The sequence below is a fragment of the Stegostoma tigrinum genome, chromosome 4 (genome assembly GCF_030684315.1).
Source record: "Stegostoma tigrinum isolate sSteTig4 chromosome 4, sSteTig4.hap1, whole genome shotgun sequence".
In the NCBI taxonomy this organism is placed as follows: domain Eukaryota; kingdom Metazoa; phylum Chordata; class Chondrichthyes; order Orectolobiformes; family Stegostomatidae; genus Stegostoma; species Stegostoma tigrinum.
The window spans coordinates 118,520,752-118,809,109 of record NC_081357.1 but is presented as its reverse complement, the minus strand read 5'-3'; the positions used below and the strand labels follow the sequence as shown (position 1 = coordinate 118,809,109).

The 288,358-nt window shown below is 41.4% G+C and overlaps 1 long non-coding RNA gene across 1 annotated transcript; it reads left to right on the top strand.

Moving 5' to 3' along the window:
• Positions 1 to 135,858: 135,858 nt before the first annotated feature.
• LOC125452882 (uncharacterized) lies at positions 135,859 to 248,363 on the top strand. The gene is made up of 3 exons (XR_007247623.1): positions 135,859 to 136,039; positions 224,649 to 224,708; positions 248,202 to 248,363. It is a non-coding gene; the product is annotated as an uncharacterized LOC125452882 (long non-coding RNA).
• The last annotated feature ends 39,995 nt before the right edge of the window (positions 248,364 to 288,358 follow it).

Here is a 288,358-nt window from a genome sequence, read left to right as displayed (position 1 = left end):
GTTAGCATGTAATACCATTTATCCTTGTGTGGAATAAGGCAATTTATCTTGTTTGACGAATTCTGTTCTCCTGTAAGTCCCGAAACAAAAAGTACATTTGCCAATGTGTGGCTGAGGTTTATTGGCATTTTGCAACCTTTGTTGTTGCACAAGAAGTATGAGTCCTGTTACAATTTTTTTTTGTGAAAATCTAATTCTTTTAATCAGTTAAGGAGATCCAAATCCATTCACACTGAAAACATTAATTTTTATACTATACAGTAGAACTTCATTAAATGTTGTAATAACCTTTAATAGGGATGATATCCAAAATCAGAATCATTTGAAATAGGATTAAAAACAGAAATGTTGAAATTTGGTTGCTGTGGATACTTTTGATACGTTTGTAAATACAATAGCTTTTAAAAATGCTATTGATGTACAATGACATGGTTGTGTCATCTACCGTTATATTCCACTATTACAGCAGTGACTAAGCTTCAAAAATGCTTTAAAATTCATAACGTGATCTGGAATATCCAGGAGCTATGAATGTTGTTAGATGAATGCAATGATAATTAATATATAGTACTTTTGATAACATACTACAGTACATATGCAAAACCGCTCAGTTTTATCTGATAAAACTGAAACTCCTAGGTGTGGTACATTTCAATATAAATATTGTAGGTATGAAGAGATTCCTTAATTACCACTATCAAGGATTCATCTAGGGCAGTTAACTTACTCTGAATGCTGATAAATTATCTGAATCCTACTATTTCCAGGGAATCTGGAGAGAAGTGGAGGGGTTTTGGCTGATCTGAAGGATTGAGGTTGGGTGAAAAGAGTAAAATATTTGTGCCACCAGTGACTAAGAGATCCTAAAATATGATAAAGGAATTCCAGGATATTGCTGGTGAAGCAAATGTTGACTATACTCATTGACATTTTTATGTACCAGCCAAGCTGTTTTCAATATTGTTTATCTGATTTATGTATACTGATGTCTGAATACTGTAAGGGTAGCTCTCGGTCTGAATACAAATTTATTTATATAGCTTCAAGCGCCTTAGAACTTACTGAATTAGTTTTTCACACATATTGTCTTTGCAAATATAATCCAGGTCTTTTCTAGAATATTTTCTCTTTGTGTGGAGACCATCAGTTGGCTCTGAAACTCCATTGAAAGGCTGAAGCAATCATGCCCAATTCTATAGATCAGTGAACAGACTAACATAATCAAATATGGTTTGATCACCATAAACACCATACCTTCAGCGGGGTAAGAAGAGCATCATATATTGTAATCTTAGGCTGCGTGAACAGGGGAGGAACCTGACAATATGAGCATATAAAAACTGAAAGCACTGTAGATGCTGTAAATTAGGAACAACCACAAAGTTGTTGGAAAAGCTCAGCAGATCTGGCGGCATCTGTGAAGTAAAAGACAGAGTTAACATTTCGGGTCTAGTGACCCTTCCACAGAACGTATAAACTTGGAACAGAAGTAGTTTATTTGGCCCCGTGAGCTTGCTCTGCCATTCAGTAAAGTCATTGTTGATCTATTTCTATTTTAAATTCCACATTCCCATTAATACCCGATTACTTGTATTTTCTTACCCAACAAGAATCTAACTGCTGCAGCCTTAAAAATATTCAATCACCCCATAAACACTGCTTTCTGAGTCAGAGTTCCAAAGTCACACAACTCTCTGAGAGGGAAATAAAATATCTCCTAATCTCTGTCCTAAAAGAGTTGCTCTTAGTACAGTGCCCCTAGTTCTGGGGCACTTTCAATGGAAAACATCATTTCTATGTCCACCTTGCCAAGGCTCGTCAGGATCTTAAATACTTTAACGAAATCTCCCCTCACTCTTCCGAACTCCAGTGGGAAAACTATAGTTTGTTCAAACTATCCTCATAAGACAACATACTCCTGGCAACAATCTGGTCAACCTCTTATGGACTGTCTATAACCTATTCACATTCTTCCTTGAATAAGGAGTCCAAAACTACTTAAAACATTTAATGTAATAAAGTGTGAAGCTGGATGAACACAGCAGGCCAAGCAGCATCTCAGGAGCACAAAAGCTGACGTTTCGGGCCTAGACTCTCTGATGAAGGGTCTAGGCCCGAAATGTCAGCTTTTGTGCTGCTGAGATGCTGCTTGGCCTGCTGTGTTTATCCAGCTTCACACTTTATTGTCTTGGATTCTCCAGCATCTGCAGTTTCCATTATCACTAAAACATTTAATGTATGGTTATACCAGTGATCTGCATAATTGAAGCATAAAATCCTTACATTTGTTTAATTCCTTTTATAAAAAAATACATTTATTAGCTATCTTAATTAATTGCTGTATCCTCAAACGTTTTGTGATTTATTCAATAGAACTTCTACATCCCTCTGCATTTTGGAACTCTGCTGTTATTTTCTGTTTAAGTAACACTTTTTTGTTCTTTCTCCCAAAGTAAGCAACTTCACCATTCCCCCTCATAGTATCCCATCTGGTTGACTTCTTTCACTCAACTCAACTTGCTTGCATTGTTTTGCGACCTCAATATGTCCTCTTTCCAACATAGTTCCCTCTCTATCTTTGGGTTATCTGCAAGCTTGACTTCCGTGCATTCTCTCACTTTATTGAAGTCATTGATATCAATTGTCAAATGCTGAATTCCTGGTGCAGGATTTGTGGGATCCCACTCTTCACATCTTGCCATCAGATTAAAGATGTATCAACGCATACTCAGTATGTTCTGTCAATCAGCCAATCTTCAATCAATACAGTAAGTTGTCCTCATACTATGAGCCCCTACTTTAGACAATAAACTTTGACATGGCATCTTGACAACTGAATTTTGGAAGTATTATTATTAGTATTAATATCTTATTAAGATAAGATATATCTTATCTATACCCTGCCTTTATCTATATTGCACATTAATTTTTTTAGATTAGATTCCCTACAGTGTGGAAACAGGCCCTTCAGCCCAACAAGTCCACACTGCCCCTTGGAGCATCCCATCAGACCCATCCCCCTATAACACACACACCCCTGAACACTACAGGCAATTTAGCATGGCTGATCCACCTAGCCTGCGCATCTTTGGACTGTGGGAGGAAACCCACGCAGACATGGGGAGAATGGGCACACTCCCCACAGACAGTTACCCAAGGCTGGAATTGAACCCGGGTCCCTGGCACTGTGAGGCTGCAGTGCTAACCACTGAGCCACCGTGCCGCCCAAGACCTTCAAAGACCTCTAATAAATTAGTCAAACATGATTTCCCAACTACTCTCAATTATCTTGAGTTTTTCTAAGTGCCCAGCAATAACCTTAATGATCAATTCTAACACCTTCTTATGACAGACATTTGCCTGTTGATTCCTGTTTTCTACTTGAAAACAGACAATGCTGGAGATCACAGTGGGCCAGGCAGCATCCATGGAAAGAAAATATGTTAACATTTCGAGTCTAGATGACTAGTGAAGTAAAGAGGGGGCAGCATTCACGTAATAGCTGGGGGTGGGGGTGGACGGCTGGGGGAGAATAGATGTTAATAGCTCAGATTAAGTGATGGGAATGTGAGAATGGCAGAGCAATAGTGTGTCTAACTCTGCCAAACCTCGAAAGAACATACAGCCCCACTGGGGTGGGGGAAGGAGAGAGAGGACATGGTGACAGAGAAAATAACAAGTAAAGCTAAAAGAAAGGAAGGAATGGGAGTTGGTTCACAATTTGAAGGTATTGAGCTGTATATTAAGTCCAGAAGATTGTAAAGTGCCTAGTCTGAAGATGGGATGCTGTTCCTCTAGTTTGTGCTGTGATTCACTGGAGCATGCTGAGGAACGAGAAGTGGGCGTGTGAGTAGGACGCTGTGTTAAAAAGACTGCTTCTGGCTGCTTTTCTACCTTCTTGAATCAAGGAGTTCTTCTTCCTATTTATCAGTCCAACAGAATCTTACCAGAATCGAGCGACATTTTGGAAAATTAACACCAGTGGAGCTTCAAACTAATTAGCCACCTGTTTTAACACCCTATTATAAAGTCTACCCAAACCCTGGGACATCTTCTCAATGGATGCCAACACCTCATTTCACTGTGTACCTCCATCTCCTCATTTCACGATGGACCTCCAACACCTCATCTTCACTACGGATACCAAGCATCTCATCTTCACTATGGACTGGCCCCCAACACCTCATCTTCACTAGGAACCTCCAATCCCTGTACACTATGTATCCCTCACATGGATTTCCTAAAAGATCTCCACTTCTTTCTCTCCCAACCAGTCTCCCTTTCACCGACACCCTTACCCACTTCACTAAACTCTTCCCTATACTTAACAACTTCTCCTTTAACTCCTCCCACTTACTACAGACTAAGGGGGTGATCATGGGAACCCACATGGGCACAAGCTTCGCTTGCCTCTTTGTAGGATACATGGAACAGTCCCTCTTCTGCACCTACACTGGCCTTATCCCCCACCTCTTCCTCCGCTACATCGATGACTGTATCAGTGCTGCCTCGTGCTCCCACAAGGAGCTTGAACAGTTCATCAACTTTACTAACACCTTTCACCTGGACCATCTCTGATACCCTCTCCTTCCTGGACCTCTCTGTCTCCATCTCTGGTGACTGCCTTGAAACCGACATCTATTTGAAGCCCACTGACTCCCACAGCTTTCGAAGCTACATCTCTTCTCACTCACCTGTCTACAAGACTGTGATCCCCTACTCACAATTCCTCCACCTCCACTGCATCTATTCCCAAGGTGGAGTGTTCCACTCCCGCACATCCGAGATGTCCTCTTATTTCAAGGACCGCAACTTCTCCCTTTCAATGGTCGAAAATGCTCTCAACCGTATCTCTTGCATTTCCCACACCTCTGCCCTCACATTCCTTCCTCTAAACAAAAAAAAAGTCAGAATCCCCCTTGTCCTTACATATCACCCCACCAACCTCTATATCCAACGTATCAATCTCTGCCACTTCTGCCACCACAAGCAGGGATATATTACCCCCACCCCCAATCCCCATCTGCCTCTCATAGGAACCACTCTCTCTGCGACTTCCTCATCTGCTCCACACTCCCCACTAACCCCACCATCCCTGGCACCTTTCCCTGCAACTGCAGGAAGAGCTACACCTGCCCCTGCACATCCCCCCTTCACCTCCATTCAAAGCACCAAACAAACCTTCCACATTAGGCAGGGGTTCACCTGAACATCCGTCAACGTGGCCAATTGCATTTGCTGCTCTCGATGTGGCCTCCTCTACATCAGTGAAACCAAACGGAGGCTCAGGGACTGCTTTGTAGAGCACCTGCTGTTTGCAATAACCGACTACACCTTTCTGTTGCAAACCAGTCCCGCTCCCCCTCCCACTCCCCTGTGACATATTCATCCTGGGACTCCTCTGGTGCCACAATGACACCACCTGCAAACTGGAGGAGCAGCACCTCATATTCCGCCTTGGGACCCTACAGCCCAATGGCCTAAATGTGGATTTTATCAGTTTCAAAATCTCCCCATCCCTGGCCTCATCCCCATGACCAACTCTCTCTCTCATCCCCATCTCCCTGACCTGACACAACCCACCTATCTTCTCTCGTACCTATCCACCCCTCTCACCCCACTGACCAATCCCCACCACTGCCTACCTATACTCACCTATCACCATACCACATACCTTCCCCAGGCCGACCCCTCCTCTCTCTACTTATTTCAAAGCTCCCTTCCCCCTCCCCATCTCTGAAGAAGGGTCCTGTTCGAAACTTCAACTTTCCTGCTCCTCTGATGCTGCCTGGCCTGCTGTGTTCCTCTAGCTCCACACTGTGTTATCTCTGACTCCAGCATCTACAGTTCTTGCCATGTCCCAGGGACTTGTCAGTGCCTAATGTATATACCCGTAGTGTAATATATGGTAAAATAATCCAGGTAAATATAAAAGACAAAGTCAATATAGTCCTCCCTAACCAGAGAGTTGTTTTCTCATTAGAGAAAGATAACTGGTGGTGGTTTCATATGAAGGCCACCATATGTCGAGGCAAGGATAGAGGTTGAGAAAGAGAGTCCATCAGTGCACTTCCTCACTCTGGTCTGGAAGGCCTGTGTAGTTTTGGAGTCAATGTAACTTACAACATGAAGTTTTTTTTTAAATTACAGCTGAGCATCTAATAGTGCAGTTGTTTAATACTTCCAAGTGGGATTTATTGCTTGCAAAATCAAGACTAAAGGTTGTTTGAGAACCTTTTTCTTGTTTCCTCCTGTGGGCAGCAAAAACTTCAAAGTGCACCAAAATATCAAAAGAGAGAAAGTTATTTTTTTACAATGCTGTTTCAATGAATCACATCAATGAAATCCATTGTGTGGTCTGTGCAGATAACAGCCCCTGGTGTCGCCTGTCCCAGAGAATTGATGCCAGTCTGCAGAGCTCTGCTAGAGGCCACTTTGAAATTTGTTCCCTTGAGCCATCAAATTTAGTGTTATGCATTAAACTGATGACTCATTTAAACATAACACTTGTTTTCAAGTATTTTGAAATGTGAACAATGCTATGAGCTTCTCCATTAGGAACATTCATTTAAATGCAAAATTGAAATTAATAATTCAATGAAAAGTTGAAGCTCGATTATTTTGTTAACAAATGGGAAAATTTCAGAGGATGAATTGATTTGACGATTGGACTGCAAATTTACTATGAGCAATTAGCTGAAATAGTTGAGAGAGTTTGGTATTAGCCTTACATCGTGTGAACTGGTGGTTAATTTTCATACAACAGTAGAATAGAAATTTGATAACAGATTTATTTTGCCCACATGTCTAGAGAGGTAAGTTTGAAGATATGCTTTGCGTTGTCATAATCAGAAAGTAAGCTACTTGTAATACTGCGATGAAAACAAAACACAAAAATGTGAAATAAGAAAAGGTCAGGCAGCATGTCAAATATAATGCTTCTATCATCAACTCTCTGCGGCTTCATTCCTGGCTGTGGAAAAATTTTGCACAGTTTCTCCTTGTGCCTCAAAGGTGTTAAAACACTGACACTAATACCATGACAAGAACATTCATCATGAGCAGCAGGCAAATTTTTGAAAGCTTCACCTTAACTGCTCTATCAAGCAACTATCTAGGGTTTACTATACAGCATGTACTTATAAGCTAATTACGTCTAAATTTGGCTTACCAGTAAGTCTTAAATCAACGAGCTTGAATTATATTAACATGCATACTGCCAGTCTCTCAAGAGGTTTTCCGCAAGCTACTTAATGAATGAATTAACCCATTCATGTCACTTGTCAAGCAAGAGCCAAGTGACAAAAAGATGAAGTAGCAATTTTTTTATTCATCTGAAAATGATAGCTTCCAGCAATTAAGCATTTATTGCACAGAGGTATAGTATAGGAGCAGGCCATTAAGAATATATAGGCTGATGAATGAGGAGGAAGAGGTGCCGACCTTTCAACCTCTCAAGACTGTTCCAATTCAATAAGATCGCAGATGATCTGACCTCAAATCCACATTCCTACCCACCCCTGGTTACCTTTCAGCCAGTAGCTCAATGAGAATCTATCTGCCTCTGCCTGAAAGTATTCAAGCACACGGCTTCCAACACCTTTTTGCAAAGAGTTTTACAGACTCACAATCCTCTGAGACTGAAAACAAGTCTTATCTCTGTTTTAAATGGTCAACTCCTGATACTCCCCCTGCTTTCCTCCGAACAATCTCCCCTGGATTAGCATCAGAGTCCCTCACACTTGGTAAACTAATTCAGAGGGTAAAGCTTCGTAGGCTCATTGGGTAAGCCCCTGGAGGTGGACAGAAGAAAATCTAATCCTTCATCTCGGTCACGGGGATATTTGTGACAATGTGTCCTGATCAACGCTATTGGAATCTGGTGGTAAAATTCCTACACCCCTGGGATTATGAGTAATGCTTTGAAGAATTTAGCTGGGTCACACTCAGGTAAGCTGTGGATTCGAGGGATATTTCAAACATGAAATTCAAATTCTGATCTCGCTAGAACTTGGTGCGAAAACTATGTTGTGTGAAGAATTGTCTCAATTTCCTCACCAATGCATTGGCAATATAGTTCTCAGTGGGAAAAACATCTGGGAAATGACCGCGCACACATGATGGAAAGGATATACTGGTCTCTCATCCATACAGTTTGCAAATATCTTGTTGAATAGTTGCCCAAAAGCTGACATAGAAATCACTGAGATAATAAAATGTGAGGCTGGATGAACACAGCAGGCCAAGCAGCATCTCAGGAGCACAAAAGCTGATGTTTCGGGCCTAGACCCTTCATCAGAGAGGGGGATGGGGAGAGGGAACTGGAATAAATAGGGAGAGAGGGGGAGGCGGACCGAAGATGGAGAGAAAAGAAGATAGGTGGAGAGAGTATAGGTGGGGAGGTAGGGAGGGGATAGGTCAGTCCAGGGAAGATGGACAGGTCAAGGAGGTGGGATGAGGTTAGTAGGTAGGAGATGGGGGTGCGGCTTGGGGTGGGAGGAAGTGATGGGTGAGAGGAAGAACAGATTAGGGAGGCAGAGACAGTTTGGACTGGTTTTGGGATGCACTGGGTGGAGGGGAAGAGCTGTGCTGGCTGTGTGGTGCAGTGGGGGGAGGGGACGAACTGGGCTGGTTTAGGGATGTGGTGGGGGAAGGGGAGATTTTGAAACTGGTGAAGTCCACATTGATACCATTAGGCTGCAGGGTTCCCAAGCGGAATATGAGTTGCTGTTCCTGCAACCTATGGGTGGCATCATTGTGGCACTGCAGGAGGCCCATGATGGACATGTCATCTAAAGAATGGGAGGGGCAGTGGAAATGGTTTGCGACTGGGAGGTGCAGTTGTTTGTTGCGAACCGAGTGGAGGTGTTCTGCAAAGCGGTCCCCAAGCCTCCGCTTGGTTTCCCCAATGTAGAGGAAGCCACACCGGGTACAGTGGATGCAGTATACCACATTGGCAGATGTGCAGGTGAACCTCTGCTTAATATGGAAAGTCATCTTGGGGCCTGGGATAGGGGTGAGGGAGGAGGTGTGGGGGCAAGTGTAGCATTTCCTGCGGTTGCAGGGGAAGGTGCCGGGTGTGGTGGGGTTGGAGGGCAGTGTGGAGCGAACAAGGGAGTCACGGAGAGAGTGGTCTCTCCGGAAGGCAGACAGGGGAGGGGATGGAAAAATGTCTTGGGTGGTGGGGTCGGTTTGTAGATGGCAGAAGTGTCGGAGGATGATGCGTTGTATCCGGAGGTTGGTGGGGTGGTGTGTGAGAACGAGGGGGATCCTCTTTGGGCGGTTGTGGCGGGGGCGGGGTGTGAGGGATGTTACCATTTCCACTCCCCCTCCCATTCTTTAGATGACCTCCCAGTCGCAAACCATTTCTACTCCCCCTCCCATTCTTTAGATGCCGCAAAACATCCCTCACACCCTGCCCCCGCCACAACCGCAGATAGGCAGACCACTCCTCTGTTTGCAGCACTATCTCAGTCTCACTGGATTGGCTTGACTGGTCTGTGGACTGTGGAATCCTACATCACCTTCAGTCATACAGTCTGAGAGATGTACAGCATGGAAACAGTCCCTTTGGTCCAATTTGCCCATGCAGAGATCCTATATAAATCTAGTCCCATTTGCCAGCTTTTGGCCTATGTCCCTCTAAACCACTCTTATTCATATGGCCATCCAGATACCTTTTAAATGTTGTAATTGTACCAGACTCTACCACTTCCTCTGACACCTCATTCTATTCACGCACCACAATCTGTGTGAAAAAGTTACCACTTTGGTCCCTTTTAATCCTTTCCCCTTTATGCCTTCTAGTTTTGGACTCCGCCACCCTTTTTAAAAGACCATATCCATGCCCCTCATGATTTTATAAATATCTACAAGGTCACACCTCAGCCTCTGATGCTCCAGGAAAATAGTTCCAGTATATTCAGTCTCCTCCAAAAGCTCAAACCCTCTAACCATGGAAACAACCTCATAAATCTTTTTTGAACCATTTCTAGTTTTACAACATCCTTCATATAGCAGGGAGATCAGAATTCCACACAATACTCTGCAAGTTGCCTAACCTATGTCCTGCATAGCTGCAACATGACCTCATAACTCCTATACTCAATGCACTGACCAATATTGGCAAATGCTTCCTTCACTATCCTATCTAATTACAACTTCAATTTCAAGGATTTATGAACCTGCACTTCAAGGCCTTTTTATTCAGCAATACTCCCCAGTACTTTACCAATAAGTATATAAGTCATGCCCAGATTTTCCCTTCCATAATGTGTCTAAATTAAACTCCATCTGCCAATCCTTGGCCCATTGGTCCATCTGATCAAGATCCTGTCGTACTGAGGTAACCTTCTTCACTGTCCACTACACCTCCAATTTTAGTACCTCCTCCATTCACATCCAAATTTTTTTTATAAAAGACAAAAAGCAGTGGACCCAACATTGATCCTTGTGGCACACTGTTGGTCACAGGCCTCTGGTCTGAAAAACAATACCCCACGGCTGCCCCCCCCCCACCCATCTTCTACCTTCGAGCTAGTTCTGTATCCACATGGCTAGTTCTCCCTGTATTCCATGTGGTCGAACCTTGCTAACGAATCCACCATGAGGAAACTTGTTGAATGCCTTACTGAAGTCCACATAGATCACATCCACCATTCTGCCCTCACCAATCATCTTCATTATTTGTTCAAAAAACCCACCTCTACAACACCACCAAAACCACTGCCCCACGGCCCGTACCCAATCCGTTTTCTATCCTTCCTATAGCATCTATACCCTGGAACATTAAACGGCCAGTCCTGTCCATCCCTGAGGCGTGTCTCTGTAATTGCTATGATATCCCAGTCCCATGTTCCCAACCATTCACTGAGTTCATTCACCTTACCTGTTGGGCCTCTTGCCTTGAAAATAAAGCAGTTTCATTCATCTGTCCTACCTCATTCTCTGCTTTGTTCCTGCCTGCCCTGGCTGTTTGTCTTACTCCTTTTCCCAAATGTACGAGTCTCAGACTGCACTCTTTCCTCACTATCTCCCTGGGTCCTTCCCCACCCTTACTAGTTTAATTCCTCCCATGCAGCATTAGAAAATCTTTCTGTCAGTATATTAGTCCCTTGCAATTCAGGTGCATTCCGTCCTTCTTATACAGGTCATGTTTACCCCAGAAGGGATTCCAATGATCCAAAAAACTGAATCCTGAGAATGAGGTTCCGATAAAAGGGATTTGAGGAACTGTGTATGCCCATACCCTTTTTAAGGGTGCATCAGGAGTGCTGCCTTCTGTCAGGAGATATCCCCAGTTTTCCTGTGGGCAGGTTGTCCATCCCCTTGGCAATAACATGGTGGGATCAAAGCGAGTAGCATCCCTGGTGGTCTCGGAGAACTCAGTTGACATCAAGGAGACCAAACAGCTGCAGGAGAAAGTGCTTGGCATTTCTCCTGACTGTATGATTTCATAAAAGGGATTCTGGATAATCCAAGATGGAGGATGGCAAAAATTTGTGGCTGTAAGAGCAGCTCTTTTTTTTTGAGGAATTTTGACTGCTGGAGCTGATTTCCTCAAACACTAGGAGCAGTAATTACTGTTTTATGACTTGTTGCTTTGTTTTGGTTTCTTTGGGGAGAAAAATATATAAACAACAGCACTTATAAAAAGGGGAAAGGGAGACAAAGGCAGTGACCAAATGGTGGGAAGTAAATCAACAGTGAAAGAAACCTACACTATTGTCTGACCCAGCTGTGAACCTTTGCAACTATTACCTCTGCTGTTTGATTTCGAGCACCTCTGGGCATTGGGATTCATTTAAGAAAAATAAACAGCAAAGTTCACAGCTGACCTTGGAGAAACTTGTATGTGGAGATCATGACAAGGGGGCTGCTAAGTGGCTTTGTGTTTGTATCTGCAGTAGTGAGTAGAGTGGATTCTTTTCTATTATATATTTTTAATTGAGAACTATCACTTGATTAAACTTTAAAAATATAAAATCTAGGTATTAAGTTATCCTGGAGCAATGTTTTTAGAGCAGTAAGATTGCACTATTTTCTGGGTCTGTGGATTATTAAGGTGCAAAAATGGCCTTTAGTTGAGTGATGTGCTCTTCCTGTAGGATGCGAGAGATTAGGAAGAGTTTCCACATTATTCCATCTGCTGTAGCAACACACCCACCCTCAGAGCAGGGTGGAATATTAGTATTGGACACAATGAAGGTGTCTATGCATCTGGCTCCATCCAGGCTGGAACTGACCGTTGTGTAAGGAAATTCACTGAGGCCTTTGTATTCTTAAAGAGCTGAGTGCATTCATTCTTTTCTTGCCAAAGAGGTAGGCAATGGAAACATAGGTTTTTCAAGGAGATTCCTGGCACATCCATCATACCAGATGCCATTTTCTGCATTTCAACTCTGGGATTCATTGCACCCGGATAGGAGTTCACACTCTCAACTCCTTGCTAGTATGCAACCACATGCTATGTATCAAGTAGGCTACGTCCAATAACCTGGTAGAAACCATCATACCCTCACCCTTCAGTACTCAGTAGGGTACCTATCAAACTTTACCATGGACTGCTGGCTGTGGGAAAACTTCACCACGATAAAGGAACAATCCTTACCACTACACACCAGAGATCATCTCTGGGGAGGGAGAAGTGGGCGATTAAGGATGACCTGGCCAATGAATCACACATTCTGTGAATATACTTTGAAAAATCATTGGAATTACACTGAACATCAAAATGCTGCGGAAACATGTGTTAGTGGGCCCAGTGACTTCAGTTGCTGAGGACAGATGTCCATGAGCCAGAATACATCTGTACACACGCATTTGACGTCATACAGACATATACAGATGCAAAGTTAATAAGGGCTGTTCCTAGTGTTTTGCATGGGATACTTGTTATATCAATTTAATCAGGGACTTCAGAGATTTTGAAAACTTTGAAAACACAATTTGAACATCATACTAATGTTATGTTTAAGTGGTATTTGCTCAACATCAAAGCTCAAGAGAAGGAGACAACTGATCTGTATGTGAATGCACTGATATATCTAGCCAAATCCTGTGTGCTTGGACATCAGAAAGATTATCTCATCAGAAACAATATTGTTTTAGGCACAAGGGGTCCTGCCTTGAGAACATGTCTACAGAAAGAAGAGGAAGTTACTTTCAAGCAAGTATTGACATGTGCAGAAGCTCTTGAAGTAGTCAATAATCAAGTAGAATATGTTAATGCGAGATCAGGTAACACCTTGCATTATGCTAAGTCAAATTAGAAACAATGGGCTAGGAAAAGGAAAGAAATATTTATAGAAGAGCCATGAGAAAGATCAAGGTCAGAGGACTGGATGTAAATATTACAGAGGACATGACACTGAAGGAAATAATGTATATCCAGTGTGGAGAAAAGAGGGCTCGAAATGCAAGAAGATGAATCACTTTATGTGCAAGTGTTTAGCTGGAAACAAGCAAAGGAAGCTTATAAAGCTGGCTTCAGGAGGGCCCTGGGGAATATTGCCAAACAAAGGAAACTGGGGCTGCAGGTGTATAGTTCCTTGAAAGTGGAGTTGGTGGTAGACAGGGTAGTGAAGGGGCGTTTGGAGCGCATGCCTTCATTAGACAGTGCATTGAGTATAGGAATTGGGATGTCATGTTGTAGCTGTACAAGGCATTGGTGAGGCCACTTTTGGAATACTGTATTCAATTCTGGGCTCCCTGTTAGAGGAAATGTGCTGTGAAACTTAAAAGAGTTCAGAATAGATTTACAAGGGGATTGCCAAGGTTGACGTGTTTGAGCTATAAGCAGATGCTGTGGGGCATTTTTCAGGAAGCATTGGAGGCTGAGACCTGATCATGTAGAGGTTTATAAAATCCATGAGGGGCGGAGGTAGGGTGAATAGCCAAGGTTTTTTTTTCCCCAGGGTAGGGGAGTCCAAAACCAGAGGACAGAGGTTTAAGGTGGAAGGGGAAAGATTTAAATAAGGACCCTGAAGGGCAATTTTTCATTCTGAGGGTGGTATATGTATAGAATGAGCTCTCAGAGGAGAAGTAGTAGAGGTGGGTACAATTACAACATTTAAAAGGCATCTAGATGGTTCAGTGGATAGGAAGTGCTTAGAGGGATATGGGCTAAATGCTGGCAAATGGGACGAGATTAGTTGAGGATATCCAGTCAGTATAGACATGTTAGGCCAAGAGGTCCAGCCGAACTCGTCCTCACCCTCAACAACTTCTCTTTCGATTCCTCCCACTTCCTACAGACAAAGGGGGTGGCCATGGGCACCCGCATGGGCCCAAGCTATTCCTGCCTCTTTGTAGGTTACGTGGAACAGTCCCTCTTCCGCACCTACACAGGCCCCAAACTCCACCTCTTCCTCCGTTACATTGATAACTGCATCAGCGCCGCCTCTTGCTCCCCAGAGGAGCTCGAACAGTTCATCCACTTTACCAAGACCTTCCGCCCCAACCTCAAGTTCACCTGGGCCATCTCCAACATATCCCTCACCTTCCTGGACCTCTCTGTCTCCATCTCAGGTAACCAGCTAGAAACTGATGTCCATTTCAAGTCCACTGACTCCCACAGCTACCTACAATACACCTCCTCCCACCCACCCTCCTGCAAAAATTCCATCCCCTATTCCCAATTCCTCCGCCTCTGCCACATCTGCTCCCAGGATGAAGCATTCCACTCCTGCACATCCCAGATGTCCACGTTCTTCAAGGACCGCAACTTTCCCCCCGCAGTGGTCGAGAACGCCCTTGACTGTGTCTCCCGCATTTCCTGCAACACATCCCTCACACCCCGCTCCCACCACAACCGACCCAGAGGATCCCCCTCGTTCTCACATACCACCCCACCAACCTCTGGATATAACGTATCATCCTCCGACACTTCCGCAATCTACAATCCGACCCCACCACCCAAGCTATTTTTCCATCCCCACCCTTGTCTGCCTTCCGGAGAGACCACTCTCTCCACGACTCCCTTGTCCGCTCCACACTGCCCTCCAACCCCACCACGCCTGGCACCTTCTCCTGCGACCGCAGGAAGTGCTACATTTACCCCCACACCTCCTCCCTCACCCCCATCCCAGGCCCCAAGATGACCTTCCACATCAAGCAGATGTTCACCTGCATATCTGCCAATGTGGTATATTGTATCCATTGCACCTGGTGTGGCTTCCTCTACATTTGGGAAACCAAGCGGAGGCTTGGGGACCACTTTGCAGAACACCTCTGCTCGGTTCGCAACAAACAACTGCACCTCCCTGTCGCGAACCATTTCAACTCCCCCTCCCATTCCTCAGACGACATGTCCATCTTGGGCCTCCTGCAGTGCCACAATGATGCCACCCGAAGGTTGCAGGAACAGCAACTCATATTCCGCTTGGGAACCCTGTAGCCCAATGGCATCAATGTGGACTTCACAAGCTTCAAAATCTCCCCTTCCCCCACAGCATCCCAAAACCAGCCCAGTTCTAACCCTCCTCCCCCCACTGCATCACAAAACCAGCCCAAACTGTCTCTGCTTCCCTAACCTGTTCTTCCTCTCACCCATCCCTTCCTCCCACCTCAAGCCGCACCTCCATTTCCCACCTACCCTCATCCCACCTCCTTGACCTGTCCACATTTCCTGGGCTGACCTATCCCCTCCCTACCTCCCCACCTATACTCTCCTCTCTACCTATCTTGTTTTCTCTCCATCCTTGGTCCGCCTCCCCCTCTCTCCCTATTTATTCCAGTTCCCTCTCCCCATCCCACTCTCTGATGAAGGGTCTAGGCCCGAAACGTCAGCTTTTGAGCTCCTGAGATGCTGCTTGGCCTGCTGTGTTCATCCAGCTACACACTTTGTTATCTTGGATTCTCCAGCATCTGCTGTTCCCATTATCTCTGAGGCCAAGAGGTCTGTTTCTATGCTGCATGACTTTATGAATCTGATAAATTATTCTGTGCCATCTAACTATTTGCAACTACTAGAAAGATGGCTGCAGGAGGACAGCATCAAGTGAGTATGTATATGAACATGAAGTGTCAGATGGATCCCGTTGCTTCACGTGATATTGTAAGTTTTAAAGACCAGATCAAAATGATGAATCAATAATGAAGCCCCTGCGGGTATGATTGATTATAAGGTTGTATGTTTGAAGTATACTCATCCCAAGAAGTTAAACAAACTGAGAGACCAATGCAACGGGAAGGACAAAGATCCAGCCAGTAACATAAAATAAAATTTGCTCTTCTCAGCAAAAGCAAGCCAAAAGGCTTAGGCAAATAAGCTTAAACATGACTGAATACATTTGCATTATTTTACATTACTTTTCCATTGACTGCTGAGTAGGTCCTAGAAGATCAATTTTTTTTTACACAAGTATTGGAAGCCCTCCTGATGAATATCACATTGAAGTAGACAAAAGTGTTAAACCAACTCAACAGCTTCCAAAGACAGTCTGATAGAAACCTGGGAACATAAGGGCAGGGGTAGGGCATTCAGCTCATTCAGTTTGTTTTGTCATTTCAGATCATGGCACATTTTTTTCTTTAAACATGCATTCCTAAACTATCCCCATGCCTGTTGATGTCATTAGTTATTAGAAATCTACTAATTGCTGGCTTGAACTGACTTAATGGCTGATTTTTTAGAGCCCTCTCTGATTGAGAATTCTAAAGATTCGCCATTCTGTGTATGAAGAAGTTCCTCTTCCTCTCTGTCCTGTTTGGTTTGTATTCTTACCTGAAACATTTTCATTTCTAGACATTAAAGCCAATAGAAATTTTCTTTCTGCATTTACTCTGTGTGCGGCTTTAAGAATTTCTGCGTTTCTACAAGATCATTTGATTTAGATTAGATTAGATTACCTATAGTGTGGAAACAGGCCCTTCGGCCCAACAAGTCCACATCACCCCTTGAAGCATCCCACACACCCCTGAACATTACGGGCAATTTAGCATGGCCAATCCACATAACCTGCACATCTTTGGACTGTGGGAGAAAACCGGAGCACCCGGAGGAAACCCCCGCAGACACGGAGAGAATGAAATTTCTGATTGCTCCAAACTGCAGAGAAATCTGGCTAATCTCCTCAACCTCTTCTCAAAGGGCAGCCCTGATTTTACAGAAATAAGTCTGCTGAAACTCTGCTGAACACCCTGTATGGGGACTATATCCTACCTTCAGCAAGAGTTCCAGAACTAGGCACAGTACTCCTACCGTTGCCTCATCAGTGATATACACAATTGAATCAGGACTTCTTTACTCCTGTACTCAAATCCTGGCTCAAGAAAGGCTAACATATCATTTGCTTTCCAAATTAATTGCTGCACATGCATGTTAATTTTCAATTACTTAACTGTGACAGAGATGCAGTGGTAAACACATTGAAACAGTGCAATGGTTTTTTTGAAGTTGTAAACTATTTAGCAAAGTTCTTGCTTAATTTGTTATCAGAACATAAACCTGTAAGCAAGTTTGCTGCAAAGAATGTGTAGCGATATTAGGTCGCAGAACAAGAGAATGAGACTGAAATAACTAGTGATGATAACACTGGGGTTGAGGTGCGACCAAGTGGGTGATGAAGTCCCCGTGCAGATTGATGCCACTGATCCAGGACTTGAAACTACACTTATGCAGTGAAGTCAACTGGATTATATTTGCTTCTAGAATATTTACATAAACTACTAACAGAAGCAAAGCTCAGAGAAAGAGAAAGTGACTGGATCAAACACAAGAAATGCTGGAGAAATTCAGCATGTCTGGCATTTGTAGAGACCATAAGAGAGTTAATGTTTTAAGTCTGACATGATTATTCTTCAGAAGTGTGGCTGGTTATTGTCTTTGGTTGCGAACATTTTAATCAATAAATTTTTTGGAAGGGAAAAATTGACATTTGAGTCCAAAAGTCACTTCAATGTATCTTCCTCAAACTACTTTTATATGGTTTAAATTGTTTGCAAAACATGTTCTTCATCTGGAAGTAACCAATGTATGTTTCCTACATGCTACAAAGTGCATCTCTGAAGACAAAGTATGAAATCATTCAAATTCAGCAATAAGCAATAGCTTGATAAGTTTTGGACATCTTCAATCCAGCAGAAACATTGAATTTGACAGAAACATTTTTGCTCAAATTAAGCAAATGAAGTGACAAGATTCAAGTTTCCAACAGCTGCAGGAGGCAGTGATGCAAGGGTGGCCCAAAACATCAAGGACAGATCTATCATTATAGGAGAATACTGGGCATACAGAGGCAGTTATAGATCCAGCTGGCGTCTTGTGCAAAGGAAATAGAGTCATTATCCCTGAGAAGATGAGAAAAGAGATTCCAAAGTGCAGTCATGGAAATCACCATGGATTTAAGGCTAGTCAGAGAGACACAAGAGAAGTCCTTTACTGGCTGAATATAAGCAATGTAATTAGTGATCACATCAGCCAGTGCAATGTTTGTAAAGAAAAGCCAAGCTAAGCAAGCTCAGAAGCTGCTTTGACACATGACACCTCACACAGATCATCACTGAAGCTTGGATTAAACCTTTTCGGTTTTGCAATTAACATGCTGACTACAGAGTTAGAGAAACTGACATTAGTGAACGGTGGGATTGTATAATGCTTGAAAGCACACTTCAGGCAGTATCCTGTACTCGACATTGTGATGAATGCATTGGCTCTCAGTTTATGAGTGAAGAATTCATCCACTTCATAAAGGCTTGGGGAAATACAACATCATTCATCATCTTCACATCATTCTCAGTCAAATGGAAAGGTTGAGACAGCAACGAAAATATCAAAGGGTTCGTGAAGAAATTGAGCAAATTCTACACAGTCTTGGACAAGGCAATTCTTGAGCAGAGAAACACAATGACTGAAGCTATGGGAAGTAAGTCCTGAACATTGACCAATGTCATGCTGCAAACAAACTACTCAACAAACAGCAAAAATATACTGAAATCAGAAGTAGTAATGGATGTGAGTAACAAAATCAAGATAAATTGACAGAAATTTCACTTTGTCAAGAGCTTAACATTGAAGAGCCAGTCAAATGAAAAGGTTCAATGCTCTGACCAAAATTTAGCCCTTGTTGGAAGCTGAGAATTTTATGGCAACTTAACTGTATGCAGTGAAAATGAATAACCAGATATATCATCACAGCTGTGGACATCTATGTACAAGTAGAGAGGCAGGTAGCTGATCAGGAAGAAGTGACTTCACCACCTGCCCAGAGAACAGAATGACTATCAGTTCCTGAGGTTCACCATTTCCCAACAACAGAAATGGATGAGCAACAATAATTAGTAATAGTACTCAAAGCAGGAATGGTACTCCTTGGAGAAGGAACCTTTTTCTAGGAACGAGCAGATGTCAAGACACTAGAGTCATAGAGTCAGATAGCATGGGAACAAACCCTTTGGTCCATTCAGTCCGTGCTGGCCATGTTCCCGAACTAAATTAGTCGTGCCTGCCTGCACTTGGCCCAGATCCTCCAAACATTTCTTATTCATATACTAATCCAAATGTATTCTAAACTTTGTAATTGTACCTGCATCTATCACTTTCTCTGACAGTTCATTCCAAACACAAACCACTCTCTGCTTAAAAAAGTTGCCCTCATGTCCTTTTTAAATCATTGTCCTCTTGTCTTAAAAATGTATGGTCTAGTTTTGAACTTCCCCCAACCTAGGGAAAAGGCCTTTGTCACTCATGTTATCAATGCCCCTCATGATTTTATAAACCTGAATAAGGTCACACCTCAACTTCCTATGGTCCAGTGAAAAAAATCCCAGTCTTTCCATTCTATTTTTTATATTTCAAACCCTCTATTCTGGCAACATCCTGATAAATCTTTTCTGAAACCTCTCCAGTTTAATAATATTCTTCTTATAACAAGGCAACCAGAACTGCATACAGTACTCCAAAAGTAGCCTCACCAACATTCTGTATAATCTCAACATGACATCCTAGCTCCTATACTCAAAGATCTGAGCAATGAAGGCAAATATGCCAAATGCCATCATAACAACTGTTTATCTGTGACACAAATTTCAAAGAATTATGCATCTGAACCTTTGCGTTTCTCTGTTCTACTCCACTACCTAGGACCCTGCCATAAACTGTAAAAGTCCTGTCCTTGTTTATTTTACCAAAATGCAATACCTCACATTAATGCAAATTAATTCCATCTGCCACTCCTCAGTCCATCGACCTAATTGATCAAAAGCTCTTTGTAATCTTGGATAACCTTCTTCACTGTCCACTTTAACACCAATTTTGGTGTCATCTTAAAACTCGCTAACCAAGCCTCCTATATTCTCTTCCATATCATTTATATAAATGACATATAAAAATGGGACCAGTACCAATCCTTGTGGAACACCACTCGTCACAGGACTCCAGTTTGTAAAACAATCTTCCACCACCACCCTCTATTTCTTAACATTAAACCAATTTTGCATCCAATTTGCAAGCTCAGCATGAATTACAAGTGATATAACTTTACTAAATAGTCTATGACGTGGAACCTTGTCAAAGGCTTCACTAAAGTCTAGGTAACTATGTCTACCACTTTGCCCTCATCGATATTTTCAGTTGCTTCATCAAAAAAACTCAACCAAGTTTGTGAGACATGATTTTCCTCGCACAAAAATATATTGACTGTCTCTAATCAATCCTTGCTCCTCCAAATGCATGTAAATCCTATCTTTCAGAGTCACTTCCAACGACTTACTGACTACCTATGCCAGACTCATGGGTCTATAGTTTCCAGGGTTCTCCTTACAGTCTTTCTTATTAATTAGTTAATAGCAATGCACACAGGTAATTTTAGGAGACCTGCACGATTTAAACAAAATGGGCAGAATCTCATCGGGACCTAAGTGATGTGGGCCATAGTTAGATTTGAGGCAGGTTCACTTAAGATGTCCAGTGAGGAAAATCTTAATGTTGGGAGTCAATTGTTGCATTTGAAGAGTTATGAAGTGAGTTTCTCACAAGGCAGCAGCACGTTGCCAAATTGGATGATAAAATAGCTTGTTAAATGACTTAAAAAAACACCACAATATGCCTCGTTAGTATTCGCCGTCCTATCTTACTGAATGAGCCAAACAAGCATGATATCGAGAATTCTTGACAAACAAACGAAAGCAGATATCTGGAGACAACAGCTTGCCTCTTGCTCTGGAGGACCTCTGTGTTGGACACCAGGTACTTACATCTCCGGGCATGCTCCATGGGCACCAGCCACAGATATACTTTTTCTATGGGCATTGACATCAAAATTGTGCCAGCCTTTAAGAAGCCTCTTGGCACATCTCAATTCTCTTACAGGATTTTTCTATACTTCAATGCTGCACCAGCAAATATCATTGTAGACACATTGAGCTCTGGTAGATGTTCCCAGCTCATGGACTGGCTCAGGCTGCATCTCCAGCTGTTCACAAGCTCTCATAAGATCATAAGATACAGGAGCATACTCAGGCCATTCAGCCCATCACATTTTCTGTTCTTTTCAATCATATTTATTTGATTGATATATTTTTCAACCCCATTTCCCTGCCTTCTCCCTGCAACTATTGATCCCCTTACTAATCAAGAACCTTTCTATCATATTTGACACAATTGTCAAAGTCTAAATCCACAACTCTCTGTGGCAATAAATTCCACAGAGTTACCACCTTGTGGCTGAAGAAATTCCTTTTCATTTCAGCTCCAAGAGCCGTCCCTTCACCCTGAGGCTGTGCCCTATTGTCTTAGTTCCTCCTACTCGTGGAAACATCTTCTCATTACACTCACTCATTCTTACCTACCTTGATGCTCACAGCCTTGCATTCCTTTGACCTTTTGCACATTGACCCCTCAGCCAGAAAGATTTGACTTATAATACTGCTGTATTATTATGCCGCTCAATGCAGACACAAAGCCAGGAAGCTTGTCACAATTGTTTTCCAATTCTCAGTTAAGACAAGGAAAGTAGCTTTGAGCCGGGGCATTCCAACACATTAAGGCAAGGACAGGATCTCTTACCAGAGCATGGGTGGTAAGAGGCAACGTGCTCTCCACATATTGTCTGTATTGGGTGACACACCAAACTGTTTTATCTCTTTCTGTCTTATCGTGGGCTGTTTCTAACATGAAATGATAGAATGGCAGTATTATGGAAAATGAATGTGAGTGAAACTGTTGTTACTGTTGATGCTGTTTAGGAATTGGCTCAGCCAAGTGTGTACTCCAGGTAAGCATGATTAATGGTGTCGATATTAGTAAGGGAAGATGTTGCAAGCAATAGTCAGCGTGATAGAGCGTAAGTCTTAGAGGGAGGCAATGGCCTTGTGGTATTATCTCTAGACTATTACTCCAGAGACCCAGGTAATGTTCTGGGGACTCATGTTCGAATCCCGCCTCGGCAGATGGTGGAATTTGCAGTCAATGAAATATCTAGAATGAAGAATCTAGTTATGATCGTGTGTCGATTGTCAGGAAAGCCCCACCTTATTCACTAATGTCCTTCAGGGAAGGAAACTGCCATTCTTACTGGGTCTGGCCTGCATGTGACTCCAGACCCACAGCAATGTGGTTGACTCCCGACTGCCCTCTGGACAATTAGGGATGGGCAATAAATGCTGCATAGACAGTGAAACCCTTATCCTGTTAATGAATAAAGAAAGAAAAGGAGAAAAAAACAAGGTGGGTACAGTAGCACTAATATAATGAGAGAGAGTAACTGTGAGATATCAGAAAGAAGGTGGTGGCATTTAATCTGGCAGAGTGGACAAGGTTATGATGTACTTGCTACGTTGTTATGTTGCTTCCAGGCAGTTGAGGCTGCACTGACCCAAAGTGACACCTTGGATCAGCTGATTCCCCAACATCCGCTTCTAGTCCTTAATGAATGGGACATCTTGCCTCTGTACCATTCTATCCATCAGGACCATTAGGTGCCAAATTTATTTTGTCTGCCACTTTGTGGCAACTATCAGGAGCCATGTATGACACAGTGGATGAACACTACTTGTATGGTTGCACAACAGCTTTTAAATATGGCTCCTTCACTAGGGATGCTGGGTAATTCCATAATTTCTTGACAGTAGTAAGTTGTTCTGGGTATGGTGTTTGCTAAGATGGGGCAAATTTGGATGAAAGTGTTCCATAGAGTTCGGTCTTGAATGAAGCTTGTTTGTGAAGATCTGGTGAGAAAGGCTTCACAATGAGCAACCCTCAATGCAACTGACACTTAGCTAAACAAAACATAACGTTCAACCTAATGCAATACATGTGAGGAGACTAAAAAAAGTGGAACTGACTCAGGTTAACACATTATTCTGTTCATAAACAATCATTTTCTTTCTGACCATGTACATTGGGTACCTGTGTGCTTTGTAATTGCATATGATTGTGTATGTTTATGATGAGTTTTGAGTTTTAGGAGAAAGGGTATACTTGGAGAAATGAAATTGCACTTTTATTCACTGCTTGGCTTGCTGCAATTATATGACGCATTTTTTTTCTGCAAGTGTCTTGTACACCATCTATGGCAGTCAATAAACACACATCACCTGGAATATACAGTGGCCATGGTGTTACAATTTTGCTTCTTCATTGCATTTGTAGAGGGACCAATGAGAATGACCTGTTCCAAATCTGTAAATTAATGATGATATAAGCGTGGACAGAATCCAGAATCCAATGATCGTAACATTGCAAGGAAACATAAAATTCAGCAATGGAGTGAAAATACTGAATAAAGATAAAGTAAACCAGTGAAATAGGCAAACTGTTCATTGGATTAAAATAAAGTTTAAGAAATCTATAGTAGAAAGTTGAAAATAGTGGCTGGCGATAAATGAAAACCTTTCAGATGGAAAATGTTTGGAAGTAGGAAATCTCATGAATATTCTTGCATTTCTAATGACCTTTTGTGCATTGGTTCATTTGATATTATTGTAAAAGTGGAGTAAATATCAACTGTATGAAAGGTTAGAATTTAATTCCCCAAATCCAGTATTCCGTCTTAATTCTGAGTAAAACTTTGAGTTAATATTATTTACAATTAAACAGGAAAAAACATTGAAATTTTGAAACTAAAAGCAGATTGAATGGATCCAGACAGTTTCTCTGTTGTTTGCAAAATGGAAAATGGGAATGTACAGAACTGAATCTGTGTAATCACACAATAGATAGATAGACGTACTTACTACATGAAAAGTTTACAAAGGCTGCGTCCCTTATAATTGTAGAATCGGGAATTTTAAATTGAGAGAATTAACATAAACCTATAACAACTACATAACAATAGGAAGAAGGATTTTGTAGATCGAGGTTGTGCACACAAAGGACATTACATTCCCAATCAATGATTGAGCAAAACTTGAACGAATAAGCCCTATAAGCTTGCAAACGTAGAATAGGAGGAAGGATAAATATATAGAATAATGCAAACAAATGACACAGTTCTTCAACTGGAAAACATTCCAAATGGATCAAAGTTTTTCCTCAGACTACAAAACCATAAACTTATTTTTTTAATTAATAAGGATTAATCATTCCTATCCCCCCTCCTGAGATCTTTCAAGAGAGTCAGACCATTAGGTCACTGAAATAATTCAATAAATATCAAATAATTAGCATGTAAACAATGAGCAAGGTAGTGTGGACGTTCAGCTGGTTAATTGATAAGAAAATGGGCAAAGTGCAAAAAGGGCTGACATTTTGCTAGTGGCAATTTTCACATGGTTAATGCAGTGACTAAAGAATTATAGTGGTTAAATCTATAAAACCATTAGCACAGTGTCTCACAACAGCTAAAAAGGCAAGTATGTTAGTGGGTTACATTACCAAAAGGATGAACTACGCATTTATGCTTTTTTATAAAACACTGCTCAAATCCTATCTTTCCTCTGTATATTTCTGGTTACCTAATCATTAGAGAACACGCACAAAACCAGCAGAGATGATTCCAGACATTAGGGACTTAAATTTAATCAACAATTATGCTGCTATTATTATGAAAAAAATAGCATTTGCACCAATTCGCGACCTGCACAGCCACACTTTGTTTTCCTGGGTCTGTCAACTGTAATCTTATTGCGACTGAGAAAGGGATTTTTCATTGACCTTTAATGGGATTCGAACATTGTTAGCTGGCCCAGCGTTTACTGTCTGCTTCTTAATGTTCTTGAAAAGATAGCTGTGGGCTGCCTTCTTGAACCAAACCATTTCATGCGATGTGGGTAGACCCTCAGTGCTTTTGGTTTTGTGGTGGGCCGCTAGTTCCAGGTTTTTGACCCAGCAACAGTGAAGATTGGTAATATGATTCCAACTCAGATCGATACAGAATCCTTTATGACACCTGTGAGAAGTCAGTGCAGGGGGTAGGATACACACCAGATACTGACAACCACTGTCAGTGCTATGGAGCAAAAAAAACCTCACAGATATATGCAGTACACAGCTGTTAAAAATAATGCTTTATGTGTGGAATAATAAGCCACTTTCAGAAAATGTAGGCCTCAGTCACAGAACATCAAGCAGGCAAATAGCTACTTGCGCAAAGAAGATAATAAGGCAGGACAGACAGTAATAGAAGAAATGGCAAAAAGGTATTCCTATGAAAAATAAATCTAGCCTTATGGCAAGATATTTTCGTCAATGGAATTCTCACTAACTTTTAAGTTTGATACAGGAGTGGGTGCCACTATATTGTCAGATAGTTGTAGCGATATTGTTTCCAACTTACAGAAGTGCAACCACATGATCCAGGAGGTATCATGCTTAAGTTTAAAGGAATGTTACAAGCTACTCAACAACATAAGGGTCCTCAGATAGTTAAAAAAACACATACATCGCAATCAATGATTTTCACCGTTGAACATACATATGTGCTTTGACTGATCTTTGTCCAAAGGTGGAAGGTATCAAATTCACTAAAGTCAGGGAGCAATTTTTTAAGGAATAGCCAATTATGGACAACTGAGTGGATTCTGTTTATCATCTGAGATGAGGTTGATCCTCTTCTTTTAACATTGATCAAAGTTGCTCCAGACTTTTGTATCACTGACAATCTAAATGGTTTTCTTTAGAGTCAAATCTTATTTTAACTGTAATAAATTGGCAGTGACTCATCAGCGATTCCAACAACATCATTTTCTTTTTGAAGTTTTACCTTAAACCTTCATAGTCACATTTCTCCAGATAATTTGTAAAATTATCTATGGATTCCCCAAAATTCTGAGCTTTTCACACTGTCTGCATCAATGGTGATGAGTTGAAGATGGTCGAGAATTTCAAGCTCCTAGGAGCAAATAGCACCAGCTATCTGCCCTAGGTATCGATGTTGACGTGACAGTCATAAGAGCACAACAAAGCCTTTACTTCCTCAGAAGGCTAAGGAAATTTGCTATATCCACAATGACTCGTACTAATTTTTATCATCCTATTCGGATGCGTCACAGCTTGGTACAGCAACAGCTCTGCCCAGGACCGCAAGACACTGCAGAGAGTTGTGAACACAGCCCAGTCCATCACACACATTAGCCTTCTGTCCATTGACTCCATCTACACTTCCCGTTGCCTTAGAAAAGCAGCCATCACAATCAAAGATTCTTTCCACCCCAGTTATACTCTCTCCTACCCTCTTCTATTGGGCAGACGGTACAGAAGTTTAAAAACACATACCAACATTTTTAAGATCAGTTTCTTCCCTACTGTCAACAGACTTTTGAATCAACCTCTCATATATTAAAGTTGATTTTTCTTTGCACCTTCTCTGTAGCCGTACACTATATTCTGCACTCTGTTCTGCTACTCTAATGTGCTTATGTAAGGTATGATTTGCCTGGATAGCACACAAAGCAATACTTTTCACTGTATCTCAGTACATGCAATGATAGTAAATCACATCCTCTTTCCAGAATTTTTCTTGTGTTCTGGCTTTAAAAATAATTGTCAAAGGCTTATAGAAAGTAATCAAAAGTATCTGTTCCTTCTTCTTCCTCTGGGTGATCCACAAAGTCATCAACTGAAGTTCAGAGTACAATAGCATATTCACCTGTTCAGTCTCTAATTCAGTACTTAATTTGGAAGCAACTCGATACAACAAGTTTTTTTTAACCCAATATTTCTAATTCTGTGATAATGAGACCACGCTCTCCATGACTTCCTTTTCTGCTCCACACTCCCCTCCAACCTCACCACACCCGGCACCTTCCCCTGCAACTGCAGGAAGTGCTACACTTGCCCCCACACCTCCTCCCTCACCCCCATCCCAGGCCCCAAGATGACCTTCCATATCAAGTAGATGTTCACCTGCACATCTGCCAATGTGGTATATTGTATCCATTCTACGCGGTGTGGCTCCCTCTACGTTGGGGAAACCAAGCGGAGGCTTGGGGGCTGCTTTGCAGAACACCTCCGCTCGGTTCGCAACAAACAACTGCACCTCCCAGTCGCGAACCATTTCAACTCCCCCTCCCATTCCTCAGATGACATGTCCATCATGGGCCTCCTGCAGTGCCACAATGATGCCAAGAACAGCAACTCATATTCCGCTTGGGAACCCTGCAGCCCAATGGTATCAATGTGGACTTTACAAGCTTCAAAATTTCCCCTTCCCCCACCGCATCCCAAAATCAGCCCAGTTCGTCCCCTCCCCCCACTGCACCACACAACCAGCCCAGCTCTTCCCCTCCACCCACTGCATCCCAAAACCAGCCCAGCCTGTCTCTGCCTCCCTAACCTGTTCTTCCTCACACCCATCACTTCCTCCCACCTCAAGCCGCACCTCCATTTCCTAACTACCACCTCATCCCACCTCCTTGACCTGTTCATCTTCACTGGACTATCCCCTTCCTACCTCCCCACCTATACTCTCCTCTCTACCTATCTTGTTTTCTCTCCATCTTCGGTTCGCCTCCCCCTCTCTCCCTATTTATTCCAGTTCCCTCTCCCCATCCCCCTTTCTGATGAAGAGTCTAGGCCCAAAACGTCAGCTTTTGTGCTCCTGAGATGCTGCTTGGCCTGCTGTGTTCAACCAGCTCCACACTTTGTTATCTTATTTCTAATTCTGTATTCCTTTCAGCCCGTACCCAGAAATGAATCTTTTTGGCAATGTTATTTCTGTTGCCTTATCTTTCCAAAGTGATTATTTATCTGCCTTGGTTCAAAGGTATTCCATTCTGCAGTGTAACAATTCACTTACTGTGTATTGCTATATAGGAAGTTCCACTCTCCCTTATGTAATCAAGATGGAGGATTTCTGCCTTTTATGAGTTAAATGGAGGATTCCCACTAGAAGTAAAATGGATCATCGGCTTTTTTTTACAGCTTTCCTCTGGGAATTCCATCTGTCTCAACCTGAATAAATAATTCCCATTTTCTAAGTGTTTTACTCATGAATCCAATTGTTTGTGCCACTATAAAATTAATTTTGTTCCTTGAACTGATTTCCCTTGACAAATTTCATGTCTTCATGTGCTATTAATAATCTCTTTTAATACAAAGTGCTTTTTTTCCCCGGATGAATCCTGCTGCAAGCAGCTTAAAAAAATGCCTCCTGCCCTTTCTGCAGTTTAAATAATAGGCGTTTTCTTTTCTAAGGCCTCAACAGTCTCCAAAATTACTTTTTCTATTAGATTTTGTCTGCTTAGGCCTCTAAATTGGCCCTTCATTCTGGCTTTGTGATGTTCTTGGATCTGTGACATTCTTTTCAATTGTTGCTGTGGCCCATGATTTCCATACTGTAGCTATACATTATGGTGCTTAATTGCTATGTCAGTGGAGCTCGATCTAAGCTCGAAGTACTTTATTGACTTCTAGCTTTCTGAGCCTGTAAACTGCTGTCTATTTACTTCTAGGTTTCCCAGTCTGTAAACTGTGCCGTTTGTTTTGAACATTTTCGCTTGACTCCGATGGATTTACTGACAGAGGCTTCAATGTCTGCTCTCGCTGAACCTTGACATCATATCGCTCCTACAAATTATTGGTACTCAATATGATTTTTAGTTGTCCTGGTATGATTAGAGCTCCAACACCATGAAATGTATAGAACACACTTGCTACTGCGCTTCACTTTCCAGGTCTGAAATGTTTTTTACCATTGGTTGTAGAATTCTGCCCATTAGACCTCTGCCACAAGGCTCTCTTCTGACAGGTTCAGGGTTACAGGGATAGTTTGGGGGGGCTAGGTCTGGCTGGGGTTCTCTTTGGAGGGTAAATGTGGGCCAAATAGTCTGCTCCCATATGCAGGAATTCCTTGATTCCATGATTCTATATTTCATAAAGTCCTACAGCATGGAGACAGGCTCAGCCTATTTCCCTGCACTTGAAACATATCCTTCTAAACCTTTCTTTTCCATGTATTCGTCCAAATGTGTTTTAAATGTTATTAATGTATCCAGTTTAATCACTTCTGCTTGCAGCTCACTCCATAGGCATACCACCCCCTCTGTAAAAGAGTTGCCCCTCAGATTCCCATGTATTTTCCCCACTTTTACCTTAAGTTGATGCCTGCTAATCCTCGGTTCCCCAACTCTGGGAAAAAAAGACTGAGTGCATTCACCCTATCCATGCCTCTCATGATCTTACACCCTTCTGTAACATCCCCCCTCCGTCTCCTATGCTCTAAAGAAAACAGTCCTAGCTTGTCTTTCTCTTCCTATAACTCAGTCCCTTGAGCCCTGGCAACATCAGTGTAAATTTCATCTGTACTCATCCCAGTGTAATAACATCCTTTCTATAGGAAGGTGACCAAAACTGAGCACAATACTCCAAGTGCGACCTCAAGAACGTCCTGGGCAACTGCAACATGGCTTCTCAACATCTTTTCACAATGCTCTGACTGATGAAGGCTAGTGTGCCAAAAGCCTTCTTCACTGACTTGTCTATCTGTGACTCCACTTTCAGAGAACCGTGCGCCTAATGGGGAGGCAATGGCCTAGTGGTATTATTGCTGGGCTGTTAATCCAGAGACCCAGATAATGTTCTGGAGACCCGGGTTTGAATCCTGCTATGGCAGATGGTGGAATTTGAAATAAAAAATGTCTGGAATTAACAGTCTAATGATGAACATGAATCCATTGTTGATTGTCGGAAAAATCCACCTGGATCACTAATGTCCTTTAGGGAAGGAAACTGCCATCCTTACCTGGTCTGGCCTACATGCAACTCCAGACCGACATCAATGTGGTTGATTCTGAACTGGCCTCTGGGCAATTAGGGATGGGCAATGAATGCTGCTTAGCCAACGACGCCTTCATCCCATGAATAAATATAGAATAAAACTCCAAAGTCCCTCTCTTACACTACACTCCTCAAGGCCCTACCATTCACTATGAAACTCCTACCTTGATTTGACTTTCCAAATGCAATACCTCAAACTTATCTATATTAAACTACATTTACCATTTCTTGGCCTACATCCCCAGCTGATCTAGATCCTGCTGCAATTTCTGATAACTGCTCACTGTCCATGATATTGCTTATTTTAATATCATCTGCAAACTTACTATTCATGCCTTGTCCGTTCTCATCTAAATCATTGATATAGATAACAAACAACAACGGGCCCAGTAGTGATCCCTCAGGCACACCACGATTACAGGCCTTCAGCCCGACAAGCATCCTTCCACTATTACCCTCTGCTTCCTATCATCAAACCAATTGTGTATCTAGTTTACCATCTCTCCCTGGGTTCTATGTGATCCAACCTTCCGGAGCAGACTGCCATGTGGAATCTTAGCAAAGGTCTTACTGAAATCCATATAAACCATGTCTACCATCCTGACCCCCTCATGAACCTTCCTGGTCACTTCCTCAAAGAACTCTAACAAATTTGTCAGCATGATATCCCAAACATGAACATGCTGGCTACTCCTAATCAAACCCTGTCTTTCTAAATGCATGTATATCTTATCCCTCAGAAACTTCTCAAATAACTTAACTGTCACAGATATTAAGCTTACTGGTCTATAATTCCCAGATTTTTCTTTGCAGTCCTTCTTGAATAAGGCACAATATTCACTACCCTCCTGTCTCCCAGGACCTCAGCTGTGGCTAACAATGATGCAAATATATCAGCCAAGGCCCCCGCAATTTCTTCTTTAGCCTCTTGTAGGGTTCTTGTATATATCTGATAAGGACCAGGAGATATATCTACCTTCATACATTCTAATACTTCCAACACCTCCTCTACTGTGATATGGACTATTCCCAAGATATTGCCACTAACTTCCCAAATTCCCAAATCTTCATGTCTTTTTCCATGGTAAATACAGCGGGAAAATATTCATTGAGGACTTCACCCATCTCCTACAGTTCCACACATACATGCCCACTTTGGCCTTGAGGGGTCTTATTCTCTCTTTAATTATTCTTTTTTCTTTAATATATTTAAAGAATCTCTTTGAATTCACTCTAATCTTCTCAGCCAAAGCTATCTTGTGCCCCCTTTTTGCCCTTCTTCAGAAAACTCCTGCATCCCCAATGTACCTCCAGGGATTCCCTTGATCCCAGCTGTCTCTTTCTGAGCCACGCCTCTTTCTTTTTTTCTGATCAATGCCTCAATATCTCTTGTCATCCAGGGTTCCCTACTCTTGCCAACCTTGCCCTTCACCCTCACAAGAACATATAGACCTTAAACTCTAGCTATCACAGTTTTAAAGGCCTCCCACTTGCCAGAGGTCCCTTTGCCTGCAAACAAACTATTTCAATCAACCAGTCCTTTAAGATAGCAGAGCTAAGAAGACACATGGGATACTTGTCTTTATTAGCTGAGGGTTAGAGTTGATTATCAGGGATGTCATGCTGGAATTGTATAAAAGGTTGGTTACGCCCTTGCTATTTCCCGCAGTTCTGAAGTTAATATTATTGGAGGGATGTGGTAACACTGGAGACATTGCAGAGGAGATTTACCAGGATGTTACCTGGACTGGAGAGTTTTCGTTAGGAGACAAGATCGAATGGATTGGGGGTGTTTTCCTTGGAGAACAGGAGACTGAAAGAGTGGTGTGGGGTGGTGCGTAACATGATTGAGATATATAAAATTTTGAGGAGCATGGATTTTCCTCTTGGTAGAAGGATGAATAACCAGGGACATTGATGAGGGTAAGGAGCAGGAGGCTTAGAAGGGGTGTGAGGACATTTTTCTTCACCCAGGGGTAGGTGGCAGCCTGTAAGGGTGGTAGAGGCAGAAACATTGAGAACATTTAAGAAGTACATAAATGTATACTGACAATACCTGCCAAGGCATACAAAGCTATAGCCCAAGTGCTGTGAAATGGGACTAAAATAGTTAGGTAGTTATTTTTGCCTTAAGAATTACTTTTGCCTATTTTGGTCAAAAAAGGCACTTGAAAATCAAAATGCCATACTTTTCTCTACCGTTCTCACTTAACCATGTGGATTAATTACTGTCTTTCTCTAGCTGCCAGAATCTCCTCATAAATAAACTCTCTTATATGTTCGTTTGAACCGTCTGGATGTTTGGCAAAATCTCATCACAATGTTTAATAGAAATATCAATGCAAAGTTTGCAGAAATCAGCATCAACTTTTACAATTTCTGCTTGTTCAGATGTGGTACTCAAACTTTCCCCTGTGATCCTGAGTCCAGGCTGCTTGAAAAAGAGTGACAAAACTTCCTCAGTCTCACACTGGAGATATTTAGTTTAAACAATGCCTCTTGTTGAAGTAAATCATTGCTTTCTTGCTCTCTGCCTGTCCACCTCAAGCCCTCTTAGTCATTTCACAAACAACTGCAAAGAATGCTGGAGAAACACACCAGGTACGGCAGCATCGGAAGACAAAAAACAAAGTTCGTGGTTCAGGTAAGGTATGACTCTTCTTCAGAATTGCCACAGCTGCTGAGCTTCTTCAGCCTTTTCTCTGTTTGTTTCAGATTTCTAGTATCTGTGGTATTTTGCTTTTATTCAGCTTCTTATTTATCTGTTCTACACAGTCACCAGTGATAGGTCACTCCTCTGGTCTCCTTTAAAGAACTGATTTAGCTGGTTGATTGTCATGCAACTTGGAAGAAGTTTAAACTATGAAGAGGACAGCGTGGAACTCCAAAAGGACACTGACAAGCTGGTGAAGTGGGCAGCAGGTGTCCGATGAAGCTCAAGAAAGAGAAATGTGAGAACATTGATCAGAGATAATGAGAACTGCAGATGCTGGAGAATCCGAGATAACAAAGTGTGGAGCTGGATGAACACAGCAGGCCAAGCAGCATCTTAGGAGCTCAAAAGCTGACGTTTCGGGCCTAGACCCTTAGGGTAGCATTCAAAGACAATATAAAACAGAGGTTACAATTCTAAAGGCGTGCAGGAGCAGGGGGACTTCGATGTATCTGTGCACAGATCATTGAGAGTGGCTGGACAAGTGGAGGGAACAGTTAATAAAGCAGAGATAATGAGAACTGCAGATGCTGGAGAATCCGAGATAACAAAGTGTGGAGCTGGATGAACACAGCAGGCCAAGCAGCATCTTAGGAGCACAAAGGCTGACGTTTCAGGCCTAGAACCTTCATCAGATAAACAAAAAGTTAATAAAGCATATAGTTCTTGTGGATTTATCAATAGCGTATAAAGTACAAGCATAAGGAAGTGATGTTGAAATTAAACAAGACACTTGTTAGATCTCAGTTGGAGTATTGTGAATGGTTGAGGTTTCCACATTATAGAAAAAATATGAATGCACTGTGAAGAATACAAGATAGTTCTAAGAATGAGAAATTTCAGTTGTGAGGATAGATTGAAGAGCTTGGTACTTTCAGCTCAGAAGAAAGGAACCAGATCATCCCCAAGGGACTACAGTCCACATTTCAGCCTTCCCAATTTGGCCCCAACCGTGACCACCTCTACACCCAGAACATTCAGACCCTTCAGAAGCGGTTCTCCCTGCGAGTCCTGAAACAGACACTTGCAGCCATGCGCCGGCACCTCCAGGCACTGCAATCCAGCCTGCCCCAGCTCAGAGCCTCCCTCTCCCAGACCTGCAAAGGACCCCTGCTGTTTTTCATCTTCCGCAGGATCCACAGACTGAACACCCAGTTCCACTCAGCTTTACTGGACACCAAAAATCGTAAGTACAACCAACTCACAGGCCCCTGCCACCCACAAGAGGATTCCTGCGCCTCCCAAATCCCGACTCTGTCCCTGCCCCTCCCCCACCATGCACCCGCCGCCATTGACCATGAGGACACGGCCGGAGACCCCACCGATGACGTCACATCCGCCTCCGCCGGCCACAGAACTTCCGGAACCGCTGCTGCAGTCACCAGCTCCCCGTCCAGGTACAACACCCCACACACAACCCTCACCGCAGCTGCTGCCACCCACCCCGATACTCCAACCGCTGACGGAACCCCACCCACGGTCGAGGCTGACGGAACCCCGCCCACGGCCGGCGAAACCCCGCCCACAGCTGACGCCGACGGAACCTCGCCCACGGCCGACGGAACCCCGCCCACGGCCGACGGAACCCCGCCCACGGCCGACGACCTCATCGCTCCGCCCACAACCTCCACAGCCTGCAACCCCAGAGGAGACAGTCACACTGAGCCCTGCCGCATCTTCACCATCCCCCCAGACCTCCCACTGACTGAGGACGAACGGTCAGTCCTGAGCAAGGGGCTCACCTTTGTCCCCCTACAACCACACATCAACGAATACCAGTCACGGTCGGACATAGAGCAGTTTTTCCGCCGTCTTCGCCTGCAAAAGTCTCTCTGATGAAGGGTCTAGGCCCGAAACGTCAGCTTTTGTGCTCCTGAGATGCTGCTTGGCCTGCTGTGTTCATCCAGCCTCACATTTTATTATCTTGGAATCTCCAGCATCTGCAGTTCCCATTATCTCTGAGATGAGATTTGCTTGAGTTTTTCAAAGTTATGAGCAGGCTGGACAAGGTTGACAGGGTGTGGTTGCTCTTACTCGTTTTTCTCATAGTGAATCGTTAGGATATGGAATGCACTGCCTGGAAATGTAGTGGAGGCAGGTTCAGTTGAAGCATTCAAGAGGGTATTGGATAGAAACAGTCTGCAAAGATATGGGGAAAAGGCAGGAGATTGGCACTGGGTAATAGAAGCAGTACAGGCACAATGGGCCGAAAGACTTCCTTCTGCATTGTAACGTTTCTGCATCTGTGTTCCTAAGTACAATAACCTGACAGGTTCAGGTTCCAGCCTTTTGAATTTGCCATGCAGGGGATTGACATGCTTCTGAATTTCTATTACTCATCTTGTGACGTCTTGGAGTTACCTTGAGCTCAAAGAGGCTTTTTGCTTCCCTCAGCCTCATTCAGGCCCCAGCTCTGAATTTCAATAAAGACCGGCTACAATTTTATCTTTGATTTTGTTTTACTTCAGCAAGCATTTGTAATGAATGCAAATGAGAAGGGTAATAAAAATCCTCAAGAACAACAATATTTCATTTTCAACATCTGCACTTCCCTGGCAGTGCAAAATTTCTGATAAGCAATTTTTTTGTTAATTGTGAAGGATGTAATTCAAATTTTGAAAGAAAAAGACTTTGGTACATTCCTTAAAAATTTTAACATTGTTAAAAAGATTTACGTTGCAGACTTTTTTTTATACATAGCTCTTTCAGATAAAAGCATGGCTAAACAGTCAAAAAGCATTAGTTCCTATTTGTAAACGGTCATACTAAGGCAGTCATAGTCTGCAGAGATAATGGGAAAATGCAGATGCTGGAGATTCCAAGATAATAAAATGTGAGGCTGGATGAACACAGCAGGCCAAGCAGCATCTCAGGAGCACAAAAGCTGACGTTTCGGGCCTAGACCCTTCATCAGAGAGGGGGATCGGGGGGAGGGAACTGGGTCATAGTCTGCCTTGTCTTGATCTGCGCCAACTGGTGGCCAGTCGGAGTTTTACCAACTTCTCTAAAAACACCTAAAGCCAACTGCAGAATACAGGTGGCATAGCCAACGGTCAATAAGATCAAAGCCACATAAACTGCAACAGGAAAGAATTTTATTGTGCGAAGCCATTCGGGCCAATATACCCTGAGGAGCTTTTGTGGGGTCAGCTCAGTGCACCGATGATATGTATTGTGGCTGGCACAGTGGCTACGTGGTTATCACTGTTGCCTCACACCGCCAGGGATCTGGGTTCGATTCTACTTCAGGCAGCTGTCCGTGTGGAGTTTGCATGTTCTTCCCGTGTCTGCACTAGTTTTCGTGGGGTGCTCAGTTTCCTCTCACAACCTACAAATGTGTAGGCTAGGTGGATTGTCCATGGGAAATGCAGGGTTACAGGGATAGCGTTGTGGAGTGGGTTTGGGTGGGATGCTCATTGGAGGGCTGGTGTGGATCTGATGGGCCAAATAGCCTGCTTCTACACTATAGGGAGCCGATTCTATTCTATGATTCCTCAAAGGCACAGCTTATCCCCATGCAAAGTACAGTTAGTGTGCCTTGTATTTACAGTAAAAAGACACTCAAAAGGTAAACACTCAGTAGATAAGCATTCCATTCAAGAAAATCTTTTCACAACAACTACCATCTGTATAACATGGCAGCAAATTATCAAAATATTCCTCGTATTCAATTTTATCCAATAGCATCATTCCAACCTCGTGCTGGGTGTGTTTATATTACCAGCCAATTTCTTGCCCATGGATGTGGTAGAGGTACATGATTCAGGAGGCACACTATTTGGCATTTCCTACTGACCCACAGAGCAACTGGATATCAGTGACAGAACTAACTGTTCAAGAAATCAAGAATTGATCAACATGATCCTTGTTACCCTGGAGCATCTATGATGATGTGGTGGGGCTGGTGGTTTTCCAATGCGAAGTTGTATGAATTAAAGATCGACAAGAATGGTGGATATGGATCAATAAGCATTAGAAGCAATTACTGGGATGAGCTTCCAGTGAGCTGTTCGGCATTCACACTGTTTAGTTTCTCAGTGGAGGACGGGAAAATTGAAAGTGACATGTAAATAAGAAGAGTTGGGGTCTGATTGAGACGGAAAGTAATGTTAACCTTTACTGTTAGTGGCGAAATTTGGGAAAATCTTTCTTGATATCGAGAGCTGATCATTTTCATTCTCACAATATTTCCCACCGCACTCATGCCATACATTGGAGGTTAAAATTCCCTTCTCAGTATCACATTTCTTCTTTTTAACTGTGTTCTTACAACTGTCCCAGTGAAAAGCAGATTACATATTTTGCAGGGCAGAACAGCTTTTAGTGAGGATACAAACTCAGTAATAAAAGATTCAAATCAATACAAAATGGACAATGCAGATAATGTTAATGATGCAATTTTCAGGTCCTTGGAATAGCCAATAGAGTTGGGAATATGCAATATGAATGAAAAAATTAGAGTACTAAAGCTTAAAAATTTTTTTGTCACTTTCTTCTTAAATTAGAAAAGGTAATTTTAGAATATTGAGTTGTAATTATCTTATTTCAATGTATTTGCATCTCATTACGAGCTCAACTCACTGCATTTCTAGGCTACTTCCATTTTCTTATTCTTCCCTGAAAAACCTGATGACAGAAATTCCTTTCATGAAAGGGAATATCTGACAGGTGCAGCCCTCAACTGCTTATTGTGGGCCTAACCATAACCCTATCCAACAGCCACTTCATTGTATTATCACTGTATGCTCTCTGGTCTATCTTTTGACTCCATCTACACTTCTTGTTGACTCAGGAAGGCAGCCAACATAATTAAAGACACCTCCCAACCCAGTTATATTCTCTTCCATCCTCTTCTGTTGGGCAGAAGATACAAAAGCTGAAACACATGGACCAACAAATTCAAGAACAGCTTCTTCCCTGCTGCTATCAGACTTCTGAATGGACCTGTTGAATTTTAAATGTAATGTTGATCTCAATCTTTGTTCACCTTCTCTACAGCCATAACATTGTATTCTTCACTCTGTTCTATTACCCTTATGCACTTTGTATGTTATGATCTGCCTGTACTGCACACAAAACAAAACTTTTCACTGTGCCTAGGTATGTGACAATAGTAAATCAAATCAAATCAATCACCCTTCTTGATCGTTCATCTATGAGCTCGATTATTTAAATGGAGAAAGACCGCAAAAGCTGGGGAACAAAGTGATTTGGAAGTCCTTAAGCATGAGTCGCAGAAAACTAGCATCCCAGTTCAGAGTGTCATAGGGAAGCAAAAGTAATAATGATGTTTATTTCAAAAATAATGGAATATAAAAATATAAATTATGATGGTTTTGCTAAAATCATGTAAGGCAATAGTCAGACTATGGTTGGAATCCTATCAGCAGTTTTAGAGCCTAATTTAAGTAAATATATATTGGTTTTGAAAGCAATCCAGAGAAGAATAACAAGGCTGTTACCAAGTTGAGAGAGACTATCTTATGAGGAAATGTTGAGTGGTCTGAGTGTGTGCTTGATGGAATCTAGAAGAATGAAAGATGACCTTACTGAAACTAATAAGATTGCTTCGGGATATGGCAGGGCAGATACAGAAAAGTTTTATCCCCTTGTGGGAGAATCGAGGACCATAATCTAAGAATGAGAGGTTGCACATTTAAGACAAAGAAGAGGAGGATTTGCTTGGAATCTGTGGTATTCTTTACTGCAGAAGGCTGTTATAGTTCAATTGTTAGGTATATCCAAGAAATATTTAGATTTACAATCAGTAAGGGAATCAAGGGAAACAGGAGAAAGGCAATGAACTGGAGTTGAGGATTATCAGATCAGCCATGATATTAATAAATGGCATAGCAACCTCAATGGTCTGGATGGACTACTTCTGCTCTTATGCCCTATGGGGTGAGGCTGACATCTACAGCCTGGTAAAGGTGGCTGGTGGTGTCCTTGTGATCTAGGGCCTGACTTGCTAAGTCTCATTCACAGATTCAGGGTAACCCAACCTTTGTTTGGACCTCTCTATGCTTTGGGATCAATACCCCTGTGCAACCCAGCAAATTGCCTCTCATCCCTACAGCTGACTTCCTCGGTTTCCCCACCAGAGTAGTGATCTCTGATAACACTCCTGGAGGTTTCAGTTGCCAGAAACCCTGGACTGACTGTAGGTCCCCATCCTGACCAACTTGGAGAGATAGCTCTTACTGATGAAAGCATAGACTTGGGACTGATACAACTGTGGTTCCTTGTCCGACTTACCGCTATTGAGGTAACTTTACAACAGCCATGTTTGTTTCTTCTGTCCCGTTATTACAGATTTTAGTCAAACATATGATTGGGTAGACACTTGCTGAGAATCCACTAAGGCCTCTGCTCCATTCAGCCAGCATGACAACTTATATTACAACGTTTCATAGTTTATTTGTCCTTGAAAATTTGAGCATTTATGTCATATATCCACAACAATAAACAATACTATAGCAGCCATAGTGTTGTTCCTTTCATGCACTCATCAATCATATGAAGCCATGTTATCACTTTAGCTCTACGTCCTCCTCCTGTCTACTTCTTTATTGCCTTAAGTGGGTTATTCATTTTTGTCAAGATCTTTATGTTTTGCAGCTTACAGTCTTAGCTATGTTCCCACAGAAATGGAAACATATGCCACCATTTTTACAGTACTGGCTACATTTCCCCATCAGTTTTGGAAAAAGTACTTATAGCTACATCTATGTTTTTTAAGTTATCAGAGTGAAAGTGGTAAGGCAACAGGGGGGTAGCCCACTCCCAGCCTCCTACTTGATTAAATGCCTCCCTGCCATCAAATATACAAAGGGAATGGGCTCAAGTTTCCACCAATTACCCTTAGCCTGCAATTATTTGCTACCAGAACAGTCAGTCAAACTCTACACAGTGAGATTCCAATAACAGCAAGTTCAATTAATATAATTTCTGATTTAATCGCATGGGTGGAAGAAAAATTGACAATAAAAACATCATAGGCATTCACCTTTCATGTTGCACCTGATTCGACTGATAATGGCTTTGATAGTATCACATTTTCTCTGTGCTTTCAGGAAGTGGCATGTTAATAAAACAGTAGCATTTGGATTCTCGATGCATTATCAACTGACATAAGCTGACACCTGTGATGGTAACCCACATTACATTATACTTTTCTTTATTCTTGTAGAATTATACACAATGGCCTGAATGTGCTTGGTATGTCTCCAACAAATTTCCTATTTCACTGGATAGAGATTTTAAAAAGAAATTATAGGGCAGTGTTTTCCCAGCCCCTGATCGAGGTGGGAAATGAGTCAATTGGGAGTAATAAGACAAAGTTAGATTCTTGATGTCAAAAAACACAAGAGCCCAATTTTGCAACCACGTTTTGACTGATAGAATGAATCTCACTAGTGAATGACAAGAGAACTATCTGTATGTCATCAGGCCCAATCTTGTCACATTTGTATGCAATCCCCTAATTTTCCAGATAGAAACAAGATGGCGATAATTCCCAGTATGAAAGTCAAATCAGTATCAGGCCTCAGCTTTTACACCAGTCACCAACATCTCAGGTTACGCCCCATGGGCAGTCCAGATAGCCACCATTCCCCATTACAGAGCATTAGATATTTACCAGTCTCATCTCATCATCCTGGTATCTTTGACCCACTTCAAACTTTCCATTTCTGTGTTGGCACCTTTCACGGCAAGCTGCTTCTGTCCATTTCACGAAGGAGGAGACATCCGTCAAGGACAGAATCAGAATTCATCTTGCCTGTCCTCTTCTCATTCATTCACTTTGCACCTACTTGGATGTTCACAGCACCTCCGGCCTTGTGCTCAGCTGCTTGAAGGCTCACAGTTAATTTCTGAATTACCCAGCTGTTTAGCACAGACAAATCCAGCAGCTGGGCATGGTTGTCAGCTGTGTTCAGTCAAAGGAGTAGACATGTTGCTGTTTTGCCACTCTGCTACATTAATGCTACATCTACACCATGTGCCAGCAGCTCACATGGCAACACACCACATGTGCATTAACCAATGGTCATGCCTCAACGTGCAAGGGAAGTAATCCTCAGTCAGGCCTAGAAAGGAAGCACTGAGATAGTCTGCAATGCAGACTATGGTCATGTCTGCAGATTCAGCCAAAACCACCTGAGAGATTTGCAATGATGCAAGACAATTGATTAATATTGATGATGTGATAATGGGAACTGCAGATGCTGGAGAATCCCTAAGGATCTAGGCCCGAAGCGTCAGCTTTTGTGCTCCTGAGATGCTGCTTGGCCTGCTGCGTTCTTCCAGCTCCACACTTTGTTATCTTTAATTAATATCGATAACTGAATGCACTCTAATAACTTAAAAAACATAGATGTAGCTATAAGTACTTTTTCCAAAACTGATGGGGAAATGTAGCCAGTACTGTAAAAATGGTGGCATATGTTTCCATTTCTGTGGGAACATAGCTAAGACTGTAAGCTGCAAAACATAAAGATCTTGACAAAAATGAATAACCCACTTAAGGCAATAAAGAAGTAGACAGGAGGAGGACGTAGAGCTAAAGTGATAACATGGCTTCATATGATTGATGAGTGCATGAAAGGAACAACACTATGGCTGCTATAGTAGATTACATCCATGGCAGGGAAGCCCATGGATGGCACTACCAGACCAACATCTAATCAAAGCACTGACTTGTGGGTTCACGGGACATCCCTTGGTTATTGCTCAGTACACAATGGAGAGATGCCATATCGAGAATGGGAAAAACCAATGAGAGTGGCACCTTTACCATCGCTGCCACCTCCTACTCCCCCGCTATTAGCCCTCCCATGGCGACTATCCTGTGATTTCTCCTTTAGCATCACTCACCTCTGGCTTGGGATCAAGTGACAATCTTAGACCATCGATAGGAAGCCTTAACAGCAGGGGGTCTCTGGGCATCTCTGCCATTCAATTGATTGGCTGGCAGCTCCTGGTGTGTAGCATTCCACTCCAAAGTCCTGAATGTGGGGCAAAGGCCTGCTGCTGACCTGCCAATACGTGTTGGGCATTCAGTGGACATTCATGAATAGAGGCAAAGCAGGTATCTTCAGAGGGGCAGGAAAGTTGACGTTATGGGTCAGGACCCTTCTTCAGAAAATTAATTTAACTTAAATATATGATAAAGGGTCCAGACCCGAAACATCAACGTTCCTGCTCCTCTGATGCTGCCTGGCCGGCTCTGTTGCCCCAGCTCCACACTGTGTTATCTCTGACTCCAGCATCTGCAGCTCTTGCTATCCTGAAGCAGGTATCTCGCTAGACGTCCTCCACTGGATTCAGCCCACTGAATTAAGTTAGAATTGGGAGAGATACGTAAAGGGAGGGTCCAAGAGTGACATCTTTTACATCATCGCTAAAAGTTAAAATGACCTCCATTAAACTTCGAAACAATTCCCTCACTTCCATGTTGTGCAGCGAGAGACAAATACTTCATTCACTACTCAGCGAGCTAAGAAGCTGTCCGAATGTTGCCTCAGGCACCATATAGTTTACTTCTCCTTCAACCATAACTCCTGGCATTGTCTAATATGCAAGACTAAGGAATAACCATCATTAATATAAATCTAGAGTCCGAGAAAAGATTAATGCTGAAAATTTCCATCTTGACGTCTGCAGAACCCTGACAAACCTATGATTTAGGATATTTGCTTGACGGTTTGGATTATTCTTTAATCACAGACAAATGGGAGTAAAATAATTGAATGTCATTTCAGCAACTAAGCCTGAGGTGACATTTTTTTAAGTGAAGGGGCAGGGGCTTATTTGCTTCAGAGTACTTGTATTCTTGTTTCAATTGTTTTTCTTAAGTGTTTTGATATTTTGATATTTAATTTGACATTCCAAGAGACAGTTCGTTATTTAATGTAGGATTACTGTCAAAACAGAGAGAGAAATCCAATCATTTTCGGAAGCCACAGCTGGTGTAGTTATTGAAACTCATTGACAAAAACAACTTGCATTGTGCTTTCACTAAATTCTTGAAAGGTTTGGAGCTATCCATAGGCATTTAAAATGCATATAACAAGGTATTTCTTGCTACCAGTTTTTATCTCATATATAAGTAACCTGCTTTTGTCTGAGTGTTATTATTATTTCAACAATGTGTGCAACTTTCACAGCTCTTGTAAAACTTCCTGGCAAAATTTGATAATTTCACTCGACAATGCATAGTTAAGTTAATAGAAGAAGAAACTATCCTGTGGATTTTTTCTTAGGTAATGGAAAATTAGGCTTCAATAGGTTAATGGAAAAACTGCCTCACACCTTCCTCAAAATCTGGCATTTGCTTGCACGTTTACATCAGGGCCTGATGAATTGTTTTTCTCAATGGTTCAGGCAGATATTAACATCCCTTGACACTGTTTGAAGAAATCAGGGAGCTCTTCCCATGGTTTGACCGTCATTCCTCACTCATAGAAACTCTGAAAATAGATGCAGGAGTAAGCCATTCTGCCCTTCAAGCCTGCACCACAATTCTATATGATCATGGCTGATCATGCGACCTCAGGATACTATTCTCACTTTTTCTCCATACCCCTTGATTCCTTTAGCTCTAAGGGCCTCATCCAATTTCTTCTTGAATATGTCTAAAGAAATGACCCCAACAGCTTTCTGTGGAAGACAAACCCACAGATTCACAACCCTCTGAGTGAAGAGATTTCTCTTCATCTCAGCCTTGAATGGCTTCCCCATTATCCTTAGACTGTGACCTTTAGTTCTGGTCTTCCCCAGCATCAGGAACTTATTTCCCACATCTCACCAGGCCAGTCCCATCATGAAATTCCCACTCATTCTTCCAAATTCCTGTGAGTACAATCTCCCAGTCGATCCAATCTTTCCTCATATGTCAGTCCTGCCATCCTGGGAATCAATCTTGTGAGCCTTTGCTAGAGTCCCTCAATAGCAAGAATATCCTTCCTCAGACTAGGAGACAAAAACTGCACACAATACTCAACGTGCGGCCTCACCAAGGCTCTGTATAACTGCAGCAAGATATTCTGATACTCACATCCTCTCGTTATGAAGGCCAGCATGCCATTAGCTTGCTGTGCACACCAACCTTCAGCATCTATTCCACTGTGACACCCAGGTCTCATTGCACCTCGCCTTTCACTAAACTACCACCATTCAGGTAATAATCTGCCTTCCTGTTTTTGTGACCAAAGTGGATAACCTCATTTTTATCCATGTTAGATTGCATTTGCCAAGGTTTGCCCAGTCAGCCAATCTATCCAAGTCGCCCTTCAGCCTTTTATCATTTTCCTCACAGCACACGCTACCACTCATGTTAGTGACATCTGCAACTTTGGAGGTATGACATTCAATTCCTTCATCCAAATTGTTCATGTATATTCTGAACTGTTGGTGAACTATTGTGAATTGAAACCCACCCGTAACTGACTGCCACTCCAAAAAGGACCCATTTATTCCAACTCTCTGCTTCATGCCTACCAACCAGTTCATCATCTATATCAATACATTACTTCTGATAACATAAGCTATAATTTTCCTTTCTAGACTCTTGTGTGGAACCTTGTCAAAATCCTTCTGAAAGTCTGGATACACAACATCTACTGATTCACCCTTATCCACTCTACTGGGGTCACATCCTCAAAAAATTCCAGAATATTGGTCAAGCATGATTTCCCTTTAGTAAATCCACACTGATTTGGACCAATTCTGTCACCTCTTTCTAAATACTGAGTTATGACATCGTAAACAATTGACTCCAGCATTTTTCCCACCACTGATGTCTGGCTAAGTGGCCTATTATTCCCCATTTTCTCTCTCCCCCATTTTTTAAGATTGGGGTTACATTAGTTATTCTCCAGTCCAATGGAACTCTTCCAGAGTCTATGGAATGCTGGAAAAAGAATCACCAATGCATCCACTATTTTGAAGGCCACATCCTTAAGTACTCTAGGAGGTGGAGCATCAAGCCTAGAGGATTTATCGAGTTTTAAACTCATCAATTTCCCCTATACCATTTCCTGACTCGTAAGGATTTCCTTCAGTTCCTCCTTCATGCATGACCCTCCGTCTCCTAGCATTTCCAGAAGGTTATTTGTGTCATCCTTAGTGAAGACAGATCCAAAGTATTTGTTCAATTGCTCTGCCATCTTTTTGTTATCTATTATGAATTCACCTGATTCTAACTATAAAGGGCCTACATTTGTCTTCCCCAGTCTTTTTCTCTTCACATATCTTTAGAAGCTTTTGCAGACGGTTTTTATGTTTTGGGCAGGCTTAGTTTATGTAAGAAGCTCCAGTCAGAGGTCTTCTCCTCATCAGTCCTTTCTCCTTTCTCTTTCTTTTCTCCCTCTCTGCTGCAGTTTTTCTTCCCCTCCACACCCAACTGTGCACTTCTTAAACTACCTTACCTGGAGGGGATGGAGAATGGAGTCTGAGACCAGCCTGGCTGTGGGCGTTGAGTCGGAGACCAGGCCAGAATGGGAAGGAGTGAGAACAGGAGTGGAGTTAGTGCGGTCCAAGAGCCCGAAGTGAGTCGTGGCCAGACAGACTGAGCACGAGCTGGCCTGGGGGACAAGTCTAGGAGGTGAGTCCACAACAGAGGTGGTAGCAGCAAGACTTCAAGTTCTGAAAACCTGTGGGCACCGACTCAGTGAGACAGGACAATAACTGGGCTCTTTTAAAGCTACTTCTGTTATCACTCTAGACTTTTTAAACTCAACATTCCCAGTCAAGTTGTTTTCTTACTATTTCAACTGTGTAACACTTAATGTATGTGTACCAAGGTACCCTGTACCTAAGGTGGTGCCGAGAGGCAACATTACAATCATTTCACTACACGTGTTCGAGTGCATGTGACAATAATGACTATTCTATTTTGTTCATGTTCTATTTTCCCTTTTGAATTAAACCCTTTGTCCTCCTCTACTAAATTTTAATTTTCTCCCAACCCTCAGGTTTGCTGTTTTCTCTGGCTAATTTGTGTGCCTCCTCTTTGGCTTTAACACTATTCCTGATTTCCTTTGTTAGGCACTGTTGAGCCACCTTTCCTGTTTTATTTTTACACAAAACAGGGATGTACAATTGTTAAGTTCATCCATGTGTTCTTTAAATGTCTGCGTTTGCCTATCCATCGTCGACCCCTTCAGTTTCCTTGGCCAGCTTATCCTTGCCTATGCATGCTCCATACCATCAAAGTTAGCTGGTTTTTTTGGAAATTTCTGGACCTTAGTCTCAGATTTAACTGTATGACTCTCCAACTTAATGAAGAATTCTACCTTCGCGTGGTCTTGATCACCACTGTTAATGAAGAGATTTGCCAGCTATTCATTTCTTTTTCTACAATCTACACAAAGGCCCCTCAGCCAATTGAAAATGCACCAAACAAAAACAGTCACCTGGCTATTCTATTGTCATTTACATAGCTGTTTGTGGAATGCTGACGGTGTGCCATAGCTCCTCAGGATGTGATGGAGAACATTCATCCCAGAAAGTTTAATGCTGATCAGGCAAAAATTGATACAAAGATGTTCCAAAAATAGCAAGTCTTGATCGAAATGAATCCATAAGCTGTGCTAAAGTAAGTTTTCTGCATTCAACATTTCTTTGACAGATGGACATTAGGCCAGCATGGCACTATCTTCAAAATTAGAGTAAGGCATTTCAGGAGTGAAATCAGGAAGCACTTTTCACACAACAGAGGCATTGAAAACCTTCCCTTCGATGAAACTGAATGCTAGATCACTTGAAATTTTCAGGACTAGGATCAATAAATTGTTGTTAGCTAAGTGTATGAAGGGATATGAAAGAAACAGGAAAATCAAAGTGAAATTCACATCAGTCACAATCTTACTGAATGGTGGAGCAGATTTTAGGACATGGGTTACAATCTTGCTTTCTGAGAATATTTGATATGCACAGAAGATTCTGCATCAAAATGAGCTATTAGCCAATGAAGATCAATATAATCATAATATGGGAAAGAAATGTATACTTTATTAAGGTTCAAAATGACACAGAATATGCAGCTAGATGTTTGGTTGTCTGGGTATACCCTAAATGTTTAAAGAGATCATATTTTTGCCTTTCTACTTTTAAGACCAAAACTGGCTTAGTAATGCAAATTGCTAATTAAAAACTGGAAATCCTGAAATCATTCAGCAGGTTTGGCAGTTTCTGGAGTAGGAAGTTGACCAAAGTTGGCATGACAAGGAATGGAAATATAAATTGATAGGTTTACGGGTTTCAATAACTAAATAGTATTTTCTGTAAATGGAATGGAGAGTCTCAAATGGTGTGACTTTCCCAGTGTGAGAGTGAGAGATATCTCAAACTGACATGAAAGGATATTGGAAGGGAAGGCAGAGTAGACAAGAAGACTCACTCAGAAAGTACTGAGATCAGTTGTTGAATTAAAGACTTGAAATGTTATAATCTCTGAATTATTACTGAGCCACATGTGCAGTGGCAGGGGAATTAGAAGCTTAGTAGAATGAACATGAAGTAATCTGGGAAAGAGATGTTTCCTTTATTAAACCACTAACATCAGTACTGAAAAAGAACTGTATATTTAAGAAAGACTTCACCTGTAATGGGCTAGGACCAGGATCTTAGTAGAAAAAGATAACTAGAACAATCACAAGATGGTGGGAATGGGATGGGGAATGGTGTCTTGGAGGTGATATAAGGTTGGCAGGTGAAGGCTCATTCAGAAAAATACAATAGATCAATGTTTCAAACTATCAAAAAAATGAGATTCAGGTGCTTTAGATAAGTGGAAAGTTAAAACATAGGTACATAGAGCAATACAGCATGTAAATAGACCCTTCAGTGCAACCAATCCATGCTGACCATAATGTCAAACTAAACTAGTCCTGTCCACTTGTGCTTGGTCCATATTCCTCCAAACATTTCTTATTCATGTATTTATCTAAATACCTTTTAAACATTGCAACTGTACCCACATCTGCCACTTCACCTGGAAGTTCATTCCACACACAAATCACTCTCCCAGTAAAAAAAATGCCCCTCATGTCTATTTAAAATCTTTTTCTTCCCACGTTATAAATATGCCTGCTAGCCTTGAATTCCCCATCACAAGGAAAAGACACCTGCCATTCATTTTATCTATACTCCTCATGATTTTATAAACTTCTCTAAAGTCACCCCTCAACCTCAAATGCTCCAATGAAAAAAGAGCCCAGCTTATCCAACCTATCCTTGTAACTCAACCCCTCCATTCACAGTAACATCCCGGTAAATCTTTTCTGAAACCTCTCCAACTTAATGATATCCTTGCCATTGCAGGGAGACCAGAACTAGCCACAGTGCTCCAGAGGAGACCTCACCAACATCATGTACAATCTCAACGTAATGTCCCAACTTCTACACTCAAAGGTGTTAGCTCAGTGATTTAAAGAAGAGTGAGAGATAAGAAATTTGAGTACAATTTTAGAGTAAAGAACATGTTAGGGTCAATGACTATAGACGTGCACAGAATATGAGGAACAACTGGACTGAATCGCAGACACAAAATCAAATTGGTTGATATATATTAATCCATTACAGAAATGCAGCTGCAGCATGGTCAAGACTCTACTAAAGTCCATGGGAAAGGGGAAGAAGCAGAGGGGGTGTATAAATCATTAAGAAATGTAATGAATAATGAGATAGAATTATTTAAGAACATGCTAATGCATAAATATTTATCAAATCATGGTTATAATATGATTGAGTTTGACCCAATGTTTGTAAGGGAGGTGGTTTCTAACCAGATGAGGCTGATTTCAGTGTGATGAGACAAGCTGTTCACAGTACATTGGTGAACCACAAGAATCTGCTTTAGAACGTTATCTATTTGCCATTAACAGCTTACATGCTGGGATGGAAAGGCAGATACCCGATGACACAAGGCAGATGGCTTGGCCAGCCTTGAAAATGGAAGCATAAAATTATAAAGAAACATTAACAAATTAAGAAACTACTTAAACTATGACAAATTTATTTTATTGTGGAAAAATTAGGTTATGTACTTTGGATCTTAAATAATAATCAACAAATTATTTTCAACATGATGAAAAGTCAGAGTTTTGGGGATCTACATGCACAGATCATTAGATTGTCATGGACTGATATAGGAAATAATCAAATAAGCCTATATCCAGAGAACCAAAATGCAAGAAGTTGGAAAAATTTCCGAAATCAAGAGGTAGAAGGTGCAAGGTATAAAAATATTCAATTTCGATGTTTTTTAGAGAACTCTGAACAATTCTATGCACCATAACTTCGGAAGGGTATATTGAAGTCGTAGGGAGTACTTGCTAGAATTGTATCTGGACTCGAAAGGTTAAGTTATGAGGAAACATTACAAAAGTATTCACTGGAACTTAGAGGCTTTTTGGTAATTTTATCAACGTTTTCCAGCTCTTCAGGGGGTTGGGGGGGGGGGCAAGGGGGTTGAGGAGGGGGATGGGTTGAAGAAATACCCAAAGGATTCAAATAGCCTATTCATTCACTGAGCTCAACCCTTTCTGCGGGTTGATTAGTCCATAAGACCAGGTAACATCGTGTAAAAATTAGAGCCACCACTTTTAGCAATAAAGTTAGGAAACAACATGGAAAAGGTAGCAGAAGTGTGGTACTTTCTTCTGTAAACAGCAATGCTGGACCAATTGATAATTTAAAATTTGATAATAGATCTTAATTGACAGCAATAAATATTGAGCACATCCGGTAAGGGCACTAGATGAAGCTATTTCAAAAGTTTCAACTAATAGTAAAACAGTTAAATGGCCTACTTTTCTGCTAGTTTTTGCCTGTATGCATGCAGTCATCTTATCAAATTTAATGTTCCAATGTACCATTCTGCAGAACCTCGCAGTCAGTATCATGTGGATCATCAATATATAAGTATATTGCTATAACTAACCTCTCAAACCCTTCAAAAGTACAAAAAGCAAAATAGCAAGATGAAAACTACAGCAGGAGGTCAAATAATGTAGCTAAGGAAAATTAATTTAGAGGAAATCTGAACAATTAAAAAGCAATGAAGATCACACATCAGATGAGGATATGTAATGTAGATGAAACATGGAAATAACAATAAATAGGAAAATTGAGAAATGTGCAGAATGCAGAAACTGATCTGATATTAACCCATCTGATTGAATGAAACCGTTACTTGAATCATCACATTGTAGTACGTGGCTTTCTAGAAGAAATTGCTCAAGTGCAAGCCAGAAAACGTGCTTGCAAATACCTTACAATCTGCACAAATTATACCATCATGCCACTAGCTCCTGGACAGCAAAATAACGAGCTGCATAGGAACCCACAATAAGGGTTTGTAGTCACCTGCCAGATCCAAATCCTTAACTCTAAACAAAGCCCCATGTGTTGGGCAATAAGATTTGGAGTTACAACATGGTTAGGTGCCAATTTCCTCTATCATTGTTTTTGCACTGAAACAGGCTGTCATTTTCTGTAAGTTGTTTAAAATTTCAGCTGTAAGTACAAAACAAACAAATTAACTGAATATGAGGACACAGAAGTAAAAACTATAGAAGTTGGCTTCTATGGGCTCTATGATTCTGCCATTGCCTTGCCGTAGCAGCTATGTCTGATGGATGTTTTAGACAGTCATTGCATCCTTGAGTTGCCATGTGTGTGGTTTTCTGGTATTGGGCCTTGTCTTAAGAAATGCCATCCCTTTTATTCATTAACGGGATAAGGGCTTTGCTGGCTAGGCAGTATTTACTGCCCAGCCCCAGTTGCCCAGAGGACAAATAAGAGGCAACCATATTGCTGTAGGTCTGGAGTCAAATGTAGGCCAGATCATGTAAGGATGGCAGTGTCCTTCCCTCAAGGGCATTAATGAACCAGATGGGTTTTTCCAACAATCAACAATGGATTCATGGTCATCATTACATCCTTAATTCCAGATAGTTTTTAATGAATTCAAATTCTACCATTTGCCATGGCGGGATTCAAACCTGGGTCCCAGAATGTTATCTGGATCTCTGGATTAACAGTCCAGTGATAACATCTCTAGGCCACCGCCTCTATTCTGTGATGCTCCAATTTCCTATTTATGTAAAGTCTGTGAAATTAGGAGGCCAGATACAAATTCCTGTTGCCATGTCTGAGGTTGAAGGGGGCACTGTTTCCTTTTCTAGCCCTATTCCTCCAATGGTCAGAACAAATTTAACATTTTACTGGGTTAGGCAAAAGGCCAATTACATAGATTTCATTCTTTGTCAGGACAAGTCAGCCAGAGTTTAAACAATTAGTTTATCATCAAAAGTAAACTTATACAAACAATGAAACAACGATTAATGACAAACCGTTCAGAACTTGTGAGACTATAATCTACTCTTCTAAGAATTCAACGCGCACTTAATATAGAAGCAAATTATTGCAACTGCTGGAATGCTTACTGAAAACACAAAATGCTGGAAGTCACAAGGGGTCCGGCAACATCAGTGGAGAGACAGCATGCTAATGTTTCGATTCCCAATGTCTCTTCGTCAGAGCTGATGTGAAGCGTGGAGGGGGCAGCGGTTATGCATTGACCAACCCCCATCCCAACTCCCTAACCAAACCTCACCTTTACTAGCTTCATCCTTGCCTCCTTGACGTGTTAGTCTTCTCTCCACCTATCTGCTCCACTATCCAACTTCTATCACTGCCTCCCCGCTCTCTATTTATTTCAGAGCCTCCGTCCCCTCCCCCATTTCTGGAGAAGGGTCCAGGCCTGAAATGTCAGTTTTCTTGCTCCTCTGATGCTGCCTGGCCTGCTGTGTTCATCCAGCTCCGTACCTTGTTATTTCAGACTCCAGCATCGACAGTCCCTCCTATCTCTGAGTTATACAATAGAGTGGGAGTGGAGTGCTGGGGGAGAAAGGTGCTGATAGTACAGATTAAGGAATCAGACTGTGAGAACAGCAGAACAATTATGTGCCTAACTGCCAACTGGAAAGAACAGCTGGTCCCACTGGAGTAGGGGCCAGGTGTGAGAGGACATGGTGACAGAAAAGGCAACAAATAAAGCGAAAAGAGAGGGAGGAAATGAGAATGAATCTGAAGCTTTTGACTCAATGTTAGGACCAGAAGGTTGTAAAGTGCCTAATCTGAAGGACAACCTCAACCACCCTGACCCACTGATCCCTGTGCCTGCCTCCAGTATTTATCCTCCACTTGGACCCTTTCCTCTTCATTCTTTTCATTGAAAACTATTGGTGTGACATTGGCTGCCTCAATATCCAGCATTTTTTTGTTTTCTGTAACATACACTCAAGTCTAGGAAGAAACAAAGAAAATAAAATCTCTGCGCAGTGTTAATTTTAAAGCACTTTGCACAAGTATATCATAGAATCCCCACAGTGTGGAAACAGGCCATTTGGCCCAACAAGTCCACACCCAGCCTCCAAAGAGCATCCCGCCCAGACCCATCCCCGTTACCCTATCCCTGTAGCCCTGCATTTCCCATGGCTAATGCCCTAACCTACACATCCCTAAACACTGTAGGCAATTTAGCCTAATCTCCACATATCTTTGGACTGTAGGAGGAAACCGGAGCACCAAGCAGAAACCCACTCAGACACAGGGAGAACATGCAAACTCCACACAGTTTCCCAAGGTTGCAATTGATTGTGGGTCCCTGCTACTGTGAGACAATGGTGCTGACCACTGAGCCACCATGCCACCCAAGTAAAAGCTAAACTTACGAAAGAAAGGATAATCATGGATTGATCTAATCAATATTCGTTATCTGCAGTTACTTTGCTCACACATACTGCTGGCAATGGGCATGTCCCTGGAATAATTATAGTTGGGTGCATCATAATCTATGATGCAGCGGGATGTCTAGATTGCAATGAATCATCTTCAGGGATGTTTATATATGGCGGAGATGGCTTCTAAAGAGTTTTCAGCTCACACACTATGCTGAGAGGACTTGCTAAGAAAGAGGAAGGGAACAATGGCCTGTGGCTCTTTAGGAAGGTCTCAAAGTCTACCTCATTTACTTATTTCACCCTCAAACTCAATCTGATAACCTCTCTCTCTCTCTCTGAATGTCCAGACAGATTGACTTCATCCAAGCTTCCATCTCCTTGCAAGTGCAACATTGTTGTTGGCATACCCAGTACTTTATCATTGAGTGCCTTTTGTTTGAAAGTTAAATATTTATTCATATGGAACAACATAATCTTTAAAAAGATACAGTCAGTTCTGAAATAATGCTTGCTCCAGCAATGCGAATTAGCTAAAATGTGACTGACGAATAGAGGAACTTTATTTCTAAAACCCAAATTTGTGTTGGCTGTAACGCAATTTCGTCAGTACATGGAGGAGTGCACATCAAAATCACGAGATTCTTTCATGGCTTTGGCCTGAATACACATATCAAAAGTGATATTTCTACACCCAAACATAAACTCTCTGCTTCAGCCCATGAATAAGGGTTAGCGTCTTGGAAAGCTTATTATTTAAGGTGCACATTTAAGATGCTGATTGCAGCCACTGAGGGAGATAAGGACAGTGTCCTTCAATTTTGGAACAGCTTTAACATCAAGAATGCAATTGACATTATAGTGGAGGCCTTCGGTAATGCGAGGAAGGACTGCGTGCATGCAGTTTGGTGGAAGCTTCTCCCAATTTATTTTCAAGCTTTTCAAGTCTTTGATCCATCAGAGGGGTCCCAAGAATCAAAGAGCTTTGTGCTGATCTTGCAACGCAGGTTGGATTTGAAGAAGTGAAGATTGAGGATGTTGAAGAGCTGCTTGAGCCCCACTGTGAAGACGTTTCTCCAGCTGAGCTACAACAACTTATCACTGAGGGGGACATGGAAGCTGGAGATGAAGAAGATGAAGTCCAGGATACAGCACCATGACAGCTTTCCACTTCTTTTTGATGAAATCATTTCCTTTTTGGAAGGAAATTGCTATTCTTACCTGGTCAGGCTTACATATGACTCCTGACTCAGAGCAATGTGGTTGACTCTTCAGTGCCCTCTGAAATGGCCTTTCAAACTACTCAGTTATAAAATTCATGATATTATGAGTCCACTTACAGAATATGGACTGCTATGGTTCAAGAAGGCAGCTCACAACCATCTTCTCAAGGGGCAACTAGGGATGGGCAATAAATGCTGGCCCAGCTAACGATGCCCACATCTTATGATGATTTTTATTTTTTTCAATTGACATGCTATTGACAAAATTCCAGCTTATATGTGTGCTTGTGCATCTCTATACATTTGCATCTTTCATGGGGTGAAAAGATCAAATATATTGCACGTTTTTCTTTTTTTTCATTTAGGTCTTGTTAGAACATCAAATCAATGCATTGTAATGTTACCAATCAAGTGCTCAGTGCATTCCAAGTTCCTAATCCTTTCTAGTGGACTGCTGATTACAAAATGCAATACAACATTCAGTTGAGCAATTGCTTCATATATGGTTAAAAAACAGTTATTTCCTCAATGAAATTGCTTCTAAGTTCACCCCCAAGCAGCTGAAAGGCATAAAATAATATTGCAGTAGTAGTAATTTGCATAAATTGTATTATTATGGGAGAAATCTGCTCATCTACAATTTCTCAACAATTTGAGATTACACAAACACTGCAATTAAAGAAGTAAAAGTTTGCATTCTGGTTTCAGGACCATATTATTCAGTTGATTTCAACATATAGCAGAGTCATTTAGGGCTGACTTTAAACGGTCCTATCACCACATGCATCTGTGGCACTATAGGAAGCAACAATAAATTCACTCTTACTAGCCTAATTTGTAATGAAACAAAAGATCAATTTCCGTGATTTATAGCTTATCGTTAAATACGTCTAAAGGAAAATTTAGCACTTGAGACCAATCTGGAAATGAATTTTTTTTGCAAAAGTTCATTATTCTCCCCCGAAAATTGCGTCACTTTGAGTAGGTGAAGAGAAATTACTCTGCATTCAAGAGCTAAGCACATTGGGCAGCCTATATGCAGGCTACACCCTGAACAAATAACATTTTTCACATTCTTATCTGTTAATTTTCAGGCCATGGTCCTTTTTTTAATGAAACAAAACTGTGCAAGTGTGTCACCTTAAATAAGCCTCGACGTTTTTATGCAAAAGTTATAGTGTAATAAATAAGTTGCAATCCCAAAGTTAAGGGACTCCCATGCATCAATATAAAACACTCCATGGTCCAGTAATTTATTTAAACACATAAAATGCAAGATTGGATTCCTCATCTCGCAGGAAAATGTCAATAATTTGCCTGTGATAGTGAAACATAAACATTGTCTGGCATAACATGAGTCAAGGGAAATGTACAAACTGGTAGAACATACTGAAAGAACGATACAGTTCAAAAGAGCATTTTATCATTTCAAATTCAGATCAGGTTGGCAAAAATTGCGACTGTGATTGCATAGTTCAGCGTCTACATGTTTTAGATTGTGTGTATTTCCACACCATGTTGTTATCTGTGAAAATGATTATATATTACAACTATATTCTGACAATAGTTGATCAGTCAAGCAATGTCACTTCAAGACATGCAACTTCAACCTGTCATATGGTCCATGCATTAAAATACCCCAAATCTCAGTTCATTAACTTGTTGAGAGATAGGTACCTCCACCTACTGGAGGTCTTGAGGGGAAATCCCAACAGAAATAGGTCTCTCAGAATCCTTTCCACTCCATGGGATTGAGTTAATTATTGGTTGGACTGAAGAATTACATTGTAATGAAAATTTGCGCTTTTCCTCAATTCTAAGAACAATCTATTTCCATAAAAGTTGATAGCAATTTGAGTCTGGTAATCTGAAGTCAACACATAACAATTCATTAGCAGAATTAATGACGCCTTTAGCACAAGTTACTGCATATCATAGAAGTCTCCTGCCATCCCAACTCCACCAAGCACACCTTCAACGGCAGTGTGGAAGAGACAGTATGCATAAGTTACACTAAACTCACTTTGTTCCTGTAGCTCATACAAGGTCAATGCAGTATCTGGACTAATATCCTAACTCCTGCATCTCTGCTCTGTTTTTGTTCCTGCGTCTCTGCTTCTCTTAGAGCCATAGTGTTACACAGTATGGAAAGAGGCACTTTGGTCCAACTCATTAACGCCAAAAAGATATCCTAAATAAGTCTAGTTCCATTTGCCAGCGTTTGGCCGATATCCCCCTAACCCTTTCCTATTCATGTACCCATCCAGACACCTTCTAAATGTTGTAATTATCCCTGTCTCTGCCTCTTCCACTGACAAGTTCATTCCATACTTATACTAGCCTCTGGTCAAAAAGTTGCCCGTCCAGGTCCCTTTTAATTTTTGCCCCTCTCACCTTAAACCTATGCCCCATAGTTTTGGACTCCCTTACTCTGGGAAAAAGACCTTGGCTATTCACCCTGCTCATGCCCTTCATGAATTTATAAACCTCCATAAGGTCACCCTGTGGCTTCTGATGCCCCATGGGAAACAAACCCCAACCTATTCGGCCTCTTCCAATAGCTTAAACCCTCCAACCCTGACAACATCCTTGTAAACCTTTTCTGAACCCTTTCAAGTGTCAAAATGTCTTTCCTATAGCAGAGGGACCAGAACTGAACTCAGTACTCTAAAAGCGTCTCATCAATGTTCTGTACAGCCGCAGCATGACATCCCAACTCTTATACTCAAAGTACTGACCAATGTAGGCAAGCATGTCAAACACCTTCTTCACCACCCTGTCCATCTGCGACTCCACTTTCAAGGAACTATGAATCTGCGTCCCTATGTCCCTTTGTTCAACAACACTCCCTGGGGCCCTTCCATTAATTGTCAAAGTTCTGTCTTGATTTGCCTTACCAAAATGCAACACCTCATATTCATCTTTTAACAATATAACAAACTCAAACTTGAGATACTGTTAATTTTTATGTTACTGATTAAAGGCAGCATATGGAGTAGAGGTGTTAAACTAAGTAAGGATAGTTACAAATAAAATATCCGTTGTGGAGTAATAGCTCAAATTGAACAAAAGCACATTGTAGTCTTGAGCTCCACCGATGGTATGTTGGATTTTCACATTTATAATTTTATTATATGAGTTCATGATACAACAGGTCAATGCTGATTCTTCCTCCATTTAAAAATGTTCCATCTTCAAAAGGAAGCCTTATGTTGACCTTTTCTCTTTGTTTAAGAGGATTGTAGATGACACACAAAAAGGTCAAATGTTTTATTGTGAGACAGAAAGTCTGCAGAAGTTACCAATAGACTGGATATAAAAATGGCAAATGGAATTTAATTCAGAGATGTAAGAGGCAATTTACAATAAATGAACAGCGGATCATTGGAGTGCATATTTGCCGAACTCTGAAGGCAACAAAACAAGTACGTAAGGCTGAATTTTATGCTTGTTTGTCTAAGCGTGAGATTTGTCCAGTTTTTGGAAGGACTGTCACTGCAAGGCAGAGCGAGATTTCTCACCACATCTTTATCAAATGTCCCTCACTAATTACCTCCTCTTCCCATACAGCACCCTACACATCTGGTGTAGCTATGTATCACCTGATGAAGGAACAACCCTCCAAAAGCTAGTGCTTTCGAATAAAACTGTTGGACTATAACCTTGTGTCATGCAACTTCTGAACTTTTTCTCATTTAATTAGGAAATCAATAACCAAGGGGCTTACATTTGACATAATTAGGTATATAGAATGAAAAGAAAACATCAGGAGAAATATTTTCAGACAGTGGGTGATGAAATGTGGATCCCTGAAAGCGTAGTTGAGGCAGAAACCATCATAGCATTTAACCAACTGTGATGTGCTCTAGAAGAATTGTAGCTAGTTCCAGCCCAAAATGTGGACAGTGTAATTCGCGGGTTAATTACTTTTTGGCTGGCACCAATAGAATCGGCTAAATGCCATACTCTGTGCTATAGATTTCTACAATTCTGTAATCCACAGAACTCCTTAGAATCAGTTGATTGCACTATTTCTCTGGGTTTCTGCAGATCTTCTGCCAAAATTTAGAGTGGATAATTAAGTGGAATCTAATTTTATTGCTTTAATACCTTTACCATAATGGAATCCACACATCACTCTAATTGTGCCTAACTGATTCCTTGTGCTGATTTATCACTAACTGTCTGCTTATACGCTTGATAACTCTTTGTACAAAACCTTTTATGTTTCTCAGCTTTTTGATGGCTTTATCTATCTCAACTCACTGTGTAGGGGATATATGCATGTCTTCAAATGATACCAATAATGAGAGGTTATAATTGTGAAGAAAGATTTGAAAAATCATGTTCTTTTGCTCAAACAAAAGAGTGAGTTTACAGGATTAGAAAGCAATTAAAATGGGTAACTAGTGAATGTTTCCACTGATTTGCAAATCAATAATAAGGAAGTAGACATTAAGCAGTAAAGGTGTCAGAACAAAATCTTTTGCATAGAGGCTTATTAACCATTTGAGATCATCATTCAGACAATTAAGAGAGACTAGAGCCTCAGCTAATCAGGGAGGCATGAAACTAACATTGGAGCTGGATGTGCTGTTTTAGAAACATCACAATTGTATTTTTATCATGGGATTGAATTAAACTATTTCCACAGTGATGATTGAACCACAATGCCAGGGCAGCAAGTCAAAAGCCCATCTCGTAGGCATTATTTAAAGGGAATATGATAAAATTGAAATGCAAGAATTGTTAAAAGTATGTAATAACTGTGGATTTATTGGAAAGCTGAAAAAAGCATAAAATTCTGGAAAGAAATTCAAGCAAGTTAGACAAAAACTGAGTAGTAACTAAAACATAATTCACATTCTGAAAAAAAGGTCATTGATTTGAAACAAGGGGCAGAATCTTACATGGGTCTGAGTGATGTGGGCTACAGTGAGATTTGTGACAGAATCATGTGAGAATGCCAGCAGGGCCTATCATGGCATTAGGTTCTCATGCATTTGTTGAGCACCAAGATAAGGCTTTCATTAGGTATCAGTGATTTGCCAGTCAAGAGGATTATTGTTTGTTAAACGTCTTTCAATCACCACAACTCACCTAATTAATATTCAGTGTTATATCTTACCAAACACTTTGAGCAAGCTAGCCATTGAGAATTGACAACCTCAGCTCACTGTTAGAGATAATGGGAACTGCAGATGCTGGAGAATTCCAAGATAATAAAATGTGAGGCTGGATGAACACAGCAGGCCAAGCAGCATCACAGGAGCACAAAAGCTGACGTTTTGGGCCTAGACCCTTCATCAGAGAGGGTCTCTGATGAAGGGTCTAGGCCCGAAACGTCAGCTTTTGTGCTCCTGAGATGCTGCTTGGCCTGCTGTGTTCATCCAGCCTCACATTTTATCAGCTCACTGTTAGCTCTGAATGACCTCCACGTTGGAAACCAGGCATTAACAGATCAAGCACGATCCATCAGCAGTGGCTATACTTGCCCCATGTCAATGGAGATTGACGTCTAACATGTGCCAGTATTTCAGAGCCTTCATGGCAAATATTCAATCCCCTTACAGGATGCTTCTGCAGCTCAATCTGCATCAACAGCAACAACTATCATTGCAACGCTACGTCAAAGACAATGAGTACTCAGGATAAGTAGTCAACTCATTGGCTGGGCCAGGTTGTTTTGCTGGACTGTTCACTTACTCTCACAGTGCTTACTTACTCTGAGCCTACGTCAAAGCGCATAGCGCCTTGACCTTGCATTATCTTTCCCTTTTTTGCACTTTACCTCCTCGTCCAGAGATACCAGGCTCACAGTACAGCTGTCTTACTATGACACAAAGCTAGGAGCCTTCTCATGGCTGTTAGCAGTCCTCAGACAAGTCAAGGAGCTATCCTCCACTCAGGAGTCCCAGCACAGTAAGTCAAAAGCAATCTCTAATACCAATAGAGAGACTTGGATATGTCCAGTCAGCTGCTTTGGACGGTCAGCATTGGGATGTTTTCCATGTAAGCAGGTTGCCTACTATTTGTAATGATTATTTCTCCCCCATTGTGAGCTGTTTTCCTCTGGGAAAGAGAGATGGGCAAGGATTAAAACAGGTGAAAGTGTATGGTGCCGCTGTTATTTTTGGTTTGGGTAGGTCGGTGCCTTGTGTGAATAAATAGTCAGCACAGATGGCATGTAGGGTTAGCGGTGTCGGGGGTTGGGGTTTGTGACAGAGAGTGAGAGAAGATGCTGCAGGCAGTTAGTATTGTCTGTGTAGGAGGGGTCTTTGATTTTTTTTAGATAGAGTCAAAGCCTAGTGTTTTGCTCATTTACTTGATATGCAACTGTACAGAACTGAACTGCTTTTGTGACAATGTATATACACAAAGGGATAATGCAATGTGGAGTTAGAAGAACACAGCCGGCCAGGCAGCATCAGTGGAGTAGGAAAGTTGACGTTTCAGAAGGGTCCTGACCCAAAACGTCAACTTTCCTGCTCCTGAGATGCTGCCTAGCCTGCTGCGTTTCCCCAGCTCTATACTGTGTTATCTCTGACTCCAGCACTGATAGTTCTTACTATCTTTGAGTATATACACAAAGAAATTTTTTATGAATAAAATTTTTTTTAAAATAAAAACGTAAATAGTGAGAATGGCAGAGCGTGGTTCTTGATGGGAGGTGAATACAGTGGCAGAGACAGTCAGTGTGAGGTATTGGAGAGAAAATGATAACTCATATGCTGACAGAGTGGAGTAGGACAGTGGTTATTTTCCTTAAGTGCTGGGCATTCCTCCAGACAGCTGAGACTGCACTGACCAAAGTGCCAATCTCAGATCAGCCTGGCATCGTCTGGTGACATGCTGTCCTCTGCTGGGCCTGGGGGAAGAGGGAGTCCTGCTCCTGCACCATCCCAAACAGGGGGAACTTTAGGTCCCTGTCCACAAAGCAGGGTGACAAATTTCCTGTCTGCCATGTTTGGGGAAAATGTCTGGAATTGTGCCCTGTAGCTGTGCAGTTATTGAGGTGGATTGTGCAAGATGTAAGAAGAAAACTGATTAGACTTTGCAGTGAAAAATTATTTTAAAAAAATTGAATGCAAATGGCAATTCAACAATAAAAAAAATCAGCCATTGGGGTCTGTTCTTTCTGTATTCAGATGTGGCCTAAGCTAATTTTTTTTGCATTTTCAGGCTTATTTAAAACGTGCATGAAAGGAATTAAGTTTCAGGAATCAAAAGGTACAGACTTAAGGAAAGTATTCGATTCCACCCTTGTATGACTATCTGTGTAGAATTTGCACGTTCTCACTGTGCCTGTTTGGGTTTTGTCACATAGTCCAAAGAAATGCAGGTTGGGTGGATTGGACACGGGAAACACAGAGTTACGGAGATGGGGCGAGTTTGGCTGGGATGCCCTTCAGAGGATTAGTGTGGACTTATTGGGCTAAATAGCCAGCTTCCAAACAGGAGAGGTTCCATCAAAAGAAGCAACAGCAAGCTGTCTTTTATGCAGAGAGCAGTGAAGTTATGGAATACATTGCCTAATAGTGTAATGGAGGTAAATTTGTTCACAACCTTCCAGAGAGAATTGAGTAATTATCTGGAGAGGGAATGTTTTGCGCCACGATGGGGAAATGCTGGGTGATTGAGAATGTGAGTGTGAGTTGCTGTTGCAGGGAGCTGATATGGGCATAAGGGTCTGGATGGCCACCAAAAGTACTGTAAATGATTGTGAGTGCAGGGGGATGGAATTTGCTCTTCAGCTAAAAGGCTGACACTGGCACGGTCACAGTCGGTTCAACAGCCTCCCTCTGTATTGTAATATTGATAATTCTATAAATTAAATATCAGCAACATATAATGGAGTGTAACTTGATATGAAGGTCAATATTTGCCAGCTTTAGTAAGCTGGCATTTAAGATGTGCATCTGCAAAAGGAATACCAATTGCACCACCTTCCTTACAAGTCTTGCACAGGGCAGTATGAAAGAAAGAAACAAAATTACATGAATGACTATGTTTGTTAAAGTAGGCCAGGAATCTTCCTCCCATTTCAAAGCAGGGATGAAGACAACGAGAGTTGGTGTCCTTCAATGGCTGCCATCATTCTTGATGCCAGGTCCGTTGATTCGGCACTAAGTGCCACTAGAAGAGGGTTCCCTGTCATTTTCTCTTGAAGAGCCATGAAACTCAGTAGTCCTTCACCTAATCTTGAAACCCGATTATAGTTCTGGTGGGCTCAGAGATAATTAGTGTCAATTGAGTTATTAATTGGGAAAACTTGACAAATCTGTTGTGAACAGGTGAGTTCTTCCCATCGATCTATTCTGGCCTCCGACTTGATCTTGGGAGACTGTCCTCTTATCTTCACAGGCAATCTCTCTTGTGATCACATCAGCCTGGCTGCCATGTTTTGCGCCAGACAGGCTTTACTAAGTTGAGCCGAGGTGAGGTGGATGTGGGGCACCGCTGTCTCATTGGTAACAATCAGTCAAGGATAGTTGGGATAATGTTGCGATTGTAGTCTAGAAGGAGGTGGAAGACGTGGTTCCTGTCAATTGCAACATTCCAGGAACCATAGACCAATGTCAGAAAAAAAAGCTCAATAATTTCAAATGCTTTTTCCAGAGTTTCTATAGATATAGAATTTTATAAACTTTAATGTAAGGTATAAAGTGCAAAAAGTCATGAAATAGGATGACTCTTCATTCAAGTGGTTGCAAAATCCAGTTGCCTTGGAGACACTTACTGTGAAAGTGCTATTTTTTATCACTTTTCTCACCCCCACAGAGCTGTAAATTTGCTTTTAGTATATGTAGCCCTGTCTTTGAAATAACTCCACAGAGGCCAGTATCTCATCATTAAGTCACCCTATATGTACACATGAAGAGTCCTTGATATTAGTCCAACTTCCTCAGAGGCAGCTGTTAGAGTGAATAGAGCCTCTGGCCCTCTTGCTTGTATCTGCCACCCGGGGCTCCCTGATTGGGCCAGCCCTAATCAGGGAAGTCGTATTCTATAACGTCCACCTGGCTGACTTTGTTATAATCATGACAGTCATAAAATGCCTAGCACAAGTGGAAAAGCAAATAGCATTATTTTGTTTATTCCTTGACTCCTTATGATAAGTTAACCCATAATACACCCGGCAACTCTTTGACCAGGGAAGTGGTGTGGCCTTTTTGAAGGATTACACTTAACAGTAAGTTTCTGGGGAGTGTTGCTGAACAAAGAGACCTTGGAATGCAGGTTCATAGTTCCTTGAAAGTGGAATCATAGGTAGGTAGGATAGTGAAGAAGGTGTTTGGTACGCTTACCTTTATTGGTCAGTGCATTGAGTATTGGAGTTGGGATGTCGTGTACAGGACATTGGTTAGGTCATTTTTGGAATACTGCGTGGTAAGGCTGAATAGACTGGGCTATTTTCTCTGAAGTGCAGAGGCTGAGGGTGACATTATTAATTGGGAATTATTTCCCCATTATAAAATCATGGGGGCATGGAAAGGGTTATTAGACAAGCTCTTTTCCCCAGGGTGTGGGAGTACAAAAATAGGGGGCATAGGTTTAAGGTGAGAGGGGAAAGATTTAAAAAGGACCCAAGGGACAACTTTTTCATGCAGAGGGTGGTGTCTATATGGAATAAGCTGCCAGAGGAAGTGGTGCAGGCTGGTATAATGACAATATTTAAAAGGCATATGGTATATGAATAGGAAGGGCTTACAGAGATATGGGCCAAATGCTGGCAAATGGGACTAGATTAATTTGGGATGGACAATTTGGACTGAAGGGTCTGTTTCTGTGCTATACATCTCTAATAGACATGAAAAAATGGACAGTTGGCTTTTGTGATTCAGTAACTCTTCAATGTTTAGTAGTCAATCAGACTGTCTTATGAGAGTAATACAGATCACTGCAACTAAACCACCCCTGTCAATTAAAAGTGCAGGACAGGTGCCAGGCTCACAAGTCGGGAGCTGAACTGAATGCAGTTCCTGGACAGTAATGAGCTGTCTGCAGCTGAGTGAAACTCTGGTACTCTGGTATGGAAAAAGAGAGATCTGATATGGGGAAGAATTAGATGGTTTTAAAGTCACAGCTCTCCCCAGAAACCCCATGTAATAGTTGATATAAATGGCAAAACCCTTGCTGCTTACACCATTTATGATTTTTTTTAATATGATGGGTGGATTTACAACCAGCAACTCTTTTCATTGGTTTAAGCCTGGGCCACTGATGACAGGAGTAAGAGGATGCCCACTTGAAATTTTAAGCAGGAGAAATACTCAATCTTGATGCACAGTAAATAGGTTTATTACATTTTTCTTAATAACTTACCATCTGCATACTTTGTAGACTCTTCTGGGACTTCAGGATCGATTTAAGACTGAATACACATTCTCAAACCATATTGGTAGCAATTACAGAGCAATGTGATTGGCTCTTAACTGTCTTCGGGGCAATTAGGGATGTGCAATAAATGTTGGCCCTAACCAGTGATAGCCCATACCCTGTCAATGAACTTTAGAAGATATGACAATAGTGATGCAAACGCACAGGTGATGCAACAAATATTTTTGGTATTTGGAAAACATAGCAACGTATCGAATAGGAGCAGGAGTGAGCTATTTGGTCCTTTGAGCCTGCTCTGCAATTCAATATGGTCATAGTTGACCATGCAAAACAATAACCTGTCCCAGCTTTCTCCCCAAACCCTTTGGTCCCATTAGCCTGAAGAACTATACCTAATTCCTTCAGCATTTTGGCCTCAACTGTTTTCTATGGCGGGGAATTCCACAGGCTCAGCACTCTCGAGGTGAAACAAAATTCTCTTCAGATCAGTCCAAAAACACCTACCCCACATTCTTTGACTGTGGCCCTTGGTTCTGAACACCCTGGTGATCAGGAACATCCTTCCTGTGTTTCCTCTGTCTCATCCTGTTAGAATTTTTAGTTTTCTAAGAGATCTTCCTCTCATTCTTTTAAACTGCAGGGAATATAGTCCTAATTGATCCAGTGCCTCTTCACACATCTGTCTCACTATTCTAGCAAATATTTGTGTCACGCTAATTATTGAGTTACATTCATAATTTACTGCCTGATGTTTCATTTGGGTTAGTTGTTGCTATGTGTTATCCAGCAGTTATTGTAATCAGTACAAAACTATTACATAAACATGGATCATATCAACATTGCAACAGATTACCTGTAGAAAACTGACTGAATAACACTATCTGAAGTAAAAGCCTTGTGCTAACTCAATGGTATTACAACAACATTTTACTTCCTGAAATAAAATGTCACTGATTCTATGTTCAGTAAACATACCTTTTGCCTGATTTCTGGAAGAATGAGGGGCTTTACCAGTCTCAATGTCCAAATGCAGAACCCCCTGAGCTGCTCTGCAGTGAGGACTGTATTACCTGCTCCATGAAACATGGCTGCAATGAGATCTTTGTTTGGAAACTCCACTTCAGATACGTCTGTCAAAGTCTCATCTGCAGAGTGAAGGGTTAGTCCTTTATAGAAAACCTCTATTGATTATATGGTGATGCTGAGAGAGCCACAGCTATTTTCTCTGATCACACTAAAACCCATGCCTCATGGCTTAGATGGGGGCGGGGGGGGGGGGGGGGTGGGGGGCACCATCGCTGGACTACTAGTGTCCTCCTGAGAAGCGTTTGAACAAATTTTATTGAGCTATTTTGAGGTACAGTACGGTGGCTCAGCGGTTAGCTCTACAGCCTCACAGCACCAGGCACTGAAGTTTGATTCCACCCTTGGGTAACTGTCTGACTGGGGTTTACACATTCTCCCTGTTTCTGCATGGCCTCCCTCCCATGGTGCAAAGGCATGCAGTGTAGGTGGATTGGCCAAGATAAATAGCTCATAGCGTCCAGGGATATGTAGGTTAAGTGGCTTAGCCATGGGAATTGCAGGGTTATAGGAATTGGTTGGGGAATAGGTATGTGTGGGATACTCTTTGGAAAGTCAGTGTGGGCTTGACTTCTACAAATCATAATAAATGGTGCAAGGTTATGTGATGAACAGGAAAATAGCATCACACAGAATCCATTAATCAAAAAACCAAAGTTGTAAACTGATTTCTTTCAATTCAATTGTGGCCTCATTTTATAAATACCCTACAGAAGAGCAATCCTCACAATCCCAAATACGTTTTACCATTTAAATTTCACTATCATTTAAGTTTTATCCACCGTTCTGCCTTCCTTTAAATCGTAAGATGAAAGATCTGGTCAGCCAATTGTCTGGGAATCATCTTGCCTCAGCTCAAGATCTGCTCCTTGATATCTTTACTGTAACTTATATCACTGGCACTTGCCGTCTCTCTCTTTCCCTAAACTGGAATCGAAAGTGCCTACACATTCCCAGGGCTATACCTTTACCAGGTCAGTTGATTATTTATAGTCCCTATTCATCCCTTTAATACTGATCAATCATCCAGGGTGGAAAATACATAACTTCTAATGTAAAAACCACAAGAACTGCACATGCTGTAAATCAGGAACACAAACAGGAGTTGCTGGAAAAGCTCAGCAGGTCTGACAGCATCAGTAAAGAAAAAATCAGAGTTAACATTTTGGGTCCGGTGACCCTTCCTCAGAACCTGACACCCTATATATGTATTAATTGTTTTGAAATGCTGTTTGTGAATGTTACAAGATCTGCAAACAGATCCACATGGGGATAAACTTCCTACAGGTGGGTCTTTTACACTCTTTCAACAATCCCACTGTCCTAGTCATAATCAAAGGAAATGAAAAGAAATATCAAGGTTCCCTAAATGAGATCGATCATTGTTTTCCTCAATGAGAAGTCATGTCTATCCAAGTACAATGCCTGCAGAACTGTCCAGAGCAAGCTCAGAGAGGTGATTCAGAACAGTGATGAATGTCAATAATATGCAGGCTACAAAGACTGGAGGAGATTCTACAATGCTCTGAAATCTCTCTGCAGGCTCCACTCAACTGGTGCACATCAACTGGCAGGCCAACACTGCCCACAGAAAAAGCCTAGATTCCAGAAAGATAGTCAAAGCACTTCAATCATATCCTGAATTAGTATTCATCCATCAGTGTAGAAAATCAAATGCCTATCACAGATTGTCATCCATTGATCACTTAACGAACCTCCCATGCTGTCAAAAGAGATGAAAGCATCTATCTCGCATCGAGTGGCAGAGTTTGAGGAGGTGATGTTATTTTAGTTAAGTATACAAATGGAGATCAATGCATGGTCAATTAAACTCATTAAATTCCTTTAATTTATATAGGAGTTGCCTCAAAAATGCTAAGTTGCCTCAACAGTCCACCTGATAGAGGTGGGAAGGAACTCACTGATCTCGCGACTTTCAAGCGGAGTCTCACTACCCTCCACCAGTGGCAAAATCTTCACCGACATTCCGCTGAATGCTTAAGGACAGCATGTCATGTGAGATCTGCCACCAGAGAATTGGAGGGTAGTTTCAGCAATGGTTGAGGAAACATTGATGTAGTGTCTGTACTTAGACAGCATCAGGACAATATGAATTTTTACACCATGTTTGTTGTCCTGACCAATGCCTTTGACGCAGTCAGTACTTTCAGGGTCTTTCGAAGGAAATGGAGAAATTAGGCTGATCTGAGAAATTCACGTCAATGGATTGGCATAGTGGCGTGCACACACATGGTCTAGATGCCGGTGAGTCTTATGAACTATTCCCGAGCATTAATGAAGTTACCCTTTTCAGAATGCTTATCTCCACCATGCTTTCCAGAGCCTTCCAAAGTATCCATCTTAATATTAGAATCAGATATTACATGGAAGCAAAGCTATTCAAGATGAGATGAATCCAGGCAAAGACTTTTTCAAAATACACGCATCACAACTTCATGTTTGTAAAAGAACAGCTGTTGTTTCAGCACTTGAATTGCAACGTAGAAAGGACTTAATCTCAAATGCAAATGACAATTTCAACTTTGTGATTAGCATGTAGAAAACTGAAGCAATGCTCTGGTCTGCCCAAGAAAGTCCTCCTTGATACAAGTTTCAGACCATAGGCAAAGCCTGACATCAGTGGATAAGTTCACCCAGCCCAGCAGTACACTCACAAGCTGCCTGTGTTAGTACGGTCACGACTAGAGGAAATCACATCGTTTGACTCGCATTACTCCATGGATCAATGCACAAAATGTGAGCATCTCCTCCAGCTACTGAGATAAACAATTCTCTGTGTCAGATTTTAAATTAGATTTATTAACCAGGTTTCTTGGTAAACACAATTATTAGTTTATTACCAAGACAATAGTTATTCAATAAACATGCAACAATCATTTATAGGTCAGTATGTGAAAGTATAAATGTTTTTCTTTTTAAATGTTCCCAAAACACACACACACACACACACACACACACGTGCGCGCGCGCGCATGCATAAAGTCTATTGGTTTCTTCTTGAAAGTGAATGCATAAAGCATCAAATTTTCTAGAGTCAGTTACTATGTTGTTCTGGTGGTTTGATCAAATCACTAATCATGCACTGTTGTCTCTGAAGCCTTGCAGACACACCTCGCTCTGAAAATCTAACCCTAAGAAGTTTCTTCAATCATTCTTTCAAGGTTTAACCTAAACTCAAAAATGTATTGACCAAAGAGAATGCATTCTTTCCACAAATGAATTAGCTCAGCGAGGTAGATTGTTCCTAGGAATCTTTCCTTCAAATCAGTTTGTTCTTACCTGGCTTACTTCCAATTCAGTCTTGCCATTAGCAGGCTTTCCTTCAAATTAATCAGAAAAAATAAGGACTTGTTGAAGCTAAAAACTGTTGAAATCAACCCCAACAACACCTACAGTGAAACAAGCAGATATCACAAGTCATCTGATTTACAGGAAGGCTTATGTGAAAAAAAACTCCAATGTCTATGTGAACTTTAATGACCTCTTATAAAGGAACTACTCCAGGTGTTTCAACAAGGCTTGGCAAAAATCCATTTCTCACAATTCTTCAAAACTGCACTCTCTCCGAGACATCTTAAATATAAAATGACCATGTGACAATCTTGGCAATGAGAAGATACACACCAAACGGCCAAACCATGTACAGCTCTCGGCAGACTCTGGACATCAGTCTGGGGCATTTAGACATAAGTTATTGTTGCTTGCCTCTCTTCATGATACATGTTATATCACTACCAAAGCTAACACAGTGGTGACAGGGTACATTCAATACTGTTACTACAATTTAGTTAATTCAGGCTGTAAAGCTATTAAAAGAAGGTTAAGTTTAAAACAATGACAAAATCAAGGCATTCAGTTATGCAAAGAAATTAAAGGAGTTGAGAATGTGTTCCTGAGATGGCAGAATATTAAGAGGAGATTTAATTAATGTGCTCATAATTCTGAGAGATTATGATTAAACATTTATGGATTAACTATTTTCATCTTCTGAAGAATTTGCAACCAGAGTAGCAAACTTAAGAAAGTTGGAAAAACAAACAAAGAGGAGAGAAACAATTTTTTTAAAAATAGGGAGTTCTAAATAGCCCGGAATACAGTGTTTGAATGGTGCAAGTGATTTTACTCACAACTTCTAAAAGGGAAACCAATACACAATTGAAATAGTGTAATCATTACAGAGCAATGGGAAAGGAATGGGGCAATATGACACATTGGGCATAATGTTAGCACCTACTGTGCTATAAAGCTCTACAAAAATAATTTTATATTTCTCCTTTGTGGCTCACAAAGAAACATGCTCAAAATACTCTCTGTTTTATATTTTCCATGTGTCATTAAAAAAATAAACAAACAGAAATTCAGATTTATATTTTATACATGCCTCGGGAGAAACTGGCATTTTGAGGCTTATATCCCTGGTGAAATTGGTTAAGAACCCAGTCCCACTTCAGAAATTGGAATATCTTTCGTTGTACGATACAGTTAAACATTGTCAGTGATACTTATATGAAGGATATTACACTTCTATGGCACTTTACCATAGCTTAAAATAAACAAAATGCTTTACAGCTTATTAATTTATATTCTGCTTTGTAAATAAGTGCCACAGGCAACTTATGTACGGTCAGGCTCCTCAAATAGAAATAATTGATGACTTAATATGTTTTGGTGATGTTGGTTGAGGGGTGCACATTGTCCCTGAAGCCAGAAGATCTCTTTGTTCTTCATCCGAAAATGTCCTAGAATTTTAAAATCTGCAACATGGAGATGGATGCTACGACAATGCAGATCATGGTTCATGTGTTTTAGTTCAGAATTTTAACATTTACAAATTAAAATTTACCTTAGGAAAATGGGAAAAATTCAACGGAAACACGTGGGGGTCTGTTACATTAACAGATTTGAGTCCTGATATTTATGAAGGTAGCAACTTGAAATGCCCTAAATGACCTAAAAAGCAGAAGACGTACACCCAAACCACTTGTTTTTTTTGAGTTGAGAATTAAATAATATTAAAAACATTTGATGGATTTTGAAAAATTCCAATTACTTCATTAGGTTTTCTGAAAATTGGCAATGACTTAAATCTTAATTCCAGATTTTTACTGAGCTCAAAGTTCAGCAAAGGTCGTTGTGAAATTTGAGCTCAAATCCTCAGATTATTTCCTTGGCCTCTGGGATAATAATCTCGCAATAATATCATTAGGTCTTCAGCTCCCATAAAACATAAACATCAGGTACAACACAGTCCAGATCAGGCTACATTGTCATGGCGATAGGTGGATCTTAAAAAGGTTCTCTGGTTAGCTGCAGTTTGGAGCTGGGAGAAATGAGTTGCCGTTTAAATTGAAAGAGTGCTGCAGCAAAGAAAGAACAGTTAGCATAAATGTTGCTGTAGATTCCAGACTGTCAGGGCTAGAAAAGACCATAGAAGCCAATGATAGTTCACTCAGCAGAGACAGTGGATACATGAAGTCTACAAACAGTATTTGCTTGGAGCAGCTGAGAAATATCGGAAATTGGAGAAATCCCAGGGGTAGAATCAGTTTAGTGAAGTGAAATGTCTGTGCTAGAGCTGGAATTGTGCTTGTCAGGAGGTGTTGGTTTACAGCCTTGTGAATTAATGGAATGCAGTTCAAGGGAAAGATATGTAACTACCAAGAAATGATCAATATTTGAGGCAATCCGGGTCAGAGGGATTTTTGAATCCTTTCCCAAATCTAGATCTTTGAAATTAAGAATTGAAATATATTCCAAAGGAGGCATTGATGTGTTTGGTAACCTACATCTGGGGGATCACACAAAAATTAGCTTGATTTGTGATTATTACATTTGTTACTTAAAATGTCTTCTCTGGGACATTCAACCAGAGTTGTCTAGTAACTAATACTTACCTTATGTTAATCTTGAATATGAAAGTTGTGCACATATATTGCAGATTTTTTTTTTCCTTTTCTAACCTTTAGGAGTAAAGTTTATTTCATTTGTTCAAAATTAGAATTTAGTGGCTTTATTCTTTTGGCAAGCTCTTGAAATTCAAATTTTGTTTACTAGAAGCACAAAAAAAATTACTGATTCCTGATGGGATTGTAATATAAAGGTTCCAGTGTGCCCTGGACCAAAACACAGGATTCAGCCCAATGCCCCATTTGAAAGACGATGATTCTAATAATGCAATGTTAATCAGTACTGCATTGATGGATCAGTTGAATTACATGAATCTTAAAGACAAGGCTACATACTGAACAGTGAAAACCATGCTAGGTGAGACAAGCCTCTAGAGCATATAACTTGCCACAAACTAGTATCACATTACCAAACTAGCTTTATATTACCAAACTCTAATGTGAATTTTTTGTAATTTACTTAAGAAGCCCAGTATTGAGGTACAAATTTAGGTGTATTTCTAAACAAACTTGAGGGCCGTTATTTTTACAAATAGCCTAATCACAAGGGTGTCTTGGCGAGCATGTCTACACCCTCATCCACAACCTGAGCTACGAATCTTCTCGAAAACATGACAATGTTAGTAATAATCAAAGGGTAGACGATACTCAATTTCCCTCATTTTGATAAGCACATTGATTAATAAACCCTTTGGGGAATATGTATGATTCCAGTTGATACCCTCTTTGAATTAAAGATACTTTTACAACTTTAGCAAATACGAAAGGTCAAAGTCAAATGATGTGATTACACTCTGCAGTTAGCAACTCCCGTAAGTTCAAAAGAAAACAGGCTCACAATAGATACTGACTTAAGGCAGTAATTCTCTTGATTCCAACTACACAAAACAAAAGTCTAGCTCCATTCTAGCTACTCTAGTGATTAGTTTGTATTTTGTGACTAAACCCTCACCAAAAAGAAGAATTGGATCCTCCAATACCACAAGATTGAGTTGAGATCTTTCAGGCCCTGAATTCTCACCATGCTACTGCCAAAAGTCTCCTACTTTCCAAATCAAAATTGCTGTTCCCAGCCGTTGTTTGTCAGATACTGCCTAATGATATTGAACTTAGTCTTTCCACAGTTATCCCTTTCCATTATGTCTTTGAAACTTATGGAGTCCTGGTCACTATTCCAAAAATGCATTTCCACTGAATCTTCAACCACCTGACTGGCATCATTCCATAGGATTGAGTCTAGTATTGCCCCATTTCTCGTAGTACTATCTACTTACCAGCTCTAAAAGCTCTCCTGGAAATACTTTAAACTGTAGCCCCTCTAATCTTTTCACACTCATGGATTCCAGTTAATGTTATCAAAATTGAAGACCCCTAAAACTATAACCTTTTTCTCTCACACCTTTCTGTGATTTACCTACATGTTTGTTCCTCTATCCCCTTTTGAACATTGGAAGGCCTGCAGTATAATGTAGCAAGGAAATTGTCCCTTTTCTATATCTGAGTCTACCCAGATGGTCTCATCTGAAAACCTTTCTAGGACATCTTTCCTCATTATTACAATGTTTGAGATCTTTGGACTTCACTTCATTTAAGAAGTAGATTGACTGCTCAATGGGTCATGTTGGGAAATTGACCAAACTCAAAAATAAAATCTGGAATACTAAAGAAAAGTACAGAGCCCATGGAATACCATTGTAAATGCCAGTTACTGTACTATAGCATCAGTTTGGGTGATGTGAAAAACAGAGTGGAGAAATACTGAGAGACGGTATGGTTGCCAGCAAGGCTGGTCGAAGCAACAGACCACGACCATGTCAAAGTTCAAAGTATCGGTTGTGCAAGAAGAATGCAATTCAGGTGGCTGGTGAATTATTGACATTTTAGCACACAGAATGTAGGTAGAGAATTAACCTGCAGTCATAGGAATTAAACTAGATGGATAGGGGCAAAATATCAACAAGAAACATGCACAGCCCAAATTTGACACAATAAGGGAAGAAAACATAGGCAAGAATGAAATCAGGAATTACATTGATGCCAGGGATTAAAAATAAATTTACAGGAATGGAGTCTAAACATAAAGTGAAAATAAATTGCATTCAAATGAATTAAAATGTCTCTCCTGCAGTAGATACAACATACTTAATAAAATAGGGAAGCCGGAGGCAATGATGTTCATCATTGAGCTTCAACGACACCAAGGTAGGGCCAGTTTCCTGGAGATAAGAGTAAATGCAGAAATAGCAAAGGCTTTATATTAATAAGAAGGGAATGGATGAGAATCGTAATCAAATTAAATGCAAATTTATAAATGCAGAAGAATACAAGTAAGAATATTGGGGGATTACCAGCTGTAGAAAAGTTAGGATGGAAATTATTGGATGTAACATATTTAGAAAAGATAGAGAGGAAAATCAGGGCAATGGGACAGCTCAGTTCATTTAGGAATACATTACAACAGCCAAAAACAGCAAAACAACTAAAAACTAGATAAAGAAATAAAATTCATACTGATAACAAAAAAATTACATTAATAAGTAAAATCTGCAGAACACCTATTAACAGAACAAAGGTAGAGAAAGAAATGTGCAAATTAGATCTAAATAAAAAACATACAATAGTAATCACAGGAGATTTGAACAACCCTGATATTAACAGTTATTGACAACATAGAATTTGAGTACTTCTGACAAAATATACATTGTGCTGATTTTTTAAAAAATCTTTAACTCATCAGGACGATTTGCATGAATACCCGTGTAAAGGGAACATATCATTCCAGTGTATGAGAAAAGAATGTTGATCGATAGAGGTATTGCCATGGAGAATGCACCAATTAAATGATGACTGACAATTGATAGACAGCAAGACAAAATGTGTCTTTTTCTTCTGGCAATATGCTGGTATTAATTGGGCAGAACGGTAAGTAATAGGGAAAGGGGAAAGGGATCCTTTTATGCATACAGACCCCCTTCTAATCCAATGTGCAATGTGCCCAACCAGGGAAATCTGCTATTGAATTTAGTAATGAGGAAACAAACAGGCCAGATGAGAAAAGCAAAAATAACGGAACATCTAGGAAACAGTAACCATAATATGTGATAATGGGAACTGCAGATGCTGAAGAATCCAAGATAACAAAGTGTGGAGCTGGATGAACACAGCAGGCCAAGCAGCATCTCAGGAGCACAAAAGCTGACGTTTCGGGCCTAGACCCTTCATCAGAGAGGGGGATGGGGAGAGGGAACTGGAATAAATAGGGAGAGAGGGGGAGGCGGACCGAAGATGGAGAGGAAACAAGATAGGTGGAGAGGAGAGTATAGGTGAGGAGGTAGATAAGGGATAGGTCAGTAGGGAAGATGGACAGGTCAAAGAGGCGGGATGAGGTGGTAGGTAGGAAATGGAGGTGGAAGGCCCTCCGCTTCTTCCTGTCCCGCAGGCCCGACCAATCCCCCTCCATCGACACCCTCATTCACCGAGCCGAACTCGTCCTCACCCTCAACAACTTCTCTTTCAATTCCTCCCACTTCCTACAGACAAAGGGAGTGGCCATGGGTACCGACATGGGCCCAAGCTATGCCTGCCTCTTTGTAGGTTACGTGGAACAGTCCCCCTTCCGCACCTACACAGGCCCCAAACCCCACCTCTTCCTCCGTTACATTGATGACTGTAACGGCGCCGCCTCTTGCTCCCCAGAGGAGCTCGAACAGTTCATCCACTTCACCAACACCTTCCACCCCAACTTCAAGTTCACCTGGGCCATCTCCAACACATCCCTCACCTTCCTGGACCTCTCAGTCTCCATCTTAGATAACCACCTAGAAACTGATGTCAATTTCAAGCCCACTGACTCCCACAGCTACCTGGAATACACCTCCTCCCACCCACCCTCCTGCAAAAATTCCATCCCCTGTTCCCAATTCCTCCACCTCCGCCGCATCTGCTCCCAGGATGAGGCATTCCACTCCCGCACATCCCAGATGTCCACGTTCTTCAAGGACTGCAACTTTCCCCCCGCAGTGGTCGAGAACACCCTTGGCCGCGTCTCCCGCATTTCCCGAAACACATCCCTCACACCCCGCCCCCGCCACAACCGCCCAAAGAGGATCCCCCTCGTTCTCACATACCACCCCACCAACCTCCGGATACAACGTATCATCCTCCGACACTTCCGCCGTCTACAATCCGACCCCACCACCCAAGCTATTTTTTCATCCCCACCCTTGTCTGCCTTCCAGAGAGACCACTCTCTCCGTGACTCCCTTGTCCGCTCCACACTGCCCTCCAACCCCACCACACCCGGCAACCTCAGGAAGTGCTACACTTGCCCCCACACCTCCTCCCTTACCCCCATCCCAGGCCCCAAGATGACCTTCCACACCAAGCAGATGGTCACCTGCACATCTGCCAATGTGGTATATTGTATCCATTGCACCCGGTGTGGCTTCCTCTACATTGCGGAAACCAAGCGAAGGCTTGGGGACCGCTTTACAGAACAACTCCGCTCGGTTCGCAACAAACTACTGCACCTCCCAGTCGCGAACCATTTCAACTCCCCCTCCCATTCTTCAGACGAAAAGTCCATCATGGGCCTCCTGCACTGCCACAATGATGCCACCCGAAGGTTGCAGGAACAGCAACTCATATTCCGCTTGGGAACCCTGCATCCCAATGGTGTCAATGTGAACTTCACAAGCTTCCAAATCTCCCCTTCCACCACTGCATCCCCAAACCATCCCAGTTCTTCCCCTCCCCCCACTGCATCCCAAAACCAGCCCAGCCTGTCTCTGCTTCCCTAACCTGTTCTTCCTCTCACCCATCCCTTCCTCCCACCTCAAGCCGCACAGGACAGGAAGAAGCGGAGGGCCTTCCACCTCCATTTCCTACCTACCACCTCATCCCGCCTCCTTGACCTGTCCATCTTCCCTGCTGATCTATTCCCTCCCTACCTCCTCACCTATACTCTCCTCTCCACCTATCTTGTGTTCTGTCCATCTTCGGTCCACCTCCCCCTCTCTCCCTATTTATTCCAGTTCCCTCTCCCCATCCCCCTCTCTTATGAAGGATCTAGGCCCGAAACGTCAGCTTTTGTGCTCCTGAGATGCTGCTTGGCCTGCTGTGTTCATCCAGCTCCACACCTTGTTATCTTAACCATAATATGTTATGTGTTTTATTGTAATGCTCTTGATGTGATTAGTGCACAAGTGAGATTCTATACTCATTTAATTATTTTGTATTTAATTTATTTATTCAATTGGATTGTCTTTTCCTGAAGCAGCAATACAAAATGTTGAGATCTGGTTTTAATAATAAAATAGACATTTATACTGCAAAAGCAAAAAAAGAGACAAAATAGAATAACACTAACTATTAACATATAATGCAATGAGGCAGCCAATTTCCTTACTGTTTTCAACTAATTAATTTCTCTAGGAGAAACTGTTTAAAACATCTAACTTCAAACAGGAAATCTGTGAACAGAGACCGAGAAGCTTCCAAGCCATAGATTTACTCATGGACAAAAAATATGACATTTCTGGCTGAAAACAAACTAATACTTTCAATGTTTCCCCTGGCCACTTAGTTCAAAATCACACTTAAGAGAAAGAAGTATGATGAAAACCAAGAGAATAGATTGAAGAGAAACTTATCTTAAAGGTTGGAGAGTAGAAGTTGGGAAACTAAATTTGGCAGCTTTATTTACAAATAACAATACAAAGCAGAAATGCTAAACATTTAATGATGTTCAACAAAATGCAGGAAAATCATATTTCATCTGCCTAGCAATCATGCTTGCGGAGTCATTACTCTCAGGCTTTGCACAACCAATTGTCTTGCATTTACAGTGCCCACAAAGCAGAAGAATAGTTCTTCAAGTTCTGAGACAGAATTTTGTTGATATGGTAAATGGTGTAAACTGACCCCCTCCTACCACCTACTAAACTCACCACATCAGATGGCACACCCTGGAATTGCATTCCTGTTCAGATAGCTGAATACATTTCAGTCTGTAAACTTAAACTATTTTAACGTTAATTAGATTATTAGTTAGAAAAAATTCCAATCTCACCAAATGTAAAGGAGCCTTGTACCAGTCTCGTACTTTTAAGTTAAATTTGAGCTTTGTTTATCCTTTTCTTTCAGCTATAATAATAATATTAATGACCATCTACCATCTGCTTATTTTGGTGTTTTTTGTTTTATTTATTAAAGTTCCACACAAGCCTTCTTCTTCAAAGGCTATTTTGGCATAGGGATTGGTTAGCAGAGTTTGGAGAACTGGTTTGCAATGCAGAGTAATGCAAACAGCATGTATTTAATTCCCATACCAGCTGAGGCTATCATAGAGGACTCTGCTTCTCAATCTCTCCCCTCATCTGAGGTGACCCTGGGGTTAAGCTGCCACCAGCATCCCTATGGTCTGGTAAGAATATGATGACTGTTTATCCTTTATGTTGCCGCTGGAGATTTTTTATTTGTTTCTTTTTCACTGTCTCTTTTGCTTGGCAGTTATTTTGACCAAATCAGATCGGTGCAGGAAAGCATTCATGTTTTGCTCATCATTGAGATGATCAAAAAAGTTCTTGCTTAATGTCTTTGCAGCCTTTATTTCAGATGAAGATATTTTTCAAAGTTCTATAGGATTATAAAGTATTTCTCCCAAGTGTTCATATAAAATTTCAATGCTCATTACTTTAACAAAGTTTTGCTTTACTTCAAAGCTGTATGTGCACAAAGCTTTACACGTTTGTGAGAATTGTGCTTTATTATATAACAGTTTAGGGGACCAGCCTCTGTATCAATGTCAGATGAAGAATATTGAATACTCAGTTTTGTTTTTATACTGCTTAGGAAGGTGAATGTTCTCCTTCTGCATGGTAAAATTCTATTGTTATTTCCCACTCCTCAGTCATAGCATTTACTACAAGTATGAATGCTAAATTATCTATCTTTTCCAGGATAGATTCGCAAAACGGACTCATGTGCAACGTTGTTGAAACTGACAAAACCAGAAATCATTTTACTGGTGATTTATTACAGTCATTAAGAAGTAATCATGCTATTGCTAAGTGCAGGATTGATTTAGTGCATGTTGAAAAAGTACATGAAAAATTAACTCCAATGTGTCATCATCATGCCACTGTTTTACTGACCAAATGTACAAAGATTCTTGAATGTTGGCATGATGGAGATTCAACTATTGATTCAGAAACATTGTTGGCAACTGTGGAATTGCAATATGTCCTTAATTGGTCTGATTTATACATGCTCCCAGACCCACAGCAGTGCTGCTGACTCTCAGATGACCTCTGAAACAGCCCAGCAAGCCATTCGGTGCATCTGACTGCTACAACAAATAAAACTATGTGGGCCACCCAGCATCACCAAAGCATCAGAAATGACACTAGCACACAAAACTTGATTTGATTTGATTTATGGTTGTCATATGTACCTAACTACAGTGAATAGTTTTGTTTTGTGAGATTACAGGCAGATCACAGCAAACACCCTGTTTTTGACTACCTTGTCAACCCTGCAAATCCTCCTTACCAGCATCTGGGGCTGGTGCCAATGTTGGGACAGCTGCCACACAGACAAGTCAAGCAACACCTGGCCTAGTCATTCTCATCAAAATATAACTTGCAATGCCCCAGACACGGTTATCATCATCCCTGGGTATGTCCTGTCAACTATGGACAGGGCTGGTACACAAAGGTGGGGCATTATGGTACATAATTAGGGGGAATTGCCCTGAGCATCCTCATCACTGACTCCAGATCCCGTGAATTTTTTGGCACATGCCCACACTAGAAGGTTGTGCCATCCAAGATAGCCACCACCATATTTTAACTTGAAAGTGGAATGTCCCAGCCATTCTTACCATGACATAGCTGAGCATCCTCATTAACTTTACATTTCTAATTGTTTCATCTACTATTCTAAACCTGGATGATCTTAGAATCAGATCAAGTGAATCATGTACAGTTTATGAAATTGAAAGAGAGTGACTGTGCACGTTTGTTTTATGTTTTTATAACAATTCCTTTGTATTGCAATTGACTACCAGCCCCTGGTACAATTAGACTCCGATTTCCCTTGGTTCTAAGTTTATGTTTCAATTCTGGATTTAATGGAAGAGATCCTACCTTCTGCATCTGAAGGTCCAAAATGAAGGTCCCATGTTCCCCGGATCAGGAACGTTGGCTGCGGAGGCATTGTTGACCTTAATGAGGAGAGCAAGGTACAAGAACATGAAGTTTTGAAGTTTTGTATGGGGGAAGGGGAAAAGTGATACCATCTTCTTGGGGCAGTGTCAACTTCGATGCACAAAAAGTGCTGTCCAATAAACATATATTTCCTTATTGCTACCTTTTCAAAAATTTGTAAAGAAAAAAGATAGGTCTGTATGCACCTGTTCAGCTGCTGACTCAAATCATTATTGCATAAACAGGGTAAAATTTGGCTCAATTGCCCCTTAATTATTTATTTACATGTGGTAGGTGGGCTGCTAATGTTTGTCCCTTCCCATCCTTAGTATTATGGGTGTGAGCCTGGCTTGGGCGCGAGTGTGGTCAGCTGGGCACCCATCCAATTTTACATGTCCACCCCCCACTCCCAACATTAAATGCTGAAATTCTTTCTGCCTTTTTCTGGTGAATCAAAGATACGCCAATGGTCATATCAAACTATCTGAGCAAAGTCTTCTTGGAATTCAGGCCAAAACTTCCACCAAACAAACTGAGTAATTATCTCATTGTGCAAAATGTTATGACCATTTATATACATTCACTCAGACGCAGGCTGTTCGGCCCCTTGAACCCATTTGCTTTTCAATTAGATCATGATCAGTTTTTACTTCTGCACTTACCTACCTTTGCTTTCTTGATACCATCACTGAACAAATTCTCTCAATATCAGTCTGTTACTTATAATCCAGTTATTATACAGTGTAATATTTAATTAATACATGGTATAAATATCCTTTAAGGTATCACTTGCAATCTATGTGTTGACTGTGTAGTAATGTGTTTAAGTATTTGGAATTATAAATTAAGTCATGCTTGAATTTGAGTGTGATGTGGTTGCTGTAGGTTCCATTTAAACCTAAACTGGCTGGAATAGAGCAGTCAGAGTCAATAAATTCTGAAGTGGGTAACTGACCTCCTGACTCCCCAAAGCCTGTTGGTCTTTTACTAGATATATATCAAGTGTACGATGGAATTTATTTTCCTCTCCTGGATGACTGCAACTCCCTCAACACTTAAGAAGCTCAACACCATCCAGGGCAAAGTAACTCACTTGATTAGCATCCTATGTCTTCCGTCCCTTTACCATAATGCACAGTTGCAGCAGTGTTCTCCAAATATCAGCTGTATCGCACTACCTTTGGCTTTTGCACTGGTCCCCCTAACAATCATCTTCTCTCCCTTTCACCACTGCATAAAACCACAACTTTTCAGGTCCTTCCAGTTCCACACAAGAGTCAAAATAGACACAAAATAATAATTCTCCTTCTCCCTTCATACATGCCGTCAGAGCTGCTGAGCAGCACGTAATATGTTTATTTCAGATTTGGAGCAGTATTTTGCTTTAACTTCACTAAGGGTTCTTTGACAACACCTTCCAAACCTGTGACCTCTATGAGCTACTGAGAGAAGGCATGTATGGGAATGCATCCCCTTGTAAATTCTTTCCAAGCCAGACATCCTGCTGTGTCATAACCATGGCACCATTCCTTCACTGTTGCTGGGTAAAAAATTCTCTTTCCGACTTTGCAGGGGATGTAATGACACCCCATGGACTGTAGTTGTTCAAAACAACATCTCCAGCACCTTCTCAAGTGTAATCAGGGATGGACTGGCTTGGCCAGTGATGCCCACATCCCGCAAACAATCTTTTTAAAAGTTTTAGAAGTTCTGGTCTTTGGATCTCAGAGGTAAGTTGTCTTTTAGTCCTGATGAAAGGTAAGTATGAGTGCTTAGAACACCAACTTTGCCATAGCCCATTTCCTTGGGAAAGTTACATGCTGAATGGCATTACTTCACTGTTCCCTTCATTATGATTCCAAAATCTTTGCCAAGGTCACATCACATACAGATGGTGAGCTGCCTTGTCAGCATGCTAAATGGAGCCACTTCGTAGACAACATAAACAGGGATGAACACTAAGTAATAAATATTGTGAATGATCCTGTGCAAATGCAAAAAGAAATGCATAGTCAGTCACCATAAAACTTATATTTATTGTGGTTTTCCTAATCAATAGATATATTTAGGTACTGTGTATTATAAATAATGTAAATGTCACTATACAAGTCTTAAAGATGGCTATAGCATTTAGCCAGGGATTTCGTGTTAAGAAGATAGCTTATGAAATATAATCTAAATAATTTATTTTAGCTTGATGGTATAAATGATTGATACTATGTCAGGATTCTGCTTCTTGGTCGTTCATTATTTGCTCTCTAATTTTAATTGCACTTTGTAAAGAGGTTGCTTGCTATCAGCTGGAAAGTCAGGTTGACTGAAATTTTAAGGAATATGCAGTAACAGAACAAAATATTACCAGGGCCTGAATGATGTGAGTTATGGTGAGAAATGCCAAATATAAGAAGGCCAGCGATGTCTATCTCAACTTTGGGGGCAGCATGCAGGATCATCTTACACAGTTTCAGGTACCAAGGCAAGATTCTTATCAGGCAGCGACAAGTTGGCTTTTAAGTAGGATTGTTGACCATTAGCAATCTTATTAGCAGCGCTTCTTATCTCATTAACATATAGCTTCCTATCCTACCAACTGCCGTGTAAAAGCTAGAGGCCAAGAATTCTCAAGGTACAGGTTAGAGAGGGTACCTGACAACTTATGCTGGCTGTGAGAGCCTCCACGTCACTCATCCTACACCAGCATCTCAGTGCCAACAATGACCCATGGGCACAGGGCACACACGTCAGTCATCCACAGCCATTGGGATCCCCTCATGCCAACCTCTCAGGATCCCTATCACAACTCTCCGATACACTTGCAGGATGCTGAAGAAGTTGAGACCAATATTTCAGGGTCTGACAGAGAATCATGGCACTACTTTCCCCTTCTCAGACATCTTGAAAAGAGTGTCCTTCAACAAGCAAGACAGCTTAGGAATGCCATTGCTTGCCTGCTTGTACAGCAGCACTTTAAAGATGGTGGGGATGCCAGGAATATCAGTCATTTGACAGATATCTGGTGAATTGTGAATTTTACCATGATCGGAAGGTGGTAGAATGGGAGAAGACTCGAGTGGGAAGGGTGACATGAAGCAGGATAGGTAGTTAATGAAGGTGAGCTTGGTAAATACTGTGAGATCTCACTCAGCCTCATATAGAGAAATTCTTGCAAAACTTTGTGAAACTGACAATTAACTAAACAAATGTAAGATTCAGACCCCTATGTGTTATAATGAGAAGGTGGCAATAAATTTCTTTTATGTGTAACATTTAGTACCCTGAAAATACATTGCAACTCAACTGTGAAGAGACAGTGCATAAAGTGAAAACTGAGCTAGTGAAGTGGTGTACTTAAAAATTGAAATGAATCAGTGAAAAAAGGTAGAAAAGTTCTGACAACTGGATAAACATGACAGCAAAACCTACTGGTCAGTCTGGTTATGATAGTTGTTGAACTGAATTGAGAGACACTGGACTGGACCTTACAAAAAAGAAGATAACATGGAGGTTAATGGCATTGATCATTATCCATGTGGAGGTCAAACATCACGTTTCAGTGACCACACATTTGTAGTGAAATGTGCAAACCCAGATATCCAAGACACCTCACTCTAACAAACGTATTTGAAAACTGTTTCCCCGTTTGACTTGCAATTGCAGTCCATGCCTCAAAATCAGGACAAGGCTCATCCAAAAATGTTTTAGCTCCCCCCTTTTGCATCCGAGTATTCTCTTAACAGTATGATAAGTCTTAATTGCTGTCAAAGAACATCTCTGACACGGAAAATTAACTTTTACACGTATGGAGCCTCATTACTTCAGCTTTAGTTACTGTTGAAGATTTCTTTCTAACTTAAATACAATGCTGTATTCCCTTTTAATGCAAACATTTAATTTCTCCTTTTATTTCAGTGATATGAGTTTCACTGAAATGAGTGTAATTTTTTTTCATCAGATTGGCCAGAAATGTAATTACACACCTCTGGAGCAGATGGAACTTGAAGTTGGCCCTTCTAGCTCAGAGGTAGGGACACTACCACAAATACCTTGAAGAATTAAATGTTCCAACTGATTCCTGATTTAGATTTTGTGTTACCTATTGACATTTTTTCAATTTGATTGGTCAAGAAGGTAGGCAGCTGCTTGGCTTGATCCCATGTTGGGGAAGGTGATGGCCTAGAGAATTTATCACTGGGCTATTACTCCAGAGATGCAGGTAATGTTCTGGGAACCTGGGTTTGATACCTGCCATGACAGGCTGTGGAACCTGAATCCAATTAAAAATTCTGGAATTAAGAGTCTAACAATGACCATTGTTGATCCTTGTTCAAATCCATCTGTTTCAGTAATGTCCTTCAGGGAAGGAGATTGCCATCATTACCTGGCCTGGCCTACATGTGACTCCATACCCACAGCAATGTGGTCGACCCTTAACTGGCTTCTGGGTAATTAGCGATGAGTAATAAATGCTGGTTAACCAGTGATGCCTTCATCTTGTGAATGAATCATAAAAAAAATACTCCAGATGCCTCATAGGGGCCGCTTCATTTTTGTAGATGGCTGGTTGACAATAACTTGAAAAATTTTAAAACGTCTAGTGCCATGCTTCACCTTCAGAGAAGAATCTGGACAAAAAAAAAGTTGCTTCCTAAAATTGCATGTCTATGTAACTGACTGCAAGGCTAATTATTCAAGAATAGTTAGATCAACAGCAGAGAATAGATAGCGGTAATGAAAATACTCGTTTTACACTTGTATCTCTAATCATATGGAAATGCCTCAGAAGCTATCTGAAAATGCTGAGATGAAAATGAATAATCTTTTGTTGTCACTGGTGGAGTTTCTCAATGATAAATCATGAATACAATCGGAGTTGAGTTAAATATTGTGCTGAATGTCATTACACCTTTTCATGATTTTTAATGATAGTTACTCTTTAATAATCAGCAAATACAAACAGATATAATAATCACTTATGCATAGCCATGAAATAATCTGTAAGATTATCACAATTATTCAGTGAGTTCACTTTCAGATTATATAATTACTTATCATAACTTTAAATCACTTGAGTGTTAATAATAAGTACTGTTCAGTCTCAGAATAAAGTTTCATGAAATGAAAACTCCTATAATTCATTTTTTAAATCATATTTGATATCGATGGGTAGAGTCTTAGCAAGCTTACATGAAGATATTCAGTGAACAATACTGAATATGATCATTCAGGATGATTCCAGAGCTTGAACTGAATTATTTTCGTTTCAAATTTAGACAATTTGAAAAACTTTTGGAATTCCTTAACATTTCACAGAGTGCAGAAAATGCCAGAAAATAAGGAAATTATTTCTACAGCGATTTCCTCTGGTTGATGTGTTTTACGTAACTTACTGTATTAATTTTTGCTTATCTGACCTGCACTTGCATTAATATTTTCATAACTCGTATTCTTAACTCTTTCCAATGTTCAAATGTGAAAGCAAGGAATAGTGAAAGGCTCATCAAGCCTATTGTAAGATAATAGCTTGGAGATGAACCACTTGAGTTATTAGCAGGAAGCCATTTGGCATTCACCAATTTTTCACTCGCGGTGAGGTGAAAATCAGTCCCACTACTTCTGCTTCAAATACAAATTGAATTTATTGAGAGAATGTCTAAAATATTTCTGCAATGCAGTTTTTAGGCTTTGATTGAAGGCGTTGTGTGCAAGCTGCAAGATCTGCTTGAACATAATCCGACCGAATTGCTAATCAGTTTCTATCAACTTCCAACTCAATTCCAATTATGTACAATAGCAGTACTAATTGAGCCCTTTAGCAGTCCAAAAAGTTCTTTTTTATTATCCTATTATTGGCTGAATGTATTTATTTTGGTGTTGGTTGCTTCAAGTATTATATAGAACTGAAAAAGTCATTCTGTGTTTATGAGACATACATCAGAATCCAGCTATTTCAGAATTCAGTCAATTACTGCCTCTAATGGTCTAAATCATTATTGCGGCCAAGAGTGTTTTGGCATCAAAGCAGTCACTTAAGGTCAGATACCTGCTGAATTCTAAAACAGTTATATTCCTATTACGCACCACAGTACCATGAAATCTAGAATGCATTTTTTATGATACCAAATATTTAAGTATTGGGAGGAGTTGGGATGGTCCCTTCATTCGAGGACATCATTGTGAATTTCTGTCATGTGTATTCAACAGGACAATTCTCAACCTCAAGGACATTGGTAAGGCCACTTTTCAAATGCTGCTTTCAATTCTGGTCTCCCTGCTATGGGAAAGATGTTGTTAAACTTGAAAGGGTTCAGAAAAGATTTACAAGGATTTTGACAGGGTCGGAGGGTTTGAACTGTAGGGAGAGGTTGGATAGGCTGGGGCTAATCTGCCTGGAGTGTTGAAGGTTGTGGGGGGGGGGTGATCCTACAGAGGTTTATAACATCATGAGGGGTATTGGATCGGGCGAATAGTCACAGTCTTTTTCCAGTGATGGGGGAGTCCAAAACTAGAGGTTTAAAGTGAGATCGTAAATGTTTAAAAGGGACCTAAGGGGCAACTTTTTCATGCTGAGGGTGATGCATGTCTGGAATGAGCTGCCAGAGGAAGTTGTGGTGGCTGGTACAATTTCAGCATTTAAAAGGCATTTGGATGGGTCCATGAATAAAAATGGTTGAAAGGGATATGGGCCAAATGCTGGCAAGTGGGACTAGACTAATTTAGGATATCTGGTTGGCAGGGATGAGGTGGATTGTAGGATCTGTTTCCATGCTGTACAGCTCTATGATTCTATGACAGCAGAGACCTTTGCAGCAGGATATCCCATGAAATAATGCAACCCAGTAATGTGGGTTGTGCTTAATTTTCTTTCTTTTGTTGCTACCCCTCTGCCATATCATTAAGACATTAAGATACAGTGTGATACAGTGTAATCTGGGAGTGGGGTGGGGATAGAATTTTGCCATTTATAACAACTAATAACAAGTTCCTCCCATTCATCAGTCAATGCAGTGACACAATAAAAACACCTTCAAACTTCTCTGAAGTATTTTGTTTGTTTGGACTGCCATGATGTGGAGATGACAGTGTTGGACTGGGGTGGACAAAGCCAGAAATCTCACAACACCAAGTTATGGAAAATCACAGGCTTTTCCAGAACTGCTCCTTCATTGGGCGAAGTATCAGATCAAGGAACACTCCACCTGACAAAGGAGCAGTGCTTTGAAAACTTGTGATTTTAAATAAACCTGTTGGAGTATAACCTGGACTTTGCCCTGGACTGTCAACTATTTGAGATTTGAAAAAATAGGACATGGTGGAGCAAATGTTTTTCAGTTCCCACATCCAACGTTCAGTCCCTCAAAGTTGATTGTGCAGGGTGTTTTGTTCAGCTGTCTTCAAGAAGTGCATGAGCATTTGTTCACTTCTCCTCTGGTTAAAAAGGGAGGATCTATCCCAGGGATCGCTGACAAAATTCCTTGGCATTGTAATGCATTTATACGCAGCTAATTTCCCCCTGCAGTGCTGGACTATGCTGACAATAATTGCTTTGTACGTGAGGACTTTTATTAACCTGCAGAGTTCTTTACTATCAAACATTCAGTGCAGGCAATTTGTAGAAGAATGAGCTGACTCAACTCATCCAATGTTCGATATCTTTGGCAGTCATGGCCTGATGAGAAAGGTGATTGCCGAGATAGGAGAGTGGTTAAAATATTCCAGAGTCTGTCCTTCACCAGAAACGGGAGTTGAAATTCTTGGCTGACTAAGTGTGTTTTGAAATAAGATTTAGTTTTGCTAACATTCAAGGTAAAGTTGTATACAAATTTCAAACAATTGCAAACCTCATGCAGCAGTACACTGTCAACAGCAGTTGTGGATCATGTATGCCTATGGCAGTTAATTTAGTTCCAGCGCAAAGATTACCGCAATTAAAGATTTTTCTATTTTGCTATAATTTAATATGGAAACCAAAGGGCACTTTGCTCTGAAAATCTGAATAGCCCCTGTCAGGTAGATTGTTATTTATTTTTCATCATGGGATGATGACATCACTGGCTAGCCCAGCAATTTATTGTTCATCCCAGAGGACAGTTAAATGTCATCCAAATTGCTGTGGGTCTGGAGTCACATATAGGCCAGACTAGATAAGGATGGCAATTTCCTTCCCTAAAGGACATTAGTAAACCAGATAGGTTCCCCACCACCCTTCCCCAACCCCCAACATCAACAATGGGTTCATGGACAGCAATAGACTCCTTATTCCAGATTTTTGTTGAATTCCAATTCCACCATCTGCCATGGTGGGATTTGAACCAGGACCCCAGAACACTACCTGGGTCTTTGGATTAGCAGTCCAGTGATAATATCAGGGGGCTGTCATACTGCCTTGCTTGCCACTGGTCGAGATTTTAAAGGAGTCTGTTTCAACTCTGTCACTCCACATAGTTGCAATTAAATCATCATCATGAAGCAATAACTGAATTGTGGTGAAGCTTATTAAACATCCAGGTCTTGGAACACAATCCACAAAAACTTATAAGTTAAGAGATAACAAGGTGACGAGCTGGATGAGCACAGCATGCCAAGCAACATCCGAGGAGCAGGAAAGCTGGTGTTTCGGGTCTAGACCCTTCTTCATTTCTGAAGAAAGGTCTAGGTCCAAAGTGTCAGCTTTCCTGTTCCTCTGATGCTGCTTGGCCTTCTGTGTTCATCCAATTTTACACTTTGTTATCTAAGATTCTCCAGCATCTGCAGTACCTACTATCTCTGAAACCTTATAAGTTAGATATTTTGACCGGGCCAGTGAAGATTTCTAGGGGTTATTTTCAACATTTCTTTGCATTTGTCAGCTAACAATGGCCATGCTGCTTGTGCCTCTGGAAGATCTAAAGATGCATTGTGTTTTGTGAAAGATTTCTTCAGTGACTGGAAGTGGATGATTCAGGAGAATGTATGCGAAGACTCTCCCTGTTAAGGATCCACAGAAAATACCTCAATAGTTTCCAAAACATGCTTGAAGATTTTGACAATTATCACATTCCTAAAGTCTCAGGAAAAATTTACAAGGATGTTGCCAGGGTTGGAGGGTTTGAGCTACAGGGAGAGGCTGAATAGGTTGGGGCTATTTTCCCCTGGAGTGTCAGAGGCTGAGGGGTGACCTTATAGAGGTTTATAAAATCACGAGGGGCATGGAGAGGGTGAATAGTCAAGGTTGTTTTCTCAGGGGTAGGGCAGTCCAAAACCAGAGAGCATAGGTTTAAGGTGGGAGCAAATGGCAGCTAGGTCTCTGGTCTTTGCCCAACTGCCCACTTCTTTTTAAAACCTTGATGACATATCAGTGAAAGAGATCTAAGAGGCAACTTTTTCATGCAGAGAACAGTGCCTGTATAGAATGAACTGCCAGAGGATGTGATGGAAGCTGGTACAGTTACAATATTTAAAGACATCCGGATGAGTATATGAGTAGGAAGGGTTGAGAGGGTTATGGGCCAAATGCTGGTAAGTGGGACTTGATTAATTTCAGATATCTGGTTGGCATGGACGAGTTGGGCCAATGGGTCTGTTTCTGTGCTGTATATTTCTATGACTCAATGAACTCAGGTGGGAGTGTGGGAAGGAGTTTTTTCCCTCTCACATCCAAAAAATAAATGGATGTGTTCTGGATAACAGAAAAGCCCCAACAGCTTTGAGGACAAGGTGGCATACCATTGGAGTCATGGGCTTTGTTACTGTCATAAAGCAGATGTTGGCCCCTGCCTGAGAACTAAAACCGAAACATCTAAAAAAGTGCATTCTGTTCTATAATCTCTGAAAGGAGTGTGAAAAATTGTGTAGAGATAGTAGGAACTGCAGATGCTGGAGAATCATCCTGCTCTACAGAGGCTGAGGGGTGCTATCTCTGAAAAATTGTGTAACCTGCTTTTCAGTAGCTTCTAGCGGTTAAATAAAATAAATCCCTGATATTCACTTTAAAAATCACCAAGTAACAATTTATTTATCTAACTTTAACAGTGAACAAATCAACTAAACTATTAACAAAGCAAATAATTCACTTCTAACTGACAGCTATTCCCAAGAAGAGCAAGATTCTCATGGTATGCTGTTCCAATAAATATATTTCCCACTATATAAAAAAATAGAATTTAAATTCTGAAAATTCCAGCAAGATTATGTGTCTTACAGAATGATCTGTGTTTTCTCTGTTGATTCTCCTGTCAGGAATACTGTCACTATCATTTATTTTATCTGGAATATTAACTAGGTGTGCCATTGGTACCATTGTTATTTATTCTCTAAGACATAGAGGAGGCAATGAGAGCCAGCAATTCTCTCTTGAGGGCTGAGGGCCATTAGCTCTGGCAGATGCAGTTAGCTCTCTGGTCTTTGTCCAACTGCCCCTTCTTTTCATACCCTTGAAAACACATCAATATTTCTCATAATAGGATTGCTCCTATGTTGTCAAAACCATCAGGGTTACATTTAATAGGATTTTTGTATCCAAGTACCTGATTGAAATTGATTGGCTAAATTCAAAAGCCTGCTGTATTGGTAAAAGCTGTTGCTTGGCTTGCTAACTGTACAGCTTTTCGAAATAAGTATTTCAATTCAGGTGCCCTCTGTGTACTTGCAAACTTCCAAGCTGCTGTTCATAGGCATCCTGTTGTAAATCTCTAAGCACAGAAAAAACTCATGATCGTTTAAAGGGAACATGCGGTGCTTTTGCCCCTAGCATCTTGCAAACACCAAGTTTTAACTTACTGCCTCCCAATCCATAAGTACTTGACTCAAGTTTGCCACAGTTACTTTGTTCTGTTTGATTGTTTATTGAAGCCTTCCCATTGAAGGTGGTTTGCCCATGGATTTTATTTTTATATTCTGATGTGGATTTCACACTAGTCAGGCAGGTAAGACAGTTACATGACTCAATGTATGGGAGATTCCAGCATAAATGTGTCTGCCTCATATTTAGCCACTGTCTCTGTTTAGTGGACTCAGTAAGTGGCTTCAGTTAGTTGTGTATATATCATATAGAAACGTATAAGCACAGAGCCCATATTATTTATGTAGTATTATTGCTGTACAAATAATTAATTTTAATAAGATTCCAGACATCAGCTCAATGTAAACTCAACTCTGTGATATAAATTAATCAGATTAAAATAGATATCATACCGGTGATGGCAGTAGATGAACATTAAAAGTTATTTGTAACAGGAGAAGCAAGTAGGCACATAAGGGCTCAAAGTTATAACAGCATGACAGTTGTGAAAAATCTTGTTCCTAACTATCATCCATCAATCTGTGTTCGGAGAGAAAATGTTGATCCTCATCATCTTGCGGTTTTGAGTGTTGTGAAATCTTGGTGCTTGGCAGATGTTCATGATGGATTGAATAAGTCTATAATGTGCCCAGCAGGCATCAGCAGGCATGGATTGAGTTATATAGGTATCATTTAGATCTTTGATCTGAACAATTACCAACAGAGCTGCCAGTTCTATGATCAAGGTTGTCTCAATGTAAATAATGTGGCCATGCTGTTCATTCTGTCAACAGGGGACAGCCATTTCCTCCCCACACCCTTTTCTCCAATTTGTTCTACTCCAGGCATTGTAGCCATAGCCAACACCAACATTACATTTCCTTGCAAAGGCAACAGTTTCTTCTTTTCAAATGAGAATGAGGACTTCACCAAGGTCAGAAGTGAATACTTCATTAACTTCTTTATCAGAGTAAAGGGTCAGAGCATAATGATTAATAGTGTACTGAGTACGACTGATGTGTCACTGAAATGCCTGGCGTTTTTTTCAGTTCTACCATCGGCTTTCTGGCATGCAGTCAAGATCTTACTCTGAATGATAAATCCAACTCTGTGGACATGAGGTTCCCTGGCTGACACTTCTTTCCAGTAGAAGATAAATCCTCCTGTTTGTTCCTCATGCTCCTCCCAGAAAAGCTTCCCTCATTGACGATGATGGTATCAATTTGAAATTTTCATAGCTCAGATGAAATGATTGCAGCTGCTGTTTCCAAACAGTCACTCTTCAGCTTATCCATGAGTGCTCTAACATACCTAGTTGCAAAATTTAGAGTTTTTTTTAGACTTTCTTTGATCCTTAAGGATGGTGGTCTGGCTGGATGAGTCTAGTCTGCTAGCAGAATGTGGGACCAATAATTTTTGAGGCATCTTTTCCAGCTGCCTCTCTATTTGAGGTAAGTAAAAGATATCCTGAAGAGGAATGCTCAGTACTAGATGATAACACCAAAAGATACCTCTGTCCCAACTTTGGTGAACTACATATTTCGTGCACATATCTCCTCTGTGTGCAGAATCCTGACTAGGACCTCCTATGTTCAGAATCCCGTGCCACTGTCAATTCTCCATCACCATATGTCACAAAAGGATGTTGGTGGAACTTTGCACTTGACATGTACCTAACAAGAGGTTCTAAAATCACTAACGACTCACAATCTACATGATTTGGTGGTCAGATTTTGGTGATACATCAGACAATGATAACTAGAACCAACGTGCTGCTGTACCCTTCTTCTGCCTTCATAGCTCTTACAATGCGCAATCTTTTTTCCCCTCATTCCTGTCATTGAGGACATTTTGGATTACGGTTTGGCACCTTCCCCTCGTCTCATGCATTTACAAATAACTCAAGGTTAGCAACCTGTCCCTCCATACAGTCACATACCACAAGTGAATAAATTAGATGATGTAGTCATAGGGCATTCACAGTGGATTTATTATTCACATTGTGGTAAGCAGTGGAAAAATATTAGTGAGTGAAAAGTCAGTATCATCTAGTTTCTGGTTGAGTTACTTTTCGTAAAATAGCAGCTGATGTTTTCAGATTGAGGAGGAGAGTACTTTGTATGTTTTCGTACTGAGCTATTATTCCACGCCCTTTGTAGGACAAAATCTTATTTAGTGAGTGGAAGTGAGTAATTGTGTAGATCAGGAATTAAAATTTTTCATTTTTGGTAAATTATAGTATTCAGAGAGATTCATGGCAGGTGGTCTACCAAGGTGTACATTAGCTTTTCTCATACAACCATCAGTCTTCAGCCCAGTAATTATATAACCAGCCGGCTCACGCAATTGTATGGAAACAGCAGCAGAAGTACTCCCTGCAGCCAAGACTTAGCATTGTTCATGCTGTTTGCCTTATTTAAAGTCTAACTGTGCAGCACTTCAGACTTGCAAGGCAGGAACTGGCCCTTAGACTGTAGTCAAGCACAGTTACCACTGAGGACATGAGTCAGAAGGGAACGTTCACATTTCGATTTTCAGACAGGGTCTGAAAGGTGCTACAGGGTGGTGTGATGGAGAGGAGGGCCATCCTCTGTCTTGACGTCCGCACTTACTATTCACTCAGTCAGGCCATCTTACCCATTTCCCTATGCATGGATCACCACTCTTCCATCCATGCTCATCTCATTCAATCCCTTCTTTCTGTCTCAATGCAGGGCAGACTGTCACATCCAATTAAGAGGATAAAGATGGGCGGGTTGATGGGAGGCTGCCATTCAGCCCATTGCAAGAGGAGAATATCCTCAAGAGAGCTGGAGAGGGTAAAGAAGGCTCCCTCACACAAGCAGAAAGCTTCATGTCCAGCTAATTCATCGTGCTGAATTACACGACAAGTATTAACTCATTTGCAAGATGCTAAAACCTCTACTCTTACTACACAACCAATACGCCTCTTTTTCTCATATGCAGGCATTAGCATTACTCACACATCAAACGCACCTAAGCTCAGCAAAGCTGAGGAGAAAAGCATTGAACATAAAGGATATATCAGCAAGGCTTTCTCCTACACCATTCACACTTCAGACGCTTTCACCTCTGGTACTGTGTCTGTCTAGAATCTGGGGGTACAAACTGGTGAGCATATCATTGGCATGTCTCTGCAGGTAACCAAGGGAAAAATATTCAGATCACTAGCACTTGGGGGGGGGTTCACTAGAAATCAGGCACCAGCTCAGGCTCAGGTAGAAGATGACCAGTGTTGGTGGCCATTAATAAAGTTGTACAAATGTACAAACAGGCACAGGAATAGCAGAAAGATTTTTTACAGAACCTCAAACTGGATGGAAGATTGAAGGAGTCCATCAACATTATTAGTATTGTGCTGCTTTCTTATGGCTTTCTGTTGTAGCATTGGGACAGTAACAATAGCACTAGCCCTTGCTCCATCCATTCAGGGTGTGCGTGTGTGCAGTGCTGACATGAATGGGATGTATCAGAAAGAGAACAGCTTTTCCCGACACCCTCATCCGCCTAGCCAAACTCGTCCTCTCCCTCAACAACTTTTCTTTCGATTCCTCCCACTTCCTACAGACAAAGGGGGTGGCCATGGGTACCCGCATGGGCCCAAGCTATGCCTGCCTCTTTGTAGGTTACGTGGAACAGCCCCTCTTCCGCACCTACACAGGCCCCAAACCCCACCTCTTCCTCCGTTACATTGATGACTGTATCAGCACCGCCTCTTGCTCCCCAGAGGAGCTCGAACAGTTCATCTACTTCACCAACACCTTCCACCCCAACCTCAAGTTCATCTGGGCCATCTCCAACACATCCCTCACCCTCCTGGACCTCTCTGCCTCCATCTCAGGCAACCAGCTAGAAACTGATGTACATTTCAAGCCCACCGACTCCCACAGCTACCTAGAACACACCTCCTCCCACCCACCCACTGCAGAAATTCCATCCCCTATTCCCAATTCCTTCGTCTCCGACGCATCTGCTCCCAGGATGAAGCATTTCACTCCCGCACATCCCAGATGGCCGCGTTCTTCAAGGACCGCAACTTCCCTCCCGCAGTGGTCGAGAACGCCCTTGACCGTGAATCCCGCAACACATCCCTCACACCCCACCCCCACAATAACCGCCCTAAGAGAATCCCCCTCGTCCTCACATACCACTCCACCAACCTCCGGATACAACGCATCATCCTCCGACACTTCCACCATCTACAATCCGACCCCACCACCCAAGACGATTTTCCATCCCCACTCTTGTCTGCCTTCCAGAGAGACCACTCTCTCCGTGACTCCCTTGTCCGCTCCACACTCCCCTACAAACCCACCACCTTCCCCTGCAACCGCAGGAAGTGTTACACTTGCCCCCACAACTCCTCCCTCACCCTCATCCCAAGTCCCAAGCTGACTTTCCATATTAAGCAGATGTTCACGTGCACATCTGCCAATGTGGTATACTGCATCCACTGTACCTGGTGTGGCTTCCTCTACATTGGGGAAACCAAGCGGAGGCTTGGGGACCGCTTTGCAGAACACCTCTGCTCGGTTCGCAATAAACAACTGCACCTCCCAGTCACGAACCATTTTAACTCCCCTCCCATTCCTAAGATGACATGTCCATCATGGGCCTTCTACAGTGCCACAATGATGCCACCCGAAGGTTGCAGGAACAGCAATTCATATTCCGCTTGGGAACACTGCAGCCAAATGGTATCAATGTGGACATCACAAGCTTCAAAATCTCCTCTTCCCCCACTGCATCCCAAAACCAGCCCAGCTCGTCCCCTCCCCCCACTGCATCCCAAAACCAGCTCAGCTCGTCCCCGCCTCCCTAACCTGTTCTTCCTCTCACCTATCCCTTCCTCCCACCTCAAGCCGCACCTCCATTTCCCAACTGCCAACCTCATCCCGCCTCCTTGACCTGTCTGTCCTCCCCAGACTGACCTATCCCCTCCCCACCTCCCCACCTATACTCTCCTCTCCGCCTATTTCTTCTCTATCCATCTTCGGTCCGCCTCCCCCTCTCTCCCTATTTATTTCAGAACCCTCTCCCCATCCCCCTCTCTGATGAAGGGTCTAGGCCCAAAACGTCAGCTTTTGTGCTCCTGAGATGCTGCTTGGCCTGCTGTGTTCATCCAGCTTCACACTTTGTTAGCTTTTCCATGATGTGATTCCACAACAGTCATAGCAAACACAAATGAGGCTTCATCTTAGGCTGTTATCCACTCAAGCACAGACACCTCCCAGAAGAAGAGCTTTTACATAGTTAGGGGTTGTTGGGAAACTCCAGGAGTATGTAATTGTGCGTATTGAAAGCCCATTGTAGGAGACTGCAATAGATCAGTTTTTTCTTGGAAAAGGGAAACCTGCCTGTGTGAATAATATCATGGAATACAGTGAGTTTGCATTGTTTACAAGATTGGGTTACTGAGATTGAAATGGAGGTTTCATTAATATGAAATGTAACATGATATCTTATCGTGATTGCTGGCCATTTATGACTCACTCACTCTTTTCAAAAGAGGACTGAGAAAATCCTTGTTGAGACAAGTTTTGATGTGAATTGATCAAGTCCTTTATTTCACTGTAAAGTGAAAATACAAAACATTATCATAAACTAGATCTAGTTTAATCTAAACTTGGTGAGTTATTGTACAGTAATGGCAGAATCCAATTGCATATGAAAAGGTCATCTTGTTTGATTTAAAACAGATCATTTCTGACTATTTTCTCCTGAAGTTCAGGCTTCTCAAAGACATTGCTGCCTAAGTGCCTTGTATCATTCTGCTTCAGGCAGTGTTCACAGCACTTCTATACTTATAACACTCACTAATACCCACCATGGGAGTTGTAGATTTTAGCGATCTGCTGGAAAGCTGACATTTTGAAGATTTTTTTTACAGGGAAGAATACATTTTCTCTCCATTCCTGACCTCATGCTATTTTGTGCGATATTTATGCAGATCGGAAACGCCCTGAGGTCAGAGCCGTTATTGTGAGCCTTACTGCAAATTTGAAACTCCTCCTCTCCGTGTTTCTGTTTTGTTATGCAAGTGTGGGGGGGTGGCGGGGGGGGCTTGGAAACCTTTAGAAAGTGCCTTGCGGGTGTGTTTTGAGTACAAGGCAAAGCTTGCTGAGTAGTGAGGAACATTTTGCCATGTAGGTTTTCGATCTTTTGACAGGTTCAAACATTGCTATTAAATGTTGTATTGTAGCATTGATGTGCTTTTTCTTAACAGGTAGTGATCTATCATACAGATGTGTTCTAAGAACATAGGCTGACCATTAGATTGTCAAGGGATAACAACATGTGGAGCTGGATGAGCACAGCAGGCCAAGCATCATCTTAGGAGCACAAAAGCTGATATTTCGGGCCTAGACCCTTCATCAGAGAAGGGGGAGAGGGAACTGGAATAAATAGGGAGAGAGGGGGAGGTGGACCGAACATGGATAGAGGATAAGAGAGTTGCAGTGGGAGAGAGATCCCCTGAGATTTGTCTGGAGGAGGGTAACTTCTTCAGGTTAGGCATCCCTGGAAGAGGCTTCACAGTGAGGTTAAAATTGTACCAGAGATATTGGGAACTGCAGATGCTGGAGAATCCAAGATAACAAAGTGTGGAGCTGGATGAACACAGCAGGCCCAGCAGCATCTCAGGAGCACAAAAGCTGACGTTTCAGGCTGAGACCCTTCATCAGAAAAGGGGGAGGGGAAGAGGGTTCTGAAATAAATAGGGAGAGAGGAGCATCTGCAGTTCCCATGATCTCATTTACAATTTTAACGCCACTGCAAAGCCGCTTCCAGGAATGCCTAACCTGAAGACGTTACCCTCCTCCCTCCGGACACAGGGAATCTCTCTCCCTCTGCCACGCACTTGTCCTCTACCTATCTTCAATCCGCCTCCCCCTCTCTCCCCATTTATTTCAGAACCCACTCCCCCTGCCCTTTTTCTGATGAAGGGTCTAGGCCCAAAACGTCAGCTTTTGTGTTCCTGAGGTGCTGCTTGGTCTGCTGTGTTCATCCAGCACCACACTTTGTTATCTTGGATTCTCCAACACCTGCAGTTCCCATTATCTCTCATTAGATTTTCAAGCAGTGTTTAGGTATTGAGATGCATCAGAGAACATCCCCTATTGGTAAATGGCATAAAGCCCCAAAGTACAGTATTTAAAAAAGGAAAATTTTCACACAATGTTTTGGATTGCTTGATTTGATTTATTGTTGTCATATGTACCTATGTAAAGTGGCAACACAGCGTGGACCTTTTTCTGAAGAAAGGTCCCTAACTGAAACGTCAACTTTCCTGCTCCTCTGATGCTGCCCAGTCTGCTGTGTTTTTCCAGCTCTACACTGTGTTATCTCTGACTCCAGCATCGGCAGTTCTTACTGTCTCTACCTAATTACAGCGGAATGCTTAGTTTTGTGTGCAGTCCAGGCAGATCAAAATATATAAAGACTTACAGATTATAAGGTGCTTAGATGGAGCAAGGCATCCAAGGTAATGACTGCACAGGAGGTGCACAAAATCAAGATCAATATCAGATTTGAAATTTGAGAGGTCCGTTCAGTCTAATAACAGTAGAGAAGAAGCTGTTATTGAACCTACTGGTACATTCTTTTTAGCTTCTGTATCTTATGCATGATGGAAGAGGTTGGAAGAGAGTGTAACTGCTGTGGAAGGGGTCTTCAATGATGTTGGCTGCCTTTCCATGGCAATGACAAGTGCAGATGGAGCTCATGGATGGGAGGTTGACTTGTGTGATAGTCTGGGCTATGTACGCAACTTTCTCTAGCTTCTTATGGTCCTGGGCTCAAAAGATTGTTTTTGCTTTAACTTTATTCTTTCAAAGGATCTGTGCACCTTTGACAAGAGGAATATTAGTTGCACATCCCTAATTGCTCTTGAACTGAATTTTAGAGGGGGATTAAGAGGCAACTTCATTATAGCGGGTTTATAGTGTCAAGTTGGCCAAAGGGAAGTAGGGGCCTCTGCTGGATAGGGATCCAGTCCCCAGTAAAGTTTATTACAGGAGTGGATTAGAAAGTTAGTTGGGGGATTTTTGCAGGACTAGTTTTCTTTGGCAAGGTGCCTGGGGTTCTATCGATGTTCGGGAAAAGGGGAAAACCTGTGGAAAGGTCTGATTCTGAGAGTGGTTTTGTTGTGCACTGGGTTCGAAAGGATGCACCGCATTCTTTCCCATCAGGAGCAACAGGTGTAGGACATTGATGGGCTCACTTCTCTGTCCACCATTTTGAAAATGGGCCAAAAAATTATCACACAGGCCTCAATTGCTCCAAACAGAGGTGGGCATCTGACATCTCCCGAGCAGCATTGCAAATTGTGGTGCGTTTAGGAACGGGTGAGTAGACTCCTGGGGGAGACAAAATCATGGCATCATACCTCATTTGAAATATTATGGCCACCTGCTAACCTGAGAAATGGGTGGGGAGAGGGGTGAAGTCAATCAATTACATATCTATGCTGCTACTGCCTCTTTCTATCCCATTGGGCTTAAATTTTGCCATTAAGGCTAATGTACTTTATCGAACACCTTTTGAAAGTCTGTATACACAAATGCATATCCCTCACCGGCCTGCCCTATTACTTGAACCACAAAACTCAATCAAGTTAGCCAGAGACAAATTTCACGAAACAAATTTATGATTTTCTTTTGAGCCCATGCTTGCCCAAGCGTCATCCTTACCTGGATTACTGTTTCTAAAATCTTTCCCATCGCCAACATTAAACTCACTGTCCTGCAATTATAGGCTAGATCCGTCTCACTTACACAGAGTGGTGGAGTAGATGCTTGGTATCAATGACGTTTCATAATACAATTTGCAGAAGACATTGTGGGGGGGTGATTTTGACAGTTCCTTACCATATAAAAGACTGCATCTTTTTAATCCGACCCCACCACCCAAGACATTTTTCCATCCCCTCCCCTGTCTGCTTTCCGGAGAGACCACTCTCTCCGTGACTCCATTGTTCGCTCCACACTGCCCTCCAACCCCACCACACCCGGCACCTTCCCCTGCAACCGCAGGAAATGCTACACTTGCCCCCACACCTCCTCCCTCACCCCTATCCCAGGCCCCAAGATGACTTTCCATATTAAGCAGATGTTCACCTGCACATCTGCCAATGTGGTATACTGTATCCAATGTACCTGGTGTGGCTTCCTCTACATTGGGGAAACCAAGCGGAGGCTTGGGGACCGCTTTGCAGAACACCTCCGCTCAGTTCGCAATTAACAACCGCACCTCCCAGTCGCGAACCATTTTAACTCCCCCTCTCATTCCTTAGACGACATGTCCATTCTGGGCCTCCTGCAGTGCCACAATGATGCCACCTGAAGGTTGTAGGAACAGCAACTCATATTCCGCTTGGGAACCCTGCAGCCCAATGGTATCAATGTGGACTTCACCAGCTTCCAAATCTCCCCTTCGCCCACTTCATCCCAAAACCAGCCCAGCTCATCCCCTCCCCCCACTGCATCCCAAACCAGCCCAGCTTGTCCCCACCTCCCTAACCTGTTCTTCCTCTCACCAATCCCCTCCTCCTACCCCAAGCTGCACCTCCATTTCCTACCTACTAACCTCATCCCGCCTCCTTGACCTGTCCGTCCTCATTGGAGTGACCTATCCCCTCCCTACCTCCCCTCCGATACTCTCCTCTCCCCCTATCTTTTCCTCTATCCATCTTCAGTCCGTCTCCCCCTCTCTCCCTATTTATTTTCAAACCCTCTCCCCATCCCCCTCTCTGATGAAGGGTCTAGGCCCAAAACGTCAGCCTTTGTGCTCCTGAGACGCTGCTTGGCCTGCTGTGTTCATCCAGCTTCACACTTTGTTATCTTACATCTTTTTATTATTTGTTATATTTTGGAACACTGTGTAAACATAGGAAGATACTGCTTTAAACCAAGGACACTGTACAAAGAAATGTCTGCAGTCATATTTTCCGAGCACATTCTGAGTCACAAATTATTGAAATCATCACATTCTGGTCGAATTGTCGGTTCATCTTCTGGTATTAGTAAAATTCTCTCAAAAGTCATCACTTGTACACATATCTTCGCTATTTACCATACCAAAACTGTTGTTTATTAATAAACAAAACAGAAGTGCCTTTTAAATTATTTACAGATGCTCAACTACCTATCTTAAATAATTGTGGCTCCTGAATCTAAAATTTTGCAGATTCATAAGTATGAATGAGCTACAGGGAGAGGCTAAATAGACAGGGGCTATTTTCCCTGGAGCATTGGAGACTGAGGGGTGACCTTATAGAGGTTTATAAAATCATGAGGGACATGGATAGGTTGAATAACCAATGTCTTTTCCCTGGGTGGGGGAGTCCAGAACTAGAGGGCATTGGTTTAAGGTGAGAGGACAAAAATGTAAAAGGTGGCTAAGGGGCAATTGTTTTTCACACAGAGGGTGGTACATGTATGGAATGAGCGGCCAGAGGGAGTGGTGGAGCCTGGTAGAATTATCTTTAAAAGGCATCTCACTGGGTAAATGAATTGGAAGGGTTTATAGGGATACGGGCCAAATGTTTGCAAATGGGACTGAATTAATATAGGATATCTGGTTGGCATGGTTGAGTTGGACCAACGGTTTATTTCTGTGCAGCAGGATTCTATGACTCTGAATGAATGTAAGGATGCACTGTAGATTACTTGTATATTTTCTGCCTTTCACCTCCACAAGACGTAAGTGAGATATGGAAACATTATGATGTTTGCGTGTTTGAAAAGTTAGATATATGTGAAGGTTGTTAGGATGCAACATCGGCAGAAGTTACGTGGCTTTAGCCGGTAGCTGAAGGAACATGGCTAATGCTAGTGGAAAAATAACATGTGCATAGGAGTGTAGAAAAATAAAACAGTATTTTTGGATGGCAGGGTTTCCCGGGCAAACACTTGAAGAATCAGTTGTCATTGTAAATATTTTTAATCAACCTGTTCCGACATGTTTTGTCATACCTCTGAAGTAGATGGGACATTATCACTAAAGCACATTGTAGATTATGTTCTTGCCAATACTGGCTGCTCCCCAGCCACTTAACATTCCAAGGAGTATTAATTGACTGGCAGTCCTGCCTCAGAGAGCAGTTAACTATTTTGCTTCTGAAATGATCATACTGCAGGGCAGTCCCTGGAGTTTAAGTACTGGAGCCAAGATCTCTTTAGATAAAGTGGAGAAATAAATCCAATTGGGAGTGTGGGCAGAGGGATGTTGAATGATTTTTGGAGAGGGTGGTGGTGGTGAGAGCAACACTGGGAAAAAGACCTTTCTTCTTGGGAGGTAGGATCACTGTATCTGAAATTGAAAGGAGTTCACAGATGAAAGGTAATCCCTCCTTCCCACCCAAATCCTGAACACGGTGACCTGCCTGGTTTTCTCTCTGCTGCTGAGCCCCAGGAACCAGTCTGAACATTGATGCCAGGTGGAACATTGTCCTTAAGTGATCATTAACTATCAGCTGGAAAAATCTATAAATGGATCAAGGCGAGGTGTACACTGGCCAATTAAGTCTTGTCTGTCCCACTGTGAAATTTCAGAGTGAGCGGTGGCTTGGATGCTTGTAGGATATGGGCATGGGGGAACATAAAATTCTGCCCTATATTTCTGATCAATTTTGCAATTGGTAAGTAGCAATCGTCCAGGCAGCCACAGAGTTACGGCACAGGGATAGCAAGCCAAACCGGATCAGCTATTATCATTGGATTTGCAATGCATGCTCTTTATAGCATTCAATGACCCTCAAAATTGCTCAATTATTCCTAAACAGATGTTACAAATAACAGATCTTGCACTGCAAGTTCACAACTTAAAATATTAACAATTTATTTTTTAGGAAAGTAATTTTAGCAGAACACAGAAATTGTAAGGCAATCAACTTAATAGCTATGATCCAATCTTCTTTGATTTCAAGATATAATCTCACACCGACACATAGACAGGTAGAGTTAAGGGACAATTTATAAAAGAAAATAAAAGAATTATAATTTGCCGGTTTGATAACTGTTTCAACGATGAATGCCAAGCCTTCATGAAATCCTTTGACAACACGTTGTATTACTGTGGGGCTGTATTTCAGAAGTCACCCGTTAATGGAAGTACCTTCTGGATACCTCTGAAGACTTGTACTTATTTCTTACAAATTGGGATTATTTTCGAAGAATGTTCAACAAGTTGATAACTGGAGAATGACTAGAGAGAGAGCAAAACAAACTAACAAATTCCCAGCCGAGCAGCTTCTAAAGCAAAACTGCCTCTTGCTCAAAACCCAGTTAGAGTGAGTTCTTCTTGTTCACTTTTTGTTTCCTTTCTTTTTCACCATTCCCAGTTGTTGGCTGGTCAGCATCCATCCCTCCTTGATTGACCAAGTCAACGTCAAACTGAATGTAACAACATCTCAGTGCCAAATCATCTGCAGTGCTCTTAGAGCAGTAATTAACCTGCATTAAATTTCCAGACGAATTCCCAACAGCAAACACAAGTATTTTGTTCTCTCCTTTATTTTTTCCAAAGCAGGTTGCGTTTCAAACTTCAATTCAAAATTTAAAACTGCAATTGTCAACTGCAACTCATAATTCCGAACCAGAAATGAGAAAAATGAAAGAAAATTAATGATGGTCTCAAGTGCAGAGGCTTGCCTTTGGAAGTTATTCAAGGCTGAGACAGTGAGATTTTTAATCAGTAAGGAATCAAGAGTTATGGGAAAAAGGCAGGAAAGTGAAGTTGAGGATTATTAGTTTAGCCACAATTTCATTGAATGGCAGAGCAGACATGATAGAACATAGAACATAGAACATAGAACATAGAACAGTACAGCACAGAACAGGCCCTTCAGCCCACAATGTTGTGCCACCATTGATCCTCATGGATGCACCCTCAAATTTCTGTGACCATATACATGTCCAGCAGTCTCTTAAATGACCCCAATGACCTTGCTTCCACAACTGCTGCTGGCAACGCATTCCATGCTCTCACAACTCAATGATGAGCTGAATGCTTCACTTCTGCTCCTATGTCTAATTGTCAAGAACTGTGCAGGGTAGCTCTGGACTGATAGTTGTTGTCTTGGTGCACTATGTCCTTTTACAAATGGCCCAGGTATCGGGAAGTCTGGCCTAGTCTGCCATATCCTGGCAGTGGTGAGTTCTTTAGAAGCAGTGAATGATGAAATTCAGCTACCTTCAGACAAGAGAGATGTCATGGAACCATGGTAATCAGTTAATGCAGTGAGTCTGGGATAAGAGAGTGAACAACTATGATGAGCACCCCAGAGAGAAATCCTTCATGATACTTGGCAAAGTGGACACTTAACCAAAGAAACATTAAGAATCAACCCAATGTTTTATTTATTAACAAGCTTGAGTTAGAATCGAGAATGTTATTTCCACATTCAGAGGTGATTCAGAGATGGACAGCTAGATAGGAAAGAGAATAAAGCACAAAATTAAAAAGAGATATTAATAAAGTTGTGAATGAACAAAAGTGTGGCAAATCAATCTCAATATGTGTTAGGTTATTCACTTTGCACCTATATAAAAACTAAGAATTCTTCTGAAATGTTGAACATCTAGTAGTAGAGATCCCAAGAAAGAATGTAAATCATTAAAATAAATAGATGATTACCTGGATGATTGGTGTGTGGATCAGATTCACCCCCAAAAAGAGGGCATTTGGTTCCTGTGCTAAGGGACAATTAGGTCTGACTTTATGCACTCTCTCTGGTAACAAATTATGGTGCTTTGCCATGGCTTGGTGAATAATCTTCAGACCCCATCTTTTAGTATACAATTCAAGAAGAAGATCAATAAAATGCCAGTAAGTACAGATGAAAATTATATTGGAATATTGGCCTTTATATTTACGAGAATAGAAGGGGGTAAAATTTATCCTTCAACTACCCAATAGCATGGCTATTCCACACAAACATGTTGTTCAATTCAGGGCACCACACATTAGAATGATACTTGAACTCCAAGGTATAAAATTACATGGAGAGATTACTCAAACTAGAGATAGTAGGAACTGCCGATGCTGGAGTCAGAGATAACGCAGTGTTGAGCTGGATGAGCACAGCAGGCCAGGCAGCATCAGAGGAGCAGGAAAGTTGATATTTTGGGTTGGGACCTCTTACTAAAACTGGCATTGTATTCCCTGAAGTTTGGAAAATAAGATATATTGTGATCAAAGTTATCAAAATATTAAAGGGAATTGGTAAGGTGCATAGGATGGCACCATTTCCACTAACCTTGGTCTTGGATGAAGGAACATAACCTAAAAGCTATTGCAAGGTTTTCACAATTGAAGTTAGAAGCACTTAATTCAAAGGGTACTAGAATTTTAAAACTCTCTTTCACCCATGGCATTTATTAATTTCAAAGGTGAGACTGAGAGTTTTCTGTTAACGAAAGTTAGCATCAGGATTTAGGCAAAGAAGTTCTGGAATTTGATCATTGATCTGCCCACGATCTCATTGGTTGATAGATCATTCTGAAGAAATTAAATGGCAAACTGTTATTTCTTTGTTAGAATCTGTTTATCGATGATTTTCCAGGTTTTTCATCAGGTAGATTTCATAATCAAACAAGTGGATTGCAATTAAATTCACTCATATTGGCTCCTAATGTTTGGAGAATTTCTGTTACACAGGTATAAAATATTTATTGGCCTCATTAAAAATATTTGTGTGATGTTGTCGGTATAAACATCATTATTCATTTATTGGACAGTGAGCATGAGCATCGCATTCAATTCATTCATTAAACTGTGAATTTTGCAATGAACCACATGATAATTCATGTGTGAGACAGCTGAATATTTAAACTTGATGGTGTAAAATGAGAATCATTTAATAATTATCTTAAGGTGATCACTGCTGCATTGCACGTGGAATATGAGCATTTTATTTAACATTTGTTGCCCTCAGGATGGTAGGCCAAATGTCAATATGTTACAAATAAGCCTAATCGGTTCTTTTATAAATGCATTACTCAATTAAACAATACAAGGACAGAACGTAAAAAGGCACAAAATGATTTATCATTAAGATTATGTTAATATAATAGTCTGGATGTTCTGAGGAAGAATTACTGGACTCGAAACTTTAGCTCTGCTTTCTCTGCACAGTTGCTGCTAGATCTGCTGAGCTTTCAGATTTCCAGCATGCGTTGTCATTTGGCTTTTCTTTCGTTCAGGAGTTCTTTAGTGTTACTGCTAGTACAACAGTACTCAATGGCTGAGACATCCTGAACTTTAATTCATTGCATGAACACACTGTTTGATATTTGTTAATGTATGAGTACAAAGTTTTATTGCGCTGAATTTTAAGTTAGCTATTCATTTTAATTAGATTAACATTGGCTTAAAATATCAGTCAATGGAATTTAATATAAATACATTAAGTGACATATTGAATAAAAATCTCGAGCAAATTCTGGGATTCTTAGGCAGGTGAGGACTGGATGCTACACTAACACAAGCTGTTGGATATTTATTTATAATTTATACAATGAACAGCGGAATGGTTGGGCTGAATTTCATTTGAACCTTCTCCATTCAGATCCTAGACCCATGGGATCTGATATCATCTGACATTACTGATAGTTAGATAGCATATAGTTATCAATCTCATATGCTAAATGTATTGTCAGAATAACTGAGGGGTAACCTCTTTGTCTTTGGTGGATTAGTTGAACACACATGACATCAGGTTAAGGATAATGCTATAACAAAATGAGATCATTTATTTAACATACTTGGGAGGTCAAACATTGTGTGCTTGATTTGGCAGGGTTAAGTGAATATCTGGGGATTGTTGGACTTCAGCATGGAAGAGCTGTTCTGGTATTGGCTATTTTTTGGATATTATTGGAGCATTGCATATTATGGGTATGTTGGACATCTTCGAACAGGTTCAGATATCACGGGGTGTTTGAACATTTTGGCAATGCCAGACATCCTTGGAGATTGTACAACTTTTAAGAATTTCAGATAATACTAGGCATGCAATCATTTGGGCATAAGATGCACATTAAAACCCACATTTTAAGTGAAAAACCGCAGAAGCAGGTTTTACATTTTAAACACTTTTCCCTTTCTACCCACCCCTTATGGAGAGATTATACTTCTCTCAATTCTTCAATTGGCTTCTGACTGGTACTATGCTGGTTTGGCAGGGCTTATGAACATTTAATGCTGTAAAGTTTCCATTTCCAAGCACTGCAAGCCTTCGGTTTATAATGTTTTCGAGCCCCTTATGCTGTTAAAGATATATACAGAATCTGATGAGGTGAGGCAACACATCTCTTGACCTTTCCATACTTGTTTATTCTTAGTGCAATATATTTTCTTATAATTGTTGCCTTTTTGCATTCTCTGAGACTACGTTTTGACTTTGAGTCTTTATGTCATAATCTTGGAACAAATTTACTATATAAGCATAAAAAGTTCAGTCTTGAATTTTCTTCCAATCAGTAATTCAGAAGGTGCTAATCCATATTGTAATGGATTTAAAGTTCAATAGTACAGTTCAGAAATCTTTTTTATTTTTCAAAGTGATTTGATGTTTCTGATTCCTTGTTCAGTTTCATTGTTGGACAGAGAGTACTACATCTTGATAAACTTGCAATATTTTGGACTCCATAATTTTTTTGCAAAATATTTGAAGCATTAGTTTACAAATTGTAGTCAAAAAGAGTACTCTCTGGAGTTCCACTGTTTTTATTCATTCACGGAATGTAAGTATTGCTCGCGACGCCAGTACTTTTTGCCTATCCCTAATTGTTCGAAAGGCAGTTAAGAGCCAAGCACATTGCTATGGGTCTGGAGTCATGTATAGACCAGACTAGGTAAAGATGACACAACCTTCTCTAAAGGACATTAGTAAAGCGCATGAGTTTTTTTCCCTGTGACAAATCAGCAATTGCTTTATAATCTGCTATATTGGGATTTGTCCCCTAATCCCAGAATATTATCTGGGCCCCTAGGTTACTAGGACTGGCAGCATCATTTATGTTCCTGATTTACAGCATGTGCAGTTCCTTCAGTTTTCTCTAGGCAAATAGTCTAGTGAGAATACCATAAGGCCATTGTCTCCCCTCCCCTTGTTGCATTAATCTCTTTCAATGACTCTTTTGTACTCATTGTATCTAATTTTTATTTCAATTTATTTGAAAAGTAATCAATGACAATCAAACATGACTTACGATTGAAGACAAATAGATTCATTTATATTATTTAGCTGTTGGAAATTTAGTCAATATCAACAATTTTCTTTGTTCTGGACAATCTGACAGACATTCTTGATAATTCAAAATCAGCTATTCAAAATCTTTTGAAAATCTGGGCATCTATACTGATAACTGAATCCCCACATTATGCCTTGTGCTATGGACCAGACCAGATCCCCTCAAAATATTCTAAGAAGGAAGACTAAACCCTAACTTGTTCTTATTTTAAAGGTATGTATAAAGTGTCCCAGAAGCAACCTAACTGATCAAACTACTTGACATTAAACAAAACACAATTTATTTAAGCTCTGTGGTTAAAACATAACCAAAGAAAGAGCAATTTCAAATAACTTCATTGCATAACTTAATAGAAATTATAGACACAGTAACTAATTAACTGTTCCAATATAGTAACACAACATAAACACAAACCTTGGCAAAAAAAGGCAAATTCAGATTCTCACATGCGATTCTCCAATACAGGAGGAAAAAAATATCAAGATAAAATTCAGAGAAAGCAGCAGCCAAGAGACATTCACTGAAGCTTCCAACTCTTTTGAGATCCCCAAAGCTTCTGCTTAAGGCTAAACAAAAAAATAAAAATTAACTAGAAAGCCTGGTCTATGAGGCTTGGCCGTGCCTAGTCTCCTTCAATTGTTCTAAAATAAACACAAACCTAAGGCCTCATAAGTTGTTTTCTCATGTGGTCTTCATGTGATTAACCATATACAGGCTCCCTGAGTACTTCTATATCTCTTACTGACTGATTACGACTGTTGCTATCTGCCCAGTGACAACATCACATTAGCTAATGCTAATTACTTCCAGATATTAACTTTCCAGATAAATAAACAACACCTGCCACCCGACACTTCACCAAGTTCTTTCAATCCACTCCCAACCCATAGAAAGCCATGGCACCTCCATGTCCATTCACCCGTTGCACAATGTATAGAACAATAAGTTAGCATGAGGGTTTAGGGATATGAGGAACAACGGGAAATGGGTGTGTGGGGTAGTGAAGTGGCAACACTGGGTCATGAGAATTGTGTCATATGGATGAGAGTTGGGGGCTACAGGGCCTTGTTAACGATTTTATGTGTCTTTTCAGTTCCAATGCTCAGATTTAAAAAAATACAACACTGGAACAATTTTATGTTAACATAATTAGCAGCGGAGGCTGTTTTTTTTTTAAAAAATCAGCCTTTGCTATATTCCTGTATCTTCTTGCTTTGTCCCAATAGGCCCCTCCAGCTTTCACTCAGAAGACTTTGTAAGTTATTTTTTTAAAAAATCAAACCGTCTTGTTGATCCACTTAGGTATGCTTGTCTAGTCTGTGCATTCTAATTCTTTCTTTTAAACATGCTTGCTCAGTAATATGCATTTAAATTTATTTCATTTGCCCTGTAGTTGTGTTATTCAAAAAATCCCATGGTGAAGCTATTAAAATTTTTGTTCTATTACCCTGAATGTACTTCCTTTAAATCCATGTCCCCGTGTGTTGATTCTTGATATTGTTAAACCAAGGAGATCAAATGTAATCTTAATGTGGATACAGTTATCCAGAGATGATGCAAGTTGTGTTCCATTCATTGTTACTTAATTGAGAGATGAGCTGCCTCTCTTGGCTTCTCTAGCGCAATAGATCATACAGTAAGATTGGAGGGGAGTTAATGGCCTAGTGGTATCGTTGGATTGTTAATCCAGGGACCCAGATAACATTCTGGAGACCCGGGTCCGAATCCTGTCACGGCAGATGGTGGAATTCGAATTCAATGCAATATCTGGAATTAAGAGTCTAATGATGACCACGAATCCACTGCTGATTGTTGGAAAAGGCCATCTGGTTCATGAAGGTCCTTTAGGGAAGGAAACTGCCATCCTTACCTGTCCTACATGTGACTCCAGACCCACAGCAATGTGGTTGACTCTGAACTGCCCTCTGGGCAATTAGGGATGGGCAATAAATGTTGCCTAACCAGAGATGCCCTCATCCCATTAATACATAAAGAAAAGCTTGAAATGCATTGATTAACTCAGAATCTAAACCACGGGAATATTCTCAATTCCTGTAAAGTTAGTGGAAATCTATTAATGAACCTGCCTGTTTTCTTTAATCCACAGAGTAAAATACTTCTGTCTTAATCATACCTTGCAGTCAAGCATTCAACTAGAATTCTAACCATTTTTTTTTAATCCAATTATTTTAAATGGATAAAAGCCTGCATTAAGATTACAGAGGAAAGAATTTCAGAAGAAAAATTTCACAGTTGATTCAGTAACACTGGTTCATTTGTTCTTGTTGGATCTATTGATAACATTTTAGCATCAAAAAGTGATGCAACCACTTAAAACAATCTTAATTCAGTTTCACACTTTTTTACATCATTTAAAGAACTGAACAAATTTTGAAAGAGATTGATTGGGGAACTTTAGTTATTTAGTTATATAGTTATAATTCATTTGATTTAGTTTGTAAAATTGTAGTTGGGTGTATTTGTTGGGATTTCTCTCTCTCTAAATCCTATAAGGCATGTTAGATCATTCACAGACAATCTAAGTATAAGCCTTAGAAATACGAACAAGATGGAAAGTAAATTATTTTCAAAAGATGGAAATTTATTATCAGGTGTTACTAACTAACTTATTGTCAGGTTTGAAAAAAAACTAATTCATTTATATTTTTGTAATGTTTAATGATTTTAGCGGCTAATTCATAGAAAATATGACAATGTTTAAGAAAAAATTGAGAGACAGTATTTCACTGCATAATCAGTAAAAGCTGAGAAATATTTCCCTGTATTATATCGCTTGGACATTACTATCGGTAATATTGTGGATCCTTGTTTTACGCAGCTATCTCACAGGAAACATAGCTGCAAATGCAAAGATGCACCCTCAACAACTCCTCTTTTGACTCCTCCCACTTCCTACAGACTAAGTGGGTGGCCATGGGCCCCAGCTATGCCTGCCTCTTTGTAGGTTACGTGGAACAGTCCCTCTTCCGCACCTACACAGGCCCCAAACCTCACCTCTTCCTCCGTTACATTGATGACTGTATCGGCGCCGCCTCTTGCTCCCCAGAGGAGCTCCAACAGTTCATCCACTTCACCAACACCTTCCACCCCAACCTTCAGTTCACCTGGGCCATCTCCAGCACATCCCTCACCTTCCTGGACCTCTCAGTCTCCATCTCAGGCAACCAGCTTGTAACTGATGTCCATTTCAAGCCCACCGACTCCCACAGCTACCTAGAATACACCTCCTCCCACCCACCCTCCTGCAAAAATTCCATCCCCTATTCCCAATTACTCCGCCTCCGCCGCATCTGCTCCCACGATGAGGCATTCCACTCCCGCACATCCCAGATGTCCAAGTTCTTCAAGGACCTCAACTTCCCCCCACAGTGGTCGAGAACGCCCTTGACCGCGTCTCCCGCATTTCCCGCAACACATCACTCACACCCCGCCCCTGCCACAACCGCCCAAAGAGGATCCCCCTCGTTCTCACACACCACCCCACCAACCTCCGGATACAACACATCATTCTCCGACACTTCCGCCATCTACAGTCCGACCCCACCACCCAAGACATTTTTCCATCCCCACCCCTGTCTGCTTTCCGGAGAGACCACTCTCTCCGTGACTCCCTTGTTCGCTCCACACTGCCCTCCAACCCCACCACACCCGGCACCTTCCCCTGCAACCTCAGGAAATGCTACACTTGCCCCCACACCTCCTCCCTCACCCCTATCCCAGGCCCCAAGATGACATTCCACATTAAGCAGAGGTTCACCTGCACATCTGCCAATGTGGTATACTGCATCCACTGTACCCGGTGTGGCTACCTCTACATTGGGGAAACCAAGTTGAGGCTTGGGGACCGCTTTGCAGAACACCTCCGCTCGGTTCGCAATAAACAACTGCACCTCCCAGTCGCAAACCATTTCCACTCCCCCTCCCATTCTTTAGATGACATGTCCATCATGGGCCTCCTGCAGTGCCACAATGATGCCACCCGAAGGTTGCAGGAACAGCAACTCATATTCCGCTTGGGAACCCTGCAGCCCAATGGTATCAATGTGGACTTCACCAGCTTCAAAATCTCCCCTTCCCCCACCACATCCCAAAACCAGCCCAGTTCGTCCCCTCCCCCCACTACACCACACAACCAGCCCAGCTCTTCCCCTCCACCCACTGCATCCCAAAACCAGTCCAACCTGTCTCTGCCTCCCTAACCGGTTCTTCCTCTCACCCATCCCTTCCTCCCACCCCAAGCCGCACCTCCATCTCCTACCTACTAACCTCATCCCACCTCCTTGACCTGTCCGTCTTCCCTGGACTGACCTATCCCCTCCCTACCTCCCCACCTATACTCTCCTCTCCACCTATCTTCTTTTCTCTCCATCTTCGGTCCGCCTCCCCGTCTCTCCCTATTTATTCCAGAACCCTCACCCCATACCCCTCTCTGATGAAGGGTCTAGGCCCGAAACGTCAGCTTTTGTGCTCCTGAGATGCTGCTGGGCCTGCTGTGTTCATCCAGCCTCACATTTTATTATCTTGCAAATGCAAAGAGTTGTGCTTAAATTAACCAAGCTTTAAAGTAGTGTTATAGTGTTACCACAGCAATGTATTGCTGTTGTTACTAAGAACAATGCATATAGCACTTGGCAATGCCATCATTTCCACTTAAATAGTTTGTCTTAAATCTAAGTTGCATGCCTTTTGAAGACTCCCATTTTTACACAGAGTACCAATGTCAAGTAAACAGCTATGTGTTTAAATGGTTTGCATATGCACATTTGACTTAGTATTCCAAAGGCTTTACTGTTGGCAAAAATGGTTTCCAGTGATTGAAATTGTCACACAAGGCATGAGAGTAAGATCCTATTAGGTCCCGATCCGAATCGCCAACTTTCCTGCTCCTCTGGTGCTGCCTGGCCTGCTGTGTTCCCCCAGCCCCACTCTGTGATGCTTCATTAGGGCATGATGTGCAGCTTTGCCAATAGAGTCTTGTGACTTGGCAATAACTTCAGATTCGAGACTTGCTCATTTGACCTGTGCCATTTGCTCAATGAGGACCTCTAGACATCATCAACATTCTACACGTTAGTCACTAACTGTCAAGGTTATGGTGCCCCTCACCATTTAAGTGTTGAGATTCTTACAGTTTAAGACTGACCATGAAAATTGGGTGGGGAGGTATTAGGAACTGCCAATGCTGGAGAATCTGAGATAACACGGTGTGAAGCTGGATGGACACAGAAGGCCAAGCAGCATCAGAGGAGCAGGAAACCTTGGGGTTTCGGGTCCGGAACCTTCTTCAGAAATAAATAGGGAGAGAGGGGGAGGTGGATAGAAAACTGAACAACTGCACCTCCTAGTCGCGAACCACTTCAACTCCCCTCCCATTCCGCAGACAACATGTCCACCCTGGGCCTCCTGCACTGCCACAACGATACAACCCAAAGGTTGCAGGAGCAGCAACTCATATTCCGTTTGGGAACCCTGCAGCCTAATGGTATCAATGTGGACTTCACAAGCTTCAAAATCTCCCCTCCCCCCAACGCATCCCAAAACCAGCCCAGCTCGTCCCCACCTCCCTAACCTATCCTTCCTCCCACCTATCCCCTCCTCCCACCTCAAGCCTTACCCCCATCTCCTACCTACTCACCTCATCCCTCCCCCTTGACCTGTCCATTTCCCCCTGAACTGACCTATGTCCTCCCTACCTCCCCACGTACACTCACCTTTACTGGCTCCATCCCCGCCTCTTTGACCTGTCTGTCTCCTCTCCACCTGTCTTCTCCTCTATGCAACGTCTATCCGCCTCCCCCTCTCTCCCTATTTATTTCAGAACCCCCTTCCCCTCCTCCATTTCTGAAGAAGGATCTAGGCCGGAAACGTCAAGCTTTCCTGCACCTGTGATGCTGCTTGGCCTGCTGTGTTCATCCAGCTCTACAGCTTGTTATCTCAGATTCTTCAGCACCTGCAGTTCCTACTATTTCTGAAACAATATTAAAATAGGTGATCCAGAGCACAAGTCCAGAAGGGCACAAAGTGCAAATTCAAAAAAAATCTAAGATTCAGCCCAAGCCTGTCAAAAAACCAAATAGGTACCTGCTCCACCTAATTAGAAGCTGAACAAAAAATGGACAAAATCAGGAATGTCCATTTTGAAGTGCTGGTGCTTTGGTGCCATGAGCAACATGAACAACTAAGAAATCTGGAACTAAGATTTATTTTTTCTCTGGGTTTCTGGACCATTCATTATTGCACCACTTACAGTTTAGAATGTGTTTTTGACCATCAAAAGTCAAGATTCAGGGTTTAGATAGCTGTAGTTAAGGTTAAGGTAGGTCAACATTTTGTGAAGATTTCCTACAATTTTCTTGCCCTCCTGAAATTATGAGCACAAAAGATCGGTTGACTTTTAAAAAAATAGCTTCCTCAGCTTTTCCAAGTGGCACTGTGGGAAATTATTCAGCAGAAGCACGATGTTCCAATTCTGTATCAGACCACAAAAACTTAATTATCTTCATCTATTGTTCCAAATGCACTATCAGAAGTGATAGCCGTCAGTGTTGAAGTTCCTCTCATATTTTTGTTTTAAATCCACAATATTTTGTAGTAACTATAAATTCGGTTTATAGCCCTGACTCCTGACCCATAGTAAATGGAGCAATCACTGAAGAGATTTTTGTCAATATTTGTCATCCTTGTATGGGTTCCACAGAAGACAATCTCTACTCTGTAGACTTTCTAATGATTTCACTCCTTGCTTCGCCTTAAATGTGAATAGAACGCAAGCACTTCAAGATGTTCCTGTCCTACCAATGCAGTTTAATGGTGATGCCTCCAAACTCTTCTTTTGATGATATAACTTCACCTTTCAGCTTTCTTTCATTGTCAGATCTCCTCTTCAACAGGAGGTATCATGAATAGGGTAAGATTACTTGGTTTCCAGTAAAGCAGCAGTGGACACATTCCCCAATGAGCACCTATTTATCTTCATCCCAATGTAGCAGTGCACTGGCAACTAGTTCCTTCTTAACCATGTGATTGAGACAGAACATATGATATAGAACAGTACAGCACTGTAATAGGCCCTTGGGCCCATGATTTTATGTTGAACATGACACCAAATTAAACTAATACCTCCTGCCTGCCCATGGTCCGTATCCCTCAATTTCTTGCTTATTCATGCGCTTATCTAAAAGCCCCACAAAAGCCCCTATCGTATCTCCCTCCACCACTACCCCTGGCAGCTCATTCCATGCACCCACCACTCTGTGTAAAAAACATGCCCCTCACATCCCCTTTGAACTTTCCCTTTCATATCTTAAAAGCATGCCATCTAGTATTAAACATTTCAACTCTGGGGAAAAAGGTTTTTGACTGTCAACCCTACTTATGCATCTCAAGATTTTATAAACTTCTGCCAGGTCTTCCCCCCAGTCTCTGCTGTTCCGGAGAAAACAATCTTAGTTCGTCCAGCCTCTCCTTATAGCTTATACCCTTTAATCCAGGCAGCATCCTGGTAAACCACTTCTGCACGATGCTGTTAAACTTGCCTTTTCCAGTTCTGTTGCTGTTGCTGTGAGTATGGTTTCAGGTAGGCCTCAGGTCATTGCTCTCCTACACCATCTCTAAGACACTATAAGCCATGAAGAATAGATTTTGGGGGAAGCTGGCAGGTTTGAAAACAAGAGATAATGGGAACTGCAGATGCTGGAGATTCCAAGATAATAAAATGTGAGACTGGATGAACACAGCAGGCCAAGCAGCATCTCAGGAGCACAAAAGCTGACGTTTCGGGCCTAGACCCTTCATCAGAGGGTGATGAAGGGTCTAGGCCCGAAACGTCAGCTTTTGTGCTCCTGAGATGCTGCTTGGCCTGCTGTGTTCATCCAGCCTCACATTTTATTATCTAGGTTTGAAAACAAATTCAGTTAAGGCAAAATGCTTTTGATTCAATGTTGAATCAATAATCTTAACATACTTTTAGATTTTGGAAACTGAGAAAGTATGCACAATGGGTTAATGGGAATAGTATTGGGGTTTGACGAATATGTAGTTAAGCAATTGAGGTAATCTGTAATATAACTGACCTTCGGAGTTATCTGACAGTACCCAGCTAGAAGTTTGGAACTTTCTGTGCATGCCGCTCTGTAGCCTGACAGATTGTTAATAAATATTGTCTTAATCCAGTCTGAGTTTATTTGAAAAATGAAATTATCAAAATCGAAACACTCATGTCTGGCATTGAGATAACGATCGCAACCTTCTCTTTCAGTTTTTCCATTGAGTCAAGTGAACATTACATTCCCCCATATGCATTAAGGGAAATAAATATTTGTGTCTAACGTCACCGAGGTTATATCTGTATTTATATTAATTTAAATATCAAAGGCTTTGTTTATTTTCTTTGAATATCCAGGTAATGGTTGAGCCAGAACTATTTTACATTCGTTTCCAAGTGAAATCTACTTAATCAATTTATTTGTGTATGAATTTTGTCCAAATAACACTAGAAACTGTAAGCTGCTTGCTAATGGAACGTTTGGAAAAGAATGGCAAAATCTGGCAAGGCTATTTACTCTCTATTGTTTTAGTTGCATGAAAGACTTCATGCCCTTTTTGCATTTTGAATAGGTGACCTTGATTACAGACTCTATTTCTTGTGTTTCAGGATTCCACTGTAGTGCATTTGATGAGAATGATACCGTAGGTGATTTGATAAAAAATATAGCTGTTGACTTTGTTTTTTCTTTAAGGGTAGAGTGGAGATCGCATTGTGATAGTATCACTGAGTTAGAAATCCAGAATCCTGAGCTAATTTTCTGGGGCACATCAGTTTGAATCCCAGCATGGTAGATGCTAAGAATTGAATTCACTATAATCTGGAATTTAAAAATCAACTAACCTGATGAGGACCATGTAAATACTACTGATAACTGTGAAAACTTATTTGCTCTCTCAGGTTCTTTTAGGAAGGATTATTTTCTCCTCACCTGGTGTGGACTATTTGTGACTTCAGACCTTGGAAACATGGTTGACTCATAACTGTCCTCTCGGCAATTAAGGATAGGCAATACATGCTGACCTAGCTAACCATGCCACATCTCATGAACACATAAAGCAAAAATTGTTATGTTGCAATATTCCTCTCCCGTGTCGCCTCACACTCACCTTCAGCAACGAGTGCTCTTGTCCAGATCTCTTTACCACGATGACTGGGAACACCCGTTAACTGCCTCAGCTGCTTTCTCCATTCTTTTTACCCACAAAAATGTGTCTTCTAACCCCAGACTCAACTGACATCAGCCAACTGTTAACAATTAAATTAAGACAATTATTGCTCCAGCAATAGTCTCTTAATTAGCCGCCAGTGGAAAACTGCCACCTAAAATGCTGCCACTTTTAAGACCTTTCCCAAATTTCAAGCCTCATCTTTTTCTGGTAATTCTATCATTTCCACTTATTTTCTTTCCATGGCTCCCTTCTCCTGTTCCCTTCAATCCGTTCCCATACAAGTGCTGACATTTCAGTTTTCTGTTCCAATCCAAGCTAGATTTAATACTGCAAATGATTTGCTTTTTTTAACCTACTGAGTCCTTCCATCCAAATGCACAGCTTCAAAAATACCAAACTCGATTTCCTTGTTTTTGCAAACTATACACCCATCTCCAACAACCTGTTCCTCTCCAAAGCTCTTGAACATGATTGGACTCCCAAGTATGCATCATCATTTCTACAAACCAACACTTGAATCTCTCAACTCATAGTTTCATCAATGTCTCAGAACAGAAATAATTCAGTTGAAGAAACTTGTAGTTACCATCTGTGAAAATTAACAATGGATATTTACCTTTCTTCATCCTTTTTTGAACTCTACACATCATTTCACATTTTCACCTAATTCATTGTGTTAAATTATTTGGCTCCACTCTTCATAATCATTGCTAAAGCAGTCCAGTAATGACTCTCCTATCACCTTTGGACAATTATTTCCAGATTTCATAAGAACCCATCTTTGGCTCCCAGGTCTTCCTCAGCAAAGTGTTTACCCCAGTGATTTTCTATATTGACATGTCAATTTTCAAATATATGCTGATAACACAACTTTCTATGGCCTCCATGTCGTAATTTTTCTGTATTGTAATGGAACATGTCTGATATCCAGTTGTGGAAGAGCTGCAATTGCTTCCAGTTAAATTGAGAAGACTCAGGTATTGTCTTTATTCCCCCCACAATGGATGTACATGGAATAGTGTAGGTTAGATGGGCTTCAGATTGGTATGACAGGTCGGCACAACATCGAAGGCCGAAGGGCCTGTACTGTGCTGTAATGTTCTATCTTCTATGTTCTAAATGTGTCTCATTGGTAGTTATCTTTGTTTGAGCCAAATTATTTCCAATCTTATTGTCCTACTCCATCTAAACTAAGCTTGAAATGTATATACTTTCAATACGAAGATTAATCACTGTGATCCCTGTAATATTGCTCACCTCCATCCCTATCTTAGCTAAATTGCATTTTACACTCCCATCTTTCAAATGACTGTTACCAATCATTTCCTAACTCGCCCGACATGCTATATTTGCCACAACTTCCATTGTATCCAGTTATTTTCCCTTGTCTTGGCAACACATCTTAGTGAAGTATGTTTAGGTTTCCGTTCACACAGCACAGCACACATGGGTAATTTGGGAACAAACAGCATCCAGAATTAGATAGAATGAAATGAATTCCCACATTTGTGTATGCTGTCATCTTTGTGCATAAAAAATTACAATAATAAGCCTTACTTTGAATAATGTTGCATTTATTAAGTCTCTCCATTAATAATGTACTTCCGATCACTGGACATTATCTCCATATGAACTGATTGCAACAGAGCACAAAAACATTGTATTTTGATAAATTGACTGCATGGTTCATTTGTCTTAAAACCATGGATGGAAGGGATCAGGAAAGTACAGAGCTGAAAGTTGGTAAAAACAAATGCTTGGCAGATAAAGGAATATTATTTTCAGAACATGCAAAAGACATTTTTCGGACAGACCTGGCTGTTCAAATTGCAGCCTTAACATACTTCCCCCTTGTCTCTCAGCCTTATGCCTGGTGACGTATCAGCATGCTGTACACACAAAATGACAATGACATTTTCCCATTCTCATCAAACCAGCTGAATGAAAAGAGGAAATTAAATAGCCAGACACACCAGAAATTAATAAGAGTCTCAGATAGAATGAACCAATGAGAGATGATAGATAGAACAACAAATTAAACACAGCAACAGAAACTCTGAAAGCTGTCCAAATTCGATTGACAGAAGATCAGGATGGAAGCTGAGAGCTGGACGAACAGAGTTGTTGTCTCTGGTTTGTTGCCCGTGCCACGTGCTAGTGAGGCGAGGAATAGGAAGAGAGAGGAGTTGAACACGTGGCTACAGGGATGGTGCAGGAGGGAGGGTTTTGGATTCTTGGATAATTGGGGCTCTTTCTGGGGTAGGTGGGACCTCTACAAGCAAGATGGTCTTCACCTGAACCAGAGGGGTACCGATATCCTGGGGGGGAAATTTGCTAAGGCTATTCAGGTGGGTTTAAACGAATTGAGCAGGGGGATGGGCACCAAAATTGTGGTTCGACTATAGAAAAGGTTGAGAGTAGGGTGGTCTGAAATAAAGTTTCAGGGAAGCATGATGGCACCGGCAAGCAAGACGTTGGATTGAAGTGTGTCTACTTCAATGCCAGGAGCGTCCGGAATAAGGTGGGTGAACTTGCAGCATGGGTTAGTACCTGAGACTTCGATGTTGTGGCCATTTCGGAGACATGGATAGAGCAGGGACAGGAATGGTTGTTGCAGGTTCCGGGATTTAGATGTTTCAGTAAGAACAGAGAAGATAGGAAAAGGGGCAGAGGTGTAGCATTGTTGGTCAAGGACAGTATTACAGTTGCAGAAAGGATGTTTGGGGACTCGTCAACTGAGGTCGTATGGGCTGAGGTTAGAAACAGGAAAGGAGAGGTCACCCTGTTGGGAGTTTTCTATAGGCCTCTGAATAGCTCCAGAGATGTAGAGGAAAGGATAGCAAAGATGATGCTCGATAGGAGTGAGAGAGATAGGGTAGTTGTCATGGGGCACTTCAACTTTCCAGATATTGACTGGGGACACTATAGTTCGAGTACTATAGATGGGTCAGTTTTTGTCCAGAGTGTGCATGAGGGCTTCCTGACACAGTATGTAGATAGGCCAACAAAGGGCGAAGCCACATTAGATTTGGTGCTGGGCAATGAGCCCGGCCATGTGTTAGATTTGGAAGTAGGTGAGCACTTTGGTGATAGTGATCACAATTCTGTTATGTTTACTTTAGTGATGGAAAGGGATAGGTGTATACCACTGGGCAAGAGTTATAGCTGGGGGAAAGGCAATTACGATGAGATTAGGCAAGATTTAGGGAGCATAGAATGGGGAAGGAAACTGCAGAGGATGGGCACATTAGAAATGTTGAGCTTATTCAAGGAAAAGCTCCTGTGTGTCCTAGATAAATATGTACCTGTCAGGCAGGGAGGAAGCTGTAGAGTGCGGGAGCCGTGGTTTATGAAGGAGGTGGAATCTCTGGTCAAGAGGAAGAAGAAGGCTTATGTTAGGATGAGATGTAAAGGCTCAGTTAGGGCAATTGAGGGCTACGAGGTAGCCGGGAAAGACCAAAAGAGAGAGCTCAGAAGAGACAGGAGGAGACATGAGAAGTTGTTGTTGGATAGGATCAGGGTAAACCCTAAGGCTTTCTATAGGTATTTAAGGAATAAAAGAATGACGGAAGTAAGATTAGGCCCAATCAAGGATAGTAGTGGTAAGTTGTGTGTGGAGTCAGATGAGATAGGGGAAGCGCTAAATGAATATTTTTCAACAGTATTCATTCTAGAAAACGACAATGTTGTTGAGGAGAATACTGAGATACAGGCTACTAGACTAAGTGGGATTGAGGTTCAGAAGGAAGAGGTATTAGAAATCCTTCAGAAGGTGAAGATAGATAAGTCCCCTGGGCCAGATGGGATTTATCCTAGGATCCTCTGGGAAGCCAGGAGGAGATTGCCGAGCCTTTGGCATTGATCTTTAACTCGTCATTGTCTACAGGAATAGTGCCAGATGACTGGAGGATAACAAATGTGGTTCCCCTGTTCAAGAAGGGGAGTAGAGACAACCCTGGTAATTATGGACCAGTGAGCCTTACCTCAGTTGTTGGTAAAGTGTTAGAAAAGGTTATAAGGGATAGGATTTATAATCATCTAGAAAATAATAAATTGATTAGGGATAGTCAGCACGGTTTTGTGAAGGGAAGGTCGTGCCTCACAAACCTTATTGAATTCTTTGAGAAGGTGACCAAACAGGTAGATGAGAGTAAACCGGTTGATGTGGTGTATATGGATTTCAGCAAGGCGTTCGATAAGGTTCCCCACAATAGGCTATTGTACAAAATGTGGAGGAATGGGATTGTGGGAGATATAGCAGTTTGGATCGGAAATTGGCTTGCTGAAAGAAGACAGAGGGTGGTGGTTGATGGGAAATGTTCATCCTGGACACTAGTTACTAGTGGTGTACCGCAAGTGTCGGTGTTGGGTCCACTGCTGTTTGTCATTTTTATAAATGACCTGGATGAGGGCATACAAGGATGGGTTAGTAAATTTGCAGACGACACTAAGGTCGGTGGGAGTTGTGGATAGTGATGAAGGATGCTGTAGGTTGCAGAGAGACATAGATAAGCTGCAGAGCTGGGCTGAGAGGTGACAAATGGAGTTTAATGCAGACAAGTGTGAGGTGATGCACTTTGATAGGAGTAACCAAAGTGCCAAAGTACAGGGCTAATGGTAAGATTCTTGGTAGTGTAGATGAGCAGAGAGATCTCGGTGTCCATGTACACAGATCCTTGAAAGTTGCCACCCAGGTTGACAGGGGTGTTAAGAAGGCATACAGTGTTATAGCTTTTATTAATAGAGGGATCGAGTTCCGGAACCAAGAGGTTATGGTGAAGCTGTAGAAAACTCTGGTGCGGCCGCACTTGGAGTATTGTGTACGGTTCTGATCACTGCATTATAAGAAGGATGTGGAAGCTTTGGAAAGGGTGCAGAGGAGATTTACTAGGATGTTGCCTGGTATGGAGGGAAGGTCTTACGAGGAGTGGCTGAAGGACTTGAGGCTGTTAGAGAGAAGAAGGTTGAGAGGTGACTTAATTGAAACATATAAAGTAATCAGAGGGTTAGATAGGGTGGATAGGGAGAGTCTTTTTCCTAGGATGGTGACGGCGAGCACGAGGGGGCATAGCTTTAAATTGAGGGGTGAAAGATATAGGACAGATGTCAGAGGAAGTTTCTTTACTCAGAGAGTAGTAAGGGAATGGAACGCTTTGCCTGCAACGGTAGTAGATTCGCCAACTTTAGGTACATTTAAGTCGTCATTGGACAAGCATATGGACGTACATGGAATAGTGTAGGTTAGATGGGCTTGAGATCAGTGTGACAGGTCGGCACAACATCGAGGGCCGAAGGTCCTGTACTGTGCTGTAATGTTCTATGTTCTATGTTCTCTCACTCAGCTAAAAGGCTGGGCTGAATTTGATTCTATATTGGCAGTACACAACAGAGGCAGTGGGTTGATTGGCATTGAGGAAGGGCAAGGTATCAAGAGTGGAGACTGATGTTTTGAGTCATCATAATATTTCCTGCCAAGTGACCAATTAGGTGCTAGTTCCCAAGCCCGTAGATATTTCTGCCATGTCATGAGTGGTTACCAAGGGTGAAAAACCCCAGACAAATTCCCAGTTGTTTCCCAGCAGAGCTTTATTTATGGTTCTCTGTAATTCCTACTGCACTATTAGCCCCAGTGAAATTCCCAGCCCTACCATCAGCTTCTGTATATTTGTCCCTGGTTTCACCCACAAACCTCATCTCTTTTTTGGAGTCTTCTCACCACTGACTGGTCGTAATCTTAGAAGTGCTACCTAACTACTGACCATCACCAGGCATGGTGCTGCTGAAGCCAAGTGGCCTGCTGGCATTCTGACCAGCAACACTGGGAGGGGATCCATCATCTTCAATTGGGTCCAGCACTGGAAAATGAAGGCCCGTGTTTGTGTCAGACCTTCAGCCCTGGTGGCAGAACTTGAAAAACCGTGGAATAATTAGTATGTCTCCCCTCCCCATCCTATTTTTATTTAAATTTTTCACTCTCCGCACTTGTAGAACTGAGTACTTTTCTTTTGTCCAACAGAAAAGAGTTCATTTTTTGCATGCTTTCCTCAACGCTCTTAATACAGATATATAGGGGTCATCTAGAATATATGTATTGAATGTACACACACCTCAGCTGTTTTGGTTAATAGCTTCAGCTAGATTCATGATGGTATTTTATAATGTTCTGATTAGTCCATGATTGTGCAATGCCACACAATAAGTGATAAACAACTTGTAGAGTAAATGAGCAAAAGAACAAAATCAAGTTCATATCCTGGGTACCTGGAGACCATGAGCACATAATTAAATGATAGCTCATATGTGTCAATGGTGTACAGAAATCCTCAGAGACAAGGTTAATACATTAGGCATGACTGCAGCTCTAGGAACAGATTACATATTCCTGGTATATCACAAGAAAAAAAAAGAGTTATTGCTGGAATGTTGCAACATTGCTTCAGACAACATAGAAGAAATGAGGAGAATGTCAGAGAACTGAATACCTTTGAAGGAAGGAGGGTAACATTCAGGAAGAATTTGAAATGTGTCAGGAATACAGTAAGGTTTCAGTCAGAATGCAAAGCATAACAAAGATAGAAACTATTTTCTGGAAAGTTAATGGAGAAGCATGAAATTACACTTCAAGGGAAATAAGCTGGTTATTTATTTTTGAACGTAACTCAGTAGAACTCCATCTCTTTCAGGAATTACTATAATCAGACACTAGCTTCATATGTCATACAATCCGCAGAACAGCATGTAATATTCGCTATTATATTTCTTTCCAGAGCAGCATTTAGGCAAAAGAAAATTATGTGATGAAAAATATATTTGTTTCACAGAGACAATAATGCATAGCATTGTCAAGTCAATAAAATTGATTTGCTAATCGTGGTAATACCCATACTTTAATCTGAAAGTAACAGATTATTTTCGATTAATTTAGGGGGTCCAGATATAAGACTAGATGCCCAGGAAAATAAAAAGTAAGAATGGCATTCTTTTAATCCTTCTCTACCCATATTTATTATTCCTCCTTTTCCCTAGCATCTTTAATTGAAATTAAAAAGACATTACCAAACTGAGAACAGCTGGTATGTGACCGATCCTCTCTCCTGTTGGTACCATACAGTAAACCAGCTTCAAGGCTGGAAGCCAAAAGTTTTGTCTGTGTTGAAATGTGCTTCTTTCTTCTTTGATGGTTCATAATTTAACTTTCATCCATTGTGACAATGCTTTTGCTGTTGTGGAGAACTGAATAGATGGACCGTGTACGATCTTACATTTTTAGACTGATGTAGCACAGAAGGCGACCATTCTGCCCCTGCGCGCGCGCGCGCGCGCGCGCGCACACACACACACACACACACACACACACACACACACACACACACACACACACACACACACACACACACAAAAGAAAACCAGACTTTTTAAATTAATTTGCAAACCAACTTGGACCGAAAACAAAATCTCTTGTGTAGAATTCAGTCTTTCTAAATTAAACCTGCTTAACCTGTTGAACTGTGGACTAAGCAAAGGCCATGATAGATAAGAACATCAGATGGTGCAGATAGGCTAGAGACATTGATTGTTTATATCTATGAAGATTAGGCCTGGGGAAGATAATAAAATTAAATGTGATGAATCATAGTTTTCAACCAAAATACAAATATCTTTTTTTTATTCTGGACATCTGAGGGCATAGGTAATGGAAAACTACTGAAGGAAAGATATACTGTGTTTATGCATTCAGATCTCACTCTAATTCATCTCTCAAGTATTGCTTCGTAATATACTTTCTGTGTCAAAAGTAAACAATTATCACAAGTATTTTCTTAGATAATACAATGTGAGGCTGGATGAACACAGCAGGCCAAGCAGCATCTCAGGAGCACAAAAGCTGACGTTTCGGGCCTAGACCCTTCATCAGAGAGGGGGATGGGGAGAGGGAACTGGAATAAATAGGGAGAGAGGGGGAGGCGGACCGAAGATATTTTCTTTCCTTATTTTACCAGCTCAGTGAAATTTTGTAGGAGGCCTAAGTGACATGAGATTTGGTGAAAAATCTGGGAGAATAGTATGAGAAACCTTTCCCAATGCTGGGAGCAGCTTGTTGCATTTTCAAATATTTTCAAATTGAGCTTGAGATGAGGTTGTTGCCAGGTAGCAGTGAGATATCTATTAACAGGGTTCTGAGGAAGAGTCACTCAATGCGAAATGTTAACTTTGATTTCTTTCCAGAGATGCTGCCAGACCTGTTGAGCTTTTCCAGCAATTTCTACTTTTGTTTCTGATTTACAGCATTCACAGTTTTATCAGTTTTCATTAACGGTTTGTTAACAGCCTCATTAATGCTGAGTCTTGTTTCTTTAATATACAGCTCCCTATTCTATCCCTGCCATCAGAAACCTAGATATTGACAATTCCCAATATCAAATTCAGAGAGTTTCCTGACAACTCCGGCTTGTTCCCCTGGGCTGCCATCTTGGATATCCAGCAGCAATAACTCAAAGCACCACCCAGGGCACCAGCTGCTTGTACCCCATGCCCACAACACGGGCACCAGACAACCACCAGTCTCTCACTTACTGGACCTTTGGACACACATGAAACAAGTACTGCAATGCTGTTGCAGGGAGAAGTATCCAACATACAGCTTGCAGCTGTGGCTGTACCTCAGGGCTTCTCATTTGTACTCTTAATGCACATTCAATTAATGCATACTTGAATGCTCACAGTAACCCAATCTTGCCTTGCAATGCATGCAGTTTAGCTGGGTGGTGCTTTACCTAGAGCCTAAATGCTCATCGTTCTACCATATTGACCTGCTGTTTAAAGCACATACTGATCCAAGCTGCTTGTCATTGCCGCTCTGTAGAGATCAGTCTGGGAGGTGGATATCTCGCCGTGTGGAACAGTGGCCTTGCCCTCCCCTTCATACCTTCACCAGCCCTTTCAGACCTCTGCTCTTTCTCACGGTGGCTCAGTGGTTAGCACTGCTGCCTCACAGTGCCATGGACCCACGTTCGATCCCACCCTTGGGCAACTGTCTGTGTGGAGTTTGCACATTCTCCCCATGTCTGTGTAGGTGTCCTCTGGGTGCTCCGGTTACCTCCCACAGTCCAAAGATGTGCAAGCTAGGTAGATTGGCGATGCTAAATTGCCCACAGTGTTCAGGGATGTGTGGGTTATAGGTGGATGAGTTTGGGTGGGTGCTGTGACAGTCGACGTAGACTTGTTGGACTGAATGGCCTGTTTACACACTGTAGGGATTCTATGATGATTCTATGATATGCCAGCTGCCTGCCCAGCAAACACACTGCACAATTTTCAGCCAAATGGTCGTCTCTCAAAGTGCTTCAAATTGGGGATGGAGGTGGTGGTGGGAGTTGGGACTCAGGGAAACCTTATACTGTTAGTCAAAGGCAAAGTTCACACACAGTTCAGGAGTTTTAAGCTACAGTCAGTTGTCCACATGGGGTTCTGATGGTCCAAGGATGGATCCAACTACAGTCTGGAGATTAGGCTATGGTCAGTCCTGTAGGGTCATTGCAAACAATTAGGGGTGTCATGTGCCATCAGTCAGGGAGCTGCAAGGACATCAGTCAGAGGTCGGGTCAGTCTTTTCCTGGGAATGTCCAGCAAATTTAGTCAGGGGACTGTGGAGCAGGCGGTCCTGAAGGTCTGTACCCTGAGCAGTAAAGAGGGAGAAAGGGACGCTGGAAGGAATGGAGCGTTCTGTGGCATTAGTGGGTGGAGACATTTAAGGCTCAGAATAAGCAGAAGTATGTGTTGAGGTGGGGCAAGCCAAGGTATGGACGTGCAGAAAAGACTGTTGGAGGGTGGTATTGGCCATGAATACTGTTGTGGACTCCACTGGGGGCAGCATGGTGGGGATCATCAAATTGTAATGGTGGGGCTTGAGGGCAAATAGGGAAGTTGGAACTGGGGCTCTGTGTGGTGGGTTTCCAAATGTGGGATCTTGGGAGAAATGGGCTGTCTGGCTGGACAAAAGTCAAAGCATTTGTGGAAACTCTGACACGTATCTGATGACCAGGCTCAATCCAGTACTGAGAGGGTCTACCATGAGCTGTGTTCCCCACCATCACTTGCTGTTTGGTAGAAGCAACCTACAACTAGAAAATACCTGAGTCGATGCTCCGGATGGGCAGAGTCAGTGCCAGTTTGCTGGGCGCACGTGTAGATTCCACCTCTGTGATAGGAAAACAGGGGGAAGGAATCGAGCATGAACTTAGAAAACGCAGCTACCCATCATTTATAAATGTATATCACAGTATATGTAAGACAGTCTGGTGTCAAATGTTGGTCGCGGATGATGCCCACCATGTCGTTGGTCTTTGTAAATTCCACATTGAGATCTCGATGAAGCAGTCACCAAATTGAAAAGAAGAGGGAAAGTCCGGCCCTAACCAGCTTAATGTTTGTGAGACAATTGAGGGCACGGGGTGAGGACGCACACAGAGCCAATGCCCTCTAACCTGCATTGTGAGTAAAGTAATAGAGGCTACTGCTTACAATAATGATTTCCATGCTTGTTGTGGGGCTGGGATGGAAAGGATTTAGACTGCATGGAACAGGCCATTGTTTTAGTCACTCAGCAAGTGCAGCACCTCTCCCAATGGGAGACTGTTCCAAGGGCCCATGAAAACACTACTTGTGGCCCCTGTTGTCAGAGAGCTGCCTGTGCCATTGAAAATGTACAGTATCATCTGTAGGGCATGCCATCACTGACTCTTCTTTGTGCTCAGAACCTATCCTGTTCCTTATGATCCCAATGTTATACCTCAGCAGCAAGATCCTTGATTCTAAAGGGTCATGGGGGATCCTGGCCACCCTGGCTGCCCTGCTCAGCAAGTGAGAACAAATGAAGGAAGAGCAAGAGGGGCAGCACACCCAGGACTGTTAGTCAGCCCTGGAGGGACAGTAGGTCTAGTAGGGACAGTAGGCTCGGGAGGGGCAGTAGGCCCAGGAATGACAGTAGGCCCAGGAAGGGCAGTAGGCCCAGGAGGGGCAATAGGCCCAGAATGGGAAATAACCTAGGAGTAGAAGTAGGCCCAGAAGAGACAGTCGGTCCAAGAGGGCAGCCCCAAGTCACGGTGCTAGTGAACAAGAAGAACTGACCTCAGGCAGAGGCCACAGTTACAGAAACACTGAGGCTGTGCCGCGGCCACAAATGGGTCAGAGATTTTTCTACCATTGAACCTATTTTGGAATGAGTGATGTGCAGAGTCGCTGTCTCCATATGTTTTGGGAAACCATGTTGAAACTGTTCTCGCTCCTGGATTGGGATCTGAGGGTTGAAGAGCTGGGTGTGAAAGGTGGCAGCTTTTGAAATTCCATGCGATTGTCTCTTTCTAGGGAGTGGCTGCAGATCTGTGTGGAGTCATGTACCATAAATGCATTCGGACAGTGACCATCTGTGCAAGATCATTCCAATTCATTTTGATATCCATCACACTCTCCAGCGGACTGTGGAAATGTGTGGTCAGAGGTCAATTTGTTTCTAAAGTAAGGTCTTGCTTCACTGTCATACATTATTTCTCCCGACGGAGTAATACTGTGATTTTGGATATGGTTATCTGAGTTTTGCAATGAGATTTGCAATGCATGGGATCCCTAATGAAGTTATTTCAGACAACAGACCACTATTTTTTAAATGAATGCTTTAGTCAACTTACAACTGGTTCTGGATTTGAACAGTTCACTTGCTCACTGAGTTACCAATAGTCAAATGGGGAAGGAAGAGTGAAGAGCTTTTGAAAAAGAATGCCAACTTCTATATGGCATTGCTAAATTTTAGATCCTCTGTTCCAAAGTGATCCAGCACCATTAGTGTTGCATACTCAGCTCCTCGTTCTATCACATTTATACGTGCAGGACTATCAAGACACACATAAATAAGGAGCAGCGTTATCCTGTGTGACAGGTCAGGCATTACAATAAGTGCTGCTATATGAGACATATCACATTTGGGACAGGGTATCAGGTATGGATGAGGAGATGTGATCAGAAAGGGCCCTACAGACCTCAAACTGACAGGAAAAGAATCACAGTCTTCCAGCCATAAACTACCATTCTTCCCAGTCCAAATAATATGAAGCTAATTGCTAACATACAATAAACTATATCTTGTTAACAACAAGAGATGCTTCTAGTACCAAGCAGTGGCTTTCCTTCATCACACTAGGCCAAGCAGGCTTTGTAGTTTCCTACCCTGTAAAAGCATGATGGCAGTAATCTTTATCATGAGCATGCTGTTTATATATGTAATTAGCTGGCATGATCATGGGATAGGGACTCCAACTTTACAAACTCTGTACTAGGCTCTCGAGAGAACTCACACTAGTTCTTTGTTGTTCAGATTTACATTTGTGTCAAAAGTGGGTTTATTTGGCATAATTTGTGCATAAACTGGGAATCCCAGAAATGACATTCTATCAAGATATAATGTGTAGGAATATTGAGAGTCACCGTTTTCCTCCCTTGATTATAATAATTTAAATTAGGTGGAAACTGAACCATTGAGATTTTGTGCTTCATGATTTTCACCACGTAAGGAAATTTGCCTAATTTCAGTGGTGCCCCATTGAAATTTAACCTTGTGGGATGTGGACAGAATGGGCCTGATCATCCTTTGAGATTACTAAGTGGATGCTAGAATGGTGGGGCAGGTTTTTTTTCCCCCCAAATTGATGATTATCTTGGTCTTTAAATAAATATTTTGAATTATTCAAGCAATTCGGGTAAACAAGCTACAAGTATAGTGCACTAAGAAAGAAGACACTACCCCTCCAGTAGTCTTCTTTGAGGATGCAATAATGTTCCAGTTTTTGCTACCAGTATAATGTGATCGGTGCATTCATCCTATAAATTGGTGCATGCTTTACTAATATGTAAATCTTCCAGAGACTGGTGATGAAAAAATGCTACTCTGAAGTGTGAATCAACACAAGTTGTTAGATGCCCAAAGCAACATCTTGGCCAAAGTTCTCCACAGATTTGACAAAACTGCAGAATTGACACCTTAACTGACACGTGAAATTCCTCACAGAAAGTTAAAGCCACTACTTATAGTATTTAGCATCTCATTTCAGGATCAGATTTAGTACTTCCCTGCAAATGGCTTATTAAGGGAAAAGTTTTAGTTATGGAGCCTGTTGCCAATGGATCATAAATCATTGTTGGAGATCTTTTAATCATAAAATTTTAATTCTTTTTGGTACTACTCCTTTTGGTTTCTTTCCTTTCTCTTTAAATCTAATAGTTTTCCCTCTCTTTATGTATTTTTTCTTTCTGCTTTGATTCTGTTCCATTTTATTTCCTTCCCCACCAATGCATTTCTTTTCTTTTACAATGCATATATTTTATGAGTGAAGGACATAGATTGTTGCTTCCAGTTGTCATTAAGTGTCCTATTGCACTTAATATTCTGTTGTCGGCTAACATTTGCAGCAGAACATGTTCTTTTTACTTTGACCAGAATTATGGGGATAAACTCCAACCAATGAAACAATCTGCAGACACTCCACAAGACAGTGAAAAAGTCCTTCTTTCTTCAGTCGCTTCATCAGTGGTTGACCATCCATTATAAGGTCAGAAGTGGGATATTTACTGATGATTACACAGTGGTCTTTCAGTTCTGACAGTAATTCCTCAGAAAATGAAGCTGTTCATGTCCACACTCACATTTGGGTTGCTAAGTGGCAAGTAACATCCATGAAACACAAGAGTCAGAGTAAAGACAATGACCATTTTCAAGAAGTGAGAAAATAACCATCTCTCATTGAAATTTCAAAGCATCACCGTTGCTGAATTACTTATCTGGAGTGGCCACAGACATACTGCGTCTTCTGTGATGGGCACTCACCACCTGGCCCCTAAAAAGTTTCCAATACACGCAAGACACGAGTCAGGGGTATGATGGAATACTCTCCGTGTGCCTGGATGAGTGCAGCTCCAACAACATTTTTCAACAAATGAAACAAAGGATGGGCTCGCAATGCCCACATCCCATAAATTAAAAACAAAACGTGACTTCTATTGGAAAAAGACTAAAATAATATTGCAACCATATTACTTCCCCCGAGTTTCCCATTGAGTTTTACACCATCCCGACTTGAGGACATCACCATTCCTTCATTTCCAGTGTGTTAAAGTTCTGGATCTCCCTTCCTAGCAGCACTTTTATCGTACTGTATGTTCACCATACAGGCAACAGCAGATCAAGAGGCAATTTATCGTCGCCTTCTCAGAAGAAATTAAGATGGGTTAACCCAATAATTGTTGACCTTACCAACCATTGTCATGTACCGTGGATGAATAAGTCAATGAGAAAGAAAGTGCATACAATTTCTGGGTTAAATTACCCCTGGATAAACAGATCATGCATCTGGAATGCTGCCTTAAGTGAAAAGGGTGGCGATTGCTGCACTTCAATTAGCCATCAGCATCTATTACTAACTTTCCTGTAGTGAAAATTGCTAATTAGCCCCTTGAGGTGTTCCTGACAAGCACGATGTTGGATCCAAATAATGTTATAATTTGCATGGGTAATTGTAGTTTCATGTTTATTTCGAGAAATGAATCATCAACATCATTAATTGCAACAAAACTGGTAGATAATGAAAAGAAAGGCGAACACACCAAAATGTAAAGAAGCAAGCTACTACTTTGCATAATTTAAATGAAACAGATTTCTAGCTTAATTCTTTGATTTGTTACTTTGTTTATATAATGCTGTACATTTTGGATTTTTTGATTTTTCTTTGTATGTAATAGTTTGTTATTTTTTGTTCAATGAATCACTTTGCTTACTGCAACAAGGAACATCTCCTGCATACAATCTCCATGCAATTATCCATAATTATTGCTACCCCACAATCTATTACCCTCACATTATTAACGATGGATTTACCGATAGCCATACAGTTATTATTCCAGCATAGATTTAAGGCTTGCATGGGGATCCATTGGAATCTTTAGCACAGGGCATTTAAGTGGCCCAGTGTGGCAGTGTCGGCCTGGCATGGTGATTGCCTTGTCCCAGAAGAAGTGACCTCGGCTTGGCGGACTTCTCACAGTGTGGAGATCTTCTTCTGTGATGATTTCTGTGTGTTCCAATATTCATCATTTTAATCAACTTTCCTCAAACTAAAACTGATCTGAGATGAACTTAGCCTTAATTTTTACTAATGTTTCTGCTCATCAGTGACTTATGTCAATAATACAGGAGCCATGGTAAGGCTTGAAATGGCTTGCTAGTGGACTGCAGTATGTTGTCAAAGCATATTTTATCTAGGGCATGGAATAAACTGTAAACAACAGCCGTTATATTCATTGTGTTGCTAAGTCATTGATGATTGGGAATTTAGATAAATCATCTACAACAATTTTTTAACAGACAATGTAAATAACTATTTTGTTACTTTTGCCTGAGGAGTGGATGAAACATCATAAAAGTGCAGAGATGCCCACCTCTGCTGGGGTTAATACAGTTGACATGCCTCAGTTGCATTCAGGTGCCAGTGAATATCCTAATTCATCACTTGGCAGTTCATAAGTTAATGCACAAGTCGTGTTGTGTATTCGATACCCACATGTCTCTGCTGTAGCATGGAGGTATACCTTGGTGTAATGTTTTTGGTGTGCTTGTTTGACCTTGAAAGTGACTTGTAGTAGTGTAATGAGTTCACCACCCTGTATGCTCAAAATGAACATATCTTCTAAGATAACAAAGTGTGGAGCTGGATGAACACAGCAGGCCAAGCAGCACCTCAGGAGCACAAAAGCTGACGTTTCGGGCCTAGGCCCGCCATCAGAGAGGGGGATGGGGAGAGGGTTCTGGAATAAATAGGGAGAGAGGGGGAGCCGCACCAAAGATGGAGAGAAAAGAAGATAGGTGGAGAAGAGAGTATAGGTGGGGAGGTAAGGAGGGGATAGGTCAGTCCAGGGAAGACAGACAGGTCAAGGAGGCGGGATGAGGTTAGTAGGTAGGAAATGGAGGTGCGGCTTGATGTGGAAGGAGGGGATAGATGAGAGGAAGAACAGGTTAGGGAGGCGGGGACGAGCTGGGCTGATTTTGGGATGCGGTGGGGGAAGGGGAGATTTTGAAGCTTGTGATGTCTGCTTGGGAACCCTGCAGCTCAATGGTATCAATGTGGACTTCACAAGCTTCAAAATCTCCCCTTCCCCCACCGCATCCAAAAACAGCCCAACTCGTCCCCTCCCCTCACTGCATCCCAAAACCAGCCCAGCTCGTCCCCGTCCCCCAACCTGTTCTTCCTCTCATCTATCCCCTCCTTCCACATCAAGCTGCACCTCCATTTCCTACCTACTAACCTCATCCCACCTCCTTGACCTGTCTGTCTTCCCTGGACTGACCTATCCCATCCTTACCTCCCCACCTATCTTCTTTTCTCTCCATCTTCGGTCCGCCTCCCCCTCTCTCCCTATTTATTCCAGAACCCTCTCCCCATCCCCTGCTCTGATGAAGGGTCTAGGCCCGAAACGTCAGCTTTTGTGCTCCTGAGATGCTGCTTGGCCTGCTGTGTTCATCCAGCTTCACACTTGGTTACCTTGGATTCTCCAGCATCTGCAGTTCCCATTATCTCTGATCACAATATCTTCTAAGATACTTTGTTAATACTGTTAGATCATCCCTGGATAATGATGTTTTGCAGAGCTTGTTGTTGCTCATCTTTGGCAGTTGCCAATTCCAACTGCTTGCGCTGGGTCTGGCCAACCTGTAATATATTGACCTTGAAATCTCTTTCAACTTTGTCACCTTGACCCTCAACATGCAGCTCAAAGGGAATATCTTGCTATTTAAAAAACCAAAAGAACTGTGGATGCTGAAAATCAGAAATAAAAGCAGAAGTTGCTAGAAAAGCTCAGCAGGCCTGGCTGCATCTGTGGGGAGAAATCAGAGTTAATGTTTTGGGTTGAGTGATCCTTCAGAAGGAGTGTTACTCGATCTGGAACATTAACCCTGATTTCTCTCCACGGATGTTGCTAGATCTGTTGAGGTTTTTTTTCAGCAATTTCTGTTCTTATATCTTGCCACTTGTTCAGTTATGTAACTTTGAAGATACATAGTGGTGGTATTTTTGCACTAGCACCCATTTAGATTTAGTGTAGAATCTAGTTTTCTCTGTGCATAATACACCCTTTACGGACTTTTGATATCTACGGTTATGAAATCCCCTGTACCGTTGACATGGTGTGTGTGATTAACAATGTGTAAGAGCTTGATTACCTTGTGAAATTTACTCTTCGTAGACTCTGAATCTCTTTGGAAGTTTTTGATTGTTCGCCTTCTTAAACTTTCCTCGTTGCCGATGCTGTGGTAAAATCTTTGGTACTGGATTGGTCTTTGGAAGCAGATATCCTGTACAGATGTGCCCAATCAGTTTGATTGCTTGTTGGGTAATTTTAATCTGACTCACCCAGTGAATAATTAACAGCGGCAGATTGGTTGTCCCAAATTTCACTCAACTTTGCTTTCCATTAAAGAAAGGGAAAATACAATGATTGCAAAATTGAAGGCCGAGCTGATAATTTCATCTTTCCCAAATCCTGCTACCATTCCACGCTACTGTCCCTCTCATCCCTGGAAGATTGGGTTAAAATTACATCTTATTCACAATTTGATTTGTCCCAACATGAGGTACATCCTGTATCACATTCCAGGATGTATTGAATGATCTGCTCTCAGAGGGATTCTATAAACACTAATACCCTATTAATCTGACGAAAAAGTCATAGAAAGGTGAAAGCTGTGTTAATCCCTTCTGTGTTATTTGTCATGTTTAGAGCAGCTGCATTGCAAGACAAATAACATAAACCCCTGCAAGATGGGTTGTATTCTAATTTCGAACAATATTTTGCACATCTATATAAATAAATCATGAAAGCGACTTAACTGAGATAATCGATAGACAGTTCTTGACTTGATTCAGATTTAATATGAAGGCACTTCTCATTCAAAAAAATTAGAAGATTTAAAGTACTATATTCCGTCAAAAATCACCATTTCAGTGCCAGTAAACTCACCGGTACCACTTCAAAATTAATGTGCATTACCTTCTAGATTTCAATTTATCCTGTTTTAAGTTTTCAACAAAAACCATTGAGTGGTTGTCCACCCTAAGCATCAACACTAACATCAATTGGCAGTTAATCTTAACATTTTACAGCTTCATAATTTCGCTAATGCCTTGTCGTACACTTGGCATAGCTATCTGCTCCGGCTGTGCTCTTAAACTGAATGTGGGTGACCTGAGAAACAGAAGCCATTTCTATGCAGTGAATTTTCAGAGAGGACTTGATAAATTTTGCACCATTACAAAGGTATTTGTCAACAATATCAGCTCACGCCTTGATTTGTTCACTCGCACAATCCCACACAGAATGCTTGAGAGATGAAGTAGAAAGTGCACATTTATCATTCCTTTAAGCAAGTTGTCTATCTTGTATTGAGGTTTCATTTGCTGCTCCAAGTTAGAGGCTGTGAATTATTTGCTTATAACTCCTGCACTGAAAATGCTGAACCTGAGCCCAAAAGCAATTTAATTTGTTCCTTGTTTTGTGCAGATCCTTCATGGATGCCAGTTATATAACTTCCAAGCCTTAGCTGGTGAAACAACAAAGAAGTTGGCACATAAGAAAGGACAAACTTATTCTGAAACAGAAGACTGTTGTGCATAAATGCCAATCACCATAGGAAACCAAGTAAACTGCTGAAACACTGTTCAAGAGCACATTTGATTTCTCAAGAAGAGTTCTTGTTTTATCCTTTTCATTGGAGGAACTCAAAATGGAGACATTAAAAAAAAATACAGCATTTCTTCATTCAGTACTATACCTCCACAACATAACAATTCTGTGTGGTATTACTGAGCAGTTGCCAAACCCCAACAACTACAGCTGCAGGAGCCAAAGTGAAGCAAAAGCCCATGCAGCTTCTTGTGATGCATTTGTATACAATCAGATTTTATTGCACAATTAAATGTTCTGAAAATAAATTAATGCTGTGTATTATGTAATAAGTACAAGACATCATGACTGGTCAGTTACTTATTTTGCTTCTGGCATTTGCTTTGACTAAAATTAAATTAAAAACTTGTATTTGAATCTTGCCTTCTGCAATATTAGGTTGTCCTGAAGAAGTTACGGCCAGTGGTTGGCATGGAGCTGAATAACCTTTGCTGAACCATAAAACTGATAGGCAAATCTAAAGGAACAAGTGCAATTTATTCTAACTTGTTTTTTTAAAAAAACGTTACATGTAAGTATACAAGTTATGTATCAGTAAGCTTCGCATGGTCAAGAAGAACACAATCAACTCCAGTGTGAGACACAGCCTGAGTGAGTATATAGACCGAGGAACTTGATGCAGGGGGGAAGTGGTGTTTTTTGATTAATTTCTTTTGGCTCATAGTTTATATGTTTTTCAAATGGGATAAACTTAAAGCTCAAAATCAGCTGCCCAGCGTGAAAGAGGTAAATCATTACTTCATTAGTTGCTGATTGCTACTAATTTCACTGCCTATTACAGGTTGTTTTCAGATTGAGGATAAATTGGAAAAATAGGTACAAACTAAAAGACCAGTACAAAAGCTTTAAAAATCAAATTAATAAGAATAAATAATTAAGGTAGAGACGCAGGGCCAAGAAACGTGCTGCCACTGTAATGGGAACTAGTGGACCCCATTGTGGTTCACAGTGACACATCTGTAGCAAGTGTTGATTGCTTGAGAAACTCCAGTTCAGAGTCGATGAGCTAGACTTTTGAACATTGCGACACATCAGGGAGGGGGAGAATTACCTGGGTGCTGTGATTCAGGAGACAGTCACAGCCCTTACATTAACTGCCTCAAATTTGGTCAGCGGTCAAGAATAGGAGAGTGTGACTGTGAGTAACGCAGGTACAGGGTTTCAGGAGGTAGCACTGAAGGAACCTCAGCTCTTGAGGTTGCCCAACAGGTTAGAGATTCTTGCTCCCTGTGTGGATAAGAGTTGGGGCTGCAGGGAGGATGAGTAAACTGACCATAAGACCATGGTACAGGGATCCATTCAGGAGTGGGGACATAAGAGAAATGCAGTTGCAATCAGGAGTAGTGTTGTTAGGGGAATATACACTGTTCTCTATGGTCAGGATTGAGAGTCCCAATGGCTGTGTTGCCTGCCTGAGGCCCAGGTTCCAGATATCTCACCTGGGCTGCATGGGAACTTGGAGAGGAAAGACCAGCTGTCGTAGTCCACGTACATACCAACATATAGGTAGAAAGAGGAAAGTGGTTCTGCTGAGGGAATATGAGTAGCTAGGGGCTAAATTAAAAAGCAGAACCAAAATGGCAATAATCTCTGAATGACTGTCTGAGCCACAAACAAATTTGCGTAGGGTCAACAAGATTATAGTGGTAAAATCACAGTTGAAAGATTAGTGTGAAGGAAACGGGTTTGAGTTCATGGGAAATTGGCATGACTACTGGGGAAAGAGAGAGATGTTTCAATGTTCGCTGAATCATGCTGGGACCAGAGTCCTGGAAAATTGAAGAGGATGACTATCACAGCAGGGGCAGTCAGTGTAAGACTGGGGATTATGTACTTAAATGGACAGAATATATGAAACTAGGCACATGAGCTGGTAGTGCAGATTGAAATCAGCAGGTACAATGCTGTGGGTACCACAGAGGCATGGCTACAAAGGGAGCAGGGCTAGGAAATACGCAGTTGTTTAATGGTTAACACTGTTGCCTCACAGTATCAGGGACCCAGGTTCGATTCTGGCCTTGGGTGACTGTCTGTGTGGAGTTTGCACATACTCTCCATGTCTGTGTGTGATTGCTCCAGATGCTGTGGTTTCCTTCCATAGTGGGGGACTGCTAGTTAGGTGGATTGACCATGCTAAATCACCCCGCAGTGTCCAGGGATGTGTAGACTGGGTGGGTTAGCCATGGGAAATGTGGGTTTATAGGGATAGGGTGGAGACGGAGGGGTGTGTGTGGGGGTTTGAATCTGGATGGGATGATATTTGGAGGGTTGGTGCAGACTCAATGGGCTGAATGGCCTCTTTCTGCACTGGCAGGATTCTGTGAGTCTATGAACTGAATATCCAAGGATATATATTTTATCAAAAGGATGGGCTGAGGGAATGGGTTTGCCTTGTTATTAAAAACGAAATTAAGTTGATAGCAAGAAGTGATATAAAGTTGGAAGGCATAGGATCTGTGTGGTTAGACTTGAGGAACCATAGAGGAGAAAAGAACAAGTGTACAAGCTTCCTAGAAGCATTAGAATGTGAGTGAGAAAATAATCAGGTGATAGAAAATACTTGTAAGAAAGGCACCATCACAATAGCCATGGGAGCTTCAACATGCAGGTGGACTGGGAAAATCAGGTTGGTAGCAGATCTCAAGAAAAGGAATTCATGGAATGTCTATGAGATTGTTTTTGTGTCAGTTTGTGTTAAACTCCACTAAGGAACAGGCAGTTCTGGATTTTGCGATGTGTGATTAGGCAGACTTGATTAGGGAGCTTTAAGTGAAGGAACCCAAGGGAGCAGTGACACAACATGATAGGAGTCACCCTCTATTTTGAAAGGGATATAACAGTATTATAATTGGGTAAAGGTAACAACAAAGACATGAGGGAGTTGCTGAGCAGAGTTTACTAGAAGGGGAGCTTAGCAGGGAAGATGGTGCAGCAGCAATGACAGGGGTTTCTGGGGGTAATTCAGGTGAGACAGCAGAAATTCATCCCAAGGAAGAAGAAACATATTAAGGGGAGGACGGGGGCAACTATGGCTGACAAGGGCAATCAGGGGCATCATAAAAGCAAAAGGCAAGCATACAACATAGTGAAGAATAATGGGAAGCCAAAGGATTGGGAAGCCTTTAAAAATGAGACACAGAAGATAACTAAAAAAAACAATAAAGGGGAGCAGATGAAATATAAGATTAACCTAGCAAGTAATTTTAAAGAAGATTGTAAGAGCTTTATCTTTAGATGGTTAAAAAGTAAGAGAGAAGCAAGAGTGGATATTTGATCACTGGAAAATGAGGCTGGAGAAGTAGTAGTGGGGAAAAGAATGGCAGAGGAACTGAATAGGTGCTTTGCATCAGTTCAACTGTAGAAAACACCTGCAGCAGACCATAACTTCAAGAGACTCAGGAGGCAGAGGTGAGTATAGTGGCCGGGAAGGACGAAGGTGAATTAATCACCCAGACAAGATGCACTACACCCCAGAATTCTGAAGGAGGTTGCTAAGGAGATTAGAGTCAAAGGGTTGTACATCACAGAAACAGATCCTTCAGTCAGACTTATGAATGCTGACCACATATCCTAAATTAATCTAGTCCCATTTGCCAGGATTTGGCCCATATCCCTCGACAACCTTCTTATTTAAATATCCATCCAGATGCCTTTTAAATATTGTAATTGTACCAATCCCCACCACTTTTTCTGGCAGCTCGTTCCATACATGCACGCACCACCCTCTGTGTGAAAATGTTGCCCCTTAGATCCCTTTTAAATCTTTCCCCTCTCTCCTTTAACCTATGCTATCTAGTTTTGGACTCCCCCATGCTAAATCTATTCATTCTATTCGTGCTCTTGATGATTTTATAAACCTCTCTAAGGTCACCCCTCAGCTTCCAACGCTCTGAAAAAAATAGCCTCAGCCTATTCAGCCTCTCCTCATAGCTCATACCCTCTGACTCTGACAATGTCCTTGTAAATCCTTTCTAATCCTTTTCAAGTTTCACAACATCCTTCCGAAAGCAGGGAGATCAAAACTGCAAGATAACAAAGTGTGAAGCTGGATGAACACAGCAGGCCAAGCAGCATCTTAGGAGCACAAAAGCTGACGTTTCGGGCCTAGACCATTCATCAGAGAGGATCTAGACCCGAAACGTCAGCTTTTGTGCTCCTAAGATGCTGCTGGGCCTGCTGTGTTCATCCAGCTTCACACTTTGTTATCTTGGATTCTTCAGCATCTGCAGTTCCCATTATCTCAGACCAAGACTGCATGCAGTATTCCAAAAGTGGCCTAACCAATGTCCTGTACAGCCACAACAACACCTGCCAACTCCTATACTCAATGCACTGACCGATAAAGCCAAACATACCTTCTTCACTATCCTAACTACCTGCGGCTCCACTTAGGGAACTATGAATCTGCACTCCAAGGTCTCTTTGTTCAGCGACTGGGAGGTGCAGTTGTTTACTGTGAACTGAATGTAGGTGTTCTGCAAAGTGATCCCCAAGCCTCCGCTTGGTTTTCCCAATGTAGAGGAAGCCACACCGGCAGTATACCACACTGGCAGATGTGCAGGTGAACATCTGCTTGATGTGGAAAATCATCTTGGGGCCTGGGATGAGGGTGAAGGAGGAAGTGTTGGGGGCAGGTGTTGCACTCCCTGTGGTTGCAGGGGAAAGTGCCCGGTGTGGTGGGGTTGAAGGGGAGTGTGGTGCGGACAAGGGAGTCGCAGAGAGAGTGGTCTCTCTGGAAGGCAGACAAGGGTGACAAGGGAACACCGCCCAGTCGCGAACTATTTCAACTCCCCCTCCCATTACTTAGGCGACAAGTCCATCCTGGGCCTCCTGCTGTGCCATAATGATGCCACCCGTAGGTTGCAGGAACATAGAATATAGAAAAGTACAGCACAGTACAGGCCCTTTGGCCCACGATGTTGTGCCGTGGAATAATCCTAATCCAAAAATGAAATAACCTAACCTACAATCCCCTCACTTCACTGCTGTCCATGTGCATGTCCAGCAGTCGCTTAAATGCCACTAATGACTCTGCTTCCACGACTACCACTGGCAAAGTATTCCATGCGCTCACAACTCTCTGGGTGAAGAACCTCCCCGTGACGTCTCCTCTATACCTTCCTCCTAACACCTTAAAACTATGACCCCTCGTGGCAGTCAACCCTGCCCTGGGGAAAAGTCTCTGGCTATTGACTCTATCCATGCCTCTCATTACCTTGTACACCTCATATTCCGCTTGGGAACCCTGCAGCCCCAATGGTATCAATGTGGATTTCACCAGCTTCAAAATCTCCCCTCCCCCCACTGCATCCCAAAACCAGCCCAGCTCGTCCCTGCCTGCCTAACCTGTTCTTCCTCTCACCTATTCCCTCCTCCCACCTCAAGCCGCACCTCCATTTCCTACCTACTAACCTCATTCCACCCCCTTGACCTGTCCGTCCTCCCTGGACTGACCTATCACCTCCCTACCTCTCCACCTATACTCTCCTCTGCACTTATCTTCTCCTCTATCCATCTTCAGTCCGCGTCCCCCTCTCTCCCTATGTATTTTAGAATCCTCTCCCCATCCCCCTTTTCTGATGAAGTGTCTAGGTCCAAAACGTCAGCTTTTGTGCTCCTACTAAGGTGCTGCTTGGCATGCTGTGTTCATCCAGCCCCACACTTTGTAATCTTGGATTCTCCAGCATCTGCTGTTCCCATTATCTCAGAGTACTGAGAGGGCTGGATAGAGTGAATGTGGAGAAGTTGTTTCCATGGGTAGGAAAGACTAGGACCTGAGGGCATGGTTTTAGAGTGAAGGGACAACAAAGAACAAAGAAAGAACAAGGGAAATTATAACACAGGAACAGGCCCTTCGGTCCTCCAAGCCTGTGCCAATCAAGATCCTCTGTCTAAACCTGGCATCTATTTTCTAAGGGTCTGTATCCCTTTGCTCCCTGCTCCTCCATGTACCTGTCCAGATACATCTTAAAGGACACTACCGTATCTGCGTCTACCACCTCCGCTGGCAATGCGTTCCAGGCACCCACCACCCTCTGCGTAAAGAACTTTCCACGCATATCTCCCTTAAACTTTCCTCCTCTCACTTTGAGCTCATGACCCCTAGTAATTGAGTCCCCCACCCTGGGAAAAATCTTCTTGCTATCCACCTTGTCTATACCCCTCATGATTTTGTCGACCTCAATCAGGTCCCCCCTCAAGCTCCATCTTTCGAATGAAAATAATCCTAATCTACTCAACCTCTCTTCGTAGCTAGCGCCCTCCATACCAGGCAACAGCCTGGTGAACCTCCTCTGCATCCTCTCCAAAGCATCCACATCCTTTTGGTAGTGTGGCAACCAGAACTGTACGCAGTACTCCAAATGTGTCCGAGCCAAAGCCTTATACAACTGCAACATGTCCTGCCAACTCTTGTACTCAATACCTCATCCGATGAAGGAAAGCATGCCGTATGCCTTCTTGACCATTCTATTGACCTGCGTTGCCACCTTCAGGGAACACTGGACCTGAACACCCAGATTTCCCTGTACATCAATTTTTTTCCCAGGACTTTTGCATTTACTGTATAGTTCACTCTTGAATTAGATCTTCCAAAATGCATCATCTCGCATTTGCCCGGATTGAACTCCATCTGCCATTTGTCTGCCCAACTCTCCAATCTATCCATATTCTGCCGTAATGTCTGACAGTCCCCTTCACTATCTGCTACTCCACCAATCTTCTTGTCATCTGCAAACTTCCTAATCAGACCACCTATACCTTCCTCCAAATCATTTACATATATCACAAACAACAGTGGTCCCAGCAAAGATCCCTGTGGAACACCACTGGTCACAGGTCTCCAATTTGAGAAAACTCCTTCCACTACTACTCTCCGTCTCCTGTTGCCCAGCCAGTTTTTTTTATCCATCTAGCTAGCACACCCTGGACCACATGCGACTTCACTTTCTCCATCAACCTGCCATGGGGAACCTTTAGAACTGGGATGAGGAGGAATTCCTTCCACCAGTTGTGTTCAGTCTATGGAATTCATTGCTGCAGAGGGCTGTGAAGGCCAAGTCTTTGAGTGTATTTAAGACAGAGATAGATTGCTTCTTGATTAGTAAGAGATAAAGGGTTATGGGGCAAAGGCAGGAGAATAGGGTTGAGAATTATATCAATCATGATCAAATGGTGGATCAGACTCGAGGTGCTGAATGGCCTGATTCCTCTCCTATACTTTATGGTCGTATAAGTTATATGATCAAAAGAGTGCTTAAGTGTTAAAAGTAAATTTCTATTATAACATGTTATATGGTTCACAAAGTTCATTGTTAGGAGTGTCTAAAAACAAAGTGCAATATGAACAAATCAAATACATATTTCTGTGTTTGTGCGTTTGTTTGTGAGTGCAAGCGTGTATCTTGATATTTGTGCTACGTATACGTACAGGTGCATTTTTTTGGATGTTCCAATGTCTTGGGATCCCGTCAATACTGGTTTGTCAAACCCAGACACTGAAGACCCTGGATCAACTCAAGAGTTTATCCATTTTGAAGTTTGATAGAGAAATACAAGATAAATATGCAGATGGTATTTACTCATTTCTTGCAGATGATTATATTTTCACTGCTATTTCTTTCATCCAATGTATTCAATCATTCTGTTTTCTAATAACATTTTCCAACTTCCTACTACATCCACCATTGAAATTCCAGGAGAGTTTGCTTTTAAATTTATTCGAAGAGCATGGGTGCCAATGGAATGACCAGTATTTGTTCCTTATCCTTAGGTGAGTGGCTTGCTTGGCCATTTCAGAAGACAGTTAACAGTCACATTGTATTGGATCTGGAATCACACACAGGCCAGACCAGGTAGAGATGACAGATTTCCTCTGTAAAAGACATTAGTGACTTAAATACTTTTTGCACCAATTGATGATGGCTTCCCATTTGCCATTACCCAGATTTGTTTTCAGTTCAGATTTTATGAACTGAATATAAATTCCAACAGCTGCCAATAATGGGATTTGAAACCACACTCTCAGTGCAATGAGGCCTCTAGATTACTAGTACAGTGGGCGCCGCCAATTTCCCCAGGCTATTTTGCCCTCAAAGTCTGTATGAATCTCAAAGACTAATGAACAAATCTCAATGAAACTTGGTGTACATATAATGTGTGAACTAAGGGAGGAGTTTATTTTTAATTTAATGATGAAGACATGAACACCAGGATAGGATTCTGTATTTTTAAAAAAAATTACACTAACATTGGGAGATGAGGCATGTTAGCAATTTTTAAGAATGTTGTGTGCTGTTATGTTTAGGACCCAGTTGATCATTTTAAAATACTTTTCATTGTCTCAGCTGCTGTGGTGAAATTTGTTATAGCTGTCAAAAGAATGAACAGAGTGTTCAGTGCAGGTTGTTGGCTCTGGTTTGGGCAGTCTAATGCAAAATGAAGTGATGCAAACGACAATGATCTTCCAAACTTTTCACTTACAGCAACATGATGATTTCATGATTGGAGCTCTGGAGATGCAACTGTTCAATTTGCCTTAGATAACAAAGTGTGAAGCTGGATGAACACAGCAGGCCAAGCAGCATCTCAGGAGCACAAAAGCTGACGTTTCAGGCCTAGACCTTCTAGGCCCGAATCGTCAGCTTTTGTGCTCCTGAGATGCTGCTTGGCCTGCTGTGTTCATCCAGCTTCACACTTTGTTATCTTGGATTCTCCAGCATCTGCTGTTCCCATTATCTCTCTTCAATTTGTCTAGCTACTTTTTTCACTATTTGTATCTTGCTGTTCTTCCAATCATCATCCCAGTTGTGATGAAGCAGAGTGAGATGGAGGCATTTAAGAAGATTTTTTTTTCAGGCTTGTAGTTACAGAACATCAATCAGGCAGGGAAAAGCCTTGAGGAAGAGCCACACATTTGTAATAATGTTGAGTTAACACAGCCTTGTAAAAGTATAGACGCTGCCAGAACCTTCTTGTCTTGTTTTAATGCGTAACAAAGCTTTTCCAAGTTGGCTAAGAACAACTATGGTCTTGAAAACTTGGCTAACAGTTCCATTTGCCAAAAGAGACTGAATTTGGAAATAAATAAAACATACAGTGTTTTACCTATTCTTTTTTCCCCAAGGAAGACTTTCAGAGGCTCTTCTTATTTACTTTTATTCATTCATGGGATGAGGGCATTGCTAGCTCGGCAACATTTATTGCTCATTCCCAATTGCCAAGAAGGTGGTTAAGAATCAATCATATTTCTGTGTGTTGAGAGTCACACGTAGTCCAGACCAGGTAAGGATGGCAGTTTCCTTCCCTAAAAGACATTAGCGAACCAGATGGGTTTTGCCAACAATCGACAATGGATTCATGGTCATCATTAGACTCATTTCTAGATACTTATTGAATTCAAATTTCACCATCTGTTGTGGTGAAATTTGAACCCAGGTCCCCAGGACATTATCTGGGTCTCTGGATTAACATTCCAGTGATAATACCCACTAGGTCATCACCTCCCTTCATGTGCAATTGAAATGGCACAGTCTGCTGAGAAAAGCTGGCAGTCCAATGGCTGCTTTTCTAGTCACCCCTGGCCTGCCCCATGTTGTGGAAGGTGTCAGACAGGTCACATACTTTTAAGACCATCAAAACCAATAAGTAGATAATTAACCACCACTTACATGGCTTCATTTTGACTTAGTTGCAATATTTCAGCTTGCAGAGAAAGACAGGCAGCTGCGACAGTTGACTTCTGTCAACCAGGAATAGGCCATTTCTCCACTGGGGGTTCCTAAAGCCCATCAAATCAAACTTCCATTCCTCCATCCAAAGACAGTCCCCCAACTTGAACCATCACCACCATCCCAACCCCATTACAGAGCTGGTCTTCAGAAATCCGAATCACAAAGAGACTTGGGAGTTCTAGTTCAGCTTTCTCTGCGGGTTAGCATGAAAGTTCATATCATAGAATCCCTACAGTGTGGAATCAGGACCTTTAGCCCAACAAGTCCACACAGACCCTCAGAGCATCGCACCCTGACGAATCCCCTTAAACTACACATCCCTGAACTCTATGGGCAATTTAGCGTGGCAGAGCAGACTAGATGGGCGGAATGGTCTAATTTTATCCTATGTCTATGGCCTTGTGGTCTTTCTAACCTGACCTTCATTGACTCTCTTGCACCAGCACCCCCCACCCCTCCCGCCTCATTAGCATCTCCCACTCATATTTGCCCTAAATCCTCAAACTTAGCTGAAGATACCTGCCTTCACTTTGTCATGGGTGCTGTAGATCCACAAGTGGCCCTACTGTCTTAATACATTTGGGAATATAAAGATTGGCCAGTAGCTCTCCAGTGCAGGACTTCAAATGTCTGTGAGGTGCCTAGTCCCACTGCACTAATTCAAGCTCCAACCACTGTATTATTGTTCCATGGTAACGAAGTAGCTCTTGTCAACAAGGTGCCAATGATATTTTAGGTTGAAGGGTGAGAAATCTGTCCACCCTGTAACATCTAATCACTGCACTTTTCCTCAAGATAATTATATCCCAAAGGGTGAATACTCTTTCCACTAAATTGGCTTTTTTACGCTGCTTGAAATGATTAGGACTTAAATTTGATGTGTGTATTTATTAATCGCTGAATATGCAAATTAAAGCTATAATATAAAACTCACATAGTTAAATCTTGAATTGATACAAAAACATAAATTGTCAGATAAGTTCTAGCCTGTTGTACGTTTTTGTTCAATGGAAGTAAAAAATGAGAGAAATGTGAAGTGGGTTGTTGACTCATTATTAAGTGTTGTACACTCATGTTCAAAATCAAAATTTGCCATAATATTTTCCATAAAATAAAAATGTCTGATTGCTGTGTTAGCATGCAATACAGCAGCCTTCAAGTGGGGAATGGTCGTAGAACCTTGACTCTGTGGAAGCAGGCCATTCAGGCCATCATGTCCATTCCATTCCTCCAAAGAACATTCCACCCAGAGCCACCCTATCCCGATAACTTGGCATTTCCCATGGCTAATCCACACCGAGCCTGCACATTCCTGAATGCTATGGGCTATTCAGCATGGCTGATCCATCTAACCTGCACATGTTTGGGCTGTGAGAAGAAGCCTGAGCACCTGGAGTAAACTCACGCCGACAAGAAAGAATATGCAAATTCCACACAGACAGTCGCCTGAAGCAGGAATTGAAATCTCTGTTTCCTGGCGCTGTGAGACAGTAGTGCTAACCATTGAGTCACTGTTTCACCCATCATTGTGTATACATTTATGATTTCCTTATTAGCTGCAAATTAAAATGAGAAAAATACACCTTTTCAATTTACATCAATATGTTGTGCATCATCTGTAAGATGTTACTAAGAATCATTCTCAGAAGGATGAAAATATTGATGTGATTTTGGGATTTGTCAATTTAAGGTAGAAGAAATTAATTGAATAGATGAAATTGGAGTTTGATTATTGCTGATTCATTATTAATTCATTATAAAATTTAGATTCTACTTGAACTGTAACTTGTGATATAATATAGATATAAGCACATTGACAATGTTAAGTATCTGGTCCTCATCTTGCATCTGTGAAGTTTGCCTGCTGCCTGATTTACATCAATTCCTCAAATGCATTCAGCTGAAAATGATTTGTATCAAATGTTATCAACACCTTCTCTGAAGTGATAGTGATTAAACATATACATAGTTGTTTTATAGGGCAGAACTTGAGTATTGTTTGAAAAAAAGTGAAGCATTGCATCTTGGAATCATCAAGAAATACCAAAGGAAAGGGAGGGATAAAGATAAACTCGAAGAGAACAGAGTGTTGATTGATTGGCAAGTGAATTGTGATTGGTAGAGGCACTTCCATGGAGAATGAGCCAATTTATGCTGACTTTTTGTACTGATATGCTGCGCTCCCTCAACATTGAGAATGGGAATAGTTGTGAAATGTCCCTCTCCTGCTTGTTGTTTAATTGTCAGCCACCATTGACAGGTAGATGTGGCAGGAATGCAGAGCCTAGTCTGATCTGTTGTTTGTGCGATCACTTAGCTCTGTCGATTGCATGCCGCTTCTCTGTGTAACATGTAATTTGTCCTGTGATAATGGGAACTGCAGATGCTGGAGAATCCAAGATAACAAAGTGTGAAGCTGGATGAACACAGCAGGCTAAGCAGCATCTCAGGAGCACAAAAGCTCTCTGATGAAGGATCTAGGCCCGAAACGTCAGCTTTTGTGCTCCTGAGATGCCGCTTGGCCTGCTGTGTTCATCCAGCTTCACACTTTGTTAATTTGTCCTGTGTTGTGGCTTTAAGAAGTTGCTGCCTCATTTTTTCAGATATTCAGGTGCTGTCCTGAACATTCCCTCATGTAAAGTGTCATTGTTAAAGCTGGAACATAGAAAAAAGTTCTGAAACACAGTCTCATTAAAAACATGGGATAACAAGGTGTGAAGCTGAATGAACACAGCAGGCTCAGCAGCATCAGAGGAGCAGGAAAGCTGATGTTTCTGGTCTAGACCCTCCTTCAGAAAAAAAAAACATTTCTAAATACTTACTTTAGTCGTGTTGAAAATACCTGAAGAATGCAAGAGTTATATTTGGCTTTCAACTTAATGGACTGCCATGTAAGATATGAATCCTTGAAGGAAGGGAGAGAACAGAGGTACAAGTGAGGAAAATAACTCTTAAACCCAGAAGCAGTTAGAATTTGTATGACATTTCTCTGAAGTTAAAGCAGGGCCTGATAAGCATTTATGAAATTGACTTTTTGGCTGCACCTTCCTTGATATGAAGCATGGTTTACTTCTGAGTAAGTCAGAAACAAGGAAGACAATTCTGAGAGGGCCAGAAATCATGGGAAAAGGAGAGGTAGCCGTGAGGCTGGAGAGATCAGTGGAGAACAACATGGCACACATCCACGGAAAGATGAGTAAAGAGAATATTGCCAGACCGTTGGATAGTTTTAGAAGACATCAGGAGAGCAACAGAACTGGGAGAAATGGCTGATTGCTGGGAATACTCACAGTTTTGCTAACACCCCCATCCATTTGCTACTGAGCGGCCTATTTTAAAATTTCACTCTGTTGTGGGTTACAGCAATTTTGATCATTGTGGAAGGGCTGAGAGCTGTATCTTAGAATTTTAGAATGGGTACAGCATAGAAAAAGGCCATTTGGCCTGTTTTATCTGTACTGGCTCTCTGCAAAACAACTCAGTTAATTAACCTCACTCATTGCCCTTTCCCCATTACAATTTTCTTTCTCCTTTAATTTCATTTACTTCCTTTTGAACCTACCTCTACCACACTGTCAGACAATAGACTCTACATCCTGACTACCTGCTGCATTGAAAAGGTTTTCCATCATGCTGTCACTGGTCCTTTTGTTGACCACCTCGAATCAGGGTTGGCTGTGTCAGCCAGAGGCTGCAGAGAGAGAGAGAGAAAGAGAGAGAGAGAGAGAGAGGTACAGGCTGTTAACATTGTTGCCTGGGAAGACATTAGCCAGAGGCTGCAGAAAGATATAGAGAGAGAGGGAAGTATCAGCCATTGAGATTGCTAACGGGAAATATTGAATGCAAAGGCACTGACATGGAGAAAGATGCAGCTTGTGAACTAAAAATGTCCTGCACCCAGGTGCCAGTTTGAGCTGAGTTAAACCAGTTTGAATTAACTATGTTCTACACAAAGCAAGAAAGATGAGTTAATGCAAAAGCCTAATTAGGGTAAGAAATAATGATGTAACGCTTGCTAAGTGTCTGGTCCAGGGCCAATAAGGTAAAGAAATGCGATAAGTGAATTAGTCTGAGCCAATAGGAAGAAAGCAGCACAATGTGAGAGAGATAAGAGAAAGAATAAAAAGAAGATCCTCAGGGCATACAGCCAGTGAAAACTCCAAAGACTAAGCATTGCAAAAGCAGTTGCTATGTTAAGGACGTGGTGATGACGACATTGAGTGCAGTGCCTGGCCAGCATCAGCCTTTGTCCGCAGCTACAGCTATACTGGTCGGGTATTAGCTTTTACATTCTGTGACTGCTTGGGGATTGTCAGAGGACTCTAGTGGGTGTATAATTAGGTCCTAGTTCAGTTTGTGGGAAAATATATAAGGCCTAGTTTTGTGATAAAAACATTTAAGCAATCTGTCTTGGTTAACACATTAATAAAGTAATTTGTAAGGTTAAGAGAATTGACTGCCCTCCTCTCTATATAAGCTGATAACTGGAACTGGTTTTCACCGGGCTCCCAACAACAAAACCTGGTTCTCAAAATGTGAACACTGAAGGAACACTGTTGGTTCGACCACATTTGGAGTACTGAGTACAGTTCTGGTTGCCACATTACAAAAAGGATGTGGATGCTTTGGAGAGGGAGCAGAGGAGGTTCACCCGGATGTTGCCTGGTATGGAGGGTGCTAGCTATGAAGAGAGGTTGAGTAACTTAGGGCAATTTATATTAGAAAGACAGAGGTTAAGAGGGGACCTGATTGAGGTCTACAAAATCATGAGGGGTATAGAGAGGGTGGATAGAAAGAAGCTTTTTCCCAAAGTTGGGGATTCAATTACTAGGGGTCATGATTTTAAGGTGAGAGGGGAAGAGTTTAAGGGAGATACATGTGGAAAGTTCTTTACGCAGAAGGTGATGGGTGCCTGAAATGTGTTGCCAGCGGAGATGGTAGAGGCATCATTTCAGATGTATCTAGACAGATGCATAAATAGGCAGGGAGCAGAGCGATACAGATCCTTGGAAAATAGGCAACAGGTTTAGATAGAGGATCTGGATCAGCGCAGGCTTGGAGGGCCAAAGGGCCTGTTCCTGTGCTGTAATTTTCCTTTGTACTTTGTTCTTTGAACATAAGGCCTTGGCCATTCTACCCTTTGGAACTGTTCTATCATTCAATATGATGATGAATGATTACATTGGGCCTCAACTCTACTTTCCTGTTTTTTCCATTAACTCTTCATCCCCTTGTATATTAAAACCTATCCAACTAAGCCTGAAATAAATGTAATGACCGAGCATCCACAATATTTTCTGAGAAAGAGGGTTTCGCTGACTGACAACATTCTGAGAGAAAATTTCTCATTTTAAAAGAAGAAATATCTTCCTGGTATTCAACTTATCCGGTTGATACAGGATCTTATCTGCTTAAGTAAGAGCACCTCACATTCTTCTCAGGCTCTTTTTAAACTTTCCTCCGGAGATAATACCTTAATCACAGTAAATAATCAAGTGTGAACTTGCTTTAAACTGTTTCTAATGCAATTGTGTGCTTTTTTTCATAATAATATCATGCCAAATGTAGTTCTGAGGGACGGCCATCAGACCCGAAATGTTAACTCAGATTTTTTTCTTCACAGATGCTGCCAGACGTGCTGAGCTTTTCCAGCAACTTTTGTTTTTGTTCCTGCTTTTACGTCTGTGGTAGTCTCCGCAAGATCCTATCCAGTTGCAGTAAAACATCTCTATTCTTGTTCATGACTTTCTTTGCAATTAACATCAATATTTGGTTTGATTTTTGGAAAGACCTACTGAGCCCACAAGCTAATGGTTTTTCCATCATGTACCATAGCACTCACCCTGACTTGAAAATGTATAATTAATAATTCATTGCTGCTGTGTCATCATCATGGATCTAGAAGAGAAAAGAATGTGTTGGGCTGTGATAATCAGTGGGAGGTTTCCTTCCCTCTGTTTGACCTGATGCCAGTATAGCAGTATGTGGTCACCTCAACTATGTCTGTCCTGCTAGTTGGGCGGGATATTCCTCATGATGGTAATACTGGTGTCCAGAATATTGCCTTTGAGGTACAAGACTATGAATAAGGAATTAGTATATGAATAGGAAGGATTTAGATGTATTTGGGCCAAATGGTGGCAAACGGGACTAGATTAATTGAAGATATCTGGTCGGCATAGATGAGTTGGATGGAGCTGTTGACTTGCCTTTTCAAGAAGGGTCATATTAGACTTGAAACATTTACTGATTCTCTACACAAATGCTGCCATACGTGCTGAGTTTCATCGGCTATTTTTCTTTTTATTTTATCCTTCCAGCATCTACAGTATTTTACTCTTATTACTTATTTTATGAATCTTCCTGGTAGTCAATTAATTAACTAATAATGATCTTTCACCTCAATCTACTGGAACAATTTCAGACCACATTCTTTGATTCTACCCCTTTCATGCATTCCTTTCTGTTGGGATTGAGTTTTCTTCAGCTCACTGTGATAAATGTGGCTTTAGCAATGATATGGTGATGCTGGTGTTGGACTGGGGTGGACAAGGTGAAAAATCACACAACACCACACTTTAGCCCAACAGAATTATTTGAAAGCACAAGCTTCCTAAGCTCTGCTCCTTCCTTAAGCACTTTCAAATAAACTTGTTGGACTATAACCTGGGGTCTTGTGGCTTTTGACCTTTAGCAATGAAAACCTTGGCCCAAACTGTCTTCTAGGAAATAATTCAGCCAATGTTCTAACAGTAATTAGAACATAGAACATAGAACATAGAACAGTACAGCACAGAACAGGCCCTTCAGCCCACGATGTTGTGCCGACCATTGATCCTCATGTATGCATCCTCAAATTTCTGTGACCATATGCATGTCCAGCAGTCTCTTAAATGTCCCCAATGACCTTGCTTCCACAACTGCTGCTGGCAACCCATTCCATGCTCTCACAACTCTCTGTGTAAAGAACCCGCCTCTGACATCCCCTCTATACTTTCCTCCAACCAGCTTAAAACTATGACCCCTCGTGTTAGCCTTTTCTGCCCTGGGAAGTAGTCTCTGGCTATCAACTCTATCTATGCCTCTCATTATCTTGTATACCTCAGTTAGGTCCCCTCTCCTCCTCCTTTTCGCCCATAAAAAGAGTCCAAGCTCTGTCAACCTCTCTTCATAAGATAAGCCCTCCAGTCCAGGCAGCATCCTGGTAAACCTCCTCTGAACCCTCTCCAAAGCATCCACATCTTTCCTATAATACGGCGACCAGAACTGGACGCAGTATTCCAAGTGCGGTCTAACCAAAGTTTTATAGAGCTGCAACAAGATCTCACGACTCTTAAACTCAAATTGTAGAAGGACATGTGATAAATAAAAGAAAATCAGCCAGGCTGTGATTTAATGAGGTTCAACGAACAGCAAATTACTGCAGATGTTGTACAGTTGCAATCAAAACAGTGAAGCTCAGCACATATGGTAGCACCTGGAGAGAGAGAAATAGAGTTAATATTTTGAGTTCTTTATGACTTTTCTTTGGACCCAAAGGGAGCTCAACATTTTTTTTATGCTGCTGACAAATATGGTAGTGGAGCAGTGGAACAGACGGAGAAGATGTCCATAGCAAAAGATAAAGGAAATATTAATAATGCTAGCAGAGTGATGAGAATATAAAATAGGTGTAAATAGTAGGTGTGAATATTACAAAACAGATTAGCACTGATGAAAGCAACCCCATGCATCCAGGCAGTATAGAGACGGTTGAGGAGAAGAGGGGCTACAATCAAATGGACGATAATGTTCATGCTCTGAAGTTTTTAAACTCAACATTAGGAGTAATGGAGGAGTGCACCGGGTTGTCACTGAGGCAACAGTCCATGCAGAAATCAATGCATCAGCACACTAAATGACTAAACGACCTCTGATGGAACATTAGCTCCCCACCTCCCATCTGTTCATTGAGATTTTGGCATCTTCCATCTCGGAAGGTGGTAGAACATAGAACAAGTCAGCACAGTACAGGTCCTTCAGCCCACAATGTAGTGGAGGAGCTGTTGTGGGTAAAGGGATGGGTGTTCTCTTGTGGCTATTACGGCCATGCCCAGTTATGGCTAGCATTGGCGGCACAGCAACAGGTTCCAACAGATGGCTTGGTGGTGTGGATGGCCAGCTTTGCCAATGAGATTGGTTCCTGGAGCAGTTTCTGCTGAGTCTTGAAGTCTGGTATTCTAGCAGCCTGGCATGGATAGCCTGCCACAGCTGGGCCTTTGGGCCCAGTATTCCAATCGCCAAACAGCGATATATTTCCAAGCCAGGAGTGCACGTCTCAAGATTTTCTCCTAGACTTTTCTCGTCTTTTCATTCCATTCCATTCCATTGCTGTTTCCTTTCCTCACATTATTCTAAACTGTTTTGCAATTTAGTTTTAGTCGACCACATTTTTCAATGTTAGTTGCTGGTTTGTCTTCATATGTTGGTCTCAACTTCCTAATCATCCAGCAAGTGGATTACAGTGGTGCTATGAATATCCTAAGGGGTTGTAATTATCAAATGCCAATGTCCATGGATAAGGAGTGCATGTAACCGGGTCCCATGAATTTGATCCTGAGGTGATGCTTGGAACTGAGCCAGTTGAGGGGTCTTCACAGCCAATGGCAAGCTAAGGTAGCCAGGTGTCTACTCTGACAAACCTGTCAAGAATTCTCCTCTTCTAATTTTCTTGTGGCAGTAAGATAGCAAGCTGTATGTTAATGAGGTGAGATGCATAGTTAATAATGGTGCTAACAAGTAATAATCGTCAATAATAGGCAACTTGGAATTTAGAAGAATGAGAGAGGATCTATAATATAAAACATATATTTTATAATCTTATAAAATTATGAAGGGAGTAGATAAAATAGAAGCAGGAAGGTCGTTTCCACTGGTAGGTGAAACTAGAATTAGGGGGCACCGCCTCGTAATAATGGGGAGCAGATTTAGGAATAATTTGAGGAGGAACTACTTCACCCAAAGGATTGAGAATCTGTGGAATTCCCCATCCAGGGAAGCAGTTGAGGCTACCTCATTAAACATTTTTAAGGCAACGGTAGATAGATTTTGAACAGTGAAGGAATTAATAGTTGTGGTAAGTGGATGGGTAAGTGGACCTGAGTCCAAGGAAAGATCGGCCATGATCTTATTAAATGGTGGACCAGTTTCGATGGGCCAGCTGGCCTACTCCTGCTCCAGTTCCTATGTTGTTATGTAACTTCTAACTACTTATCAAGAAATTCAATTTGATGCCCAGAGTTTATTTAAAAGATGCAGTGAGTTGCTCCCAATATCAAGATAGGCCTCATTGGACTACTTGTGCAATTCTGCCACATTTCTCACCATATCCACATTGCTCATGGCCCTATAAGATTCTGCCCACAGACTTCAGTCTTGCCAATATTAAATTGGTGAAAAATTCTTCTCATCCAATTGTGCGTGACAGACAATTTAGATTAAGTGGAGGTGACGGGTGAGATGTTGAAGTAAAGTTCAATTTTGTCAGTGCACATGTAGAATTGACTCATTTTAGAATGATGGGCAGCATATTAGTGAAAAATTGTAGGGGATAAAAATTGATAATATGATAATGCTGCCTGAGTGGGTAGAAAAGTCATTGATGGTAATGCACTGTCCATGGGAGTAAACATGAATTACAAATGGCAATGTAGATATATCATGAAAATGAGAAGATGTAAACAGACTTACTGAAAGATGCATTGCTTTTGATCATTTCTTTGCGAATTTTCTCGGCTAACTCATAATTTATGACTCTTTTTTAATGACCAATAGAATTGCATTTAGGCAATAAGAGACAGAAGTGAAAGTACAATTTTAAAACATAGCAGTTAATTAATCAATTGGAAAGAATGCATATATTTTACAATCACAGGAGACACAAAACATGTGTCAGATAATTCAATACTTGATTCATTATTATTACGTGGGAAACATGGCAGTAGATTTGTACGCTTAAAGCTGTCACAAACAGCAATGAGATAATGACTAGGTCCTTCTTTGAGATGTTATTTGAAGAATTGATAAGTCAAGACATTATTAGAGTCCTTCTGTTCTTTGAATAGTGTCATGGGATTTTTTATATCTGTCTAAGAAAGCTGTTGGGCCACTATTTAACTTGGACTGAAAAAAATAACTCTTCCAAATCCATACCATTCTTTCAGCCAAGATTATGAACTCAAGTCCAAAGGCTAGCACTGAATATACAATCTTTTGACTTAAAGGTAAGAGGGTTATAAACTGAGTTTAGGCTGATATCACCCAAACCTTTTTCAAGAGAAGTGACAAAAGATCTAGAATAGTTAACTTTTGGAGAATAGTTAACTAGACATTGAGATAAAATGTGGCCTAATCCCATTAAAATGAATTGCTCAGATATATCTGAACTTCTTGCTTACAATTAACGTGAATGTTGACTTGTAGTTAAATATTTTACCTGATTTATCTTTTGATAGGCAATAACATCACTTTATCGACTCAATTGACATAAATATGTCCGGTTGAAAAGCTAATTATGCCAATTGTGTTAGAGCATTTATATTTTGACCATTATTACAGAGGTGTCAATCAACAGAGTTTAGAACAAACTGCTAGCTTTGGCATTACTTCTTTCTTCCATCTGTTTTAGGTCATCTGTGATCCAGGTAGGAATTGTTATAGCTTTGGACAGTAAAGAAAACATCATCAGCCATCGCTGTGTTGAGCAGAATCTGTAATATACTTTCTGCATCTGCCTTGTCTCCATTCTATCAGCCATTGATTTGTCAACTGATGTCCTTGTTCTGTCACCATCATAGTTTGTGTGAGCCCTACAGTCTACTTAAGCCCATTATCTTCCTCAAGCAGAACAGTTTGAAACTGCAAATCTTTCACTATCTTGAATCTTTCATGTTCCCAGCTCACCATCATAACAGGAGTGCTAAAATGAAACATTGATAAAAGCTTGACTTCATTCTCACCAAAATAATTTTCGATCTCCAGTCGACACAATTCAAATTGTCCTCTTAATATCCTTCAAACATCATCCACCAGGCGCACTGAGTCTGCCCAAGTTGGCATACAAATCTAATTATTTAATCTGGTAATCCATCATAAACTTGACATTGCCATCTCTATTCTCTGTGATGGACATTATCTCTGTTCCTCTTGACATTGACGTAAGCCTAAATTTTTGCTTGCTGTTTCTGTTGCTGTAATGATTATCTGCAGATCACTATCATCATTTGCAATCAGTGCTAATTTTTTTTCAAATTAAAGACTGGTTGTCACTTTGCTTTATGACAGTTCCAGCAAAATTGTTATCACTCCTTAAGCGCTCACTGCCGATGTAGTGTTGGCATTATCACTAGCCTATTAATCCAGAATCTCAGTTCATGTTCTGTAGACCCAGGTTCAAGTCCTGCCAAGGCAGATGGTGGAATTTAATTTCAATAAGAAATCTGGAATTAAGAGTCTACATGATAGCTATGAAAATTGTCAGGGGTAAACCCATTTGATCACTAATGTCCTTTCAGGAAGAAAACTGACATCCATGGTCTGACGTACATATGATTGCAGATGCATTACAAGAAGGTTGACTCTCAAATGACTTTGATTGATGAGGGATGGACATTAAATGATGCCCTGCTCACCAATGCTTGCATCCTATGAACAAACTAAACAAAAAGCCTTATTTTCATTTTCTGCTTGTTTTAAAATAGTGGCCCAGGTTTGCTGAGGAGTGGAAATCTCATGCAGATTGTCATTTAGTCTCTTCATTCTGAGATGAAATTCTGATCAGGACTCTTTCAGGAATGTGGAACTGTACATCCATTCTGAAAGTTCTTTCATAGTACGTGGACATTGAGAGAAGCAAACTGTAGTGATTGGACTGGGGTGTCGGTGGATTTAGGTAGGAGATCACTGATTAATATTGTAAACCTGGGCCAATCAGGTTCTGGGCTCTGATGAAGGGTCTAGGTCCGAAACGTCAGCTTTTGTGCTCTTGAGATGCTGCTGGGCCTGCTGTGTTCACCCAGCTCCACACTTTGTTATCTTGGATTCTCCAGCATCTGCAGTTCCCATTATCTCCAATCAGGGAGCTGTGGCTGACAGATATAAACAAGAAATTCAGAGAATCTCCTCACTCTCGGTATTGGCTCTGAGCTGGTTGGTCAGAGCCGAAATGCCGTGCATGAGTAAATAAAGGGTGACTTGGTGATGGGATACTGGCCTTGTGCAGTTATTTCGCAAACCACTGCATCTTTCACAGCCGTCAACTTCAAGTAAGAATATCAGGAGGGTTAGGAAAGGGTGTCAGGGAAGTAGAGTGCCAGGTATTAGAAAACCGGCTGTATAGGATGTCAAGGAATGAGGTAAGTAAGATGCTTTCTGGGTGCATTACCAAGTGAGTAGGGAGAAGTGTACCAGGTAGTAGAATGGCAAGCGGGTAAGTTGCAAAAGGACCTTTCATAAATGATACAGCATTTAACCTAGGGAGAAACCAGGTCTCAGGGAAAGGGGCCCTGGATGGGAAGGGGAGCTGGATCCAGAGGAGGGTAAAAGGGTTTCGATCATGGGAGTGTGGTCAAAGTGAGCCGGGGAGAGTGTACAATGGAGGTTTGGATCCGGAGGATGAAGGCAGGAGTTGGAAGCTATAGTGTGAGGTGGGAGCCATGCAGGCTGAGAGTTGTTGTGTCCCAGGTGTGTGGTCACAGGAGGATGGTGGGCTGTTTGGGCCTGGAGCAGGTGAAAGGGAGTTGAGTGCTGGTGGGTTAGGGGAGTTAGGTCTGGGGGTGAAAACAGTCAGGTCCTGCGAGGGGTATCAGGTCCAGTGCAGAGTAAGGGTGGTTTCAGTGCCAGATAGTGAAGAGAGTAGGGTCCTAGGAGGTGTTGAGCTTGATAAAGTTAAAGGGTGTTTAGTTCAGAGCAGGGGAGGTAGGATGAAGTTGGTCAGCATCTGGTTGTGAATGGAGATCAAGCACAGAGGGGTGAAATTGGTAAAGGAAGGTGAGTCTGACTCGAAGCAGGTTAAAGAGAGGGAACAAAGTAGGGAACGATTATAGGATGGATAAATTAAACTGCATTTATTTTAATGTTCGAGGCCTAACAGGTAAGGCAGGCAGATGAACTCAGGGCATGATTGGGAACATGGGACTGGGATATTTTAGCATTTACAGAGGCATGGCTTAGGGTTGGCAGCTTAATGTTCGAGGGTACAGATGCTATAGGAAAGATACAAAAGGTGGCAAAAGAGGAGGAGGAGGAAGAGGAGTGGCATTTTTGATTAGGAATAACATTACTCCTGTACTGAGGGAGGATATTCTTGGGAATATGTTCAGGGAAGTTACTTGGTTGGAACTGAGAAATAAGAAAGGGATGATCATCTCATTGGGATTGTACAACAGACTCCCCAACAGTCAGCGGGGAACTGCAAAACAATTTTGTAAGAAGATCTCAGTAATCTGTAAGAATAATAGAGTGGTTATGTTAGGAGATTTTAACTTTCCAAGTATAGACTGGGACTGGCACAGTGTTAAAGGCTTGAATAGAAAGGAATTTGTTTCATATGTACGAGAAAATTTTCTGATTCAGTATATGGATGTACCTACTTCACCTACTCTCTGGAAATAAGGCAAGGCAAGTGACTGAGGAGTCACTTTGGGGCCAGCAACCATAATTCTATTAATTTTAAAATAGTCATGGAAAAGAATAGACCAGATCTAAAAGCTAAAGTTCGAAATTGGAGGAAGGACTATTTTGATGATATGAGGCAAGAACGTTTAAAAGTTGATTGGAGGAACTGGAAGGTTTTGAGGAAGGGTCACCAGATCCGAACGGTTGATTTTGAGATTCTTGCCTTTGCAGGTCAACTGAAAACCTACTTCCTTTCAACTGGTTTCACTTGCTTTTTGACTCCAGTAAACAGAATGAGAGACTTATTTTCTTTTTACTCATTGTACAGGGATGACAAGCAGTTTTCTTGGATGTGACCCTCACAACATGCATTTTCTGTCCACTAGTACACATGGACCAAGGCTTGAAACTAGCTTTAAGCCACATTCTGCAGTTTTCTCTAAAGGTAAAACGCAAAAAGTGTCTTTCACCCAGAAAGTTCTTTTGTCCAATTATGTTTACAGCCTGAAATAATTCACAACAGATTAGAGTACAGTTTGCAATGTGTTTCTTCCTTTAAAGTCCTTCTCTTTGAAGCTTCCTTAACATCTGCCAGGGTCTCCCTCAAAGCTGAGGATGATCAATATAAGACATTCAGATACTTACTGAATTACATTGCTCAGAATTTACATTCACAGTCATTTTCTGTTTGTATATCCTCTTGGATTTAAAAAATGTCATTAAACGATTGATATATCCATAGGTGATTCAGGAACATTGAATCCATAGTCATGATACCACATAGAAGTGTATCTCGTACCATGTAGATGCATTTGATACTGGTACTATGTATAAACCCTAGTCCTCTCAGAATTTCAATTTTTATCACCACGTATGGAGTTCTGTAAAATAGGTTAAGTTTTCAACTTACCTTTTTACACATCTGAACCAAAATCCATTCATTTAAAGTGAGCATTGCCCTTTTGATTCCATTATTTTTCATGTCACTTTTGTTGAATGTCCATGACATAGACTATGTTTTATAATTGTGTTATAGATCAGTCAGGAAGTCTCAGTTTTTGTGACAACTTGTCAATTGTTTTCTGGCCCTAGAGATGGTAGAGAGTCTAAACATGCTTTCAGCACATGGTTAACTAAAAATCTCTTCCCCCTCATATCATTTGCAATGGCACATGTTAGAAAGATTTTCACATTGATGATAAAACTTTTAGTTGTGCTATGAACCCACTTTCCTTGTTCAACAAGTACTAGAGTGGGACTCGACATCAGAGCTTCTAGAAGCAAGGGTGCTACCACTGTGCTACAAGACAGATTATCGATGCAGTAATATACAAATGTAATATGTTGCATATTCTCTGAATAAATTCGTAAATGTTAGTTGCAGTAATAAACATTTTTTTACTTAGGCTGCTGCAAATCAATGGTCCATGGCACAATAGAAAATTATTTATCCCAGAAAAGAAGCTAGATAAAGACATGCAAGGAAAATAATAGAAGGAGGTTTTGGTGGCGTTAGATAAAAAGAGGGAGCATATGCGTCTCCATCAGCTTGGAATAATTTGGCCAAATGGTCAGCCTTTGCATTCTAAATAATATTTAATTAAAACGTTTCACGCATTATCCAGATTATCTAGCAACAATAATTTACATTTAATGAGCTGAAGCTATATTTTACTCGTCAATGTTCTGCCTGGGAGCAATTCTAAACCTGTTGCTCTAGAGTTACATGTCCCTGCTGGTGGAGGTAACACATTCCACCTACTGGATGGGAATTACAATGACAAGAGCAGATGTTCTCTGAAACAATGTGGATGTTGTCAGTGGAAGGCAAGTGGTTTGTGCCAGCAACCAACCTGCCAAAATATATTCTCTGAATTGGGCAGAATTTCCTTATGCACAAAATTCTTTTTCCAAGACATATATGACCGTTAGCTGGTGATGATATTCCTTTCACTCTGCAGGTCTGTCTCGTCTCACGTCAATTTTGTAAAACATTGTCATCACATTAATGCTGTCACCTGTCAGACCTTGTACCCTTTGCTTCCATCAAATGCATCCTTTTTACTGAAATTTTGTTCATAACTTGTGCTTGTCTATTCTTTGCTTTTGACTGTTCAATTTTGACGAGCCTGATACTTTCTGTCAAATTCCTAACATTATTCTTGGCCATTGTTCAACTTTGACATCTGACCCAAAAGACCATAATCATAAACTCTTTTTGTGGAGTTGGAATACCAGTTCCATCTGCTTTAACACAACCATTCAAGATGAGCAGTAGATTTCATCTAGGTGTAGCATGGCTTGGAATATGGATAATATTCTGTATGAATTTTTGAAATTCCTAGAATATCGAATAATAGCACCAGGATCCATCAATTTTCTAGAGCTCCTTTTGAGACCGAGGATCAGGAATTCCGTTTGAGGCATGTATACTTTGGTGCTCCAAATTGCACTGAGGACTGTTGTGAGGCTAAAGCATATAGTCCTATCAGCGGCTCTTAACCGGTGGATTACGGCAGTATAAATATTTTGATAAGTCAATAGAACCATGATTCATGTGTAATAATGTTCATCAGAAACAGGTCAAACTCTAAAGTGAAGGAATCAGTTGTTTGCAGGATGAGCCATCAACCTGTTCCACAGGCCCACTAACAAGGAAGCAGTTAATTAAAACAGTCTTAAAGTTTCTTTACATTTTATTAACATTAAAGTTTAGCCTTTGCCTGTTTATGCAATATTTCTTTCCAATGTATGAACATAAGCCATTCTTATTTTCTTTTGGATAAATGTGTACTATAATACATAATGCAATTAGACAATTCAGACTGAAAATTCAATTACTTGAAGCCGTATTTCAGTGATTAATGATTGAGAAACGAGCAACCAATATTCAGGTGGGACAGCCAGAGATACTAACTCTTCTAAGGAGACATGTGCACAAAGATGGTCAAATGTGAACGTTGCTTTTGTTCATTAATCTCTCGTGGACTCCAGTTGAATAACTTGATTGATTGTTCAGTCAAGGTGAAGCTATCACAAATGTTAGAGAATTTCTCTTGTTAACAAAGAACAAAGAACAAAGAAAATTACAGCACAGGAACAGGCCCTTCGACCCTCCAAGCCTGCGCTGACCAAGATCCTCTGTCTAACCTGTCATCTACTTTCTAACGGTCTGTGTCCATTTGCTCCCTGCCCATCCATGTACCTGTCCAAATATCTTAAAAGACGCTAACATGTCTGCGTCTACCACTTCCGCTGGCAACGCGTTCCAGGCACCCACCACCCTCTGTGTAAAGAACTTTCCACGCAGATCTCCCTTAAACTTTCCTCCTCTCACTTTGAACTCATGACCCCTAGTATTTGAATCCCCCACTCTGGGAAAAAGCTTTTTGCTATCCACCCTGTCTATACTCCTCATGATTTTGTAGACCTCAATCAGGCCCCGCCTCAATCTCCGTCTTTCTAATGAAAATAATCCTAATCTACTCAACCTCTCTTCATAGCTAGCACCCTCCATACCAGGCAACATCCTGGTGAACCTCCTCTGCACCCTCTCCAAAGCATCCACATTCTTTTGGTAATGTGGTGACCAGAACTGGGGAAGCCACAAAGTGGATGAGATTATGTAGCAAGTGATGCTGCCATGACTAGTTTGAACATTTTTGAATTTGAAACTTTACAGTAAAGGATAATGAATTCTATGGGAAGAAAGTGTGCTGTTAAATGTATGTTTAACTATTGTCAATAATCTATTATGTATCTTAATTACTATACATGCTATCAGAAGTTTTGTGTCCTTCTAATTTGAAAAGTAACTTATAAATACATAAATTAGAATGCTCATCTTCTAATACTTGGGAGAAGAGAAGTAGAAGAGATTGCTAGAGCTAGCATATGTGATGTGCAACCCCTGTTGTGTTTACAACTTTAGAGGAGAAAATGTCTACCAGCAGCAGTTTAAATTTATTTCAAATCAGTCAACTTTCCAAATTCTGACTGTAAAGATGCGAAGGCAGGTGGATGTGAAATGACCATTCTTTTTCAAATGTGTTGCTGGGAACAATTAGACTGGGAATCCATCCTTCAAGGAGTTTACATTTGTCGGCAGTGGAGTTTCCAGCAAGTAAACGAGATGAATCTGGGACAAGTGATTCAAGGGAGCAGCAAAGGCGAACATGTGTAAAAAGGAAACTGGACAGATTTTTGTAGAGTGAGGAATGAAAATTGTCTGGACTGTGCCAACAGTTTTCTAATTATTATATGGAACAGATCCATAGATCTGCTGCTGAATGTTGTTTTATCTTAATTTTCAAGAAGCTAATACAGCAAGCTGAATTGATATATGGAAACAGCTTCCAATCACACAATAACTGCATGGTAGCTTGGTGGATAAACAAATTGATTGAATCCCGTAGTGGAAATTAAGAAATCGAAGGCAGGAAGTTTGTAGTTTGGTGAATAGCGCAATATGTAACTGTTTATAATGAAAACCCAAATGACTCACTTAAAGGAAGTCAACGCCTACCATATGACCAATTGATGTCCAGCACTACTCCAAGTGATCTGCTTGATTCTTCATCTCTGGGCAATGGGCACTGTTACCCAAATCTTGAAGAAAAATGAAAAAAATGTAGAGTGATGACATTTGAAATAACCAGAGAATAACTGTTGTGACAACAGGTTGAAAGCTAGAAACAATGAAGCTGTAACTAGCATGCTCCCTTGCCTTCTGACTTCCTCTTGATAAAATAAAGAAATAATTGACAAAATGCCCTGTATTGTGGAGTTTTCCATATTTCACTGAAATTATCCTCATGGCTTCTCTTAGTGAGGGGTGACAAAACATTTTAATTTATAAAATAATTTGGAATGGTGAACAATCAGGCCTTCTTTCAGAATTCCAACCATACCTTGTTACCAGTCTGAATTATGCCTCTGGACGTGTTCTCCAAGTGGGTTTGTATTCACAGTGGTTCATGAAAATAATTCTATCGAAGGTTGCAGTTTTCTTTTCCTTTTGAGTTAAATAGAATGATCACTCTGTCCAAATGCTACTCCCTGAAATTAAATGTTGTTCAAGACAGTGGTGTCTTAGCAGCCTGATTGCAGAAGTGTGAGACTGCAACAGCAATTTTTTAGATTAAAATGCGTTTAGCTAAAATTTGCCTTCTGACTGGTTACAAACTGACAGGTGGGATGCATTCCAACAAGTCAGCTTCTTAAGTAGTTTTTTGAAAGGTTGTGTTTTAATTAAAATGCACTAAGGTAAATTGCAAGAAATTGCTTTTGAATTGGTTTGGTGATTTTCCTTTTTTAACAGCAACGTATAGCAATGTAAAGTATCTGACCCCAAAAACCCTGGCAAAAAAGTGGCATATAAACATTGCAACTGTTTGGAGTCATTACTTGGTTACAATTCTGCTCTACTGATCTGTTTAAATGAGTGGAGTTGATACCATCTGTCTCTTGAAGTTGAGTGTATTGTTAACTTTTGTCAAATTGCAACATATAGGAGCAGAATTTAGCCATTCGATGTATTGAGTCTGCTCTGCCATTTGATCATGGCTTATATATTTCTCAACCCCACTCTCTTACCTTCTCCCTGTAGGCTTTGAGCTCCTTACTGAACAAAAACATATCTATGTTTGTTTTAAATAAACTGTGGTTTCCACAGCCTTCTGTGGCAATGTGTTTCACTGCCCTCTGACTGAAGAAATCCCTCCTCATCTCAATTCTAAAGGATCATCCCTTCACTACAAGGCTGTGCCCTTGGATCTTAGGCCACTGACTAGTGGAAAGATTTTTGCCATGCCCATTCTATCCAGGTCTCTCATTATTCTCTAACTTTCAATGAGATCCCTCCCTCATCATTCTAAACTCAATTGAGTGCAGATCCAGAATCCTCAACACCCCTCATAAGACAAGGGCTTCATGCCCAGGATTATTCTTGTGATGTTCCTCTCAACTCCTTCCAAGGCCAGCACATCCTTCCTTAGATACAAGTTACTTCCAGTTACTCCTACCAAAGTGCATCACCTCACACCTGTCTGCATTAAACTCCATTTGCCACCTCTTAGCCCAGCTCTGCAGCTTATCTATGTCTCTCTGTAACATACAACATCCTTTGTCACTATCCACAACTCACCAGCCTTGGTGTCATCTGCAAATTTACTAACCCATCCTTCTACGCCCTCATCCAGGTCATTTATAAAAATGACAAACAGCAGTGGACCCAACACCAACCCTTGCAGTAGACCACTTGTAACTAGTCTCTAGGATGAACATTTCCCATCAACCACCACCCTCTATCTTCTTTCAGCAAGCCAATTTCCAAGCCAAACTGCTATATCTCCCACAATCCCATTCCTCCGCATTTTGTACAATAGCCTACTGTGGGGAACCTTATCGAACGCCTTGCTGAAATCCATATACACCACATCAACCGGTTTACTCTCATCTACCTGTTTGGTCACCTTCTCAAAGAACTCAATAAGGTTTGTGAGGCACGACTTACCCTTCACAAAACCGTGCTGACTATCCCTAATCAAATTATTCTTTTCTAGATGATTATAAATCCTATCTCTTATAACTTTTTCTAACACTTTACCAACAACTGAAGTAAGGCTCACTGGTCTGTAATTACCAGGGTTGTCACTACTCCCCTTCTTGAAATGGGGAACCACATTTGCTATCCTCCAGTCTTCTGGCACTATTCCTGTAGACAATGATGAGTTAAAGATCAATGCCAAAGGCTCGGCAACCTCCTCCCTGGCTTCCCAGAGGATCCGAGGATAAATCCCATCTGGCCCAGGGGACTTATCTATCTTCACACTCTGTAGGATTTCTAATACCTCTTCCTTGTGAACCTCAATCCCACCTAGTCTAGTAGCCTATATATCAGTATTCTCCTTGACAACATTGTCGTTTTCCAGAGTAAATACTGTTGAAAAATATTCATTTAGTGCTTCCTCATCTCCTCTGACTCCACACACAACTTCCCACTACTATCCTTGATTGGCCCTAATCTTACTCTCGTCATTCAATCGAAGTGCAATCAAACTTTTGTTTTAGACTTTCCTCTTACCTGTAATCTGAGTGTACGTATTGGAATTAATATTCATTCACTATTTTAATGATTAATAAACTTACTCTATTGGTTAATCCAAGAAGGCCTAGTTAAATAGATATTTATTAAGTGTACGCTAATTTGGTCTGGGAGAAAGCTATCCACGAGGAGAGAGAACCTTTCTAATTTATCCTTGTTAGACCAAGTGGGGAGATGGTGAATAACCAAGGGGTGCTATTTCGTTCCTCTTCTCCTGGAAACTAACAATTTTTTAGTTAACAATTTAATGAATTGGGAAATCTCACTGGGTTGTAATTTTTTCCAAGCGTTCATGTGATTTTCTGTTTGGAAAGTTTTTATTGTATCCTCTTCCATCTCTCAGTCAGGCAGTGCATTCCAGATCATAATGAGCTGGACCTCTCACTCACCCATTGATGGGGGAGCACAGGTGGTTTGGGAAATGGAGTGTTTGTTAATTGCATACGAGTTTAAGTACCAACTTAAGGCCCTCAACCTGCTGCCACCATGATTTAATTGGAAAATGGAGCGTCCCAGACCAAGTGACCAGTCCCAGCAGCTTTCCTCACACAGAGCTCTCTTAGTCAGAAGGTGAAGGTATGGTAGGTAGAGTGGGGCGCAATGAGGAGGGGGTTGACATCAATTGCATCTGACGGCAATACTGGACATTGTCAGTTCCCAGAGTGAAGCTTGGCTTGAATGGACCATATTTTTTGTTTTTGCAGTTTGCTTATCATGATTGTCAGTCTCTTAATGTATTTATAGGAGACTTCCAAAGCACTTTTAATAACAGAATATGAAGTATATTACAAAAGAACACTACACTTCACTGGGGTAACCCTCCCCCTCCCTTCATCCCCAATACTCCCATAGTCATCACGAAAGTTAATAATTTTACAAAACTATGCAAAATTGCTCAATTTGCCCGTCTAATGGACACAGGTTTACAGATAGGATGGAGTAGGTTTCTGTACTTTACCAGAATTATTATTTATTACAAACTGAGTCTAACTTCAGATTAACAATCATGAATCAATGGTGCATAACTCGAATCCCTTTTAACCCACTCCCAATAGACACACATGCATATGTGCATATACTGATAGAAACCAAAATGTATATGTGTTATGGGTGGAGGGAAAGACTGGGAAGACAGTTCTCTAGTTCTTAGGAACATCAATGGCGCCGAGATGGAGATGATTGAGAACATCAAGTACCTAAGAGTGATAATAACAAACAATATTTCCTGGGCCTCCTACACAGATGTAACAGTCAAGAAGGCATAACAACACGTCTTTTTCCTCAGGACGCTCAGGAAATTTGGCATGTCCTTGAGGACCCTCACCAACTTTTTCAGATGCACCATGGAAAACTTTCTATCTGGGTGCACAATGGTTTGGTATAGCAACTGCTCTGCCCAGGACTGTATGAAACTACAAAAAAGTTGTGTGCAAAGCCCAGACCTTCACAGAAGCCAAACCCCAATCCATGGACTCTATCTACATTTTTTGTTTCTGTGGAAAGGCTGACAACATCATCAAAGACTCCTCCCGCCCAGGTAATACTCTCTTGCAACCTCTTCAGTCAGGTAGAAGATACAAAAGCTTGAATCACATGCACAAAATGGTTCAAGAACAGAGATAGTAGGAAGTGCAGATGCTGGAGAATCTGAGATAATAAGATGTAGAAAGAAGGGCCTGGGCCTGAAACATCAGCTTTCCTGCTCTCCTGATGCTGCTTGGCCTGCTGTACACCTTGTTATCTCTGCTTCAAGAACAGCTTCTTTCCTGCTGTTATTCATCTACTGAATGGACCTCTCTAATTTCAATCTAATGTTGATCTTGCTTTTGTGCACCTCCTGTGCAGTCATAACCTTGTATGCTTCACTCTCAGTATCCTTTGTTCTGTGTAGAATTGTCTGCTATGATCTGCCCGCACAGCTTGCAAAACAAAACTTTTCACTGTACTAGTTATGTGACAACAATAAGTTAATTCAAATCAAATCATTTGCTGAAATGAGATAATGGGAATTACAGATGCTGGAGAATCCGAGATAACAAAGTATGGATGTGGATGAACACAGCAGGCCGAGCAGCATCCCAAAACCAGCCCAGCTCGTCCCCGCCTCCCTAACCTGTTCTTCCTCTCAGCTATCCCCTCCTCCCACCTCACGCCGCACCCCTATTTCCTACCTACTAATCTCATCCTGCCTCCTTGACTTGTCCGTCCTCCCCGGGGCTGACCTATCACGTCCCTACCATCACTCACCTCTACCAGCTCCATCCCTGCCTCTTTAACTCATCTGTTTCCTCTCCAACTATCTTCCCCTCTATACATCTTCAATCCACCTCCCCCCCTCTCTTACTACTTATTTCAGAATGCTCTCCCCCTCCCACATTTCTGATGAAGGGTCTAGGCCCGAAATGTCAGCTTTTCTTCTCCTAAGATGCTCCTTGGCCTGCTGTGTTTATTCAGCTCTATACTTCATTATCTCATTTGCTGAAATGATTGCTTTGGCTTTTCAGGAGATGCAGCTCCTTGATTCTCCTTCTTCAAGCATGTTTATTTTGTTTGCACAAAACACAGGATGGCTGATTCGCACTTATAACATCATTGTCATACTGGTTAAAAGCCATGCTGACTGTAACTGCTGAGGGAAAAGGAACTTGGCTCATTTCAAGCTGAAGGCAATTTTTACTACATTAAGAAAAGGCAGCTCCTGCCCATGCAGAGATCTGATAACATTTCTCAAACATTCACACCTTTCAGCTACCTGCAACCAATCGCATAATTATTAGCATGCAGGAGGCCTTTCTCATTGATACCTAATCACTAGACCGTAGGCTTATTAGCTACTTATTTTGGAAGCTTTCAAAAGTGTGATAACAAGAGTTCAAAGGCATCATGTGATAAAGTATGAAGCTGGATGAACACAGCAGGGCAAGCAGCATCTTAGGAGCACACAAGCTGATGTTTTGGGCCTAGACCCTTTATCAGCTTTCTGATGAAGGGTCTAGGCCCGAAACATCAGCTTTTGTGCTCCTGAGATGCTGCTTCGCCTGCTGTGTTCATCCAGCCCCACACTTTGTTTTCTCGGATTCTCCAGCATCTGCAGTTCCCATTGTCTCAAAGGCATCATGTCCCTGTCAGAGTGAAGGGTTCAGCTGGTAAGAGCAGGGAACAATGGGTGAGTAAAGATGTTGAGGCTCCAGTCAAGAATCAAAAAGGATTGTATATTATATATATAGACAACTGGAATCAAGTGAATCTCTTGAAAAGTATAAAGGGTATACTAGTAATCTTAAGAGGGAAATCAGGAGGGCAGAGGGGATAAAGGATAACCTTGGCAGATAAGGTTAAGGATAAACCAAAGAGATTCTACAAGTACATTAAGATTAAAAGAGCAGTGCGTAAGTCATTGGAGGTGATTCTGACAGATAAAATTTACCGGCATTTGGAGAGGCAACGACTGATTAGGAATAGCCAGCATGGTTTTGTGTGAGGGAAATCACGTTTCACAAACATAATTGATTTTTTTGAAGAAGTAACCAAGAAGATTGATGAAGGCAAAGTGGCAGGCATTATCTACATGGAATTTAGTTAAGCCTTTGACAAGGCTCCGCACGGTAGAGCAATTGGTAATGCTAGACCACATGGGATTCAGGGTCAGCTTGCCAATTGGATACAAAATTGGCTTAATGGCAGGAGACAGAGGGTGATAGTGGAGGTTTGTTTTTCGGACTGGATTCCTGTGGCCAGTGGTGTTCCACAAGGATTGGTTCTAGGTCCATTTTTGTTTGTCATTTATATGCATGATTTGGATGAGAATATAGGAGGCATGGCTCATTTGTGGATGACACAAAAAACTGGTGGTGCCGTGGACTGTGACAAATGTTATCTAAGGTTACAGAGAGATCTTGATAAATTGTGTCATTGCGCTGAGGAGCGGCAGATGGAGCTTAATTTGGATAAATGTGAGATATTGCATTTTGGCAAAAACAAACAAGGGCAGGACTATACATTTAATAGTAGGACCATGGATAGTGCTGCAGAATAGAGAGACCTCGGAGTTTAGGCATATAATTCATCAAAATTTGCTTCACAAGTAGATGGAGTAGTTAAGAAGGTGTTTAGCAGGCATGACTTCACTGCTCAGACATTTACATATAGGAGTTGGGACATCATGCTGAGGTTGTGCAGGACATTTGTGAGGCTTTTTCTGGAGTATAGTGTGTAGTTCTGGTTGCCCTGTTATAAGAAGGATATTATTAAATTGGAGAGCGTGCAGAAAAGATTTCCCAGGATGTTGCTAGGAATGGAGGGTTTGTGTTGTAAAAATAGATTGTTTTTTTTTAATTCATTCATGGGATGAGGGCACCGCTAGCTAGGCAGCAATTGCTGCCCATCCCTAATTGACCAGAGGGCACTTAGCTCTGGGTCTGGAGTCACATGTAGGCCAGACCAGGTAAGGATGGCAGTTTCATTCCCTCAAGGACATTAGTGAACCAGATGGTTTTTTTTTTCTCCTGACAATTAGCAATGGATTCACAGTCACAATTAGATTCTTAATTCCTGACATTTGTTGCATTCAAATTCCACCATCTGCCATTGTAGGATTTGAACCGAGCTCCCCAGACTGTTATCTGGGTCTCTGGATTAACAATCTAGCGTTAATACCCCTTGGTCATTGCCTCCCAATGGGCTGGGATTTTGTTTTTACTGGAGTGTAAGAGGCTGAGGATGGCCTTATAAAGGTTCATGAAATCACAAGGGGCATAGACAATTTAAGAACAAGGCTCTGTTCCCTCAGGTGGGGGAGTTTAAAATTAGGGGGCATATTTTTCAAATGGGAGGAGAAAGGTTTAAAGAGGACATTAGGGGTAACTTTTTTACAGAGTGTTTCATGTGTGGAACGACCTTCCAGAACAAAGTTTAAAGGACATTTGCATAAGTGCATGAATAAGAGAGCTTTGGAGCGGAATGGGTCAAATGCAAACAAAGGGGGGCTGGTTCACTTTGGGAACATAGTCAGCATGAGCCAGTTGGACTGAAGGATCTGTTTCTACTCTCTATGACTCTGTTCATGTAGCCCACCAACTCCAGCTCATCTACAAACCAAGCCTCCACTCCTGCTTAAACAAGCAGCTGTATAAACAACACTTGCAATGGGTGTCAGGTTATTTGATTTTAAAGAATGCAGCAATCCTTCAACAATCCTCGGCTTTTTAAAGCAATTATTTACCCCTATCAGTCCACAATCAAACATACAGAAAAAAATAAGCCATGATCTTTACAGGAAAAAAAATACAAACTATAAATGACAATATTGAAAAACCATCTGATAAACAGCAAAATAAATTCAACTCTCTTCCCCAACAAGATCCTTTTCAGGCACTCAACCTCAGTGAAATATCACTCACCTTTAATTTATAACTAATTGATGAGATTGCAAGCTTTTCCTCTCAGAATTTCTGCACATTTAACTGATGTGATTATCTCCCTCTCTCCTACAGCCACAAAAATACAAGGTAGCCCATTGATTTTTCACACATAACCTTAAGAAGAAGTGAGGGTCTTTCTCAAATCTTCTCCGTGGAATGCCAAGTAAGCTAAAGATTTCTTTCCAGCTTGCGGACTTCCACAAACCCTGCTTCTGCTGATTTATCTTCTTAACTGGAGCTTGGCAGGGAATCCCATGATTCATATAAGTCAGCACAAACCATGTCATATAATGAAAGCATTACCTCATCTCTCATCTCTTTGTGTCAATTAACACTTCACATCTATCACTTGGTCACCAATGCTTTTGCCACCACAAACATGTTCATAATTTTGAACACAGCTATCAAGTTTCTTCTTAGACTTCTCTGCTTGAAGCAAAATTACCCCAGCTTCTCCAAAGCACAATATAACTGAAGTCCCTCATTTTTCATACTATTCTGTAAATGACTTGTACACGCTTGGCAGCTTTCCTTATGTGCAGTGCCTGACTGAGATCTAATGAGTCATTTATAAAAGTTTACCAGATCTTGGTGATTTTTCCAGTCTACCCCTCTGTTAATAAAACCAGGGACCCTATATATGTTTTTTAAATGAGCCTTTCATGTTACTCTGCTCTCTTTTAAGTCACCATTGTATGTTCTGAGATCAGCCTGTTTCAGTGTCATCTTCTGAAATTGTAGTACTTAACTAATATAGCCTATTTTTATTTTCCGTAACAAAATGTACCTTTTCATACTATTGTCTTAATACTTGCATTCTGAAATACATCTGTCATGTGTTTAGTATTGTCCTGAAGCCTGGTACTATGTTCCTCATTGTTTACTAGATTTCAGAATTGCATATCATCTTCCTTCTGAATTAGGCCCTGTAGACTGTTTGCCCCCTTAACACCCATAAATTTTCATTTTGCTAACAAGTCTACCATGTGGAAATAGGAAGAACAGCTCATTGCCTTTCACTTAGCTTTCCTTTCTCAATTAGAAGACATTTTTGCTTTCTCTCCATCTGGAAATGCTCATTATCTGATAAACATATAAAGAATACTCTTATTAGAACAAATACAAAAGGAAATGAGATTAGAAAGCTGCACCAATCCACTATAGAACATGTATCGATAAATCGGACTATCAGCGGACTTCAAGAAAAGTGGGAGATGAACAACATAGTTCAGATGTTGCTGCTTATATGTAAGGAGAATTCACGAGGGAAGTGAAAGTCCAAATGGAGAAGATAACCCACTTCAAAAGGGACTCATTAACCTGATGATTCCAAAGTTGCTATCTGCATGTCAGTGACGTGAAATGATACACTCAGCAATACTGTTCAGAAGATCAATCTCATAAACATTGGAACAACATTAATAATAATACAGGAATAGGAATATGATAATAATTGTGTACATATACTCTGACCTAGTATCTAAACAATCCATTATTGCTCTTGACTTGTTTGCTGGATTTAACCCTAAATTTACCTCACCAATTTTAATAGTACTAGATTTTGACACTAATAGCGATCTGTTAAGGCTGATTTACAGTGAATTGCTGATATAACTTCTATTGCTAATTTTGTAAAGTAGCTTTTCTTTCCTTTCAATTCACTGGCTAGCTCTACCTACATCTAATTGTATCTGTTAATTGCTTGTTAATGAAGTAACTCCACAGAGGCTGGTATCCTGCTCCCACATCACCCCTTACCTACATGTGGAATGCCCTTGACACTGGTCCAGATTCCTCAGGGCCAGCTCTCAAAGTGAACAGAGCCTCCGATACTCCTGATTACATCTGCCAGCCAGGGCTGCCTGACTGTACTAGATTAACTGCCCTAATCAGGGAATTCACATTCCATGAGGCCCACCTGGCCAACTTCATTACAATCACTACATCCCTCACCCTCTGCTAATGAAGAGAAGACCCTACACCAGGTTAAATCTGATCTCCCCAGACTTGGGTGGGGTAGGTGAGATTGAAACAGAACCAGGAACACCAATGCTGAGTCCGATGTTCCTGGTTCTGTTTCAATCTGTTGGAGCTATCCCTGCTGTTACATGGGCCTATAATTAAATAGGAACTGGGACTGTTTGGTATTTAGTGAGTCTATAGGCTGTTTCTTTAAACTTGCCCTCAAAGTTTGGTCTGTTCTGCCAGACCTTTGGGTGATGAATGGTATGAAGCTGTCCTTATATGACAAATGCCATTTGATTTTAGGAAATACTCAAATTCCCTGCTGGTAAATGATGGGTTGTAATCCATGATGAGCACTTCAAGTAGTCTGCAAAAGATAAGTGCAGTTTCTCCTTGTCCCTTGTTGACAAATGAGCTCTACGTATATCCAGCCATTTTGAACGGGATTCCACAATGACTAAGAACATTGAGCCCATGAGAGACCTGCAAAGTTGATGTGAAACCAAATTCAGGGTTTACCTAGCCATTCCCACAAATAAGGGGGAGCTGATGGCGGTAATTTCTGTCCTTGTTGGCACTCTGGGCACTGCCCCACCAATGCAGCTAGGTCCGCATCCAATCCTGGCCACCAAACACAACCTCTCACCAATATTTTCATTTTGGAAACCCTTGGGATAACTCTAGTAGAGTTCAGCCAGTATCTGGCAGTGACCTTTGCTCGGGCTGATCACTCTTGCTCCCCATAATAATATACCGTCCTCTACTGTGATCTGGTCTCTCTGGGTGCAAGATGGTTTCAGTTCTAGTTGTGATGGCCCTTTGGCTTTCCCCATCAACACTAACTGTTTCAGTTTTGCCAGGACCGAATCTTTTTGTATCCAAAGTCTAATATTGCTTGCTGTGATGGAAGTGTGTCTAGAAAATGCAAATCCATTACAGATCCTTCTAGTGGTGGTACAACTGGGGGTATATCTGCCAGCAGGAGGTGGCTCAATGCATCTGCATTCGTGACTTGGTGTTCCAACTTTTATTTATGCAGATTTAGTAATAGAGCCCGCCGCTGAATTTGGCCTGAAGCTATGGGCAGCACTGCCTCGTCCTCTTTAAGCAGACCTAGCAGGGGTTTGTGGTCCATTATTATTACAAATTTACATTTATAAAGGTAATGGTGGAACTTCCTGACTCCAAAAATAACCAGCAAGACTTCCTTCGCTGTCTGAGTATAGTTACGCTCTGTATTAATAAACATCTTGAATATCATCATACACAGTCTATTGGTGCCACAAACTAACATAACATTTTCTCATAGTGTTCATGTCAGATGCCACTATTGAACTCAGCAACAACCATCACCACCACACTCATATACAACCTTAATATTTTGTGGTTTTACATTCAGAATTATTACCAAACTGGTGAAAGGAAGATCTTCAAAATGTCACCTTCCAACAGTACAAGAGCAACATGTATTTAAACTGTGTTGTGCAGATATTAACCTGCAGTGCAGAAAAAGACCAAAGAACATTCACAACCGATATTGATCTCACAATAGGCATGATGATTATTTCAATCTGAACAACTGCTCCAGTGTAGCAAGTTCTCAAATCTGCCTTCCAAGGAAAATGCAAGATTAACTAATGGATATTATTTTAACAACAAGGTGTAATGGGAGTGGGAAGCATCACAGTGGTGTTGGGTATCTCATGAGGTGTTGATTAGTCTCTGTGAAGCATTGTCATGTGGTAAGGCCTAACTCCCCCAGTAAAATGGAGGACATCAAAAGGGGAATAGATTATTTTTCAAAAGGATGACAACCATGCTGATACATGCTTAATACCTAGAGTGCCTCTTGGGTGCACCAGCTGCACTATCAGGTGCCTGTACAATGGAACTTTGATGAGTTTTGTGATGAAGTTGGTGTTTTTAGTGCCTTAGGTATCATACCCTGCCCTTAACATCAGACACATAATTGGTCACAGACATAAATTCTGAACAAAAAACACAACTTCTAAATTATTACAGCCACTACAGGCCACATTGTTCGCAGTTAGACGCATGTTCAACAAGTTATTAGTGTACTTTTGATTATCTAAACTTTAAAGAAGCTGAAATTGGAACCGTTTAACAAGCCCTTAAAATAAAACATTTCAAGATACAGAGTTTTAAGAAAAACCCAAACATGCCAAATACACAAGAAGTAATAATGCAGATTCTGATCATTTTTTTGCAAATGCCGTGAACAAATCCATACAATCAGTTATAGCAATATCTTTCATATTGCAATGAATACATTCTTGTCAAAACATAAAGCTTAAGCACCCTAGAGAATGAACAGAAATAGTCCTCTCAGATGCTGACATCAAACTTTGATGTCTGGATTTAAAAAGGATCCACAACTTCTCAAGGCATTGGCAGCAAATTAGTGATTTCTCAGTTGATTATGATAGCTTCCTGTCTTATGGCCTTCAGCCAACTAGATACAAGACCACCCCATAATGTATGACCACCAATTGCTGAAATGGATTTTTAGAGATTAAAGCACATGCTTTTTATTCCAGGCTGTTATGCCCTATTTTGCTCCTCCCAAAGTATATAATGCTATAAATAATCTTTTGATATCTTCCTCTTAACAGAACGCTACCTTTGATATTGCCTCACCTTTACTAGCCTCAGTCTGTTGAATTATCTGTGTTGCAAAAGTTGTATTTGTCAGAAACAGTGGTAGACACAACGTTATTAAAAATATATCCGACCACTCACCAGACCTCGTTTCCAAACAATGGCTTGGTATAGCAGAGATGAAGTAACGAACTACTTCTTAGCAATACTACATAAAAGACTTACAACTGTAGCTAGTTTCCAACAGAAACACATTTTAAAAGATTTTTCTGGAGACACTGATCACTGCTCTATGTCTAAAGTGATAGTGATAAAGATAACGATAGATAGAGACAAAGGAAATCTTTGCATCATAAATCTATTCTATAGTAGAGTAAGAAGTGCACCAGAAAATGTGTCTTAAACTATTAGTAATATGAGAATCTTATGAATTCTCATTTGTGTTGAGATACACAGCCTATTGTGAGTGCAGATCAGAAAATCACAGATAGGCCTTGTATAAGATAATGTTTCTGCAGGGATTAATCTTCATTAATATTGGCTCCACTCAATCTTGATGTCACAAACAGCCTGTGGGTAGACTCAAGGAAGTCTACCTTGGCTTTCAGATGAGAGCATGGGTCTGCTGCAGCTCTGCAAGTTCCTTGTAATTTTACCTGATCAAAATTGAGCATGGTATTGTGATCGTGCAACAAACCTTTCTGTTATCTGAGAACAGCACATATGTTATAGTGGGGGATCTACTACCAAATTACCTAAGAGAAAACAGAAACAAAGAATGACTGGTGGCAGCAAACTTCATCAACTAACCCTTACATAATCCTATAGGCTAGTAGTGATGACAAACACTACAAGGTACCAGGAGCAGTCACTAGGAAAATATTGTATTAGGCTGCCTTTCCTCCAGGTTATATTATATATGGCCCATCATTGTACAACCAATGACCATTGAGAAGCATCCATCCATCCTGCCATCACAAGGATAGAAGTGGGATGTTGGATGATGATTGCCCAATGTTCAGCACTATTTGTAACTACTCAGATACTAAAGCAGTCCATGTCTTAATGCAGCAACACCAGGAAAATGTCCAAACTCAGGCTGACAAGAGGTAAGTAACATTCATGCCACACAATTGCCAGGCAATAACCATCTGCATTGGAGAAAATATAACTATTGCCTTTGATATTCAATGGTATTGCCATCAATGAATCTTCCAGTATCGACATTCTGGAGTGCAATGGTATACTCCTCACTTTTCTGGATTGTGCAGTTCCAACAACATTCAAGAATTTTGACTCCATCCAGACAAAGCGACTTGCTTGATTGACACAACTTCCACCACTGATGTACAGAAGGAACACTGTACCAACTACACGGCCTTCTGCATAAATTCACCAAAGTTCCTTAGACAGCACCTTCCAAACTCATGACTACTACCATGTAAAAGGACAATGACAGCAGATATTTGGGAACCCAAATTCACCCACAAGTTCCCCTCCAAGCTATTCACCATCTTGATTCGGAAATGTATCACTGTTCCTTCAGTATCACTGTGTCAAGCATTCTCTGAGATGGTTTTGTAGGTATGTCTGTGTCAAATGGACTGCGGTTTAAGAATGCAGCTCACTATCACATTCTCAATGACAACTGGGAATGGGTAATCAATGCAGGCCTGGCCAGTGAAGCTAACATCCCGTGAATGAATAAAAAATAATCTGTAATAAAGTGGTTGGCAGCACACATTGATTAATTTGTCATTGGTCTCTCATACAGAACCATTATAAAAACCACAATTAAAATTGGATACATATTAAATGAGTTATAAAAATGAGAATCAATTTATAAAACATCTATTAGTTTGCTGTGACAGTCTTGTAGAAATGTAAAAGGGCAACCTTCTGTTGCCCAAATAAGTATCATTTCCTGAAGAAAGGACTGAATGAAGTGTTGTGAAAGGATTTTATTACCACAAGTTTTGACTGTGGCATTCCCTCATTAATTTAGAATGTTTCCAAATTTTTGCACATGTATCTTTGAACTGCTACTGTCATGACCTGTACCATTTGAATTGAAAAAGTTTTTAAATTAGTTATCTGTGTATACAATTCTTCTCATTATGAGCTTGGGAATTAAATAAAATTGTCACTGATTAATCATGAACAAAGTTATGATTCTCTGTGACTGAAGAATAAATTAGATATAGAATGATGGCTTTCCTTATACTTACTTTACTTTCCTTGTATTTACTTCAAAACTAACTGTGTGGCATGGTAGCTCAGTAGTTAGCACTGCTATCTCCCAGCACTGGGGGCTCAGGTTCAATTCTAGCCTTGGGTGACTGTGTGTGTGTGTCTGTGTGTGTGTCTATGTGTGTCTGTGTGTGTGTCTGTGTGTGTGTGTGTGTAGCTTGCACTCTATAGCCAGCTTTGTCATTCAAGACCTTCACTGATCATCCACCTTAACACCACATTGCAATTCTAATGCCACATCCCTTGATGTCACTAACAAAGAGAAACAGTCTCTTTATTGAGCCTATTTCACAGCTAAGCATCTCAGCCCTCTACAAAAGAGAATTTCAAACATTCACTATTGGTTGGATGAAGAAGATCCTCCTTATCTCAGTCTAACATGGTTTGCCTATTATTCTGTGACTGTGTCATAAATTCTACATCCCAAAGATAGGGGAAGCAGCTTTTCTGCATCTAGTTTGACTTTACCTTTAAGAACCTTGGAAGTTTCAATGACATTGCCTTTGATTCTTCTAGGCTCCAGAGAATGTAAGCTTGGTGTTCTCAATTTCTCCTCATAGGACATTCCTTGCATCTCAGGAATTGGTCTGGTGAATCTTTGCTGCGCTCCCTCTGTGGCAAATATATTTTTCTGAAGGTAAGGTGACCAGAACAGCACACAAAACTGCAGGCGCAGTCTCACTAGTGTTCTGTACAATTGAAGCAAATTTCTTTGCTTCTGTACTCAAGTTCTCTTGGAAGAAGGAGTAACTTGCTATTTACCTTCCCATTTGCTTGCAGCACCTGCATGCTAGCTTTCAGTGATTTATGAACAAGTCTACATAGGTCTGTTTTGACATCGACATTTTCCATTCTCTCACCATTTAAAAAATATTCTGCATCATTTTTCTTCCCACTAAGTGGATAACCTTGCCTTAAGTATATTGTATTCCATCTGTCATGCTCTTGCCCTCTCACTCAGCATGGCAGAAATCATTTGAAGCTTCTCTGCAGCCTCTTCACAATTCACATTCCTGCCAAGTTTTGTGCCACCTGCAAACTTACAAATATCAAAATTGGTCCCACATCCACATCATTGATGTAAGCTGTGAACGGATGGGGTCTAAGCCCTGATCCTTTGGTACCATGCTGGTCACAGCCTGCCAACCTGAGTATGACCTAGTTACTCCTACTCTCTAGTTTCTGCCTGTTAATCAGCCTTAAATCTATGATACCCACAATCCCATGTTGTTTAATTTTGTTTACTAACCTCCACTGTGGGACTTTATCAAAAGCTTCTGAAAACCAAAATACACTCAATGGCTCCCCCTTACTGACTCTGCCAGTAACATTAAATGAGAGCATATATTCTGTTTGCTTTGCAAGTCTCTGAATGCATGAAGTCATTGAAATGATCAACAGTTTCCCTGATAACAAAGTGTGAAGCTGGATGAACACAGCAGGCCAAGCAGCATCTTAGGAGCACAAAAGCTGACGTTTCGGGCCTAGATCCTCCTTCATTTCTGACGAAGGGTCTAGGCCCGAAATGTCAGCTTTTGTGCTCCTGGGATGTTGCTTGGCCTGCTGTGTTCATCCAGCTCCACACTTTGTTATCTTGGATTCTCCAGCATCTGCAGTTCCCATTATCTCTGATAACAGTTTCCCTGCTTAGCTTTGAAATATTGTTAAGTCTACCAAGCATAAACAGATCTTTTGGTCCAAATAGTCTATGTCACATGTATGCTCCACCTAACCTCTCTTTTATATCTAACCTCATCAGCATGCATTTTAATATTTAAATTATAGATTGCATGTATTATCATATATTATAATTATATTGTTGTGTTCTATACAGTAATATATTACATGTCGCAGTTTTAGCCTCCTTATCTGAGGAAGACCGTTCTGACTATAAAGGGAATAAGAAGGTTTACCAGACTGAGCCCTGAGAGGGCAGGACTGAAATATGAAGAAAGACGGGACTGGTGAAGTCTATACCCACTGAATTTAAAACAATGAGGGAGATCTCAAAGAAATCTTTAAAATTATAACAGGCTTAGATAGGGTAGATGCAGGAAGGAAGTTCCGGTTGGTCAGGGAGTCAAAATCAAGGGTTACAGTCGAAGGATATGTGGTAGGCTACTAAAGACTGAGAGGAGGGGAAATTTCTTCATACAGAGAGTTTTGAGCCTGTGGAACTCTCTGCCACAGAAAATGATTTGAGTCCAAATAATTAAATGTTTTCATGACGAAGTTAAATATAATTCTATAGCTGAAGGGATCTATAAGTATGAAGAGAAATTGGAAACAATATGCTGAGTTGGATGATCAGTCATGACCATATTAAATGTTGGAGCATGCTCAAAGAGCCAACTGGCCTGCTCCTGCTCCCATATTCTATGTTCCTGTGTACAGCTTGTACATAACACTTTAGCTCCTAGTTCCAATAAATATGTTGCAGTAGAAAACATTTTCCAGCTGCATTTGGAGTACAATGTAATGGACAATGGAACAAGTATTAATCAATCTGGGGTAGTCAGAAGAGAATTGGAGCAAACAGTCTTTGAGGCCACAGTGATTTGAGTCAGATCAAGGACTTGGTTGTAATGTCAAAACAAGTTTACTGACCACATATTGAATGGTCAGGGTCATCTTCGAGTGAGTTCAACTTCAAATGCCAGAGGCTCAAAGTTCAGTCATTAGTGAAACACGCTCAATGCACCATAGTCCCATCATTCACCTATCACCATCGTCTCTCAAACATGGCTCAAAAATCAGATCTTTATCTCACCCATACACACTCAGCAGCACTACAAGGTTTACATCCAAATCTCAGAGCTTGCCTATAAAGCCAACCAATCAGTTATCAGCCAAACACTCGAAGTCCAGGCATTAAGACGGCAGGTTCTGCCAAAGGCGCCACAAATATGCTGCTAAGTAGTTTGAATGCCATTTGCCAGGCAAAGTCTGGATTTTATCTGATCCTGCTGTAGATCGCATGAGCTGCTGCATTATTGGAGAAGTTGTAAATAAAGTTGAACAGTGAAATTCTCAATGAAGTCACTTGCTTAAAGCTAGAATAGAGGGAAAGTCATTGATGAAACAATTACCAATGACTGCACCAAGGACATTGTCCTGAGGAAGTCTTGCAATGATGTACTTGCCAAGATGACTGCTCTCTGACTAGAACAGCCACAATTCTTGACATTTAATTGCCACAAAAATATATTATCCATGCAAACTGCATTGAACACAATTTTGCTTTGGTTACTATTTCCTCTCCTCTAACATTCAGCTCTCGCAATCTTGTTTTAATACTAAGCATAATAAAAAGGAGCTGAGTGAGCAAGGCCGAATCAGAGCTGAGCAGATTATTGATGAATTGACGTTGCTTCAAGACACTATTAGTGACTTTGTCTAACATTTTAAAGATGATTGGGAGGAAGCTGAAAGAATGATGATTGACCAAGTTAGAGTCACTCAACTAAAATTGATTGAGGTTGGTTTTCAAGCCCTTTACTGACCAATCGATGGCCCTCAGATGTTTTCTAAAGTCAGTAAATGTAAATTGAAAAGTGATAGGTCAGTCATCTTTATGGACTCGACCAGTCCCTTTAATGGTTAGAGAATAGCAAAAACAGTAATACCAAATATGATCTGGCAAATTATTGCTGAACAATCTCAAAGAAGGTTCCTATGCAACTTTTGCATAAGCTACAATGCCTGTTTAGGGCAGATGACTGAAATGATGAATGCTCTCCAAGCAAAAATGGTACTGGATACAACTTGGATGTTCACAGGGGCATTATTTGAGGATATTAAAGTCTTTGACCCCTGAAAAGCAAGCACTGTGATGGCCAATTGCATCCCACCCTGTTGCTACGGCTAGGACTCACCAGGGAAATCTTGCACTTGTGTGGTTGTAAGTGACTAGGCCTGCTAAATTTTATAAGTAACTTCCAGTTTATCGTTTCTGATTTTCAGCATTTGCATTTTTTTGTTTAGTCGTGGTGCTATTACAACTGTCTTTTGAACCTCCACAGTTGACTGCATCAAAAATGTTCTTTTTAGCAATGAGGCAAACTTTCCCAAAAAGTCATTAATTAATTTCTGTTATAAATGTCAAGGTTTGCTTGAGAGAAAGAAAGGGCAATTTTATTATTTGCTAACACCATGAAAATATCCTGATCAAGTGTTGTCAAGCATATACTCACTGGTTGGAATATTCCCAGCTCCTGAACAATATGGGCCATAGTCAGAAAGTTGGGAAAATTGTGTGAGATGGGCAGTGACATGAAAGCAAAAAGGACCATTTTCTCACAAAATGTTGAAAAATGAGACCAGATTCTTAATTGCGAACAGCAAGGAACCTGTTTACATCTGTTAATATGCATTGACATCTCATAATTGGGTAATCTCCCTTTGCTCAAATCCAGTTTCTAATTCTCCCACAGGCCACATTGAAAGTAGATTCTTCCTGTTTTGGATCTCAGAAGATTTGGGCCAATGCCTTAAAGTAGTCTGGTTAGCAGATAGTTGTTGATCAAATTTATACCCTGTTGAGAGAATTTGTTTAGAAAATATCTTTCCATTCTATGAATCCACTGCTGCAATTTGTTTTGTTATTCTTCCTCCAATTTTCTCAAGACAATGACACATTCATATCTGTTTCATAAAGAACAGTTGTACTTTGGTATTTTGCTCTAGTGACCAATTTTCAAATTTTAACAATATTTTTAAACACGTTATCCAATAAACAGAGATCACAGCATGACCAAATCTTGTCCTTAATCGTCATTTTCAGTTGAGTTGACTGTTCAACGTTGGAAGCAGAGAGTTGAAATTAGAAAACCTAACACAGAGTATGAGTTTTTAATGTTGTATACATCTAGAAAATATTTATCCTTCTGAAATAAAAGGTAAAACAACAAAAGTAACAAAAAACTGAAAACATTATATATTTGGAAATTTGCACTTTTGTAATGTAGTGTACAAGGGAGGGAGAGCTACATAGACTCATAGAGTCATTGAGCTGTACAGCTGTGAAACATACCCTTTGGTCCAACCTGTTCATGCAGACTAGATATTCTAAATTAACCTAGTCCCATTTGCCAGTATTTGGCCTATATTCCTCTAAACCCTTCCTATTTATATACCAATCTAGGTGCCTTTTAAATGATATAATTGTACCAGACTCCACCTCTCCTGCGGCAGCTAGTTCCATATACACACAACTGTTCTGCTAGAAAAAAATTGCCCTTAGATACCTCTTACATCTTTCCCTTTTTACCTTAAACTTATGTCCTCTAGTTCTGGACTCTCCCACCTCGGGGAAGAGACTTGTGTATTCACCCTATCCATAAACCCCATGATTTTATAAGCCTCTATAAGGTGACCCCTCAGCCCCCGATATTCCATGGAAAAAAGCTCCAGTCTATTCTGCCTCTCCCTATAGCTCAAACCCTCCAACCCTGGCAACATCCTTGTAAATCTTTTCTGAATCTTTTGAAGTTTCACAACATCCTTCCTGTAACAGGGAGACCAGAACTGAACACAGCAATCCAAAAGTGGCCTAAACACCATCCTCCACAGCTGCCACATGACCTTACAACACCCGATGCTCAATGCATTGACCAATAAAGGCAATCATGCCAAATGCCTTCTTCACTAAATAAACACTACCAAGAACTGTGATTGCGATAAATCAGAAAAAAACACAGAAGTTGCTGGAAAATCTCTGCAGGTCTGGCAGCATCTGTGAAGAAAAAAATCAGAGTTAGTGTTTTGGGTCTGTCTTCTTCATTATCCTATCTACCTGCAACTCCATTTTCAAGGAACTATGAACCTGCACTCCAAGGTCTCTTTGTTCAGCAACACTCCCCAGGATGTTAACATTAAGGATATAAGTCCTGCCCTGATTTACCTTTCCAAAATGCAGCACCTCACATTCATCTCAATCAAAGTTAAACTTCATCTGACATTCCCTACAACTCAAGGGCAGAGGTGCAACTTTTACACAGTATGGAATTACATATTCTTTAGTTATAGTGATTCAGCCCCAAGATACTCCCGACATGGGGCTTAAGGCAAGTGAACCAAATATTGCATAGCAATCAGCTGGTGAAGAGAGGTGCAATATGCCTCCATCAGTTGCATGTTGAAGGTGCCATCTTCTTTTCCCTTCCACAGTATGACATGTGGCACACTTCCAAATGAAAACATATTGGGAGCATAGAAGGTTAGTTAGCATCCAAACAAAGGGCTTTGGGCAGTATTATTCCTTGTCCAAAAACTCTCACAAAGTGTAAAGTTTGATAATGGGAAATATGAGCTAAACCTTTTATTTTGGGTTGTGCCAGGTCTCCATATTTGGGTTATGCCAGGTCCTTTTATTTTGCAAAGTTTGTCACCATGAGAGCTCACAATGTCTTACCGAGCTTATCTTAGTAATTGTCTACCACTCTCTGATCTGATGTGAACGTCACCTTACCACTTGCCATCTCCAGAACCACTTGCCACTCATCAAATATCTTAGAACTTACTGACATCACTTGCATTTTCAACGTCATTAAAAGCCTGTTGTGTGTGCCTGTACAAATTTGTTCAGTTCAGGATACCTGCTCAATGCAGTTGCTGACATTTGTGCCTGTTATAGAAAAGAAGAGAAATTACACCACCATGAGCCAGGCTCTGGGAGGTATGGGGGCAATGTAAACGTGGGCCTTTATCCTCTCACCTCACTACATGTGAATCTTCTTTTACCGACTCTCACCTAATCCCTGACACGACTAAACCCGCATAGTCCCTGTGCTGCCTACTCACTAGCTTCGGAGACCTCACCACTCACACTGACAGTAATAGCTGTGCCACCCACTTTAATTTCTTCTATTATCTGCCTTCCTCTCAGTCTATGAGGAAAAAGGCCCTCACAAAGGCAGAAGGAGTCAAGATGAGTGGTGTGATGCCTGTCATTCAGCTCCTCATCCCCTATGAAGAGTGGATCCTGACTTTGACCACCGTAAGCAGGACTCGACAGGTATCTGAGGTGGCCCTTGATTTACTGAGTTGGAACTCCTTTGAGCAAAAGGTATCCTCCTCCACTTGATTAAGGCATGCTAACAAGATTCCTGTGTTGACACTGGGCTAATTGGCCCAGCAAGATGCCCGTGTTTTGAGCTTGGTACCTCTAGTTGAAGAGACTAAGCACACAATGGTATGACAATGCAAGGCGCAGATGCTTTGAGCTTCAAGATCAGGTCAATCTGAGTGAGAACTCCGAGAGCAAGCAAACAGCCCAGAAATGCATCCTGGTTCAAGCTTGTGGATTGGTTGCAATCCCTGAGAGCAAAGTGCCCTTGTTACAGTGTTACAATCAAATATAGTTTTTAGTCCTGTTCAGGATGCAGCATTGAAGAGCACAAGCATCCTGTAGGTGGATTGAAGATGCGCCACAAAGGTGGCACATGTAGGATGCCAATATCTGATGACATGGGATGTGTATGGCTGGGGTGCATGGAACATGCTAGAGATATTGGTGGCCAGATTTCAATGTCTGGTTCCTCTGGAGCCAATGATGAACTGAATCCACTATGTGCTCAGTCTGTTTTCCTGAGATTTCCTGATGCTAAGCTTAGTTGATGATATTAATCAGACGGGAGGCCGACTATTGATGAGGCACATTGAGCTGCTAACAGGACATTTAACAAGCAATACTGGCATTGTATATTGGCATCTCACTAAATTGGGAAAAGCATAAAAAATGCTGCAAGTTGACAGCAGCAGCAAGATGGGCTTTAGTTGTCACTTGTCATTGGTTTCAACTGTTTGCCTCACTAGTTGGTTTAAATCACTTGGCTGAATGCCTGATTTGTGATGCTAACAGTATGGATTTAAGACTTGCACCAGCTGATGTTACCATGAAGGGCTCTCCTTCTCAATCCCTCACCCCACCTGAGATGCCACTGGTTCTCTCCCTCATGAGAAAGGAGTCCTATATAGTCTGGTCAGATTATAGTGATATTGTCCCATAAACCTATAATGCTCAGATCCCTCTTAAGAGTTTACACCATGTTACTGTTCTGAAGTTCTTTTCTGCCTCCCAATTTTGTATTTGGGGAATTTGTCTCCATATTTTCAATATACAATTTGTCAATGGCATTGAAACATCAAACTGACCTCAATGGTTAAAAACTGGAAAAGTATGGCTACAGGCTGAGAATAAAAATTTTACAGTGGCGAACAATTTGGAACAGGGCTCACCCTTGTTTGACATCAAATTTGTGCTTTTCAATGGAATCATTTCAGGATATAAAGGGATACATATCCTAGTGACCCATCAGTCAGGAAGAATTATGAAGGTCTATGCGATGGTGATAAAATTGATGTTTAGATGCAAAATCCAAAAAAAAAATCTGAAGAAACTCATTCTCTTCAAGAATAAATTTAAAAATCACTACTTCATCAGGTTTCCTTCCGCTTTTCAAATTACTCTTGAATATCTTGTGATAAAACTATAAACCCCTGTTAATGTATTTGTGCTTGAGCTCTAATAATGGAAACAGTTTGGGAAATAATAAACTTACTTTCGCTCCAGGTATGAGGTAAATCAGTGCAGTTCAAAGGCTTAAGAGTTCCTCCACTTTGAAGGGATGTGCAGTGAAAACTGTACCTTTTTGACACTTTTGATCCCCATGAATGTCAATCCAGGCCCTGGTCTTATTTTTAACATTCTCAATGCTAACAATTTTCATTATCATCACTTTGAGCTTGGCAGCTATAAGAGGAAAGAGTCTATTTACATTTATACCACTTCTGTGGTGGTACAGACCACTGAATTCATTCTTAGTACTTAATAGTCTTTTAATAGCATAACATATTCCACTACAGCGACTAGAACCGCACATGTATTATTCCTTTCATTCTCCAATCACTCAGCTGCAAATTCGGAAATATTAGTTATACTTTCACCTTGATTCAATATCTGTGTAAAAAAGAAGTGAAAATGTATTTTGAAAATGTATTTATATGAACCATTTGCCATTTTCAAGGGTTGGTTTAATTAACCCATATGTTTGCAGCTGTTGAAAATATCACTTTTAAACTGCTTATTTAGTGATTTGGAGAGATTTCCTCCTCAGGATGTGTTTGCCCTCAGTTTTGTCGCTTGTGTTATGGTCTGACTGAGGCGAAACTCTGCAAAGTGCATTTTTCTTTGCCTATGGATTCTTCTGAAATAAAAGAACACGGAATTTATTTGATTTTTTAGAAGATGAAAATGTTAATGTCTGTGAACTTTAATATTTCTTTGCAGAGTGAGCCTTGCTAAGTTATTTGCTATCCTGGGGCTGCCTTAAGTTACCTATAACTTGACAAAGTGCAGGTCGCCATCTGATCTTGGTATTAGGAAGAGAATTCAGCTACATATTGAGGGAATCACATACAAGGAAAAATTGTATTGTGTTACAGTGAAATGTGGGATTTCAAATGCATTGAATGTAAAGCAAAATCCTATATTGTAGAACTCTTGAGATATTGAGCATTGGAGCTAGGTACCAGAACCTAATCACATATTAGAAAGTAAACCATTTTATTATTGTAGCAAGGTCAATTTAAATGATGTTGTAAATAATGTGATCCAGTGTTATTCCGAGTAGCAGAAATGTATTAATGATGTTTGATATTAAAGACTGATAGAATGGCACTATTGCACTGCAGTCCTCCATCACTGCTTCTATATACCATTTATTTCTGTATATAGAGCAATGATTGCCTCAGAAAAAATCAATCTTAATTCCTGACTTTGTAATTCAGCAAACACATACAGCTGCTGTATTGAAAGATAATGAACAATGTATTAAAGTTCTTCTCCAGTCATTGATTTTTTTCAAGCAATATTCTGTTTTTGTCAGACCTGCCTTCCAAAACCAGATCACAAGTCAACATTAGAGAACAGAGCCAAATGTTGTGAATTTACTGAGTATAAGAAAGTATTCTGCAATCAGTAATGCAATCTACTCAACCTCTCACTCGAGCGTCTATTGCTAAAGAAGATGCAAGTAATCTGTATCAGTTAAATATCAAACTAAGTATAAAGAGATGAGTATATTGGAGAAAATGGTGCGTAATTACAATATATCACATTTCAAAATACACTGCTTCAAACTGATGCTATGTGATTTTATGTAGCTAGACTCAGGCATTGGAAATGTAATTTTGCTCAAAGTAACATCAAAGAGAGTCCAATTTGCAATTGAAGTCCTTTTCAGTCATAGCAGCCTTTGCAATAAATGCCGCTACGATTGTGCTGACATTTGGGGGCTTTAGTCCTTTCAAAGGGAGCTGCCAACAATAGGATTTGACAGTGACAAAAATGCCGGCAAGTAGATATATCATCTTCAAGGCCATTTTATGTAAAAAACGTGATTAGACGAAAGTGACTTAAATAAATTACATTACGAGATAAAGAAATTGAATGAAAATTGTTTTGATAAAGACAGGGCTTAAGGGAAAAGACAATGAGAATTGGTGGCGAATAAATTGAACATCTATTTCTTTTGTATCACATAAATAAAAGCTGTAAAATGTGGAACGTAATTGTGTTTCAAACAAGAGCAACTTACTTACATTCTAAAATGAACAGAAGCCTTGTCTTATTTAGTAAATCACTAAGCACTTTGACTAAGTATGTGTTACTCTATCCCTATTTTCAGCAAGACGCCTTGTGAGCAGAAGTAGAAAGTGGTACTAACAACTACATTAGTGATGTCCTCATAGTAAAAACTTTTGCATTACCTGTTTGCCTACAAGCACGCAAAGTGTGGACTTTGCTTATTGATTAAATAAAATTATTACATTTTGAGATGGCAAAAATGAAGGTATTAGATCATGCTTTGAAGAGAATGTAACTTGCCACATTAATGATAAAGCCTTTTGTTATGGCCCGATTGATTCTGGAATGGGTTGGGAGGGATGTTTGGCTATTGATCTCTCTCTGTTCCCCATTAATAATAGTCAATAATTGAGGCAATATAAAATTCAGAAAGACTTATTTAGACAAGGCCAATTGTTTGAGTCACATAAAATATAACCGACGCGATGCGTTCAACACATCTTACATCATCCACCTCAAATATCATCCTACTTTCTCTAATGTTCAATTATTTATAAATTAAAAACCAAAAGAACTGCAGATACTGCAAATCAGAAACAAAAAATAAATTGCGGGAAAAGTTCAGCAGGCCTGAGCCCTGAGGAAGGGCCACTCAACCCGTAATACTAACTTTGATTTCTCTCCACTGATGCTGCCAGACCATACTACCCCACATTTGATTACGCAGAGTATTAATGTGTTTGCTAAAAGTATATATATAAAAAATCACAAACTGATCGCAATTTGAAAAGTGCAACAGCTAATGAAATTGAGAGAAAATAGAGAATAGAGAAAAGTTAAATATGAACAGGATACTAACCAAAAGTGGAGTTATTCCGGTTTCAGTTGAAACATATTTATCAAATTGTTATGTTTTCTATGGAAAGAAAGTTGCTCCTTAATAACTGAATAACAAAATCTGAGATTTTGTATACTGAATGGTTGAAATCCATGAAATTCAAAAAGCATGATAAGTAATTGAAACAGAAATTGCGGGAAAAGCTCAGCCAGTCTGGCAGCATCAGTGGAGAGAAATCAGAGTTAGTATTACGGGTCGAGTGGCCCTTCCTCAGGGCTCAGACCTGCTGAACTTTTCCCGCAATTTCTGTTTCAATTACTTATCATGCTTTTTGAATTTCATGGATTTCAACCATTCAGTATACAAAATCTCAGATTTTGTTATTCAGTTATTAAGGAGCAACTTTTTTTCCATAGAATACATAACAATTTGATAAATATGTTTCAACTGAAACCGGAATAACTCCACTTTTGGTTAGTATCCTGTTCATATTTAACTTTTCTCTATTCTCTATTTTCTCTCAATATCATTAGCTGTTGCACTTTTCAAATTGCGATCAGTTTGTGTTTTTTTTATATATATAGCTATTAGCAAACACATTAATACTCTGCGTAATCAAATGTGGGGTAGTATGGTTCATGAATGATGTGTTATATGCAAATCTGATTTGAGTGCCAGTCTTTTTTCAGATGTGCCATTTTCTCCACTGAGCCAGAGGTTTTGGATTCAAGCCTGACTCCAGTAACTTGAGCACTGATTGTTCAGTGCCAGACTGAGGGAGTAATGACAGATAGCATGTCATCTTTTGATTTGAGTCTTAAACAAAAGTATTATTTGTCCTCTTAGAGCACAAAATACCTCACAGCACTAGTCAAAGAAGGGGAAGAATGCTTTTCCATTCTGCAATTCGACACAATTCTTCAACCATTAAGTGAAACAATGTGCTGTATACAAATTGGTTGCTATGTTTTCTGTGTGATAACACAAGTACATCGCTATTTGTGAAGGGTTTGGGGTGATCCCAAGGTCATGATGGGCTGTAAGGAAATGAGCCTTCTTGTACAATCATACCTTATTTCGAGTACAAAAGAGGACTGACAGCATTATGTCCATCATATTGCCAGCATGTCCCCTGTATTTGTGTCAATCAAATCAAACATTAAAAATAATTGCTCCCACTATGCTATGGAAGAAAAGTAATCAGAAATTACATTGAATTCCATTGTCTGTTATGTCAAATCTTTAATTTAACATACTTGATTCCATTAGTTTGTGCCTACTAATGTACAAAGTAGCAGTCATTTGCTTTTCTAAATCAACAACAAACAGCATGGACTAAAGCTGTTTCTGTTCCACCCCTAATTTTACTCACAGCAGCCTCAGAAAAATGTACTGGTTGTAAACTCCAAATGTTTCCATTAACAAACAAGCTGTGTTTGGAGTCTCACAGAGTGCCAAATTATAATCATTTCTGTTCAGTCGGTAAGTGTCCATTTGGAGGTCAATTGAGAATAATTTAATTCCAAAAGACCCTTACATGCTGTAATAAAATTCATCTGGACTCCTATCAAGCTCAGATTCTAGTGGTGAAAGAAACTTTGTTGGCCCATTGCAACATTCCGTACTCCTGCCATGACTACAAAGAAAGGTGGCCAACATCACCAAAGACCCATTGCACTCTGGCAGTGATCTCCTACAACCTCTTCTGTCAGGCAGAAGACACAGAAGCCTGAACACATGCACAAGCTGTTTCAGGAACAGCTTCTTTCCGGCTGTTATCAGACAGTTAAATGGGCTCTAGGCTCAAAAATATAACCTTCAATGTAACTTGTATGCCTCTGAGTCTTTTTGATCTGTAACCCTTTATTTGCAGGTCCCTCATGGTAGACTGGTCCAGAAGATCAAATCACATGGAATCCATTGTGAGTTGGCAAGTTGGATACAATTCTTGACCATAGAGAACAGAGGATCTTTGGAGGGGTGTTCTTCTGACTGGAGGTCTATGACCAATGGTGTTCCACAAGGACCAGTGCTGGAACCTCTGTTGTTTGTCATATATATGAAGGATTTAGATTAAAATGTGTTGTTAGGGTATGATCAGCAAGTTTGCAGGTGACATTAAAATTGGATGCATTGTGGATAGTGAGGAAGGATTGCAAACAATGCAGAAGGATCACCTGGAAAATAATGGAGATAAATGACAGCTGGAGTTTAATCCAGACAAGTGCAATATGATGTTTTTTGAGAGGTTAAATGCAACAGAAGGGCACACAGCAAAATGTGGGACCTAGGAGCATTGAAGTACGGAGGATCTTAGGTCCCTGAAAGTGGAAACACAGAGTGGATAAGGTGGTGAAGAAGGCATTTGACGTGCTTGCCTTCATCGATCGGGTCATTGAGTATAAAAGTTGGAAAGTCATGTTGCAACTGTATAAGATTTAGTCAGTCCACATTCGGATTATTGTTTGCAGTTCTGGTCACCCAAAAGTGGGGGCTTCAGAGAGGATGCAGAAGAGATTTACCAGGATGTTGCCTGTATTGGAGTGTATTAGCTACAAGGAGAGGTTGGTTTCCTCTCCACCTATCTTCTCCTCTATCCATCTTCAATCCGCCTCCCCCTCTCTCCCTATTTATTTCAGAATCCTCTTCCCCTCCCCCATTTCTGATGAAGGGTCTAGGCCCAAAACGTCAGCTTTTGTGCTCCTAAGATACTACTTGGCCTGCTGTGTTCATCCAGTTTCACACTGATGTTTCTCAACCCTATTTTCCTGCCTTCTCCCTGTAACCCTTGACCCCCTTGCGTATCAAAAACCTATTTATCTCTGCCCCTAATACGCTCAATGACTTTGCCTCCACAGCACTCCACGGTAATAAATTCCACAGATTAAATACCTTTTGTCTGAAGAAATTCTTCTTCATCTCAGTTCTAAAGGCTCACCCTTTCACTCTTAGGCTATATCCTCAGGATCTTAGAAATCCAATTTTTCCAGTTCCTGCCTGATACTGTTGTAATTAGCCTTCTCAGAGTTTAGCACTTTCACATAGGAAACAGTCTTATCTTATTCTATAACTATCTTAAAATTCAGAGAACTGCTCCCTTTTCCCAAAATGTTACCCCACTGAAAGTTTGATTTCCTGGCCAGCTTCATTGCCCAACACAAGGTTTAATGCACCCCCTTACATTGCTGGACTATCCAAATATTGTTTCAAGAAACTCTCCTGGATGCATCTAACAAATTCTGCCCCATTGAAGGCTCTGGGTCAAAGGGAGTCCCAGTGAATATTGGGGGCATTAAAATCATTCACTATAAACCCTGGTGTTTTTGCATCTTTCCATGATCTGCCTAATATGTGTTCCTCTATTTCCTGCCGGTTATCGGGAGACCAACTGTATAACCCATCACAGTGATTGTGCCTTTCTTATTCCTGATTTCTACCGATACAACCTCACTGATTGAACTTTCCAAGGTGTTCTCTTAGTACATCTGTGACATTCTCCCTTACTAGCAATGCAACATGCCCACCCCTTTTACATCCTTCTGTATCAGACCTGAAACATCTAAACCCTGGGATATTGAGCTACAAATCTTGGCCTTCTCTCAACCAAGTTTCTGCGATGTGGGCACCCTGTAAGGGATTGTAATGAGGTCAACCAGATGGACCCCATAGAATATGAGTTCCTTGGTTGGGGCTGTTAATCTAGCCCAATCAGGGAGCCCTGACTGATAGATAGCAACAGGAGTGTCAGATATTCTGTTCATTCAGAGAGCTGGTTCTGAGGGAGCTGGGTCGGTGCTAAGGACTGTCCAATGGTAAATAAACAATGATTCGGTGATGCGTTTCTCACACCCAGTAAAACCATGTATGGGTCTCATTAATATGTTAAAGTTCAAACTCAATTTTGCCAAACGAATTATGGCATATTTTTTCCTCCACCTTACACAAGTTATGCATAGTGCCCAAACCAACAGTGAAATCTGTCAACTAACAGAATGGGGCTTAACATACCCAGGAATGTAAGTCTTGCTCATGTTTTCATGATTACTTGTGGATCAAAAAGTGCAGGAATGAACTTCCCCTGCCTGTGATCCTCTCTGGACTAGAACTTTCTCTTTTTGTCTCTTTCTGTCTCTTTCTGTCTCAATTCCTCTCTTTCACAAAAATGCACACACTCATCTGAAATGCAACATCTTCCTGTACCACCCATCACACTGTCAGTTTTCATTATATTGTCTAATAATCAATTGTTTGTCAAAGATTGGATATCTCCTTGGGTTAGTTTATTTAAAACACATTAAATAGACATTGCAGCAAAGCAATGAATTTGTGTGTGTGCAGCTTGCAAGTTGAGTGACAGTTTTGCATACACACAGAAATGAAGTCCTCAGAAATGAAGTCTCTTAAAGATTCTGCTCCATCGAAGCTCCATCTGCTCAACATCCCTCACCTTCACAAACCAAAGTGTAATGATTTACAATAAAACAAGTGAGCCCGCGTAATATACAGGTAATTTGGTGATATATTTAGATCTCTTAGGATGATTTTATTTGGAGGTGCCATTGATATCCAAAATCATCAGTAACATCATCTGCCATTCCTATTTGTGGTGTTATGTTTTTCTTTCATGGACTGCAGTTACTGCCCAAATTTGGTTATCTTGATAACGATCAGAAAAGTTTGTTTCAAAATTAGCTATTGACTGCTGCCATTCCTCAAGATGTTTGAAGTGATTCAAAGCTTTCTTTTCTGTGTATTACGAATTTTAAGTTCATTTTGAATCGTCTGGCATTGCACCCAGGTTTCATCCATTGTTACCAAAGTTTTAGTCTTTTGTTAGTCCGGTATATTTTCTGCCTTCATATCTTATAGTAACTATTCAATTTCTTCTCTTTCGTTTTGTTTTCTTCACCTCTTCAACAAGTTGCTTCAATGGCTGTTTGGTTGCTTTTATGTCCTACTTGAGTTGTCTCACTAGAGCATCATTGCTAGCACTTATTTCTTAAATGATTATCCCTTGAATGATTTAGTACCTTTTATTAAGTGTGCTGCCCATCTCCAGCTGTTTTCTTTTGCAGGTCTGTCATTTTCACCAACAATGCTCCCAGCACAAATTGTTTTCTGTAGCTGCTCCTGCTGGCTGTGATCTGTCTAAAATGCAAGAAGCTCCAGATCTTCCTGTAAACTGGAATTTTTTTGCAATGGGTCGATGATACAGAGCTTTTAGTTCATCCTGCTTCCTTTCTTTCTATTTCAGAACTTTGTTCACATTTGTGAGCTAAGCAGAGTTGAAGACTTCTTTGTATCAGAGATAGTGTTCTCAAATTTGGATTTATCCTGAGCTACTTGTTCAGCACTATCCTTTTGAACTTCCATTTATGTCTCCACAAAAGAGCTGAAATTTTAGCTCTACTAATTCAGAAGAATGTGAAATGTTTCAGTTTTCTTTGCTTTTAGAGGTCAGTGCATTGAGCATAGGAGTTGGGAGGTCATGTTGCTGCCATACAGGATATTGCTGAGGTCACTTTTGGAATACTGTGTGAAATTCTGGTCTCCCTGCTACAGGAAGGATGATGTGAAATTAGAAAGGGTTCAGAAAACGTTTACAAGGATGTTCCCAGGGTTGGAGGGTTTGAGCTATACGGAGAGGTTGAATAGACTGGTGTTATTTTCCCTGGAGCATCAGAGGATGAGGGCTCACTTTATAAAAGCCTATAAAATCATGAAAGGCATGGATAGGTGAATAGTCAATGTCTTTTCCCCAGGGTAGGAGAGTTCAAAACTAAAGGACATAGGTTTAAGGTGAGAGGGAAAGATTTCAAAGGGATCTAAGGGGCAACTGTTTCACACAGAAGTTGGTGTGTGTATGGAATGAGCTGCCACAGGAAGTAGTGGAGGCTGGTATAATTACAACGTTTAAAAGGCATCTGGATGGGTATATGAATGGGAAGGGTGTAGAGGGATATGGGCCAAATGCTGGCAAGTTCGACTAGATTAGTTTAAAATATCTGGTCAGCATGGATGAATTGGACCAAAGAGTCTGCTTCCAAGCTGTATAGCTCTATGACTCCACGATGCAAGTGATTCTTGAAAGGGCTTCTGAAGTTAGCGTTGTCTTTAATGTCTGACTGAGTTCATGGTTTGTGACTAATGATAGGTCATAACATAATGGTAGACCTGCAAATCTGACAATGTCTAAAATGCAGAATGTTTAGAGTATCCAGGCAGTTTAATTGTACTTGCTCTGCAGCACGACTGATCCTACACATGGAATTTATATTGGAAGTTTTTACTTTCATTGTTTTAACATGGCTCCCATGACTGTGGGTACACATGTTTTATAATTTACAAGGGTTTATATTGCATTTTTCCATTCATCAATCCTAACAAATAACAAATAGTTGCCAATATTCTAAGGACTGCCAGCATTAGCAAATATTTCAGACAATGTTTTCACCTTGATGTTTTGCACAAGATTGACAGGGTGAAACATGATAATCAGTTTTTGACTTGTGATGTACATTGTCAGATGTCGGTTTGTCAATCACGTCATGTATGCCTCTAGCAGGATACCAGATGGTCTTTATCATGGCTTGAAGGGATTCCTAGTGTGCCATCTGCTTGGGTTGGTGTACAGCTCAATGTAGCGGGGTGTGATGTATTTGCCAATTGTGTTGTTTGTTACATGCCTGCGAAACTAATTGAAAACTGGGCATTTTCTTGGTGCAAGCCATACCTTCCTCACCATGTTTTGTTTGGATATCCTAGTGACTATGTCAGCCATCAAGTTAGTACTAAAGATCTGGAGGTTTCATCAACCTCAAAAACCAGGTTATAGCCTAACAGGTTTATTTGAAAATACTAGCTTTTGCACCTCTGCCCCTTCCTCAGGTGTTGTATAGAAAAGGAGGTATACTGATACAGAATTTATAAGCAGAAAGCCTAAAAATGGCTCACTGACCACCTCCTGTTGAATCTTTAATCAGTTGGAAAGGAGATGCAGGTTTCTATTGAATAAAATGCAAATCCCAAAATTTCTTCAAGTCATTGCTTCAAGATAATTAAAGGTTACAGCAATGTATACAAGAGATAGCATCTCAGGTCAGACAATGCATTTTAGTCAGTGATAATGGGAACTGCAGATGCTGGAAAATCCAAAATAATAAAATGTGAGGCTGGATGAACACAGCAGGCCCAGCAGCATCTCAGGAGCACAAAAGCTGACATTTTGGGCCTCTGATGAAGGGTCTAGGCCTGAAACATCAGCTTTTGTGCTCCTGAGATGCTGCTGGGCCTGCTGTGTTCATCCAGCCTCACATTTTATTATAATGCATTTTAGTCAGGCTGGTTTTATTTTTTGAACAAAGTAGAACATGTCTGCAAATATGCAAACATTTTAGATGAAATAATTCACCCCATAGATGTGTGTGTGTGTGTGTGTGTGTGTGTGTGTGTGTGTGTATGTGAGAGTGTATAGTGTGGTGTGGTCACCTGTAGTGCGACATGAACACAATATTGAGGCCGTCCTCACGAGGACCGAACTCGGTTATCAGACTCTGCTTGGTGGCTCTGCATTGTTGTGTATTCTGAAGTCCACCTTGGAAGATACTTACATGAAGGTGAGAGGCTGAATGCCCTTGACCACTGACATGACCCCCAGTGGGAGGCAACACCCCTCTCTGACGATTGTTGTGCAGTGTTCATTCATCCACTGTTGTAGTGTCTGCATGTTCTGTGATAGACAACACTGGCCGAGTATCTGCTGTGTACGTAATAGGTTGGGTTCCCACATGCGATGGTAGTATCCATGTTGACGGTCTGACATGTCTTGCAGCTGTTGCCGTGGCAGGGTTGTGTGGTGTTATATTTGATATTGTCCTGAAGGCTGGGTAGTTTGCTGTGAACAATGGTCAGTTTAAGGTTAGGCAGTTGTTTGAAGGTGAGAAGTTGAGGCATAGGGAAGATTGTGGTGAGGTGCTCATCATCACTGTTAATGTGTTGAAGGCTGCCAAGAACATGGTGTGTTTCTCCGCTCCTGGGAAGTACTGGACAATGATCAGTCATATCCCATGTCTGTCTTTTGAGGAGGCCATTGCATTTTTTCGCTGTGGCGCTTTGGAACTGGTGATTGATGAGTTAAGCATTGTACCCCATTCCTATGAGGGTGGCCTTCAACATCCTCAGGCATCCATCACATTCCCCCTCATCTGAGCAGATGCTGCGTATGTGTAAGGCTTGTTCATAAGGGATGGCAGTTTTACTATGTTTAGGGTGGAAGCTGGAGAAATACAGCATCATGAGGTTATTCATTGGCTTGTGGTGGAGTGATTTACTGAGCAGTCTGTTCTTGATGGAGATGCAGGTGTCCAAGAATGAGACTGATTCTGATGGTGGGTAAAACTTTTTGATATCACTATGTAGTTGTTTCAGTGATTCTTTGCCACGAGTTCATTAACCTGTCAGGGTTCCTTCATAATTAAAACCGTCCTTCAGTAGCTAATTGCTAATACACTTTGGCTTGTCTAACAAATCTTTCTGGAAAACTTTTGTGGGCATTAATGCAGCCATCAACTCAACAACTATTATCATCTTGTCTGAAAATTCATGCTGAGCTCTTTTCTCTGTATCTCTTCACCTAGTGGTGTATTGGTTCCATTAATGCTAGCCAATAAATACGGGAGTTTAATTGGATCCTAAATTTCTCTTCTGCTTTGGTTTATATCATTTGGAGATCCCTTGGCTTTTTTGGCTGATGTGTTAAGCGAGTGAGGACTTTGATTCCTATCAGCTAAGCAAATCTTGATGGGTTGCTTTTCTGCATCAGAAACACCTGATTCTGGATAGGTCCCAATGCTGTACAAATATTTCAAATCCTCATAGGTTTGGTGCATCCCAAATCAGACGAGGGAATTTTGTATACATTCTGATATTATGATGTTGACTTTCCTTTGCTGGCTATCAATCCAGCAAACACCCTTATCATTTGCCTTTCTCTGTAAATTCAGTCAGAATTGTCTGTTTTAGAGATAATGGGAACTGCAGATGCTGGAGAATCTGAGATAACAAAGTGTGAGGCTGGATGAACACAGCAGGCCAAGCAGCATCTCAGGAGCACAAAAGCTGACGTTTCGGGCCTGGACTCTGATGAAGGGTCTTGGCCCGAAACGTCAGCTTTTGTGTTCCTGAGATGCTGCTTGGCCTGCTGTGTTCATCCAGCTCCACACTTTGTTATCTCGGATTTGTCTGTTTGCTGTGTTTTCATTACTCTCCAGTGTTTAAACCAACAATGACAGTTAAGGTTACCCCATACACTTGTCAACCATGTGATTTACCCGAGATTATCTTTCTTGCCAACTGTAGGCACAGTGGGCCTCAGTAACATGATGTTAACTCATCACTGCCACCATGTTGAGTATTGGCGTTGATCTAATGATCAATCAATTGTTAGGAATTCATCAACTCCATGGGTTGGTTTGTCTAAAACTATGAGACCCATCATAAATGATAAAGCAGACACTGTAGCAAAGCAACTGAAGTCTATGTGTACAAGCTACAGATCCAAAGTGGAACAATAGGCGGGCAGGCTTGCAATAGTGAATAGGCAATGGCACACGGAGGTCTCAAAAGTGAAATCTGTTAAAGGCAAATTAAACATACCACCCCCTCTCCATTCCCTTTCAAAGACTGATTTCTGCTGGGCTAAAGTGGAGATTTCACCTAGAAATAAGGCACATTACCTGTAATCTTTGCGGGCTTCAGCCATGTTGTCATGTGAAGTTTTATCTTGCCTCTATCTCCTCTTCCAGTCTGCATTTGAGCCCTGACATCAAATCTGCACTCTGGCCTGTTATTTAAACTAAAATGAGAGAGAAGACTACTTTTTAAAAACTTACCTTTGTACATGTCGTACTGCAATGTCAATGTGCCTGTGACTGTTTCAACACTGGGGAAGAGAATTATTTTCTTTCCTTTCCACTAATTACTTAATGTCCTCTTTCTTTCTGATGGAGTAAATGCCTCATGTTCTTCACTGGAACTAATGCGGTTTATACAACAATCCTTGTGTCTGTAAGGAAAAGAAATACTTAGTGAAGATCAGCAGGTCTGTCAACTAATTTCCAGATGTTAAAGCACTGTAACGCTTGCTGATCGCAGTAATCCAGAAGAATGATTTTCAGAGCATATTTCATGAATTGATTCAATTTTTGCTGTCGGCTCAGTTGACAAATCGATGTACCAGACTTGCCATGCATCTTTAATACAAGGTCAAATTATTGTGATGTGGTCATGCAGCATATTCCAGTGTAGAAAGCCAACAGTTCTCAGTGTTAGAGATAATGGGAACTGCAGATGCTGGAGATTCCAAGATAATAAAATGTGAGGCTGGATGACCACAGCAGGCCAAGCAGCATCTCAGGAGCACAAAAGCTAGTGTTGTCAGGCAGCACACTCAGGTGTTTGTTTGCTATATATGGAGGTGACATTTATATCGCATTTAAGATCTATTGAGACCATTATTCCTAACATCATTGCAGACTCAATTTTCTCAATAGCTATTACACAAAGTAATAATATATTGATGTCCATTGCTTTAGTTGCTGTTTATAAGAAACCAGCATTTCATTAATTAAAATGGGATTGCATATCATAAAGCAGCGTTTTTGGTAATTTCGCCTAATTTCTGAATCTCCGTTCAGAGAATCCCTACAGGATAGAGACAGGTCATTCAACCCATCAAGTCCACACCAACCCCCCAAAGAGCATCCCAAACAATCCCTGTAGCCCTACGTTTCCCATGGCTAACCAACCCAGCCTGCTCATCCCTGGACACTACGGGCAATTTAGCATGGCCAATCCACCCTAAGCTGCATACCTTTGGACTGTGAGAGCATCCAAAGGAAGGACATACAAACATGAAGAGAGTGTTCAAACTCCACACAGACAGTCGCCCGAGGGTGGGATTGAACCCAGGTCCCTGGTGCCTTGAAGCAGTGCTAACCACTGAGCCACAATGTCACATGTTTTCTAGTCTATTTCTAAAAGAAAGTTGCAATAGTTTCAAGGGATAATTTATGAACTACACTTGCATTTTCATCCATTTATACAGCTATTCACAAGGTGTCTAAAATAATAAAAACCTTTGAGACAATAAGTAAAGAGATATTAGTTCCTCTGGTAAAGAACTCCAAAGAAACAAAAAATTCCAGGGAAAAAAAAGCACATACCCTTAATATTAGAGATTTCCACCTAGAAATGAAATCAGGCAACACTATTACACTTGGGAAGGGAAATCTGTACTTAACCTCCCAAATGCTATAGACAATTTTAACTGAAATTGTCACAACTGAGATCAGAGAAATGTCTTGGGCACTTGTTTCAAGGGATAGATACATAACTGAAGTTAAGATACAGTTCAGCCATGATTCAATTGAACGGTGGAGCAGGCCATAAGGTCAGAAAGACCTTGTTCAAGTTCCCATGTAATTTCAATCTGAGAATTACTCATTACAACTAAAGTCCCTGAGAAATGAAATAAAAATGGTACAGTTCATATTTTCTGCCTATCCTCTTATTTAAGGCTCATAATTTAAAGAATCTTCCCATAAGCCAACAAATTCATAAATTTTCCCTTCCAGTGTTACTGGAGAGTTGAGTTTTAAGAGACCTTAGAGAGGAAATAATGAGTATTGCCCATCAACTTCCATTACCCACAATCTGGTTCTCAACTGACAGTCTAGGATTGGAAAATCTACCCTTGATATTTCCATAAACAAAAACATTACTCAAGCCATTTGCAACTATCCCTTAGTTCTAACAACAACCAACAGAGATCATGCAGTGAAACCCAGCATGTCTCTTAGAAGGAATAACATAACAGACTGTTAAATTGTTGGATAAGGCTTGAAACTCATTGTACTTACTGTTCAATAATACTCAGGATCAATGTGGCACAGTGAGATTCTCAAAATAATGTTCGATATTTGAAGACTCTATAGATTAAATCAATCTAAACTACTTTTGCAGGAAGCATTTGTTATATTGTTCATTCAATGACAGGATTTTTGGATGAGCAATCTTTTGTAGCTTTTTATGATGAGATGTCATGCGTGGGTGATACAATTCACAGTGCTCTGATCTCCAGTCAGAAATAAAGACATAAAATCTCCTCTGATAGTTACTGGTGTTCTTTCACGTTAGAAGCAAATCTTTGAAACCAGCTGTCACACTTCGTAAGTTCGGTTATCGATGCCCAGGTACCACAGCCTTCCTCAAAATTGCCTAACATGCTTCAGCAGTCAGTTTGTCATTTTCATGGTCTGTGAATTGGAGTACTCACAATATTTCAGATCGTTTGTTTGATGTTTGGCAGTAAATAGTATCAAAACTTTGTCTGACTGACATCAGTTGGAATGAAGCACCTGTTCTGCAAAGGACTGATAATTTTGTTGGCAGGCCTAGCCAGTGATGCCCTCATCCTGTGAATGAACAAAAAAAATGCTTTCAATTGGTTTTAGCAAAGTTTTGGTTCCTTTTGACGCAGATTAGAAACTTGGTGAGATTGGAAGTTTCCTAAAAAGATACATTTCTAATGTTTATTGATTCAACTGATGCTCTGCGATGTGGTGGAGGATTCTTAAATACATTTTTTTCTTGGTTATAAATTTGACTTGAGCAAGATGAAGTTTCCCTGGGGGGTTTAGGAAATGCGTAACAAGAGAAAAAAATGGAGTTTGAGGAACAATCTAGGGAGATATTTAAGATGATCATTACCATATCTGAGTAAAGCCTCTCTTGTGGAAGTTGCTTTCTCAAGAGTCCCCTGGATAAATGTTTGGCAGAGAGTGCTTGTGTGAGTCCAACTTTTTTCCATCTTGGTAGACTTTGAGTTGACAAGTTCTGACAGCACTTTAGATGAGGAGACTCTTGTCATCTACAGAGGTAATATGTGCACAGGAAAGACCTGCATGATGGAGGCATGCAAGTCGGTGAGGTCAAAGAGACTTAGCGCTCAGCTTTGGATGCAAAGATTATGGGCAGAGGTGTAATAGGATCAGGAACAGGTAGATGAAGCATCCATTGCTGAACCAATCAACTGTTTTGCTGCTTGAAATGTTGGGGGCACGCTAATATTGTAGCATTTCACCTTGAGTAAACCACAACAAATGAAAACATGTGATCAGCTGCCAACACGAGGAGCAACGCCCAAAGCCACCTACAACCCCACATCCCAATACCACCTCATCCAACCCCTATAGACTTTGCATTCAATAATTATCCTTTGCATATACACCCAATGGGTCCACACATTGGCATCCTTCATGAAACAAAAAATGTGCAAGTTTAACATTAAGTGCAAGCACAGTGTTACTCATGTGAGTACTCTGAGTAAAGTACAGTTTCTTAAGACAATGCTTTCCACTTCTACCACACAATGTGTCCCATGTGCTTTGAGCAGAGATAGGGTCAGACTGCTCAGATTCATGCTCTGACTGTTGAGATGCTTTTTGCCCATGACCTCTGGCTATAGACGCCCTGAGAATCCCACCAAAGTTTGCTTCAGTAGGATATGTGTCTGTGCAAACTAAACTAGACCTGTGAGATAGAAGGTGTAGCGTTTGGAGGGAGCTCAATTTCAATTCTAATAATTCTGAAAATTAAAATGCAGGTATAAATGTTCCAATTTGCCAAAATACTAAAAAATGTCACTAGCAATATCTCTCCTTATTGTACAGACCAGCAAGAAACTTAATCAATGTAAAACAGATTAGTATCCATGGGCATTAGTTGACTAGTTAATGAAATTGTGGAAAAAGTGTTATTTTAATAAAACTACTATGTATTTATAACTTAATTGAATGTCATGCAGAGGAACATAGTGTAAATATGTATCTTGTGCACCTCAAGGGAAATTTTAACCCAAATGTTTAATCATATCCTCAATCATCCATTGGTTCCTGCACATGAATTATATCCAAGCGCATATAGGATGGGGGGAGGGCTGAGAATTGTGATTTTGACTTTGAGCATTAGTGGAAAATGCATAGTACATTTCATTCTTGAAAGAAGAGACAGTAAGAACTGCCAATGCTGGAGTCAGAGATAGCAAGGTGTGGAGCTGGTAGAACACAGCATCAGAGGATCAGGAAAGTTGACGTTTTGGGTTGGGACCCTTCTTCTGAATTCTCTGAAGAACCTTGGTGAACCAGATCTAGTTGTTTCATGGTCACTATCATCAAGACTCGCCTCTTCCTCTAGATTTATTAAATTAATTGTTGTATACTCCACTCCTACGTTATGATTACTTGTAATGGGTGCTTCTTAACAAAGGGAAATCTGGAACAAAGTTTAATTGTTTATTCACGTTGTCACAGCTTCAATGTGGCAATTGCAACAGACACCACATGGAAAATACTGATAGACGTGAACTTGTAACTATGTTAGATCTGTATGGGTGGATGAAGCAGATTGCAATCTTTAAAATGGTAGTCGAGAGTGTGTATTTTTACTCAAGTGGCATAACACCTGTTGGCAAGGTAACAGCAGCAATAGAAATAACCAAAAATAAGTTTTAGATATTTAGATATGGACCTGATATATTAACTAGTATGAAATTCCCAATTAAGTCAAATGGTATTATTCCTATATGTCATAAAGAGGCATGCTCTTTTGGGAGTCTTCTTCCAATGTTTCCCTGTAACCTCAATGGAAATTTAGCAGGAGCATGAAAGAGTTATATTACTGTTGCTTGCTCAGTTTTTCGAACATTTCCCTAACTCCTGTGTTGAAGTAATGGGGATGACCAGATGAACTTAGAGCTTTCACAAAAATACCAGAGAGTTTATAAATTCAACATTTCACTCACTAAAAATGTGATTTGACTAACAGACTAAAGAAAACACAATTATTAAAAAACACAAAAGGAATTTTGGTGCACAGCAACACTAATTTTCTTACTTCCAGTCAGACAATTAAAGGTTTAATTGAAATAGATTTCTATTCTGACCAAGAGAGATCATTTTCAAAATCAATTCCAATAAATACTCAAATACAAAAAAAAACAAAGTAAAATAACATTAGATCAAATCAAATAAACCAATTACGTTTCATTCAAGAACATGTAAATGTTAATGGTAGTCGTGGTGAATATGGGTGACAATGTTTGTTTAGGCTCCCTGTGGTTCGGTCAACAAGTTTCCCACTAGAATGTTAACTGGCAAAGTAAGCTCCATATTTGCATCTTCATGCCCCCAACTACAGGTTTGCACTGATGAGCATTGCAATATTAAAGTCATTTATCATGCTTTCAAGGTTGTAAATGATTGTTTCATTGGCTAAGTATTAATATGATGGTGCAGATTGCCCACCCTTTGTGAATCTACGTAATTTCCAACCTTTCGGGTGTTTTCTTAAAGCAACAAATGACAACCCCACCCCCCTCCCACTATTCAATTATCACCCAGGCAAAGAAGGAAATCTACCCCATAGTGTTCTGTCAGGAGAAAATTGTCAATAACCATTCATAAATGCTTAGCACCCTTCTGAAGAACTTTCACCACCTCAGCATAGATTCATCAGAAAAGAGAAAGAGAAAAAATAAATTCAAGATCTGCTAATGTCAAATTTCCACAGTTGTAGAGTTGAATCAAAAGTGATTTTACTCATGTCTAGACCCCAGTGATGAATTGAGAAAAAACTAGAGCATTGAAATTTCTCACTGGGGCTGACTGCAGTGGATAAATGCTATAGATACAGAAGCAGGTCAGTTTCTCTGAAGACTGAGCCCTCAGCGTATGTGGTACATTAGAAACTAAAATGTGTGGTTAACCATCAGAGATAATGGGACCTGCAGATGCTGGAGAATCCAAGAAAATAAAATGTGAGGCTGGATGAACACAGCAGGCCAAGCAGCATCTCAGGAGCACAAAAGCTGACGTTTCGGGCCTAGACCCTTCAACAGAGAGGGGGATGGGGAGAGGGTTCTGGAATAAATAGGGAGAGAGGGGGAGGCGGACCGAAGATGGAGAGTAAAGAAGATAGGTGGAGAGAGTGTAGGTGGGGAGGTAGGGAGGGGATAGGTCAGTCCAGGGAAGACGGACAGGTCAAGGAGGTGGGATGAGATTAGTAGGTAGATGGGGGTGTGGCTTGGGGTGTGAGGAAGGGATGGGTGAGAGGAAGAACCGGTTAGGGAGGCAGAGACAGGTTGGACTGGTTTTGGGATGCAGTGGGTGGGGGGGAAGAGCTGGGCTGGTTGTGTGGTGCAGTGGGGGGAGGGGATGAACTGGGCTGGTTTAGGGATGCAGTAGGGGAAGGGGAGATTTTGAAACTGGTGAAGTCCACATTGATACCATATGGCTGCAGGGTTCCCAGGCGGAACATGAGTTGCTGTTCCTGCAACTTTCGGGTGGCATCATTGTGGCACTGCAGGAGGCCCATGATGGACATGTCATCTAAAGAATAGGAGGGGGAGTGGAAATGGTTTGCGACTGGGAGGTGCAGTTGTTTGTTGCGAACTGAGCGGAGGTGTTCTGCAAAGCGATCCCCAAGCCTCCGCTTGGTTTCCCCAATGTAGAGGAAGCCACACCGGGTATAGTGGATGCAGTATACCACATTGGCAGATGTGCAGGTGAACCTCTGCTTAATGTGGAATGTCATCTTGGGGCATGGGATAGGGGTGAGGGAGGAGGTGTGGGGGCAAGTGTAGCATTTCCTGCGGTTGCAGGGGAAGGTGCCGGGTGTGGTGGGGTTGGAGGGCAGTGTGGAGCGAACAAGGGAGTCACGGAGAGAGTGGTCTCTCCGGAAAGCAGACAGGGGTGGGGATGGAAAAATGTCTTGGGTGGTGGGGTCGGATTGTAAATGGCGGAAGTGTCGGAGGATGATGCGTTGTATCCGGAGGTTGGTGGGGTGGTGTGTGAGAATGAGGGGGATCCTCTTTGGGTAGTTGTGGCAGGGGCGGGGTGTGAGGGATGTGTTGCGGGAAATACGGGAGACGCGGTCAAGGGCATTCTCGATCACTGTGGGGGGAAAGTTGCGGTCCTTGAAGAACTTGGACATCTGGGATGTGCGGGAGTGGAATGTCTTATCGTGGGAGCAGATGCGACGGAGGCGGAGGAATTGGGAATAGGGGATGGAATTTTTGCAGGAGGGTGGGTGGGAGGAGGTGTATTCTAGGTAGCTGTGGGAGTCAGTGGGCTTGAAATGGACATCAGTTACAAGCTGGTTGCCTGAGATGGAGACTGAGAGGTCCAGGAAGGTGAGGGATGTGCTGGAGATGGCCCAGGTGAACTGAAGGTTGGGGTGGAAGGTGTTGGTGAAGTGGATGAACTGTTCGAGCTCCTCTGGGGAGCAAGAGGCGGCGCCGATACAGTCATCAATGTACCGGAGGAAGAGGTGGGGTTTGGGGCCTGTGTAGGTGCGGAAGAGGGACTCTTTGTAGGTTACGTGGAACAGTCCCTCTTCCGCACCAGTCGCAAACCATTTCCACTCCCCCTCCCATTCTTTAGATGACATGTCCATCATGGGCCTCCTGCAGTGCCACAATGATGCCACCCGAAGGTTGCAGGAACAGCAACTCATGTTCCGCCTGGGAACCCTGCAGCCTAATGGTATCAATGTGGGCTTCACCAGTTTCAAAATCTCCCCTTCCCCAACTGCATCCCTAAACCAGCCCAGTTCGTCCCCTCCCCCCACTGCACCACACAAGCAGCCCTGGTCTTCCCCCCCACCCACTGCATCCCAAAACTAGCCCAACCTGTCTCTGCCTCCCTAACCGGTTCTTCCTCTCACCCATCCCTTCCTCCCACCCCATGCCGCACCCCTATCTACCTACTAACCTCATCCCACCTCCTTGACCTGTCCGTCTTCCCTGGACTGACCTATCTCCTCCCTACCTCCGCACCTATACTCTCTCCACCTATCTTCTTTACTCTCCATCTTCGATCCGCCTCCCCCCTCTCCCTATTTATTCCAGTTCCCTCTCCCCATCCCCCTCTCTGATGAAGGGTCTAGGCCCGAAACGTCAGCTTTTGTGCTCCTGAGATGCTGCTTGGCCTGCTGTGTTCATCCAGCCTCACATTTTATTATCTTGTGTGGTTAACTATGTTGTATTGTTCCATGAAAAAAAACACATCAGGTTTCAGTGTTTCTGCAGATTCTGATTGTAAATTTTACTTAAAGTACTCAGATTTATCACTTTTTGAAGCAAAATGTACCAGTCATACAAAAGGAATAGTGAAACACCATGTTAATGATTTATTTGAAGATATTTTTCCATTTTCTCTGGGAGCTGAGTAGAAACTATATGACCTCTAATACAGCTGCTTGTCGACTGACTGGTCCTGAGAAAACTACATCATATCCTGTGAAGGTTGTGTTGATTGAGAAGGGTTTAAGATTAACCCTCACCCTCACCCTCTTTTTAGATATTTGCACAATTGTCCTTTTCTTCCCAGATAAAGGTTGCTTATGAAGAATCAAAGTATTTGCAAGGAAGCAAGACAAAATAACATTACGTTTTTAACTAAGTTTGCAACTCTCTAAGATGCAATCAGCAGCTTGCTTATATCTATTTAGCTTTCGTCATAAGGATCTTTGCTGGAGGCTGCTATACATTTTCAGAATGGATCGGATAAATAGTTTGTGTTGCATTTTCGACCATGGTAGGATTAGTCACTGTTTCTGATTGTGGTATTGTTCTAATATGGCATGTCCTTCATGGTCACTGTTCTGCCAGTACGTGCTTGTACCTAACCTGATCTTGGTTCTGGCTATGCTGATGATTTCTATTGGATTCCAAGTGTCATTGCGTGAGTTTTGCACTTGAATATTTCGTCCAATGTGCCAGTTGGTTAAATAGTTACCCATGAGTTGGGTCTGAATGACCAACGGAATCATTTCACACCCAGAGGTCACTTCCAACATCAAAGAGTTTATTGATGTTACACCAATAGGAAGAAAATCTTAGGGGCCCCTAGGTTTCGTCTGTGAACGAAGGAAAGACATAAACTTTTATACATTTGTTTTCAGCCTGCCTTAACATTTACAAACCATTTGAAAACAAATCATGTTACAGATTAAATGTCAGTAATCAGTCATATCATTCATGTAACTGTGTGACCAGTTGAAGGATCATTCTATGTCTTCCCATGATCTCATGATGTTTACCAGACACACTTATCACCTCTGATAACAAAGTGTAGAGTTGGATGAACACAGTAGGCCAAGCAGCATCACAGGAGCAAGAAAGCTGACATTTCGGGCCTAGACCATTCTTCAGAAAGACCCTTATCACCTATCCTTGGGCTTTCACAATGTATCTTATCCAACAATACTCCAGTATACTGATAACGTCTCCACCTGTGATTCAATCCTCCTTGCTAATAGGCTGGAATTTCTCCCTCCTGTTGAAGGCTGTCTGTCCACAGGAATTCAGGTAAATTCATTAATGTCTGTTACATTTAGAACTTCATTATTTATGTCTGCATATGTATACGTGATTACAATTTCTTAAAGGACCTTAACTAATGTGAGTTATCTTTACCCCTTCTCTCCCATGTTAAATATGAGCGTCTCTCACCAAAAATGTCTCTGAGCAAGCAGAGGCTGCATTTTTGTTTCTTTGTAAGAGGCTCCCATTGTGCGATCTTTTCACGAGACTCTTTATAACTTATCTGGTTGCTATGAATGCATTCTCGTTGTGTAAATGACTGTTTCAGCTAACAATCTTCTTTGGCCATTTTCTTGTCAATTAAAAACCATGAGTAGCTAACTAAGAACCACAGACCCAACACTTAAAACGGAAAGGGAAAAATGAGAGGGTCAATAGTAAGGGAAATCCTTACATATGGGCAAAGTCAGAAGTCACAGGACACCAGGATATAGACCGAAGGGTTTATTTGAAATCACATTTTCAGAGTGTTACTTCTTTGTGGTGAAGTAAATTTACCCGACAAAGGGGCAGTGTTATGAAGGCTTGTGATTTCAAACAGATCTGTTAGACTACAGCCTGATGTTATGTGACTTCTGCCTTTGTCCATCCCAGTCCAACACTGGCACCTCCTCCCTATGTCCGGGGAGGAATTTCACGTGGCTGTTTCAAAACTTTCAGAACGACAGTTGTCTCCTTACTTACATTTATTTTTCAGTTCTTCTACTTCATTTTTATCCTAACGCTGTGTCAGTTACAGATTTTTTTAAAATTTACCTCTATTTATGATTACTGCAACATGCACTCCTGGAAATATCAATGGCTGATGAGAGGGAAATAATGAGAGGGGGGGCCTGACATGTATGCCAAGTATTAATTCACCATTTGTTCCACAATATGTTAAGGTTCACAGGATTGGAATGTATACATATATTCAACTTCAACTGCGCTGCGTAGCCTGTCAGCTGACGATCGGTATTACAGGGTTTGATATAGGTCTCCCAGCATGAGTAAGTGTTTTCCAATAGAGTGCCATATGTTCTTTTGTCCTTATTATTGTCTTTATAATGCTATTAGACAGTGACAAAGGAAAGGCCTTGCATGCCTGCGAACACACAATATGGACAATTGATTTTTAGTACTGACACTTGTTTGTAATCGATCCCAGGGACGGCACCTCAGAGCCACTGTACACGGTGAGTTTGGCTCTGGTTGGTTGAGTCAATACTTCCCACTTCTATAGGGACATACGCTTGTGTCCAAAGTGGAAGGATGTCTGTACCAGCAACCTGTTTTACACAAAGGATATACTTATACTCCAATTGTAGGCATGCCGTCTAGAAGTTCCAAAAAGCTTCTGTGAACACTACCGTGTCAATACATTCTTTGATGCTCTTCATGCTGAATGAAGGCTTATTTTGTTTAGTGGTGAGATCATCCTCATCGAGAGACAATGTAGCTTGCCTAAATATTTTGTTGACCTTATATGGATGCTGGGTTTGTATGTGCTTAATGGTTAAAGTCTTGTGCCTGTCTGGTCTCCTTTTGCAGCTTCTCACAATGTTGAACATTGGTTTTGGTCTTTGCTTGCTGCAATGACACTTCTGGTACCATGTACTTTGCACACAGCATCAAAAGGAGAACATTTCTCGCTGCATGAATGAGGCCACGCTGGCGTGCACTGCTTACTAGTCTTGTCAACATGGATTGCTGTGTTGGTAATGGATGAATTATTCATGGCCTCTGAGAAATCTGTCTACTCAAAATAAGGCTTCACACTTGTGTTGACTTTACAGAAGTGCTTCCACATTGTAACTTTAAGTTGATTCAGACTGCCTTTTGAGAATCTACTCCAATGACAACGTTCAATCACAAACGGAACTATTTTGTAGGCCAGCTCTGTTGTAAAGTTGCAACATTGCCCTTGACTCTGCTCAACTTATAAATTGATCATTGGTCTCTGTTGGTTGATATCTGAACAACATGAATTCCAGTTGCAAAGGACATGGAACATAAAACATAGAACAATACCACACAATACAGGCCCTTCGGCCCACTATGTTGTGCTGACCTTTTATCCTACGAAGATCAATCTACCCTACATACCCTACATTTTACTATCCTCCATGTGCCTATCCAAGAGTAACTTAAAAGTCTCTAAAGTATCTGACTCCAATACCACTGCCTGTAGCACATTCCACATGCCCATCACTCTCTGTGTGAAGAACTTCCCTTTGACATCTCCCTGATACCTTCCTCCAGTCACCTTAAAATTCTGTTCCCTTGTAATAATTATTCCTGCCCTGGGAAAATGTCCCTGTTTATCCACTCTATCTATGCCTCTCATCACCTTGTACATCTCTATCAAGTCATCTCTCATCCTTCTATGTTCCAGTGAAAAACGCCTAATGTCCCTCAACCTTCCCCCATTAGACCAGCCCTCCAGTCCAGGCAGCATCCTGGTAAAACTACTCTGCACCCTCTCTAAAGCTTCCACATTTTTCCTATAATGAGATGACCAGAACTGAATACAGATTTCTAAGCATGGTCTAACCAGAGTTTTATAGAGTTGCAGCATAACCTCACAGGTCTAAAACTCAATTCCCCTGCCAGTGAAAGCCAACACACCATATGCCTTCTTTACAACCCTTTGCATATTGAGGATAATCTATTTGGCTTATTAAGAACATTGGACATACCTCATGTGCCCAGTCTTGAATACTTGCATTCTGTATAGCAATTAAAATGTTAATGGCCTTTCATCTGATTAAAAAAAAACAAGCTCCAGAAAATACATTCAGAGATACTTGGAACTGCTGATGCTAGAGAATCTGAGATAACAAGATGTAGAGCCAGATGAATACAGCAGGCCAAGCAGCATCAGAGGAGCAGGAAAGCTGATGTTTTGGGCCTGGGCCCTCCTTCAGAAATGGGGGAGGGGAAAGGGATTCTAAAATAAATAGGGAAGAGGGAGAGGAGGATATAAGATGGATAAAGGAGCAGATAGGTGGTGAAGAGATGGACAGGTCAAAGAGGCAGGGATGGAGCCAGTAAAGGTGAGTGTAGGTGGGGAGTTAGGGTGGGGGTTAGTCAGCCCAGGGAGGAAGGACAGGTCAAGAAGGCGGGATGAGGCTGGTGGTTGGAGGTGGGGGTGGGAGTTGATGTGAGAGAAAGGACAAACAGGTTAGGGCGGTGGGGACGAGCTGGGCTGGCTTTGGGATGCGGTCAGTGGAGGGAAGATTTGTGAGCTTGTGAAGTCCACATTGATACCATTGGGCTGCAGGGTTCTCAAACGAAATATGAGGTGCTGTTCCTGCAAATTTCAGGTGGCATCGTTGTGGCACTGCAGGAGGCCCAGGGTGAACATGTTGTCAAAAGAGTGAGAGGGAGAGTTGAAATGGTTCAGGATTGGGAGGTGCAGCCGTTTGTCACAAACCAAGTGTAGGCGTTCCACAAAGCGGTCTCCAAGCCTCCGCTTGGTTTCCCCGATGTAAAGGAGGCCACGTCAGGAACAGCAGATACAGTATACCACATTAGCAAATGTGGAGGACTTCACAAGCTTCAAAATCTCCCCACCCCTGACCGTATCCCAAAACCAGCCCAGGTCATCCCTGCCTCCCCAACCTGTCCGTCCATTCTCCCACCTATCCACTCCTCCCACCTCAACCCCTGCTCCCATCTCCTACCTGCCAGCCTTATCCCCGCCTCCTTGACCTTTCCATCTTCCCTGGACTGACCAACCCCCACCCTAACTCCTCACCTACACTCACCTTTATTGGCTCCATTCCTGCCTCCTTGACCCATCTGATTCCTCTCTACCTATCAGCTTATTTATCCACCTTCCATCTACCTCCCCCTCTCTGTCTATTTATTTCAGAATCCCCTTCCCCTCCCCTAATTCTGAGGAACGGTCCAGACCTGAAACATCAGCTTTCCTGCTCCTCTGATGCTGTTTGGCCTGCTGTGTTCATCCAGCTCTACACCTTGTTATCTCCAGAAAACACAGTGTGTTGTTGAAACAATGTTAGTTCAACTTGAAGATCCATTGTTTTCGAAATGATTGTTGGAAATTTTATGATCCTCTCACCTTTTTACTGGAGTTTTAATGCTGTCGACATCTACTCAAGTTTTCCCTAACTCTTTTGTTCATCCTGGAGACCAGTTACTAGTGGTGTACCGCAAGAGTCGGTGTTGGGTCCACTGCTGTTTGTCATTTTTATAAATGACCTGGATGAGGGCGTAGATGGATGGGTTAGTAAATTTGCAGACGACACTAAGGTCGGTGGAGTTGTGGATAGTGACGAAGGATGCTGTAGGTTGCAGAGAGACATAGATAAGCTGCAGAGCTGGGCTGAGAGGTGGCAAATGGAGTTTAATGCAGACAAGTGTGAGGTGATGCACTTTGGTAGGAGTAACCAGAAGGCAAAGTACAGGGCTAATGGTAAGATTCTTAGTAGTGTAGATGAGCAGAGAGATCTCGGTGTCCATGTACACAGATCCTTGAAAGTTGCCACCCAGGTTAACAGGGTTGTTAAGAAGGCATACAGTGTTTTAATTTTTATTAATAGAGGGATCAAGTTGCGGAACCCAGAGGTTATGGTGAAGCTGTACAAAACTCTGGTGCGGCCGCACTTGGAGTATTGTGTACAGTTCTGGTCACAGCATTATAAGAAGGATGTGGAAGCTTTGGAAAGGGCGCAGAGGAGATTTACTAGGATGTTGCCTGGTATGGAGGGAAGGTCTTACGAGGAAAGGCTGAGGGACTTGAGGCTGTTTTCATTAGAGAGAAGAAGGTTGAGAGGTGACTTAATTGAAAGATATAAAATAATCAGAGGGTTAAATAGGGTGGATAGGGAGAGCCTTTTTCCTAGGATGGTGACAGCAAGCACGAGGGGGCATAGTTTTAAATTGAGGGGTGAAAGATATAGGACAGATGTCAGAGGTAGTTTCTTTACTCAGAGAGTAGTAAGGGAATGGAATGCTTTGCCTGCAACGGTAGTAGATTCGCCAACATTAGGTACATTTAAGTCGTCATTGGACAAACATATGGACGTACATGGAATAGTGTAGATTAGATGGGCTTGAGATCGGTATGACAGGTCGGCACAACATCGAGGGCCGAAGGGCCTGTACTGTGCTGTAATCTTCTATGTTCTATGTTCTTTTAGAGATAGTTTAGCTCTAGGATGAAGTACCATCAGTGGCTGCTAATTTAGTTGGTCAGACGTTACTGCAGGATTGACATTTGTAGTGCAGTTGTGGTCTTTCTGAATTTAAGTTCTAAGCATTGCCCATAATGGATCTTTTTTAATCATCTGTTCATGGGATGTTGGCAACACTGGCCATTTCTCACTATTGTTGAAGACTGTGGTCTGCTTCTTTAACTGCTGCAACATGTAGAGAGATCCACAGTGCTGTTAGGAAGGGAGTTTCTGGACTTTGACCCTGTTGTTGAGAAGGAGTGGCAACACAGTTCCAAGTCAGGAAGGTTTCATGAACTGGAGGGTAACTTGCAGGTGGTGAAGTTTTCACATAACTGCTGCCTTTTGTCTTATCAGGGAACCAGTAATGGTAAGGCCGTTGAACATCAAGGAGTGACGTTTACCATCTTTGCTGGAAATAGTCATTGCTTGGCACTTGTGTAGCACAAATGTATGTTGCCACATATTAGCCCAAGCTTTTATATTGTTCAGTTCTGGTTGCGTTTGGGCAGGCACTGCTTCTGTATCTGAGGAATCATGTATGATGCTGAATGTTGCATACTCCCCTCTTCTTTCTTCATGGTGATCTGTTCCTACTGATGTGCCTCTAACTGCAATTCAAGCTTACCAGCCTTTGCACCGCAAACACATTTTCAGTGGCATGCTCCAACATTCTAATTAACTGGTTGACTAAACATGATGTGGGGCTGCAAAAAACGCAATATTTCTCAATCTCACCCTTGCTTACTTCATGATATTCATGGATTCTGCTTCAAATTGTAGCATCTTACATATTATTTACTTCTTTTTGCTGATTTCGTAGATTTTTAATTTGTTTTGTGAGACCCTGATTCTCTCCCATGATTGCTATCAACTGCTCACTGAACCGTTTCATCTTCCGGAGGCACATTGTGATGTTTACTCAAAATAGTGCAAGTGTTCTGAATGAAGGTAGTACATCAATGAATCTTTGAGATTGGCTTTAAGATAACTTTTTAAGAGGTAGTACAGAAAGAATTTTGCACTGTTACTAATCAATCTCTTGTTTCTGGATTTAATTTAAACCAGCAAAATAATTAAAATGCCCACAATGCATATGTTTGCCTACTTCAATAACATGACATGCTAAAACCGAGAAAACATAATTTCTTTGCTTTTACATTGTACATTCAAAGTTTAGGACAATAAAGTTTCCGATCCAGGATTCTAGAGTTGGTCCATCATGTCAAGGTTATACAGGATGTTGGTGCGGCCTTTTCTGGAGTGCAGTTCTGGTCGCACTGCTATAGGAAAGATATTATTAAATCGCAGAGGATTCAGAAAAGATTTACCAGGATGTTGCTAGGAATGGAGAGTTTGAGTTGTAAAAATAGGCTGGAGCTTTTTTCACTGGAGGTGTGATCTCATAGAGGTTTATAAAATGATAAGAGGTATAAAAAGGGTGACTGGTCTTTTCCCTAGGATGCGGGAGTTTGAAATCAGGTCCATCGGCCTCCTGGGGTGGCGTGGTGACCTCCCAGATTCTGTCTGCACACTCCTCCCAATGGGGGGAGGAGGGGCAGGTGCTTCCTGGGGTGGCCTGGTGACCTCCCAGACCCCTGCAGCACCCTCCTGGTGTGGCATGTTGCTGGTGCGGTATGGAGCTGGTGCAGACTGGAAATGCAGCCTGCTGTACTGAATTTTTTTCTGTGATGCTGGACAGCTCATTATTGTAACAAATCTTGTAAGATAAGAATCTGTGCCCAGGTACCTTTTCCCTAAGTTTGTGCTGTAATTGGTGACGTACAAACTTTTCGCTGTACTCAAGAAGTATGCGTCACAATAAGCGCTATTATGTTTTATTCTAGTGGGTATTTTTTAAGGTGAGAGGAGAAAGTTTTGAAAAAGGACGCGAGGGGCAACTTTTTTCCACACAGAGTGCTTTGTGTATGGAATGAACTGCAAGAGGAAACAATGGATGCAGGTACAGTTACAACGTTTAAAAGGCATTTAGATAAGTATATGAATAAGAAAGGTTTGGAAGGATATAGGCCAAATGTAGGCAGGTGGGACTAGTTTAGTTTGGGAATGTGGTCGGCATGGACTGTTGAGACTGAAGGGTCTGCTGGACCTGCTGAGCTTTTCCAGGGATTTCTGTTTTTGTATCTGATTTGCAACATCTTTGGCTCTTACAGTTTTTACCCTGGATTTGGTTCTGTATCATGAGAAGCAATCAATGAATATCTTGTTGTGAAAGGTCCTTTAGGTGAAAGTGACCTTAACATGATAGAAATTTTTATTGCACTAGAAAGTGAAACATTCAAATCTAAAATTAGGACCCTAAACCTAAACAGAGGAGATTACAAAAGTATGTGGAATGAATTGGCTGCATTAGAGTAGCGGAGGGGGCACAATTCCTCCAACCAAGCATTAAACTGCCAGATGAGAATTTTGCTGTGAGCCGTGCAAGGCCTATTGCATGTATTAACATCTCGTTATTAGATAATCTCATGGCATTAATGTATAGTTGCTCATTTTCCAACCTGTCAGATAGAAACCAGATAGTGACAAGTCCTGACATGAACCCCTCCTGCACTCCATCTTGAGTAGCAATCATCAACATCTCAGGGCACACCCTACGGGTAGCAACCACGTGAAGACTCCAAATACAGACATTGGTATCAGACTAGTATCAGCTTCATTGCACACTCATCTTTGATGGACTTACAACATAGCCATGTGCTTCAGTGGTGTCCTGTGAGCTGTGCTGGTGACATTCATTAGCATGTTTCTGCATTAATGACCCATCTAAGCGACTGGGTCAGGCTGCATTAGAAGACTTCCCACATGCTCGCTTAGCAATCACTTATTCAACTTGCACCTGTTTAGATGTTCATAGTGTCTTTTCTTGAGTTTTAGCACCTTTCCCCTCAGCCAGAGCATATAGGCCCACAATATTTTGGCCTTGACTTGCCTGTTAGCATGACACAAAGCCAGGCAGCTTGTCATAGTTGTCAGCAGTATTCAGTAAACAGGTTGGACATATTACTGTATGGCTCTGAGCTGTGTCAATCTCACACCATGTGTCAGCTGCTCATCAACCAAATGGTCATGTCTCAACTCCTGAAGGAAGTGGTTCTTTACAAGTTAAAGCAGGCTCCCTTCAGTCAAAGTGTCTCAGGAGAGTAAGTAAAGGCATCGTCTGATATCAGCCCACAGGTTTGAGTGGAGTCAGTCAATCACATAAGGTGGCCAGGGTCAGGGAACCTGCCCTACAACGGACAGTGTTGCCCTCAGAGTTCTAGGTCAGGAGAATCAAACAGCCTTTGTAGCCAGAGTTCCCCTCCATGCCCAGAGTGGCCCTACGCAGGGGCTGGTGCATCCTCCTTAGATTGAACTCCAATGGGACTGAGGGTGGAGGGGAGCGCCTGGCTGTCTATGAAGTGTCCTGAATGGAAACGTCTGGAGATCCTATGTGTGGTTCCTCCTGTGGTTGTACCACCCAGTTTCCTTGTGAGGACGGGCCACCTGGAGTGAGGCCCAAAGCTCTTGTTACCTTGGCACATTGCCCTTGGTGCTTGGTAGCAACAGGTGGGACGATAGAGTGTAAGTCAGTACCTATTTCCACCAAACTCTAAGACTGCTGGATTTGGTTCTCATGCTTCCGCCAAACTGCCCAAGGAGACAGCCAAACACTTGTGTAGCAGAGGCCACATGGTGCAAACAGTAGTGGATTGCCACCAACAAATCTGCTTGCTGCTCCTGTGTTCAACTGTGTGTCTCTACAAAACTCATAATCACTGACACCATTTGGTCCTCTCCTGCCTGGGGCTGAGCATGTGCCTAGCCCCCAGCAGTCCACAGACGACCTGTGATCTGAGATATCTCTTCTGCAACTGTGTAACCGTTACATGCACACCAGCACATGCTCCTGCCTCCAACCAAGCAAAAATATCCACCGCAGCGTTGGTCTCTAAACTGGTGGTCTGGGCGAGAGGTAGATTCATTGGTTATCCTCTGAGGGATCTGCAGGTTTTTTTCTCAGAGATGGCGAAGGATATTTCATGCAGAGCAACCCCGTTTGACTGTGGAGGCCATGCAGATCCTACTAGTATCTGCAGGAGTCAAAGGGGGGGGGGGGGTGGGGGTAGTTGTTTGTATGGGTTATGCTACATTTTCTGAGGCAGTAGTGGAAGAGCAGCACAGTAATGGTCAACAATTGTTACTTGCCAGAACATGGAGGCTTTGACATCCCCATGAGCGATAGTACAGCGTTTAGTTCTGGTATAAGTGGGACAGAGTCTTGGTAGGGGACAAAGTTTCAGCCTTATCTTTTGCACTGATGTGCTGGGCTCTGTCATCAATGGAGATGAGGATGTGTGGGGAGCCTCCACCTCCTATCCATTGTTTAGTTGTTCACCTCCATTCATAATGTGGCATGACTGCAGAACTTAGACCTGATCTGTTGCTTGTGAGATCATTTAGCTCTGTCTACTGCATTCTGGTCTGCTCTGTGGACCTGAAATTAGGCCTGCGTCCTGGCTTCATAAAGTTGTTAACTTATTTTTAAGTATGCCTGGTACTGATTCTTCATTCTTCATTGAACTATACATCCTGCTCGAGAGAGCTAGCTCCAGGAGTGAGTATTTGAGTATTAAGCATGCCAGTCTCTGGTTTACTGTCTCCAGATATGTTTAATTCATGATCATCAGCATTTATCCCAAAACTGCAGGCCTGAACAGAGCTTTTAAACAGATATGTTTTTTAAATGAAGCTCCTACTTTGTGCCATTTTTTATCCTTTCTTCAAAAAATGCCCCAAGTGTCTCCAGATTTGAAAGAATTTAGGAACAATCAGCTTCAAACAGATTAAATTCTATTACTATTCAAAGGAGGAATTTGTTATTTCTTTTGCTATTTTATTTCTCATGGTCATTCCTTCTGAAGTGCATTTGAATGTGCTATCACACAATGTTTTTATAACTATCAGAGTAAAAATGCAACCACACAACAGCATCAAAACACATCCAGAGAGATGTTAGGTCCAATGGTAATCAAAACGGCCTGGAGATGGGTTTAGATCATCCACCCACTTTGCAACCTGCAACCACACAACAGCATCAAAACACATCCAGAGAGATGTTAGGTCCGATGGTAATCAAAATGACCTGGAGATGGGTTTAGATCATCCACCCACATTGCAACCTGCTCAATTTTAATTTCTACTGACTTCAATGATTTGGCATCTGATAGCTTGAGTCTCCCAGGAGAATTGCCCTGTAGACTTATACATGCAACATTCAGCCCATTCTGATCAATTTTTTCAAGAACAATTTAAGATGAATTGCAGCACTCTGCACTTTCCCCATAGCTCTGAGCCTTCATCTGCTTCAATTTTGTTTTGCATTTTTTTTACTCTTAAAAGATAAAATGACCTCTGCCTTAATTGTTCCCTTGGGCATAGCTCTCCAAATTGAAATCTATGACTAAACCTAGATAGTGTTACTCCTTTATATCAATCACTTACATCCCACATACTAAGCTTCAATAAACCTTTTGATTTGTACATATGAATTGTCTTGAACTTAATCTCCTTCTCAGCCACCATCTGATTTACAATTTGAGTTCCTTCCTTATCATCAATGCCCCTCTTGCAACCGACTACAAAAACATGGTTCAATTGATCATTTTTTAAACATTGAAATGTCACAGCAAAGCAATTTTTGATGTTGCTGCAGGTTCTCTTTCACTTTTACTTGTTGGAGTCAATGAAGTTCCATTCTGTTCTCGGATCCAGTCTCATGCTACAGATTCAGACTTTATCCTACCTGATCCCTGCTTCATGCATTTATTTCGCTAAGGGGAAGAAAATAATGATAATGGCTCCATTATATAAATATGACAATGAACGACTATCCCCACCACAATCTGTAACTTTAGATTTCAATCAAGTCTGTATAATGTCAGGAATTTAGTTATTCTGCACCCATTTTTCAGGTATAAACCATTAATGATCCAATACAGCGGGTGAGATGTTGCTACACACTGCAAATTGGTAGCTTGCTTCTCATCGCGTTGAATCTTCCTGCTCAGTCAGCATCTGGGATACACTGTCTTCTTGAACTGGTACAGTCTTGGGGTTTAGGGTCACCCCACAGTGTTGTCAGGGAGGGAGATCCAGAATTTTGATCAAGCAACACAAAAGAAAGAGTGAAATAGTTCCAAGCCTGGTGGAACCTAGACTGATGGGGATAGAGTCTCGCTTCAACTCAACTAGTGTTCTGCTGAACCTAACATAGCATTTTTTTAATTTTTAATTCTGACTTTTGTATTTAAATGCTGTCGGAGAATGGCAACAATGCTGAATTTTCACTGTACTCTTGTATTCCTACTTGAGTGACAATAGAATCTCATTCTAGTTCCAATTCTAATTCTAATTGGACTCACTGAATGTGAAATGTTGGATTGTGAAACCTTTGTGTTATATTGTTATATAATTCAGAAGGAGATAGGAACTGATTTTTGTGTGAATATATATCTTGGGGGGGAAGGGGAGATTTTGAAGCTGGCGAAGTCCAAATTGATACAATTGGGCTGCAGCGTTCACCAGCTTCAAAATCTCCCCTTCCCCTACCGCATCCCAAAACCAGCCCAGTTCGTCCCCTCCCCCCACTGCACCACACAACCAGCCCAGCGCTTCCCCTCCACCCACTGCATCCCAAAACCAGTCCAACCTGTCTCTGCCTCCCTAACCTGTTCTCCCTCTCACCCATCCCTTCCTCCCACCCCAAGCCGCACCTCCATCTCCTACCTACTAACCTCATCCCACCTCCTTGAACTGTCCGTCTTCCCTGGACTGACCTATCCCCTCCCTACCTCCCCACCTATACTCTCCTCTCCACCTATCTTCTTTTCTCTCCATCTTCGGTCCGCCTCCCCCTCTCTCCCTATTTATTCCAGAACCCTCACCCCATCCCCCTCTCTGATGAACGGTCTAGGCCAGAAACGTCAGCTTTTGTGCTCCTGAGATGCTGCTGGGCCTGCTGTGTTCATCCAGCCTCACATTTTATTATCTAACATTTTTAAAAGCTTGCCAAAATGTGAATCAAGGAAGAGGAGCAGAAGTGCTCTACCCCAACATTCCATACTGCTCTTCCTCTTTGAGAAAGCATGCCTTTGCCTTTTAATGAAGGATTCTTCTCCCACTGTGCTTTACATGATCTTGGGACATGTCCATCCATTTCCCACACTTCTGCTCTCACACCTTCATCATCCTTCCCAGAATTATGTTGGGGCAATTCTTGTCATCACCTTCGACTTCACCAATCTGTTGGTCATGCAATGTCCAAGGTAATGCCAAATAGCATCAAACACATTCAGTTTTCTGAAGGAAAGATTTCTTCCCCCACAGCCTGATCCATTCCTCTCATTAACCAGAAAATAATCCTTTAATGCTTCCCTTTTATGCAAGTGTGGGAGAATCAACAAATGCCCTTTACACCTATCCATTCCCACTGTTGACATTCTCAAATTCTCCTCTGGGTGAAACAGTGATCCGCTCATACATTTTTATTCAATTGAGTGCACTGTATTCATTGCTCACATCTGGCAGTCTGAACATGGATTTCAAGCACAAACCCGAGTTTTGTTTACTTACCAGTGCGGTCTGATCTCTTTGTCCTTGGCCACTGTTCAAGTGAAGCCATACAGAACCTCAAGGAGCAGCTCCTTAGTTTTTCAATTTATGCACTTTAACACTATTTAGACCTAATAATTCCTGATCTGTTACCGCTTATTTTCTGACCACAGTTTCTGACATCCTGCTTTTGAAATTTTTAACACTTCTGGATCTATATTAGTTCTCACACCATTTCAATTCCCTTTTGCTTTGTACAGTCAATCTATTTATCACTTAAATTATTTTGCCTTCTGTCACATCATATGTCTGCTATTGTGTTGTGAATTTGCCAGCGAATTTGCATAAAACCTGCTACATTTCTAACATTTGATAGTTCTAACAAAAAGATATCAACCATTCTTCTGTTTTTCTCACTATACTTTCTATTTGATCTGTTGACCATTTCAAGCATCTTCTGTTTCTAATTTCAGTTTTCCAACGTCTGCAGTATTATATCCTAATGATGGAGCCCTTTCCCTTTCTGGAAACTCAGAAGTCTCTCACATGAATCTGATCTCATTGAAAGTTATAACTGAGTCATGGGCTAATAGGTTACCTATCCTTTCTTCACAAAACACAATGGCCCATTCCTGTATGTGGATCGGACCTATTCACTAACCAAGCTAAACCCAATATTACAGACTGCAAAACAATACATTGCTACATTGTACCTGCCAGAAAAGAGAGATGGTTATCTATCTTTCAAAACCAGTGACTTCAGAAAATGTATGTATGCATTAACTTTGGAAAATACATATTAAAAAGAAAAGTACACCTGTTTCTGGGCAGCTGTTAGCTAGCGGGAGCATGATTTGACCTATCAGCTTAATTTGCATTTCTGCTCAATGGCCTACAAATTAAACAATGTTTCACCAGCTTGCCATCACTGGTTCTTTGACTGTGATATGGATATCCTTTTTGATGTGGTCTATGAAAAGCACAATGACTTTTTCAGGGCCAGAGTGTAGCTCATGAAAGCAAACCCAGTTCAGGCTGCCTGAATGTAAATCACCAGATGAGGAATCTTAAATTACTTGGAATGAAAAAAGGAAAGACTATCATGACCTTGAGCTAGCTTTGAAGGTAATGCAAAAACGAATGTGCATATTCTGCTGCTTTTTAATCTATTATATATTAACTTCAGGATATGGACCACAAGTTCCATCGAAAACTCATTACAAATGGCAGAATTTCCTTTTACTCTCCTGGGTAGTATGATCAGCTTCTACAATGTTAATGATGTCGTTCTGTGTTTCAAATGCCAGATGTTGAACAGCATAGGTTCCTCACAAATTTCTCAAAGAGCTTTCTTAAATTTTATTCTTTGCAATTTTCTTCTCCAACTGAAATGTGATATTCCACATTAGTATGACATTTATTCAGTGTATTCACTGCTTGTGCTTTTTAGTACCTTCATTTGCGATTTATTTGAATTCCTCTGCCTCCCCTAAAAGCCTCGGCTTGAACTTGTCCGGCTATTGACTGAGCTAAGTTTGTATCCTGCAGTTTGAGCACATGCAGCATGTTTTATCTCTCTGGCTTGGTGGCACTGTTCACTGATCGAACATTGTACTTGAGATTTCCACGCTCTACTCTACATTTATTCTTCTTGCTTTCACAAGCTTTTCCTTTTCCTAACTCTCATTCACAGATCTCCTATTTTTCGACTCTCGCTTTCCTATGCTCCTACAGTGTTGCATTTCCCCCACCCTGAGCGTTAATCTTTCTTCCCCAGTCCAGAAGTTCAATCTCTCCCCACACAGCCCTGATCTCCCTGACCCATTGTGCACCTAGCCATCCAGATTTCCAGTCCCTGCAGTGACAGGCTTCCAGGAATGAGAAATGAGGATGTTATGGTTACTACTTGAGATAGAGATGGCCTCTGATACATGGCCAGTAAGGTGACTTGAATCCTTGGTGCGAACTGCCTTTTTCTTTCACAATGCCCCTGGCCAACAGCGCTTACTGTTTTACTGCATATTTAATGCTTGCTTCTCTTTCACATTCCTTTTTGATCATTTACATATCCTCCAGTTCTTGTATACGTTTTATTAAATTTCCCTCATTGTGTGATGGTACCATTATCGTTTTTATGTTTTAAGCATATTATAGGATGTGGTCTATTATATGTTGGCGTGTGTAACATGGACCAGAATGTGCTGGTTTCTTATGAGGCAAATATTCGGAAGTTTGTTAAACATGTATGTATGCAAATATATCATCAGACTTATGCATACAGTTTGGGTTAGATGCTTAGATTAATAATATTATATACATGGTTGATTGACTGGCTGACATTAACAGACTGACTGTTGACTGACTACTTGCTAACAGGTCAACTGTATGGCTAAAAATATGAAGAGTTAGATGGAAGCCTCATACGGTGGCATCACATGTCGCCGTGGCATTTAGCTGAAATGTATGGTTCTTTACTGACACCAGTGCAATAAAACAAGACTACCAGTTAATCATGAGCTATTTTTTCTTTTTCTCTTTGTCCTCATTACCATGCCTTTTTATATAATAAACGTCATGGGATGTTGTTACAACTGGCTAGCCTTGCATTTATTGTTCGGTTTTAATGCACTTTTTGCAGAATGTGGTAAGCCACATCTTTGAATTGCTGCAGTCTACATGCTATGGGTACATTCTCAGTACTGTTGGGCTTCTTATGAATTGGTTATCTGTAACATCTCCCAGTTCTCTCAAGGTAATCAATTGAAAAGTCATTCTCACTTTCCTGTCTTTTTACAGGTTGCCTGGAAGAGAGCAGGCATACTCTGGATTTGCGGAGTAATCCGTACTCAACATCAGGTAAAGATAGTAAGAACTGCCGATGCTGTAGCATCTGTTTCAGTAGATAGTGACTGACGCATCCTACTTGTGACTGATTGGAGTTACATTCCTGTGGAAGTGACAATGCTGAGAAATCTTTCAGGCTTGCTGACAGCTTACAAAATAACCTGGTGGGGAACCAAACTAGGCAGGCAACAAACATTTAGTTTTCAGATGGTATTAAGTTCTAAGGAGCCTTCATACAGGTCAGATTTCCTGGCCTTCATGAATTGCATTCATTCAAATATCTTGAATATTCAATAAATATTGTCCTGCTGAAATTTCTTTCATGGGCACAATGCTCATAACCACAAATGGGAGAAACACGCATATTCACAAATTCAGCTGTATATATATATAAATGGAGTGTCTTGAGGGCAAGGCTGCTTCTCCCAAGTTCTAGCAAGTACAAAATCTTTTGGTAACTTGTCTCCTTCAGAAACGGATAGTAAAATGTGAGGCTGGATGAACACAGCAGGCCAAGCAGCATCTCAGGAGCACAAAAGCTGACGTTTCGGGATTGTAAATGGCGGCAGTGTCGGAGGATGATTTACAATCCGACTCATCCTCCGACACTCCCGCCATTTACAATCCAACCCCACCACCCAAGACATTTTTCCATCCCCTCCCCTGTCTGCTTTCCGGAGAGACCACTCTCTCCGTGACTCCCTTGTTCGCTCCACACTGCCCTCCAACCCCACCACACCCGGCACCTTCCCCTGCAACCGCAGGAAATGCTACACTTGTCCCCACACCTCCTCCCTCACCCCTATCCCAGGCCCCAAGATGACATTCCACATTAAGCAGAGGTTCACCTGCACATCTGCCAATGTGGTATACTGCATCCACTGTACCCGGTGCGGCTTCCTCTACATTGGGGAAACCAAGCGGAGGCTTGGGGATCGCTTTGCAGAACACCTCCGCTCAGTTCGCAACAAACAACTGCACCTCCCAGTCGCAAACCATTTCCACTCCCCCTCCTATTCTCTAGATGACATGTCCATCATGGGCCTCCTGCAGTGCCACAATGATGCCACCCGAAGGTTGCAGGAACAGCAACTCATATTCCGCCTGGGAACCCTGCAGCCATATGGTATCAATGTGGACTTCACCAGTTTCAAAATCTCCCCTTCCCCTACTGCATCCCTAAACCAGCCTAGTTCGTCTCCTCCCCCCACTGCACCACACAACCAGCCCAGCTCTTCCCCCCCACCCACTGCATCCCAAAACCAGTCCAACCTGTCTCTGCCTCCCTAACCGGTTCTTCCTCTCACCCATCCCTTCCTCCCACCCAAGCGACACCCCCAGCTATCTACTAACCTCATCCCACCTCCTTGACCTGTCCGTCTTCCCTGGACTGACCTATCCCCTCCCTACCTCCCCACCTATACTCTCTCCACCTATCTTCTTTACTCTCCATCTTCGGTCCGCCTCCACCTCTCTCCCTATTTATTCCAGTCCCCTCTCCCCATCCCCCTCTCTGATGAAGGGTCTAGGCCCGAAACGTCAGCTTTTGTGCTCCTGAGATGCTGCTTGGCCTGCTGTGTTCATCCAGCCTCACATTTTATTATCTTGGAATTCTCCAGCATCTGCAGTTCCCATTATCTCCTTCAGAAACGGGTTGTTTCTTTGCACAGACAGCTAGCAGTGTAAAGTGTGAAAGCTCTCAAAGTTCAGCAGTTTGTGAAGAGGCACAATAACAGACAGGAAGGCTTCTTGCCGTTAAATGCCAACAATATTAGGTAAATAGTGATCATGTCCAAGAGCTTATCAAACAGAGGCAACCACATGGACTCATTGAAGCAAATTTTGCAAAGTATGCGAGCACACATTAACTTGAAAAGACAATCAACGAAAATGGCACATTAACTTTCAAAGCGGGTGTGGCCCTAAAGGAACATCAACAGTTCATTCACACAAAGGTGGACTAAGTGCAAAGGAAAAGAAGAGAAATGCAACTTTAAGGAGTTGTCAGGAGCACTGGAGGGAACTTGGGGAATGGCGAGCGCCAACTGTGGAAGAGAGAGTAACTGTCAAAGGATCTAATTGGGACAAAGAATGGTGGAGCTGGAACCACAATAGAAGCTTAGCCTTCCAATAAACAACAGCTGTGTTGTAGGGTCAAAGAAGAACATTCTGGACTTGCCATATTGATGCAATGCAGTGTAAGGTTAAAGATTACAAATACCTTACATGTGCCAGTATCAGGAAAGAGGAAAACAAGTCTTGGAAGTTACAAGTCTTTACTAGCACATGGTAGCTGGGCAGGTTTCCAGCCAAGATAGTAACAACCTGATGGGGACCAAAATTGTAATTATAACCTGTCTAGATGTCGAACAGAAAGCATACATATCATTCCCAACAAGTTCTGTGCATGTTAGAATATTGATAGCAGATATTGGGGCCAATAATCCCAGTAAATGTCTTAGCATTGGTTCAAAAAAGGAGTCGGAGGAAAAGGAAAAGGGGCAGCTGAATCCAAATCACAAGGCTAGGGGACAAAAGATGTGGATGAGCAAGTAGCACCTAAAGTGGGGAAGCAGGGTGTTCAGCAGGCCTGGCAGCAGCTGTGGAGAAAAATCAGAGTAATGGCTCAAGTTGAGTGACCCAACCTCAGAACTGATGGTAGCTAGGAAAATGTTGGCTTATATGCAGAAGATAGGGTAGGGGGAGTGGGTAAAGAGTAAACAATAGGTGGGGATGGAGCCCAGCGAGAGAGAAGAATAGTTGGACAAGCAAAACAGTTGATCTGGCTATGAGAGAGAATAGCTGTTACTGGGGACTGTTAATGGTTAAAAGTGGATAGTGTGCAATAGCAGATTATGTTATACCAAGGCCTGCTGTGTGGGAGTTCGAGTAAGGGCATGGGAAAGCTGAAGCCCGAAAGCTATCGAATTCAATATTGAGCCCAGAATGCTGCAGGGTCCCCTCTCTTCTACACCATCCCCGAAGCTGCGTATTGACCTCTCTGATCTGCTTTTGCCTAAATGGTAAAGTTCATGGCATAGGTAATATTTCTTTGATCACTACCCTGTGGGTCCTGTATTTCAACCTATTCCCTCACTCTTGAAACTGCCTCCCCACTCAATCTCTAAACTAAAAAGAAGTTCCACCTGTGCCCATGGAAGTCCGAAGCGTTGGCTTCAAACAAGATGTTGTCTTTCTTTATCCCCAGTGACCTTGGCTGTCGATCATCTCATATAAGAGAATGCAGCAGAGTGACTGCTCAGTCTGAACAATACACATTACTTTGCTGACAGTGCTCGATGTTCACCTCCTGCACAGATACACCTTCACCCTGAGAGGAACATGAGATCTTGGTGAGAAAGCATTGCCAAGTGAATCCCATAGCAAGCAGTCATTGTTTTTGTTAGCGTATACTATTGAAATTTGAACAACTTTGCCCCCTCAAAATTTAAAAAGGTAAGCCTCACCGGACACAGATGTTGCCCCGATCTAATAATTTCCACCATAAGGAAAGCATCAACTGCATCTATGGGCTAAATTAAATCAGTGAATTCCTGATATTGCCAAGCAGTTAACAACACTCATTTTAATATTCATTATTCACGTTGCAGTATTTTACAAGGCTAGAGGACATCATCTTTGTACAAGAATAATACAGTTCATACTAAATTTATAAATAATAGATTAGGAATTGTCACAAGTTATAAACTTCACTTTCATTGTAGTAGGTTACAAAAGGAGGAAAATATATTCCAAGGCTTCATGTATGATTCATGGCTTACAAAACAATTTGATTTATTTATCTATAACAAATATTTAAATATTTGTTATAGATAAATATTTTTGCACACAGCATTGACTAGGATCATTGAATAAAGTGCCCACACAAAGAAAAAGGTTTAAATCTGCTTACAATTTCATATTCTTAACATTGTTCCTGTTTAAGCTTTGCCTTGATCTGGATATGGCAGGTGTTGACCTCTTTGGCTCACTGCTGAATAATTTCTACCTATAAATTCTTATTAAAACTATTTGCAAATCATTTAGTTGACATTTCAAGCTGAGGTGTCAGTGCCTGCATATTTATTCATCAGATAAACATTTACGCCATCCACTTTTAGGTATTTTTTTCTTTTCAAATAGTTTCACACATCACCCGGACACACAGTGGTTGCAATCATGACTCTGTTCACAAAGGAACGTTTATCTGTCTGGTACAGACTAGCAATTATACTAAGCTCCTACTAATGTCAGATGATGTGACATGAGTCTATGTTAAATACCAAAGGTTCGAAGTATAAGGTGAAATGACAAGGTTGAAGTCTTTACAGTTGTTAAGGTCAATGACTAGATGAATAATAATAGGTGCCTGTGGTCTATGCTAAAAATGGAACATGGGCAAAATATTGAACAATTCATGAGCTTACATATAATTGAACATAAGGACAAAAAAAATCATACTGTCAGTCATGGGTTTTCCACCATTTATTACAATCATGGGTGATCTTCAGCTTCAGTCCTAGTTCCCCACCCATTCTCCATATCTGTGAATTCTGTAGGAGTCCAAAAAAACACCTTCTTTCTTATTCATACTCAATGATGGAACATCCATAATTCTCTGGAGTTAAAAATTCTGAAGATTCTCAAACCATTGAAAGAGAAGAAATTCCTCTATATGCCAGTATTGAATAGTCAGTCCTTGAAATGACAAACCTGTTTTGGATGCCCCAGCCTGTGGGGGTAATGTCTCAGAATTGACCCCATGAAATCAATTCATAGTCTTGAATGTTTCACTACAACCGCCACACATTTGTTTAAACTACCATAGACACAAGTTACTCAGCCTATTATAGGACAACTCAAATATTCCAAGGTCCAGTCCAGTAAAGACTTCTCTATCTTACCTTCAATGTAAGTAAAACATGGAGACAAAAACTGCTTGGAGTATTCCAGGTGTGGTATCATAAAGAACCATATACCTGTTGCAAGATTTCTTTATTCCTGTATTCCAATCTCCTTGCAATAAAGATTCATATAAAGACTCAGATAGAAAGCGGGACATAACACCAGTGCTTCATCGGAGGCTCACTGATGATGTTACCTTGAATGGTGACGAAACGTCTGAAAACTAACCTTCCAGCTCAGCGAGCAAACTCACATCCGTAAAAACTCATATCCCATTTGCATTCTAAATTGCTTGCTGTACTTGTATGTTAACTTTTTGTGTTCCTTGCACTATTGTACCTAAATCTTTTTGATCATCAGCAATTAAAAGGTTCACACCTTAAAAATGATACTGCTTTTCATTTTTTGTGATCAAAGCTAGTAAACTTACAGGCTCTCTGATGAAGGGTCTAGGCCCGAAACGTCAGCTTTTGTGCTCCTGAAATGCTGCTTGGCCTGTTGTGTTCATCCAGCTTCACACTTTGTTATCTTAAACTTACAGATCCCAACTGGTTGCCCATTCACTTAAATTTGCCATATCTCTTTGCAGCTGTGATTGTAGCTTCATGCATCTTATACTCCCACCCAACTTTGTATTGTCAGCAAACTTAGATAGAACACTCATTATCTCTTTGTTGGAAGTATCAATATAGATTGTAGATTGTCAAGTCACCAGTTATGTTTGTTGCAACACTCCTTTAGTTACAGCCCATCAACTTGAAAATACCCCATTTATTCCACTGTCCAATCTCCACCCCGCCAACACACACATACTTCCCCCTCACTCGCGCACACTCTCTCTACACCCCTCATTTTCTCTCTTTCTCTCTTTCTCTCTCTCTCTCTCCCCCCCCACCCACCTCGCTGCCACACACACACACACACACACACACACACACACGTGAATCAAAGAGGTGAATTTGTATTTGCAGAATCAAAGAGGTGAATTTGTATTTGCAGATACATTTTATTTTATAGACTGCCAGTCAATGTGGCCTTTTATAAATTCTACTTTAGCAATAAAATCAGCCTGACTCCAAACTAAAACACAAACAAATTTTAAACAAGGTCTCACACCTTTGCCTGACCTAAAATGTCACTCCTCCCCTACACTGATAAAACCTTTAGTTCCCTCAGGACCATGACTCGAAAGGAATTTGAGAATTTACTTATTCATATTAATCAATTAAAACCTTCTAATTGATTAAAGATTTAACAGTATCTTAGATTTGTTTAGTACTTCCTCATCAATGGTGTGATCTTTTACTTGTAAATTCTCTTCATACCTCTCTCACTAACACCAAAGAAGGAGCAAGGCTGTGAAAGCCTGTGTTTTCAAATAAACCTGTTGGACTCTAACCCGGTGTTGTGTGATTTCTGGCATTAATCAATCTGACATCTACGCTTATATAATTGCCCCCAGCTTCTTAAGTCCTTATCTTACATACCGACCTTCAGTGTTGCATCTCATCAAATGTCTTTTGCAATTTAATCCGTGCCCTCCAGTTTTTATTCTTTCACTAGAGCAGAGTCTCACCTATTTGTTCTATTTGCACCCTTGTGATGTTGAATACGTTTATCAAATCTCCTCTCAACATTCTTTTCTCCAAGAACAGTCCCAACTTCTCCAATTTATCCAAATGAAACTCCTCAACAATGGAATCATTCTTATGCATCCTTCTAGCACTCTGTCTCTCATGCCATCACACCCCTTCAGAAATGATACTCTAGTTGAGGCTGATCTAGAGTTTTATACAAGTTCACCATAACGTCTGAACTTTTGTACTTTATGTACTTTTGCAGGGTTCTATATTTCTGGTTCCCCTAACCCCTCGACTCAATGAATGGTAAGGAAATGACCTAAAAGAACCAGGTACTCCATCCCATTTTATTCTGATGGCAGAGTCCATTGCAATAGGTAAAGACTTTTTCCCTCATCTGGGGAGGTAGGCTTCCCTTAGAGGGCTGCCAGCTAATCCAGTTTAAGTAGAAAGCGGGCTGGGATTGTGTCTTCCTAAGAAAGAGGTGATTATAGAACTGGACTTCAAGGTAAGTCTAGGAGCTAAGCAAGGCTTCATAGGCAGATCCCTAGGAGGGTTTAAGAGCACAGTTTGAGGGTAAAACCTTATAGGATTGGGGGTGTCCTCTGGTGGGCACAGTAGAGCCCAAAGAATGCTCCTTTCCTCCTTAGTTTACACTGGTGCACCCATGAAAAAGTGCTGGGCTACTCACATGCTGAGGTAAATGGTGACAGAGGGCAGCAGCTATCTGCCTGACACCTCCCCCACGACACTTTCAAGAAAGAGATAGACAGAGCTCTTAAAGATAGTGGAAACAAGGGTTATGGGGATAAGGCAGGAACAGGATACTGATTGTGGATGATTAGCCATGATCATAACGAATGGTGGTGCTGGCTCGAAGGGCCGAATGGCCTACTCCTGCACCTATTGTCTATTGTCTATTGAAGCTGGGAGGTGGGACAAATGGCAAAAAAACCACACACTGTGTATAACAAGCCACCAATCTCACCTTCAAATAAGCCAGCAGGCCCTATTACTTAGGGCTTGATTTATTATATGTGGTTAAACCTATCCTGTCACCATCAATGATGTAAGCACATGTATACCTCGGTCCGTCTGCTGCTCCACCTACTTTAGAATTACACCCTTTATTGTATATTGTCATTCCATGCTGTTTCCACTAAAAAGAATAATTTTACTCTCCGAATTTAAAGCAAAACACATATCTAAAATGTTACTAAAATTGCGACTATATGAAAAGACCATGAAGAATGAATTGAATAAGAATCGATATTATAACTGGAGTTAGGCTCCGTAAGCCTTCCTTAGCAGAAGAATAAATTAAAGCATTATAGCTGTACCGCCATGTTGAAACACAATGCTTCAAATAACTCAATTCCTGCTTTGATAAATGAAATAACTGATAAAATATATTTTCATGTATCTTCACAGAAGAAAAAATGTAACATTCTAACTCAGTAACTCCTGAAATAGACTTTCTGAGATTGGAACAAAGGGAGATACTTGGCTTATTGGGATCCGGGCCACCTACAGAGGCCATTGCTCATTCATGCTACATTGTGGCTGCCCCCTGGTGGCACCATTTCAGGGGCCATGTTTTCTCTTGCTGGTTGCCACCATCTCTAGGGTCTGTTCACTGAAGCCACTCCTGGTGGCTGGCTGTGGGAAGACTAGGAACAAAATCAAGTCTGAGAGAGGGAGAGGTCATGCCACAATTGAATGGAATTGAATTGAATTAGCTTTGTTATCACATGTACCCAAATGAGTCAAGTGAAAAGTGCACAGGCTGCATCTTGTGGTGCCATCTTAGGTACAAAGGTTCCTCGGTATAATTCCTTCAGTTACAGGTCTTAGAAAGGATGGAGAAGCACAAAGATGTGCAGGGTAGGCGGATTGACCATGCTAAATTGCCCCTAGTGTTCAGGGATGGTTAGGTGGGTTAGACCTGGGAAATGCAGGTGTGGGGTTGGTGGGATGCTCTTCAGAGGGGCATTGTGAACTTGTTGGGCTGAATGGCCTGCTTCCACACTGTAGGGATTTTAAAATTCTAAAAGAAAAGGTAAAAAGTCCAGCATTGCAGATCTTCAGAATAAATGACTTCAGTCAAGATCAGATAATTTATTCATGGGTGGCATGGTGGCTCAGTGGTTAGAACTGCTGTTTCACCGCACCAGGGATCCAAGTTTGACTCCAAACTTGAGCGACTGTCTGTGTAGAGTTTGCACATTCTGGCCATGTCTGTGTGGGTTTCCTCTTACAGTCCAAAGATGTCCAGGTTAGGTGGATTAGCCATGTTAAACTGCCCACAGTGTTCAGGGATGCGTAGATTAGGTGGGTTATAGGGGGATGGGTTTGGGTGGGATGCTCTGAGGGTCAGTCTGGACTTGTTGGGCCAAAGGGCCTGTTTCCATGCTGTAGGGATACTATGATTCTATGATAATGTACTATAATAACAACATTAGAAGCTATCTCATAATCTCTTACTGAGAATTTCCGGCCAAGTAACTTACTGACATTAAAGTGAAACTACACTAAAACAGGCAAATTTAGATGCAAATTCCTTGTATCAGATAAACTTACTGCCACAGTAAATTGATTCTTCTAGACTTGCATCTTGTTTGCTTCTTATTAATTTGGCCTTTCTTTTATAGTCAATCAACTAAAACTTTCTATTTCTCAGCTTTGTGTTAAGGGAGAGAAGAGGAGAGATACAAACCAGTCAGTAGCTTAGTTATTTCTCACTGTCATCGCTCAAAGGCTTTTCTCAATTGGCGGTTTATGACTGACTCTGAACCCACACATCTGCTACACTTTTATTCTCTGTCCTGGTCTCATTCTAGCTCCATCCTCAGGGACAACATAGAGGTATAGGAGATTGGCGCATGAGTAGGCCATTCAGTCCATTGAACCCGGGTTACCAATCAACCATATCACATCTATCTCTGTGTCAACATGATTTTCCTGCACTATCCCCATATCCTGTGATATCTTTAATATGTTGCTACGATCGAAGTTGAAGAATGCACCCATTCTTTAGGAGACTCACTCCTCCACTCAACAGAACACAGTTTTAATTGAAATAGTTCTCAGGCTGTATTTGGTTTTCTTTGAGGAAGAAGCCAAACAGGTTTCTTCAGTGAACAAAGATGAGATCACTACGAATAAAATTTCCTCAAACAAACATGCAAAGATTGTTGACAAAAAATATTTAGATGAGAATGATATGACTTGTATTCTAACTTACCAAACTTAACGTTGACACAGTGGGTATCAGACTGCATTAAAACTTCACAAGGGAATGTGATCTCTCATTTTGAATGACCTGGCCTTGTGGCTGCTTCAAATACTGATTCGTCATTAACTGCCCCAACCATTATTCACATTCTAAGTAAAACCCGAAAATGCTTCTGAGAAAGGCCCACTGGATCCGTAACTTTAACTTTGATTTCTCTACACAGATGCTGCCTGACCTGCTGAACTTTAGCAACAATTTCGGTTTTTATTGCTCACGTATTGTTGGTTCAACTTCCTTTCTTGGGACTACACTACTCAGAGTTTGGAAACTGTACTCCAGCACTTACAGACACAACTTCAATCTTTTTCAGAAACTGTGAGCACCAATAATCCAAACATGCTCATCCCTGCCTCCCTAACCTGTTCTTCCTTTCACCTATCCCCTCCTCCCACCTCAGGCCGCACCTCCATTTCCTACGTACTAACCTCATCCTGCCACCTTGACCTTGTCTGTCCTCGCCAGACTGACCTATCCCCTCCCTACCTATACTCTCCTCTCCAACTACCTTCTCCTGTATCCATCTTCGGTCCGCCTCCCCCTCTCTCCCTATTTATTTCAGAATCCTCTCCACATCCCCCTTTTCTGATGAAGGGTCTGGGCCCGAAATGTCAGCTTTTGTGTTCCTAAGATGCTGTTCAGCCTGCTGTGTTCACCCAGCTCCACATTTTGTTATCTCGGATTCTCCAGCATCTGCAGTTCCCATTATCTCTGATCCAAATATGCCCTGGCTTTTTTCTGACATCCAATCTTGCTGAGTAACACAAAGCAAACACTACCAGTAAGCTTCCATCACACTCATTTACAACTGCATTTGAACTCTTATGGTTTCAATTTTTTTCTGGGCTCCTACAGATTTTGGGACTGTTCCTGATTCTAATAAACCAATTGGCTACATTTGTCAACTTCAAGAAACTCAGACTGCTGGCTGCACAGCTCTATATGTGCTTTCTACACAGACACTGCCTTTACCTTCGTCATCTCTTTCCACTGACTATTATGAAGTGACCGTGTTATTATTATTTTTTATGGACTCAAATCAAAAAGATTGGTTCATTTGGAGTGGAAAGAAGACACCTAAACATGTATTTTCTAAAAGGCTACCTAAGGGATATTGGGACATTTAAAAACAGAAACTGTTTGCAAGTCACCTGACTTAAGCTAATTGCTTGGGAGGTTACTGGGATTCACCTAGCAGGATTGATCATGTTAGAGATTTTCTTTTCTTCTGAATGTTATTTGGAGTTCAGCTAGAATGCAGCCTGGGAAGGGACTCTTCTGCTGCAGTGGTAGCGTTCCTATCTCTGAGCCAAAAGCCTGGGCCAAAGTCCCACCTTCCCTAGATATAGAGTCATAGATTCATACAGCTCAACAGTCCAACCAGTCCTTGCCAAACATAATCCCAAACTAAACAAGTCCCACCTGCCTGCTCCTGGTCCATTTCCCTCCAAACAGTTCCCATTCATGTACTTACCCCAACGTCTTTTAAACATTGTAATTGTGCCTACACCCATCACTCTCTCAGGAAGTCCATTCCACATGCAAACTGCTCTCTGTGAAAAAAAAATTGCCCCCATGTCTTTTTTAAATTTCTCTCCTCTCACCTTAAAACTAAGTCCCCTAGTCTTGACATCCCCATCCTAAAGACAAGAAACTTGCCATTGACGCTATCTATACCTTACATGATTTTATTGACTTCTACAAGGTCAGTTCTCACCCTTTTACACTCCAGTGGAAAAAAAAAGCCCCAGCCTATCCAGTTTTTTTTACAACTTAAAACTTCCATGCCTGGCAACATCCTAGTAAATCTCTCCTGAATCCTCTCCAGCTTGATCTTCTGGCAACCAGAACTGTACAAAGCACTTCAGAAGAGGCCTCGCCAACATCCTGCACAAACTCAACACAACTTCCCAACTCCCATACTCAAAGGACGGAGGAATGAAGGCAAGTGTGCTAAACACTTTTTTTTAAACCAACTTGTCTATATGTGCTGCAAACTTCAAAGAATTACATACTTGAACTATTAGGTCTCTCGATTCTACAACACTACTCAAGGCCCTACCATTAAGTGTACAAGTCCTGTCCCTGTTGTACCAAAATGCAGTACCTTGCATTTATCCAGATTGAACTTCATCTGCTATTTTTTCAGCCCAGTGACTCATTTGATAAAGGTCCCCTTGTATTCTGAGAAAACCTTCTTCATTGTCTACTATGCCACCAGTTTTGGCGTTGTCTGCAAACTTAGTAACCCAGCCTTCTATATTCTCATCCAAGTCATTTATTTATATGACAAACAAAAGAGGATCCAGAAGTAATCCTTGTGGAACACTGCTAGTGACTGATTTCCAGTTTGAGAAACTAACCTCCACCATCCTGCTCTGTCTTCTGCTGTTAAACCAATTTTATATCAAATTGGCAAACTCATCCTGAATCCAATGTGACCTAACTTTACTAATTAGTCATGATACAGAGATGCCAGTGTTGGACTGGGGTAGGCAAGGTTAGAAATCACACAACACCAGGTTATAGACCAACAGGTTTATTTAAAAACATTAACTTTCAGAGTCTTGCTCCTTCTTCAGGTGTTAGTGAAACGGTATCAGACACAGATTTTATAATTAATAGTTCGAAGCGTCACTCCACTGATAAGGATGTATTTAAAAAAATCTAAGATGCTGTTAAATTTTTATTCAGAAGTTTTAATATGTAAATCCCTGAATTCCTTTCAAGTCACTGCACTGAGAGAACTAAAGGTTTTATCAGTATAAAGAGGAGGTGACATTTTAGGTCAGACAATGCATGTTAGGTGTGAGATCTTGTTTATATTTGTGTTTTGGTTTGGAGTCAGACTGGTTTCACTTGTAAAGTAGGAATTTATAAAATGCCAAATTGACTATCTGTAAATTGAGTAATTGTTGAACAAAATAGAACTATCTGCAAATACAAATTCAGCCTATAGATTTACACGTGTGTGTGTGAGTGTGTGTGTGTGCGCGCACGCGCGTGTGTGCGTGCGCGTGTGTGTGTGCACACGTGTGTGCGTGCACGTGTGTGTGCGTGCGCATCTGTTAGTGTGCACGTGTGTGAGCGTGTGTGCGGACTTGAATGAAATATTGACATGGAATATTCTGTTTGTTGACGATTACAATATTCATTGATTGTTGTCTCTAACTGAGCCAAAAAAGAGCATCTCAATCCAGAAATCTATCAATCTCAGTGAGAATCACCAGACTCAAAAAACATAGCTTCTCCTTCTTTCCTCCAGATGCTGTCAGTCCTGCTGAGTTTTGCAAGCAATTTCTGTTTTTTTTGTGCAATAGTTATATATTCTACCCTAATTCCCTGTCACTTGTAATTTGGAAGTTAAATCTGCTGTATAACTTAGTAGATCACATTGGATTATCCCACCTCTTCTGGCATTGGGCAACCATCCTGGGATCTGCAGTATTTGCTTAAATGATGGCAGAAAAGTCCTTCTACGCAATGCTTTTCATTTGTCATAGCAGCATGCATTTCACATTCAAAGAATTCTTGTCCACCTTTCTCCCATCTTAGCAAGAAATATAGTCACGTCTTCATTGGTGAAATATTGGCACTGCTTATTCTCCACAATCTCCAGCAATGCAATACCATCCTGCATAAAGGGAATTATAAGTGCTACATCAGCAAGTAACACTGAATTATATGAAAATGTTACCCTTTCCAAACAAAGAACTGCTTAATTAACCAGCAATGATAGCATTACAATTACATTGAATGTTCAAAATAGATGGAAAAGCCATCTTAACTTGTATACATTATTAGAATTACATTAATTTCAGAGGAATAACAATAAGGCATTGAAAAATAATGTAAAATGAATGACTGCTGTACCTGAAAATTGCTGAAGATATTTCTGACAAGTCAGCTTTGGCTTAAATGACTGTACAGGATTTGTTGGCCTCAAGAGGCTGAAAAAGCTCAAATTGCCGTGTCTTGATATTTTCTAACATTTTGAGTCAACCTGTTCAGGCATGTTGTAGGACACCTTTGGAGCTGGTGGAAACTTGAACCGGGACATTATCACCTTGTCACAAGAGCATGTTCAACTTGTCCTTTCTAGTTATTGTTATTCAGCCCATTTGGACTTGCTGTCACACACATCCAGGGTATGTGGGAACTGAACCAGGATACCTAGCTCTGAGGTAGGAATGCTACTACTGCACCACAGGCTCCCAATGTGAAGGGTGCAATTTTAAAACACTGTGATGCTGGAACTTGATATATACAATATAGTTCACTTTTGATCAAAAACAGAGAATTTTGGAGAAACTCAAAGGGTCTGGCAGCACCAGCAGAGAGCGAAACAGTATTAATGTTATGTGACCAGTTTAAATCTTCTTTAATCAACCTGTACAGGCAAAAGTCTGAAGCAGACGGAACTTGAAAGCAGGCTTCCTGGGTTCAGAGGCAAGAACACTTCGACAAGAGCACTTCCAAATTGTCTTTTCTAGTTATTTTGCTCAATTTGTTTGGACATGTTTTGACACACTTTCAGGGCAGATGAGACTTGAACCTTCGGGATCAGAGGTAGTACACTGCCACTGCAAATTGTGTCTTTCTAGATATTTCTAATCAACCTGTTCAGAGATGTTATGACACATCCGTGAAGCAGGTAGGATTTGAACCAAGGTAGTACCTGAACCCAGCTTTCCTGATCCAGAGGTAGGAACACTATGACTGCACCACAAATGTCCCGTCAAATTGTCCTTTCTTTGCCCAGTCAAAGTTGCTAGCTAATTGTCAATGGTACAAGATAGTCTACCGGAGACCATCAACAAGAAGAGGCACTTGTCTGACATAAAGCGCAACTTTATTGCTTGATAGCAACAGATATAATTAACACTAACTAATTAATTTTGATGATGCCTATCAGGAGCCAGAGGTGACATGCCTGCCACCATCCAGACTACATGTTGGGTTGCCCAATGCTTCAGCCAAAGGGTATTAAATCATTAGATTGTGTATAGCTCATGCAATCCCTTCATCAAGTGCGTTAGAATCATTATCTTATTCAACAGAAGTTGCTACTTTATTCCAGTTAAAACCCTGTACATTTTTAAACCACATTAAATGTACCCAAATCTCTTATAAACATTCCCAAGGCGCAGTGATGTGTCCAGAAGTCTATCCATTATGAAAATTTTCTTCATGTGAAATCTTCTTGCCCATAATAATGAATTAAATCCCTTCCTTTAACCCTGACAAATTTCTTCTTGCCAGATAAATAGTTGGTCACATGGTGTTTGTTACCTTTTTCCAGTAACGTATGTACCAAATGTATAATTGGGCACTGTATAGAACATAGAACATAGAACAGAGAACAGTACAGCACAGTACAGGCCCTTTGGCCCACGATGTTGTGCCGAACATTTACTCTAAACCCAAGGTCCTTCGAACCTCCACCCCTACCTTATACTATCATCCATATGCCTGTCTAATAGCTGCTTAAATGCCCCTAATGAGGCCAACTCCACTACCTTCTCTGGCAATGCATTCCATACCCCTACCACTACCTGAATGAAGAACCTACCTCTGACGTCTCCCCTATATCTACCTCCACTCACTTTAAAAACTTTGCCACCTCGTAATAGCCACCTCCACCTGAGGAAAAAGTCTGGCTGTCCACTATATATATACACTCTGATGATTTTGTACACCCCTATCAAGGCACCTCTCATCCTTCGTTGTTCTAAAGAGAAAAGCCCGAGTTCTCTCAACCTTTCTTCGTAAGACCTTCCCTCCAGTCCAAGCAACATCCTGGTAAATCTCCTCTGCACCTTTTCCAAAGCTTCCACGTCTTTCCTGTGATGAGGTGACCAGAATTGGACACAATACACCAGATGTGGCCGAAGCAGGCTTTTGTATAGCTGGAGCCTAACTCCATGGCTATTGAATTTGATCCATCTATTCACGAAAGCTCACGCACCATATGCCTTCTGTGCAACTCTATCCACCTGGGTGGCATCTTTCAGGGAGCTGTGGACATGAACCCCAAGATTCCTCTACTCCTCCACACTGCCGAGAAGCTTTCCATTAATACTGTATTCTGCTTTCAAGTTTGTCCTTCCAAAATGAATCACCTCACAATTTTCAGGGTTAAACTCCATCAGCCACTTCTCAGCCCAGCTCCACATCCTATCAATATCCCTTGAGAACAACTTGTTAACATTTACCTTTCAAAAGTATCAACAGAATTCAAATGTTTTATCTAATTAACAGTTCTATTTATAACATTTTACCTATCCAAACGTACAAGCTTGATTTTTAATAGAAATCTTTAGAGTCAGTTATTCTCTCAAACTAATTAACTTTGATAAGCGCTATTTGCTGTAAATGCTGACTGATTCAACAATTTTGAATCTTTCCATGCAGTTATGTTGGAATGGGAAGGTATTACTCTTACTCAATTTGACCATGTCAAAAGTCACACTTCCCAGATTATAGTCCAACAGGTTTATTTAAAATTACAAGCTTCTGGGGGCTGCTCCTTCGTCGGGACCTGACGAAACAGCAACACTCTAAAAGCTTGCGATTTCAAATAAACCTGTTGGAGTATAATCTGGAGTAGTGTGGCTTCTGACTTTGCCCATCCCAATCCAACACCAGCACCTCTTCATCAATTTAACCATGATTAAACATAATTTCCATTACTTTGATTTCTTTCCTTTTTGTTCATCTCTAGAAGCTATCTCAACATTACCTAACTCAGAAGGTAATGAACTTGGAAGGTAATGGTTTCATTTATAGTTCATCAGAAATAATCCGATGTTCTGTAAAGTCTGCTTGAATTTTAGGCGCCAGTTTACATTCAGCACAAGCTAATTTTTGCAGTTGAGGATTAAACCCCAGTTTAAGTAACAGACGTGTGCCTGAAAACCGCTACTTAAACTGAAACTACATATATTGAAGCAAGTATTCCTGTTTAAATGTGTATCACACCAACAGGTACATTCCCTGTCTAAGACTTTTAACTCCAATGTACAACATAAACATGAAATAAACAAAACAGAATGTAAATATATCTTCTACTGATCCAATAAAGAAAAACCATAAATAAAGGAAATTTATTTTCCAATCTCAAACTCAAAGCTGCACAAAAATAGTCAGCATATTTCTGCAAGATCGATTTCCCTGGTACTGACTCATATTAATTTGGCCAATCCCTTAATACGATCAATGGAACACACTGCAACTGAATGCAGATTTAAAGACTGTGGTCTTGGCTGAAGGCAGGAGGAGTAAATTCCAATGTGGGCTGGGTTTGAGAGACGAAAAGCTACTCTGTAAGTTTAAGGGAATCGTGAAATAACCCTTTCATTGATTCAAAACCAATGGCAGACAGTTACAAAAAAATCTTGCAGCTGATTTCCAACTAATTCACAATGGGGTAGGTTGTGCTTAAAATGGATCAACAAGCAGTAATGCTTTCAGCTACCATTTTTTGTTCTTTTGTGGGATGAGTCCATCACTGGCAAGGCCAGCATTTATTGCCCATTCCAGACGGCAGTTAAGAGTCAACCTCATTGCTGTGGATCTAGAGTCACATGTGGTCCAGAGCTGTAAGGATGGCAGCTTCCTTCCCTAAAGGACATTAGGGGAACCAGATGGGTTTTTCAAACAATCGACAACGGATTCATGGTTATCATCAGACTCTTAATTCCTGACTTACTTTTAATTGCATTCAAATGCCATTATCTGCCACAGTAGGATTCAAACCTGGTCCCTTAGATTAACAGTCCAGCGATAATGCTAGTAGACAGTCACATCTTCCAACAATTTGCTCAATAACAAAACTACTCTATTTGTGATTACTTACAAACAGGGCATAAGTGTAATTTATGTCACCAAATCTACAATCTGCCAAGACCCTTAATATTTTACTTCACGAACTTAAGACAAAGAAGGTCTGCAAATGGTATATAATGGAATCACTAAGGGTCTGCCCACTGACTGGAGTGGGAGTGAGAGCCCTGTGTCGCTTTTCAGGCATTTACCAAGCCGGTGGTGGGTATTCCCAGGGTACAATGACCTTTGGGACAGAAATTCCGCCTACTGAGAGCTGCTGACTGGGGTCCCACAGTCCAGTCGAAGTGGTAATGTCACTGGGGTGGTAGCTGGTTGTTGCTGATACAACACACACTGCAGACCTCATTTTCTTGCTGGAATCAAGGCCACAGACTGGAGGCAGATTGCTGGCTGAGTTGGTCAGCAGCCGGGGCAGGGAGTTGGGTCTCAGTAAAACCCCATCCCCTTCTCTGATTCTCTTGTTCAGGCACAAGGTGTCTATGAACAAGGAAGCCTTCCAGGAACCCGCAACACCATATGATTTACTCACCATTCTCCTTATACAGAGAGCCCCCTGCCTGCCACCAAGTTAATATCAGCAGCAGGGAGTGAGACATTTTATTAGCTATTAATTGTTCACTGAAGGGGTTTACTTAGGGTCAGAGTAGGGAGATCCTCCATTGTCCTGATGGCTCTGGATTTAACAGAGTGGAAGTGGAAACACATCAGGATTACCACCTGCTACTCTCCAACCTGATTAAATATACTTCAACACCGAACTCACCATAGGAGATGTTGTTCATTGTTGTTCTCTATGTCAATGAGATCCTATTACCGGTGTAGGATAAATCATGTTCCAGCAGTATCATGTTAGGTCAGAACATACTGGAGATTCATGGTGTTATCTGGATTTTAACTCTGCACCATTCAAGTCAAAGAACAGCTGCACACTATCATCCTGGACACATGAGCTAATAATAGTGGGCCCAGTGCAGAATGGGACCAACAATCCAGTATGAATTTAGGATAGAGAATGAAACAATAAAACGACTCAGAAAGAGGGTGAATTAGACTCAAATAGGCACAGATGAGAAAGCAGCAAGCAAGGTTTAGAAAGGGTGGACGCTGGAAAGTTGTTTTCATTAGGTGGGGAGACTAGGACCTATGGGCACAGCCTTAAAATTAGAGGGGATCAATTTAGAACGGAAATGAGGAGACATTTCATCAGCCAGAGCGTGGTGGGCCTGTGGAATTCATTGCCACGGAGCGCAGTGGAGGCCAGGGTGTTAAACGTCTTCAAGGCAGAGATTGATAAATTCTTGATCTCGAGGGCAATTAAGGGCTACGGGGAGAGTGCAGGTAGGTGGAGTTGAAATGCCCATCAGCCATGATTAAATGGCGGAGTGGACTCGATGGGCCGAATGGCCTTACTTCCACTCGTATAACTTATGGTCTTATGGTCTAAGGTCATGAAATATTGCACTGAGAGAAAAAAAAGGAAAAGATAAAGAAAAATAAATTCAACAACGTATTATCTGAAGAAATGAACTGCTTAAATTATTCACTTTCTAAATTTTCCTTGCCCTGGAGGTATGACAAACTTTCACCAGCTGAGTTCTTGAGTTTTAGGGGTTGTCCATTGGGATAGAGTAACATAACATTGAGCCTCTACTTTCTGAAGCTTAGAAGAACAAGAGTTAGTCTCACTGAAATACCAAGATTTTGAGAGGTGTAGGAAGATAGACCTAAGTGTTAAGAGACTATTTTCGCAGGCTGAAGGCTTAGACCACAGGCCAAAATAATTTACTGTTCATCCTGAGACTATTTCTGAACTGATGATAAACCATTTCACATAAATGGTTAGTAATCATTGGAATTTTCTAACCCACTGGGTTGTGGATGTACCATCACTGAATATATCTAAGGCTCCGATAGAGAGGTTTAGTCTTTTGGGGAATCAAGGGATGTGGGGATGAGCAGGAATGTGGAGTTGAGACAGAAGATACTCCACGATCATATTGAACAGCAAAACACACATGAATTGTTACATGCCTACATCTCCCATTTACTGTGATCTTGTGAGCAAAATGGATTGGTAGACAGTTATTGACCATTATTGATAAAAGGGCTTGTGTACCTGGTGTTTAAGAGCTCCATGTGCTGCATATATACAATGTTGTAACTCTGCCTGCCAAGTGGACTATACAGGTTTGCAAGCTGCCCATACTCACAAATCATTTGATTGTTGTAATTCCTGCCTCATGTCTTGAACGATGTTTTACTGTTTTAAATAAGCTGGCACATGGAGTTAATCAATCCCTGATAAACAACTGGTTAGTAGCCAATTATCCTTAACATTGCAGAAGATACTTATGCTACTTCTCCTAAACTTTTTCCACATTGCATTTAATGGTCAGTTATTTAGGAATATGCCAAATTCTTTCTGTAATGAAGGAGCAGCACAAACCCACCAAGAAGTTCTGGAGAATGAGAATTTATTGTTTATGCTTTAATCCTCTTAGTTTTGTAGATTAATGGTATAAAAATTGGTATTTTTTTCAACCAATTCCAGCTTTTTGTACTGTTAGATCACTATTCTTATGTGTTTCATTATGTAGTATTGATAATGAGGATGGAAAAGAAAATATGCAATTGTGAGGCAACAGCAAAAAAAGAGTAATCTTTCATAAGCTGAGTGACAATAGCCAAGAGGATTAATTTTCTTCTTGATTATGTGCCTACTTCTGTCCTATAGCTTCCCATCATGTTTGGGCTGCAGAAAGACATGGGCATGATGAGACTCCTGTTCTTTCAAGTTCTTATGTGTGTCGTTCAGGTATTGATAGAATCTCAGGCCAGTTTGACCAGCGTAAGGTGACAGGCAGCTAATTTAAATAAATCAGGTTCAAGTTCAAGGCAAAGAGGGTCTCCTGGCATTTTACAAGCAGTGGAATGACACACAGAATCCCTACAGTGTGAAGACAGGTCTTTCAGCCCATCAAGTCCAGAACAATCCTCTGAATTGCATCTCACCCAGACCTAGGCCTCTATCCTATCCCTGTAACCCTACAACTCTCTGATGAAGGGCCTAGGCCCGAAACATCAGCTTTTGTGCTCCTGAGATGCTGCTTGGCCTGCTGTGTTCATCCAGCTTCACACTTTGTTATCTTGGGTTCTCCAGCATCTGCAGTTCTCATTATCTCTCATTTCCCACGACTAATCCACATGGCCCGTACATTCTTGGACACAATGAAATTTAGCTTTTAACTTATTCCTTTATTTTCCTAGATTAAACTACAAAAGGCTTCAATGTAAATTATTACCTATTTCTTTATTTTCCTACTATTCCATGAACTACTACTTAACTTTTTCACTTACTACTTTGTATTTCAGCTTTTTTTTGTAACAATGTGTCTTGTGGTGACACTATAAACTTTTCATTGTACTCTTGTACTTGAGTACACATGACAACAAAGTCTAAAAGAATTAGCACGGCCAATCCACCTAAGCTGCACACCTTTGGACTGAGAAAGGAAATCAGAGCATACAAAGGAAACCTACACAGATGCAGGGAGAACATGCAAACTCCACACAATCAGCCAAGAATGGAGTTGAGCGCCGACCCCTGGTACTGTGAGGCAGCAGTTCTAACCACTGAACCATCTTGCTGCCCTAACACATTAGAATATTAACAGATTAATCAAAATGTTTTCACTGCAGAAGGCTGGACACCATCACAGCTAAAGGCTTCATCCGCCAAAGACAGGGTCATAGGCAACAGAGTATACACCCGTGTCTCTGTAATCCACATGTTAAGCATTTTCCTTCTGAACACAGGGTCCTCTGCCATCCACCCTTACAATAATTAATTGTTTAGACGACTCCAATGGCACCACCATTTGGTGCCACACTTCCTGGTCTCCTAGCTGCTGCAGGAACCCTCACTTGACTGTTGAGAGATGTCAGCACTCTGATTGGCCAACTACATGGGCAGCCCGTCACTCGCTGCCAATGCTAGCTGAATACGCAGGCTCCTCATTGGCCATGTTGAGGAACATAGATCCCAAATCTGGCCCCTAACTCACACAGACACGTGAACCAATGGCCAGACATTCTCCAAGCCTCATATGATTCTCCTGAGGAAAGGACTGTTAGATATACTATTAATGAGACATTCAATTCAAGGGCCCACTTGCCCCCTGGGTGAATGAAAGTCACTTTGTGGCATTATTTGATCTGATTACCTTGTATTGTCACCAACATTTATTCCTTCACTGATGCAATAAAATTTAGTTGATTATATTTTCATTGCAGTTTGTGGCATCCTGTGTCCATATTAGTTACTGATCCTTCCTCTGTTTCTCTCTACACTTGAAGGAAGCAGTTGATTAGCTATGATTTATGATTTTGATCTAAATGCTGTTTATGACGCTGGCCTATTCATTTAAAATATTTCACTGGCATGCCTGTGTCCATTATACTTACAGCAAAGGTAAGTTGGATACATTGAATAATTAAGCTGTTTCCTTGATCATAATATATATACAAAAATATAAAATTGGAACAGGAGTAAACCATTCAGTCCCTCACATCTGCTCTAAAATTCCATAAATTCATCTGGATCTGTTTGTATTTCAAATTCCAATTTCCCATTTAACAAAGAATCCATCCACATCAGTCATCGAAGTGTTAAATGATCCTGCTTCAATCTGCTTCTGAGTCATAGTTCTAAAATTACTCAACTGTCAGAATTTTTTTTCTCCTTATCTCTGTCCCAAAAGGGTGATCACTAATTTTAAAAACAGTGTCCCTGCTTATTAAGTCACAAGTAACATTCTACCAAAATCGACTTTTTCAAGATCATTTAGGGTTATATTCACTACAAGTCACCCCTCAAGTCCAGCCTAACCAACCTACCCCCATAAGACAACCCACTCACTAGTAGTATCAATCTAGCAAACTTTCTCTGAACTGTGTCCAATGCATTACATCCTTCTTTAAATAAAAGACCAAAACGGCACAGTATTCAAAATGTAGTTTCTCAGAATGTTCTGCCTAACTGAAGCATAAGATCTACAATTCTGTTCAATTCTTTTTGTAATAAAGGACAGCACTTAATCATCATTTTGATGACTCATGCACTGGAACAAGCAAAAGCCTTTGCAGCTCAGAAACCTGCAGTCATTTTCCATTTAAACAATACTTTTTTTTCTGCTCTTCCTTTCAAAGTGAACAACTTCAAATTTTCCCACATTTTATTGCATCATTTTTATTCCATCACCTAACCTATTAATAATCTTCTGAAAACACCTCATGTTTTCATCAAAACATACTTTCCTGTCTAACTCGGTGCTGTCTTCAACTTTAGCTAACTTATCTTTTACACTCCTCATTTAAGTTATTGATATGCAGCACTAGCACAGACCACTTCAGGGCTTCACTTGCCATGCCTTGTTAAATATTAGCCCATTTATGCAGACTATTAGAGCCTCCATGGATTTTTCACATTTTAAAAAATTCAATTATCATTTTCAGTTTGGACCTGGAGATGATATGTGGATTTTGAAACAGTTTATAGTAAAAGGAATTCAGCAAAACAGACAAAACAAACTTTTATTCATTTTTTTCTTAGTCTAGGCCTGGAGGTTAGTTGCAGGCTGAGCCTGATTAGAATGGTTCCTATAGATACAGGGAACCCAGGAAGCGTATTGTGTTTAAACAAATGGCTGAAGTTGGCTATTAATGAGGTCAGTACCTGGAAATTGGTTCTGACAAGTCTGGAAGAGAGCCCATATTCAAGCAGACAGCATATGTTAAATGGCAATTAAGGCATTGGAAAAAGCAGATCCATCTCTCAGAGCAGTTGTTTTGAAGTTGATTTTTTAAAACTCTGTTTTCCAGGAGGAAAAACTTGACTGCTGACAACACAGCACGAATATTTGAAAGCTCCCTGTCTAATCTCACACAACAACTTTTGGAAGCCCAAAGAGTAGAAAGCTGAGTCAGAAGTAACGCTCCCTTTACCAGAGTGAACTAAAAAGGTGATTCTGATCAGCAGTTCCAGAAAAGCAACGAGGTAGTCCACATCTATGCCTGTGAAACAACATATCGTGAAAGGTTTTTAAGGAATATTGGCAATTTGATACAATAAACAAAGTTTCTGGCAAAGCTCAGCAGGTCTGGCAGCACCTGTGAAGGAGAAAACAGAGTTAACATTTTGGGGCTGGTGATTCTTCCTAGAACTCTGGACCCGAAACGTTAACTCTGTTTTCTCCCTCACAGATGCTGCCAGACCTGCTGAGCTTTGCCAGAAACTTTGTTTTTGTTTTTGATTTACAGAATCTGCAGTTCTTTTATTGCCAATTTTGATACTTTCTTTTTTTTATCCCTTAACTTTACTTGTCTGTCTGTCTATCTGTCTTTTGAGTGAGTGGGTGCTGAAAACAAATGTCCCAGGTTTAAAGCATAGACATTAATCAGATTACCTTGTTATTTTCTTTACTCTAGTAAAGTCATTGTATTTAATAAATTGTTAAATATTTTGTTTGAGTTACAAGATCAATTTGCGATATTAATTGTTCGCAAAGTCTGGGCCTGGTTATTCAAAAGTCTGGTTAGGAGCCATGAGAGTAACTATTCGGTTGGTGGGGGCAAGTGATCTTTGCCTGGTTTAATTTCTCTGTGTTGCAAATAAAAAGGCAGAAAAACTGATTTGGGTTGGCTGTCTGCTGCCATATTTTAACAATACTCCATGTTTTCTGCCAGCCAATCCTCTATCCATGCAAAATAAAAACTGTGAATGCTGTAAACCTGAAACAAAAACAAAAATTGCTGGAAAAGCTCAGCAGGAGCAAAATCAAAATTAATGTTTCAGGTTGAGTGACCCTTGCTCAGAGCTGTTCTGAGGAAGGATCACTTGGCTCGAAATATTAACTCTGGTTTCTCTCCACAGATGCTGCTAGATCTACTGAGCTTTTTCAGCGATTTCCTGTTTTTGCTTCTATCCATGCTAATATGTTACCCTCTATCCCATAACTTTTCGTTATTCGTTACAACTTTTGATGTGGCACCTTATCAAATGCCTTCTAGAAATCCAATTACAACTCAATTAGAGTATCTCTTTGATCCATGATGTATGTTACTCCTTCAAAATGGCTCCAGCAAATTTGTTTAATATGATTTCTCTTTTATGAAGCTATGCCCATTCATCCCAACTGCCATTTGTTTTTCGAAGAACACAGCTGTATGACTGAGCAATTCTAACACCTTCTTCACAGCAGATGACAAGCTAATTGGCCTAGTTTCCTCTTTTGTGAGTCCTTCCCGTCTTGAATTAGAGGAGTTATATTTGCTACTTTCTAGTTCACTCGAATCATTCCTGAACATAAGCAGTTTTAGAATTGGACACCAACTCATTCAATGTCATTAGCAACATCTTGGACCCTCAGATAAAATCTAACTGGGCCCAGAAATATGTCACTCACAGTTCCATCCGTTTGATCAGTATCACTTCTCTTGTCATTGCAATTTCACTAAGATCCTCTTTCCACCTCTCGATTTGCAACTGTTACTGGAACATATTTGTAGCATTCAAAGTGAAAACCAAAGAAAAATATTTGTTCAACTTATCTGCCATTTCCTTACTATCTGCTATTAACTCCCCATTCTTGGCCTCTAGAGGAAAAATCCCCCCACATACACTTCTTTTCCCGAGGTAAAAGTGCTCATGCAGAATGAAGTTTCAGGAATCATGGACCTACATTTTCTGATTTTGCTTCTGCTAAATTGTTTAGAGGGTTCATCAGGACCTATGGGCCAAAATTTCCTGGTCGGGGCCCTCTATAGATTCTGTGGCCAATGTGATGATCCCATAGGGAATCAGCCTGCCAAAATGCTGATGATATTGTGGAAGGAGTTCTTAAATCAGGCAACATGAAAGAATTAAATTAAACCTATGTTATTCAGATAGGCAGTTCACTGAAGCAGCTGGACCAATGATGGCCCAGCAACTCAGTAAAATGTCAATATAATCACTTTTCATGTGAAAACCCTATGAACCTCTGCTCAACCCATTCTCCATGCAAACAGAGTATTAATAACTTAATTTATGATACTAGTACTTGTTCAATCTTATGGTAGAATTTCTACAGGGAGCTCCTGATTTCTGATTTGTAAAATAACGTGGGAGGGAGATTGACCACAATATCAAGGGGATAGGACAAATTACCATTTCTCGAGGGTTATCAAAGCCAGGAGAACCAATTTGAGCTGAACATTGAGCTTACTGGTATTTTACGTTTTCATGATTTAAGTTTGTCTTCTCTGCATAGCCTTTCCCTCATTCTCTTTATTTTTAAGAGAGATATTCAGCATCGTATGTTCAGGGATTGTTCTACCAGGGGAAGAAAGCATAGAATTATTTTACTCAATCTGTGTGTCTCCTGTCAATCAGTTACATGCATAAATGTAGAAGGCTATTCTATTTCACCCTTTGAGGATATTTTCTGGCAGTTTAGCAAGATTAGAAATAAGTGAGAGTTTTCATTGCAGCTTCCAGCTTATGTTGTGTCTTTCACATGGATGATCGAGCCAGGGTTTTTTTTTAAAAAACAGTTTTTAGTTTGTCTTCTGCTGGATGATTACAGGAACACTTAGCCAAGCTTTAACATTAATCAGGTAATTTGCCAATTCAGGCTGTGGGTGGTGAATAAGCCAAGTCCACAACTTATCTTGGAGCCTGCACCTACCAACTGCTTATTGCAGATAAGTGTCTTACCTTAGGACATTGTGCGTGCCCCTTTAGTTGATTGCAAATGCTTAAGAGCATAGCACTTCAATTTCATCATAAATCTGTCTCCTGCTAGTCAAGCACAGGCCTAATTAAGATATTTTTACTTCTCCTATTTTTAAGCATCTATATGAAGGTTGTTGAAATTATCAAATGGATTTCAAAAGGCTTAGTGTCTACACTGATGACTGGAAAATTGAATTGAATACAGAACACAGTGAATTCTAAATGTAACTGCACAATGGGGAAGGGAAGAATATGTGTTGGGAGGTGAGTTGCTGTGTCACAACTTTGAATGACAAGCACAGGAGGTTCTACTGCAATACAGGAGTTCAGTTGCAGAGCAGTTTTGGGGGTGTTGGTTCTGGGGGTTTAGGACAGTGTTGGGTCAGGTTTGGTGGTGGGGGGGGATTGTTTCTGGGAGTGTGTGAGAGGCAAGCATGGGGTTTTCAAAATAGTTAATCTGGAGTTTGATGATCCAAAGTCTCTAATTTCAATGGAGACTTTTGAAAGATTCCAGGCGTAGAGGAATTGCCCAATAGAAAATTCAGATTTGTAGGTAATTCCATTGGAGACTGCTGTGATAGGGATTCGACAGTCGCTATGCATAACTCCCATCTACACTGGATTAACAGCTGTCTAGCCAGAGGAAAATTCAAGTTCTTATTTCTTATTTTTCTGTAGTTTTATTTGTGGACTGAAATGTGAAAAGAACTCTTTAAAAAAACTAACGATTGTTCAAGGATTGCTGCATATTTTACAAGTAAGTAGCCTAACACTCATTATAAATGCTATTTACACAGCTGCCTGTTCAAGCAGAAATGAAAGCCTGGTTGCAGGCAAGCTGGAGTCGGGGACTGTGTATGAAGGAAGATTTAGTCAACATCAAGTAGCTGATTTGTCTGTGAGCTAGTGACCAGTTATTGAAGACGAAAGCTACACATTTGCAAACAATGATGAGATTTGCTTTAGGACTACTGAACTGATTGAGTGATGAACATGTGAGTCACAAGCCAACTGAATTCTCTGGAAGGACGGGAATCATTTTGGCCGTCCAGTAAAGACCATCTCAAGTCTATTTATTTACTGTCATTAGCTGCTGCAGTGCGACATTTGATTAATAACTGAGAGACCCTTATAATGGGAACCAGTCATTCTGTGCCTCCCACAAACAAATACCTAGAGAAAGATGATCAAGAAGCAATGCTGTCATCAGCAAAGTTGTGGACAGGTACCACTCACTGCCTTCCTTACCTTTCTCTCTATCAATAACACCCATGGTTTCTTTTTCTTCTGCTTTTACCATAGGGATTTTTATAAGTGGGTTAGATCTTAAACTGGTGGAGTTATGTGCTCACAATTCATAACTGTTTACCTGTGATTGGAATGTATTTTTTTGTGATAAATAATGATTGTTAAGTACAGAAACCTGGTCCCTGCTTTTTGTCAGTTGGGTGTAGAAGACAGGTAAATTGTGGAATTCTGGATTTTTAAAAAAATCTTCATCCTTTGCAATAATTCCCACAATAATAGGGCTTGATTTCCAGTGCATTATGCCAAAGAGACGGAACTCAGTCAGGCAGTTTCTTTTCAGCAGCCTCACCACATTAATTTCACACCGAGATCAGAAAGTTCACAGCACAGTTTTATGGCTTGGTTTAGACTGGAAGATTCTATACCTCTGAAATAATCTGTTTTTAATTTTGATCGTGTGTGCTATGGTCTGACCCTTGGCATCCTTTTGTATGTTAGAAGAGAAACTTAAGAAAAACGTAACATCAATACTAATTTACCATAATAGAATCATACAGTCATAGAGACATAAAGATACACAGCATGGAAACAGATCCTTCAGTCCAACTTGCCCACGCCGACCAGGCATCCTAAATAAATCTAGTCCCATTTGCCAACATTTGGCCCATATCATTCCAAGCCCTTACTGTACATACATCCATCCAGATGCCTTTTAAATGCTGTAATTGTAGCCTACCCCCACCCTCCCCACCTTCCACCACTGCCTGTGGCAGCTCATTCCATAAACACACCACCCTCTGTGTGAAAAAGTTGCCCCTTAGGTCCCTTTTAAATCTTTCTCTTCTCACCTATAACCTATGCTTTTTAGTTTCAGATCCCCACCTTCCAATCCCAGGGAAAAGGCCTTGTCTATTTACCTCTCCACGCTCTCCACAATTTATAAACCTCTGTAAGGTCATCCCTCAGCCTCTGACTCTCCAATGAAAATAGCTCAAGCCTGTTAAGCAGCCCCATGTACCTCAAACCCCTGAACACTGGCAACGACCTTGTAAAACTCATTTTAACATCCTTGTAATAGCTCAGTGTCTTCCAAATTACCCACAAAATTGATGATAAGCTTATTGGAACAGATCTTTCAGTCAAATTCAGAAACCCTGATCGGAATTTCATGCAAAAAGGCTAAACTTTAGAGGGCGTTCCCTGCAATGTCCAAGCCCAGAGCTTTCTGAGCCAAAGTCCAGTGTAGTACAGGAATCCTTGTAGCCAGGAGTGGAGTAAAAATCATGCCCATTTTCTCATGACAGTTTCTGCCATATTCCAGATATACAAGCTCTGAAGCCACTTTCATGGTGACTAAGAGAAGGTAAACATGTAAGACAAGTTGATGAACAGGTTGGGGAGTCAGGTGGGCTCGTGACAGAGCACCTGATACTAATTGGGGTAAGATGACACCTGAGCGGTTGAATATTTGGGGAGGTGGGGAGTTGAGTTAGAGTCAGGTCAGTGATTAGGGTTCGTGGGGAATATGGGCGAGTTGGTGTATTGTATATGGGAATCGGGGATTCAGTCAGGTCTGGTGTGGGGAATGCCAGGCGTCCATGGTGAAGGACTGGGTGGAGAATACTGTGGGGGAGTAATAGGTTAATGGTTACCTGGAGATAAGTGCAGGTTTTGATTCCTTTAACATTGGATAGCAAGTAAGATAGTCACAATCTTCTGAAGTTTCTGACTAACTCTGAGCTAGACATTCTATCAGAAAGTTGTAAATGCTGGATAGTGAACCATTACATGTTTCAACTCGGTAGATTCCACACTGATGTGATGACTATCTTTCTCTGTGCAGTTTTGGGCCATTTATTTCAAAAGATACAGAAATCATAGAAAGACCATGGTGCAGAAAGAGGTCATTTAACCCATCATGTCTGCTCCAGCTTTGAATATTTTGACTTCATGTCAATTGCCTGCGATTGTTTCTATTTCACTATTTAATCATCTAATGCCTGATTGAATGCCTTAATCAAACACTCCCCCACCACACTGAGAGACAGTGCATTCCAGCCGGCTCATGTGTGAAAAAGTTTTATGTAACCACACTGAAGTTCAACACTTTCAATCTCGGTCCTGTCGTTCCCAATGCTGAAACCAACACTAGAAAATGGCCAGACTGAAACTGCCTTGAAGCAGACTGACGAAAGTAATGCATGAGATTCTGGAAGGAACAGAAAAGATTGAATATAAAAATCACAACCCACTATGCTATTGTCATGAGAACTCGGTGCTCGAAGAAATTAGAACCTCACAGGAAACAAATCCAAGGCCAGGTCTGCTCAGATCTGTGTACTAAAGTATATCCTATTCCTAGAACTTATATGTAGTTATAGATATGCAATAAACCACATCTTGTTGACTCCACAAGACTCTCATTAGACTAGAATATGACTTAATGTCTCCCACAAGACCATCCAAGCCTCAGAAGAAACCTTACACTGCAAAGATGGCAGTGTACACAACAAAAAGAAATGTTGAAGCTAGATAATGCCTCACAGCACCAGGGACCTGGGTTCGATTCCAGCCTTGGGCGACTGTCTGCATGGAGTTTGCACATTCTCCCCGTGTCTGCGTGGGTTTCCTCCGGGTGCTCCAGTTTCCTCCCACAGCCCAAAGATGTGCAGTGTAGGTGGATTGGCCATGCTAAATTGCCCGTAGTGTTCACGGATGTGCAGATTAGGCAGATGGGTCTGGGTGGGGTTCTCTGTAGTTCGGTGTAGGCTTGTTGGGCCGAAGGGCCTGTTTCCACACTGTAGGAATTCTAAAAATTATAATAATAATGGTTTTGAAAGGGTCAAAGCTGAAGTCTGCATTAAGCTCCATCCATCTGATAATGTCATAAGGATTTAGGTGAGAATAGGCAGAACTTGTTACAGCCTCGGCGTGGGGCAGGGAGGAGGGGGAATGAACTTACTTTCCTATCCCTATGATCTGAACAATGGGAAGAATTTGATAGGACTCTGAGCACCATGAACTAAATGAGCCCAGGGTCTTGAAAGTGGTCAGTCAGTCAGGCACTTGGGCCAGTCAGAGTCAGGATGCTCTACATAAGTCATGACATTTTTAGTGAACAATCAGCCCATCACCTTTCTTGAGCCTCTCTGCTCTAATGGATGCTGTTTACCTCCTGGAATGGAGGCAGGCAGGAGCCATGTGAGAAGGAGGTGTTAAGAGAGATGGAAGTGAATGGCACAACTCCTGCTTTTGGTTCAGGTGCAGAGGTAGCCTGAGCAAATGACTTGGCAGCACAGAGGGTATGGAGGTCAATGATGTCAGAGGTTGAAGTAGGTGACAGTGAGTGGTGGAAGATGTTGCAAGCAATAGTGAGAGTGGTAGAGCACAATCTGAGGTGGGTACAGTAACGGATGGAGTGAGCGAAAGAGAAGACGGTGGCACTTGCTACTGGTGGATTGGAGAAGGGCATGGACATTCTTCCTATTCTGCTGTGCATTCCTCCAGATGGGGTCTGAGATTGAACTAACCTGGGACACAACCTTAAACCAGGCTGGCATGGTCTGGGATTGTGGCCTCCCCTGTTGGTCCTAGGGTAAGAGAAAGGGGAAGGGGAAGTCCTGTCTGTGTAGCGCCCCATCTAACAGAATCTCCGGCTTCACCCCTGCATGGTAGGGGAGCAATTTCCTCCTTTTTGCCCTGTCTGGGGCAAACATCACAAACTGTACAGGGCAGCTCCAGATTGACAGTGCTTGGTCAAGTGCACATGGGCTTTTAAAGATGTTGTAGGCACAAAAAATATCAGTGAATTCTGGAATATCTGCTGAGTGGCTGGCTGTTCTGGGCATGCTGCTTAATGAGATGTGGCCAGGATAAGACACAAGGAAAGCTATAGGGGCAGAATAAGTAGTTAACAATGTGAGTTAGCAAGGTCCAGTGGGTTTGCCTGGTGTGTCTAGTGGCAAAAGTCAATTGCAAAAAAAAACTTTATGCAACTCAGAGTTAAACACAAGATTCAAACCACATGATGTTTGGTCAGAATCAATAATAAGCCTTCATACTGAAACTTTAACTGCACTTTTCTCTCTTTTGCCAGATTCAGCCTGATCTCCAGAAAGTTACTCAGCAAACTACTAACATCTTGTTAATATACCTGAAACTTTGTGAAATTTCACCCATCAGTTGAAGACTTCCCTCACAACTTATGATAAAAATAAATGCAATTCTCAATGGAAGAAATTCCAGTCAACAGAAAATAAGGCTTTCTTATGTTGTAAAGCGAAGGAGCGTAAAGAAGTAAGAAAGATCATGTTGCAGGAGATAAGAGTGAAACAACTTCGGAAATGTTTGCTTTTTACATGTGACTACCTTTTTTCAAAGCATGCAAACCTATAAGTACCTAGAATTCTTTACCCTTTAGTTCCCGAGAAAATTGCAATTTCTGCCCACTTAGACATTTGCTAACTCCTGCCTGAGGACTGTCAAATTTGATGGGAGGATGAAATCACTTGTAGCCTCATCAAAGTGTGCAACCTTTGCCAAATTTATTAACTTAGAACCACAGAAAGTTGCTGCTCCCCTCAGATAGCCTTTCGAGTTCACTAAGTTCTTAATGGAAACTTAAAGAAAAGAAAGTCATTTCAGACTAGGATCTGGATGGGAAAGTTCACTGGAGAGCAAAAATCACATGAGGTGTACAACCAGTATTACCCACAGAACCCCATCCCAATCCCTACAGCTTCTTGATGGGCAGATTAGGTCAAAAATGCCCACAGTATCAGAAATCCAATTCAATCAGCAGGGGTAATTTCCACAGTTCGAGGAAGCAATTGACAAAATGCCATTGGACTTTGAAGCTCCATACGACAATCATTCAGTGGAAACAAACTTAATTCTGTCAATGTCCAACTCGGCCAGGACACTAATCACATGTTGACACGTGCTTGGTAGGAAGTTATATGTTTTTATCATACAACAACCCATTGTTTCAGTTCTAAAAACTCAAAACTAAGTTTTGGTGTGGTTGACTAGTGATGAGAAATATGTCCTGTAATACTAGAGAAAGATGCCAGTATGACATCCAGAGAATAAATACAATGAAGCCCATTAGGCTATAAGAAGCATATTAGATCAATGCATTAGTGTTCTGAAGTTTTGTTTAGATGTCAGGGTAAATCTAATGGAGTCTTGCAGAGCATTCGAGTAATTTAGTTTTTGTTACACCTCAGGAATGACTACTTCTGCAAGCTATGGGCAGTGGTAAGTGAGCAAATGAAAATGTCTCTATATCATCAAGAGGTTGTTTAGCTCAGTTGGCTGGCCAGCCAGTTTGTGATGCAGTGTAGTGCCAACTGTGTGTGGGTTCAGGTTACCATGAAGGACTGTCATTCTCCCTCTCTCCCATTTCCTGAAGTGTGGCAACCCTCAGGTTAAACCACCACCAGTCACTCTTTGCAATGAGAGGGCAGCCCTACCGTCTGGTCAGAGTAAGGTAATGTCATATCTTCACAGCAACTGGACTAAATAAAGAGGTCCATCACTACAAGACAACAGCAATTTATTGCCAATTATGTACAAAAAAAATGAAATTTCTTTCTTACCACTTGTGTCTCTCCATCTACGGTGCCCTCTCCATCTCAATTGCATTATCAAGGCCAGCATTCCCAAAGATATCTGTGCCATCCTTTAATAACAAAAAGCTTTCATTTCATCAACTCAGTTCTTACAATTAAAAATATCAATTGAAATTAATTGAAGTCTGCACAGAGTTTTTACTTTCAAATGAAGCAATTTCCAAATTCTAAGAAGAATTACAAAGGCTTTCTGTCTATTTAGCCTTTGCTTTGGAATCCTAATTAAATCAACCACTCTGAAAATGTTTTCCTTTTAGAAGTTGTCCATTAAATGATAGCAAGCCAAGGCTTGGGTGAGTGGGAAGTATGTTTCCACTGAAACCTTCGAAAAATGAGTATGATTCGCCAAGCACTGAGGAGCTGGCAAAGCAACAGTTGAGGGCAACAGCACCTAATTATCTATCCACACTTGCATGGTTTAATGGATAAAGATGTCCAACTCCAGTTTGGTTCGTGATGTTATCAGAAAATTGTAGGCTCAAATCCTGGGGGAATTGCTAGTGTAAGGGCACTTGTGGTGCCATGTTGTGTCCCTAACTTTAAGCCAGATGGCTTGGGTTCAAGTCTCACCTGTTTCAGAGCAAAGCAATAGCATCTCTGAACAGGTTGATTGCAAACCTTCTCCTGGTTAATTAGAGGGCTCTTGTGATCATTCCGCTATCTCTGCCCCAGGGTGCATGTGGTCAACTCTCACCTGCTCCAGAATTGTGTACTGACATCTCTGAATGGGTTGATTAGAAAATATATTTTTAAAATCTCTGTGCAGGTTTATTGGCAAATATCTAGGGGGTCATCAGGTAGAACTCTAGAAACAATAAAATGCCTCCCATTTTGATTGCAGGCATTTCTACATTGATGGACTGTTCTATAAATGGTGGTGGTGCAGTGGAAATGTGCCTAACTCTGGGCCATTAGAGTGTTGCACAGATAGGAAGATGCTCAGTATTTTCAGCTTCAGTTTGCTCACAGGATAAAGACAAACCCACACTCTGCCCACTATCCCTCTGTCATTTTGTTCCTTTCTCATCAGTTCACTATCCTTGTTGCCCTGGTTACCCACCATCCACCCCTAATTAGTCTCCGAGCAATTACTGTCAATACTGAGGGTCTTAAACTGCTTTTTACCCCTTGAGACAAAGTTTCCATCGTCCCTGCTAAGGTTTAACCCTAACTTGATCCAAGTTGCCTGTGCCTTGGCTTTCCTGATGATCCCTGACCTAGCTGGAGCAAATGTCCACAAAGTGACTATCCAGCACCATCCTAAACATTAACCAGAGAACTCCTTGACAAACTGCAACAAAACTCTCTACCATCCCTCCTAGAATGACTGGAGCTCTTTCTCTGACCTTATCCATCTTTTCTTTCATTCCTTTTGCGACTTCATGCCATACAATGCCACACCTTTACCACTTTTGTGGTGCCATACGCTTATCCTTATAAAGCCCTTTCCAATGAAAGTTCAAGCCAGAGGCTGGCCCTCTTTAGTCCTGTTCCACTTGGCTTGCAGATGGCCCGCGAAGAATGTGTGAGCTGGATCCACTTGGATGCATCCACTCTATGTGGAGAAGTGACTGCGTAAACATCTTTTAATGCCGTATTGTCATGAGGACAAAGCAACAGTTGCTTACTGACATGGAACTCACCATGTTAGCAACTTCTTTTCACTGGTAGGTTTCTGAAATGCTATGTTTCTCAATCAGATAGCAGCTAATTGGGAAAGGAAAGCTAATTCCAGTAAATGTTGGCTTTAAAGAGATGCAAAAACAGGCAGATTGGCTTCTCCTGGAGGTGGAGAACAATCACTGAGATTTATCGCGCTGATGAGAATCTGATGTTTGACCTCTCACGTGATTAATTTAACCCTATTGCATTTTTATCACCACACTAGGAACTTGAAAATGTTAGCCATGATCTACAAGACTAACATTTCAGGAAGATTTTGTTAGAAAGTCTAAGAGAAGCTAAAACAGAAATTGCTGGAGGAACTCAGCAGGTCTGACAGCATTTGTGAGAAGGCGCAGAGTTAACATTTTGGGTCTGGTAACCCTTTTCCAGAACTGGTTTAGAAATAAATCTGCAGAAGCAAGCATCCATCACCAGGTCACCCTTTATTTACACATGAATAGGCCTTGACGTTAATAATGCCCCAATTAGAGTCAGCTACCAGCATCAGCATCTCTGACACTTCTCTTTTTAAATGTCATCCAGGGCTCCCTGACTGGACCAAAGTAACACTCCCAATCAAGGAACTCATATTCCATGATGTCTAGCTGGCTGACATTGTTACAATCACTATGTCCCCACCCTCTGAGTTCTTTTTCTTAGACAGCCTCCTGGGGCATTTTAGCACCAGGTCAAGTTTCTCTGACTCAGTGTATAATACAGGCAGTGTGTTATGCACAGGAGCTTGCCTCTTAGGCCAGGAGCACCTTGGCAGAATTTCACTTCCTTCTTCCAGCAGTAAAGGCGTTGAGGTGGTTATGTTTCTCATGTCCATCTTGGATTCTGAATTCGCGACAATGCTTGATGGAGCAGGTGAGCCCTTCCAAGGGCAAGTCACGATCGCTACTTGCATTTGGTCTACCATTCATGTTCAGGACAGTCACACTCGGTCAAACTTTATAGATCACTCACCCTGACCTCGTGTTGACAATGCACGTTACCTATGCGGGGCCATTTTCATGATCCTTACACCAAACCTTGTTCCCGAAGTAAACTGCCTCTCTTGCTTGGCGGAATGTTGTGTTTGGCCTTTTCACACTTCCCTGGGTTAACCTCATTACAATCACTACAGAATTTTGTTCCAGATTTCCAGCATCTGCAGTCCTTTGGTTATTTTACCTCGAAGAAACCCACTTTATTGGGAAGGGTCAAATAAGGAAACAGTGTAATCGTCAATTACCTCAAGTAAAGAAAAGGATCATGGCATTGGAAATGGCCATCTGTAATCATGGCAGAGGAGTATTTGATGTAGCAGAATTTAAATGGCAACAGCTGTTCATTGTGATTCAAAGGATGTTGCGGCATTTCCAATGAACCAAACGAACACCTAACAGCACTCTTGATATTTTTCATAGCTTGGTTATCACTTCTGGGTTCCCAGAGGAGGCTTTTTGATCACTGGCCTCATTCTGTTCAGTAGTTTTCAACTTGCATGAGAATGAATGAGATGAAACACACAAGAGTTCCTCCATCATCTGAAGAAGAGTCATACTGGACTCAAAATATTTACTATGTTTCTGTCTCCACAGTTACTGCCAATCCTGCTGAGTTTCTCCAGCATTCTGTGTGCTTGCATCAGCTTAGCTGCAGAATGCACAGTACAAATTGTTAAATGTTCTTGTTAATTAAACTTTAGATAGAAATTGAAAATAACTGCTTTCACAATACCATTGACTTACAAACTGGTGACTTTTCATTTGTTTATTTATCATAACACACGTCACTACTATCAGGAGACTTTCAGCTGAAAATAACCCAGAGTGAAGCTTCCATTGAAGCTGAAGCTACAGTCAACAGAGTCAGGGGAAAAAAAAGCACAATCTACAGAAAGAGTTATGTTAGATGTAAAATGACAGACAGAAAATTGAACCAGAAGGTAAAGGTGAAATAAATCATTAATGTTAAAAGAACTACCTGAAAGATTATGGTCTCTGTACCTGCTTAGTCAAGATGTTTGAAAGTAGAAACATTAGGTTAGTTTATTTTAACCTTGAAAGTTCATGAAGAAGGAGTGAATTAGGGAGAATCAAATAAGCCTGGTGAATTGGATAGTTGTGACGTGGATTGAGTATTAATATATACAAGTGAAATTGTGCCTGAAATCATTTCAACACTGAAGATACTTAAATAATAGGAAGCAGTTGGACATGAAGAAAATGGAAACCCTGCCTACTGGTGGATCTCGCTGTTTGGCCACTGTGTGCTCTGATGGCTACGTAGTGCAATTGATACCAACCTGTATCACTTACACATATTCTAAAATGAAACTCAAAAAGCACATCTCTGTTTCTGGTTCTGAAGACAGAATACAGAAATATAAATCAAACTTAAAGCTATAATCATTTCTCAACTTTCAAACCCAAGAACTAAATAATAACAATATACCATGAACATCCATCAGAAAATATCTAATGTTGGACTTCATAGATCCAAACGATAGATAATGGAGATAACAAGGTGTAGAGCTGGATGAACACAGCATGCCAAGCAGCATCAGAGGAGCAGGAAGGTTGACATTTCGGGTCTAAGCTGATCTCAGCCAGACCTGCTGAGCTTCTCCAGCACTATTTTTTTTGTTTTCAGATTTCCACCATCCATGGTGCTTTTAAGAGGAGCCACTTATTGTGGTCATAAACCAATTGGACATTGAGGAAATTGAATCCCTTCCTGGTTGGTGGGTCTCATTCATTGGTCACTGGGTGCCATGATAGGTTCATAATAATGCCTGCATCTGGGAGAATCCAATGAGAGGTAAGACCTAATGCCGCCTATCTCTCAATTAATATTTGCAATAATTGATAACATTTTAGTAGCTCTTTATATTTCCTAATTACTTGCTGAACCTGCATGATATCCTTGTCACATACACCAAGGCACCCAAATTCCTCTGTATCTCACTTAACCTATTTATATTTTAGTAGCCTCCTGATGTCTTTCCAGCTTAAATCTTATCTTTTGTGTTATCAATAATGTGGAAATCATATTTTTTGTCCTTTCATGCAGGCAATTTAGAAAAATTGTAAAATATTTCAGATGCTAACACTGATCCCTGTGAGGCATCACTTACTACATCTTCCCAACCAGAAAATAAAACATTTTATACCCACTCTATGATAACATGGTGTAGTTTGGATGAACACAGCAGCCAAGCAGCATCTTAGGAGCAGGAAAGCTGACGTTTTGGGCCTAGACCCTTCATCAGACTTCTGATGATCACCATTTCTGATGAAGGGTCTAGGCCCGAAACGTCAGCTTTCCTGCTCCTCTGATGCTGCTTGGCCTGCTGTGTTCATCCAACACCTTGTTATCGCGGATTCTCCAACATCTGCAGTTCCTATTATCTCTAAATCCACTCTGTGCTGTTTGTAAGCCAGCTAACCAGCTAATCTTTTCTTCATATCAATATTTGCCTGCACCATTCGCTCTTCCACACCATGACCTTTCACTTTCCACAACAACTTTTGGTGCGGTTCTTTATCAAACACTTTCTAGAAGTTTACGTACTGTATGTCTATCAGTGTTCCTTCATAACTGGGATATGTTACAGTCAGACAAGAACCCTAACTGGTTGTTTAAACATGATTTCCCTTTCACAAAATCATGTTGACTCTGCCTGATTAATCTGAAGGTATCCAGGTACCCCACTATAATTTTGATAATACTTTCTAACATTTTCCCAATGGCACATGTAAAGCAAACCAGCCTGTAGCTTCTTGATTTGTCTCCCACCTTCCCTCAACAAAAGAATTACTTTGTTATTTTCCAACTGAGTAGGGCAATTGCTAAAGCTTGGGAGTTAAAGCCGATGCATCAACTCGCACTGAAATCTTGAACCTTCTGCCCTGAAGTCAAAACCAAATCTCATAACCTTGGTCTGTTTTTTCTTTCTTTCAAAAACCAAACAGCATAAGTATTTTACCTATTTGTACACCAGCTGCCCACCCAGACATAGAGTCATGGAGTTATACAACATGGAAACAGACCCTTTGGCCCAACTCATTCATCACCGGCCAGGTTTCGTAAACCATACTAGTCCCTTTCGGCTGCATTTGGCCTATATCCCTCTAAACCTTTCTTATTTGTGTACTTATTAAAATATCTTTAAAGGCTGTTCAACACTTCCTCTAGCAGCTTATTCCATACATGCACCACCCTCTGCCTGGAATCATTAATGCTCAGGTCCCGTTTAAACTTTTCTCCTCTCACCTAAAACCTATGTCCTCTAGTTTTGGACTGCCATACTGTGGGGAAAAGACCTGGGTTATTCATCTTAACTAAGCCCCTCATGATTTTATAAAACTCTATAAGGTCACTTCTCAGCCTCCTATTCTCCAGGAAAACCATCCCAGCCTATCCAAGCTCTCCTTTAACTTAAGACTTCTGGCTTTAGGAACATTCTCGTAAATCCTTTTTGCACCCTTTCCAGTTGCCATAGCATCCTTCCTCTAGCTGGGTAACCAGAATTTTATTCAACACTCCAAATCACCAAAATCTTATACAGCTGTAACACAACATCCCACCTCCTGTACTGAACACTGTGAACAGCGAAGGCAAGTGTGTCAAATGCATTCTTCATCACCTTGCTTTCGTGCCACTTTCAAGAACATATACATCTGCACCCTGAGGTCTTTCTGTTCATCAACACTCCCCAGGGCCCTCATTAACTGTGTAAGCCCTGCCCTGGTTTTTCTTACCCACAATGTAACACTTTGTATTTATCTGAATTAAACTCCATTTACCATTCTTTACCCAGTTGATCAAGATCGTTTAGATAACATTCTTCGCTATCCATTATTGTGCAAATTCTGGTACCATCCACAAACTTACTAACCATGCCTCCTATGTTCTCATCCAAATCATTTATATAAATGAAGAACAATAGTGGACCCAGCATCGTTCCTTGAGGCACACTGTCGGTCACATGCCTCCAGTCTGAACAACAGCCCTCTACTACTATTGTCTTTCCAAATGCATGTTCATCTTGTCTGTGAGAACCCCCTCCAACAATTTATCCACCATTGGCATCTATAGTTCCCTGGCTTTTCCTTGCAGCTTTTCTCAAATTATGGCGCAACATTAAACATCCTCCACGTGTGGCTGTCAATGATACAGATATCTCCACTAGGGCACTCACAATGTCTTCCCTAGATTCCCATAATGTCCTGGGATACACTTGATCAGGTCCCAGGGAATTATCTACCTTTATGCATTTTAAGACCTCCAGCACCTCCTTTTCTGTCATGTCGATGCTTTTCAAGACATCATTTTCACTTCACTGAGTTCCCTAGCTTTCCTGTCTTTTGCTACAGTAAATAGTGATGAGAAATATTCATCTAGAATCTCACCCATCTCCCGTGGCTCCACACATGGAAGACTTATTTGATCTTTAAGGGGCTTATTCTCTCCCTGATTACTCTTTTGCCCTTAGTGCACTGATAGAATCTCTTTGGATTTTCCTTTATCTTATCTGCCAAAGCTGTCTTTGGCAGATAAGTTAAAAAAAAGTATTCGCCCTCCTGATTTCCCTCTGAAGTGTACTCCTACATCCTCTTTATTTCTCAAGGGATTCACGTGATCCCAGATACCTACATGTCACATATGCTTTTTTTTGACAAGAGCCTCATCCAGCATTCCCTACTCCTGCCAGCCTTGCCTTTCACTCTAACAGGAACATGCTGGCCCTGAACTCTCATCATCTTACTTTTAAAAGTCTCCCACTTGCAAAATGTTCCTTTAGCTATGAACAGCCTCCCCCAGTCGACCTTTGACAGTTCCTTCCCTATGTCATCAAAATTGGCCTTGCCTAAATTTAGATATTTCCTTCTCCATAACTATTTTGAATCTAATAGAATTATAGTCACTGGTCCCATTAGTGCTCCCCAACTGACACCTCAGTTCCTTGCCCTGTCTTATTTCCCAAGAGGAGGGCAAATTTTCACCCTTCCCTGGTATTGATTGAGAAAGTTTTCCTGAATGCACTTAACAAATTCCTTCCTATCCAACCTTGAGTTCCTTCCCATCCAAGCCTTTGTTAATTGGATCGTGCCTCCTTGGAAAACTGTTGATGATCACAGTTTTAATAACTTTATGAGTCTTTTTTTTTAAAAAGGACGCTCACAGAATTGACCAAAAATCCATCTGCCTCTATTTTGAATTGGCAGATTCCAATAAATGATAATATTCTATAACTGTTTGTCACTCACTCCACACCTTGTCAATATTCTACTGGAGGTTAGGAATGTTAGAATTTAAATTGAAGGTTTCAATTAAATGCTAACTGAAAACATAATTAGATTCATACAAAAAGATTAAAGTTTTCTTATCCACAAGTTGCCAGCGCAGTCACAGAGAGAGGTAGCATGTCAAGCATCTCTCTAGAATTTACTCTGAGTTATGAGGCACCAGCTCCCTCAACAGGCTAATGTCATCAAACTGCACTTGTGATCAGACAAGCTTAATCAAACATGATGGGAAGAACAGATGGTGACTGAGGCTGTGTGTTGTCAGAATGTTTAGGCAGTTGGGGTACAATTATAATGTTCCTACCCCTCAGCCAGGTAAGCCTGGTTCAAATCCCACCTGCTCCAGAGCCGTTCAAGAACTTGATTTGATAATATCTGTATTGCCAGTAAAATTAAAGAATACTTAAACCATTTATTGACAGAGTTTCTGCAAAAGTCTGCTGAGGTTGTGAGCTGATCCCTGTGCTCACTAATTGTCACAATCGTGGTACTAATTGTTTCAGGTGATGACAAGGTGTCGGGCTGGATGAACACAACAGGCTAAGCAGCACCATAGGAACAGGAAAGCTGACATTTCGGGCCTAGACCCTTCTTTCTGAAGAAGGTTCTAGGCCCGAAACGTCAGCTTTTGTGCTCCTGAGGTGCTGCTTGGCCTGCTGTGTTCATCCAGCTTCACACTTTGTTATCTTGTGTTCTGCATTAGATCCTTCATGTACATGTTTTGGATAGTTCATAAAATAGTTACAAGTCCTGAACGTACCTTTGTTTTTGTTAAATGTGTTAGTTTTCCTTTCTTTGATGAGCAAAACAGAATATATATTTTCAAAACCATTCTGAATGCATTTGTCAATGTCAAGGTGCACGTAAAAAAAATCTCTTCAAAGCATGAAGAACCTAAGTATTCGAATGCTATTGTCCCATCAATGATTAGGATGCGTACGATCCAGCTGACTGTTAGCAACGTGACAAGTCAGAAAAACCCCAATAAATCATCAGAAAATTAAACACTATGACGGAAAGTAGAATTGAACAGATGATGCAAAGCCAGTAGGCAGCCAGAGAAATGGAATACCATAGATAAATAGAAAGTGGAATCACATAATATCAATTTTAAAATAAACTGTCATAGGTTTGGAAGAATGAAATTCCATGAAGTATACTGGAACACCTATTACTGCCTCATTGATATTGTAATACCATCAAATCAATACAGACTTGGTAAAACATCACACTGCACCTACTTTGTGTTGATACAAAAGGAAAATGATAAATTATAGAGTGGCTACCTTTCTTAGACAAGGATGCATGCCAATGTATTTTCTTCATTTTTTCGAAATATGTACTTTTGGGTCTAATACCATAATAATCTTTGATTTTTTCAGCTGAAATATTATTTGCAAAAATTGTTTAGTTGAATTGCTTGTGTACAATCTTTAATCAATGAAAAAGAATAATTTCCTTGCTACTGTCTGGCTACAATTTGCAGCTTGCTTGGAATTATGGTGATGTTTTGAGTCAAATTGTTACATGTTTTAGAGCTGCTTTGAAGTTAACATGTTGCATATAACCATCATTTGAAATTGTATGTTTAGCCTGTAATAATGTGGAATATGCGCTGGTGCAATTTTAAGTAAAAACGGTTGTATGTCAATATAAAAGGAAAGTTTCCATAGTCTTAGCAGACCATAGGGCTGCTTTCTTATGATAAAGATACAACTGATAGTTGTTTAACATAATGGTTATGTTGCCTCGGGCAAACAACAAGGTTACTAAAGAGAATTCCTTACAGTAAACTCAGCCAGTGCCGAATTGAACCCACACTGTTGGCCTAACTTTGTAATATAGCCATTCAGCGAATTAAATTTTACCTCTCTGGAAAGATACCCACCACTCTAAATGTAGTTACCCCAGCTCTCTGAGGAGTCCAAGAGCTTAAGAATTTATCCAAACAGACATAAAGTACATAAGTCACGTTTTGGGCATCTCACTACCAAATATCTCTGGATTACTGCCCAAGCCATGTGCTAATTGGCACAGGGGCATGAGAATAAGGGAAGTAAACATGTAGCTAAAAGAGTGGTGCAGGAAAGAGGGGTTCCTCTTCATGTGGCACTGGCATCAGTATTAGAACAGGAGGGATCTGTACTGATGAAACAATCTCCACCTGAATCATGCAGGGACAAATGTTCTAGAGAGAAGGGTAAATAGGCTGGTCAACAAGACTTTAAACTAGAAAGTAGGTGGGGGAGAAGGGGATGATAAAACTTGCCCCACGAGGAAACAAAGCAGCAGGTTAACATCTGTAGTGGTGGATTCAAGTACAAGGAAAAATATGAAAGATATGAGAAGGAAGGAGAACTCAGGAGAGGTTATTAAAGTCTCCAGCACAGACACAAATAGGACACAGTGTTTGGAAAGTGCTAGCAAACAAACTTCAAGCACACTGAATAAATGAATGACAATGAGTAGTGGGACAGTTAATACAGGGCTGAAGGTGTTATACCTGAATGCACACAGAATAAGGAATAAGGTAAATGAGCTAGTGGCACAGATCAAAATTGACAGTTATGACATGGTGGGCATCACAGAGACGTGGCTGCAAGGGTATCAGGTTTGGGAACTGAATATCCAAGGATATACATCCTATCAAAAAGATAGGAAAGTGGGCTAAGGGCGTAGGGTTGCCTTATTAGTGAGAAATGAAATTAAATCAATAGGAAGAAACAAAGTAGGGTCATATGGTGTAGAATCTATGTGGGTAGAATTGAGGAACCATAAAGGTTAAAAATGACATAGTTGGAGTTGTGTACAGGTCTCCAAACAGTAGTCAGGAGCTGGGGCGCAAGATACACCAGGAGATAGAAAAGGTGCATAAGAAAGACAAAGTCACTGTGATTATGGGAGAATGTGAATATGCAGGTGGACTGGGAAAATCACAATGGTAGTGGATTGCAAAAGAAGGAGTTTGTGGAATGTCTACGAGATGGCTTTTTGGAGCAGCTCATGGTGGAGCCCAGAAGGGAACAGACAATACTGGATTTAGTGATAGTGGGAGCTGCCGATGCTGGAGAATCTGAGAAAACAAGATGTAGAGCTAGATGAACACAGCGGGCCAAGTGGCATCAGAGAAACAGGAAAGCTGACGTTTTGGGCCTGGTTCTGAAGAAGGGTCCAGACCCAAAACATCAGCTTTCCCGCTCCTCTCATGCAGCTTGGCCTGCTGTGTTCATCCAGCTCTACATCTTGTTATCTCTAATACTGTATTTAATGTTGTCCAATGAGGCAGACTTGATAAGGGAGCATAAGGTAAAGGAACCCTTAGGAAGTAGTGATCATTATATGATAGAATTTACTCTGCAATTTGAGAGGAAGAATACAGAATCAGAGGTAACAGTATTACAGCTGAATAAAGGGGACTACAGGGGTATGGAGGAGGAGCAGAGCAGAATTGACTGGAAGAGGAGCCTAGCAGTAAAGACAGTGGAACAGTAATGGCAGGAGTTTCTGGGAGTAATGCAAGAGAGTCAGGGGACAGAGCTGAGTATGGTGGCCATCACCAAGGAAAAGGTGCTAGTAAGACTGATTGGCCTGAAGGTGGACAAGTCATCTGGACCAGATGGACTACACCCCAGAGTTCTAAAGGAGATATCTGAAGAAATAGTTGAAGCATAGTGGTGATCTTTCATGAATCGCTTGAGTCAGGGAGAGTCCCAGAGGACTGGGAAATCACTAATGTGACACCACTGCTTAAAAAGGGAGTAAGGCAAAAGATGTAAAATTACAGGCCAATTAGCCTAACCACATTCGTGGGTAAGATTTTGGAGTCCATTGTGAAGGGTGAGATTTCTGAGTATTTGGAAGTATATAGTAAAATAGGGAAAAGTCAGCATGGTTTCATCAAGGGAAGGTTATGCCTGATAAATCTGTGAGAATTCTTTGAGAAAGTAATGCGCAGGGTAGACCAAGGAGAGCCAATGGACGTTCTCTACCTGGACTTCAAGAAGACCTTTGATAAGGTGTCGCACAGGATGCTGCTGAGTAGGAATAGGGCCCATGGTGTTAAGTTTTCAGATGATACAAAAATAGGTGGAGGTACAGGTAGTATTGAGGATGTGGGGATGCTGCAGAAGGATGTGGACAGGTTAGGTTAGTGGGCAAAGAAGTGGCAGATGGAGTACAATGTGGGAAAGTGTGAGGTCATGCACATTGGTAAGAAAAATAAAAGCATGAACTATTTTCTAAACGGGAAGAAAATTCAGAACTCTGAAGTGCAAGGAGACTTGAGAGTTCTAGTCCGGGATTCTCTCAAGGAAAACTTGCAGGTTGGGTCAGTAGCCAGGAAGGCAAATGCAATGTTGACATTTATTTTGAGAGGACTTGAATATAAAAGCAGGGATGTACTGAGGCTTTATAAGGCTCTGGTCAGGCCACATTTGGAGTATTATGTGCAGTTTTGGGCCACATATTTCAGGAAGGATATAGTGACACTGGAGCGGGTTCAGAGGAATTTCATGAGAATGGGCCCAGGAATGAAAAGCTTAACATGGGCGGGACATTTGAGGATTCTGGGGCTATACTCATTGGAGTTTTGAAGGATGAGAGGGGATCTAATGAAACTTACAGAAAACTGATTTGGCCTGGACAGAGTGAATGTTGAGAAGATGATTCTCTTGGTAGGAGAGACAAGGACCCCAAGGGTAAAAGTACAGTATAATGTGTATAAGTCACCATAATCTGGTGCCATTTTAATAAATACATGATAAAAAAGAAATGAATCATACTTCCTACAGACTAAGGGGGTGGCCATGGGCACCCGCATGAGCCCCAGCTATGCCTGCCTCTTTGTAGGTTACGTGGAACAGTCCCTCTTCCGCACCTACACAGGCCCCAAACCCCACCTCTTCCTCCGTTATATTGGTGACTGTATCGGCGCCGCCTCTTCCTCCCCAGAGGAGCTCGAACAGTTCATCCACTTCACCAACACCTTCCACCCCAACCTTCAGTTCACCTGGGCCATCTCCAGCACATCCCTCACCTTCCTGGATCTCTCAGTCTCCATCTCAGGCAACCAGCTTGTAACTGATGTCCATTTCAAGCCCACCGACTCCCACAGCTACCTAGAATACACCTCCTCCCACCCACCCTCCTGCAAAAATTCCATCCCCTATTCCCAATTCCTCCGCCTCCGCTGCATCTGCTCCTAGGATGAGGCATTCCACTCCCGCACATCCCAGATGCCCAAGCATTTCAACGACCGCAACCTTTCCCCCACAGTGGTCGAGAACGTCCTTGACCACGTCTCCCGTATTTCCCGCAACACATCCCTCACACCCCGCCCCCGCCACAACCGCCCAAAGAGGATCCCCCTCATTCTCACACACCACCCCACCAACCTCCGGATACAACGCATCATTCTCCGACACTTCCGCCATCTACAATCCGACCCCACCACCCAATACATTTTTCCATCCCCACCCCTGTCTGCTTTCCGGAGAGACCACTCTCTCCATGACTACCTTGTTCACTCCACACTGCCCTCCAACCCCACCACACCCGGCACCTTCCCCTGCAACCGCAGGAAATGCTACACTTGCCCCCACACCTCCTCCCTCACCCCTATCCCAGGCCCCAAGATGACTTTCCATATTAAGCAGAGGTTCACCTGCACATCTGCCAATGTGGTATACTGCATCCACTGTACCCGGTGTGGCTCCTCTACATTGGGGAAACCAAGCGGAGGCTTGGGGACCGCTTTGCAGAACACCTCCGCTCGGTTCACAATAAACAACTGCACCTCCCAGTCGCAAACCATTTCCACTCCCCCTCCCATTCTTTAGATGACATGTCCATCATGGGCCTCCAGCAGTGCCACAGTGATGCCACCCGAAGGTTGCAGGAACAGCAACTCATATTCCGCTTGGGAACCCTGCAGCCCAATGGTATCAATGTGGACTTCACCAACTTCAAAATCTCCCCTTCCCCCACTGCATCCCAAAACCAGCCCAGTTCGTCCCCTACCCCCACTGCACCACACAACCAGCTCAGCTCTTCCCCTCCACCCACTGCATCCCAACACCAGTCCAACCTGTCTCTGCCTCCCTAACCTGTTCTTCCTCTCACCCATCCCTTCCTCCCACCCCAAGCCGCACCTCCATCTCCTACCTACTAACCTCAACCCACCTCCTTGACCTGTCCGTCTTCCCTGGACTATCCCCTCCCTACCTCCCCACCTATACTCTCCTCTCCACATATCTTCTTTTCTCTCCATCTTCGGTCCGCATCCCCCTCTCTCCCTATTTATTCTAGAACCCTCACCCCATCCCCCTCTCTGATGAAGGGTCTAGGCCCAAAACGTCAGCTTTTGTGCTCCTGAGATGCTGCTGGGCCTGCTGTGTTCATCCAGCCTCACATTTTATTATCTTGAATCATACAAAGTTAGGGCAAAATTCATTTTTTCGTTCCACCCTTGGCTTCTTGATTTCCGAAGTGGTTATGGGATGCTGTACATAGCTACCAAAGCAGTCCCTGAGAATGCAGTACCAGGAGGAAGCACACTGAAGCAACCCCCCTCCCACCTCCCACCCCACCCCTCCCCACCACTGCTCACCAGACTCAGAAAGTCATCTCTGCTAGGGCCACCTCATCTCCTCCAATACTCCAGCTGCTACCATAGCCTGGAGACTGTCCCAACTCTCAACGTCCAGGGCCCAGCTCAACTCCTGAGAACCAATTGACTATCCAAGTTAACTCCCGAGGACAAAGAGATGATTCACTGGGGAAATTATTCACTCCCCACCGTTTGCAAACGCCGCTGAAACATCACACAAATAGAACCGACCCCCAGTTCATCAACGCTGGAACAGTTGTTCAATTTGCAGCTTCTGTGGCCACTAGGAATGGACTGGAGTCACCACCTAACAGCTCTCCGCAACCTCCCTCCATCACCGCAGCTGCCATAGCCACGAGGAATGGGCTGCATTCACCGCCTAACAGCTCTCCACAACCTCTCTCCATCACCGCAGCTGCCATGGCCATGAGGAATGGGCTGCATTCACCGCCTAACAGCTCTCCGCAACCTCCCTCCATCACCGCAGCTGCCATAGCCACGAGGAATGGGCTGGATTCACCGCCTAACAGCTCTCCGCAACCTCCCTCCATCACCGCAGCTGCCGTGGCCATGAGGAATGGGCTGGATTCACCGCCTAACAGCTCTCCGCAACCTCCCTCCATCACCGCAGCTGCCGTGGCCATGAGGAATGGGCTGGATTCACTGCCTAAAAGCTCGCCGCACCCTCTCTCCATCACCGCAGCTGCTGTGGCCATGACGAATGGGCTGCATTCACCACCTAACAGCTCTCCACAACCTCCCTCCATCACCGCAGCTGCCATGGCCACTAGGAATGGACTGGAGTAACCACCTAACAGCTCTCCACAACCTCTCTCCATCACCGCAGCTGCCATGGCCATGAGGAATGGGCTGCATTCACCGCCTAACAGCTCTCCACAACCTCCCTCCATCACCGCAGCTGCCATGGCCATGAGGAAAGGGCTGGATTCACCGTCTAACAGCTCTCCACAACCTCCCTCCATCACCGCAGCTGCCATAGCCACGAGGAATGGGCTGGATTCACCGCCTAACAGCTCTCCGCAACCTCCCTCCATCACCGCAGCTGCCGTGACCATGACGAATGGGCTGGATTCACCACCTAACAGCTCTCCACAACCTCCCCCCATCACCGCAGCTGCCATGGCCACTAGGAATGGGCTGGAGTCACCACCTAACAGCTCTCCGCAACCTCCCTCCATCACCGCAGCTGCCATGGCCACAAGGAATGGGCTGGAGTCACCACCTAACAGCTCTCCACAACCTCCCTCCATCACTGCAGCTGCTATAGCCATGAGGAATGGGCTGGATTCACCGCCTAACAGCTCTCCGCAACCTCCCTCCATCACCGCAGCTGCCATGGCCATGAGGAATGGGCTGGATTCACCGCCTAACAGCTCTCCGCAACCTCCCTCCATCACCGCAGCTGCCATGGACATGAGGAATGGGCTGGATTCACCGCCTAACAGCTCTCCGCAACCTCCCTCCATCACCACAGCTGCAGGAAGGAAATATGAATTTAATTGAAAAGTTAAATGAAGAAAATAAAATGAAAAAAATGAAAGAAGGATGCAGTCAGTCATGCAAGAGGAAGTGGACCAGGCTGCCCGCCATCTTGTACAAACTATAGATTAATACCTCTAGTTTTATACTTAATCTTCCTTTTAATAAAGGACAGCATTTCAATTGCTACCTGATATTTTTTCAGAAAAAAAATCACTCCTGGGCGTGGTCATCGCTGTCTGGTTAACATTTTTTGCCCATCCCTAGTTGCCCTTGAGAAGGTGGTGGCGAGCTGTCATCTTGAACCGCGCATTCCACATGCTGTGGGTTGACCCACAATGCCATTAGGGAGAGAATTCCAGGGTTTTGACACAGCGACAGTGAAGGAACTGTGGTATACTTCGAAGTCAGGATGGTGAGTGGATTGCAGGGGAAGTTGCAGGTATGTTTCGTTATGTCTATTGCTCTTATCTTTCTAGATAGATGTGGTCATGAGCTTGGAAGGTGCTAACTGAGGATTTTTGGTGAAGTCTTGTCAATTGGATACATTGGCGCTATTGAGCATTGAAGCTGGAGGCAGTGTATGATTGTGGATGCGGTGCCAATCAAGCATGTTGCTTTGTCCTGGATGATATGAATCTTGTTGTTGGTGCTGCGCTCATCCAGGCAAGTGGGGACTATTTCAACACACTCCAGACAACTGCCTTGTGGATAGTGGACCGGTTTTGGGGAGTCAGGAAGTGAATTGCTAGCTTTTGTATTCCCAATCTCTGACCTGTCTTTGTAGATACTGTATTTATATGGCTGGTGCAGTCAGGTTTCTGGTCAATGGTAACCCCCGAGATTTTGATAGTGGGGGCATCAGTGATAGCACCACCACTGAATGTCAAGGGCAGTGGTTAGATCGTCTCTCATTGGAGATGGTTATTATCTGACATTAATGTGGTGCAAACATTACTTGGAGATTTTTGCTCCAAGCCTGGTTATTGTCCACGCCTTATTGGCTTTGAACATAAACTATTTCAGCATCTGAGAAGTTGCAAATGGCGCTGAACATTGTACAGTCATCGGCAAACATCCCCACCTCTGACCTTTTGATGGAGGTCACTGTTGAAGCAGCTGAAGATAGTTGGTTAAATAACTCCACAGAGGCTGCAAACCTTTCACTAAATCACTTTATTTACACGTGAAGAGTCCTTGACACTGATCCAGCTCCCTCAGAGCCAGGTCCCTGACTGAACAGAATGTCTGACACTCCAGTTTATAACTGTCACCCAGGTCTCCCTGATTGGACCAGATTAACAGCCCGAATCAGGGAACTCCACCTGGCTGACCTCATTGCAATCACTATGGTTGGGCCTAGACATTATACTGAGGAGCTCCTACAGAGATGTCTTGGAGCTGAGATGACTGACCTCCAACAACCACAACCATCTTCCTATGTGTCAGGTATGACTCCAGTTAATCCCTCCCCCTCACCGATTCACATTGATTATTGTTTTACTCCAGGTTCCTTGATGCCACACTCAATAAAATGTGACCATGATGTCAAGGGCTCTCAGTCTCACCTCTCCTGTGGAATTTTACACTCTTGTCCATGTCTGAACCAAAGTAATAATGAGTTCAGGAGTTGAATGGCCATGGTGAAAGCCAAACTGGGCATCACAGAGCAGGGTTATCGCTAGGCAGAAGCTGTTTGATAACACTGTTGATGACACTTACATCACTTTCCTGATGATCAAGAGTCGACTAATGGGGCACTGATTCTTGGTTTGCTCAAATGGTTAGATGGCTGGTTTGTGACGCGGGCTGATACCAGCAGTGAGAATTCAATTCCTTTATAAACTGATGTTACCATTAATGTCCTACTGTCCTAATCTCTCATTGTACAGGCATACTACCATTTCGTGATTGACGTACTAGGAACGTCAGGTCCCTCTGTGTCTGTGGAGAAGCTCATATTGTCCTTCATTATTACCCATCTCTAGAATAGCTTGCTTACTCATTTAATCAATCTACATTCCTTTACAGACTTCTCAATGTTCCCTTCAACTTTTATTTTCCTTTGTATACTGTGTCATTATCAGATTTAGCCACTATATCTTCAGTCTGTTCATCCAAGTCATTGAAGCAAGTATGGGTCCAGCATGTTTCCTCTGGCACTTTACTCATTACTCTCACCAAACCAAAAAATAATCCATTTATGCCCACTCACTGATACTCATTAGTTAACCAAACTTTTATATTTGTTAATATGTCACCCTCTACACTATGACCTTTTTGTTTGTTTAATAATCTTTGTTGTTACACCTTGTGAAATGCCGGTTAAAAATCCAATGCACTGCATTTATAAGTCAGCCCTTATCTACAGTACATGTTACTTGCTGAAAGAGATCTAATCAATTAAATAATTTTCCTTCAAGGCACCATGTTGAATCTGCCTGACAGCATTAAGATTTTTTGAGTGTGTTGCTATAACCTACTTGGTGCTAGATTCAACTCAACCTGCCACAGTTTAACCTGCGTAACATGTTAAATCAGAGTCTCACAACTTCAGTGAAACACATAAACTGTCTCTTGCTGTCACAAGTACAGGTAGGCCACTGATCTTTGCCTCTCACCTGTAAAACCCCGATGTCAATGAATTGGAATGCATTCAGAAGTTTCCCCATCTATCCTTGCACCCAATGGCAAGCTTGCATCATTGAAAAAAGTACTCACTAGTCAATTTATGACTCTTCACCTCATTATCTCCATTTCTTAAATGTTGCTTATGTTAATTGGCAGTTAAATCTCACTTAGAAATTTTTATCATTCTACGATGATACCTGTAGGCTTGAATGTTTTACAGTGGAAGGGAAACAGGAAACATTTTTTGAAAGATCAGAAGCTAAACTTTGAAACAATACCAATTAAACTTCAGATCTTGTGGGAAGGCTAAGGGCGAGTCCTTAATTAACAGGGAGACACGTTCCCTCCCCATTTGGAGCCAATGGAAATAAGAGTGAGTCAGCCCAAATTTACAAATCATTTAGATGCTCCCACAGTAGCCATCAGTGAGGGAGAGAAATTTGCTGAATGCACCAAGCTTTCCACTTCACCAGAGGGAAGTGAGAGCTCAACAGGAGACTGGCATCCAGGAAAGTGCTTCATCAGCGATGACTGGGTCCAATGTTAAAGATCATGAGAGACCAGATGGAGTGTCTCTTTCACCTGCAGTGGCAGAGAGGTTATTACCTCATGCACCCAGAGAATTCCTGTGTTCAGTAACATCATTCCATACCTCCAATTCTCTCATGTCTCTTGCTCCTCCACTAATGAATTCACTGCCTCCCAGCCTCACCAGCCTCCTTACCCTGTCTCCATGGAGGGCAATGTTATGGGTTGTGGTGATGATTAACTATGATTGGGTCCCCAACATGTGACTGCCTCCCATTCTGAAACTGACAAATTATAAACCCCATCCTTCCTTGCAAATATCTGACCAAGCCCCTTGCACAGGCTTTAAATACAATAATTGTTCTGCTTATGATCCCATAAGGACTGCATAAGGCAAAGTTCACCAACGGTGCATGAGATGAAAATTTTTCTGCTGCAAAATTCTGTTGTGTTTTGCAGAGCAGCCTTGAGATCTAGCAGACCAGCAATTAACCCATCTTCCACAGTCCCTGGGAGGAATTGTGTAAATATCTGTGCAAGGTAGCACTCTTCCTGAGCGATAAAGTTGATTAAAAAAGGCACCATAAATGAATTCTTAGGATGATTAAGAAAGATTGAACAGGCTGGGGTTCCTGTATCCAGAAAAGAGAAGAAAGGATTGAGGCCAAGAGGATGTAGAGACGTTGCTTCCCATGCTGTGGGAGACATGAACCGAGGCTATAAATAGAACATAGAACATAGAACAGTACAGCACAGAACAGGCCTTTCAGCCCACAATGTTGTGCCGACCATTGATCCTCATGTATGCACCCTCAAATTTCTGTGTGGCAGAAATTAATTTCTGTAAGGCAGAAATTAATTAATCCAATTAGGAATTCAAGTGGGTCCCATTTGCCAAGAGAATAGTGAGAATGTGGAACTCACTATTCCAGAGAATGGTTGAGGTGAATATCTCTGATACATTTGAGGGGAAGCAACTTAAGTATATGAGCAAGATGGGAAAGAAAAGGTACAAAAATTAAAAAGGCATCTGAATAGGAAGGGTTTAGAGGGATACGGACCAAATTCTGGCATATGGGACTAAATTAATTTAGGATACCTGGTCAACATGGACGAGTTGGGCTGAAGGGTCTGCTTCTGTACTGCAAAATGCTGTGACTCGATGACTCAATGAATTGGGGGAAGAGCAGGATCCATGTTCCAATCACTTCCCATGCTCCTCAGTATTGCAGCATTGATATTCTCCTGATTTCTCTCTATTAAAAATTACTTTTCTTCACCTACCTTGAGCTTTAATGAGTGCAGTGTGTCTTAAAATGCTTTAAAACCAACAAAATTGTTCTGGTGTCATTAAATGTAAAAAAAATGCCAAATTGAAAATAACAAGTTGCTATAGACAACAATGAGATAAATAACCTGATGATCAGCAGCATCTGGATGTGCACCTGAATAGAGAGTTTAGAGGAATATGGGCCAAATGCTGGCAAATGAGACTAGATTTATTAAGGATAGCTGATTGATAGCAATGAGTTGGACTGAAGGGTCAATTTCCATGCTGCACAACTTTATGACTTGATCTTAATTTGCTGGTTCAGGGGATTTATACATTAATCAGGACATTCCCTCCTCTCCTTCAAATTGCACCATGTAATCTTCTACATATAACTAAGGAGGCAGATAATGTCTCCATTTACCATCTCGCCTGTACAAAGGCCACACAACAGTTCTGTAATCTGAGTAGCATGTCCTTCTTACGTTGATCTGTTGGTCTATGTATCCCTAGTATTAACTATCAATGGACATACTTTATGAAACGTAACAAAATCATATGCTTTACAAGTCACCAATTTTAAAATGTCTTAAAAAGTTGAGATCTGTTGAAATATTTCATAAATCTAAAGCAGAAGTTCATGTAAGCGCAGAGTGAAATGCAATTTTCAGTTCAGCCAATTTGGGTAAGCATGGCATAGTAATGAGACAATAAAATGTGAGGCTGGATGAACACAGCAGGCCAAGCAGCATCTCAGGAGCACAAAAGCTGACGTTTCAGGCCTAGACCCTTCATCCCTCTCTGATGAAGGGTCTAGGCCCGAAACGTCAGCTTTTGTGCTCCTGAGATGCTGCTTGGCCTGCTGTGTTCATCCAGCCTCACATTTTATTATCTTGGAATTTTCCAGCATCTGCAGTTCCCATTATCTCTCATAGTAATGAGACATCTATCTACAGTGTCTAACTATTGCAATACCACTGCTGTGTGAATATTCACTGTCTCTTTTTCATTTGAAGAGTGTAAAATGAAAGTTTATTTTCTATTCTTAATGGGACTCTGCCAGACTCAGCAGTTGTTCTCAAGGCTCTTTACAGAATGTCCATTACAGAAGAACAGCCTGCCTCAGCAAAGATAACATTCTCATTTGACAGAAGACAGTCTCCTTTCTGTACATGCATCATTCTGTTAGAACGATGCATAGTATTTTTGGGTCTTATTCAAAGAGTGTTTCATTATTAAATGAAAATCAGATTTTTAAACTCTCACAAGCCCAACAAAATAAATGAAACTATCATTATCTGTTGACACACATGGGCGTCAAACAAATGGAAATAATCACAAATGTCTAACTTATTTTGGAGAAACACATTGCCTTATCCTTCTCTGGGGATGTTATCTTTCTCTTACCAAGGGTAGTGATATTTTCACTTGGAAATTTTAATGAAATATAGCCCAACTAAGATTGCTTCAATAAGATGCAGATGAATGATTCCAATGAGAAATAGTAAGTTGTTTAAAAAGCAAATTCTAATATTGTGTCATTCTTCCTTATTGGACAAAGTATTTGGCTGCGAAGATAAGCGAGTTAGAATCTCAAAGTAAGAAACTGGACCCTCCAAGTTCATTCTGATTGACTGTTTAGTCAGTCACTGACTCTCTCTTTACAAATGTGGGAATAGAGTTATCGAATAATATGATAGTTTAGAAGTTAAATTTTGTTTTTCAATCTAAATATTCGAGTAAAACCCAAACCCATGGTGTGTGATGGATATGTTCTGTCCAATAACTACTAAGTGAAAACTGTTTGAGTACTTTTAACCAAGATGACTGTTGACTTGTGCCTCACATTTGAAAACAGCATCATAGCAATAGGTGCAAGAATAGGAACATTGTCAGTGCTACACCAGATATCACTCTTTTGAGGCCGAAGCTTTTGTTTATGTCTAACTGTGCTACAACTGCCCTTGGAAAGTTTTATGTTAACTCCGGAGCTGTTATTTTCCAATGCTGCACCACAGGTAAAAGGCCAGAACCTGATTTTCTAAGGTATGTAGCTAAACCAGCAAGGCTTCCAACCAGGAGCACCGAAGTGGAAAATTACTTCCTGAGTTTCCAATGTGGAAATATGCTTGTCTTCTGGGCATGATTTGCTCTTGATCAACCCTTTGTTGGAAGCCTGTGCGAATTTCATGTGACAACAGTTTTGGCTGTCTGCTGTGAGGCTCTACCCGGCTGTGCAGTTTATGGAAATTGTCTGTCTGGGCTCTGATCAGCAGAACAATGTCTTGGTGATGGTGTTAAAAACCTATTGTTACTTGTAATCAGACACCTTAGGTCTGCAGGAGAAATCTGGTGGAACTACATGGAATAGGTTTTATTCATATGCTGTATGGGTGATCTCTGAACAGAGAGTAATTTGTTTTCAGGCTATGTAAGTAACTATTGAAAACCATGTCTTTTTTATTCACCATTATTGTCCTACATCAACACAGATGAGCCACTATATGTGCTCACAAGTGTGTTAAAGTGGTGTATTAATGTAAACATAAGAACAATAGAAATAGGAGCAGGTGTAGACCATCTGGTCCATCGCGCTTGCTCCACCATTCAACACAATCATGGCTGATTTTTTTTGTGGACTCAACTCCATTCACCTCGCCAGCTCTCCATAACTCTTAATTCTTTTATTGTTCAAAAATCTATCCATCTTTGCCTTAAAAACATACAATGAGGTAGCCTCGGCTGCTTCACTGGTCAGGGAATTCCAACACTTTGGGTGAAGAAATTTCCACTCAACTCAGTCTTAAATCCGCTCCTCTTACTTTGAAGCTATGCCCCTAGATCTAGTTTCATTCACCATTGGAAACAAACTCCCTGCTTCTGTTTTATCTATTTGCTTCACAATTTAATATGCTTATATAAGATCCCTCCCACCTCATTCTTCTGAATTGCCATGAGTATAGTCCCAGTTTTCTCAGAATCTTCTCATAAGCCAACCCTCTCAACTCCAGGATCAACCTAGCGAACATCCTCTGCACCCCCTCCAGTCCCAGTACATCCTTTCCCAAGTAAAGAGGCCTTATTGTTTATTTATAAACACTTTCAAACAAGAATTCCTGAACTATTTCTGAAATACCTTTAAGTCTTCAGTATGTCCAAAATATTTATCATCACATTTTATTTCTTCTGATATATCCCCATAAAATGGAATTAACCATCTTTGTAAAGTGGGGTTAACTATATATACATTGTTATTGTAATTCTCAAAAGCTGACTTATGCTTTAAAGTCTGATAGTCAAGGGCAGAATGTCTCTTTTCAACTTCATCATTTATTTCATATACATCAGCAGTCATTTAATAGTAAGGTCTTTTTATCTACAGATATAATCCAAGGAAATGATTTCCTTTACCTCATAGTCCTAAAGGTGCTTGGTCAAATCCCCATGAATTTATCCAAGATTTCATCTTTGTCAGTAGCACATATTTATTTAAAGTCTTTTGCTCCCCTGCTGAAAGCTTAATTTGGGTAATACAATAAAGACAAAAGAAACAGCATGATGTATTGTACAAAAAAAGTGCATCATTTTAATAGTAAATCCTGGACTTAAAGCATCCTCCAACTCTCCTTTTACCCAGATTCAATCTGCACAGCATTCTGTGCTAATTATTTTTCTCCCTAGGCTTTAAATTCCCAAAGTTCTCCCTTAACACCAAGGGATGCTAAAGCCAACTTACAGAAATAAGATTAGATATGCCTCTATTCTGTAATTTCAATCCGCTCACACACACCAGTGTATTTTACTCAATAGTGTTTGATTAGTTAGTTAATTTTGCTGTGGAATGGAGCTCATGCCCAGATTCAAAGATTTCTGACTCTCCTGAACCACTTCAACTATTCAATGCTCTGCCGTTGTCGAGTTATTGATGTGTGCCTGAGCCCTGCTGTTCAGTGTAAATTTATTATTCATCTCTGTCTGTGAACCTACTCACACAAAACATTTAACATTTGCTCATAAGCACCAGGACCACAACATTTAACCACATTTGACATAAGAAACAAGCTATCCCAGGGCATTTCAGTAATCTTATTTAAATATCAAAGTTTGTGCCTTCACTCCCATTGCTTACTCTCAAATATCAGATGGTGGCAAGGCTTTTGGGGCATTTTTCTAATTTTCGGTCAGCGTAGGCAAAGGCACAGAGGAATAGCATTTTTTGACCAATTTAGACTAATATAAGGTGAGGCCTCCACTCATTCCTTGATTCTTTGCACATTCTTGACTAATTGCTAATGTTTCTAATAATGTTCTTCTGAATTGTACATGATTGATGAGCTATTCTGAACAGTAACCATAACTTTATACATGCTGTCTTCTTGTGGCAGTCTGTTGTTCTTTTGTCTATGTTGGAAAGCCCATTGTTCCAAACTTCAAAGGAAATCTTATTATGAATTCATGACTCTCCAGGATGTCTTACCTTCAACTCTCAACTCACTTAATACCAAGCACGTACAGTTGCAAAATAGTATCTAAATAGCTGTGCACAAGAACATAAGAATTAAGAGCAGCAAAGAGCCATTTTGTTCCTCAATACAACTCTGGGATATGATCTCAAAATGGTTTATTTATTTGTAGCCTCAACTGCACGTTCCAGTCACATCTTCACTTTCACATTGACCAATTATCTGTTAATAGTCAATTAAACTATCCAAATCAATTTATAAATGTTATGTCTACTTATCTATCTTTGCATCATCAGCAAATTTAGCTAGTTTACATTTAGTCCCTTTATCTAAGTCATTGATGTAAATTATAAATAGTTAAGACCACAACATAATCCTTTTGACACTCTAACAGTAATAGCTCCCTAAGAATAACAAATTTACTTCTACTCTCAGTTTTCTACCAACTTACCAATCCTCTTTTCAGACGAATATTTCACATCCTTTATCATGATGCCTTATCTCATGTAGCAAATCAAATGCCTTTTGGAACTCAATGTACACCTTCACCTATCTCATTTCTTACCTCCTCAATGAACATCAATAAACATGGCTTTCCTTTCATAAATCCAAATTGAATGTACTTGTTTGTATTATGATTTTCTAAATGTTGTTACACTAGTGATAAAGATAGACAATCAAATTTTAACTTCAATTATCTATTTGTTATACAAGAGACCTTTTATAGGCAAATACTTAAAATTGGCAAATACTGTCGTGAAATGATTGTTGGGATCTTCTGACTATAGACTACTGTGGTTTAAATGAAACCATCAGCACTGAAATTAGCATTCTTGTCTAAGGACAATGAAACTAAACAATGGAATCAGTCTTGATGATGTTTCATCTCCTGTTTTAATTCACACTTTATCATTTCATGTATTCAAAGATGAAAGACTCACCTGCTAGTTATCTAGCTTTGAAAGTCACTAAAGCCAGACATGAGAATATACAAACAAATCTTATTTTTGTGAATGTTGGCATTACGTGAAGGAAAGAAACAAGTTGATGTTCCGGGTCCAGTGACCCTCTCTCAGAATTGATGGTGGCTAGGAAAACATCAGTTTATAGGCAGAAAAAAGGTGAGGAAAGGGAGCCCATCCTCCTCCCCTTTTTTTCTGCGTATAAACTGATATTTTCCCAGCCACCATCAGTTCTGAGGAAGGGCCAGCGGACCCGAAATGTTAACTCTGTCTTTTCCTTCACGGATGCTGCCAGGCCTGCTGAGCTTTTCCAGCAACTTTATATTACTTGGATGACTTGGTAGTGGTTTAACAATAAAGAAACAGTAAAGCTTTGGCGAATTAGATGTCTTACACCTTCAGTTCCGCAGGGACTGGTTTTGAGAAGTGCACACCTGAGTATAGATGCTGACTGGACACATGGAACAGCCATGGGGACCAGATTTGCTCCCCAATATGCCAACATTTTCATGCACCGGTTCAGACAAGACTTCTTTACCGCACAGAACCTCCAACCAACACTATACACCAGGTACATTGCAGAAATTTTCTTCCTTTGGACTCATGGTGAGGAATTACTGAAACAGCTACGTAGCAATATCAAAAAGTTTCATCCCACTATCAGACTTACCGTGAACTATTCTTTCAAATCAATTTTAATCTTGGACATATGCATCTCCATCAAGAATGGACACCTCTCTACCTCACTCTACCACAAGCCTATGGATAACCTCAGGATGTTGCATTTCTCTATCTTCCACCCTAAACATTTTAAAACCGCCATCCCTACAGACAAGCCATATGCATACATGGGATCTGTTCGCTGGAGGAGGAATGAGAGGCACCCGAAGGGGTTGAAGGAGGCCAGCACAGGAACAGGATATGATGTTCAACTCATCAATCACCAGTTCCGATGTGCAACGGTGAAAAACTACAATGATCTCCTCAGAAGACAGACACAAGATACATCCAATAGGGTGCACTTCATCATCCAGTGCTTCCCGGGAGTGGAGAAACTGTGTCACATTCTTCACAGCCTTCAGGACATTATCAATGACGATGAGCACCCCTCCAAGATCTGCCCCATGCCTCCACTTCTTGCCATCAAACAATCGCCAACTCTTCAACAGACCATTGTTTGCAGCAAGCTACCCAGCCTTAAGGACAATATCAACCAGAACACCACGCAACCCTGTCATGGGAATGTCTGCAAGACATGTCAGATCTTCGACATGGACACTACCATCATACGTGAGGACACCAGCCACTGTGTACGTGGCAGATAGTCATGTGACTCGGCCAACATTGTCTATCTAATATGCTGCACGCAAGGATGCCCTGAGGTATGGTACACTGGCAAAAGCATGTGGATGCTACAACAATGGATGAATGGGCCTCATGCAAAATTGCCAGACAGAGATGTTCCCTCCCAGTGGGGGAAAACTTCAGCGGTCAAGGACATTCGGTCTCAGATCTTTGGGTAAATGTCTCAAAGGTGGACTTTGGGATACACAACAATGCAGAGTTGTTAAGTTGGTCCCCATGAGGACTGCCTCAACCATGTTCTTCGGTTCATGTCACACTACAAGTGACCCCATTGCATTATAACTCTCATACACAAACATACACACACCCTCTCTCTCTCTCTCTCCCCCTCTCCTGTTGCCACACACACACACACACACACACACACACACAGAGACACACACACACACACACACACACACACACACACACACACACACACACACACATACACACACACAGACACACACACACAGACACACACACAGACACACACACACACACACACACACACACACACACACACAGGCGCACACACACACACACACACACACACACACACACACACACACACACACACGTAAATCCATGTTAAGAATTTGTATTTGCAGATACATTCTACTTTGCTCAAAAAACACAATTTATCAATAATCAGCCAATGTGACATTTTATAAATTCCTACTTTAGAAATAAAACAACCAGTCTAACTCCAAACCAAACAACAAACAGATTCTAAACAAGGCAGCACACCTAACATGCATTGTCTGACCTAACAATATCACCCCTTCTTTACACTGATAAAACCTTCAGTTGTCTTAGGATAGGGACTTAAAATAATTTTGGGTATTTACATTTATCATATTAATCAATTAAAACCTTCTAACTGACTAAAGATTTAATAGCATCTTAGGTTTATTTAGTACATCCTCATCAATGGTGTTAACCTTTGATCTTTTACTTATAAATTCTGTGTCTGATACTGCCTCTTTCACTAACACCTGAAGAACGAGCAAGGCTCAGAAAGCTTGTGTTTTCAAATAAACCTGTTGGACTATAACTTGGTGTTGTGTGATTTCTGACCTTGTGCTCCCCAGTACAACACCTGCACCTCCACATCATCAGTTTAATTTACACCGAAATGGGCCATATCCAGACAGGAATGAAAACAAGAGAGTATAAAACATTCTATCCTTGAAGGATGTGTACAAACAAGACTTACAAGTTTAAAATTTGTTTAACCCCATTATGGGAGGTGGATAACACAAAGAATAGTCCACCTTATAATGTCCATCATAAGCCTCTATCAATTCCTAGTCTAATTTACTGATAAGATTTAAAAAAGCAATCAATGTTCATTAAGTTGTTATTCAAAATAAGATGATGCATTTTATTATTTTATTAGTTTGAGCTAAATTGAAATTTGTTTTTTTTTAGTAATTTAGTAAAACAAAATGACTTCATGATTCCCAACCGTGGCCATATCTACATCCAGAACGTCGAGACCCCTCAGAAGCATTTCTCCCTGCGAACCCTGAAACACACACTCGCAGCAATGCGCCGGCATCTCCAGGCACTGCAATCCAGCCTACCCCAGCTACGCCAACGGAACCCTGCACACAGCCGACGCAGCCCCGCCCCCCGCCGACACCGCTCCACCCACAGCCTCCACAGCCAGTAACCCCAGAGAAGACAGCCACACTGAGCCCTGCCAAATTTTCACCATCACCCCCGACCTCCCACTGGCTGACGACGAATGGTTAGTCCTCAGCAAGGGGCTCACCTTCGTCCCCCTCCACCCACGCATCAACGAATACCAGTCATGGTCGGACATCAAGCAGTTTTTCCGCCACCTCTGCCTCTCCTCTACAAGCTTCATCCCCAGCCCTTTAACTTGTCTGTCTCCTCTCCACCTGTCTTCTCCTCCATCCATCTTCGGTCTGCTTCCCCCTCTCTCCCTATTTATTTCAGAACCTCTCCCCATCCCCCTTTTCTGATGAAGGGTTTAGGCCCGAAATGCCCAAGACGCTGCTTAGACTGCTGTGTTCATCCAGCTCCACACTTTGTTATAATGATTTGTTTACAGCTTTGCCTCAGTGAAGTGTTAATTGAGTAACTTAGTGAAAACAATGGACAAGTGTGTATGAGTGTGTATGAGAAATGTGTATCAGTATCTCCTGTTGTCTCTGTGTACGAGACTATTTAAGTTTCTGGGTCTTCATCCATCTGGGAAAAGAACACTTCATTGTTGTGAACTTTGGAATAATGTTAGTATACATGAAGATAGCAGGTAGACAGAGCAAGGAATGAAGGCTACTTATAAGAACGATCAGTGTTGTTTAACAAGGATAATAGACCTGAAATGTGCAATGAGCATTGTGGCACGAGTGTGTCATTTGCACTTCTCATAATCCTGAGCATTTAGCTCTAAATTTTCCAACCTGACATACATTTGAACAATGGAAACATCCTTAATTTGTTTATGCACTCAATTCGATGCTTAATGTACAAATGATTCCAAACAGTCTTTATGAACCGCATTTTCCAGTTCAATAGCTTTTACAAAGCATATTCACCATAATGAAATGATGTTGCCATTTCATGTTTTTCCTTCCAGCTAAATAATAACCTCAAATGGAAAGATAACAGAGAGATTAAAAACATCAAAGAATAGTTTTCTGACAAAATGGCAATAACAATAAGAATGCTTTTAGGTAAACACAGATGGATGTGAATGGGATTCTAGTGCATTAAACTTTATACTGAAACCAATTGAAATCAAATGGGTAACTACAGGGGAAGTTTTCACCGTGTCCTCCTGGGCAGTAATCTGGCAGAGCAAATTACTGGTATATAATAGAATTCAACTCCAATGGAAGCCCAGGCTGCTGTGTTGGTTACAGTGAAGGACAGATTAGACATTCCTCTCCAAATTAGTTTTTAGACATTGCCTGTCAGTATACAGTCTGTAGCCTCTTGGGGTTTTCAGGATTTGATAACTGATAGCCCGTTCTATTAAGAAAAATGAGGATGTTACTTGCGCCAGCTACCAAAGCCATCAGAGCATTATCTATTGCACCCGGCATTTTGCAGACACTAACAACCTGCTAAAATTAC